At 42.5% G+C, this 224,724-nt stretch overlaps 3 protein-coding genes and 1 long non-coding RNA gene across 17 annotated transcripts; 3 read left to right on the forward strand and 1 right to left on the reverse strand.

Moving 5' to 3' along the window:
- The first annotated feature begins 55,122 nt into the window (after positions 1 to 55,122).
- On the forward strand, positions 55,123 to 86,550 carry LOC121290327. Its single transcript, XR_005945771.1, has 3 exons — positions 55,123 to 55,406; positions 73,346 to 73,384; positions 86,454 to 86,550. It is a non-coding gene; the product is annotated as an uncharacterized LOC121290327 (long non-coding RNA).
- Positions 86,551 to 94,110: 7,560 nt separating this feature from the next.
- On the forward strand, positions 94,111 to 128,861 carry ccdc80 (coiled-coil domain containing 80). Of its 2 annotated transcripts, XM_041210705.1 has the most exons (8): positions 94,111 to 96,641; positions 100,638 to 100,794; positions 102,514 to 102,647; positions 114,613 to 114,764; positions 118,605 to 118,708; positions 120,752 to 120,787; positions 123,380 to 123,460; positions 126,709 to 128,861. In XM_041210705.1, exons 1-8 carry the CDS (start codon positions 94,839 to 94,841, stop codon positions 127,023 to 127,025), a joined length of 2,784 nt encoding a protein of 927 aa, XP_041066639.1. In that variant the 5' UTR covers positions 94,111 to 94,838; the 3' UTR covers positions 127,026 to 128,861. The 2 variants fall into 2 exon arrangements, with proteins under 2 accessions (XP_041066639.1, XP_041066640.1); XM_041210706.1 differs by lacking the exon at positions 120,752 to 120,787 and having other exon boundaries at positions 94,113 to 96,641.
- A 192-nt stretch (positions 128,862 to 129,053) lies between these two features.
- On the reverse strand, positions 129,054 to 176,927 carry slc35a5 (solute carrier family 35 member A5). Of its 12 annotated transcripts, XR_005945779.1 has the most exons (12): positions 176,710 to 176,853; positions 171,279 to 171,395; positions 166,467 to 166,566; positions 165,909 to 166,055; positions 163,263 to 163,361; positions 159,823 to 159,956; positions 156,241 to 156,308; positions 151,335 to 152,115; positions 148,134 to 148,205; positions 147,254 to 147,302; positions 140,836 to 140,956; positions 129,054 to 129,753 (listed from the first exon to the last, which is right to left on the reverse strand). XR_005945779.1 is itself a non-coding variant. In XM_041210710.1 (10 exons), exons 4-9 carry the CDS (start codon positions 166,030 to 166,032, stop codon positions 148,137 to 148,139), a joined length of 1,275 nt encoding a protein of 424 aa, XP_041066644.1. In that variant the 5' UTR covers positions 166,033 to 166,055; positions 166,467 to 166,566; positions 171,279 to 171,395; positions 176,710 to 176,853; the 3' UTR covers positions 146,665 to 147,302; positions 148,134 to 148,136. The 12 variants fall into 12 exon arrangements, 9 of the variants coding, with proteins under 9 accessions (XP_041066644.1, XP_041066646.1, XP_041066643.1 ...); XR_005945780.1 differs by lacking the exon at positions 140,836 to 140,956; XR_005945778.1 differs by having other exon boundaries at positions 147,254 to 148,205.
- A 70-nt stretch (positions 176,928 to 176,997) lies between these two features.
- Positions 176,998 to 210,416, forward strand: atg3 (autophagy related 3). 2 transcript variants are annotated; one of them, XM_041210717.1, is made up of 11 exons: positions 176,999 to 177,201; positions 188,442 to 188,483; positions 191,721 to 191,770; positions 197,113 to 197,183; positions 197,469 to 197,576; positions 198,286 to 198,423; positions 200,975 to 201,012; positions 203,175 to 203,327; positions 203,562 to 203,689; positions 206,630 to 206,698; positions 209,950 to 210,416. In XM_041210717.1, exons 1-11 carry the CDS (start codon positions 177,103 to 177,105, stop codon positions 210,029 to 210,031), a joined length of 978 nt encoding a protein of 325 aa, XP_041066651.1. In that variant the 5' UTR covers positions 176,999 to 177,102; the 3' UTR covers positions 210,032 to 210,416. The 2 variants fall into 2 exon arrangements, with proteins under 2 accessions (XP_041066652.1, XP_041066651.1); XM_041210718.1 differs by lacking the exon at positions 203,175 to 203,327 and having other exon boundaries at positions 176,998 to 177,201.
- The last annotated feature ends 14,308 nt before the right edge of the window (positions 210,417 to 224,724 follow it).

Raw genomic sequence — 224,724 nt, forward strand, 5'->3', positions numbered from 1 at the left:
GCCATAGGCAGGGAGACATTCTTGGGATTTTATTGAAAATAGTGAACATTATGTACAAGTGATTAACACCCATGTCCAGGCTGTGCAACTAATTCTCCTTAACAGCCCTAACCCTGCCGCTATGTCCTGGTGCTCCACGGGCATCCAAAGCGGAGGTGGAGGCAGCCTGCTGACTGTTACACCCTGTCTGTGATGACTTTGGCAGGTGTTTTCTGGAGGGCCGAGACTTAGATACCCAGGACAGCTTTCGGGGTCCTGCTGTGTGGCGGTGGCACCCTCCCTAGCCCGTGGAGCTGAAGCTACTGAGGCCACAGGAAGAGAGGAGATGGATTGGCCCGGCATTCTCAGAGTCACCTGGATGAATGGGCCCAGAATGTTGATCCTCCTCCATATGGGTGCCTTGGGGCCCTGGCTGACTCCTTGAAGAGCAGGTGTAGCTGGAGTGAGGTTGAGCTGCCCAGCACCCCTCTTGCATACACACTGTTGAAGACCAACTATGGCATCAGTGATGGAGTTCAGCCCATGCAACAGTGCAGGAGTGGATTCCTGGACCAAGGTCTCCATGGCGGCCGCTATCCTACCAGTGTTGACCTCGGTGCATTGTAATATCGGTGCTATCACCTCAGCCTGAAGACGGATGGACTCCTCCAGCGTGTCTTGCAATCTGAGGCATACAGCAGACATCCCTTCCTGATGTTCCCGAGCTTGCCTTTGCAGCCCCAGCAACTGTGACATGACTGAGTCCAGAGGCTCAGCATCTGACTTGGGCTCAGCAGATTTCTGGCCACCAACAGTCCTCTGGGTGCCAGACACCTGGGAAGTCCCTGCTGCCACCTGCTGTGGATCAGACAGTGTGAAGTGCTCACCAGATGTGATCCCAAGGCTACTCTAAAACTAATTCCCAATGAGGTGGGAGGGTATGGGTGTGCGCTGTGACGGGACTTCAGGGAGGGTGCCTCCAGATTCCTCTTCAGAGGTTTCTTTGGGGCTTGATTGGAAGTCCTGGGTTATGGACTCTGTTGGCTGTTTCCCAGATGTGCCTGTGAAAGCAAGGAGAGATATTTAGTGCATGGCAGTGGCCTGTGAAAGAGGACACATCACCCACAGCATGGTTGCCTGATGGATGTTGCACTGTTGGATCCTCACTTAGTAGAGCAGCGCCAACCTCACCGTCAGCACAGGACCAATCCAGATCCTCACCAGCCAGCTGGATAGCTCTGTTTTCAAAGTCCGTGAGGACCTTGATTCTGCCACCAGTCTGCAACCTCACTCTCTTGTTGTGTGCCAGCTTGGATAGAGAGGGGGAGAGTGTATGTAGGACACCTGCAGGGCTAGATGATAAGTATGCCTGGACTGTGTGGGTGATGAGTGGTCCCATGGATGGGATGAGGACAATGATGGTTAGTGTGAAAGAGTGAATGGTGACGTCCCTTGAACTGGTGGTGAGTGAGGGCCTGTGGATGTGTGATGGGTTTGTGAGTGTGTGAGTTGGGAGTGATGAAAAGAGTGACTTACCCTGGCAGAATGGAAGAGATCATTCATTCTCTTGTGGCACTGGGTGGCTGTCCTCTTCTGAAGGGCGTTGGCACTGACCACCGCTGCACCACCTCCCAAGCTGGATTGGTCACATTGCTGTCCATCCTGCAGCCAGAGTGGGGGTACAAGACACCCCGGCGAACCTCCACTGCTTCCAAAAGCTGCTCAAGAGACCCATCATTAAAATTGCAGTCTTCTTCAGTTTCAGGGCCATGTTTTCCATGCAGCAGTGGTGAGCTGGAAGCACTGAGATGTGTATTTGCGGCTGAACTCTAAACATGACGCCCAGCGTGATGCTGCGGCGGGGCGATGATGGGCAGGTAAATGAGAGCCCGCCTGCCATGGAAGCTATATTTCCTGGGAATGCATAAATAATGTGGTGGGTTTGGGATGATACAGTGTGAAAATCCAACATCATGGCAGGCAGGTAATGCATCATTTTACCCACCTGCTACCGCACTTAGTGCCAATTTGGGAAAGTTCTGCCCGGTGAGATTGTGTGAGGAAGTGTGTGTGTGTGTGTGTGTGTGTGTGTGTGTGTGAGTGTGTGTGTGTGTGTGTGTGTGTGTGTATGTTAGTGAGAGTGTGTATGTGTGAGAGAGTGTGTGTGTGTAAATGAGAGCGTGTGTGTGTGTAAGTGAGAGGGTGAGTGTGTGGCTGCCTTACTCCTAGTCTCAGGTTTCTCATTCACTGTCACCACAACACCCTGAGTCTGGGAGTAAACCTGGCACCCACACCCTGACCCTCTCACACTCCAGTCACTTTTACTAATTACCCTTTTTTTAACTTAACAATTTCTTGCTTTGACATTGCTTTATTTTTGCTCAGCAAGTTGCTTATTTTCTTCATACCACAACTTCATTTGAAATTCAGTTTAATGTTGTGCCAAACCTTATCATTCTGAAATTTTCTCATTGGCCCCTTGAGTGAGAAAAAAATGGAAATGTGACCCCCCCCCAATCTGAAAGGGTTGGACGAACCTGCTTTAAAGCGTCTGGATGATTGACACTTCAATGGCTTCAATGACTTTTTTTTAACATAGTAGAAAGTTGTAAATGAATTACTTTTTTAAATATAAAAATATAATTATTTTTCTCAGTGCTGTTAGTTATCCAACTTTGAAAAAGCATGACCCAGTCAAAACATCAATGTTGAGTTAGTGAAAGGGACCTGCCGTATACAGCTCAGGAGATGATACATGCATCAGTATCACACACCATCAATTCAGTAATCAGCAACAAGCCGAGGGTAATAGCATAAGTGCAAGTTTTATCAATTTCAATCAATGTTGGGTTCAATTGTCTATGGAAAAGAATAAACAAATTGTATTACCTATCTAGTAACACTAAACCATGCAGAGATGCAGTTACTTCTACTTGCTACAGAGACATCTCTTTCAGTCCCCAGTAAATATTTTGCTCAAATGGATCCTGAATTTCTGCAGGAGGTTCCACTGCATTCCTATTGTACTTCCAGCAGGAGCCTGGCAGAACTGACTGGAAAACAACTCTGGGATTTCCTGTCAGCCATGTAAAATGTCAAATGTCTTCATGGGGGGGAGGGGGGGTGCGAGGTTGAAATTTCTCATAATCTTTGGCAGTTATGTCAGTATCACAGCATTATTGTGCTGAAAAGTATCCAAGAAAATATCACATTATACCACTTTTTACCCTCTTGCTGTGCTAAATGAAAATTTTCTCAATCTTTTTATAACAGTACAAATCTTATACCCATCAAAACTCAGCTGAATTGCATAGCCACACTGTTCAAATACACAGAAGTTTCCTGAATTTACATTGCTTCTGCAACCAATGTAAACTTACACCCAAAAAAGTAACCTCCCACAAATTCCTTTATTAATCAATGTGGCCCGGGCATGGAACAAGTATGTTGGCCTTGCAGAGAGCCAGCACGGATTCAATGAGCTGAATGGCCTCCTTCTGCGCTGTAACCATTCTATGATTCCATGATTCTGTGTAACTGAGGAACTAAAGAGCTGAAGAACTTATTGAACCTCTGAGGACTTTTTACCGCTTTCTTTCACTGTTAGCACATGGAAATAAAAACTGCAAAGTTTCTAATTTTGATAATAACTAGCCAAGTTCATAACAACAATTAGCACTACATAGCGCCTTTAGCATAGTGAAACAGCTCAACATCTCAAGGTATTTCACGGTAGCGCTATGAAACAAAACTTAACAATGAAACACATAAGGAGATATTACAGCAGATGACCAAAGACTTGGTAAAGAGGTAGGTTTTAAGGAGCGTATTAAAGGAAGACAGAGAGGTAGAGAGGAAGCAAAGTTCTGGGTAGGAATTCGAGATCCAAGGGCCCAGGTAGCTGAAAGCACGGCCAACAAAAATAATAGGGGATGAGTGAGAGGCTGTAATTCCAAGAAGGCTGAGATTCTGAAGAGTTGTGGGGTTAGAGGGGGTTACAGAGATAGCGAGGTACAGGGCCATGGATGGATATAAGAATAATTGAACATTAATATCGTTGTGTTACAGCTGGGAAAGATAAAGCTGTGACACTGCTAATTTTTTTGGAGAATGCTATATTGGCTGAAGTGAGATAAGTAAGTATCCGTATGAGACTGGCTGAGGAATTGTATGAGCACCTCAAGCTCCACATTTGGAACATGGGAACATCAAAGTTCAGTTCAGGTCAGGTTTAAGTGAATGCAGCCTTCCATTTAACCTGAACTAATAAAAATACTGTTCCTTCCTGCAATTCAATGGCAACGTGACAATTTGGGTTTCTACCAAATAATATTTCTTTCCATATTGTCGTTAAAATTAATCTCAGAATCCATTCTAAGACTTGAATGCTATCCATACTGCCTTCTCTATACCAAACTAATAGATATGTGTCTTGGGCTTCACCAATCCATGTCTGTAGGTCCTGGGACTCCTTGGTTTACATGACTGTCTCTTTTTGACAATGAATTGATCATGTACTCTTATATTATTCTTGACTCCTTAAGATACTTGGAGATTTCTGCAGCTGATCACCTTGGCGATAGTGGTTTTTTGGCATGTCTTAAGTAATTTTGGCTTTTGATAGTTTTTATAAACTGTGTCTGCTTAACTTTATAAATTGAATCTGGTTCACATTCAACCCCTTCCCTCCCTTCCCCAAATAGCCCTTTGGATGATCTAAGCAGCAGAACCAAAGCAGATTGCTATTTTTCTGGCAGTTACATCAGGCAACATCTAGGATTCATCAGAAAGGTCTGTTTAGAATATCAACCAGATCATTGGCCCTTATCATTAATAAAAAGTCACAGAAATTAATAAGATATGCAAACTGCTGCCAAAATATACCAGCTGCAGCCTTTACCCTGGAAAACACTTTAAAATCTTGGCTGTTGCGGTAATAAAACCATCATTAGATTTCTGCCAAAAAGGCTAAAATTGCCATAAATCTAGTTATTCTTTGGGATAAAAGCTGATGTAAATAATAGGGAAAAATAATAAAAATTAAGTATAAACTAAATAATTATATCTTCTTCTAGAGAAACGTTTCATATGCTACAAATTTGCCTCTTTTTTAAACATCACTGCGACTTGCACTAAATTTGAACACAACTGTGTTTAGCATATCAGTAACATTCATTGCAGCCTGGAATGCTGTTTTAGAAATCATGCAGAGAAATGTGTCTCTTTTTAAAGGTCAGAGTCTGAAATAAAGAGAAGAATGAATGAAGGTGATTAAACCCTGTTTCGTGTGGGATCGCAAACCTGGAAGCCGATGAGGAAGAAGCTTGCTGGGCTAGCCCAAAGTTGCCAATATAGATGTACTGACATTGGCATCCTTTGAAAAGATAGCCACATAATATATCTAAGCAGTGGTTCGCTCTAACTTATTTTTCTCTGAACTGCATGGACTTTATTCATAAAATGTGAAGTGATCCTGACAATTTACTATGTAAGCAGTGCAAACAGGAATGGAAACTAATACTTTCTGATGACCAGTTTATTCAAGATCAAAAGATAGTTTTATGCTGGTGAAAGAATGCCTGATGTGGTAGGTATCCAATAAAAATAACTTGACAAGAATTGTACTTGCATAAAACTCCTGTGTGCTATATGCAGCAAAAAAATAAGGGCACTTAAAAGAATTGTAAATGTGTTTATGATTTTTTGGAGCACAGAGAAAGTCTTTGTCCCTAATGATCATGGAGGAGATGTAAGGCGTAGGACAAATGGCTACAGCCACAAGCTCATAGACACTCCCTTTCATTTCATTTTTTTCCCAAACAGAGCAAACAGACTCAATGTCAATTAAATTCCAAAGGAAAGGGTTGTTCCCTCTATCAGGCCAAGTAACGATGGCTAAGATATGTGGATTAGCAACCCAAAATAAGAAAGAACAATTCGAATGCTTCAAATGCTGGTTCAGAAGTAACTTCGATCAGATCATTAATGAAAACGCTGGCAACAATCTCACGACAGCATCTGTGCTGCAGGCATCAATCATTGCTAGAAAAAGAATGAGGAATAAATTATTACTGTAAAATGCATTTCAGCATGTGATCATCAAGCTAGGACAACGTAAAGGGCAGTTCCTATAGTGGGTGCCTGAAGCACAATACCAGCTTTACTCTCCTGCAGTAAGCTAAAAATTAATCCCAGTGTCTTGTCATTTCTGTATTCTTTGCATTTTTTTTTGCATTTTTTGGCTCACTAGCATGTTCTTTCTGTTGTTGTATACATTTTGGTATACTGTTTTGCTTCGGGTAGCTGAGACTATCAGGCCAAGTTCCACGTGCTGGGTGGCGGGTAGGGGCCGTGGTGGCTAGGGGCTGGTATTGTTTCAGTCTCATGGAGTAACTATGGAAGCAGGCCAGTGGAATCACCTGAAATTAACAAAGGCCAGGTTGAGCTAAGCTAAGGGCAGAATCATCCCAGATTTGCATTAAGTGCAGTAGCGCACAGGAAAAAGAATGTTTTATCCGCCAGCCGCAAAGGCGGCTTTTCACACTGTATCGTCCCAATCCTGCCTCATTAATCATGCATTCCTGGGGAACATACCATTTTGATGGCGGGTGGGTTCTCATTTGCCCGCCATGCTGTCACCTTGCTGCTTCCTCACGCCAAGTGCCATTTTTAAGTGCAGACACGTGCACATCTCTCAGTGCTTCCAGCCCAGGGCCAGGACTGCTGCATGGAAGATATGGCCCCGAAAGGCAAGAAGACTACAGCCCCCCAAATTAAGTGACGAGTCCCTGGAACACCTTTTGGATGTTGTGGAGGCCTGTTGTGATGTCCTCTATCCCCGCTCTAGCAACAAGAGGTCCAGCAATCTCACCACTCTGGCTTGGTGGACGATGGCAGCGGTGATCAATACCAATGCTGCACAGAAGAAGTTGGTCATCTATTGCAGAAAGAGGATGAACGATCACATCCATGCCGCCAGGGTAAGGCAACCATCTCATCACTCTAAACTCACACACTCAAGCCCATCACACATTCACTGGCATCTCACTCACTGCCAGCTCAAGGGACAACACTACTCACTCTCACACACACCCTCACATGTCCAGCTGGCCTCATCTCCTCTGAAGACTGCCTCCTCAGCCCTCACCCTCTTGAGGCCATTTGCACATATGCACCCCCCAATACACACCCTGGACTACCCCCTTGCCCAGTACAGCCCTAGCCCTGCAGACATTGAAAAGCCGTCTCCACCTTAGGGCTGGTCTGGTAGGTAGAGACCTGAACGTGAGCCCCTGTAAAAGTGATGTGGTGCTGCCTGCAAAGTCTGGCGCTGATGATTAAAGTGCTGAGGGAAGTGCAGCTCACCAGGTGCACGTTACTTATGTACTGTTGTGAAACACGTTGGCATGCAATCACGCTGATGCGCTCGGGTGATCAGCGTGGGGGGACGATTCCAGCAAGCTGGGATTATAACGATATGCAAATGTACTACAATGAATTTCCCTGAGGTCTGACAGCAGGAAAGGTGGCCTGCTATTGACGGGCAGAGCAGATGATTGCAAACTGATTTCATGACATTATGAAACTAATTTTTGGCCTCCTCGCCATATTGTCCACTCATGCCATCACTCACGCCTGATGCCAATGGGCACAGAAAATTCCACCCTATGTTGTTTATAGTTAATTTCAATTTATCCTTGTAAAGGGCAGATCCTCTTTCTTGTCCTATCAAAGCAAAGGATGGCAGGGGGCTAGATTATGGGGCAGGGACATCTTACACTTGGAATATCCATTGTTTGATTTAGGACACACAGGAACAGAGAAACAGTAGCAGGTCACTTAACTCCTCAAGAGATTAGATCATGGCTGATCTGCAACCTAACTCGATATAACCACTTTTGTCCCATTTTCCTCAGCAGCTTTGGATAACAGGAAACTATCAATCTCAGTTTTAAATTTAACACCTGATATAACGTTAATTGCCATTTGCAGAAGAAAGTTCCAAAAGTGGAAGACGATAAGCTCAATGAGGTGAGGTGTACTGACCTCTTCATGGGATGAAGTGGGCTCAAACTGTGGCCAGGTAAATTACACCCCCCACCCCCTGCCACCTGCCGCCCCAAAAGAAAGCTCCCACAGAAGAACTCAGTTATTGTCAAGGAAAAGGCAGTCTAACACAGCCTGTAACACAGGGCTAAGAAGGAAATCAGTGTTACAGTGAGAGGACATGGTCCACCCCTCTTAATACGAGCACTGGACTTTCCATCGCCATTTGCTAGCAGGTGTCAGAGATACATCTGATGTGGTGTTTGCATGTTGATGAGGTCCTCTCCCATTGATCCTACAAACAAGCAGGATCCAGGCTTAACCACTTGAATCGTGCCCTGTGATATTTGGCCCTTGTCGGAAGTTAAAATAAGACTTTGGTGATCCTTGTAGAATTGTGCAAGCAGAAATGTTTGAAAACCATTGGTTTATCAGAACACCGTCACAGATAACTATTGCACGGCCATAAAAATTATACTATGGATAAACTGATTTGGTTTTAGCGTAAATGCTTTTTCATTTTTTGGGTCTTTATATGTCCTACATTGTTATTTTATAGTAAAAATTCAGGCTTTTAACTTTATTCCCTTCTTTAAGCAGTTCCCTTCTGAAAATGTAATTGTAATGGTGAGTTACAGGGGTTTCTAGTAAATGTTGGGCCTGGTCGTTAAAAAAAGCATTTCTCATAATTTTATGATCAATTGTCCACAAATATCATGTTTCAGGACTAAACTAATTATCAGCCATGATGCTGTGGTAGCCCTGGCATCTCTGAGTCAGACTATGTGTTCCAACCGAACTCCAAGGACTTGAGCATAATAATTTAGGCTGGCATTTTAGTGCAGTACTTCAGTGTTACACTGTCAGGGTGCTAAGCTCTCTTTCAGACAAAACATTTAGTCAAGGCCCTGTGTGTTCCCTCAGCTGGACATAAAAGGTGCATGGCCCTTTTAGGAAAGCAGTAGGAAAGTGTTGTACTGACTGAATTTATCCCTCCACCTGCAACACTAAAACACAGTGGGGAGGATTTTCCCCTTGTCGGGCAGGAACGGCAGATGGACCCTGGAACGGCCACAAGACCGACCGTGATTGGGCTCTGACCGTAATTTCATGTTGGCTGGCCAATTAATGGCCAGTCAGCGTGAAAGACGTGCTAAGACCCCCAGCGCTGCTGGATGGGGGCAGGAGGAGCACAAGTGCTGAAGTGTGTGCATGCACGGTAGAGCATGCACTGACAGCTCCCTGAAGGCACAGAGCTGCCTCAGGCAGCTGAAGGATTTTAAAATGAAAAATAAACTTTTTACATATGATATAAACATGTCCCCACATGTGACTCAGTCACATGGGCCAGAAGGTTCCTCCTGTCTGGGGGGAGTGGGGGTTGTGCAGGGGCAAGCGGGGATGGGCAGGTGCGCACGCGAACCCAATTGGTGCTCCCGATCGGGTCTGCGCTGCCATCTTATGCGGGCGGACCAATTAAGACCCACCCATCGTCACGCACACAGGAAGCGCACACTACCTGTGTGGGCTGGGGGGGGGAGGTTTCCCTGAGTGGTTTCCTGTGCTCTTTCGCACAAGTGCGTGAAAGAAATCAAAGATCTTGCCTCAGGGAGATTCGTTTCAGTGTTAAAACTTTTAAATAAAGGATTTTTAAACCTTTGAAACAAATCCCCTCATGTGACAGTGTCACATGAGCTGGGACATGTCAATGAAAATTTGGAAAAAAATTTTATTGAATTTTTAAACACTTCATGAAACCTGATCCCACCCCTGGATGAGGTTCCATGAAAAATGCAAAGGCCGCCTGGGCTCTTCACCTGCCCGCCAGCCTTAATGTTGGACGGGCAGTTCATTTAATTGTTTTAATTAGTTTTTAACAGACCTTTGACAGTTTGAACTGAAAACCTAAATGCCGCGTGGTGACATCAGGATGCCCTCCTGACATCACCGCATGTCATTTTACGTGTCGGCTAGCGGGCCCCAGCCCCTGCTCGCCGACGGGAAATTGCTGGCGATGAAGAAGGACGTGTAAAAATGGATGTTAAAATTTTTTTTTTAGTAACCGCTGGAAAACTCATCCCACCCATGGATGAGGTTTTGTTAAAAATGCAAAGGCTGCCTGGCCTACTCACTCGTCCGCCAACCGAACAGTTGAGCGGGCAGTGAAAAATGCAACTTAATTAATTACTTAAGGGTCTTAATAGGCCACTTAATTGTCAGCCGGCGCATTGCCACCTCTCGCACAAGCCTGCCGAGTGAAAGATCGCAATGACCTCAGGACACACTATTTCACTCCTATTGGGGTTGGGGTGTGCCCGCCTTTGGGATGAAAAGTTCTGCCCATTATCTGGTCATTTAACCCATCGTAGTTTGAGACCTCGGTTTGCACAATTGACTACAGTGTTTCTCTACATTACAACAGCAACTATTTGCTTCTAATACGAACATGAACATACAACTTAAGAGCAGGAGTAGGCCACTCGGCCCCTTGAGCCTGCTCCACCATTCAATACTATCTGGTTGTAACCTCCCACCTACCCCTGATAACCTTTCACTCCCTTGTTTATCAAGAATCTATTCATATCTGCCTTAAAAATATTCAAAGACTCTGCTTCCACTGCCTTTTGAGGAAGGGAGATCCAATGACTCACTACTCTCCGAGAGAAAAAAATTCTCCTCATCTCTGTCTTAAATGGGCGACCCCTTATTTTTAAACAGTGACCCCTGGTTCTAGATTCTCCCACAAGAGGAAACAAGCTCCCTGCATCCACCCTGTCAAGACCCCTCAGAACCTTAAAGGTTTCAATCAAATCTTACTCTTCTAAACTCCAGCAGATACAAGCCTAGACTGTTGAGCCTTTCCCCATAAGACAGCCCACCCATTCCTGATATTAGTCTAGTAAGCCTTCTCTGAACTACTTCTAATGCATTTACATCCTTCCTTGAATAAGGAGACCAGTACTGTACATAGTACTCCTGATGTGGTCTCACCAGTGTCCTGTACAACTGAAGAATAACCACCCTGCCTTTATATTCAATTGCCTTTGCAACAAATGATAACATTTTATTAACTTTCCTAATTACTTGCTGTACCTGCATACTAGCCTTCTGTGATTCATGCATTAGGACACCCGGGATCCTCTGCAATCTCTCACCATTTAGGTAATAAGCTTCTTAATTATTCTTCCTGCCAAAATGGGACAAGTTCACATTTTCCCACATTATACCCCATCTGCCAGATCTTTGCTCACTCACTTAACCTATGTTCCCTTGTAGCCTCCTTATGTCCTCTTCACAACTTACTTTCCTGCCTCTCTTTGTTTTGATCCAAATGGCCTTTTCTTGCACCTCAAATTTGTTATGTTATGAATTCTGGCGCTCATTAAAGCGAGAGTGTCAGTGTAGTGTGTTTTTCCACTTTTCATTTACAAATGTTAGTTAGGTTAAATGGTTAAAAACAGATGCTAACCAAGCCAGAACGGTAATGTGCTCAAAGCACTCAAATTTCAGAAGATAGCCACTTGGATAATTATTCTCAGATCCAGGTGGAGATTTCAATGGATGCATGGTGCATTATCATCATGGGAATAGAAAATTGTGTGTAACTGAATTTTACAGGAATAAGGCAATTAAAATATCATGACAGGGGACAGAAATTGTGAAAGTATTTAGAAAGGCTCAAAATGCAACTTAAACCATTTGCAGCCTTTGCCAAAGCCGAAGGATCAGGGTATCAAGAAGTGATAGATAATATGCAGGAAAGTTAAACCCTATTTACCAGGCATGAGGATGCAGGCAAGTCCTATTTGCTGCCTGCTAAAGCGAAGGTGATAGTGTATGAGGTGGATGAAAGTAACTCTGTGCCACTCCATGGCACCGTCTCAACAATTCTAAATTGTAACATACCTGGAAGGAGACCGAGTCAAAATAAGACCACAACTAACTAGTACTTTCACCAAAACAAAAACAAAAATACCTGGAAAAACTCAGCAGGTCTGACAACATCTGCGGAGAGGAACACGGTTAACATTTCAAGTCCATATGACTCTTCAACAGAACTAAGGAAAAATAGAAAAGAAGTGAAATATAAGCTGGTTTAAGGAGGGGGGTGGGGGGGGGGGGTGGTTGCGGACAGGTAGAGCTGGATAGAGGGCCAGTGATAGGTGGAGATAACCAAAAGATGTCATAGACAAAAGGACAAAGAGGTGTTGACGGTGGTGATATTATCTAAGGAATGTGCTAATAGGTGACATTAAGGGTAGAAAGCAGGACGAGCAAGGTACAGATACCCTTAGTGGGGGTGGGGTGGGGGCAAGGGATCAAAATAGGCTAAAAGGTAGAGATAAAACAATGGATGGAAATACATTTAAAAATAATGGAAATAGGTGGGAAAAGAAAAATCTATATAAATTATTGGAAAAAAGGGGGATCGGAAAGGGGGTGGGGATGGAGGAGAGAGTTCATAATTTAAAATTGTTGAACTCAATATTCAGTCCGGAAGGCTGTAAAGTGCCTAGTCGGATGATGAGGTGCTGTTCCTCCAGTTTGCGTTGAGCTTCACTGGAATATTGCAGCAGGCCAAGGACGGACATGTGGGCAAGAGATCAGGGTGGAGTGTTGAAATGGCAAGCGACAGGGAGGTCTGGGTCATGCTTGCGGACAGACTGAAGGTGTTCCGCAAAGCGGTCATCCAGTCTGCGTTTGGTCTCTCCAATGTAGAGGGAACCGCATCGGGAGCAGCGAATGCAGTAGACTAAATGAGGGAAGTGCAAGTGAAATGCTGCTTCACTTAAAAGAAGTGTTTGGGCCCTTGGACGGTGAGGAGAGGGTAAGTAAAGGGGCAGGTGTTGCACCTTCTGCGGTTGCATGGGAAGATACCTTGGGAGGGGGTTGAGGTGTAGGGGGGGATGGAGGAGTGGACCAGGGTGTCCCGGAGGGAATGATCCCTGTGGAATGCCGCCAGGGAGGGTGAAGGGAAGATGTGTTTGGTGGTGGCATCATGCTGAAGTTGGCGGAAATGGCGGAGGATGATCCTTTGAATGCGGAGGCTGGTGGGCTGATAAGTGAGGACAAGGGGGACTCTATCATGGTTCTTGGAGGGAGGAGAAGGTGTGAGGAAAGATGCGTGGGAGATGGGCGGGACACGGTTGAGGGCCCTGTCAACCACCGTGGGTGGAAAACCTTGGTTAAGGAAGAATGGTATGTTAAAAGCCATTTAAGGCCAATTATCAGGGGATTTTCCAACTGGCCTGTGAGGCCTCCCTCGCTTCCCCCCACCATGGCATGGGGAACAGGCCAGCTGCCTGGAGGCTGCCTGCAGCTGACAATTTGGGTGGGCCAGAGTTCCAGGCAGCCTTTGAGACTCTCACTGCCTACCTGTTTATAGCTACAGCTGCAAGCCACATTCATGGAGATGTTCCTCCTCCACAATGATGGCCCAACAGCTATAGGCATTTTTAAATTTCAAATTTGTTAAAGTTGCTGAAAAGGCGCTGTTGCATTTTATGCCCTGGTGATATGCAGAGATGCTACACCAGTTTATATATCCAAGGCATAAAATACAACAATCACCTCAGAATAGAGGCCCCTATGTTTCTTTTACCTAAAGTGGAAATCTGCAGTTTCTTTGGAGCCCTTCAGCTTCGAAAGCCCAGCCACCACCCTTAATCACCCTCTGGTCTCTTATTGGCAAATTCAGAGAAGATGATTGTGGGGTGAATGTTTCCCACACAGTGCAGGGTTGTGATCCCCAGTTGACCCTGACATTGGGGTCCTGACCCCAAAACCCAAAATCACCATATGCCCTAATAGTCATTTACCTAATAAATTGTCAATCAATTATTAGATTAACTAAATGTGAATGAGTCAAACAGTAGTAAAAAGCACCATTGAGAAACAAATACTCAACAAAAATCTGATCAAATTCCTCAAACGTTTTCAGATGTCATTTCCTAACAAGCAAGTATGTACCACAAAACAGGCCAATCAAATCATTCAAATAGCATTCACATTATTTTCAGATACCATTTCTTCCTTCACTCATGTGAGTGTATACAGTTACATTTATAACATAACAACTTTTTTAAATTGTTAAAAGTCACTACGGCAGTCCACAAAATAAGTCATTAAGAAAGCCTGGAGGAAATTTACCCTTCTTGGGCAGAATTTTCCACTCAGCACGGGGGTGCATGCCCTATCCAAGGGTAGGATGAAGTTTCAGTAATTAAATTTTTAAAAAATCTATGCACATAATTTTTTTAATGTCCACGTACAGGTGACTCATTCCGAAGTGTGGGCATTTTTTCTGGATTTTAAATTCATCAGCTCCCTGAGGCAGCTCACTGCCTTCAGGGAGCTTTCATTCCACATTCCCCTGCACCCACACTGACTTTAGCGCTCACCCTCCTCCCGCCGTCACCCCAGCAGTGCTGACCATTTCAGCGCACACTTCATGCTGGCTGGTCATTAATCGGCCAGCCAGCGTGACATCATGACATACCAGGCCGCTCCCGGACCCACCGATAGTAGCTGCCTGCCGACTTGAAAATTCTGCCCCTGGTGTCTGTAGCTTGGGACTTGGTATGAAAATTTCCCTTGGGGCTTGGGCACTGTTAAATTCCAGCTGCTGAGCTGGAATCCTGTGAGATAATGGAAGTTATAGCTTTCATAAATATGAGTTCACACTAAAATGAAGTAGACCGTAATTTTTGTAATTTTGCAAGTTCGTGGCAATAACTATAACAATTAAATAGCCAGTTAATTAAAGACATCTATTACTACCTTAACATTTCATCATTGTGGGAGCTGTTGCTTGTTTTTTATAACTTAGACAAGCTCTAGACAAAATTTAAAGGTAGACGGGTAACATTAAATAACATTGAACTGTGTTGCCTTTACATCAAGTCATTGATTTCAATGGTAGGCACTTGAGAAATAGAAATGTAGAATCAAATTAATCATGGGATAAATTATTTTCCATTAAAGGGGCATCAATGTCATGACAAAGAGTTTGGCTTGCTTCCCAGGTTGTGTTGATATCATGATTTATAACCGGATGGTAATAAGGGCTTCAGTGCCCCTGAGCCAGGGAGAGGAAACCGTAATTACAGTTCCAGTTCAAATTGCTATCCAATGACACCTGCAGAAAATGTATACATGTGCCCGGTTGAGGAAAGACTCGATGGAAGCTTAACAGTGATGGCCCACAATTGATTTGCCTTCTGGTAGTTGCATCCAACATGCAGGATGGCCAGTTGAATAAAATATTGCACTGAAATTTGGTCAGTACTTATGGAACTATACACTAACATGAGTGAGTGTCTTCAGGAGAGGATGCCAATGACAATAATCTGACTTCTCTTCCTTCCAAAGAAAATATCAACACTTTTCATGAGACAATACCCCTTTAAAACATATCACTTTATGAACTAATATTTTATTTAAAATAAGAGATGTAAGAGACTGGCATGGCAGACTGCCAAGGTTCAATGTGAGTAATTTGGTTATATTACATTCTTAGATTGCTATTCACATAATTGGAAAGAAATCCATGTGATAAATATGGATGTAAAATGATTTGGCTTGTTGGAACATTCCTGTGTCTGGTATGTGTTTAAGCGGAGACAACAAAATTGTGTTTTTTTCTCACCAATTAGTAGTAAATAGAAAATGTGTTTCCGCACACAGATTGCTCATTTTGCTCATTCTTTCTAAGTGTAAATGTGCAATGCAGCAGCTGTGTTCCATAGATCACAGGGAGTCACATCTAAGATGGATGGAATGCCAGATAGTGCTCGGGTTCTTTGAAGCTTAGTCTGATTGGGTGCAGTTTGTTCCGTATCTGTCTTGCTGTCATCTCTGTGACTCATATATTTCTTTCAACATGAAACTGGTAGAAGTTCCCTGCAGTGCCTGTTCTTATGTTCATGCAGAAGAACATCACAGTGGATAAGGAAGCTTATCAGAAATCAGCTAAAACGTTGGATCGCGCTGTGAATCAACAAGAACTTACATTTATATTGTGCCTTTAATTTAGTAAAGATTTCCCAAGGCATTATCAGACAAAATTTGCCACTGAGCAAGATGAAGAGAAATTAGCACAGACGATCAAAAGTTTGGTCAAAGACATCGATTTTAGGTAATGTTTTAAAGGACAGTAGAGAGGTGGAGAAGTTTAGGGGGGAGAATTCCAGAGTTTAGCAGCTAGGCAGCTGAAGGCATGTATGCTCATCATGATTGCTGATGAAGGTCAGAATTGGAGGAACCAGAGATCCCGGAGATTGTCAGTCTAATGGCAGTTACAGAAATAGGGAGGGACAAGGCCATGGGGGGATGTGAGCACAAGGAAAGTTATTCTAAAATCGAGACGTTGCCATACTGAACTAGGGTGCAATTTGTGTGCGATGCATGGTGCATTCACCAAAAAGGTAGAATCCCAGTAAATTTGTCCACTGGCCTCAATAGTCTAGTACCAGTGAGCTGTGGGTGCCAGTCACTGCCCAGAAACAGTTTGCCAGACCCTGTGGTGGTGGGAGGTGATATCAGCCAGCTAGGATGTCAATGTAAGGTATGTCTGGGTGAGGCGGAAATCAATGGTGGGAGGAGCAGCTATACAAGTTGTCAGTGCTTTTAATATGAAGCCAGGAGGAGTCCCTTTGAAGATCAGTGACTGGTCAACTACAGGGCACTGTAACAAAGCTATCATATGATACACATAAAGCATGAAATAGGCAAGTGCATGACATGTGCATTGGACACTTCAACAACTGTTTTCTGCCTGAAAAATGGGGACCTGTAATCCCATTTATCTCAGTGTTAGCTGAAGGTGGATGTTAAAGGATCAATTTTAAACCTTTCATACCCAATGGGAATGTTGCTGGGTAGGGTTTAAGTTGGCAGGGTGCTATGGTGTGTTCAGCATGGGTTCCAATCTCCCAGCATCTTAATGCACCTCAAAACAGTCACAGGAAAGCTTCCCACTCCAGCCAGGCAAAGTCCTGCTTTATATTGAAATGTCACAACCTGATGATATCCTGAGTGCCAGAATATTATTTTAACTAAACGTTTCTGGAAGCCTGCCTGCCAAGGTTAATAGAGTACATTCACACTTAACGTTTACTCACTTAATGTTGTTTTGCTTTAACATCATTAATAATGTAGTGGCAATATATCTGTGTAACCTAACAAAACAAAACTGTTTAACATAGCAAGATTCACTTTAATATAGTTCTGTTGAAGGGTCATTCGGACTCGAAACGTTAACTGTGTTCCTCTCCGCAGATGCTGCCAGACCTGCTGAGTTTTTCCAGGTATTTTTCTTTTTGTTTTCACTTTAACATAATTTGCCACAGGCTTTCTGTTCTGTGATCTGCATTCTCAAATATCCTTTTCCACAGCGCTTCCATTCCTGCCGTCAGTGCTGAAGGCCCTCCTCACTCTGACTCCTGGTCCCACTCCATTTTTAGGTCTAAAATTGCCGGTGTCTATTGCCATCATCCGAGACTGCTCCACTTCTCCTGATCCTGCACTTGCTCCCACCCCCCGCCTTCAGTTCCGCTCCCACTCATGCCTTCAGTGCTGAAGCCCTTTTTTCTCTCCCTCCTGACCTTGCTCCCAGGCTTGCTCCCATCCTTGCTCCTAGTGCTGAATTCCCTCTTCCCCCTTCTCCCGCATTTGCTCCAATGCCCCCTCACTCCCAACCTCTCTCCAAACTCCCAGCCTCAGTGCTGAAGCCCCTCTTCCCCTCACTCCAGACCTTACTCCTGGCCATGCTACCACCCTCTCCAGCCCCTCACCCTCAGTGCGGATGTCCCTTTTTTCCTGACTCCCATTCTTGCCCTCTGTTTTTACCTTTAAAGTCTCCAATGTCTATTGCCACCACCTGGACTGCTTCAGCTGCTCGTCTTCTCCTTGCTCCAGTTCTTGCTCTGAGCTCGCACTGAGGTCCTGAGACTTCAGCTGCTACCTGCACTGACCAACTTCTAGATGGAGCCTGGTCAATCCAAGGCAAGGTGAGTGTAGCATTTTTTTCACATTTATTCACATTTACAGTATAATGTATTTATTTTATAATTTTAACTTTATTCTATTCTAAATGTTATTTCATTCATGAATATAGGCATTTGGGAATGTACAGCATTTTAACTTATAATGTTTTAATGCTTTTTTCCGCTGTGAAAGGTCCTAAAGTGCCTAACTATAAAGTATTTCTTTTGTATTTAAATGGTTTATTTCATTTTGCTAATTATTTCAACTATGAATGCACAGTACTGCACATGTACGTTACAGCATTTCAACCTGTATCTTGTTTTTCCCAAGCAAGGAACGTCTGAAGGAAACTAACTGCAGTTGTAACATCGATTCCTTCGTGAATCTATGATTCACTTAAAGTTGTGATTTGCAGGAACACAACCGTAACTTTAAGTGAAGACTTAGGGCAGAATTTTACATTCGTCGTGAGGGCACGCGCCCGACAGGCCGGAATGTAAAATAATGTGCGATGATGTCAGGCATGCGTCCCAATGTCATCGCCAAGTCGCACGATATTTCGTTCAGCGGTGGGGGGTGGGGGGGGGGGGCGCGGAGTCGGCTGTGCACCTGTCTATTAAGGCCATTAACCAGGTAATTAACCTGAATTTTATGCTGCACGTCCAATCTTACAGTTGGCGTTAGGGATTGAAGGAGTGGGAATCAGGTGAGGGAGGGAGGGGAATGGGGGAGAGATGGAGGGGGAATAGAGGGGGAGGAAGGGAGGGGAATGGGGGAGAGGCAGGAGGAGGTTTCCTGAAGATATTACAAATTAAGTAAGAAGTTTTATTTGAACTTAAAAACATGCCCCATCTCATGTGACAAAGTCACATGATTCAGTGAATTTTTCTGCTCTTTATTAATATTTTCAAAAAGCGCTTCAATGTCCCTGAGGCAGCTCCGTGCCTCAGGGAGATTGAAGTGCTTTTTGGCACTCAAGCATGAACTACGTATTAGGCCTGGCTCTCCCTCCTCCTCCACCACCACCACCACCACCACCACCACGCACCCCCCACCCCACCCCACCCCACCACCACACACATAGCGCTCAAAGTGCTGCCGCTCGCAATGCATGCAGGGTAGGCCTTAATTTGCCCGCCCGCATGAGATTGCAGTGTGGAGCCGATCATGGGCAGCAGTCAGCTCCGCAACCACCCCGCCCACTCCTGCCGAGCCTGCCCGACCAGTGTAAAATCCAGGACTATTGCCTATAAATTTAGCTTTACCGAAAATCCCTTGAGGTCCTCTCCTAAAGTTTGCTCCTGCACTCAACCTTTGATGTCACTTTTGCCAGCTTGAGACACTGCAGCATTTAAATGAGGCCTTGGAGGTAAAATGAGATCTCAGCAGGAATTGCTTTGCTGTTCTTACATTACCCACCACCACCACCCCCCCACCCCCAAACAAAACTCCCCAAGTTATAAGCAACCTCTAAATTTTTGTTTACTCTAGGTACTCCTGTGTTACGTAGCATGGGGATGGAGAGAATACACAGCCTCAGCAGAATCATTTGTGGAGATCCTGGGAACTGGGTTCTGGTGGGATTAAAGTCTGCTAAACAATCTTCACGCCATAGATTAAGTCAATGATTAATACAGTGTGTGGTCATACAAAGTAAACAGGAATTTAACACTGAATCTCTGTCCCATAACAATTATGTCTGGTTAAAAAATACATCAGATTTGTACTGTCATTTAAATTTAGCTACATAATACTTTTTCTGAGTTGACTTTCATGTGTTTCTGAGCCTCAGGGTGATAAATAAAGTCTGCGACACTAAGATTTCATTGCAATGGTTTCCATTTTATATACTGTTCAATAAATCCTTTTTCCTGCTCTTTTGTTGATTGTGCCATCGTACAATAGAATCTGTGCACTTTCTTGACCCTTCCAGCTCTTTTCTTCCCTTTCCTTTACCCTTTCCCATTTGCGGCTAAGTAGCTAAATGGGAAACATCCAAGATTGGAAACCAGAATTAAAACCAGAAGCACTGCAAATGCACGACAGGTCAATCGGAACAAGAAAGGCAGGTCCTGGGTTTGCTTCACAATTTTATTCTTTCAGTTGTTGGCATACCTATTGTGAATATCCTGCATTTCCTGTTCTTTTAGCTATATATTTCAGCTGAGAGCTCCTTGTGCTCATGACAGAACAAGTTAGATCAAAAATCACATCTTTTCTGGAGTGAAGAGAGTTAAGAATAAGCAGAACATCCTATGTAGGAGGAAAATAATTTATCACCTGTTGTGCTATGCAGCAGTTGTTTGTCCTGTCAACAAAGTGCACAGCTATATTCCAGTCACAGTGCCTGAATTTCATTGCACTAAAATCACACGTAAAAACCCAGTACTGTTCTTTCCTGTTAATACTGCAGCAGGTCATGATCAGTGAATGTCAATGTGACATTTGAACACAGTGGAGCCGTACAGGCAGGTGTCTTTCTCTTGCATATTGTTTGAGTATTCTACAGTTTGACTATTGTAAGTCCAACTATAAATATATTTTTAGCATTGCAATTAGTATCTACAATCTCCCAAATAAAAATGAGAGATAGGGCTGGCAGGATTTTACGGTCCTGCCAAAGTGAAAGGACTTTTGAACGGCTCGTCGCATTTTATGGCCACAACCCCACTGAAACAGGGCCATAAAATTCTGCCCATAGAGTGGGGAGTTTGAATAAAGACCATCAACATCCTGTTTCAGATTAACTAAAACATGAGAATTTTATTTACAAAATCCTTTATTGCTTTTCTTAGATAGTATCACAGCACTTCACATACATTGACGTCAAAGTATAATCACTACTGTTATGTAGATGTGACATTTTTGGGTTTTTCTAAGTCCCTATTTTACATTATTTTGAAGCCAGTATTTTAGACTTATAGGTGAGTGTCTTTTCTCAATACATTAAACAGCATTTATACTTCCATTGAGATCTGGGTAAAATTTTGGTAACTAACTTGTGTAAATGTAACTTGAGCAAACCCTGTTTGATAATTATTTTTAAGTACTAGACTAGATAATGCCTCAATAAGATCTCTCATCAGCCTTTGAAAGCAAAGGATCTTCTCACCAGGACCTCATTTAATGTTTAAAATATGAAGCGAATTTATTACATAATGCTTTATTAGCATATATATTTAGAGTAGAGCATGTTTTATCTAAAGCCTCAAGCAGACAACATAATAAAAGATTGCAACTTAAAGAACAAAACCTAGCATTTATCGAAGATTTTTAAATACACACAGGGCAGGATTTTTCAGTCAGCGTGCAAGGGCAGGCCTGACATGCTGACGCGTAAAATGACGTGCAATGATATCAGGCAGGCGTCTTCGTGTAGTCCCGCTATATTTCATTCAGTGGGCACACGCTGGAGTCGGCTGCGCACCCACCAATATGTAAATGGCCTATTAAGGCCATTAAGAAAGTAATTCATGTAATTAGTAATGCTGCCTGTCCAACCTTACGGTTGGTGGGCAGGTGAAAAGGCCAAATGGCCTTTGCGTTTTTTAGGAAATCTCATCCATGAGCGGGATGAGGTTTCCTAAAGCTTTTATTAAATAAATAAAATTTTTTCCCAAAATATAAAAACACGTCTGATCTCATGTGACACAGTCACATGAGGGGACATGTTTAAATAACTTTTTAAATCCTTTATTTAATTATATTAATATCGATTCAATCTCCCTGAGGTAGCTCCGTGCTGCAGGGAAATTGAAGTGGTCTTTCACGTGAAAGAGCGCTGGCCCTGACTCTCTCTCCACCCCTCATCTGCATAGGTAGCGGTGAGAGCTACTGATCGTCTTACGCTGGCCGGGCTTTAATTGGCCCGCCCGCGTAAAATGGCGGGGCAGAGCCAATCACGAGCAGCAATCAGCTCCATGCCCACCCCCGCCGCCTCCCGCCCAGCCCACCCGCCATATGAAAAATTCTGCCCATAGACTTGATTTTCTGGAGCCCTGCCCCTGCCACTCACAGATCACCAGCCCTGTCTTCCTTCTACCAATTGCCTCATAGGATGAATGAAGACGCTTTTCCCACAAGTCCACCACAGGTGTCGAGGCTTAAGGTGAGGCCTAACTTAACTGGGTTGCAAATGAATCAGTGACCATTCAAGCAGACTCCTTCCAAACGTGCTGCAGGAGTACAGCATAATGGCTGAGGAATTTCAGTCCTCCGCCAACCTCCCAAATGTTGCTTATGAACCATAAAGACTGAAAACTCGACATTCCAAGAGATTGTAAAGGTTTTTTGGGATTTTATATGATCCCTTGTATTAACGCAACTCTTGGGTTTCTGAACATTTCTTTTAATGTATATGAAAGGATTTAGAACTTAACTTGGATTAGATCATTGCACAGAATCCTAAATATCACAACTTGTCCCTGGCATTTAGTGGTGCAGTGGGCCAGAACACTATCCTTTCAGCTTCAGGATCTGCGTCTGAATCCAAAAGAAATAAATAAATTCAACACTGTTCAGTAAACATTTGAAAGCAAGTCGACCATTAAGTCCATAACCCTACTTATATCTCATTTGTAGCAGCAAAGGGTAGCTAAAGTTTTCAAAAAAATAACTAGTTCAGCTTCTATGAGCCACTAAAAGTTTAACGCACTAAAATAAATTGAATGAAAAGGCATTCACCATTCTGTTGGATTTTGAAAAGTCAACAGGAGGATGTGTGGAGTTGACTTTGCTTTGTCCACCACTAAAAATTGTGTTGAGAATTAAGTTGTGACAACCAAAAACATAGTTCCCACCAGGCCTGCCTGCCTCAAGGCCCCTAACTGTGCCCCAATTTCAGCTGTAACAGTTCTTATGTAATCTATTTTATGGTGGGTTGCATAAAAACATTGATTGATTCACCTTGACAAACTGACTCCTTTAAATGCTTCTCCCTGCCACATATACCTGAATCTCAAAGCCCAAGTGCAAGAATTTTGCGATTTAAGGAGCAAAATTAAGACAATGGGGATGAAATAGGTCAATGCCAGCAGCATGAAACTGGCTTGTAGTGAACCAGCAGCTGATGTTTCACTATGCACGGTCTTCTTTCCACTGAAGTTCACAGAATGATAGTTTAAACTTTTTTTGGAGACTTTTTTTTCTAATCTCACTGTCACTTTTACTTAATTAAAAGCCTTGGAAACATTTTCCAAGTCAATGGGAAATAAAAACTAGTGCAGTGTATAACAGGCTACCCACTTGCCATTTTGCACTGCTGGCATAGACCAACTTTACCCCTTTCAATGCAACTACAACCGCCACATCTTCCCTTTCTTCTCATCTTCAGCACTTAACTCCCTCCTCCCAATCTTTACGCTCTGTAGTCCAGTACCCCACATTTGTGCAGTTTTTGCCCATCTTTGCCCTCATCCTATTCAGCTCATCCTGTCCATGAAACCCACATCTTGCTCTCTAGATCTGCTCCTCATCTGACTCCTGACTATTCAACTTCACTTCCTGCTCCTCTTACTGTCTGACATCATCAATTGTTCAAAAGCAAAATACCGTAGATGCTGGAAATCTGAAATAAAAACAGAAAGTGCTGGAAATACTCAGGTCTAGCAACATCGACGGAGAGAGATACAGATTTAATGATCTGTATTTTTGCCCCCATATAAGGTTAAATGCAGAGGAGGGCAGGAGTGAAAATTCATGTCATCAACTGACGTGCCATCCTGTTCCTGAGCCATTTTCCTGGAGGCAAAATCAGCAGCCAAAGCGTTACCCACCCACAAGTGACAGGTAGTCAATTAAAGTTATTTAAAGAAAGCCAATTATTAGAAACCTACCGTCCATTTAGAGGCCTAAGTCCATTTCATAATTTAAAAGTTTAAAAGGCTGGAGACAAAATGCCTCAGACAGAGGTGCCCTCTCTCTCCCTTACCTGAACTGCAAGCTGCTGTTCCTTCCATACTGAAGGGCCTCCTATTGGCTCTCCTTCTTCGAGAGCCTGCCTGCCATCTGTAATTAGCCAGCAAGCCTGCCTTCTGGAATCTAATTGGCCAATTTATGGAAAATTACTGCCAGGTAACTGTTTCCCACACAAGGGGGATTGTCACTCCCATTGAAGTCCAACATTGGGGTCCCGACCCAAAATCCTGCCCAACTTTACAGGGCGATGACCTTTCATCAGCACTCATCACCACTCCAAAATACTTCAACTTGTCATGTACCAATCCCTCCTGAAACTCCCTTTTTAAATTCTTCTGGCCTCCTAATGGTATAATCACCATTAGGAACAACATCCTCTGTGACTGTATTATACAATCCCTCCTCATATTCCTTGACCTTTCCACAGAAATTTAATGAAGTTTATCACAACATCCTCCTCCAGCATCTTTCATTTGTCATTCAGCTCAATGGGATTGTCCATCCATTACAATGAGTTTTCTTCCCTTCTCTGCACCATCAAATATAAACATATGTTGCCTGAGCTTCATGGGTCAAGTGACATGTGGCCTATGGGCCATAGTTTGGGCAGCCCGCTTTAACAGAAACTACATCCATAACTGTTAGTTCCGTAAAAAAAAACAAATTTATATTTACAATTTGCAACATTTATCATGAAATCAAATAGTAGGGTCCACTCTAGAGACTTCAACATACAAATCTAGGCTGACACTCCAGTGCAACACTGAGAAAATGCTGCACTGCTGAGGCAAGACATTAAACCGATGCCCCATCTGCTCTCACAGATGGATGTAAAAAGTCTCATGGTTCTATTTGAAGAAGAGCAAGGGAGTTATCCCTGATGTCCTGGCCAATATTTGTCCCTCAGTCAACATCACACAAAACATTATCACATTCCGTTTTGTGGGAGCTTGCTGTAGGCAAATTGGCTACTGTGTTTCCTACATTACAAAAGTGACTACACTTCAAAAGTAATTCATTGGCTGTAAAGCACTTTGGGGTGTCCTGAGGTTGTGAAAGCCACTATATAAATGTAAGTTTTTTTTTAATGAAGAAGGCAGAACAAAGTACTTAATTACAGAGACAGCAAAATTGTTTCATAATGAATTTCATACATTAAAATCCAGAATTATGTGATTTACATTTGCTAAAGTGATTGATGATGTGCATACAATTACATTACAAGCTGTCTATTGTGTAATGGCTCATTTCATTTAATGCCCTGGAGTCAACTTCTTTGTACTAAACAGGAGTACTGGGGAAAAAAAATCTGTATACTGACCTAACCTCGTGATATTTATGACCTGTCATTCTTTTTAATGAGCTGCAGAGTGAAGTCATTGCCTTGAATCGCTTCTGAAGTGAGTTATCTAATTGCATCAGCATGGGAGAGATTAGAAATGCTGTTGAGACATTAGCAATGCAAAAGTATGAAGATATCTAAAGCCTAACTGCAAATATTTCTTAATCTTGTGATGTATAACAACCACAATTTGCATTTATATGGTGCCTTTAGCATAATAAAAGATGCTTCACAGGTTCAATATAAAACAAAATATGACACCAAGCCACATAATGAGGGATATGGGGGGATGATCAAAATCTTGGTCAAATGGGTAGGTTTTAAGGAGAGTCTTAAAGGAAGAAAGCGAGGTAAAGTGTGGAGAGGTTTAGGGAGGAAATTCCAGAATTTAGGGCTGACAGTTCACTCTGACACATTATCAAGCATTGGCTACAAAATGTAATGTATTTCAATTGTGTATATTTTCTTGCCGTTAATCCCAGTTGATAAGAAAGGATATAGTCAGCTCCTTTCCAATGTGTCAATTGTATTAGAGTTAAGGATTGTGTAAAGTTAAAATAAACCACAAAAGAGCTACTGCACGGTATTTCTGTAATTTTTTTCCCCAAGCGTTTATTTTTCTTCTAATTTCTAACTGTGTGTGCTACTGCTGGAAGTTAATTGACAACAGTGTGGCCTGCAGGCAAAAAGCACCAAAGAAACCCCAATACAGCCAAAGTTAATCATCGCACATAGACATAAGCTTGGATTTTAACTCCATGTGGCAGTTGTATGCTTGGACCATAAGACAATAAGATGTAGGAGCAGAAGTAGGCCATTCAACCCATCAAGTCTGCTCCACCGTTCAATGAGATCACGGTTGATTTGATAATCCTCAACTCCATTTTCCTGACTTTTCTCCACGATTCCCTTACTGATTAAAAATCTGTCTATCTCAGCCTTGAATATACTTAATGACCCAGCATCTACAGCCCTCTGTGATAAAGAATTCCACATATTCACTACCCTCTGAGAGAAGAAATTCCTCCTCATATCTATTTTAAGTGGGCGCCCCCTTACTTTTAGATTATGCCTTTTGGTCTAAAGTCTCCCACAAGAGGAAACAACCTCTCAGCATCTGCACTGTGAAGACCCCTAAGAACCTTATATGTTTCAATAAGGGCACCTCTCATTCTCCTAAACTCCAATGAGTACAGGCCCAACCTACTCAATTTCTCCTCATAAGAAAATCCCTCCATCCCCAGGATCAACCTAGTGAACCTTCTCTGGACAGCCTCCAATGCCAGCATATCTTTCCTTAGATAAGGGGATCAAAACTGTACACAATATTCTAGGTGTGGTCTAACTAGTGCTTTGTATTGTTTTTAGCAAGACTTCCCTATTTTTATACTCCATTCCCTTTGAAATAAAGGCCAACATTCTATTTGCCTTCCCTATTACCTGCTGAACTTGTGCGTTAGCTTTTTCGGATTCATGCAAGAGGGCTCCAAAATCCCTCTGTGCTGCAGCTTTCTGCAGTCTTTCTCCATTTAACTGATATTCAGCTCCACTATTCTTCCTGCCAAAATGCATAACCTCACATTCTCCCACGTTATATTCCATCTGCCAAGCTTTTCGCCCACTCACTTAACCTGTCTATATAAATTCTTTGTGTCATCCTCACCATCTGCCTTCCCACCTATTTTTGTGTCATCCACAAATTTGGCGATAGTACATTCACTTCCCTCATCCAAGTCATTAATATATATTGTAAATAATTGTGGCCCCAGACCTGATTCCTGTGGCACTCCACTAGTTATAGGTTGCCATCCTGAAAATGCCGCCCTTATCCCAACTCTTTGTCTTCTATTAGTTAGCCAATCCTCTATCCATGCTAATATACTACCCCCAACCCCATGGGCTCTTATCTTATTAAGTAGCCTTATTTGTGACACCTTATTGAACACCTTTTGGAAATCCAAATATATTACATCTACTGGTTCCCCTTTATCTATCCTGCTTGTTACCTCCTCAAAGAATTCTAATTTTTCTTTTATTCATTCACGGGATGTGAATTTGTCAGTTAGTACACTGTCTGATTTGTCAGGCATGATTTCCCCTTCATGAAGGCATGCTGGCTCTGCTTGATTATATTATGTATTTTTAAAAGCTCTACTATTATATCCTTTATAATAGACTCTAACATTTTCCTAATGATAGATATTAAGTTAACTGGCCTATAGTTTTTTTTATCTCCCTCCCTTTTTGAAAAAGGGTGCTACTTTTGCCATTCTCCAATCCTTTAGAGCTTTTCCAGAATCTAAGGATTCTTGGAAGATTACTACAAGTGTATCCACTATCTCTGTAGCTGCTTCCTTTAATATCCTAGGATGCAACCCATCAGATCCAGGTGACTTATCAGCCTTTAGCCCCATTAGTCTCCCTAGTACTTTTTCTCTAGTGATAGTTATTGTATTTATTTCCTCCACCCTTTTGCCCCTTGATTATTGAGCATTTTTGGGATGCTTTTAGTATCTTCTACTGTGAAGGCTGATGCAAAGTATTTATTCAACTCCTCTGCCATTTTCTGCCTCCCCGTTATTATTTCCCCAGCTTCATTCTCTAAGGGGCCTCTGTTCACTTTGGTCTCTCTCTCTTCCTTTTTATATATTCAAAGAAGCTCTTACTGTCCATTTTTATATTACTTGCTAGTTTACCCTCAAAGTTTATTTTCTCCCTCTTTATTTTTTTTTGTCATCTTTTGTTGGTTTTTAAAACTTTCCCAATCCTCTGGCTTACCACTAATTTTTGCCACATTATATGGTTTTTCTTTTAGTTTGATACTATCCTTAACTTCCTTCGTTAACCATGGTTGGTTTACCCCCTTCCAAGAATCCTTCTACCTCACTGGGATATATCTTTGTTGTGAGTTATGAGCTATTCTCTTAAATGTCTGCCATTGTTCATCATCTTTCTGCTAAACTCCTTTCCCTGTCCACTCCAGCCAATTCTGCCCTCATTCCTTTGTAATTGCCCTTATTTAAGTTTAGCACAGTTGTTTCCCACCCAAGTTTCTCACTCTCAAACTGAATTCTACCATGTAATGGTCACTGTTTCCTAGGGGATCTTTTACTCTGAGATCATTTATTAAACCTGCCTCATCACACATTACCAGATCCAAAATAGCCTGATCCCTGGTTGGATACATAACATATTGTTGTAGGAAACTGTCCCAAATGCACTCTCTGGGCAGAATTTTTCCCTTGGCGGGCGGACACGGAGGGGGCGGGCAGGGGTGATCGGGAAGCTGACCACCATCTGCGATCTGCAGTGCACAAGATTTCACACTGGTGGGCCAACTAAGGCCAGTCCAGTGTGAGAGGTGGCTGGGGAATCTGAGAGAAGTGGCGAACATGGGCCATGATGTCCATCTGGTCCAATGGCGACCCGGTGGCCAATTCAAAAGCAGCCAAGGCAGCCCCTGGAAGACTGCCATGGAAGGACACTGAAGTCTCCATGGATCCCATTGTGGTTGGAAGTGGCAGGAGGGAGGGCAGGTCGGCAGGGCAGTCGGCCCTGCGTTTCTCGAATGAGCACCTTGAAGCACTCATGGAGGAGATGGCAGCCAGGAGAGAAACCCTTGTCCCCAGAGACAGGAGGAGAAGGCCCCCTCACTTCACCAAAAAGGCCTGAAAGGAGGTGGCACCCAGGGTCAGCAGCCATGACATCGTGGCGCACACATGGGTGCAGTGCCAGAAGTGCTTCAGTGATCTGCTGCGATCGGAAAGGGTGAGTACAGTGTTGGCATGGGTCAGAGTGTAGAACAGTTAAGAGTCGGCCTCAGGGTGTTAGACAGTGAGTGGCAAATGTCAATGAGGCAGGAAGTGGCCAAGAGGGTGAGCCCTGGCTGCTTGGACTGAGTGCCTTGCAGCTCCAGGGTCACAAGTTGGCTGGGCCCTGTAATGTGCTTCTCAGGTGGGGTTGGCCAGGCTGCATTGGCGCTGCAGGTAGAGAGTGGACTCATCAATGCTCCTCTGGTCTTTCAGGAGAAAACATCCTATAACAATGCTGAGAGGTTGCGGACTGGCGGTGAACCCCATACCTCCTCATCCTCACACAATATGAGCAGGAGGCCCTGGAGCTGCAGAAGCATCATGCACCTCGGTCAAGTGGCTGCGGTGAGGTTGGGGTGCCAAAGGAAGGTAGGAGTGCAGTGCACTGGGGTGAGAATTATTGCAACCATTCTAGTGTAGTCTCTATATTGATGTGAGCCTCGAACCTGGATTGATAATCATCAGATGAGGGCACCATGATGCATTTCTCTGTCTCATCACGGTGCCAGGCATGCACAGTGACAGTGTCATGACTTAAACTAATGACATGTCCTTCTTGTCCCTTTTAGACTCATCAACAGCCATTTGTTATGCAGAGCCTGAAGGCTCACCCCGACTCCTGAGGACCACCATGCTCACCACGCACCTGTGCCACACCCTCTCTGTCAAGCAGGCACCAGCAAAGATATCAGCACCTCAGTGGGCATAACATTACCATCTAGTCTATTGGTGTACATTGATGAGGGCACTTCATATTCGCTTGAGGTGCAAGTGGAGGCAGAGAGTGCCCAGGGTGCCGGCAGTCGGAGAGCTGCTGGGGACCAGAACGAGGCTCAGTGAATGGCTGATACAGGACCTCTGGAGTTGTCCATTAGCAGCAGATGTTGTAAGTCCATTGGGGTGTGTGGGAAGATCTGGCAGAGATACAGGAGGGTCCGCGGGATTGTGGAGGAGTCCTTGTAGAGCATGAGCACTGCGTTGACCCTCTTGGGCATGCGCAATGCCTCCTCCATGGAGAGAGTGGTGACTCTCATGGAGAGGCTGCTCCAGGGACTAAATCAAGGGTTCCTGAGGATGCGCTCGGACCTGCAAGCTCTTACACCAGCAATGTCCCCAGCTGGTCAGTGTCAGTGTGGAAGATGAATTGGGCACCCAGTGTCCCAGCTAGGTGCCGATCTATCAATGGTGAGCAGGGAGGTTCAAAGCGACCTCATGTTGGTGCACGAGCTGCCTGACATCTCTGGGGGCTCCTCTCAGGGCGCTCCAGATGACGACAGCAGCTTCTCCGCCCCTCTGCCAGTGACCATGGCATCTGATGAGGCTGTGGCGACTGGGGAGATGCCAACTGTGGCACTGTCTGTTCCCTCCCAGGTGGGGCCAGCACAGGCTCCATGGGCCAAAGGACACCCGCCAAGGTCATCAAGGCCAATAAGGCAGCAGAGTGAGCAGGCTGTCTCCAATGCCGGTACCAGCAAAACGGGAGCATCTAGATGGAGCACCTGCAAATGAAAACGTCAAGAACCTGAAGCACATCACGGCCTGATCACGGGTGATATTTGTTTCCCCCATTTTGCTCTAAATTTTTTAATGGTGTGATTAAAAGCACCGGTTAATGTTTATTTCAGCAATGTTTCACATTCACAATTAAGTGGGATGTTATTTTGTGCTATTGGCCTCTGGATGCTTCATTTGTTCTGTAGGTGCAGGGTAGACCATGATGTTATTTATGATGGATGTGTGTCTCCTGAAACTTTATTGCACTGACACATAGTGTATGTTGTTGGCCCAGTGGGGGGCCATTTCTTTTGTAATCCTCAATTTCTTCCTTCTGTTTTTCAAATCACTTAAACAACTCAGAAAATGAGTTTTCAACTGAGTTTAGCTCCTTTAAGGCTTGCATCTTTTCTTCTGTTACTTTCTCCAGCTCTGCCTTGGCCAATTCACTCTTCTTGCCAGATTCCTCCATCATTTGAAAGGTCACTTCAGAATATTCATTAACAATTTTTTTTCATTTCTGCACACCGTGCCAGGCTTTTCTCATACTTCTGTTTCCATTCCAAAGTTATGGCTTGTTCACATAGGGATCGAGTATGGAGCCCTGGCCTGTGGTGCTCGTTCTTATTTCGTAGGCTAGCTGAAGGAGCATTGGATCAAAGTGTCCTGGGTGTCCCTGCCTCCCTGGACGTTACCCAGGTCAGTGTCTATGCCCTCAGCGTTCTCCTCACTATGTGCTCATCCTCAGACTCACTACTGGAATCACCACCTGCTGCCTGTGGAGTGCATCGAGATCCTCTTTCCCACTGGGTCCCCCGTTGCCAGTGCCAGATTGTGCAGAGTGCAGCCACTTTGAGTGACACCCACTCTGGGGGGTACTGGAGTGCGCCCCCTGAATTATCCAGGCATCAGAAATGCATCTTGAGAAGACCAGTGGCTCTCTCCACCACAACCCTTGTGGAGGCGTGGAACCTATTGTACCACTGCTCAGCCTCTGTTCTTGGATGGCGGAGAGGTGTCATGAGCTACCTTTTGAGGGGATAGCCCTTGTCACCCAACAGCCATCCATCCAGCCGAGCTGGAGTACTGAAGAGCCCCGGCACCTGAGAGCCTCAGGACGTAAGCGTCATGGGAGTTGCCAGGGTACCTTGCACAGACTTGCAGAATCTGCATCCCATGGTCACACACCATCTGCATGTTCATGGACTGGAAGCTCTTCCTGTTGACAAAAGCACTCGGCTCACCCGCTGGTACTTGATGGCCACATGTGGCCTGACTGCACCCTGACTGGGGGAACCCAGCAATTGCTGCAAACCTTCTGGCTCGCTCAGCCTGGCTGGCCTCATCCATACGGAAATGAATGAAAGTCAATGTACGTCTGAACAGGGCTTCTGTCACCAGCTTGATGTAACTGCGGACAGCTGATTGGGAGACTCCACACAGATCCCCTACTGAGCTCTCGAAAAAGGCACTACCTTAATCATGAGCCAGAGGCATAGAAATTGAGGGCTGCCTTCAGCGCCACTGGCATGGGGTGTCCACTCACACACTTGGAGCTGATGTCAGGTCCGATCCTCCGACAGATGGAGGTCACTGACTCCCTTGAGAGATGGAGCTTCCTTCGGCATTGCACCTCAGACATGTTGAGGTAGCTGCTTCGCCGCCTGTAAACCCTGGCAGCAGGATAGTGGCGTCTTCTGTGGCCCCTTCTGCCTTGGACTCCCTGTTGGCCCTGCGCCCCTTATGCCCACCTCTCTCCTCCCATAGGTCATTCCCCTGGAGGCTGAATAGGGACTCCTGGCCTCCTTTCTCTTCTGCCCCTCTCTTCCTCCTCAGGGGAGGTGCCACCAGTGGAGAGTACAATCTCCATTACCAGAGTAATGGAAAGCTGTCTGATACTGGGAAGGGTCCACATGGCCTTAATCCTCCAGGGGCCTGGAAGACAACAATGAGTCCTGAAATGAAGCCTAGAACTACTCAGGATGCAGCTCTGAAGCGAGATGAAGCTGTCCAGTTCACAGAAGCAACCAGCAGCAAGTTATATCCAAAGCTCCTCACTACTCACATTGCAATGCCACTGATCCTTCTTACCCCACCCACGGGGGACCTTTTGCAAATTGTGGCCTCCCTGTTTTGCCCTTGCGATCGCCGAAAAATCGCACAGGCTACGTAAACTCAGAAACAATTTGTGTCAAGAGCCTTAACTGACCTCTTAATTAATGGCGGGTGGGCCTCCATCTCCATCGCGTGCCCACCATCGAAATATCGCAAGAGTACGCATTGACATCGATACGCTTGGCCTACGTCATCGCGTTTTATTTCATGCTCGAGCGGATGAGGTGCTCGCCTGCCCGCTGAGTGAAAAATTCTGCCCTATGAATTCCTACTCATGGCTACCTCTGCCAATTTGATTTTCCCAATCTACATGAAGATTAAAGTCACCCATGGTTAATGTACTGCCTTTTTTATATGCCCTTATTATCTCTGGATTTATTCTCTGCCTTAAAGTATAGCTACTGTTAGGGGGCTTATAGACTACTCCCACCAGTGTCTCCTACCCCTTGTTATTTCTTACCTCCACCCATATGGATTCTACATCATCCAATCCAAGATCATTACTTGCTATCGTACTTATTCCATTTTGTACTAGCAAAGCTACCCCACCACCCTTTCCATCCTGCATCTCCTTTCAAAAAGTCACATACCCCTGAATACATAGTTCCCAGCTTTGATCTCCTTGTAACCTTGTCTCGATAATAGCTATCAGATCATACCATTAACCACTATTTGTGCTGTTAATTCATTTATTTTGTTCCAAATACTACGTGCATTTAAGTAAAGAGCTATTAATTTTGCCTTTTTACCATTCTTTCCCCCTTTACCCTATTTGCTGCTTTTTTTATCTTTGTACACTCTGTCCGTTCCTGTCACATTCTGGGTATCATTACCTAAATGGCTGCCCTGCAAGGCTGCCATATCCTTTTGCTTTGTAAGCCTACATATCCCCTCTCCAGCACCTTCTCCCCCCACCCGTCTATTTAGTTGGAGCCTAAGATGGGTGGGGAACCGTGGGAAAGATTGGATAGGCTAGGGTTGTTTTCCTTAGAACAGAGGAGGCTTACAAGTGACCTAATTGAGGTCTACAAAATTATGAGGGGCCTGGATAGGGGAGACAGGAAAGACCTGTTTCCCATAGCTTAGGGGTCAGTTACCAGGGGGACATAGATTTAAGGTGATTGGTAGAAGGATTAGAGGGGACATGAGGAAAACCTTCTTCACCCAGAGGGTGGTGGGTGTCTGGAATTCACGGCCTAAATTGGTGGTTGAGGCTGAAATGCTCAATTCATTTAAAAGGCACCTGGATCTGCATCTGAAGTGCTGTAACCTGCAAGGCTACGGACCAGATGCTGGAAAGTGGGATTAAAATGAGCAGCTAGTTTCTTTTTAACTCCTTTTTTGGCTGGCGCAGGCATGATGGACTGAATGGCCTCTTTCTATGCTATAACTTTTGTATGGTTCTATGGATAGCCACTCAAATCTGGCTGGAATGGTTACCTGGTTGCAGGCAGGAAAGGGATTTTGGTTAGCAGGAATCACAGCCAAAGAGCTGAATGCATTGTCCTGGGTATAAGTTAAGTTGTGAGAGGGGATGCCCACAGTGAAGGGAAGGGCAGCAAAGTTCCAGGCTGGAGAGACCTAAAGTCTGAAGGAGCACTCCAGATCCATCAACCTACAAGAAAACCAAAACAAAGTAAATTTTACTAACTTTGTGAACTTCTTCCAGTCTAGCACCCACGTCTTACTGACGGGTCCAACACTCTGCACATCTGTCTGTCATGATTATCATTTAATATCATGTCAGAGTCGTAAATGTATCAAAGGACACTGACATATAAATATTAATAAAAACCTACGTGCCGAAAACCTGTCAGTTAAAATGGAGGCGGGTAAAGGCACACCAGGACCGAGAGGGAGCATTCAATCCCCATCATAGCCATGCATTTGGCCCCATAGAATTCCTGAAATTTCAACACAGTAAATGTGATTTTGGTTTGATATTGCAATCCACCTGGGAGCTACCTACTCTACTCCTATTCCCCCAAACTTTTCCCAGGCCTTTTAATATTTCTGTTTTACATTTTTTTTATTTACCTTGGATTATGCGTTCAATAGACACTTGACTTTCTCATTCTAACAGCGACTGAGTACAATTATTCCCATGAAGTACAATTATTTTCATAAGGGAAACAATCAGGATATGAATCAATCCCATTTTGTCTGGTTTTCATTTTTTTTTATCTGTTCAAGTGGAATGCGGATTTATAAAGAAGCTGCAAAATTCTTGGCCTAGAGTTTGTGTAGAAGTTTGGCACACTGTCCTGCTATCTCCTGTGAAATGAGTTTGGGCAGTTTCAATCCAGCTCTTTGACAGCACGGCCAATTTTCTATTGCCCTGTAAACAGGTGCAATGTAGTGGAAAAACGAATGCTTATCTTTTGCTCTAATTCTGCTTCTGAATAGCCCTGACCAGAACTTCCACTATCGCTTAATTTGCTCGAAGAAAATCTAGACCAAGCATGTTTAGCAGGAGCTGGACATGTGTGCAGTTAAAATAGTCTGTGAACACTTAACCTAACATTTGCACTCAATTGCCACTGGCTGTCATTTTTCACCACGTGTTTTTTTTAGGCAGCACGCAAACTGTGGTTCCATTATGCCATCAGGTTCCCAATGGCATTTGAGTGGGCATCTCTCACAGGTACCTGTTCATTAAAACCTGACAGGGAAGAAGAGATGGTCCTCTAAGTTAAGTCAAAAACTTCCTATAGCTGAGCCAGAAGGAGCAGATGTTGAGCATCCTTAACAGACCTAATATTAACACGTGTTTGTATGCAAACTTGCTTATCATTCTCCCAGCACCAAAATCTAGGTCATTAATGAGGATAGTACACAGCAAAGATCCTAACAGATTTCCACGACAATCACATTATATGGGGAAATACCCTTACGAGAGATGAAAATAATAAATGGCTTCATGGTTGGATTGATCTGCAAAGCAGGGAATTAAACTAAGAACAACATCTCCTTGTGAGACCTTCAAAATGTAGATTTATTTTTCAGCATTGCTTGTGAGGTCTACTGGGCAGATTCAGTGAGGCAGCCTATCCAAATGTGTGGGTACATTCAGAGATTTGAATACTCCAAAGGCACTGTTCTTTTATGGTGGATATTTTAGGTGGACAGGGTAAAATGGACAGGAGCCTTATTCCTGTGATGACACAATACTTCACTGGCATCAAAAAGTTCTAAAATAAAAGCAAAATACTGCAGATGCTGGAGATCGGAAATAAAACCAGAAATTGCTGGAAAAGCTCAGCAGGTCTGGCAGTGTTTGTGGAGAGACGTATCGAGTCCGTATGACTCTTCGGAAAAGTTCTTCTTGGCCTTCCTCCTCTTCCTCCAAGTGACCTATGTGCAAAGGAATTCTGAATGAAGCACATAGAGTGCTAAGAGGCAATGGGAACCAGAAATTGTGTGCAATTCCCCAACTCTCTTTTAGAAGTTCCTAAATGTTATGCAGCTCCATCATGGTGACAAACATTTTTAATTGTTGTCGATCACTATCCAAGTCAGTTCCTGTCTCTGAAAGTAACTCTGGATTTCAAAAGCAGACAGGAGAGTGAGAATGTCTAACTTGTACTAACGTCATTAGCACTTGATCTGCAACTAGACTGATGGAAGGAAATAGGCACAAAGGCCAGAATTGCAACGCCTACACATCTTAAATATTATTTAAGTCTCAGCACCAGTTTCAGGCACAGTCAATTTGTCCCTATGCAACCTGACTGGAAATACAGATCTACAGCAAACAGGATGGAGACCATGTGCAAGGAGTCTCTGTCACATCTCCTTCTAAAGGATAAAACAAATGGCCATTTGCCCCGCTTGATGTAATATTATTTGCCATCAGGAGCACTAATGTCATCTCAGCTTTGGTTGCAGCTCTCCCTTTAATATAAATACAGAGCAAGTCTCAGCATAGGCAAACAACCAAAGCTGTAATAATCAATGACAACATTTCCCTTTTCTTGGAAGAAAGGCTTTTGTGTTGTTACAGTGGAAAAATCTATGATTTAATTTTTTTCCACAGAAATTTGAGTTTGTGCCATGTACACTGAAACAGATTTCTGATCCAGGTTTATGGGCAAAATTTTTCACTAAGTGGGTGGGCACACGCCGCTCAAGCGTAAAATAGCACATGATGACACCGGGCGAGTGTCCTGAAGTCATCCCACGCTCGCACGATGTTTCGATTGGTGGGTGCATGTGGGTGCTGGGGCTGCACCTGCCATTAAGTAAGAGGCCAGTTAAGGCCATTAAAAAGTTAATTGATGCCGATTTTATGTTGCCAGTGCGATTCCACGCTCGTCGCACAGGCAAAACAGGCAGGTGGCCAGCCGACAATTTGCAAAGCTTCATCCAAGGGCAGGATAAAAAGGGTCAACAGCGTTGTCAGTGTGAGTCATGAGGAGTTTGGTAGATTGTATGCTGCTGGCTGCTTATTGGTACTTGACAGCTTCGTCTCTCTTTGGTGCTTCATTCTTAACATTTCCAGGCTTCATTTCAGTACTCATTGGTGTCTCCAAGGCCCCTGGAGGATTCAAACCATGTGGACCCTTCCAGGTATCAGACAGCCTTCTATTACCCTGGTAATGTGGATTGTGGCCTCCGCTGGTGGCACCTCCTTTGAGGAGGAAGAGAAAGGCAGGAGGGAGAGAAGGCCAGGTGTCCCAATGCAACTTGCAGGGGAGGGACCTGTGGGAGGAGAGGCGCAGGCACAAGGGGCGCAGGGCCAACAGGCAGTCCAAGGCGTTAGGGGCCACAGTAGATGCCACTATCCTGCTGCCAGGGTATAGAGTCAGCGATGCAGCTACCTCAACATGTCCTTAACTTACAAGGAACATTTGAGGACTCTGTATCTATACTCAATGGAGTTTAGAAGGGTGAGGGGGGATCTGATTGAAACTTATAGAATACTAAAAGGCCTGGATAGAGTGGACGTGGGGAAGATGTTTCCATTAGTAGGAGAGACCGGGATCCGAGGGCACAGCCTCAGAGTAAAGGGAAGACCTTTCAGAACAGAGATGAGGAGAAACTTCTTTAGCCATAGAGTGGTGAATCTATGGAATTCATTGCCACACAAGGCTGTGGAGGTCAGGTCATTGAATGTATTTAAGACCGAGATAGATAGGTTCTTGATTGGTAAGGGGATCAAAGGTTATGGGGAGAAGGCGGGAGAATGTGGTTGAGAAACTTATCAGCCATGATTGAATGGTGGAGCAGACTTGATGGGCCGAATGGCCTAATTTCTGCTCCTACGTCTTATGGTCTTATGGACGTGCAATGCCGAAGGAGACTCCACCTCTCAAGGGAGACAGTGACCTCCAGTTGTTATATGATTGGGCCTGAGATCGCCTCCAACTATGTGGGTGGACACCCCATGCCAGTGGCTCTGAAGGTCACAGTGGCCCTAAACCTCTATGCCTCCAGCTCTTTCCAGGGTTCAGTGGGGAACCTGTGTGGTCCCCAATCAGCTGTCCACAGTTGTGTCAAGCTGGTGACAGAAGCTCTAATCAGGTGGATATTGACTTTCATTCATTTCCGTACGGACGAGGCCAGCCAGGCAGAGTGAGCCAGAGGCTTTGCAGCGATTGCTGGGTACCTCCGCATCCAGGGTGCAATTGATTACACACATGTGGCCATCAAGGTGCCAGAGGATGAGCCCGGTGCCTTCGTCAACAGGAAGGGCTTCCACTCCATGAATGTGCAGATTGTGTGTGACCAGAGGATGCAGATTCTGCAAGTCTGTGCAAGGTACCCAGGCATCTCCCATGACACTTACATCCTGAGACATTCCCAGGTGCCGGGGCTCTTCAGTGCTCCAGCCCGACTGGATGGATAGCTGCTGGGTGACAAGGGCTATCCGTTGAAAAGGCAGCTTATGATTCCTCTCTGCCAGCCAAGAACAGATGAAGAGCAGGGATATAACAGGAGCCATGCCTCCACAAATGCAGTGATAGAGAGAACGATAGGCCTTCTGAAGATTTGTTTTTGATGCCTAGACCTTTCAGGGATGCAATACAATACCCCCCTAGAGCGGGTGTCACTGAAAACCATGGTTACATGCTGCGCTCTCCACAATCTGGCTCTGGCAAGCAGGGACCCACTGGAGGAAGAGGATCTTGAGGCAGCTGCACAGGCCACAGATGATAAATCCAATACTGGGTTCAAAGAAGAGCACGGCGAGGAGAACGCTGAGGGCATGAAGGCAGAGCTTGGTGGGTGTCCTGTGGTCCGTGGATCCTGTGCTGGCTCCACCTGGGAGGGAGCAGGCCAGTGCCACAGTTGGCATCTCCCCATTCACCTCAGCCTCATCAGATGCAACGGTCACTGGCTGAGAGGCAGAGGAGCTGCTGCCATCATCCAGAGCGCCCTGAGAGAGGAGCCCTCAGAGACAACAGGCAGCTGCTGTGCCCCAACGTGAGGTCACTCTGGACCTTCCTGCTTGCTAGTGATGGACAGGCACCTAGCTGGGATACTGGGTATCTCATCCATCTCTGACACTGACACTGACCACCTGTCAGTGCCTGTGTGTGAACTTGCAGGTCCGAGCGCAACCCCAGGAACCCCTGATTCTGTTCCTGAAGCTGCCTCTCCATCAGAGTCACCACTCTCTCAATGAAGGAGGCAGTGTGCTCGGCCACGAGGGTTGACGCAGTGCTGATTCTCCATACGGACTCCTCCACAATGGAGACCATGGCACGCATACCCTCATGGATCTCTGCCAGGTCCTCCCGCATGTCTCACTGGACCTCCAGCATCTGCCACCTAATGGATGACTCCAGAGCCTCATCATCATCCTTTGACTGAGCATCATCCTAGTCACCAGCAGTCCTCTGACTGCCAGTGCCCTCAAGCGAGTATGAAGCACTCTCATCGCTGTGCACAGACATTCTAGCCGCCAATCTAATGCCCATTTCTGTGCACTGCACCCTTACCTTCGTCTGACACCTCAACCTCTCCATGGCCGGTTGACCGAGGTGTATGCCGGCTCTCCATCTCCAGAGAATCCTGCTCATACCTCATGAGGATTACGAGGTTTTGGGGCCCTCCACTGGTCTGTGACCTTTTAATGTTGTTATGGGCCGTCTTCTCCTGAAAGGACAGAGGACCATGGATTCATCCACTCTCTACCTGCAGCACCATTGCAGCCTGGTCAACCCCTCCTGAGGAACACCTCACAGGGCATATCTGAGTCATGGCCCTCAAGCCGCAAGCCACTCAGTGCAAGCAGCCATGGCTCACCCTCTTGGCCAGCTCTGGTGTTATTGACAGTTGGCACATGGACTCTAATATCCCTGAGTTCCATGGGGTGGGGGAGACCAGCCCTTAACACTTCAACAAGTTGATCCATGCCAACACGGTACTCACCTTCCCTGAATGCAACAGTTCGTTAAACTTCTTGCAGTACTGGACCCAGCTGCGCCATACAAGACCATGCCTGCTGACCAGCAATGTGACCTCCTCCCAGGCTCTTTTTGTAAGGTGCAGTGGCCTCCTCCTTTCAGTACAACTGTCTTTCTCTGAATTCAGCCGGAATTGAACTGGCAAGAGAAAGGTGGGAAATGTTCTGTCAAGTCCTCATCTTGATTTTCATCTGGCAGCTACAAACCTTTGTCTACCAAGAAAAAAATTGAACAAAAATTGCGATCGAAGGAGGCAAAGTGCTTTCCAGGTGAACAGCAACATAACTTTTTCAGTGCAGCTAATTTTTTCTTTTTATTCAAACATGGGATGTGGGCTTCGCTGGCTAGGCCAGCATTTATTGCCTATCCCTAGTCGCCCTTGAGAAGGTGATGGTGAGCTGCCTTCTCGAACCACTGCAGTCCATGTGGTGTAGGTACATGCACGGTGCTGTTAGGAAGGGAGTTCTAGAATTTTGACCAAGCAACAATGAAGGGACGATGATGTATTTCCAAGTCAGGATGGTGAATGACTTGAAAGGGAACTTCCAGGTGGTGGTGTTCCCATCTATCTGCTGCCCTTGTCTTTCTAGGTGGTAGTGGTCGTGGGTTTGGAAGGTGCTGTCTAAGGTGGTTTGGTGAGTTCCTGCAGGGCATCTTATAGATGTTACACACTGCACCACTGTTCGCCGGTGGTGGAGGGAATGAATGTTTGTAGATGGGGTCAAGCTTCTTGGGTGCTGTTAGAGCTGTACTCATCCAGGCAAGTGGAGAGTGTTCCATTATACTCCTGACTTGTGCTTTGCAGACTTTGGACAGGTTTTGGGGAGGCAGGAGATGAGTTACTTGCCACAGGATTCATAGCCTCTGACCCGTTCTTGTAGCCTCAGTATTTATATGGCTAGTCTAGTTCAGTTTCTGATCAATGGTAAGCCCCACCCCAAGGATGTTGTTAGTGGGGCATTCAGTGATGGTAATGCCATTGAATGGCAAGGGGCGATGTTTGGATTCTCTCTTGTTGGAGATGATCATTGCCTGACACTTGTGCAGATTTTCTTCCCTAAAGGACCTTAGAGAACCAGATAGGTCTTTATGACAATCAACAATGGCTTCATGGTCATCATCAGACTTTTAATTCCAGATTTTTATTGAATTCACATTTCAAATTTCATGATGATTTGATGTATCCACAGCATTATCCTGAGTCTCTGGATAACTAGTCCAGTAACAATGCCATTATCAAGTTACTTGCCACTGGTCAGCCCAAGCCTGGGTGTTATCCAGGTCTTGCTGCATTTGAGCATGGACTGCTTCAGTATCTGAGGAGCCGTGAATGGTGCTGAACATTGTGCAATCACCAGCGAATATCCCCACTTCTGATTTTATGATGGAAGGGAGATCATTGATGAAGTAGCTGAAGATGGTTGGGCCAAGGACACTACCCTGAGGAACTCCTGCAATGATGCCGTGGAACTGAGATGATTGACCTCCAACAACCACAACCATCTTCCTTTCTGCTAGATACGAGTCTAACTAGCAAAGTGTTTTCCCCTCATTCCCATTGATCCCAGTTTTGCTGGGGCTCCTTAATGCCACACTCGGTCAAATGCTGTCTTGATGTCAAGGGCAGTCACTCTCAACTCACCTCATGAGTTCAGCTCTTTTGTCCATGTTTGAACCAAAGCTGAAATGAGGTCAGGAGCTGAGTGACACTTGGTGGAACCTAAACTGAGGGTCAGTGAGCAGGTTATTGCTAAACATGTGCCACTTGATAGCACTGTTGATGACATCTTCCATTATTTTATTGATGATCGAGAGTAGACCGATGGGGCAGTTGGATTTGTCCTGCTTTTTGTGTAAAGGATATACCTGGGCAATTTTCAACATTGCCAGGTAGGTGCCAGTATTCTAGTTGTACTGGAGCAACTTGGCTAGAGGCATGGCGTGTTGTGGAGCACAAGTCTTCAGTACTATTGCCAGAATATTATCAGGGCCCCTAGCCTTTATACTATCCAATGCCTTCAGCCGTTTCTTGATATCACGTGGAGTGAATTGATTTGGCTGAAGACTTGCATCTGTGATGCTGGGGACCACCAGCGGTGGCCGAGATGGATCATCCACTCAACACCTCTGGCTGAAGATTGTTGCAAATGCCTTGTCTTTTGCATTGACATGCTGGGCTCCCCCACCATTAAGGATGGGGATATTTGTGGACCTTCCTCCTCCAGTGAGTTGTTTAATCATCCACCACCTTTCACGACTGGATGTAGCAGGACTGAAGAGCTTAGATCTGATCTGTTGGTTGTGGGATCGCTTAGCTCTGCCTATCACTTGCTGCTTATGCTGTTTGACATGCAAGTAGTCCTTGCTTCACAAGGTTGACACCTCATTTTCAGGTATGTCTGGTGCTGCTCCTGGCATGCCCTCCTGTACTCTTCATTGAACCAGAGCTGGCTTGATGGTAATGGTAGAGTGGGGGATATGCCACGTCATGAAGTTACAGATTGTGGTTGAGTACAATTCTGCTGCTGCTGATGCCCCATATCACCTCATGATTGCCCAGTCTTGAGTTGCCAGATCTGTTTGAAATCTATCCCATTTAACGTGGTGGTAGTGCCACACAACACGGTGGAGGGTATCCTCAATGTGAAGGCAGGACTTCATCTCCACAAGAAGAAGGTCCACTTGCTGTGGACCTGGAGTCACATGTAGGCCAAACCAGGTAAGGGCGGCAGATTTTCTTCCCTAAAGGACCTTAGAGAACCACATAGGTCTTTATGACAATCAATAACGGCTTCGTGGTCATCATCAGACTTTTAATTCCAGATTTTTATTGAATTCACATTTCAAATTTCATGATGATTTGATGTATCCAGAGCATTATCCTGAGTCTCTGGATAACTAGTCCAGTAACAATGCCATTGCACCCCCACCTCCCCCTGTTAGAAGATTGTTAGAAGATTGAATGCTTTGTGACAAGCAGCATTTTTAAATTCATTCTCAGGATGTGGGCATCACTGGGAAGGCCAGCATTTATTGCCTAACCCTCATTGCCCTGAGAAGCTTGCAATGTCACTTCAGAGGTCAGTTCAGAGTCAGCCATGTTGGTGCAGGACCGGAATCAGGTGTAGGCCAGGTCAAGTATGGACTGCAGGTTTGCTTCTCTAATGGACTTTACTTAGGCAAGTATTAGAACATCACTTCAAATAGAGTTGAATAAGTATTTGAGAAGAAAGAATATAAAACCATATAAAATGGTGGGAAAATGGCATTAGAATAAATAGCTCCACCAAAAAAGCCAGCACAGCACAGCACAGACACGATGCACTGAAAGATTTCCTTCTGGGCTGCAATTGTTATGAATCTGTAAGTCTAGTCATTTATCATTTAATCAGTTAAAGCTGTGTGGGAACATACAAGGAAACAACTGCTTTGTAAAGCATATGATTTATTCTGTGATATACAAACATGACGTGGCATAAATCAGCTAAAAGAATAAATCTTAGCCAGCAACCATGACCTAAAATTGGAATAATGAGTGTTTACTCCAGTCAAGCCATCTCATGTTGTGTCAGATATTTGCATACATGCATTAGATAAACGGAGAAACACAGCTCTTATAGTTGGAGTAGAGGGAGCAGATGTGGCCTGTTTAATTAGGGGACCATGTGGGAAGACATTTTTTGCCTGCACACATTTGTTCTTCAATCTAACTGAATAAGCAGTATGCTTAAGGCTGTTAAAGACAGTAAGTTACATTTAAAAGAAAGTTATGTTTGGAGTATTTTCCTTTAAAATGCTTAGTCATAAAATGACAAAATTGTGAAATCAATCAAAATCAGAAACATTTTCAAGACCAATTTTCACTAAATACTTCAAGTGGTAAAGAGGTGGCTAAGATGGAGCCTTAAACTCAGTTTTGCCCATGTTTAACATAAGATGACACTGGTAAAGGAACTGAAGCCTGTGCTCTGAATTACTGCCTGGAGGCTCATTAATTGTCACTAGCATACGCTAAAGAGGTTGCATAACATTTTGGTTGCTATAGCACTTCAACTTGACGCCTTCACCTGACAGTGACCAGTTGTTTGAGAGTAAATATGGCATTGATGTGTATTTCAAGCATTACTTAAAGGATACTCACCATTTCTTTTGCTGCTGGTGCTGTGAAGAGGACATCTGAAACATGCTGGAAGAATTTCTGGGACACTGACTTCACAATCGCTTGAGCAACAGTTATTCTTTGAGAACATTTATTCACTGAAATCTTCTGAGGGTGTCACCTGAAAAGATTAAGTGCTGTGCCACTCCACCTTATAGCAGTCACCAGGAGAAAGGGAACGCTTGGTCATGGACAACTTGTTGGAGGTTGCACTTGGTCTGTATGTGCAATGGGAGGAGAACATCGAGGCCAAGCTGAGCAGTACCAGCTGCTGCAGTGGAGAGGGACAGGAAGCCGAGGTGATGTCCTTCCGCTCTACGGGTTCTGGACATTTGTCCTCCATCAGGACCTGTAGTGCCACACCTGAAAACCTGGCATCCTTTCCTATGTCCCTGAGTCAAACTGAAACCTGTGCACCAGCCATTGCACCTCACACCTTCAGAAGAAGAGGGTGTGAGGGGTTCACATATAGGGTGGAATTTAATGCCCTTCCCCATAGTGCGTTTGGTGGTGGGGGTGGCATTTAATGAGATGGGAGGGTGGTAGGTTGGGAATCCTGCCACTTCTGCCTCCACCATGATTAAATCTGTGGTGGTCGGCTCATGGATGGCCTTCCTGCCCTGCTGCCGCCAACTGGGGCCTCAATTAATGCTCATTTAAAGGTCTTGGCCCTTTTTTCATTGCTAGTATTCACCCAGTAGCAGGTGGGATCTAACTATGCAGGGAGCACAACCAGCTTGCAGGTGCCCAATGCCCAGTGTTGTGATATCATGTACATGTACATATAAGGGGGCGTATCTTAAACTGCTTTTTAAATACTACCACCTTGCCACAGGATGTGATATATTCATCCCATCACATTCTATTCAGGATACAGCAGAAGTGGTAGAGGTCAGACATACGCACATAGTTGCCTGGTTATCGTTGTATTTATATAGTCGCATCTTCAAATAAAGAACCCACATTAATGCTTCACCAATACTGGTCGTATGATTGGTAAGTTTATGTTGAGTTGAAGTACGTAATACCGGAGTGTGAGGGGGGAGGGGCCTCTTGTTCAAAGACACTCAGTTCCTGATCTAGGGACCCAACATCAGGAAGGGAGGGCCTGCTGAGAGACACCACCATGCCCTTTTTGCTGATCATCCTCCCCCTTCCCCCTCGACCCTCGCTTGCAACCCCCTCCTGCCATCACTCACCTGTGGACCCAACGCCAATACTAGGCCCTGGGTCATGGCATACCAGCAAGTCACCTCCTCCCTGATTGTCCTGTCATTCCATAGGGCTTCCAGTCTCTGATTGTCCAACAGCTCTTGGTGGGTGGGACTTCTGACCCCAGGGTCATTGATCCTGGGGAAGGCCCACCTCTGTCCACTTAAGTGCCTGAATGACACTCAATACACCAAGCCTTCCATGAAAGAGGTGACATGAGGCTATCACCAGTTCTCCAGCCAACAAGTGACACTCTGTTTGCCTACATTAAATATTGCCGCTCAGCCCAAGAAAATAGTCTCTGATTAGTACTTGACTGCTAAACCTGCAGGTTATTGCAGATACATACAAAACATGATAATCACCAATTAACTTGAAAATTGCATGCTAAATCCAAACATTGAAATAGGCATTTCTTGTTAGGACAGCATCCACTTAGTGACTATTTTCACCCTTTGGCCAAAATAACCCTTTCTCATCTCATGCAGAAATATTTTCTACCTCTAGGGTTTCCAAGTGCTTTGATAAAAGCATTTACGTTAAACTGTTTTGCCTCAAGTTCTTTATCAATTTAACCAAAGTATAATTTACAGTATATAGTCCATGGACTTATAAAGGCGTAAATTCCAAGAGAAAGAAAACTGTCTATTGCATTAATGTTTTCTTACTGTACTGTGATGCATCATAACTACGATAAAACACATTCTTTACTAATGTATCAGCTGTTAACATATTCAAGTCAGGAGGTCACTCAGTTTAAGCCCCACTTAAGCACAATATCTTGGCTGGCTCTGCATTGGCTCTGGTCAGACAACATTTAGAATATTGTGAGCAATTTTTGGCCACGTATCTCAGGAAGGATGTGCTGGCCCTGGAGAGGGTCTAGAGGAGGTTCATGACAATGATCCCAGGAATGAAAGGCTTAACATATGAGGAACATTTAAGGACTCTGGGTCTATACTCGATGGAGTTTAGAAGGATGAGGGGGGATCTGATTGAAGCTTACAGAATACTGAAAGGCCTGGATAGAGTGGACGTGGGGAAGATGTTTCAATTAGTAGGAGAGACTAGGACCCGAGGGCACAACCTCAGAGTAAAGGGAAGATCTTTTAGAACAGAGATGAGGAGAAACTTCTTTAGCCAGAGAGTGGTGAATCTATGGAATTCCTTGCCACAGAAGGCTGTGGAGGCCAGGTCATTGAGTGTATTTAAGACCAAGATAGATAGGTTCTTGATTGCTAAGGAGATCAAAGGTTATGCGGAGAAGGCAAGAGAATGGGGTTGAGAAACTTATCAGCCATGATTGAATGGCAGAGCAGACTCGATGGGCCGAATGGCCTAATTTCTGCTCCTATGTCTTATGGTCTTATGGATACTTCAGTGTACTAATGACAGAGTTGTCTGTAAGATCAAATTTTAAACTGAGTGTTAATTCGCTTGCTTATGTGGACAGATAAGCTCCCATGGCACTTTTCAATGAAGAGCAAGGAACTAATTTGGTTAATAATTGTCCCTCAAACCTGTAACAGTAAAACACATCTGGGTAGTAACTTTTCCTTGTTATGCCCATTTCCCAACTGTAAAACAGGGGGAAAACTGTACCAATGTTGCAGGAATATATCCCATACCCAAGAAGGGTTAAAAAATGATTGACCTCCAAATTGGCTCTGATTCTTTTTCACCTTTTGTGGCCTCTTAAACCAGGCACTTGATGCCTTGCATATGTTATTGAGGGGCCGAGAATCTACTTTAAGATCCCAGTGCCAAATTGAGTTGCTCTGAAGTGGAGAAGGGAGCAGGTCTGGTCCACTAAAGTTTTCCTGTGGAGGATGTGGCCTAGCAAGTGGCCAGCATGGAAAAGGTAAGTAAAAATGTCTTTGATAACCTGATATAGAGCCAGGCAGAGAAAGAGTGCTCCTTGTGGATCCACAGTATACCTGAGAGCCACTGTCAGCCAGCCAAGTGGCCAAACTTGATGAGAACCTGAAGGAGGGACTGGAACCAGCAACTCAGCCAAAAGTATTCAAATGAGGTCCGAGGCCCAACTTAGCCCGGGATTTTCCTTTCCTGTCATGGTGGGACCCGTTGCGGCCTCCAAAACATTAAAGTTCATTGACTTTGGCAGGACCGGATGATCCCGGCGACAGGCAGGGCCAGAAAATCCCATCCTTAGGGTGTGCCTTGTGCAGGTGACAGATAAATAATAAACAAATTCCTATTGTTCTAACAGAAAGGTACCTCATCAAGGGTTAGAATACCTCAATCATCATACTGGAATTATCAACAGCAGCTGATTGGAATAATTTGGTTTATATGCAAATGATGACACTGAGCTGTTTCATGAATCACTTCATGTACTTCAGTGTTTGCAATGGAAAATGAACAAGAAGAAGTTTCTACTTCTGTTCTGCATAAGAGGAATACAGACCTTTGGGTTTAAGTTCATCAATACGTGTATGAGTCCACAGTACCTGCAGCATTGTAACATAGGGCAGAGCTTTGAGTTCAGCGGGCGGGCGTGATCGGCAGGTCTGGGAGCGGCCAGGAAAGGTGCCACCTGCGATCAGCCTCCGACAGAGATTCCACCCTGGTGGGCCAATAAAGGCCCGCCCAGCATGAACAGCAGATCGCCAATGGTCAGGACGGGGGCGGGGGCGGGGGCGGGGGCGGGGGCAGCCCTTGGAAGGCTGTCAGCGACGAAGACATCTACGGTGTTGTCAACAGGAAATTATGGTTTCGAGTATGGCTGCAGACTCCAGGCAGGAGGGCAGATCAGGTGGGCACTCGACCCCCATTTTCTGATGAGTGCCTCGCAGTCCTCCTGCAGGAGGTGGCTGCCAGGAGGGACACCCTTTTCCCCAGGGATGAAAGGAGAAGCCACCACACCTTACAAAAAGAGCTTGGGGGGAGATGGCAGTGCTAGTCAGCCGCCATGATGTTGTGTGATGCACCTGAGTCCAGTGCCGCAGGAGGTTTAATGAACTGCTGCACTCAGGGAGGGTGAGTACCATGTTTGCATGAATCAGTGTGTTAAAGTGTTAAGGGCTGCCCCCCCCACTCCGCGCCCTGTGGAGCTCAGGGGTGTTAGAGTCTGTGTGCCAGCTTTCAATGACACCAGAACAAAAACAGAATTACCTGGAAAAACTCAGCAGGTCTGGCAGCATCGGCGGAGAAGAAAAGAGTTGACGTTTCGAGTCCTCATGACCCTTCGACAGAACTTGAGTTCGAGTCCAGGAAAGAGCTGAAATATAAGCTGGTTTAAGGTGTGTGTGTGGGGGGCGGAGAGATAGAGAGACAGAGAGGTGGAGGGGGTTGGTGTGGTTGTAGCGACAAACAAGCAGTGATAGAAGCAGACCTGCTGAGTTTTTCCAGGTAATTCTGTTTTTGTTTTGGATTTCCAGCATCCGCAGTTTTTTTGTTTTTATCTCAATGACACCAGAGCTGGCCATGGGAGAGAGCCATGACTTCTTGGGCTGAGTACCTAGCGGCTCGAGGGCCACGATTCAGATGTGCCCTGCAACGTGTTCCGCAGGTGAGGTTGACCAGGCTGTAATGGCGCTGCAGGTGGAGCGTGAAGTAATCCATGTTCCTCTGTCCTTTCAGGAGAAGACAGCCCTTCACAACATTGAAAGGTCGGTGGAGACCCCCAAAACCTCCTAAACGATTGAATCTGCTTCCAATACCCTTTCAGGCAGTGCATTCCGATCGTAACAACTCGCTGCATGGTTTTCTTTGGCATGTCAACTTCGGTTCTTTTGCCAATTACTTCAGATCTGTGCCCTGTGGTTACCTATGACTGGAAACAGTTTCTCCTTTTTTACTGTATCAAAACCCTTCATGATTTGAATGCAAACATACGAACATATGAATTAGGAGGAGGAGTAGGACACTCGGCCATTCGTTCCTGCTCTGCCAATCAATATGGTCATGGCTGATCTGGTTGTAACATCACCCCACATTCCTGCCTACCCATGATAACCTTTCACCCCTTGTTAATCAAACTCTATCTAGCTCTGCCTTAAAAATATTCAAAGACTCTGCTTCCAGATTCAATTGTTGCTTTCAAACAGGAAATGGTGGAAAACTTGTTAGGCTGAGGCAAAATAGCAGGGGAATGGGACTAATTTGATTTCTCTTTCAAAAGACCAACACTGTCAGAATGGGTCTAATGGCCTCCTTCTCTTCTGTATCATTCTATGATTTAATGAAAAGCAAATAAAGGAAGTTGAGGGAGAAATCAACCATGATCTAATTGAACAGCAGAACAGGCTAAAGGGGCTGAATGGCCTTCTCATGTTCCTATGTTCTTTATGCTTTCATCCAAAAAATACATCTGGGCCATATAAAGCCTTCTCAAGCATTATAGAAACATTAAAACCAAAGCATTAAAATATTGAAGTGGAACAACTGAAAACATTGAAAATCTAAATTGTTTCTTTCTTTAAGAAAGAGAGTTCAAAGACTCTCAACCCTCTGAGAGAGAAAAAATTCTCCTTATCTCTGTCTTAAATGAATGACCCCTTATTTTTAAACAGTGACCCCTAGTTCTAGATTCTCCCATAAGAGGAAACATCCTCTCCACATCCACCCTGTAAAGATCCCTCAGGATCTCAAAGGCTTCATTAAGTCGCCTCTTACTCTTCTAAATTCCAATGAATACAAGCCTAACCTGTCCAGCCTTTCCTAATAAGATAACCCACCCATTCCTGATATTAGACTAGTGAACTTTCTCTGAACTGATTCTAATGCACTTACATCTTTCATTAAATAAGAAGACCAGTACTGTACACAATATTCCAGATGTATTCCCACGAATGCCCTGTATAACTGAAGCATAACCTCCCAACTTTTCTAATCAATTCCCCTCACAATCAATGATAACATTGTATTAGCTTTCCTAATTACCTGCTGCACCTTCATACTAACCTTTTGCGATTCATTCTTTAGGACACCCAGACCCCTCTGAATCACAGAACTTTGCAATCTCTTACCATTTAGATAATAAGCTTCTATTTTATTCTTCCTGCCAAAATGAACAATTTCACATTTGCCCATATAATACTCTATTTTCCAGATCTTTGCCCACTCACTTAACCTATCTATGTCACTTTGTAGCCTCCTTATGTCCCCTTCACAATTTACTTTCCTACCTATCTTTGTGCCGTCAGCAATTTTAGCCACCTTTCCTTCGGTCCCTTCATCCAAGTCATTTATATAAATTCTAAAAAGTTGAGGCCCCAGCACTGATCCCTGTGGCACATCACTCATCACATCCTTCCAACCAGAGAAAGACTCATTTATGCCAACTGTCTGCTTCCGGTTAGCTAACCAATCTTCTATCCATGCCAATATGTTACTCCCTGCATCATGAGCTTCTATTTTCTGCAATAACCTTTGATGTGCACTTTATCAAATGCCTTCTGGAAATCTAAGTAAAGTACATCCACTGGTTCCCCTTTATCCACTTAACAAGTAAATAACTGTTTATTGAACAAACTGTCATTAACCAGTGGCAAAAGGAAGAGATATGAACTGCTAACTTCTAACACTATAACTTAAACTCTACCCCTTCTTAAATCCCTACACACACACACACACACACACACGACACACAAAACGTGGATTTTAAGGGTGGGATAAAACAGTTCAATAGCACCAATCCGGAGTACAGGATTCGATGGGCTGATTTTGATCGATGTCTTCCAAGTTCCTTTCACTTCTTGTTGATGACATGAGGTGGTCTTCCAGCACCTTCAGTATTTAGTTCACTGGTTGAGAGCCTGCTTTTCAGTGTCTCTAACAGTGGTTTTCCCCTTTTCCTTTTTACAGGGGTTTCCTCAGAGAGAGAGCATGTTATAGAGATATGAGAAAAAGAAACTTTAGATGTTTTCTCTTTGCAGGCCAGGAGCTTTCTGCTTCACTGCTACCACGCAAAAACCTGGTTACCTGGTCAGGAGCCAATTAAAATGCTGTTGTCAGGAAGCTCCCTTGGTCCAGGACTCCTTTCGGGCACCATCCTGTCTTTCATGGCATACTCTGTTCCAGGACTGCAACACTATATCTCTCATCCTGTCCCAGTAGACATGTCTTTCAAGCTACAGCCATTATAATTGTAATCCACAGTCCAACAGAAAATAAAAAGATATGTTCTTTACAACAGTCCAACAGGAATAAAAAGATATGTTCCTTACAGAGGCCAAATGGTTGAAACCCATCTCCCCCGCCAGGTCCTGTTTTCTCAACTCTCAAATGGCCAACATTCCAGGGAAGGACAAAGAAAATGTCTCAAAGACACTCTGAAGCTATCCTTGAAGGTGGCTGCATTCATATTAATGACAGTGGGAAGCTTGCTACCAAGTCAGAATGGAACAACTTGCCCACCAAACTGAATTCAGCTTTGAGTCACACCACCTTAATGATGAGGCAGAGCTGCAGCACTGAAGGAAAGAAAAGGAAGCAAATCCTGCACTCCGGATCCCACAACCTCATCCCATGTGCCCAAAGATATATGAGTTAAGGATCAGAGTGTTCAGCTACATGAAGAGCCAAGGCAGAAATTCGGGACCTTGAGTAGACATCAACTTGAATTGAGGGACAGTCAGTGATAATATGCCAAGTGGCATTGTGATTTCAAATGTTATCACCAGGTATCTGTGAGACCTCCATCTATCCATTGTCAATGGCCTGCAACCTGCCCCTCTGCTGATCTACAAAGCTTCCTCCACACTGGCAGTCAGGGTGACTATCAATGGACAAACCACCTTCATTGGCAGTCTTCCTCTGCCATTCTGCACTCTCTCTTCTGTTGCATTCTCCATGACAATGCCTCTACCAATTAGCACTCTCTTCTCATACAGTATAAATTTGTTGTTTTCCTTACATTGGTATTCTTGTGAATTGTCCTGATGAGTGCAAGACGAAAAGCTTCGACAAGAAAATCTCTTTTCTCAGCAATATTTTCTCTTCTCCTGAAGAAAGAGAATCATTAACAATATTGACTAACAGGGGGACCAGGAGTAGGATTTGCATGCTCAGCAGTTTTGTAGGAATAGGGAATAATAAAGAAATTGATAATGCAAAGAAGAAATATCAAATCAATTTGCTTTCAGATAATGAATAAAGAAGCAAAAAGCAGTGAATTACTGCTGAATTTTAGGTATCTTCAGTGATTATGTCATTAGATGATGTTAATGGTACATTTAGAATCTGTGCCTTACCTTTGGACTATTAATTGTTTGCACACTTATTTTATATGTTTCATCTTTGCAATGACATTTCTCATACATTTTTGGTATTTCCACTGTTTTAGAGTTAATTATTATTATAAAACTGAGTTATGTCTGATGGGAGTGATGGGAATTAAATAGTTTCCGAGTCATTTAAGTTCTGATTTTTCAGAATAATAAATCTTTGCAGCTACGTTTGCACTGGCTACTCAGAAAGTGGACTGTGCTGAATTTCTCAGTGGAGCCCCTAAGTTCCTCACATTGGCCAAAAATTATACTTCTTTTTCTCTCTCTTTTGGGAGATTGTGTGACTGGAATGGGATGGAGTTGGATGCCTTGATAATGCATGAAGGTTGCAACATGCCTGGATGGCACACGCTGGTGGACTGGTTGTTTCTTTTCCTATCTTCTTTGTCTGTATGTCTCTATATTTGCACAACGTCTGGAACTTTCTACCATATCCATAAAGCCAGAACTGGCAGGTGAAAGGTTAAACAAATGGCAGAGCAAAACCTTCCTAATTCTTTGCGTCAGTCCAGTACAGTCTGCTTCCCCTTGATGTGAACTAATTTGATGAAAGAACTTTTGTTAACAAGGTTGTTTTCGACTAAGGCAAGTTACTGTGGCCAGAAGCAACAAGCATCAAGGCCCAAATACACACACAAATTACAGATATTCACCTGTACTAAAAACAAACAACTAAAAATGCATCTTTTAATCCAGAGTCAATCTAAACAAGGAGGAAATTCATCTCCAGCCTCCCAGCTTCTTGCTATGAATGTTTGTGTTGCTGGTTTAAAATCCCAGATATGCTGAGCTAGCCTAAATGCAAATATTGATGCAACTTCATAGTAACTTGGAAGGGTTTCGGATTGCAGCAGCAGGGCTAGGGTAGGTCAGATATGGCTGCAGTGGAGGAGGAAGGTCAGAAAATGTGTAGGGGAAGAGAGAGGCCGTAATGGGCAGGAGGAGACCAGAAGAGGTTGGAGGAGCATTGCTGCTCCTCCCAACCTAGAAGTACTGCAACCTGAGGCTCTAAAGCCACATGCAGCTTATTAGGGACACATGGCAGCTCCTTGACAGATCAAACCCAATTTAATGATAACTAGATAACTTTTTTCATTTTCTCAAACTTTTGTTAACCTTGTACTTGTATCATTTAATTAACGACTTTTTTGTAAAAACCTTTAAAATCTGTTTCTGTCTTGTTTTTCATTATTCTTACCATTTAAGTAACGATGTTGAGGCTGTTCAGATATTGCATTCCTGACTAATGCTGAAAAAGACACATCTTATACAGCTGGCAGCTCCCACATCCCATTCATTTCCAGGTTTCCCGAGCCCTGGGAAACCCGCCCAGTAGCAGTGAATTTTATGTCAGGTTTCCAATTACAGCGTGGGAGCCCTATTTCAATATATGAGTGAAGTCTCCGATGTCACCAGAGCAGGGCACTTGAATGGCACAACATCCACTGCCATGATGGACACATATGCAGCAAGAGCCAAGTAAAGAAATTTCTCCAAAGCTCCATCTTCACTTTCTTGGTGGTGATTTTCAATTGATGATACTTTGTCACTGATCCTCCAACAAGAAGAAATAAGGGTAGACTTTAATTCAAGGTGCTGGGAAGGTGGAGTGATGGTATCCAACAGGACATAGTGATACAGACTGACATGTCTAAAGGGAATTGCAAACTGCAACCTGAAAACTGGCCTGAAAATCCCCTTTGACCCCCACAGTGCAACACTGAAAAAAAACTTGAAAAGAGTTGAAAAAACTTCCAGTGTAAGAATCTTTAAAAACCTTTCAACCTAACCTAACAACTCAACTCACATCTTATATTGACATTTTATGAATCTGCTATATATCCAATGTAAAGACATGAAAGTGCAGCAGGGGTGTGTTTTTTTAAACATCATCTGCCTGTTTTAGGTAAGATTTTGCATTGCTCACTTCGTTTGTCCACCAAAAAGGCAAGTTATGCGCAAAAGGGCGGAGACTTGGCGGGGTGGGCGTTGGGGGTATTTTAACATGGATTAGGTGCGGGTGGAGTAGTTAAATCAGGAAAAATTCCAAGTATTTTGGGAAGCGTGCTTCAACTTGCAACTTGGATTTTATGGAGGTGATACAAGCTTGCCAAATCAGTGGCTGCCAACCTCATTAAAATATTTAAATTTTTAAACCCCCTCCAATAAATAATGGGAGCGGGTGGGTTGAAGGCTGGTTGGGGTCATGGTTCAGATCTTTAAAATTTTAACATCTGACCTGGCCCTACCCCACCCATTTCTGGGTGTTAAAATTCAATCTATAATTCCCCCCAACTTCCCCTAAATCATTGCCTGCCCATTGGATGCTCCAAAGGGAGATTTTTTTTCCCCCTAGGTTCATTCGCTACTTGTAATCAAGTGTTCCAGGAGCATGTTGAATTGCAGGACAGATATAGTTAATGCTTCTTCCCTAGCCTATCTTTGCTTAATGCAGGTGTGTAAACACATAACATTGATGCGGCTTCCGCATAAGAAGCTGGGACATCCATTTTCAGGGCAGCTAGATCTTTGATTTTTTTTTACTTGTTCACATGCGGCGTAAAGCAACTTGAATTGAAACTGGAATTGAGAGACAATCCACATCAAAAAAAAAGGCACTTTTATCTGAAATCTGTTGAACAAAAGTTATTTGAGCTGCTGCATTTCAAAATTAAGAAGGTAAGTAGGACATAATTTAGTTTGATACTAAATTTAAAAGCACTGCATTTACAGTTCGTATGTGGAGTCATAAAAGAAAAAGCAGAAACAGATCAAAGACTGGCTGGCTCCCAGTAACTCCAAACAGATGTAAGTAAGTTAACATCCCACAGAGATTCTGTTCAAACATGTTATTTAAATCACAATCCACTAAAGCCGCATCTTTGCAGAGTGTGCACACACAAACTTTAAAATTAAGTGAACTGAAAGTCTGCTGTAGGTTGTCCTAATGTGAACTAGCCGGTACATGCTGTTTGATGGAGAGGAATGTATTGCCTGTGAAAAATGTCACAAGCAAATTTTCTTGCTTGAGGCAAAAGGAATTTAATTTAAAGGATTTTCTTTCCATCTTTCAATAATTATATAGAATTTAAACATTGATACAGGCCAACAGGTTGATTTGATGTGTCTTGTGTGTGGGTGAAGACAGCATTTTGTGTGTTAGTTTGCTTCTCATTTTCAACCAACATCACTGGCTAGAAGCAATGCAAAAAAGAGAACAAAATGTGTATGTTTCTACCTGTCAGTACACAGCCTCTCCGCCAGCGAGTCCTCAGCTGCGCCTCCTTGTGACAAGTCATGGATATTTGATGCTTCATGGCCCTCGGCTGAAGCTTCAGAGGAACTCGGAGGAGGTTTGGCCCCCAGACATGCCGTGGGCACGTGGGCACGTAATGGCACTCATGCACCATACTCCCAGCTATGGGCGAAGAGCTCCAATGTGTGTGGATACCCTGGGGTAGTTGAAGTTTAAAGGAGTAAACCCTGACAAAACGTCTGGACTGGAGCCCAAAGGTGCGCTGATATCTAAATATGGCATCTTTCCTGCAGCCAAGTTGGTGCCAAACATAGCGTTCTGCATTTCTTTGGACTCAACCAGGGAGGTCAAGAGGGTGACCCTGACATTTGGGCAGACTGGAGTCTCAATAAATTTTGTCCAGGCTTGTACCCTGGAGAGCACACTCCATTTTCACTGCAGAGTATCATTGCAACACGGTAGACAGCAGTTACGAGTGATAAGCCCAAATCTATGGGCATAGGGAACAGGTGCAAAGGACTATCTCCAACAGTGGGAAGAACCATCATGTCCCATTGGTCAGCCAACATCTTAAATTATGAGGAGATTGACACAGCTGTCAGCAGAATCCCTAAATCAGAATATCTTTACCCACTGGGGGATTTAATGGGTGCGGACCATGAGGCATGGCACTCCTACCTTGGGCATCATGGCCTGGGAAAGATGAATTAGAACAGACAGAGACTACTTAAGCTTTGCTGCCACCATGAGCTTTGTGTAACTAATGCTTTCTTTCAGAGCAGACCATGCCACAAGTTTTCCTGGAGACATCCAAGATCAGGACATTAGCACCAGCCGGATCTGATCATCACCAGATGTGACCCTCTGAATAGTATTCTCAACATATGCAGCTGCCACAGTGGTGACTGTAATACAGATCACTTCCTGGTGTGAACCTGGATTAGGATGCAACCCTCAAAGCTTTATCATTCAAAGCAGAAATGCCATCCCTGTATCAATGTCAGCCACACTGCCTGCCCAGGTAAAAAAACAACAGTTCTGCAATTCGATTAGACAGTGCTCTCCGGCATTCCCACACAGAGTGCAGGAGCAAAATGGATCATACTTTGAGACAATACAGCACTCTCAACATATGGAAAGCAAGAGCAGAAAAAATGCTGACTTGTTCAAGGCTAACATCACTGTGATGGAACCTATCATTAAAGACAAGCAGTTTAGTCTCATTAATTCCAGGAGACATCAGAGTGAGAAGATTCTGAAAGCACTAAGAGCTGCTCAAAGTAAAGTCCAACAGATTGGTATGTGGTGCACCAATGACTATTGGTTACAACTCTGCCAGAATATCCAAATGCCCTTCGACACAGAGAATGTCAGGGGCAAGTATAAAGGAATCAACAAGGTAACAGATCCATCAGCAAAGAAAATAGCTTCATAGAAAACAAAGGCAGGGGATGTCATCCCCGACTGCAATAAACAGTTAGAGAGATGGGTGGAACATTGTCTTGAATTGTATTTTAGGGAGAACACTGTTACTAAGGAAGCTCACGGTAGATCTGGATATTGACCCATGGTGGAGGTGCTTATCAAAGCTGTTGACTCGCTTGCCATGGGCAAAGCTCCAGGTGCTGGTGTCATATTTCCTGAACTCATCAAGCACAGGAAACCAATACTCCTGCAGCATCTGCACTTTGTTTTCTCTGATAGAGGGAGGGGCCAGTGCTACAGGATATGCATGATTGAAACATTGTGAAACCTGTACAAGAACAAGGGTGACCATAGCAATTGCAACAACCATCGAGATATCTTCCTGACAAGCATTGTGGGTAAAGTATTTGCCTGTGTCACTCTTGTCAGACTGCAGATCTTGGCTGAACACATCTACCCCAAATCCCAGTGTGGTTTCAAGACTGGAAGATCTACAATTGACATGATCTTCTTAATCCAGCAGCTACAAGGGAAAATGCCATGAACAAAGGAGACTACTAAGTATTATAAAACAAAAACAGAATTACCTGGAAAAACTCAGCAGGTCTGGCAGCATCGGCGGAGAAGAAAAGAGTTGACGTTTCGAGTCCTCATGACCCTTCAACAGAACTAGATGAATCCAAGGAGAGGGGTGAAATATAAGCTGGTTTAAGGTTGGTTGGGGGGGGGTGGGGATGGGGGGAGAGAAGTGGGGTGGGGGGGGTGGTGGTGTGGTTGTAGGGACAAGCAAGCAGTGATAGGAGCAGATAATCAAATGATGTCACAGACAAAAGAACAAAAGAACACAGAGGTGTTGAAGTTGGTGATATTATCTAAACAAATATGCTAATTAAGAATGGATGGTAGGGCACTCAAGGTATAGCTCTAGTGGGGGTGGGGGAGCATAAAAGATTTAAAAATAATGGAAATAGGTGGGAAAAGAAAAATCTATATAAATTATTGGAAAAAAACAAAAGGAAGGGGAAAGAAACAGAAAGGGGGTGGGGATGGAGGAGGGAGTTCAAGACCTAAAATTGTTGAATTCAATATTTAGTCCGGAAGGCTGTAAAGTGCCTAGTTGGAAGATGAGGTGCTGTTCCTCCAGTTTGCGTTGGGCTTCACTGGAACAATGCAGCAAGCCAAGGACAGACATGTGGGCAAGAGACCAGGGTGGAGTGTTAAAATGGCAAGCGACAGGGAGGTTTGGGTCATTCTTGCGGACAGACTGCAGGTGTTCTGCAAAGTGGTCGCCCAGTTTACGTTTGTTCTCTCCAATGTAGAGGAGACCGCATTGGGAGCAACGAATACAGTAGACTAAGTTGGGGGAAATGCAAGTGAAATGCTGCTTCACTTGAAAGGAGTGTTTGGGCCCTTGGACAGTGAGGAGAGAGGAAGTGAAGGGGCAGGTGTTTCATCTTTTGCGTGGGCATGGGGATGTGCCATAGGTGGGGGTTGAGGAGTAGGGGGTGATGGAGGAGTGGACCAGGGTGTCCCGGAGGAATGACCCCTACGGAATGCCGACGGGGGAGTGAAAGGTGTTTGGTGGTGGCATCATGCTGGAGTTGGCGGAAATGGCGGAGGATGATCCTTTGAATGTGGAGACTGGTGGGGTGATAAGTGAGGACAAGGGGGACCCTATCATGTTTCTGGGTGGGAGGAGAAGGCGTGAGGACGGATGCGTGGGAGATGGGCCGGACACGGTTGAAGGCCCTGTCAATGACCGTAGGTGGAAAACCTCGGTTAACGAAGAAGGAGGACATGTCAGAGGAACTGTTTTTGAAGGTAGCATCATCAGAACAGATGCGACGGAGGCGAAGGAACTGAGAGAATGGGATGGAGTCCTTACAGGAAGCGGGGTGTGAGGAGCTGTAGTCGAGGTAGCTGTGGGAGTCGGTAGGCTTGTAATGGATATTGGTGGACAGTCTATCATCAGAGATTGAGACAGAGAGGTCAAGGAAGAGAAGGGAAGTGTCAGAGATGCTACTCTCCTCCGTCTGGCTGAACTTGTTCTCACACTGAACAATTTCTCCTTCAACTCCTCTCACTTCCTCCAAATAAAAAGGTGTGGCTAAGGGTACCCGCATGGGCTCCAGCTATGCCTGTCTCTTTATGGGCTATGTGGAACATTCCTTATTCTAGTCCTACTCCGGCCCCCTCCACAACTCTTTCTCCGGTACGTCAATGATTACTTCGGTGCAGCTTTATGCTCTTGTCGGGACTTGGAAAAATTTATTAATTTGCTTCCAATCTCCACTTTTCCATCATTTTCACTTGGTCCATCTCTGACACTTCCCTTCCCTTCCTTGAACAGTTCTGAAGAAGAGTCATACAGACTCGAAACGTTAACTCTGTCTTTCTCGCCACAGATGCTGTCAGACCTGCAGAGTTTCTCCAGCAATTTTTGTTTCTGTTTCAGATTTTCAGCATCCATAGTATTGTGCTTTTACCTTCCATGTAACACTCCTTTATAGATGTTTAACTATAAAAATCCAGTAAAAGTACCCAAGGCAAACTGCTGTAGCTTTAATAAAGCATTACGACACAACTTCTTAAACTCTCTTCCACTCTACTGTAGAAATCCAAGACTTCAGAGCAAGACTGCTTTTTGCAGCCCAATACTTTTCTGACTTGACTGAACAGCTGATTCAAACTGTGTCTTCTTCCAGTCTAGAGCCGTTTCCAGAAGATCTTCCTCACACAGCCAACAGCCAACCCCAACAGCCAACCACTAAACTCTCCCCAGTAACTCTAAAATAGCTTTCTCCCCCTTTCATTTCTGGTTTCACTGTTCTTACATCCCTTTGAAACTCAAATCCTTCCAAATATAAAATCATCTATGTTTCTATTTTGTCTCTGCTTTCAGGTCAAAATAATGTAATATACCCTCTTCTATTTACCCACAGAATTCCTGTAAGATGCAAAAATATTTCTCTCATCACTTCTGAATTCCCTTTGACATTCAAACAAACTCAACTTATCTAAAAATGCAAATGTTACAGCCAACCTATTTACCTGGACATCAAACCCCCCATAATATCTCATTACAAATGCACAAACCTAAGACCTCTATCCCTTCATGTCTTAAACCTCCCAGACAACCTGTCTATAGTAACCTTTCCACAGCTTAAGCAAATCATTTACACACACACAGAGGCACACGGCCTTCTTCACAGGATAATACAATGGACTGTAACCTTCAGCTAGCGGCAGAAAGTGCTGATGTGCAGGAATTGGAAGAAATAAATATCTACTTACAGGATCCTGAAAATTATGTTGCCACTTCCATTCTCTGGAGCTGCTTGGGGCCTGCAGCAAAAGACAGGCCCCAGCGAAGTGTAGCTCCAGCATACTCAAGGAGGCCACAGCCATATTTTTTACAACGCTAGCTGCCATAAACTGGTAAGTTTAAAGAGCTGGGGAAACGGACAGGCCATGGGGGAAGTAAGTGTCTAAGGTAAGCAGTTAGGATTTGGTATGGGGGGGAGGGTTAGGTGTGTCCGGGGGAAGTCTGGGGGGTGAGGGGGATCAGAGGTCCAAGGGGGGTGTCTGGGGTTGCGGGGTGGGGGCTGTTGTGGGGGGCTGGTGGGGTGTGTCAGAGGTCAGATGTGTTGGGGGGTGTCGCAAGTCAGTGGGGGGGTAATGTCAGGTCAGATGGGTGGGAGTTGTCGGAGGTCACAGGGTGTTGGAAGTCAGGAGTGGGGCAGTGTTGGAGGTCAGGGTTGGGGAGTGTCAGGGATTGATGGGCGGGGGAGATCTGTGGTGTCTATCTGGGTTAGAAGAGGTTCTAATTCTTCTAACTTTTCTGGGTAACTATTGGTATTACCCCGGCAGAATCATCAGAAGTTTGTAATTTAAACTGCATTTTCAGATGGTTCCCAATTGTCCAGAGGAAGTGTGCACTTCTGGGTAAAAGCCATGCAAACCCTTACCTGGGAACTTCTGAGAGGGATTCCCCAGTGCATCTTTGGGGTGCCCCCCAGATCTGACACTGGGGAGCTCAGAGGTTACAGGCCAATATTCCCCAAAAATATTTTTAAAATAACATCCATTCTCACACCTCCCTCCTTGCAAAAAAAAAGAACCATCATAGTTTCAAAAAGCTGCTTTCATTTTCTCAACTCATTTCGTATTCCTTACTGCATTTATCTCTACAAAGATATGACGCTAAAGTGTACATGCACCAACCATGAAAATGCATACAAGTATATTGTAAAAATAGAATTCATTCCAGCCCATTCTCCATTTGCCAATATCCAAGTTCTTTTGGGTTTTAAACTCTTGACAATATACCTGCAATTACATTTTCTCATCCAGCCACATGTATAATTTGTAAATTGAGCGATTGCAACAATAAGCTCCATGGGCTGCATTGTTAAAAAGGAACTGAAAATTCCAATGGACAGAGGAGTGTCAGAATGCATTCAACAGTGTGAAAGCTGTACTAATTCCTGCGCCTATTTTATCAGCACCTGATTATACAAAGCAAGTTTAAGTTGTCTATTGATGCCAGTGATTTGAATGTTGGTGATATCTTGCCACAGGAAGATGAACTGGGAATTGAGAAGCCAGTAGGACATTTCTCACAGAAGTTGAACTTCCATCAGAAGAAATATTCAACTATAGAGAAAGAGACTTTAAGTTTGGTGTTAACTTTGCAGCATTTTGAAGTGTATGTTGCAAATAGTTCTTCAGAGACATTCATATATACTAACCAGAATCCTTTGAAGTTTCTGGAGGAGTTTCAAAGCAAGTACGCTTGTGAGATCCCACAGAGGTCACCTCTGGAGCCCTGAAAGGAGCCACTAGCGTAAAAATTGAGCTCCGCGGTCACTTTTGCAGCCACTGGCAGTGAATGCCCTCCATGACCACATGATGCCAAATCCTGCAGTAGCTGGCAGATGTGGCTGACCAGTTGCCTACACATGCACAGTCTTTAGCAACACTGGTTTTCAGTCATGAATGAATGGGGGCTCACTGTGGCTCTTAGGCGGCATGTGGACCCCTTTTTCCTGCAAGCGCTGCTCCTCCCTCTGTGCAGCCACACATCTCCATCGGTGGAGCAACTACACTGCTGAAAGTTGACATGAATTTCCAATAAAATTCGCTCGTGGCTAGAAGCCTCAAAGCCTCCCATTTTGTTCTAGGCACTGGAAATTCCACAATAGCTTCTACTTTTGCATCTTAAGGAGCCAATTGACCGTGTCCAATAGTGCTGTTTAGATATGTAACTTGAGCTTTTGCAAATTCACTTTTAGCCAAATTTACAACCAAATTGGATTCCTGCATAAAATATTTCCTTTAAATGTTATAAATGTTCCTCCCGTGTTTGTCTAAATACTATAAATTGTCATAAATATAAACAACACAATTGCTCAGGACCCTCAGTCACTTTTTTTGTTAGTCTCTGAAATGTTGCTGATGCATTTTTCATACCAAAGGGCAGTGCTTTGCATTGATATAGACCATCTGGCAGGACAAAAGCTGATATCTCTTTTGCTCTTCCCAATAAGGGCATTTGCCAATACCCTCGCAGCAAGTCAACTTTTGTGATAAACGTTGACTGTGTACTTTCTCGATACAATCCTTCAGTCATGGGATAGGATATGAATCTGCCTTTGTTACTGCGTTCACTTTTCAGTAATAAATATATAGGGCGGAATCTTCCACATCTGCTGGCATCAGGCATGCTTGGCAACATGAGTGGACAATATGGCGAGAAAGCCAAAAATCGATTTCACGTCATTGTGAAACCAGTTTCTGATCGTCTGCTCAACCCTTTAATGGTGGGCCGTGTTTCCCGCCATCTGATATTGGGAACCTCATTGTAATACATCTGCATATCATTATAAGGCCCGCCTGCTAGAATCATACTCCCCACACTGGATCATCATCCACGTCGGCATGATTGCATATCGGTGTGTTTCACAACAGCATATATAAGGCATGCACTTGGCGGGCTGCTCTTTGAAGGTAACTCAGTGGTGAGTACACAGTAACATTGTGCAGCGCTCATGAGGGCCACCTGTTGGTCTTCAAAGTTGAGGCGCGTTGGAGGCGTGGGGGCAAGAGATGCCCTGCAGTTAAGGTGATTTGGGTTGGAGGCAAGTGGTTGAAGGTAGTGCACAAGCATGTGCGGGGTTGGGGGAGGGAAGCAGCCATGCACTAGAGAAACCTTGTGTAAAGTGACAATTCCTCTGCAGCTGAGACAGTTGAGACGCAGCCACATTGACATGCAAGGAGTCTGGCCTCAAGCTTATCTACACTTGGGCAGGACAAACAATGCACGGGAATATACAATGAATGGTAGGACCCTGGGAAGTACCGAGGATCAGAGGGATCTTGGTGTGCATGTCCACCTGTCCCTTAAGGTACAGGACAGGTAGATAAGGTGGTTAAGAAGGCATATGGGATACTTGCCTTTATTAGCCAAGGCATAGAGTATAGGAGCAGGGAGGTTATGCTGGAACTGTATAAAACGCTGGTTAGGCCACAGCTAGAGTATTGTGTGCAGTTCTGGAATCCGCATTATAGGAAGGATGTGATTGCACTAGAGAGAGTGTAGAGGAGATTTACCAGGGTGTTGCCAGGGCTGGAGAGTTTTAGTTATGATGAGATTTTGGATAGACAGGGGCTATTTTCCCTGGAGCAGAGGAGATTGACCGGGGACATGACTGAAATTAAGAGGGACATAGATAGGGTGGACAGGAAGGAACTTTTCCCCTTGGTGGAGGGATCAATAGCCAGAGGGCATAGATTTAAGTTAAGGGGCAGGAGGTTTAGAGGGGAAGTGAGGAAGAATTTTTTTACCCAGAGGGTGATGGGAATCTGGAACTCACTGACTGAAAGGGTGGTAGAGGCAGAAACCCTCATAACCTTTAGGAAGTATTTGGATGTGCTTTGGGCCTAGTGCTGGAAAATGGGATTAGAATAGTTAGATGCTTGTTTGACCAGCGCAGACTTGATGGGCCGATGGGCCTTTCTCTGCGCTGTAGACATCTATGACTCTATGACTCTATGACCACTCAAGTAACACAGGCATGCAAGTGCCCCCAAGTGCCCCAGAGCTTTTCACCCCTTGGGAACAGACTGCAAACTAATGTGCATTTTAGTGGACCGCAGACAGCTGGATGACTGGGCATGTTGTACAATCTCCTTGCTAAAGCTGGCCATGGAGCAGTCACAAGTGGAGGCGCTCACAGCCCCTTGCGATGTCATCATCCTGGTTTGGACCAGTGTCCCCCATGGTTCAAGCTAACAGCACAGCCTTGCAGTATGGGTTAGGAGAATGCCTACACATGAGCTGAGAGCACAGCCTGCAGTTAAGTAGACAAAGCTGCCGCCAATCGGTCAGGTGGAGTGGGGCAGAGGTGGGTGGGGTTTCGGGCAGTCACGCAGCGCACTAAACTCTGGCCATCCAGGTGGTGGCCAGCACTCTCTGAGGTGCACTAAAGGGCCTCCAGGCTTAACCAAGAGAGGTTCTTAGCATACCCATGCTAACCCACGCATCTCTCTCTTTCATCCTGATAGAGGTGTAAATCAGGAGCCTAGTATGCCTCATGGAGTACAGAGAGCAGAGACGATGGAGAAGGGAGTGAGGAAGGTGCCTGGCTGCGCAGAGGGAGGAGCAGCATCCCCAGAAAGAAGGGGTGGTGGGGCCTCCCATGTCACCGAAGAGCCACAGCGAGCTGCCATTGGTCAGTGTCTAGCTAGACCCAGGGTCTATACACACTGCCTTTCATTCCTGTAGATGATCGAGAACCAGTGTCGCTGAAGATTTCGCATGTCTAGGATGTCTAGGGAGCTGGTCGGTCACATCTGCCACCTGCTTCAGGATTTGGTGCCTTGGGGACACGAAGGGTATCCACTGCCACTGGCTGTGAAAGTGACTATGGGGCTCAGTTTCTACACTACTGGCTCCTTTCAGGGCTCCACAGGTGACCCCTGTGGGATTTCACAATCCGCCACCCACAAATGCATCCATGAGGTCATGGATGCCATCTTTGCCAGGCACACAACTTGGTGCTTTTCGCCCAGGACCAGGAAAGCCAGGATGCAAGAGCGATTGGACTTGCCCAGATCTCGGGTTTTCCACAGGTGCCAGGTGCGATCGACTGCACTCACGTGGCGCTCAGATCTCCTTTGCAACAAGGAGTCAATTATGTCATCCGCCAGGGCTCCCATTTGCTGCATGTGCATTTGGTGAGTGACAACCACAAATGCATCCTGCAGGTCTGCGCACGGTTTCCAGGGAGTGTGCACGATGCCTACATTCTCAGTCGGTCACAGATCCCTGACATCTTCGAGGATCCACAGAGGCTGCAGGGATGGCTCCTCAGGGACAAGAGGCCGTGGCTGATGACACCTGTGTGGCGGCCTCAGACTGCATGAGGCTCATGCTGCAACTCGCACCTTGGTGAAGCAGACCATCGGGATGCTGAAAATGAGTTTCCAGTGCCTGGACCAGTCTGGTGGGGCCCTGCAATATAGTCCACAGAGGGTGTCATGCATCACCATCATCTGCTGCGCCCTTTACCACCTGGCGCTGCAATGGGGTTGAGGAGGATATGGAGGAGCTGGAAGTCTCCCTCAGTGAGGACGACGTTGACGGTGATGAGGGTGAGGAGGTCCTCAAAGGCGACGATGACAGCAATGAGGCCCTCACCCTGGTCAGATGAGGAAGGTGCACTTCAGAGACCCCCTTGGCTGCTAAATTTGTGGAGGATGATGATGACGTGCAGTAAAGACACACCATAGATCTTCACAGAGCCTCTGAGAATGTCTGACTCCTGTCTGGCTGAGGACAGCTGGTTTAGGCTCCGTGCTCAGGTTCATATCATAGAGACGCAGCCATGAAACTTTAAAAGCATCTGGTCCTTTGTCCGCTTTCATCACCAGCCCCCTTCAGGAGCAGAGTCATTGGTCACAGATGCTGAAGAGATGCTGCAACTCTGTGACGCCTGTCCATGACATTCTGGCAGCAATGACAAGAACCGTCAAGGTGCAGGCATCAGTAATGTGTCCACGGAGTGTGAGGCTGGACAATCACTTTGGTCTGAAGGCTGCACAAAGCACAGGGAAGAGGCCCTGGACTGTGACACCTGCCTTTATCTTGTGCAGAAAGGTTTCACATTTGAGTGACACAAACACTGTTCATCAGGATAAGGAGCCATAGGCAGGGGGACATTCTTGGGAGTTTATTTACAATAATGAACATTATGTACAAGTGATTAACACCCATGCCCATGCTGTGCAGCCTAAATAGCCAAGTGGTTATGGTACTGGGTTTGTAACCCCAAGATCAAGAGTTCAAATCTCACAATGGCAAATTATGAAACAATGTAATTTCATCTGAATAGGACAGATGGAAACGTGTTTGTACTCGAAAGAGTTACATCTTCCTAACCCTGCCGCTACATCTTGGTGCTCCCCAGACATCCACAGTGGAGGTGGAGGCAGTCTGCTGACTATGACGCCCTGTCTGTGATGACCTTGACAAGTGTCTTCTGAAGGCCCGAGACCTGGAGGGCCATGGCCTGCTTTCAGGGTTATGCTGTGTGGCAGTGATACCCTCCTCGACCTGTGGAGCTGGAGCTGCTGAGGTCACAGGAAAAGGGGATTCAGATGAGCCACGCACTCCCAGAGTCACCTCGGTGGATGGCCCTGGAGTGTGCACCTGCTGGCCCTCCTCCCTATGGGTGCCCAAGGGCCCCTGGCTGACTCCTTGAGGAGAAGGGGTAGCTGGAGTGAGATTGAGCTGCCCCACACCCCTCTCATGTAAACACTGTTGGAGGCCAACTATGGCATTGGTGATGGAGTTCGTGCAGGAGTGACATTCTGGACCAAGGTCTCCATGTGGCCGCCATCCCACCAGTGTTGACCTTGGTGCATTGCAAAGTTAGCGCTATCACCTCAGCTTGAAGACAGATGGACTCCTCCATCGTGCCTTGCAATCTGCGGAGTGCAGCAGACATCCCTTCCTGATGTTCCCAAGCTTGCCTTTGCAGCTCCAGCAACCGTGACATGGCCGAGTCCAGAGGCTCAGCATCTGACTTGGACTCAGCAAATTTCTGGCCTTCAGCAGTCCTCTGAGTGCCAGGGACCTGGGAAGTCCCTGCAGCCACCTGCTGTGGATCAGGAAGTGCCATGTGCTCACTAAATTGTGATCCTGAAGCTACTCTAAAGCTAGGTCCCACTGAGGTGTGTGTCTCTGCGCTGGTGGAGGGTGTGGGTGAGCACTGTGACGGAACTTCAGGGAGGGTTTCAGCAGATTCCTCTTCTGAACTTCCCTCAGGGCTTGAGTGGGAGCCCTGGGTTGTGGTCTATCTTGACAGTTTCCCAGATGTGAAAGCAAAGGGAGATAATTAGTGCATGGCAGTGGCCTGTGAATGAGGACACGTCACTCACAGCATGGTTGTCTGATGGATGTTGCACTGCTGGATCCTCACTTGGTAGAGCAGCACTGACGTCACCATCAGAACAGGAACGGTCCAGGTCCTCGCCGACCAGCTGGATGGCTCTGTTTTCAAAGTCTGTGAGGACCTTAATTTCAGGCATTCCTCCAACAGTCTGCAATTTCTCCATCTTGTTGTGTGCCAGGTTGTTCTGCATGAATAGAGGTGGAGAGAGTGCGAGCAGGATGCCTGCCAGGCCAGATGATAAACATAAAAGCAAACTACTGCGGATGCTGGAAATCTGAAACAAAAACAAAAATACCTGGAAAAACTCAGCAGGTCTGACAGCATCTGCGGAGAGGAGCACAGTTAACGTTTCGAGTCCATATGACTCTTCATCAGAAATAAGGAAATAGAGAAATGAGGTGAAATATAAGCTGGTAAGGGGGTGGGGTGGGATAGATAGAGCTGGATAGAGGGCCAGTGATAGGTGGAGGCAAAGGAGAGATTGTCAAAGATGTCATTTTCAAAAGGACAAAGGGGTGTTGATGGTACTGATATTATCTAAGGAATGTGTTAATGGGGACATTAAGGGTAGCAAGCAGGACAAGCTAGTAACAGATAGCCCTAATGGGGGTCGGGTGGGGGGTAAGGATCGAAATGGGCTAAAAGGCAGAGATAAAACAATAGATCAAAATAAATTTACAGCCTTCTGGACTGAATATTGAGTTCAACAATTTCAGATCATGAACTCTCCCCTCCATCCCCACCCCCTTTCCGATCCCCCTTTTTCCAATAATTTATAATTTTTAAAAGTATATATTTTTCTTTTCCAATCTATTTTTAAATTTATTTCAATCTATTGTTTTATTTCCACCTTTTAGCCCATTTCAATCCCTTCCCCCCACCCCACCCCCACTAGGGCCATCTGCCACTAGTTTGTCCTGCTTGCTACCCTTAATGTCCCCATTAGCACATTCCTTAGATAATATCACCACCGTCAACACCCCTTTTGTCCTTTTGTCTATGACAATCTTGTCTTGGCAATCTCTTCTTTGCCTCCATCCATCACTGGCCCTCTATCCAGCTCTACCTGTCCCACTCTCCCCCCCCTCCCCCCCCCCCCCCCCCCCCCCCCCCCAGCTTATATTTCACCTCATTTCTCTATTTCCTTAGTTCTGATGAAGACTTATTCGGACTCGATACGTCAACTGTGTTCCTCTCCACAGATGCTGTCAGACCTGCTGAGTTTTTCCAGGTATTTTTCTTTTTGTTTCAGATGATAAGTATGCCTGGCCTGTGCAGGTGGTGAGTGGTCCCATAGACGGGATGAGGACAATGACGGTGAGAGTGAGAGAGTGAATGGTGATGCCCATTGAACCAGCAGTGAGCGAGATCCCTGTGCATGTGTGATGGGTTTATGAGTATATGAGTTGAGAATGATGAGAAGAGTGACTTCTCCTGGCAGAACGAAGGAGACCATTCATCCTTCTGCGGCACTGGGTGCATGTCCTCTTTTCTAGGGCATTGGCGCTGACCCCCGCTGCCACCGCCTCCCAAGCCAGATTAGTGATGTTGCTGCACATCTTGTGGCCAGAGCAGGGTTAGAGGACATTACAGCAGGCCTCCGTTGCGTCCAAAAGACACTTGAGGGACGCGTCATTGAAGCTGGGGACCACAGTCTTCTTGCCTTTCAGGGCCATGTCTTCCATGCAGCAGTCGTGGGCTGGAAGCACTGAGAGGTGTGCATGTGGCTGCACTTTAAATATGGTGCCCGGCATGATGAAACGGCAAGGTGATGGCACGGTGGGCTAATGAGACCCCGCCCACCATGGAAATGGCGTTTTTCCTGGGAATGCATAATTAATGCAGCGGGTTTGGGTAATGTGGCTTGAGAAGCCACCATTGTGGCCGGCAGGTAAAACATTATATTACCTGCCAGCTGCCGCACATAGTAAAATCAGGGGTGATTCAGCCCATAGTCTTTGTGATCCTTCCAGTTTCATTACAATGGGTGAACTCCAATTACTGTGACTGGGCTCTGTGATGTCAATTTGAAGCATAAATTCAATTCCTTTCCGCAATTGAGCTAATTTTACTGGATGTAATCTATATGGGTGCTGCCTTGCTGAAACGGAATTCCCCACATCAACATCATGTTCAGCTAATGGTTTCCCTTAATTTATTTCCACAAATTGCTTTGTGTGACTACAATAGCTCTTTTAAATCACTCTGACACTTTTCTGGAAGGTAGCTTAATATCACATTTGGATTCTTAAGTACATCTCCATTGTCCAATTTAATCAGAAGAAGAACAATTTTACCCCCTTTTCCTTACTTACAACTATCAGTACCTCCTCCTGTTTAACCTCTCTGTCAAAGTATTTCTTCAGCATACTTACATTGTACACTTGCTGAACCTTTCTCCTATCTTGGGTATTCACCACATAGTTTACCTCACTCAGTCTCTTTTCAATCTGGTGAGGTCCACTCAACCTTGCCTTCAACGGTTGACCTGACAGTGGCAACAGTACTAACATTTTTTTCCCTATTCACAAAATTATGAGCCTTTGCCCTTTTTTCTGCCTTTGCTTTCATCACTTGTTGAGATATCTTTAAATGCTTCCTAGCTACCTCACATGCCTTACTTAATCTTTCTCTGAATTTCATCACATAATCCAGGAAAGTAGTTTCAGAACTTTGCCTCACTAATTTCTCCTGAATCAGTTTGAGTGGTCCCCTTACTTCAAGCAAACAGCAAGAATGGAATCCCTCAATCCAATCATATAGATAGTCTTGGCTACATGCACTAATCATAGTCTTTTTAAATTCTGATGCCACCTTTCTAAGGCACCTTATGATTCAGAGTGATAGACTGATGACCTAAATGGCTTTATTCCTGGGCTGTTTATTACTTTCTTGAACAGCTGTGGCATGAAATTTGAACCCCGATCTGACTGTATTTCTTTTGGTAACCGTTATCTTGTAAAGAATTTGGTTAACTCCTCTACAATCACCTTTACTATAATTTCCCTTAAGGGCATTGCTTCTGGAAATCTCATGGACACATCCATGATTGTTAGTAAGTACTGATTTCCACTTTTAGTCTTCGGGAGGGGTCCTGCACAATCAATCAGTACCCTGTTAAAAGGTTCCTCAAATGCTGGAATTGGAATTAAAGGTGCAGGTTTAATTTCTGCTTGAGGTTTTCCTTTCACCTGATATGTATTACATGTTTGACAGAATTTGACTACATCTTAGTCAAGGCCAATAGAAATGTTTTTGTATTTTAGCTTGTGTTTTCCTAATTCCTAAATGTCCAGCCATTGGGATTTCATGAGCCACTCTCAAAATTTCATTCCGGTACCCAGATGGTATCACTACTTGGTGCAATATCTCCTACTTTTCATCTGCTGGGACATGAAACGGTCTCCATTTCCTCATTAAAACATTGTTCTTAATGTAATAACACTCTGGAATGTATTCTGCTTCTGTTTCAGGATAAGCTGATTGGTATAAATGCTTTAAGTCTGGATCTTTCTGCTGTAACTCCACTAACTTCAATTAAATAAACAGCTCAGCCTCATCATTTTCAACCTTCTCCTCCTGGCTAATTTTTCCAAAAATAGATCCAGCCAACTGAATTTCAGCATCATCCTCCTGTCGTTTAGATTCTTCCTCTTCCTGTTTAAACTTGTGCGTTTGTGACCTTGTCACCACACAATCTGGAAATAATCCAGGATTCTCTTTCTGTAAAACCTCAGTTGGTTGTGTCTCAACAGGCTGCTCAACTAGAGTAGTCATAGTCAATATCTGTGATGCTGCTATATCATTCCCTATAATAAATCGAACCCCTGCAATGGGCAATTTCTCTACTACCCTAACAATCACCTCTCCTGTTTTCAAATCACTTTTTAAATTTACTTCATACAATGAAATAGGTTTGACTTCCCCATGAATGCCACTGATTAATACTCTATCCTGCAATAACAGTCCAGACAACAGATGCTACATCAATGACTGGCTAGCCGCTTCCCCCCCCACCCCCCCGTGTCCCTTAAAACTTTGACATCCTTTCCTCCTCTTCCCTTTAAACATAGATATACTTTCCCTTTGCATATAAAATCTCTAAACATCTCTGTAACCTGCCCTCCAGGATTCCCTTGGGTAGGTTGTGAGCACATTCCCACTTCTCTAGCTACTACTGATTCTTCTCTCTCCACCTATACAAAAGCTGCTAGTTTTTCTTGCCCCTGGATCTCAGAGCCCACAGTGCTTTACTTACGAGTTCTTATCACTGCAATCAATCTCCCATTTAACCCTTAACAGTTTGATCTCGTACGTCCAGCCTTATTACAATGGTAACATATCAGTTTCCTTCCTTCAACTCTACTTTCCATCTTTCCTGCTTGATCCTTATTACAAGCACTTTTACCATCACTAGATTTTCATTATCTCCAATTTCTTTGCTGATTTCCATATAAGCCTTTTCCTACACTCAACTGGTTGTGTGATATATCACACATATCGGCTAAAACAGCAAATTCCCTGATCTTTTTGCTTTGTCTTTCATCTAAATATGTCTTGATGTTTATTGGAATGCTACTTATAAGTTCCTCCATAATCATAACCTCTCTTACATTTTCAAAAGTCTCACCTAATTTTGATGCCCTGAACCATAGATCCTAGATAATTTCTTTCTCGCTTGCAAACCCTATAAAAGTCTGATTAGGTCTCTTGCTTATAATCCTAAACTTCAACTGATAAGCTTCAGGGACAAGCTCATGAGCATTTAATATTACCATCTTTACTAACTCGTAGTCTGAAGATTGTTCCTCTGATAAGCTTGCATATACATTCATTGCTGTACCTAAATAAACACTCTGTAACGTAATAGTTCAAGCATCTCTTGGCCAATTCACTTTCAAATGAGATAAATTATCTTTTAACTCCATCCTCTGTAAATGTAGGTACTAACTGTAGATTTTTAGTTAAACCAAATTCCTCAAAGGAATCAAAGCCACCATCTGAATCACTATCTCTCCATTCTTTCTTTATTTTGAGCTTCATTTTAGACAGTTTATACTGTCTGGCTTCTTTCCATGTAATACTCCCTTATAGAGGTTTAACTATAAAAATCCAGTAATATTACCCAAGGCAATCTGTTGTAGCTTTAATAAAGGCATATCACATGACCTCTTAAACTCTCTTCCGCTTTGCTGTAGAAATCCAAGACTTCAGAACAAGACTGTTTTTTGAAGCCCAAGGCTTTTCTAGCTTGACTGGATGGCTGATTCAAACTGTGTCTTCTCCCAGCCTAGAGCTGTTTCCAGGAGATCTTCCTCACAAAGCCAGCAGTCAACAGCCAACCATTAAGCTCTTCACAGTAACTCTAAAATACCTTTTTACCCCTTTCATCTCAGGTTCCATTGTTCTCACACCTCTTTGAAACTCAAATCCTTCCAGATATAAATTCTTTCATATTTCTATTTTGTTTCTGCTTTCAGGTCAATAAAATGTAATGGACCGTCTTCTGTTTACTCATGGTAAGATGCAAAAATGTTTCTCATCACCTCTGAGTTCCCTTTGATATTCAAATGAACTCTCAAGTTATCTAAAAATGCAAATGTTAGATCCAACCTATTTACTTGTACCACAAACACCTCATTATATCTCATTACAAATGCACAAACCTGACACTTCTCTCCTTTCATGTCTTAAACCTCCCAGACAAGCTGTCTCTAGTAACCTTTCCCCAGCTTAATCAAATCATTTACATACACACACACACTCAGCCTTCTTCAGAAAATAACACAATATTCCCCAAACATATTGAAAAACTTAATATCCAGTCTCACATTTCCATCAATATGCAGCTGACCTGTGATTATAATAGTGTATCATATAGGTAATGAGCACTTCCCAGGCAGCAACTCCGATGGTTTTACTTTGTGCCAATCATGGCAAACCTCTTTGAAGACAAAAGGAGACAGGGAATATAGCTCATAAGACATCTCCACCCTGTCTTATAGTAGAGCTCTGTCCAGATCTGCTGCAAGTTGCTTAACTCATAGGAATATAGGAGTAGGAGTAGGCCGTTCAGTCTCTTGAGCGAGCTCTGCCATTTAACTAGATCATGGATGATTTTCAATCTCAATGCCATCTTCTCACACTTTCCTTCTATCCCTTGATGTAATTGGTATCTAGAAATCTATTGACATCTGCTTTGAACAGTGACTGAACCTCCATGGCTCTTGAGGTACAGAATTCCAAAGATTCACCACCCTTTGACTTAGATTCACCACACTCTGCATTGATGGTCATCTTTCAAAATTCTATAGGCTCTGGAATGTTTCCTACAGATTGGAAGGTTGCAAATGTACCCCCACTATTTCAGAAAGAGGGAGAAAGAAAACGGGGAATTACAGACCTGTTAGCCTGACATCTGTAGTGGGGAAAAATTTAGAATCAATAATAAAGGATGTGATAACATGACATTTAGAAGATAATGGTAGGATTGGGCAGAGTCAACATGGAATTATGAAAAGGAAATCATGTTTAGCAAACCTATTGAAGTTTTTTAATGTGACTAGTAGAATAGACAAGGGTTAACTTGTTGATGTGGTACTTTTAGATTTTTAGAAAGTTTTTGATAAGATCCACACGAAAGGTTGGTAAACAAAATTAGAGCACATGGGATTGGGATAATATAGTGGCACAGATTGAGAATTGGTTAACAGACAGAGAATAGAAATAAATGGGTAATTTTCAGGTTGGCAGGCTGTGACTAGTGGAGTATCACAAAGATCAGTGCTTGGGCCCCAGCTATTCACAATCTATATCAATGATTTGGATGTGGGGATTAAATGTAATATTTCCATTTTTGCAAATGACACAAAACTAGGGTGGAAGTGTGAGTTGTGAGGAGGATGAGAAGACACTTCAAAGGGATTTGGAGACTCTAAGCAAAAGGTCAAAATTTTGGTAGATGGAATACAATGTGGAAAAATGTGAGGTTATCCACTTTGGTAGGAAGTACAAAAAGACAGAGTATTTCTTAAATGGTGAGAGGCTGGAAAGTGTTGAACTTCAAAGGGCATCCTTGTTCATGAATCAGTGAAAGCTAACATACCAGCACAGCAAGCAATTAAGAAGGCAAGTGGTATGTTGGCCTTTATTACAAAACGATTTGAGTATAGGAGTATAAAGCTGTCATACTGCAATTATATAAAGCCCTGGAGTATTGTGTGCAGTTTTGGTCTCCTTACCTAAGAAAAGGTATAATTGCCATTGAGGGAATGCAACATATAAACAAATGAACAAGGGGCAGGAGGAGGCCATTTGACCCCTCAAGCCTGCTCCGCTAGTCAACAAGACCATGGCTGATCTGATAGTAACCTCAAATCAGCATCCGGGCCTACCCACGATAATTTATCACCCTCTTGCTTACCAATAATCTATCCACATCTGCCTTAAAATATTCAAAGACTGCTTCAAGCACTTTTTCAGGAAGAGAATTCCACGGGCTAATGACCCTCTGAGAGAAAAAATTTCGCCTCATCTCCATCTTAAATGGGTGGCCCCTTATTTTTAAACAGTGACACTGAGTTCTAGATTCTCCCACAAGTGGAAACATCCTCTCCACATCCACCCTGTCAGGACCCCTCAGAATCTTATATATTTCAATCAACAATTCACCAAACTAATTCCTGCGATGAAGGGATTGCCCTGTGAGGAAAGGTTAAATAGGCTGGACCTTTTAGAAATTGAGAGGTGATCTCATTCAAAGATACAAAATTCTTACCGGGCTCAACAGGACAATATGTTGGATGGGTGGTTCTGGACCTCCCTGGCTGGAGGGTCCAGAACCAGGGGACACAGCCTTAGAATAAGGGAAGACATTTAGGACTGAGATGAGAAGAAATTTCTTCACTCAGAGGGTGGTGAGTCTTTGGAATTCTCTGTCCCAGAGGGTTGTGGAGGCCCAGTCATTGAGTATGTCCAAGACTGAGATAGATAGGTTTCTACATATTAAAAACATCAAGTGATATGGGGATAATGCAGGAAATGGTGTTAAAGTAGAAGATCAACCATGATCTCACTGAATGGCAGAGTGGGCACAAAGGCTGAATGGCCTTCTCCTGGTCCACATTCTTACGTTCTTATTAAACAAATTCCTTCTCATCTCAGTCCTAAATGGCCTACCCCTTATTATGAGATTGTGTCCCCTGGTACACGTCCGCCTAGCCAGGGGAAACATCCTCCTTACATCTACCCTGTCAGGTCTTGTAAGAATGTTCTACACTTCAATGAGATCACCTCTCCTTCTTCTAAGAGACTACAGGCCCAGTCCCCTCAATCTTTCCCCATAGGACAATCCTGCCATCCCTGGTGAACATTCGTTGGACTCCCTCTATGACTAGTAAATCCTTCTTTTGGTAAGGAGACCAAAACTGCACGTAATTCTCCAGACGTGGTCTCACTAAGGATCTATACAACCATAGCAAGGCTTCCTTACTCCTGTACTCAAATCCCCTTGCAATGAAGGTTAACATACTATTTAGCTTCCTAATTGCTTGTTGCACCTGCATGTTAGCTCACTCCCTCTGACCACTATTTCTCTCTCCCCGACCAGCATCTCCCTCTCCCAACCACCATATGCTCCCCTGACTATCATCTTGCTCCCCTTGTAATCTCTTCCCTCTCCTCCCGCACATGGCCCCACCATGCAATCATTCCCTGTTCTCCCCCTGCGTTCTGCTGCTGCAGGCTTCCCTGTGTACCAATTGGAGGCCCTGCACCAAGGTCTTCCCATCACCCTCACGTTTCCCCTCCTCTTCTGCACTGTCACCCTGGCCCCTGACCTCTCACACGCCACCCTCCCCACCACCCCCAACCCATTACCTTAAAGTTCAGGTTCCAGCGCAGCACACCTTCTTCATGTCTGACAGCAGTCCCAGTGGTGGCCACCACTCCCAGTGACGCTGATGGGACTAGAACGCTGCCAGCTATTTGATTGGCTAGCAGCTGTTGGAACTGGGACTTCCTCACCAGATGAGGGCAGAAAGCCTGACTCAAGCCAATTAACACCCCCTGCCTTGTAAAATCCAGCCCCGGGTGTGAGTGTTATAGGTTTTGTAGAGGCAACACAGCGAAATCTGACACTGTTCTCATTCAGCATCCTCTTACACACACACGCGCTCACTGACACACACAAACGCACACACACACACACACACACACACACACACACACACACACACTGACACACACACACTCTGGGTTGGATTTTCAGTTGCTGTTGGGGGGGTGAGCATGGGTGCACATTTGCATTGAAAAATGTAATTCCAGAGGGTGTCACTGGATCCCGTGCCTCCGGAACCCTGTGAGATTTTCAAAGGGCAGGAGATGGGGAGCTAGGAACCCACACACCATTAATTATTGACTGTTGGTGAGCTCATTAACAGGCCTCAGAAGAGTAGTCAGGAAATTTCAGCCTGTAGGCACAGGGAAAATACAGTGTCTGGGATAAGTCAGGGTACAGCTGGCATGAACACAGTAGGAGCCATGAGTGCTAATGGATACATTGGTCAGCATAGTTAAGAAATGGAGAATAATGCTCAGCTGCACAACCAGTGGCATAGAGCTGCCTTTGCTGGTGCTGTGAGGCTTGTATTTGTGAACATTGAGTGAATGGCAGGATTCCTGAGAGGGTCGTGAAGTTGCTGGGCAGCAGAGGTTCATAGTCCAAGTCCTGGTGAACAAACGAATGGAAGCTGAGGGAGTTGAAACGGAAGCAGACTACTCTGACGTTGGACAGAGTAGTGAGGAGGAACTTCAGCAGATGCAACCTCTTGGTCAGGAGGAGGTCAGAGGAGCACAGGGGAGGGGCTGCAAGGGGAAGAAAGTGCTACCCAAGACATTAGGTATACTGGCCAATATTCAGCTACCAGCAAATGGCAGTGCCCCAATGCCATAGGAGACTGCACCTACCCAGGCAATTGGTCTCTGACATTTGTGCTCTGGTCCACAATGACCTGAGGCCTCATGAATTGCATAGCAGTCACCTACCTGCAGTTACTAAGGTCACTGTAGCATTGAATCTTTATGCTTTCAGGTCATTCCAGGGATCAGCTACTGACATGGGTGGCATCTTGCAGTCAGCAGCTCATGTTGCTATCAGGCAGTCCTGATGCCCTATTCTGGAGAGCTGGGACCTACATTCATTTTGAATTGGGTGGGCATGATATATTGCTCACTCAGTGATTAAATGATTTAATCCCACCCAAAGTGAGGGATCTGTATTGGTTATTGGTGTGGGAGTATGATGTGATGCTGTGGGCACAATGGAGTCTCCCCCACTCCAACAAGGAGCCTGGCAACAACTGGACAGTGACACTCAGCTCCACCTCCACTGCAGGGCTGGTGGGAAACACAAGCGTGTAGTGATGTGTACTTGGGCAACTCAGCAAATGCCTTGGCACAACCAACCCAATAGAAGACAGCGATCAAACAGCCACAGCCACTTTGTACAGGCGTCTCCTCCATGCCCTTCACCTGAATACAGAGCAATCAAATGATCCTGCTCTTCATGGCCTCCCATCTTGGCACTGCCTGCTGCTTCTGCAATGGCACCCTCACAGTGTCCAGTGTCTCCTCCTCCATTGAGAATGATGTATGAGTAGTCTCACCTATTCCAAGAAGACATTGACCTGAGATATCACGCTCCTGAGTGATGTCCACTGTTCAATTATGACCCAGACGTGAGGTAGCTGGCTTTTCAGAGATGCAACTGGCCAACTTATATTGACAAATGCAAGGGTGAACTATTGCCACTCAGCCAGCTTAGCTTATATGCATGCTGCTGTATATAGAGTTAGAGGCCTGTCAACTGGATGTCACTCACACTCACTTTTAAAATCTTAGCAGATCTTTGAATCTTTTACAACACTGAAACCATAGCCTTCTGATGCTGGCCTCTGTAGCCACATCTACCCAGGCATTCTTGGTGTTGCTGGATGGATTTGGGAATGTGATGGCCTAGTGGTATTATCACTGGACTAGTAATTCAGAGACCCAGGGTAATGCTCCGATACGGCAGATGGTGGAATTTGAATTCAATAAGAATCTGGAATTAAAAGTCTAATGATGACCATGAAACCATTGTCGATTATTGTAAAAACCCATCTGGTTCACTAATGTCCTTTAAGATAGGAAATCCTTACCTGATCTGGCCTGCATGTGACTCCAGACCACAGCAATGTGGTTGACTCTGAAATGCCCTCTGAAATGGCCTACCAAGCCACTCAGTTGTAACAAACCGCTACAAAATCACAAAAATGGAATAAAACTGTACGGATTACTTGACATTGACCTAGGCACCAGAAACGACAACCGCAACTAACGACAACTAACATCAGAGGGCTTGTGCCAAAATTGGGAGAGCTGTTCCTCACAGGCTAGTCAAGCAACAGACTGACATAGTTATCCTCATGGAATCATATCTTACAATGTCCCACACCACCATTACCGTCCCTGGGTATATCCTGTCTCACCGGTAGGACAGGCCCAGCAGAGGTGGTGGCACAGTGGTGTACAGTCAGGAAGGAGTTGCCCTGGGAGTCCTCAACATCGACTCCAGACCCCATGAAGTCTCATGGCATCAGTTCAAACATGAGCAAGGAAACCTCCTGCTGATTACCACATACTGCCCTCCCTCAGCTGATGAATCAGCGCTCCTCCATGTTGAACAACACTTGGAGGAAGCACTGAGGGAGGCAAGGGCACAGAATGTACTCTGGGTGGGGGACTACAATGTCCATCACCAAGAGTGGTTCGTTAGCACCGCTACTGACCAAGCTGGTCGAGTCCTAAAGGACATAGCTGCTAGACTGGGTCTGCGACAGGTGGTGAGGGAACCAAAAAGAGGGTAAACCAGACTTGACCTCATCCTCACCAACCTGCCTGCCGCAGATGCATCTGTCCACAACAGTATCAGTAGGAGTGATCACCACACAGTTGTTGTGGAGACGAAGTCCTAGCTTCACATTGAGGGTACCCCCCACCGTGTTGTGTGGCACTAAAACCGTGCTAAATGGGATAGATTTTGAACAGATCTAGCAACTAAAGACTAGGCATCCATCAGGCACTGTGGGCCATCAGCAGCAGCAGAATTGTTCTCGAATACAATCTGTAACCACATGGCCTGGCACATCTCCCACTCTACCATTACCATCAAGCCAGGGGATCAACCCTGGTTCAATGAAGAGTGCAGGAGGCATTCCAGGAACAGCACCAGGCATACCTAAAAATGAGGTGTCAACCTGGTGAAGCTATAACACAGGACTACTTGCATGCCAAATAGCATAAGCAGCAAGTGATACACATGGCTATGTGACCCATAATCAATGGGTCAGATCTAAGTCCTCCAGTCCTGTCACATCCACATGTGAATTGTGGTGGACAATTAAACAACTCACTGGAGGAGGAGGGTCTACAAATATCCCCATCCTGAATGATGGGGGAACCCAGCGCATCAATGCAAAAGATAAGGCGGAAGCATTTGCTTCAATCTTCAGCCAGGAGAGCCGAGTGGTTGATCCATCTCGGCCTCCTCCTGAGGTCCCCAGCATCACAGGTGCCAGTCGTCAGCCACTTCAATTCACTCCAAGTGATATCAAGAAACAGCTGAAGGCACTGGGTACTGCAAAGGCTATGGGCCCTGACAATATTCCAGCAATAGTACTGAAGACTTGCTCTCCAGAAACTGCTGCGCCCCTAGCCAAGCTGTTCCAGCACAGCTACAACACTGGCATCTACACGGCTATGTGGGAAATTGCCCAGGTATGTCCTGTACACAAAAAGCAGGCCAAATTAAACCAGGCCAATTACTGTCCCATCAGTTGACTCTCGATTATCAGTAAAGTAATGGAAGGGGTCATCAGCAGTGCTATCAAGCGGCACTTGCTTAGCAGTAACCTGCTCACTGATCCAGTTTGGGTTCCGCCAGGGCCATTCAGCTCCTGGCCTCATTACAGCCTTGGTTCAAACGTGGACAAAAGAGCTGAACTCCAGAGGCGAGGTGAGAGTGACTGCCCTTGACATCAAGGCCACATTAGACTCAGTGTGGCATCAAGGAGCCCTAGCAAAACTGGAGTCAATGGGAATCAGGGGGAAAACTCTCTGCTGATTGGAGTCATACCTAGCACAAGGGAAGATGGTTGTGGTTATTGGAGATCAGTAGGCTCAGATCGAGGATATCACTGCAGGCATTCCTTAGGGTAGTGTCCTCAGCCCAACCATCTTCAGCTGCTTCATAAATGACCTTCCTTCCATCATAAGGTCAGAAGTGGGGATGTTCACTGATGATTGCACAATGTTCAGCATCATTTGTGACTCATCAGATACTGAAGCAGTCCATGTCCAAATGCAGCAAGACCAGTACAATATCCAGGCATGGGCTGACAAGTGGCAAGTAACATTCACACCAAACAAGTGTCAGGCAATGACCATCTCCAACAAGAGAGAATCCAACCATTGCACTTTGATGTTCAATGGTATTACCATCAGTGAATCCCCAACTATCAACATCCTGTGGGTTACCATTGACCAGAAACTGAACGGGAATAGCCATATAAATACTGTGGTTACAAGAGCAGGTCAGAGGCTAGGAATAGTGCAACGATTAACAGACCTCTTGACTCCACAAAGCCTGTCCACCATGTGCAAGGCACAAGTCAGGAGCGTGATAGAATATTTCCGACTTGCCTGGATGAGTGCAACTATCACAGCACTCAAAAAGCTTGACACCATCCAGGACAAAGCAGCCTGCTTGATTGGCACCACATCCACAAACATTTACTCCCTCCACCACCTACGCACAGTAGCAGCAGAGTGTACCGTCTACAAGATGCATTGCAGGAATTCACCAAGGCTCCTTAAACAACACCTTCCAAGCCCATGACTCCTACCATCTAGAAGGACAAGGGCAACAGATACATGGGAACACCACCACCTAGAAATTCCCCTCCAAGTCACTCACCATCCTGACTTGGAAATATATTGCCATTCCTTCACTTTCGCTGGGTCAAAATCCTGGAGCTCCCTCCCTAACAGCACTCTGGGTGTATCTACACCACATGGACTGCAGCATTTCAAGGAGGAAGCTCACCACCACCTTCTGAAGAGCAACTAGGGATGGGCAATAAATGCTGGCCCAGCCAGCAAAGCCCACATCACATGAATGAATAATTTTTAAAAAAATTTCTTCTGCCAGATGCCAGGAACAATATCTCTCGCATCTCAGCAACTGCCTCAGAGAGGTGTCAAAGAACCTTGGGATCACTCATGGATGCTGTGGATGCCCTCCTTTGCCATCTCCTCAGCGAACAACAAGCCCAGTCATGGCTACTGCTGGTCTTTTCCAAGGGCTTTCCATTTCCAGGTCCCACTCCCAGGCCACTTCCAGTGCTGCTAATTGAGCATCAAACAGGCCCCTGGACCAAATAGACCCTTTGCATTTCAAAATCGTGCTGTTCACTGCTCTTGACACATAAATCTACCAAGCATCGGGCACCTAATCCTAGATTGAAAAACCAGCTGTCTCACACTCAGTCATGCACACACTCACTCATTCATACTGACTTGTTCATTCACATGCACTCACTCACTCACTGACACTCACACAAGCGTAGTCACTTATTCACGTGCTTTCAAAGAGATATAAAAGGGGTCTTTCCCTTACCTTACCTAATGGTGAGAAAGCTCTTCTGTGGAGCAAGTTTAATTCAGTGCAGTACAGTACTACACAGCGTTTTGCTTTAAAACAATATAACTGTGCACAGATTTTTTTTATTCATTCATGTGATGTGAGCGTTGCTGGCTAGGCCAGCATTTGTTGTCCATCCCTAATTGCCCTTCAGAAGGTGGTGTTGAGCTGCCTTCTTGAACCGCTGCAGTCCATGTGATGTAGATACACCCACATTGCTGTTAGGGAGAGAATTCCAAGATTTTGACCCAGCATAAGCAAAAGAATGGCGATATATTTCCAAGCCAGGAGGGAGAGTGACTTGGAGGGGAACTTCCAGGTGGTGATGTTCCCATGTATCTGCTGCCCTTGTCCTTCTAGATAGTAGGAGTCATGGGTTTGGAAGGTGCTGTTTAAGGAGGCTCGCTGAGTTCCTGCAGTGCATCTTGTAGATGGTACACACTGCTGCTACTGTGCGTTGGTGGTGGAGAGAGTGAATGTTTGTGGATGAGGTGCCAATAAAGCTGGCTGCTTTGTCCTGGATGGTGTCAAGCTTCTTGAGAGATTTTGGAGCTGCACTCATCCAGGCCATTGGAGAGTATTCCATCACACTCCTGACTTGTGCCTTGTAGATGGTGGACAGGCTTTGGGGAGTCAGAAGATGGGTCACTCACCACAGGATTCTTAGCCTCTGATCTGCTCTTGTAGCCACAGTTTTTACGTGGCTACTCCAGTTCAGTTTCCGGTCAAAGGTAACGCCCAGTTAGGGGATTCAGTGATAGTAATGCCATTACATGTCAAGGGACGATGGTTAGATTCTCTCTTGTTGGAGATGGTCATTGCCTGGCACTTGTGTGGCAGAAAGGTAACTTCCCACTTGTCAGCCCAAGCCTGGATATCATCCAGGTCTTGCTGCATTTGGACACGGACTGCTTCAGTATCTGAGGAGTCGTGAATGGTACTGAACATTGTGCAATCATCAGCAAACATGCCCACTTCTGACCTTATGAGAGAAGGAAGGTCGTTGACGAAGCAGCTGAAGATGGTTGGGCCAAGGACACCACCCTGAGGAACTCCTGCAGTGATGTCCTGGAACTGAGATTAGTGACCTCAAACAACCATGAATATCTTCCTTTGTGCTAGGCATGACTCCAACCTGTGGAGATTTTTCCCCTGATTCCCATTGACTCCAATTTTGTTCGGGCTCCTTGATGGCACACTCAGTTAAATGCTGCCTTGATGTCAGGGGCAGTCACTCTCACCTTACCCCTGGAGTTCAGCTCTTTTGTTCAGGTTTTAACCAAAGCTGCAATCAGGTCAGGAGCTGAGCGACCCTGGAAGAACGCAAACTGAGTGTCAGTGAGCAGGTTATTGCTAAGCAAGTGCTGCTTGATAGCACTATTGCTGACCCCTTCCATTACTTTACTGATGATCGAGAGTCGACTAATGGGGCAGTAATTGGCCAGGTTGGATTTGTCCTGCTTTTTGTGAGCAGGACATACCTGGACAATTTTCCATATTCCCAGGTAGATGCCAGTGTTGTAGCTGTACTGGAACAGCTTGGCTAGGGGCGCGGCAGGTTCTGGAGCACAAGTCTTCAGTACTATTGTCAGGGTCCATAGCCTTTGCAGTGTTCAGTGCCTTCAGCCGTTTCTTGATATCACGTGAAGTGAATCAAATTGGCTGAAAACTGGCATCTATGGTGCTGGAGGCCTCCAGAGAAGGCTGAAATGGATCATCTACTCAGCACTTCTGGCTAAAGATTGTAGCAAATACTTCAGCCTTATCTTTTGCACTGATGTGCTGGACTCTCCCATCATTGAGGATGGGGATATTTGTGGAGCCTCCTCCTCCAGAGACTTGCTTAATTGTCCACAACAATTCACAACTGGATGTGGCAGGGCTGCATTTGGTTGTGGAATAGCTTAGCTCTGTCTATCACTTGCTGCTGTTGCTATTTGGCACACAAGTAGTCCTGTATTGTAGCTTCACCAGGTTGACACTTCATTTTTAGGTATTCCTGGTGCTGCTCCTGACATGCCCTCCTGCACTCTTCATTGAACCAGGGTTGATCCCCTGGCTTGATGCTAATGGTGAAGTAGGGGATTGTGGCTGACTAAAATTCTGCCACTGCTGTTGATCCACAATGCATCATGGTTACCCAGTCTTGGGTTGCTACGTCTGTTCGAAATCTATCCCATTTAGCACGGTGATAGTGCCAGACAACATGATGGAGGATATCCTCAATGTGAAGACAGGACTTCGTCTCCATAAGGACTGTGCGGTGGTCACTCATACCAATATTGTCATGGACAGATGCATTTGCGGCAGGCAAGTTGGTGAGGATGAGGTCAAGCATGTTTATCCCTCTTGTTGGTTCCCTCACCACCTGCCGCAGACCCAGTCTGGCAACTATGTCCTTTAGGACTCGGCCAGCTCGGTCTGTAGTAGTGCTACTGAGCCACTCTTGGTGATGGCCATTGTAGTCCCCCACCTAGAGGACATTCTGTGCCCTTGCCACCCTCAACGCTTCCTCCAAGTGGTGTTTAACATGGAGGAGTACTGATTTATCAGCTGAGGGACAGGAGGGGGTGGTACATGGTAATCAGCAGGGGGTTTCCTTGCCCATGTTTGACCTGATGCCATGAGACTTTATGGGTCCGGAGTCGATGTTGAGGACTCCCAAAGCAACTCCGTCCCGACTGTGTATCACTGTGCCGCCACCTCTGCTGGGTCTGTTCTGCCAGTGGAACAGGACATACCCAGGGATAGTGATGGTAGCGTAATGAAAACAGAAAATTCTGGAAAAACACAGCAGGGCTGGCAGCATCTGTGGAGACAGAGACAGAGTTAATGTTTTGAGTCTGTATGAACCAAAACATTTTCTATTTTTATTTCAAATTTCCAGCATCCGCAGTATTTTGCTTTTATAATGGTGATGGTGGTGTCTGGGACGCTGTGTGTAAGGTATGATTCCGTAAGGGTGACTATGTCAGGCTGGTGCTTGACTAGTCTGTGAAACAGCTCTCCCAATTTTGGCACTAGCCCCCAAATGTTAGTAAGGAGGACTTTGGAGGGTGGACAGGGCTGAGATTACTGTTGTCGTTTCTGTTGCCTAGGTCGACGCTGGGTGGTCCGTCCAATTTCATTCCTTATCCAATTTTCTGTCCTGGTTTGATACAATTGAGTGGCTTGCTAGGCCACTTCAGAGGGCACTTAAGAGTCAACCACATTGCTGTGGGTCTGGAGTCACATGTAGGCCGGACCAGGTAAGGACAGCAGATTTCCTTCCCTAAAGAACTTCAGATCAAAAGATTATGACTATTAGTATATTTTTAAAAAGCCAAGTCCTGTATATCTTATACCTGTTCAACCTCTGCTATTTTTAAAAATCATTTTTGGAAAAAAAGTGAATGCTAATGACACCACTGATCACACTATCATAGAGCTTAGAGTTACTAAGTCATCCTTTGAAGTGAGGGGTACAAAGTTTCATTTCTTCCTGCGATATTCAGAACTAAACTGTAGACAGATGAATAAAACAGAGTACCATTTTGCTAGTAGAGGTTGAAGTGCTCTGAGGCCACTCACACTATATGATTAGTTGTTAACCATAATAATCCACCAGTTTTCCAGCAAACATAATTACTAGCACAACAGTAAATCACTCAGTCAGAGACACTTCTTCAGTTCACATAAACTCTGTTTTGATTGTGATCATTCTTGATGCCAAAAATATGAACAAAATACACATTTATTTCTGATTTCAGTATCAAAACACATATGCTTGGACTGGTTGGCTACTGCTAAGAATGTTAGTCAACTTTAAAGTATTAATTTTTAACATTGTCGATTGTGTATTTTAACAGTTCAGGAAGAGGATGCCAATTGTCAGGTTCTGCCAACTCCTAATTGAACAGCTCTTCTGTAAACAAGTCTAAATGAATAAAGGAGAAACAATCAAACCTAAAGGTTGTTCCTTGTGAAACATTTGTGTTATTTGTCTATATATATAAGAAAATTAAATCCTTCAAATTGAGTCCTCGTTTCCAACTCCCCGTGCCTGGTGAAAACCAGGCGGAAGCTGTTAAAGTGGAGTGGTGGCTTACCCACCCTCTTCTGGTGTGATCTAGCCAACTACATTCTAGTTATAAATGGTAAAATTATAATTAAGTTTGAAATTTATATTCTTTATCTACTTACATTTCAATTAAAATCTTCTACTCCTCCCTACCAGCCCCCGCCCCACCCCCCGTCCCTAATTCCTACTCTAGCTAAAATTCCATTTTGAAGGACTTGCTTTTACTCTGGTCCTCCCTAATTGTGTTACCAGCTCACACTGTGGTTTGCTATCTGCTCAAGCTATGGCAACAATTCAAAATATTCTGCATGAAGAATGTGTCAGTTCATGATAATGAGACGTAAAATACTAATGGCTCTCCTGTGACAACACTGATGCTGAATTGAAGTATACACTGGCCAGAGTTTTTCCCTTGTCAGACGGACTCAGCGGGAGTGAGCGGAGGTGGTCAGGAAGCCTACCTGCGATCGGCTCAGCACTGCAATTTCATGTTGGCGGGCCAATTAAGGCCCGCCCTGCGTGGATCACGAGCAGCAGCACTGAGTGTTACCTGTGTGGGCAGGGGGAGATGGGAGAGCTGGGCGTCACGTACAGTTCATGCATGCACATGAAACAGCGCTTCAGTCTCCCTGAGGCACAGAGCTGCTTCAGGGAGATTGAAACACTTTATAAAAAAATTAATAAAGGCAATTAAAATTTAACGAAACACGTCCCTCATGTGACACTGTCACATGAAGTGGGACATGTTTTTAGTTTCAAAATAAAGGTTTTATTTAATTTGTAATAGCTTTAGGAAACCTCATCCCGCTTGTGGATGAGGTTTACTAAAAAATGTATGGGCCACTTGGCCTTTTCACCCGCCCGCCAACCATTCAGTTGGATGGGCAGCGTAAATTTCAAGTTAATGAGCTCATTAATGACCTTAATAGGCCTTTCAATTATCGGCGGGCACGCAGCCGACTCCGGCACACACCCGCCGAATGAAATATTGCTTGAGTGCGCGATGACATCAGGATGCTTGCCCGACATCGTTGTACGTCTTATTATGTTCATGCATGTTGGGCACATGCCCACAAGCCGAACATAAAATTCTGGCTACTGTTTTGTACTGAAATGTCATTATATGATGAAACACATAACATTTGGCCCTAATGTCCAAAAAAGCCCTCCTAAATCTAACTTTTTTTTTCTGGGCTTGCAGGCTGTTTTTGCTGGAGTTTACTACCAGCTGGTATGACTCCTTACCCTGCTACAATCATAACACTGAAACTGGTACTGGATGACTAATGAGAGTTGCATCTATTTTCCCAAGCAATGTCCTTTACAGATTATGCTATTCTAAAATAATATCAAAATTTCTTCAATCAACCTAGATGAGATACCATGAGGAAGCTGGGTCACTGCAGAGCAAAAAAAGGAGTGAGGCAGAGAACAGGAAACTACAAGCCAGTTAACCTGATATCAGTCATTGGGAGAATGCTAGAGTTTATTATTAAGGAAATGTTAACAAGGTACCTGGAAAATCATAACATGATTAGGCAGAGTCAACATGGTTTTATAAAAGAGAAATTGTGTTTGACAAATTTATTAGAGGTTTTAGGGGCGTAGCTGGTATTTAAAGGGAAACCAGTAGATATAGTAGGTTTCCAAAAGGCATGCGACAAGGTACTACAAAAACTACATAAAAGGTTATTAAACAAGATAAGTGTTCATGTAGGGGGTAATAAATTAGCATGGATGGAGGAATGGTTAACAGGCAGAAAACAGAGAGATAAATGGGATATTTTCAATTTATCAGGCTGTGACTCATGGTGCGCCACAAGGATCTGTGCTACGGCCTCAGCTATTTACAATCGATATTAATGAGATAGCTCAAGGTACCAAGAGTAATGACATCCAATTTTGTTGATGATACAAAGCTAGGTGGCCAAGTAAGATGTGAGGAGAACACAAGGAGGCTGTGATAAAATATAGACAGGTCAATGAATGGGCAATAACATGGAAGACTGAGTGTAATGTGGGGGAATATGGGGTTATTCACTTTGGTAGGAAGAGTAGAAAGCAAAATATTTTTTAAATGGTGAGAAACTTCTAAATATTAATGTTCAGGCAGATTTAGGTGTCCTAAGAAACATAGGAAGTTAACATGCAGGAACAGCAAGCAATTAAGTATATTGCAAGGAGATTGGAGTAAAGGAGCAAGGAAGTATTGCCACAATTGTACAGGGCTTTGGTGAGACCATGGTCAGAATTTCCAAATCCCCTGTTGGTGGGTCTCCCCGCCACGGCAGGGCTGGCAAGCCATTGAAATCTCTGTTCAGATCGGTGGTACCAGAAGATCCTGCTGGCTTGAGGGGCTGTGAAAATTCCAGCCCATACTTGAGTACTGCGCACAGGTTTGACCACCTTACCTAAGCAAGGATATGTCTTGGAGACAGTGAAGGGGCACTAGATTGAGTCCCGGAATGAGAAGGTTGTCCTGTGATGAGGGGTTGAGTAGAAAGGGCCTCTGCTTTCTGGAGTTTAGAAGAATGGGGGAGAGATGATCTCATTGAAATTCATTAGATACTGAGGGGGGCTTGACAGATTCTGATAGGTTGTTTTCCCAGGCTGGAGGGTCTAGAGCTAGGGGACGTAGACTCAGGATCAGGGAATGATCATTTAGGACTGAGAAAAGGGGGAATTTCTTCACTCAGAGGGTTGTGAATCTTTAGAATTCTCTATCCCAGAGGGCTCTGGATGCTCAGTCATTGAGTATACTCAAGGCTGAGACTAATAGCTTTTGGACTCTAAGGGAACCAAGGGATATGAGGATCTGGCCGGAAAGTGGAGCTGAGGTCAAAGATCAACCATAATTTTATTGAATGGCAGAGCAGGCTGGAGGGGCTGCAGGCTCAGTTCTGCTTCTATTTCTTATGTTCTTATATTCTTAAAATATTTATATTTAGGCAGCACTACTAGTGATATAGGACTAGCACTAGATATTAGTTCATTTTTTGATACCGTAAAATTACTAATCTACATATGTCACCCTGCCAAATACTGCTTGTCTGGATCAAGTGGGGTCCTCTTTAAATATGCAGATCTATTTCTGAATGACGTAAGCAGGGATCAATCTATCATTTTAACTCAAGGTTTGAGTGCGGAACAGTGGTGGCTTCCCTGCCAGGACAAACCTAATGGGAATAGCACCAATGGCCGGAAGTGGCCAAGCAAGTTAAGATTTAAACTAGCTTTTTAGTTTCTTTTCATCCCTGATCTGTCACTGAATTTTGTGCACAGTGCAAAATTTTGATTTGAATATAAGGCTAGAAAGAGTGATGCTCAAGATTGCATATAATACTGAATTAGGTCCTGAATGTTAATCCTAAGAACCAAAGGAAGCTACAAGGAGCTATTGACGCAATGCTGGAAGGGGCAACGAATGGCAGATAGTGATCAACATCAGTAAACATGAGGCAGTACAGTTTAGTTAAAAAAACAAATATGTTGAATGGAAGAAGGCTGTTTGATGTGGAAGAGAAGAAGAAATGAGGATTCCAATTCATATAACATTAAAAGCAAACACCTCAAGTAGATAAAACTTAGAACACTTTCGGCATCTAGAGATGCATGAGGCAGATAGAGCACATGCTTGCATCATTTTTCATGGCTTGTTTTTCCTGGAACAGGTCAATAGCTGGAAACCAGAGACTACAGCTTGAGGGGCACCACTCCACATCGAGTATGGCTGACCAGGAGTTTCTCCTGCTCTTACTGCTTGCTATGGATATGTTGAAAGGATTTGCAGGTTGATAATCAACCTGTGTTGTCTTGTGAACACACCTTCATTGGCCACCAAGCCCTTGAGTGGAACTTAAACACAGAGCTTCTGGCTTAAAGGCAGGGGACACTATCCATTGCATCACAAAACCTCCCCAAGTAGATAATGTACATTTGGGAAAAAAAATGATGATGGCAAGAGACATTGAACATTAAAGTTGAGATGTATTGGCGAGTCTATATAAAACAACAATATGGCCATAGATAGAAAGATTTGTAATTTGGGCTCCCCACTTTAAGAAAGATTTGAGGCAATGGAAAGGGTACAATACAGGTTCAGTAGAGTGCCACATGCTATAAATAAATACAAATATGAAGAATGATCAGTGGTGTTAGCATTAGAATAGAGGATGTTAAGGGGTAATTTGATAAAGGTATTTAAAATTATGTTGAGATAGGATAGAGTGGATGAAAACAGGCTGTTACCAGTGATTGTGGGATTGTTGGATTGAGAACAAAGGGACATAGTTATAAGATGAAATGTATGAGGATAATGACAGAAAGCAGAAGAAAGGCTGTGCAATGAAACTACTGAGGTTAGTGATTGAAGACCCCGGTGTCAACACTAAGGAATATGTTAAGTTGGTGATGGAAAGAAGGGGCATGAAGGGGCATGGGAATAGGTGGGCATATATGATTAGGACCCCTGCTTGTGTAAAATATAAACATCAATATGAATTTATCAATGGCCTATTTCCATGTTGTAGTTACTTTATACTGTAATTGCTGAACTTTATCCCTTGTTCTGTTGTATTGACCAATGGTGTGGTCGGCACTCTCAGCTGCCATTTTTTAAAAAGCGACAAGCTAAGTCAAAACATAATTTTCCATTGATATTCTAAAGTCAGTCACCAAAAGTAACAAACATTGACTGAGAATGTTTAGCACACGATGGGACATGAATTGACCAGTACAGAATGCAATGTTAAATGAGATGGAAACATGCAGTCAGAGGGAGATTGAAGGGATGCAGAGAACACTCTGCTATCTGGTTTAACTAGAAACATGTATTCCCTTCTGGTTTAAATAGTCAATAAGGGCAACAGCCTACAGTTATATAGTTCCCTTAATGTAATACCCTAAGGCACTTCACAGAGGCTGCAGATATAATTCGAGGTGGAAAAGAGACTGAGCAGGAAAAGAAGAATTTGTTGGGGTGACAGATATTGGGGGTGTGCCTTTCCAGGAAATAGGCACTGATCAGAGGTTTGATGAAGAAAGAAATTTAAAGACACGTTAGGCAGCTGTTCAGGCGAGGGCTTCCAAAGCAATAAGAATTTAATGATAAAATAGAAGAAGAGGCAGGCAGACAGTAAACTAGCATGGAATTTGATGGAACTAAAAATTTTCACAATCTGAGAGGAACTTTCACCCTTATCCATGTGACTGTTAAGAGGTGTTTTCATTTTAATATGTATCAATGAGTCAGATTTTGCTGAAAATATCTCATCTGAAGAATTCACACCATTATTAATGAGCAAGTTGGCCAGGAACTTGTAGTGAGGACTAGATAGTCATGAATTAAGAATCACACCCACCTAACTTCTCACCTGAATGACCTGTCTCTGATTTTAAGGTTATGCCCTACAGTCCTAGACTCGCCCCATGAGCAAATAAGTTTCTATGTACCCAATCAATTCCTTTCAAAATTCTAAAAATGTCAATCAAGTCACCTTTAACCTTCCTTACTCCAGGAAAAACAAGTCTAGTTGATGTAATCTCTCCTCATAAACTAAACCTTGAAGCTTTGGTAACATTTTGATGAAGCTGCACTGCTCTCTGCCCAAGGCCAATATATCCTATCTAAGGTGCAATGCCCAAGACTGTACACAAAGTGTCTGATGCATCCTAGCTAAGACTTTATCTATACTCTAGCCCTCTAGTTATAATGATAACATTCCAATAGTCTTTTTGATTACTGTTTGTATGTGACTCCTACATTTAAGTGATCTATTTACGCGGGCCCCTAAATTTCTTTGGACCTCCACTGTTGGCTAGCTTTTTACCATCTAAGTAATACTCAGATCTATCCTTTCTTTTGATCCAAAATGGATGACCACACATTTGTCTGTGTTGAAATCATCTGTTAGTTTTGCCCACTCACTTAACCTAGCAATGCCTCTTTGTAATTTAATGCTTCCAGCTACAATACTTACTGTGCCACCAATATTTGAGTCATTGGCAAACTTGGATATACAGCTTTCTATTGTTCTAAGTCATTAATAAATATAGTGAACAACAGAGGCCCCAGCACAGATTATTGTGGGTTACGCTATCCACTTAAATCCAATTTAAATGTATGTAGATTATTTTTATTATTGTCTACTGCCTAACCAACCTTCTAACCAGGTCAATTATTTGCTATCAATTTAATTATCTTTAATTTAAGCTAACTGAATCTTATGTCGAACCTTTTCAAATTTTTCTGAAAGTCCATATAAACTACATCCGTAGACATTTCCCTGTCTACTTCTTTAGTTACTTCCTCACCTTAAGTAATGGAGTTACATTACTACTATGAGCCCAGGGGGAAATATCAGGTCCTGGGAATTTGTCAGCCTTTAGTGTCATTATTTTTTTCTGATACTGCTTTCTTGCTTATGTTAACTTTGCTGCGCTCCAATTCTTCATTCATTATTAAGGAAACACTAAACTAAGCAAGGGTGCATTTTTCCAGCTTTTATTTAAAACCTAAATATGCCTGAATAAATCTAACAGGGTGCCCATCTCGAGTATCCCTCTATATATAGATATTAATGATGATTGGTCCATTCTCCACAGAAGTATTTTTATCTCTGAAATTATTTTGTGGTCATTACCAACATAAAACTGTTGGTGAGTCTACAAGTGAATGATATAGTTGAACAGGTGATCATCCTGTTGTCAGGGGCAATACTGTGAAGATTTGCCTTTTCAGGAGGAAAGAGAACATATTTCTGTGCAAGTGATGTCAAAAAAGTTACCTAGAAAATATCAGCAGGAAGATTAATAGATATGTAAAGGGGGCTGTTGGAGACATGAAATGAAAACTTAATGGCATATTATAGCCGATTGAAGCTGGATCCTTTTCAGCCATATACAGAACAGTCTGAGGCTTGGTCACAGAGACTGAAGAAGGGACAAGTTGGACAATGAATGCAAAATGAAATGTGCTCAGGAAGGAATTTTTCTTCTTTCACAGGATCTGGTTGGGCCAGCATTTACTGCCCATCCCTAATTACCCTTGAGAAGGTGGTGGTGAACTGCCTTCTTGAACCGCTGCAGTCCCTGTGTTGTAGGTATACACACACACTGAGCATATCACATCAACATCAATTTAAGATTAAAGGAGCTCATAACAAAGATAGACAGGAATAAAAATGACAAATATTTCAAGTGCTGACGAATTCGTTATACTTCAATCCTCAGATTACATGAATGTAATCTGATGCACGTGTCACAGTTTGGGCTGGTGTGTCAGGTGCTGCCCGGTCGGTTGGATGGATAATCCGAGTTAATAGTTCATTTTGGTCCGTGTGGCTAGAGTTTACAGGCTGGAAGCTGCAGCCTTCTATGTGAAAGGGGAGGGAGGCGGTATTGAGCCGAGACTGCTAATTCAGTGAAGCCTGTAGTTTGAGTGGGTGATCTTGTACATTGTGAGTGGCGGCTGTCCTCAGCCGAGTCCCCCCACCCCCCTCTGATCAAGCTCAGATCCAAAGAAAGGGAGGAATTTCATTTTGGTTCCCTCCCTGGGATCCTCCTATCCCTCCCCATTCCACAGTTTCAAGCTCTCCTGAGAATCGCTAAACAAGACGGGAGGGGTTTTTTTTGTTGAAATCGTTTTCTTTGAAACTCTCACCCTCCGGAAAGGCCGGACAGAAATTAACACAAGTTGATCATGGCGATCTGGAACTGAACGGGGCTGAGGAGAGAAATGTACAGAACTGTCCGAAATCTGACTGTCAGACTCAACCAGACTGAGGGCGATTTTCACACCGCGACCAACTGCACAGAGCTGGCAATAAACCCCCGGGGCTGCTTTCTGCTGAGTTCTGGTGAAATGTTTAACCCACAACATTCCTCGAACTTGTATTTTGTCTGAAAGAACTGGAGCAATCCTTGGAAGGGTATGTGCAGCTCTGTCCCGGAGTAACAGCGAGAGACCGGCGTTTGGAGAAGGGTCCAGCCAGACAGTGGGTCACAACAGTTAAGTGGGACCTCTAACGCAATGAAAGCTGATCAGATGTCCCATTGCAGAGGCTTGGTCATCTCACACTAACGTTTGGAGAAGACTCCATCTCCACACTCAATATTGGTTTTGTACCAAAGAGGCAAAAACCAAAGTGTAAAAAGGAAAAAAAAGGGTTTGAATATGAAGGGGATTGGGTTGTCCCTTGCCTCGCTGGTGCTGTTTTGCCTGCTGTGTGACTACAGGGCGCCCGCGGAAATGCTGGGACTTGGGGGAAGAAGGCAGCTGAATGGGTCAGTAAGTGAAGCCCAGGCGCCTGTGAGAGTGTCCCGGCCCCTGTCTCCCATCAGAGGCAGGACTGCAGCGCAGCGGGACGAGAGCGGGACGCCGCGAATGCGAGAGAGAGGGGGGAGCTCCTTCCGGAGGTCTCGCTTGGGGATGGTCAGAGACACCGCAAGAAGCCGAAAGATTCGTGTCCCCGCTTCTGGCACCCCCAGCCTGCTGGCCGGAATGGCCGGCAAGCAGAGACTCTGGGTCATCTCCGCCCCTCACGCCTCGGATGGCTATTACCGGCTGATGCTCAGCCTCCTGAAAGACGATGTGTACTGCGAGTTGGCCGAGAGGCACATCTATCAGGTCGTCCTGTTCCACCAGGAGGGAGAGCTGGGCGGCAAAGTCAGGAAGATAACCAACGAGGGGAAAATCTTGGAGGAACCTCTGGATGCAAAGACCGTCCTCAAGCTGTTGGACTTTCTAAAACTGGAGAAAGGTAAATTCAGCATGGTCCTGCTGAGGAAAAATCTCCAGCTGGAGGAGACCTACCCTTATCCGGTTAGGCTGGAGGCAATGTACGAAGTGATTGACCAGGCCCCAATTAGGAAAATTGAGAGGCTGAGGCAGAAAGGGTTTGTGCAGAAATGTAAGCAGGCTGGTGTAGAAGGGCAGGTGGTTGGAGCCAATGTGGGAGAGAAGAAGAAAGAGGAACAGCCCAGGCCTACCCCAAAGAATGAGAATATTGAGGTGCCAAAGGAGACTAGAGAAGAAAAAGTGGTCGAGGAAAAGAAAAAGGTCATCATTAGGAAGCCTATTAGGATATCCCTGAACACACACGGAGGCTCGAGAATAGTTAGGGCAACTGTGGTGCCAACTACAACAACTGCCAGCACCACAAAACCAACTGTCACATTCCCCACCACAACTACTATCACACCTATCGCCACAACAGTATTGTCTTCAGCTGCTACTGAGAGCCAAGCTGGAACCTCACTCGTTACAAGATCGCGTGTAATATGGTCACCGTCTTCACCAAAATTTCACAAACCTGCAGTTGCTGTTGAAACTCCATCAAGACCAACTACCAAGATTGACACCTCAGTAGCACGGGGTGGCACATATAGAGATAGACATCGGGCAGTGAGCAAAACTGATGGCAGCAAATCTCATACAAGTAAATCCTCAAAAACTCTCCATTACTATCCTCCGGTGCCGACTCCTCAGTCCACGACAGCCAGTCCAGATTACACAAAAGAACAGACAACGCGGCACAAATACAACCATACAGACAAAAAAGAGGGGAACTATCGCCAGAAAGGTCCATTGGTGACACCAACCCATCGCAAACCTACCAAAGTCAAACCCAAAACTACAAATAATAAAATCCTGACAAATGAATACGAGGATAAATTTGACCCTGAGAAAACCTCACCGACAAACACTGGGCAAGAGGTTGAAGTGCCTCGTGTTCCTCAGAAAAAAAGGAAAGAACAGAAAAAGTCTGGCAAATCAGTCAAGAATGAAAAGAAGAAGAAGCCCATGAAGAAAGACAAAACACGGAAGAAAGTCAAATCTGTGCCGAAAATTAAACCTCACAAGAAATCCAAGAAGACAACCAAGAAAGGGATCTTCAAGCAGCCTAAGAAGATATCAGGGATGCCAAAGACATTGGCATCTATTCTCAGCTACTTTGAAAATAGACGACGTCTAGTAGTAAGTGCTCCAAAATATTAGACACTATCTTTGTTGCTGGCAAGGAAAAGTAGCTACATTTTGTTTTTATCACAATGACATTACATGCAATTGACACTGGCATTTGTTTAGAGTTATAACACATATCTGCATATACTGTCAGTGTTGGCAGGCTTAGAACCAAAGCTGGTCACTAAAATATGATGTTTATTGTAAGGCTGCACACACTTATAGAGTGCTCATATGAACATAGAATATTTAAGTAATAAAAACCTGTAAATTTTGGGCGGGATTTTACGGCCCTGTCACGGCATTGACTTCGGCAGCATCGGAAAATCCCGCTGGTGGGAGGGGCCGTAAAATTCCGCCCATTAACCTGAAAGAAATCCCATCAGTGCCTCTGTCCATATCATTGGTTTCTCATAGTTTAACATTCCAAAAATTCAATTAAATGGGTAAAAGCTAGTTAATGGAATGCTTTTCATTCAAAATACTTTGCTATAGATTTACAGATAAATAATAACTCACCAAAATTGATTTGAATTTTTTTTCTGTTACTGGGTGCCATATGGAGTGGGGCCTCCCCTCCCTGCTAGACCATTCCATGATGTCACAAATAGGACATGTCCACCCAACCTCCCAACAGCTCAGAAAATGTATAAGATAAACAACATTTTGGAATGCATTATTTTTCTTGCATTTAGAAAATGTACCCCTTTAGATCTGTTAACATTTGACAGTTCAATAAATAGTAAAATCTGGGGTTAACAACTTGGGGTTGACATAGCTACAGGTCATTATCACCAGTACACTTTTTGTTGCTTGGTAATTTGGTAATTCACTTCAAGAATATCAACAATTATAATTGGCTGTTGTCAGTTGATGGTCTGTGCTTCAGAATGCAAATTAAATTTACCAAGAGATAATAATAGAATAAAAAGGGAAGGCATGTTACAATTGTTCTCCCACTGAAAAGAAAGACTTTATATTGGAACTTAATTTGTGCCTGCTGTATTCATAAAGTCTTTCATAGTCTAAAAGATCAATGCAGATGCACCAGCACACTAATATTTGAAAAGTTACACTTTGGAACACATTCCTTGCATTGTTTGTTTATGTTACATCACATGCTGTACAGCTGCTAACAGTTATAGGACTGAATCAAATGTTGTTCCAACTGGTTAACCTTTGAACCACTAATGGTAGACAGATTTTTATTTATATTTCAGCAGTAGTGCTTTTTAATTTTATAATTCTCAGGACAATACCTTAGAAATGTTCAAACAAAGCTCATAGTTTATGAGTAAGATATCTGTTCCATCAAATGAGCTCATTTTTATGTTGTAGATTGGGCAGCTCAGCCCAGTAAGATTTAAACCTGCAATGCCCTCAAAGCGATACAATTTTAATTTTAATTATGTTAGTATAACTAAATAACTTACCTAAAATTCCACTTCTTACAGTGTCTGTTGCTGAGGTAAACATGCAGATTGGGTGATTGACAGGATCTGAGGGGAGAATTGCAGAGATTGGTTTTTAAAAATTCTTTCATGGGATGTGAGTGTCATTGGTAAGGCCAGTATTTATTACCCAGTCCCTAATTGTCCTCGAAAAGGTGGTCATGAGCTGCCTTCTTGAACCACTGCAGTTCATCTGATGCAGGTACACCCACAGTGTGATTGGACCCAGTAACAGTGAATTAACAGTGATATAGTTCCAAGTTAGTTTGGTGTGTGGCTTGGAGGAGGTCTTGCAGGTGGTCATGTTCCCATGTATCTGCTGCCCTTGTCTCCTTGGTTGTAGAGGTCGTGGGTTTGGAAGGCGTTGTAGAACAAGGCTTGGTGAGTTGCTCTAGTGCTTCTTGTAGATGGTACACACTGCTATCACTGTGCATCAGTGATGGAGGGAGTGAATGTTTAAGGTGGTGAATGGGGCACCAATCAAGTGGACAGCCTTGTCTTGTTTGGTGTTGAGATTCTTGAATGATATTGGAGCTGCACTTGTGCAAGCAAGTGGAGAGTATTCTATCACACTCCTGACTTATGCCTTGTAGATTGTGGACAGGTTTTGAGGATTCAGGAGGTGAGTTACTCACCACAGAATTTCCAGCTTCTGGCCTGCTTTGTAACCACAGTATTTATATAGCTAGTCCAGTTCAGTTTCTGGTCAATGGTAACCCCCAGGATGTTGATGATATCTGGTGCAGAAAATGAAATATCTCTGAATGGATACAGTTACAGTGACACTAACAGCTCCCCTGACAGTTTAATATGTAAAGGTGAGGCACATTTTGGTACTGAGTCATACAGATCAAAAGATCACTGATTTACCCTCAGGTTTTCATGTGTTAACCTTAGCCAGGATGATCATAGGCATGTTACAACTGACTTTGGCACTCCAGGCCAAGGTGGAGGAAAAATCAAGCCAACTAGCTTCTCTTGATTGCTATAAAAAACCTCTCCTGAAAAGCTCAAGTGTTGGGCCATCAGATGAATGCAAAATTGGCTCAGTCATGATGCTTCCCTTTGGTCTGCAAACACTTGCTGTCTAGGTTCATAAAGAATGGGCAGCTGGGAGAGGTACATGAGATGCTTGTAGACCCGTGCCATGAATCTACATCTTTAAGAGTGGAGGGGTGAGAGGGAAGAGAAATTCATTTCCCTGTGCATAATTTAATTCTCCTCCCTAACCTTACAGTAATTAGTATAGGAAGGACATCTTTCCAGGCCTCAGCCAGTGGCAACAGCATCTGTGACGTGCTCAAGAGTGGCATGGTTAGGCAATGGTTCTGGGATTAATGGGATTAAAGTCTACACTTTCTTGACTGTAAGAGCCCTTCATGAAATGAGTTTTGATGGTCTCAATGCAGCTCCTAATAATTATTGGCCTATATCATAAAACAACCCCTAACTCGGTTTTAACTTGACATTAACCTCAGAATCTTGTTCAGAAGGACCACAGAATGGATAGTGTAGAAAATGGGAAACTGTCATATTGGTGCTGTTCTGAAGGTGGGTATGAGGGTTAATGCTGTGATGGAGTAGAGAAAGCTATTCTCTGCATTTAACTGTCCTGTAGCTGACCAAGGGTACTATTTGGTGGCACTGGGTGGCGGCAGCCTTCTGTCTCATAAGATGTGCTTCAGTGGTCAACTCTGTGTTAAGCATTGACTGGCGTGGTTCAGGGAACCCCCACCCAGCAGTCCCTGCTGCATTTGCTGCAGAGAAAAACAGTGGGCCGGTTGGTGTGCCTGCTGCGATGGGTTCCGTCGGCTGACCAAAGACATTAAGTTCCAAGTACCCGTTGAATCAAATGGACCATACAGCTCAGCACCTTACTAATCTTGGGCTGCACAACTAAGGTGGGCAGTGGCTGACCAGTGGGACAGGATGGTCCCTCCCACTGTTAGAGACAACCCATACAATCCGTTCTTTATGCCACTTGATTTGGGCTTATCACTCATAACTGCTGGCTTCATAGTTTTGTTAATGCTCTGCAGCAAATTCAGGTGTGTTGCCTTAAATGATACGTGTTACCAATTTGGCAGACGTTCATTTTTGTTCTTCCTTCAAAGCAGCTTTTCCTTGTAGTTGTAGACTTCAACTATACTGCACTCACTGTGAAATAAAAGTGGACTTTTCTCGTGCTTCAGGGCTTCAGTACACTTAGCAGTCTGCTGAATTATAGTTCTCCTTTTTCCGCTGAGTATCCAAAACCACATTGCACTGATGCAAAAGTGATAGAATATCTATCTGCAGACTTAGAAATTGTCACCGATGGTAGTAAGAGTTTGATACAGGAAACTGATATTGTGATGTTGGAACACAAGCTAGTCTGTTAAATTATCACCATTTATATGATTTGAGAATTTTTTACAGCTAGGAAGCAATGTGATTTGGCATTTTCAGAGGCGTTATGCATATGAGGATATTATTTGACTTCAAAAGACTGTTCCTTAAGATTGAAACATTAGATGATTTTACTTTTCCAATGTGAATTTTTCCTTCTTATTCAAAGCTTATCACCTCTCCCAATGATAAAAACAACATGTACGAACAACAACGAGACGAGTATTTAGAACACGTCTGTGAAATGGCATTAAGAAAAATCTCGATTATCACCATTTTTGGGCCTTTAAATAACAGCACGATTAAAATTGATCATTACCAGCTGGGTAAGTATTTCATTCTTTCTCTTCCATTTCTTTGTGAAGTTATGTTTGTTGTTTTCTTCCATACCTTTGATTCACAGCTGAGATTTTTAGTGTGTTGCTCAATATTTTACCAGTGCCACTTATGGCATTGCTGTGAGTGGTGTCCAGTGCTCCCCGGTATAATGCTTGCCGCAGGTTTCTCCAAAGGCTAGGGCAACACTTCATATTTGGATCCACATAGACACTTTGTTACACCTTCTGCAAACCTACCCAGATGTATTGAAGCTCCAAATTATGACAGAAACAAGAGAGGCAGTGGAACGTATCTTGTTTCACACGGCTACATGCATGCAAGATATTTACTGAGGGAGCGAGTGCGGGCCATATTCAAGTTGGTAAAAGGTTGCAGTGTGTGTCAAGTTATTGGTTTCTGGAGCCCTATGTTGGCTCCAGTTGACAGCTGACACTTGCTAGCCCTACTTGGATGGGCCTCAGCGAAGGCTGAGCAAATGAATTGAAGGCTAGAGACGAGTAGGAAAAAACACTGGAAATTTATTTTTGAAAAAGATCAAGACTAGGCTGACTTTGGATATACTGAGTCATTGTCTGAACTGAAAATGAAAGGCAAGCAAGTAAATCAAATAGAGGGCAGGCAAGAACAGGGGGGGGAAAAAATCACTTGTAAAACATTCCGAGCACTGCTCCAAAATTAACCAAGTGCTATTGAACTCACTTAACGTTTTTTTGAGTTAGATAGCAAATTTGAGTCTTAAATTTTTGGGTGCAAATTGGAGATGAAAATTCTGTTAATTACAGGTATAAAGTTGCAGGTACATGCCAAATTTGATGGAAATGTGATGGGTGTTTCAGTTTACGTGCTTCCGCAAATGCAAAACTACTTTTTTTAACATTGTTGTAAAGTCCAGGTAGCCTCATCTCCTGCTGCTAATTTTCTACAGATTGTGGAAAAGCTGAGTGCCCCATCAATTCTTGCTGGTAGAAACTAGAAGTAAAAAAGATTCTGTGTATTTGAATTTGCACCAGCAAAGCCCTGCTTCTCGCCAAAGTGATGTGAGAAATCAGTGTAACTGCTGCACACAAAACTTCACAAATACAGTTGGTACTAAATTCAGATGCACAATGCAACATCAGAATTATATCTTGATGTTGCATGGAGATCCAGTGGGACTGGGTGCTGCAGTGGGGGCCACTGCTCTGGAAATTGATGTTGGATTAGTGCAAATTGATAGGATGAAGACCTTGTCTGTATGGCTTTGCAGGGCATTGGGCACTCTTAGCACAGGTCTAAATAGGCTTGAGTGCACAATGCAAACTAACATAGGTTTCAAGATGGCTAGTGTGCAGATCTGCTAGACGCAGTGCTTGTTAAAGTGGCCTCTGGCTACATTTTATTATTTAATTTAATGCAACAGAAACAAAAAACAAAAAGGCCTGAATTATCAGTATCCCTGATATGATAGTAGCCACAATTTTCTGCGTTTTACTTAATCAGACTGTCAACAGAGTATAAGTGGTGTGCTTCCAATACATGTGCGATCTTGTGAAAAAGAATATTGCTGAAATGTTGGAGTATTCTTGTCAGCCACATTTGCCTGGTGGGTAGTTTGTTCATGCCAGGTTTTTTTAAATGTAAATTATCTCTTTTTATGTAGGAACATAAGTTTGGTGATTTGCTTATTTGAGAAGATATTAACTGGTAATATGTTTTATTATCTTAAGACAATGAGAAACCAGTCAAGGATATAAGACCCAGTGACCTGGATCAGGACCTTATTACTGAACTTCGCAAGGAGTATGGGATAACTGAAAATGAGTTCTTCATGGTGCTAACTGATTTAGATATGAAAGTCAAGGTACGAGAAAAATATTTTTTATGTACAACACTTAATATACATCAATCAATATGGGGGCACCAGTGCAGTTAAAGTTCAATTTGCACACATTAACAACCTAAGAAATTTGATAAAATAAATTCAGGCTGTCCAATTTTACTTTTTCCAATGCTCTCCCCTTTTCTTTGAGGTGTTGACTTTTGTTGGTACCACAGGCAGTCTTTACAACCTTGTCCATTTTGTATTGTTTATGCGTGAGCCTAAATAGTGGGCTGTTCTAGTGTAGTCATCAGCCACACACCTAACCCTGTTCTCACACAATAACCACACATGTACACTTAACAGTATTGTATAATCATGGTCAAGACCTGAAACTCCTTTTCTAAAACCATAAGGGAAAATATCTGTCTCTTACCTTAACTGGTGGTCCTTTAATAATATCTCAGGAACATGTAACTTTCAATTCTGTCAATTACTTGTTAATAATGGGGGAAAAAAAGCCTTCTTCTGTTTTTCTTAGAAGTGGAATTTCATTCCCAAGGCTAGCTTTTCCCCTCAGAGGTCCACTGATTCTCAGGCCAGTTATAAGATGTTTGTTCCTGTCCTAAATCAGATCAACTCATTTGGCACAGACTAGGAATCAGGGTCAAAATCTTCCTTGTAAGTACAAAGATGCGCTTCCGCTAGCTAGATCACATAAAGCATAGCATTGACATCCGGATGCAGTGCTTCAGATGTCTTGGCAGATCAAGGAGCATCTCCAGTGCAGCCCATCCAGTCTGTAAGATCATTACAATCTGTGCATACTCCACAACTCTCCAAAAGGTAACTGTTGGGAGGGTGTTGGTTACCGATCGGTATGTCTTAACTAAGTCTCCGTAGTCTTCAACAGGTTAACTGTAAGTCTTTGTTAACTGGTGGAACTATTTACATATGTACAATAATGGATACACGTCTCTACTCAACATCACACTGACCCTGGGCCTGGGTCATGTGCCTTCTTACATTACTGTGTGGGCAGTACTGTACTCAGTTCCACATTAACCCTACATGTACCAAACCCTTATACCACAATAACCGTGGGAAAGACCAGCTCATATGGAAGGCCAGAGCAGGACACAGACACTGACTAAAAGGATATTGTGTAGAAATGCCAGTACAGCCAGGAAGATTGCTGAACTGGACATTCGCCCAAGAGACTTCCAGCTAAGTTCTGAATAAAATCCTTTAAGGTGCTATGCTATACAGAGAAAAGTCATTGTAGGCATCGTTATATTTTTAGGCGTTGTTGTATTTTAGGCTCTCCTGCAGATGTCTGTCTTCTAGTCAGGACTGAAGCCCACTCCTGTAAAATCTCTATGAACTGAAATGTGACCTTATATACACAATATCTAGCAATACAGCATTGCCCTCTGCTTGAAGAGACAACCTGGTTACAGTAATTTTATCATTTTATTTATGATATAGAGTTGATCTTCAGATAACTATTCTTAGTGGAAACATTTAACTTTATTTACAAGACAGCAGCAACAACTACACGTGTGCATCAAACTCCATAACTAAAGAAGAACTGTCTCCTAGAGGTTCCCTACATTGCTAACACATTGGTTTACACAGATCATGTGACCTAACAACACAGGATTATATTTAAACCTACAGTCCTACATTTCCCAAAACCATAATTACTACATTCCTCCCCCTTTAACATTTCTGTACATTTTGTATTTACAAGGATATTTATCTCATGACATTACAACATTTACACAGGTTATGAAATTACAAGTTCCATCTCTCAGGTGGGTTCCTGATCCATGTGGAATGTTGCAGCTCCGCAACTTCATATTCTTTTGTAGGAAACATGTTCTCTGAAACTGCATTAACATCAGGTACTCATTAGGCACTTACAGTTCAGTGTCTTCCACTTCAACAAAGAGATCGGGCATGTCTATCCTTGGTTGAACAACTTCATCAGGAACCACTGGTTACAGGTGGAACATTATTTTGCTGTGGTATCTAGCTTTTTTTTAAATGATCCACATGCTTATGGGTGATGCAGCCCTCCACTTCCACGTGGAATAATGGTCCAGTCACAGAACTCACTTTACCAGGTAACCATTTCGGTCCTCCACCAAAATTCTTTACATATACTTCTCCAACAGTAAATTGTCACTCACGACTATGCAAATCATGAGTCACTTTTTGGTTCCCTTGACTTTTCTCCAGCTTCCGCTCCAAATTGGGAAGTTTCAGGCTTAGTCTTGTCAGAAGACAGTGCCTCATCAGTAATTCTGCAGGTGTTACTCCTGTCATAGGGCAGGATTTTCTGCATCCGCCCACCACCGTGATCTTCTGGTCCTGCCACAAATCAATGGACTTTTGGCTGGGGCGCCTCCTCACCCGCAACGGGTCCCGCCCGCGACGGGGTTGGAAAATTCTGGCCGTAGTGTGGGGGGTCTTTTCTGCAATGAAATAGAAAATGAGCAAGTTTGGTTTCCAATGAATCACCTGTTAACTTTTTCATTCCCACCTTAAAAGTTTGTACTGCCCTTTCCACCAGTCTGTTTGATGACAGATGGTATGGTGCAGTCCTCACGTGGTTGATACTGATCAGCTAAGGCTGATAAATCATTGGAACTCAGTGATCGTAAATGCAGTGCTATTATCTGAGACAATCACCTCGGGCAATCCGTGGATGGTGAAGCTCTGGTGTAGTTTTTCTATAGTAGCACCCAACATTGGCGACTTTACCTCATAAACATCTAACCACTTGGAATGAGCATCTAAAATCAGTAGAAACATGATTCCAAGGAAAGGACCTACATAATCAATGTGTAATTGCACCCAGGGTCTACCAGGCCACTCCCATGGGTGTAATAGGGCTGCCACAGGCAACTTTTGTAACTGTTGACATTGCACACAGTGTTTTACCACATTTTCAATATCACCATCCATCCCTGGCTACCAAAGATATCATCTTTATTCGGGAGAACCCTGGATGGGCACTGTATAGCTCTACCAAAAGTGGTTCCTTTCCTTGTGCAGGAATTACTACCCATGCACCCCACAATAGAATATCATATTGACTGCTCATCTCATGTCTTTGGTTGAGAAGTGGCTTCAATTCATTAGAGACTGGTTCCTGGGACCAACCATGCAATGTTTGGTCTCTCACTCGAGACAGGACTGGATTATGATTCGTACAGTTTCTTATCTGCCTGGCACAGGCTTGTGAGGAATCTAGAAAATTTATCACTAATACGAGCTCCTGTGGGATTGGGACATGTTCATCATTCTCTTGTAAAGGGAGGTGACTTAGGGCATCGGCATTTGCTATATAAATCCCTGGTCTATGTACAGAGGTATATTCATATGCTGCCAAAATTAGGGCCCATCTTTGTATTCTTGCAGAGGCTATGGGAGGTATAGCCTTCACCTGGCTAAACAGACCCAAAAGTGGTTTGTGATCTGATACTATCGTGAAATGTCGCCCAGGCACATATTGGTGGAATTTTTTTACCCCAAAAATAATTGACAGACCTTTTTCAATCTGAGAATATCCTTTTTCATCTGTGGTAAGTGTGCTGGGTACATAGCCTATTGGCCTGTCTGTGCTGTTATCCATTTTGTGAGATAGTACAGCTCCCACTTCATAGGGGGTCACATCGCAGGTTAGCACCAATTCCTTTGTCTGGTCATAATGCACTAACAAATTTGAAGAGTGTAAGAGCTGTTCTACTTTCATGAAGGCTTCTCTTTGGGATGTTTTCCAAAATCAATGTGTGCTTTTTCTTAGCAGTGAATGTAGAGGGGCTAGAACTGTGGATAAATTTGGTAGAAATCGCCCATAATAATTTATCATCCCTAAAAATGATTTTAGTGCAGAAGTGTTCTTGGGTGTAGGTGCCTCTCTTGTTGCTTTAACATTCTCTTCAACAGGATATTACTCATGGGCATCTACCCAGTGGCCCAAATAAATTACTTCATTTGCTTGAAAAGTGCATTTTTCCTTCTTCAGGTGCACTCCTGCATCTAAAAATCGTTTCAGGACTCCCTCTAGGTTAGCCAAGTGTTCCATTTCTGTGAATCCAGTTATCAGTACATCGTCCAGGTAGACCACAACCAGTAAGCTCTCCATGGTGCTCTGAAAAATGGCACAGGCTGAGGAAACACCGAAGGGGAGGCATGTATATTGGTATAACCTTTGTGAGTATTTATGGTTACGAATTCCCAGGAAGCGTGATCCAGCTTCAGTTGCTGTTATATATGATTCATGTCAAGTTTTGTATACGTTGTCCCTCCTGGTTGTTTGGCATATAGGTCTTCAATCTTGGGAATAGGGTACCTGTCCAGTTTGGCTGTTCTGTTGACCGTTAGTTTCTAGTACCCACAGATCAGGATGGTCTGGTCTGGTTTAAGAATGGGACTATGCCCACTCTGAGTACTGAACCACTTTTATGACACCCAGCCTCTCTAGCCAGTTCAACTCCATGTCAGCCTTTTCTCTCAGGGTGTATGATGCCATTCTTGCTTTCAAGAAGTGAGGAGTTGCTTCTGGGTCCACGTAAATCTTGGCCTGTAGGCCCTGGATTTTCCCCTGTTCATCCTGGAAGAAGGTGTAATTTTTTTTAACAGCTCTTGAAGTCCACCTGCTTGGAACTGGAAGATTTCGGACCAGTTTAATTTAATCTCCTTCAACCAATCATGCCCTAGAAGGTTTGGCCCTTCACCTTCTACCACCATCACTGGTAGCTGTGCCGATTGGTGTCTATAATGAAATTGCTCTGGTGATACCTTTTACTTGGATTTCTTCACCTGTGTACATTTTCAACTTGGCAGATGTTTGTTCCAAATTTAACTGTTGATCACCTTTATTTAAATATCTGAAAGTGTGTTCTCCTATTATAGTGATAGAAACACCCTTGTCTACTTCCATTTTTAATGGTTTACCATTCATTTGCACTGTAACAAATGCTGGCTCTGTCTTCCCAAATTTCATATTGAATAATGAATAAATGTCAGAATTTCAGGCTTTTCTACACTATAGACTTCTTTGGACTTCGTTCATTGTTTGGAGGCCTGTTTAAATCTTGCTTTGCACTGTCTTATTATGTGTCCTCTTCTGTGACAAAAATAACATTTTCCTTTTTTAAATTGCCATTTGCTAGAAGACTGATTGTTTTCATGTTAATGAAAGTTATTTTTCAAATTAGTTGTTAAGTTGTTTCCTTTCATTTTTTGTTTAGCAGGGGCTGTTCCCGCTTCGTGGCAGAGTCCCAGATTTTCATGCCACTTTCGGCTGACTGTTCCCACCCAACTAGGAGAACAGCACTATTTTGTGCCCCTTGAATTGCTTGTGAATCCCTTACAGCGCTTTCCATCGCCAGCATTATTTCTAACATTTTCTTAAAATCAAGATTCACTTCAGCCAGCTATCTTCACTGAATAGTGTCTTCCTACATGCCACATACTAAACGATCACTGAGCATGTCATTCAGGGTTTCACTGAAATCACAATATTCCATTAGCTGTTTTAATTTTGCCACATATGTGCAATCGTCTCCCCCAAGGTTCTATTCCATGAATTGAACCTGAATCTCTGCATTGTGACTGGGGGCTCAGGTTGAAAATGTCCCTTAACAAGGTCTACTAACTCAAACTACTAAACTGGTCCTGCTCCCACAATTATTCAGGAGAATCGCTCTCTTTTCCTCCCCCATGATTTTGTTTGCTTGAAAAATGAATGCAAGACGTTCTATGTATTAAGACCAATCGACTGTGGCTGGCTCAAAAGGATCGATTCTGCCAAACTGTAACATCTTGGATGAGTATATCTTTTATTTTTAATGAACTTAGATACTCACAATCGCTGGACAAGGTACAACACTGAATCTGATTTATCCTCATCGCCAGTTTGTTATAGAGTTGATCTTCAGACAACTTTTCTTAGTGGAAACATTTAACTTTATTTACAAGACAGCATCAGCAACTACACGCGTGCATCAAACTTCATAACGAAAGCAAAACTCTTTTCTAGAGATTCCCTCGCTGCTAACACATTGGTTTACAAAGATCATGTGATCTTCCAACACAGAATTATTTTTAAAGCTACAGTCCTACATTTCCCAAAACTATAATTACTACAATTTAGCTTTTGGGTAACATGATAATAATCATTCTGTTTGGCCATATGGCTTAGGCATATCTGTGAAGCAGGAAGCAAGAAATTAAATGCAGCAAAAGATTAACATATTAGATTCCACTTGATTCCAGAATGTTTAATTAACATCTCCAAGGATACAAAAATAATAAAGGAATCAACACTCCCAAACCAACCAATAGCTTCTTGTTCCATGAAACATACAAATGAGGTATAATCCACTCCTACAGAGCCTTCATATGCTTAGTTCTACACGGGTTATAATACAGTAGATAGGAAAAGTTGAGAAAGTGCTACAGGCTTGAGTGAAAGCTCTCCCATCTCTTTTGAAATTCAAACTGGGACAAAGGAAAGCCCAAATATTTTCTTGTAATTAAATAAAGCTGTTGATTGGCTGCAGTTTTAAACATAGATATTTCCCAGTGCCATGAACTTGTATTTTCTGATGTGTCAGTGGACTTCAATTATTAAGTCTGTCATCTTTCCATGATCAGATTTGATGGTTTATAACATATAGATGGACTGTGAGTCTTTTCCTTATCTGCTTCCCTTCTATATGCCTGTCCCACAGATTGCACATGCTTATGAATGCAATTAGAAAATCACTGGAGCTAAATAGTTCATTATTACTCTATTCACATACCTATGGGCAATACAAATGGTGGTTTGGTTTCAGAGGTTTTGTATATTCCAATTAGCGATGGTCTAATCAGTCAGACAGTGAGCAAAAAAAGTTATTTACCAAAATTTCACACATAGACGTACAGGGTGGGGTTTGGCGGTGGTTCTTGGGCAAGGAAGGATGGGTTTGGTTGAATATGGGGAGTTAAATCCAAAAATATGACATCTAGTATGGATCCCAACATCATCCCACCCTTTTCCAGTTTTCACCAAGCAGGGCTCAAAGGCAAGTGGGGAACCTCTGTTCAACTATCAGATCAGGTATTTCAATTTGATTAAAGGTGATTAACTATTGTTTTAACCCTCAATTTTGGCTTTATCAGCAGGTCACCTGTTTTCTGACCTGTCACCAAAGCGATTGCGCAGCAGTGAAACTGATAGGTGGAAGGCTTTGATCAGTGAAACTGAAGAGCTCGGGCAATAGCAGATGAGAGGTTGCTGTTAGTAGCACTTTTTTTCTCAGAGAGTGCTTTAACTGTTTGTCGGGTGGTTACCAACTTCTTGGAAGTCACTTCACTTGTCTTGCATTGCACTCACCTTCGGCTGCATTTCCCTGCTGCCAGCCTTCACCACAACATGGGAGCAGCTTCTGCAGCTCAGCCTTGGACCTCTGATGAAGAACAAGTAGAGCAACAACAGCAGCTACCTTCTCCTCAGCCACATACGGCTCCATGGGGCAGAGGAAATGGACACAGATATCAAGCTGGAAGGAGGCTAGTGCGCAGTACAGGCAAAGGGTCAGCTGTCTTGACACGTGTGAGAACCAGTGCCTCAGGAGGCTCAAACTTTCACAGCAGTTTGTTCCTGACATCTGCAGCCTCCCGGAACAAGTCCACTTGCCCAGTGGACTAGGTGGGCATATAATGCCAATGGCCGTCACGATGCCTCTCAAAGGAGAACCACCCCTGGGTCTCTTCCACTCCCCAAGTTCATGTTCTCTCTTCTGCAAATAAAAAAAGCTGAGAGTTCTGAGTGTTCGGGAATGGCTTATGTGAGAAGCAGGGAAGGATAACATTTGTGAAGGGTGACTATGCGACATAGGCAGTAGGCAGAAGGTGAGTGTGGATGTTGGCTGTTTAGCTGGAGATTTGATATTCCTGGAGAGAAAGGAATGAGTGGAGCTGCAAGGTGTGTTGATCTGAGGCATGTTGTGTAGAAGATTACTGGCTAAGTTGGAGAGTGGGCTTGGCACTTGAAAGTACTACCCTCTTGAATTCCTGGATCCTCTTGGAGCACCTATCTCCATGTTGGAGGGTGCACACTCCTGCTGCTTACTTCTTTGGTCGCTTCCATCTACACCTACTTAGTTCAAGAAGCTGGCTTCTTTCTCCATTCCTTGGGAGAGATCAACTCACTGCAGTCCCTCAGGTCCCACAGCATGACCTCCAGGTAAGAGTGCGAGACCTGAGGATCAACCTTCCAGGTCTCCTCTCCATTTCTGTGGTTGTTGCAGCCTGAAGCTGCTGAGCCATTGTAAATCATGTCAGGGTCCCTTTAATTAAAAATCCTTCCTTTGACAGATTCAGAGCATCATCCCACTTGCCTTCCCTGACTGGTTGGGAAACTTGGAGATGGGATGCTAATACCATAGTTCTGGGAAAGAACATCGGCAAAACCCGTTAAAGCTGTCTATGGATTTCTTGCACTAGTGGTCCCACTGTCTCAGCAGGAACTAACTTCAGAAAATTCTACCCTTAATCTTTCTTTTGTTTTCGATATACCTCCCTATGCAGCACAAGCAACTTCTGTAACACTGCCCTCTGCACATTCTCAACTAAAATTAGTGCACCTTTTTGACTATACTGCTTCCTAATTCTCCAAAATCAGAAACAAATTCTCTGGTAAGAGTTTAACCACATCAGTTTAACTTGTGTAATTATCAATGACGTTGATCTCTTTTACCAAAATGCTTTTCCTTAACGCTGGTGTATCGCGTGGAGTTTCTAACTCCTAACTGGTGACTTCTAAGTAATTAGCCAGTCAAAGGATTGGTGTGCTGGGTGGCTACAGGGTTTCAGTGGAAATCACTAGAGATTCAGGAGATACCATACCTCAACATGCTGGTTTCTGAGATGGACGGGCAACTGCTTCTGCTACCTCCATGGCTGGTTAGTCCAATCCGCTTTCTGACTCATTGAAAATCACTTGAGCATTTGGGGCTGTATGGGTGGGACACAGTGCCACCTTGAGTGAGAACAGCCTCATCACTGCCTTCCAGCCATGTACAAGTTGCAGAGAACTTCCTCAGCATCGCCTCCAATCAACAGCAGACCAGAAAGATGCAATGAAACCTGTGAAGCCTTGCCTGAGGCTCTGTCCTCCTGATTACTCCAGCACATAAGCCAGACAAAAGTGCTACTTAAATATTAAGGTCAAAGTCTCTTTTTGAACTCTGAAAAGCCACAAAGATATCCCCACTGAACTTTGTACCTGTGCTACTGAGGACTCCACTCCAAATGCCTCTGAAGTTGCCACACAATCCATGCGGTGCAGAAAGGCCTTCCTAAATATTTGTATAGATGCAGCTGGTGGACCTCTCTACAGCATATTTTAGATAAACTCAAGAGATTCCTGTTCACAATTCCACTCAGTTTCCTTCCACACAGGTCCAATGAGATCGAAGTCCCTAAGCACTACAGCTGAAGTAAAAACTGAGCTGGTCCTCTGGTCAGCAGGTTGCTGTTTTTCTCATTTTCGCCGCCACTTGCTGCTCTTCAAAAGTGCGTTACAACTCACTTGGTGCAACCTCCTTAAACATGTTATCCAAATCCTTTGACATGTGTGTAGCTGTGCTGTAAGTGAAAATGAAGCAGTGTGATGTGAGGAGTTGACTTGCTCAGTCCACTTGCTGTGCTGGCAGACTTAGAAAAGCGGATGAACATATATGTTTTAATGTGACATCTTCAAGCAGAGGTATTGCAATGATTTTCTGGATGAATGTATCCCTTCAAGTAATAGGAGAAGAAGGTATAATGAAAGCCAGCAAGCATTAGCTCTGTACTTAGGACGGCTTCTGGCTTCATCTATCCCCTTCTCCAAATTTCTCAATACTCTCACATTCAATCAAGTCCAGTGTGGTCTCGTCAAAAGTTGCCATGGATTGAAATTTCTGAACCTTTCTCCAGTTTGGATTCATTTCCTTTTGCTGTGTGCCAATCTTTCCAAAAATGTGGTCTTGAAGTGTTGGGAAGTTTAAGAAGCACATGCAGTGATAAATGTGACAATGATTGAACGGCCATTAGGCAGCTTGGTTGTGTCAGAAAGATTTCCAATGTGAAATTTTGTTAAACAGGGCTATTCAAAAAGAAGTCAGAGATACAAACTGTGGCACAGGCCTGATGGTTGGAGATGGTCATTTTGACCTGTGTAGTCCTGAGGAAATTAAGAAATAGGAGGGGAAGAGATATGAATTACTTGAAGTGTTTCTAGTGATGTGTCTTGGGTGAGTACAGACCCTTGGGGTTTGCTTTATTGTCTAGTTTTTCCTATTATTCTTTTTTTTGCTTCTCCCAAGAGTTACTTCTATTAATAGTGGGAAATGCATGAGGCTACATCATGTAATGAACATGGCGAACATTTAAGGGCCTAATGGTCTTTTCTAATCTTTTCTTTTGATATGTTCATACAATTTGAGATGTAAGTTCCAGCTTGTATTTGTATCCTGTAGTGTAGCAATTTATGGAGGCATTCAATGGAGTTTACGGTTGTATGACTATTTTAAGACTTTGAAGGAGAGCAGTAAATATCTAACAGGTTATGAGGAAATACTTTAAGGCACACACACTTGGCGAAACTACTTGTAATAAGATGTTTTTGATTAGCCTTGCTATGGAAGTTTTTCTTAGGTATGGCAACTTCTTATAAATTTGCAGCCACGTCTCTGGGTCTTCTTGATGAGCTATGTGTTATTGTATTTGTTGGACCATTCTTTCTGGGGAGTTTAACCTTCAGTGTGAAATATGGTAGCAATATTTTGCCTTACTCCGTCCATTCCAAGTTCAAGCTTAGCTCCTGTGAGTCTGGGCACGCATGAGCAAGAATTTTCCATTTCACAGGCTTTTGGCAGCTGTAATTCCTTTTCCTTGTCTTGTGCCTGAGAACACAGTATCTTTAAAGGACTCCAGAAGCTTTTTAGTTCTCTTATTGTGTTCACGTGCGCGTGATCTCCTAGGCAGCCTGCTGTGCAGATGGGAGCTTGTTTAGATTACATAATTGATGTAACTGCCAAATGTTGCAGGGATTATACCATGTCACTTCACTCAGTGATAGCACACATACTCTGCTGGTGCTATCTGGTTTGCATACTGTCGGTGATTTCTACCCTTGTAGTAACTTTGCTGGGTACTTCTGCCTTAAACAGTGAGGTCATTCTCCTGCATTATGGCATGGGCTCAGCAACTGGCCCTACGAGCTTCATAATGTCGCTGATACTTGTTTATACAAAACTTTCCTGAAAATATATATAATAAAATGAGAAAAAGAAATATTAAGATTCATAATGCTTTGCAACTGTCTGATTTTTAAGAAGGGTACACTTTAAAAGCTTCCACTTAAAATTTACAGTTAACAATGCTATGCTGGCAGATCAACTTGCAGTTTTATAGATCTGAGTAGTGCTTCATTAATGCAATTATCCCAATGGTAGAGGCAAGGCAGAGATCAAATCCCTCCATAGTCTCACCTCTCACTATCACTGTTGCCTCTTCCAACACTACATCCTTCTGCATTCTTTCAGTTCTGATCTCTCCCACTTGCTACACTATTGGTGGCTATGCCTTCAGCTATCTAAGACCCTAAGTTCTGGAATTCCCTCACTTTCTCTCCTCCACTTCACCTCTCTCTCCTCCTTTCAGATGCTCCTTAAAGCCTACCTCTTTTACCAACCTTTGGTCACATTTCCTAATATCTTCCTGTTGTCTGATTATGCTCCTGTGAAGATCCTTGAGGGATTTTACTGTGTTAAAGGTGCTATATAAATACAAGATGATATTGTAGAGAAGGTGGAATGGGGTCTTCACTGAATGCAACATTAACATGGAAAAATATAGCTCTGGATGTTGTGTTGCTACCATTTTTCATTTTCATATATAATCGAATTCTGCAAACAGAAAGGACAGAAAAGATAACCATGGATATCTGTATTGACAGCAACACTATGAAGTACCAATCGCTATGCAAGCTGTGTTCAATTTCATTGATGCCTTCACAACAAGAATCAAAGAGATGGAAAAACAGAAGAGAGATGGTACACCATGCAAGAAAGAAGACAAACCAAGATCATTGGAAAATTTCTTGTCCAGGCATGTACAGTTTTAAAACTAAAGAGCATTATAATTGAAACAGATTTATTTATATTCATATTTTAGGGTGCTTTTATATTTGCCAATTATTTTGAAATTTCACAACCAAGGCGGGTAGCTTGAGTCAGGAATTTCCCAGTTCACTGCACCTGCCTTACTAAAAAGTCTTTGAATGCCATGATCTTTGCCTGGGGGGGGGGGGCGCGCGGTGGGCAGGGGGATGGATTTGAGCCGCCACCCCTGGAAGCAGATTGAAGGTAGTCACAGGCCGGGTGCAGAGGTGGGCTGGTTGAAAGGGCCACTTTGGTTCTCTGGGACTTTGCCCCAGTTGTTTGGTTAAGTTTTAGGCCCTCTAGCCCTCACCCCTCACAACTCATCACCCCTCACCCACTTCACATGCTACTTTCATGCCCCTTTGAGTCTGGGTTCTGAGAGAACTGGGAATGCAGCCAGGAATCCCAGAAATGGGTACGTCATTTTTAAATGGCCCCAGAGTCCTTCCGACTGCGCAAAAATCCAGGCCTAACAGTCTGTCTGCCATCATGACAACTGCCCAGGTCATTGTCTGCAGTTGTGAATATCCTGCACCTTTTCCCCTGGAAGATAACTTCTAACGACCACATCACTCAGGTTTGTTGTCAGCAGAATTCAGAACAGGTCACATGACCTCTTCATTCTTCCTCATTTCTAGGTACAGTCCCAAAACATACAATCTTATAAAACTTGTCATCTGTAACAACAGAAAGACACATAAAGAATGTTGACTAAACTCAAACACGTATCCAACTGGAACCTGACATCAATGATGTCATTATATTCCTCTGTTGCCGACAATATGATTTATTTTTGCTGGTCTGTCATTTCAACCACTTTCTCGTTGCTTGCCCTCTCAGACTGGAGTCACATATCTATACCTGACCGACTCACTGGATCTGAAATGATGCCATTCCAACTCACAGAGTTAAGGATATTGACATATAGCTGAGCCATATGACAATCTTTAGAGTTTCTCATAGGTTTAGTAAATTAAGTTCATAGGCACCACAGAATCACAACACAGCAGGGAGCTGTTCAGCCTATCCTGTCCATGTCAGCTGTCTGTAAGAGCCATTCAGCTAGTCCCACTTTCCTTTCATTTCCCCAGAGCCCTGCAAATTTTTCCTTTGCAGATACTTATCCAATTCTCTTTTAAAGTTACAATTGAACCTGTCTCCACCAGGTTTTCAGGTAGTGCATTCCAGATTGTAACCAGGTTTTTCCTCATGCCCCTGTGGTTCTTTTGTATTAAATTGGTGCCCTGTGGTTCTTGACCTTACCACCATTGGAAACAGTTTCTATCTATTCTGTCCTGCCCCCTCAAGATTTTGAACACCTCTATCAAATTTCCCCTCAGCCTTCTATACTCTGAGGAGTACAATGCCAGCTTCTGGTGTAGCTGAAGTCCTTCAACCCTGGAACCATTCTAATGAATTTTTTCTGCACCCTCTCTAAAGCCTTCACATCCTACCAGAAATATGATGGCCAAATTTGAACTCCAGTGGAGGCTGAATCAGTGATTTTGAAATGTTCATCATAGCTTCCTTGCTTTTGTACTCTGTGCTGTACTTTCTTTATTACTGTAAGTCCCATGTGGTTTTTTAATCACTTTCTCAATCAGCCCTGCCACCTTCAATAACTTGTGCACAAAAAACCCCAAGGTCTCTCTGTTCCTGCACCCCCTTAGAATTGTACCCCTTATTTTATATTGCCCTTCCTTGTTCTGGCAAGCCTATTATGCAGCAGCATGGCACCCTGTGATTTATTTTTTTCCTTCATTCTTCCATGGGATATGGGCATCACTGGCATGACTGGCAATTATCGCTCATCCCTAATTTCCCGTGAAGAGGTGGTTTGCTAGGCCATTTCAGAAGGCAGTTAAGAGTCTGGAGTTACGTGTAGGCCACACTGGGTAAGGTTGGCAAACTTCCTTCTCTAAAGGACATTAGTGAACCAGGTGGGTTTTTACAACAATCTATTGATAGCTGTCATAGTCACCATTACTGAGACTAGCTTTATCTTCCAGATTTATTAATTGAATTCGAATTTCATGCCAGCTGCCATGGCTGGTTTTGAACCTATGTCCCCAGAACATTAGCCTTACAAGTCCAGTAAAATTACCAATATGCCACCATCGCCCATGAAAATTCCCTGCAAATTTGCTCCTTGATGTCTTTCCCACAATTTGGTGTCCTATAGAATACACCCAATAGATCGATGGTACCTCAAATGTTTCTTAACTCTAACCAAATAGATTCTGTTCTTGACCCCTCCAGGACACCCCCTCTCTCTAGCACTGTAATATCCTACCTAATCAATATTGCCTCCCCTCCTCCTAGTAGTTTATTAGTAGCATTCAGAAAGAAATAAAGGGAAGTCTTCTATCCCAACAACATACCTTATCCTCTAAGGTACCAATGTAATACTTTCCATTTTCCACACCAGCCATCTTATTGTCTGTGAATGAAATTGTTATTTTTTATTGGAGGTTTGTACATTGGGTTCTTAACTACTAATAGTTAGGTTAAGATTGTCCAAAATCTCTTTCACCCAGCAGCCTGAATGAAATATCATCACTCCAGTCTGGGTTCAATTCAAACCTAGAGCCAGGATTTTCCATTCATCAGGCAGGCTTGGTGGGAGCGGGTGGGAGCGGTTGCGGAGCTGACCGCCTCCTGCAATTGGCTTCGCACCGCGATTTCACGCAGGTGGGCCAATTGAGGCCCGCCCTGTATGGATTGCGAGCGGCAGTGCTGAGCGCTGCCTGTGCGGGCGGGGGTAGGAGGGAGAGCCGGGCCCAGTGCACAGTTTGCGTATGCGGGCAAAAGAGTGCTTCAGAGATTGAAGCGCTTTATGAAAAGATTAATAAAGAGCAGAAAAATTCAATGAAACATGTCCCCTCGTGTGACTGTGTCGCTTGAGATGGGACATGTTTTTAAATTCAAATGAAACTTTTTATTTTATTTGTATTAGCTTCAGGAAACCTCATTCCGCTCGTGAATGAGGTTTCCTAAAAAATATAAAGGCTGCTTGGGTTTGGATGTAAGGTTGGATGGACATTGTAAAGTTCAGGTTAATTAACTGGTTAATGGCCTTAACAGGCTTTCAATTATCGGCGGGCACGCAGCTGACTCCGCACGCACCCGCTGAACGAAATATCATGCGGCTTCGCAATGATGTCGGGACACACGGCCAACATCATCGCGTGTCATTTAACCTTCCGGTGTGTCGGGCGCACGCCTGTGCACCAAATGTAAAGTTTTGCTCTAGGTTGCAGATTAGAAAGCCAGTGTTCAACCCAATGAACTATCCAGTTCACTTTTTCATTACGAATAATCAAAGACTCAGTTAAAATACAAATTTCTGCACCAAATATTGATAGGTTCAAAAAATGCACAAGTGGTTAGATCATGAGTTAAAGTAAAGCTCTATTTGATGGAAATCTTTCATCAGAAAATCCCTCCACAGCTCAGTCAAGCAAATAAGAATTAGGTTAACTTAGATCTCACTCCAGGATTTTCCCTTATTTGAATAGCTGGCACAAATTCCATTCATATAAGAGCTTATTTTCCTTTCCACTGTTCTCCAAGTTACTTTCTTAAAATGTCATGATTCCAGGAAAGTGAAGTGTAGGGTGGTATTTTTTAAGCAATGGCTAATCTATTTTAAGTCAAGAGACACTGGTGTAGCAAACAAAGCATTTCTGCCTCTCCCTGTTGATGGCAGGAGAGGCTGAGCAAGACTGGGGCCTCTGTGCACCATCTGGCTGGAATTGTTTTCATTTGTTTTGTTCCTTTTCCTCAGATTCCGTTGGAGGAGACGTTTATTTATTATTTCTACCCCCACTGATGAAGAATGGGCCTATCAACATCAGCTTTATGCCTTAAACTCACAAGCTTGCAACCTAGGTGAGAGTGACCATCTTTACTGACCAAGCTAAGTAATCTTGCTTCTCAATGAGGAGACACTGTCAATTTTCTGAGAATTCTGTTGCTTGACCATGATTTATTTTATTCAGAATGGGAGAAAGCATACACAATCAACCCTATTGCAACTAACTGGGATCAACTTAAAATTAACTGTAAAAGAGCAATCTAAATGGATGCTTAATTCCCATACCAGTCCCCAGTAGGACACAGTTTGTAAGGTACCGTGCAGTTTACCTACAAAAGCTTCTGCTTAATTAGAGTGACATGCAGAGTGTAAGTTTACAAACCAGTTTCATTAGCAGTGTCTTACTTTCAGGGCACATCTTAAGGGTTTCAGTGTTCCCAGTGAGAATGACAAATACAGGCCCCTTTGGACTGTTTGCATGATTGCAAAATGTTATAGAATAAATATAAGAAACCATGAACCCCACCCAATCTTTTTCATAGAAATAAATAGAATGTGCAGCACAGAAACTAGTCATTTAGCTCCACACAAGACTATTCCCTCTATTTTTCATCTAATCCTATTAGAACAATTCTTTATTCCTATCTCCCTCATGGCAAGAATTTTCCCATTGGCGAGCGGGGGCGGGAGCGGGGCCCACTCGCCAACACGTAAAATGACACGGAATGACGTCAGGCGGGACTCCCGATGTCATCCTGTGTCATTTGCATTTTCAGGTCGGCGGGGGTGTAGCTGAGTCAGCTGTGCGCCCGCCGACCTGCCAACAGCGTATTGAGGCCATTCAAAAAGCAATTAAACTAATTAGTGGAAAACCTTAAGGTTGGCAGGCATGTCGTGAGCGCTGGCGGCCACCGGAAAAAGCATCAAACCTCATCCACAGGCGGGATGAGATTTCATGATTGAATTAAAAAATTAAGATTAACTTTTACTTTAAGTTATGTCCATGTCCCAACTCATATGACATTGTCACATGAGGGAACATGGATGGTTAGTGAAATTTTCGAAAGAATAACATTTTCCCTTTGGAAACCCATCTCCCTGAGGCAGCACTTAGTCTCAGGGCGATCGGAGCACGCGCAAATGAGCGCACTTCTGTATTTGCCATCCCCCCCCCCCGCCTGCACAGGGAGTGCACAGCGCTTCCGTGCAGACATCACGCTGGGCGGACCTTAATTGGCCCGCCCACGAAAAATTGCGGCACGCCCCCATTCGGGGGGCTGATCTGAGGGCCTTCTGCCCACGTCTGCACAACCTTCCCCCAGCAGGGGAAAAATCTTGCCCCATATGTTTATCTGGCTTTCTCTTATATGCACCAATGCTAGTCCCCTCAACCAGTCTTTGTAGTAGTGAGTTCCACATTTAAACTACACTTTGGTAAAGAACTGCTAAATTCCCTATTAGATTTGTTAGTAATGGTCTTATACTTATGGTCCTTGGCCTGATCTCCCCCTCAAGTGAAAACATTTCCTCTACATCGATTCATCAATTCCCTTCAGAAACTTAAAACCCTCTATTAGGTCTGTTAGAAACAAGCCCCAGCCTGTTCAATCTTTCCTGATATGTATAACCCCTCAATGTACCATACTAGTATATCATTTTTGAACTTTCTTCAATGTTTCTATATCTATTTTATAGTATGGAGTCCAGGTCTACAGAGAGTATTCCAAGTGTGCTATTATTGAAATTCTGTACAAATTCAACATAACTTCTTCATTTTTCAATTCAATTCCTTTAGCAATGGACCCTAGTGCCTGATTAGGTTTTTTACTGCCTTATTAATCTGCATTGTTACTTTTAGAGAATTGTGCATCTGAATCCTCAAGTAGCTTTGCTCTTGTACCATTTCTTCACACGTAATTGCCAAGGAATATCCCATCTCCTTATTCTTCCTACTAAAATGCACTACCTCGTATTTATTTATATTGAATTTCATCTGCCAATTACACATCCATTCTGCTTGATTTAATAATGTTGTCATGTGTTTTGCATCTAAAAATACTAACTCACAGGATAGTTTTCTAATGGTCTGGACTATTTCTTTTGATCTTGTCTACTAGTGACTCTCCCTATGCTTGAGCATGAAGTCAGCCAAGGTAGGAGTGAAGCAAAATATAGAGTGTGTAGAAAATTCATTTCTCAATGTGGACAATATAAATCAGACAATTGAGAAATGGTGCGCCACTGAAATAATTGTTAATAATGAGTGAACATGTTTACCTAAAAACAGAAAATGCTTGAAACACTCAGTAGGTGGAGAAAGGAAGAAGTTCCTATTTCATGGATAACCCTACGTCAGAACTTCAAGATATTAGAAGAACAACTTTTATGAAGGAGCAGAGCAGAGGAGAGGGCAAGATGGGAGGCTCATGTATACAAAAAAAAGGAAACAGAAGGCCAGACTTTCTCTACCAAGGTTGGGCAATTTCCTGACCTCGATCCAAAGGCCCCCAAATGTCACAATCTTTGCTCTGGGCGGTGAGTGGGAGTCCACTGATTCTGGAAGCAGAGTATAGGTAGCCAGTGAGGTGGCTGAGTGCTGAGGTAGGCTGGTTAGAAGGCCTGTCTCGCTTCTTGTGGACTTTGTGTCCTTCGTATTAAAGGCTGCTAGGTCCTCTAGCCCTCCCCCCTCACCTCCCCACCCATTTCCCATGCCACCTCATTCCCCCTATCTAACCCCATGGCCCCTTATTGCCCCATGCCAACTTATATCCTCCACCCAACCCCATGACCCCTCATGCTCTCCATGTCAACTCAATGCCCTTCCATGCCCATTCATCCAGTAGACATTATGTACAGAACCAATGAAGCATATAGTAACAGTAACATGTATGGAATTGCTCAGAAAAAACACTCTTAAATCTTCTTTTGAAAAATAAGCTGCTGTTCCTATAACCCTATAGAAATGTCAATTGGGTGACCATAAAAGTATCATTGGCAGAGGCTTCAAACACGTCACATCCCTTAATCTTGTGCAAATAAACATTGAGACATTGACAAAAGAGATCACTGAAAGGACAATTTATTATAACCACTTAAATAAACAATCAAGCAAAGGCAACAGTTCTGCCCAACTGTCAAAACAGAAGCCTCTGCTGAAAATTTTCTTGTAAGCCTAGACTCTCAGCCAAGTACAAATAATGAGGACAGGTGTAAAAACTCTTTCAGTAGAACTGGGTGGACTCATTATGCATGGTTGGCCGAGGGTGGGGTGGGGGTGGGGGGGTGGGGGAGGGTGGTGGTAAATCTGGAATTAAGAGTGTGATGATGAAACCATTGCTGATTGACATAAAAACCCAACTAGCTCACTAATGGCCTTTAGGGAAGGAAATCTGCCATCCTTACCTGCTCTGGCCTACATGTGACTCCAGACCCACAGCAATGTGGTTGACTCTTAAAATGTCCTCTGAACAAGGGCAATTAGGATTGGGCAATAAATGGTGGCCTAGCCATCCCATCCCATGAATGAATAAAAAAAGCTTGCATTGAGCTTCATTGGAACGGTGTAGAAGGTCAAGGACAGAAATGTTAGAGTAAAGGTAGGGTGGAGAATTAAAGTGACAAGTGACAGGGAGCTTAAGGTCAGACTTGCAGTCAGAAATTCATTTCCTGCTGTTATTGATTGATCCCTTGTTGTGATATGTGGGGACAATTGTTCTTAAATTGTACACTTTCAAAATCATGACCACAAGCTATAATAGAGCACAGTGACTTTCAACCTGCAGGAAACTGTCCTGTCCTGGAAGCCTCTCATTTAGAAATTCAGTGCTGTGGTTGTATAATGGGCACCCACATGCTCAATAAGGTGGGTGGAGTGCACATACATTCTGAGCTGGATGTGTGCCATCCACCATGTTGATACAGACATCAAAAGTGGCACCCAGGGCCCACCCCTGAAACAGGCATTAATCTTTTTGCATATATAATTAATGCAGCTTTACACCGCTTTACTGAACCCTTTAGCAAATTGCTGTGTGCCGAATGCAGATCTACATGCAGCCTAGCCAACAGTCCTTAATGGGACTACAAACCAGCTCAAAAGTAAGTTTGTAATAATTATATATCTGAATGTGGAGCTGTGAGGTGCAGGAGCGCTCACCCCAGCTCCATTTGGAAAACACTGGATGCTGTCAGCCATCGATTGCCCTGCTGCCTCTAGTCCCTCACAGTCACCGCACCCTCCCATCCCTGCACTCCTAATTGTCCTTGTCTTTAGCAAGACCTACCTCAGGTTTTCCTGCAGTGACGCAACAATTAGAAATTCATATGCTCTTTGCTGGTGTGTTTCTTGGAGAAGTCGAGCAATTGTCTGCAGCTCACTGTTCTGTTGTAAAGAAGGCCTCAGGTCCATTATCAGATCAATACTAGTGCTCAGTTCTCATTGGGAAATATGTGGTGTAATGTCCCAATTCCTGGCCATTTACAGGCTTATATTTACAACTGCATTATTACTGCATCTATTTCATTTGTTTCTCTTACTTCGTTAGTGACTTATTTTCTAGTACTTCTACTTCCAAACTGACCTGAGTGTACAGAGCTAATTGGTTTATCTGGAACTCGTGAACCCAAAATGGAAAGAGAAACATCGTAGAAACATAATACCATAGCTTCAACTTTATTTTGTAGTGTTATTTGTGGTCTACACATTATTCCATAAGATTAACTTGAGAATAAATCTCTCTTTTAAGGTTTACGTCATTTGGCTGTTCTGAAGTTGATGGGCGTGGGTATTGATGTTGGAGGAGTTTTGGAACTCTATCCAATTAACGGTAAGAGTGCTTTCATTAAGATTAGATATATTTAAAAATACTTATGCTGCTGTGAGAGCTGAAACTATATCTGGCGATGACAGCCAACATGTTCCAATATAAATATGGCACTATTTTATAAGTAAATAATGCTTATGCCCAGAGGAGCAGCTTAGAAGTGAGAGGTTTTGCAATATTACATGATCTCTTTTATTCTCATAGTTTTTAATAAATGTTATAACAGCGACTTCCAATCTTCCTTTAGCAAAAGTCTACTTGAAAGATGATACTGTAGAAGTTCCTTTTTTAAAAATAGCTATAAATCCAATTGAATCATAACCAATTTTAAATTATTAACTACAATACAGGTAACAGCTTTCATTTTGTTTTCATCTCATAAATTACACGAAAGTGTTTCAGTAGTTGGTTCCTCCACATTCTGCTGGGAATGTGATGTGGCGGTGGGGGCGGGGAGGGGAGGGGGTTGAGGAATTGTTTTATGGTGTTGTCCATCAGACACAGGGTTCCCTTTGACAGCGGAGAGATCATTCTTGTCATCAGCATTGCTACAAAATTATTTTTCTGTGTCTTTGATGAGTGACTCCTCTTTTTCACAGATTTCCTTTAGAAAACCTACTAGAAACAATCATTTTTCCAGACAATGTTTTTACTTAAACATTAACTGGTTACCTGTATAACTTGCAGAACTTTTCTGAATTCTGACCAAGCTTTGTAAAAGCTTTTCTCTCTTCAGCTCCTTGGTACCTTTCAACACTCAGTAAAATGAAAGCTATAATAGGTTCTTGGATAAATAAGTGTGCAATCATAACCTTAATACAATGAATTCACTAAGTTTACATCTATCTTCTGCAGTGAAATATGGGATTATCATAATTTTTATTGGAATTAATTTTTGCATTTTGATTACCAACATAAACTTAAGACCATGCTAAATATAAGATCACATTTCAAAATACATATACAAGCCAAAACCACATAAAAACACAATAGAAGGCCAAGAGGTGTATAATCACTATTTTCTCTTTGCAAGATTTGGCTTTTTGTGAATAGGATACACTTGGATAATGTCTACATATGTATAAATGCCAATGTAATACCTGCACTAGAATAGCTTGGTGGCATAGAGGTGGGGGGTGCAGTTAGGGGAATGGGGTGAGGGGTTGGGGGCAGGCAGCTAATTCTGATGTACGGGCTTCCAACTCTAGGGTTGGGAGATAGACCATTCAGAATCAGAAAGCTAATCATGTGAAAGTTAAATGAGTTAAATCAGTCTTGAGCCTGAATCTATGCCTGAATCAAGGTGAGAATTGATTACTGTTGTCATTCAGCACATCCATTTTCCTTATGTAAAATTAAGTATCAGATATGCTCTCTGAAACTGTTTCAGTTCAGCTTCAAAAAGCAAACATGTATAAAAGATAATACCCAGTTTCGATCACAAGGATATGTTCCTGAGTTAGATTGCTTCATATTTAGATATTGGGCAGCGTGACATACCCCTGAACACAAGAAAAAATCGTTTATATAAGTGGCCAGGATCGCTGTGCCCAAGAGAATATTCAAGGCAGAACTGAAACTTGTAACAATTGTGTACATAACAGCCATTGTGGGTTAGTTTTCCTAATAACAAGCTGTACCAATGGAATGGTAGGACATGGATTCGTGACCATAAATTCGTGGCCATGTGGTAATTTCCCAGTCTTTGCCAAGCTACCTGGGGGGCATGGCATCAGCTATGCTCCACAGGTAGGTTATTTAACCATAAGGTTGTGTCAACGCTCACTGTTTTCACCCTTCCCCTAGCAGGTGTCGGGTGTGTAATATTGAGTGATATCCAGAAATAGATCACTCTTCCTATCCACCTGTAAGAAATGGTGCACAACACAGAAAATCCAAGAGAAAAATTGCAAAATCGACTAAAATTTAAACAGATTCATGTAAAAAATATGAAACTTTACATATAAAGAAATTAAATGAACAATGGTGATCTGGAAATGTCATCTCTATATTGAAAAAGTATTGAATATTGGTTTCCCTGTTCCATAAATATTATTGCTTTATTTTATTTATCCAACCCCATCAATTTTTGATGGGGTTGCAGTAGGTTTTAAATGTTTCTATATCAAAAATGTTTGGTGGAACAGGGATTTGCCCAAAAGTATTTAATACTGTTGTGAAAGCATTATTCCACTGTTCCATGTTTTGTCAGTTATAACATGTCCAGTCTCTATGGAGATATACATTTCACATAAATGCATCTATTGTCTCCACAATATGACATTGGAGTTTTTTTTAAAAAAAAGAAACTTGATGAAACTCCATGAGGATTTTTTTTTTCTCGGATGTGGCAATTTTCAAAGTTTGCTTTTTGAAGCGGAACTGTTTTAGTACTTCTAGTACTGTCAACTTTTGCTGCATAAGACAAAATTCAAGAATGTAGCAAAGTTTAACTTAAAAGTCCAATGACAGATGTGGTTTCCTCTGTTTCCCATGTAATGATACTGGATGGAGGAAATTGTTCATAATCCTGTACAATATTGCAACGCCTGGCTCAGCTAATAAGTTCTAACTTGGAGAGTATGCATTACCAGGTAAGATTAGAGGGGTTTTTTTAGGAAAGGATACAGGGCTTCTTATTCTCAACATCCAGAATGCTGTATTGCCAGAATGACTAAAATAGTAGCAGAGGTGACATAGATTTATCTTAATAAAAGAGAAAAAGGTACAAGATCTAAAGCAGGCTTCTCAATCGTTGCCCCAATCATGGTGAAACTGACAGAGCAAATTCGGACATCTGTATATAATTTATTTTACGACATTTCGGACAGAGGGAATAAAACAGTAAATAGTTTTACACTTTGACTATATTAATATATTTTGGCTGCACAAATTGAATCTTTGAACTTTTGAATCTTTTTATATAGTATTCCTATTGCTACACAAAATAAATTATATATGATTTAAACTCTGAAGATGTCTATTCCTAGTGCATTATAAATAACCATTTTTTAATTTATATAGGTACTTAAATAAGGTAGTAAATTTGTCTTGTAGTCAAATAATCTTTGGACTTGCCAAAGAGAACTTAATCTTCAGTAAAATATGGTATTTTAATAATTAATTTGGTATTCTTAGGAAGGATATATTTATAAATAGCAGTTTCACTGAGATGTGTTCAAAATGAAGAAACCTTTTAAAACTTCTGTTTGGTAAAACAAGTTTGTTGGCTTTGGTTGCTACATTGACAGGAAGCGCAACTGTTGATCGTGAAGAGCTCTCCCAGTCCTTGGTAGAAGATATACGGAATTATTTCCAAGTGAGCCCAGAGTATTTCTCAATGTTACTGGTTGGGAAGGATGGAAACGTCAAGTCATGGTATCCAACACCAATGTGGAATATGGCTATCGTTTATGACCTTGTTGACTCCATGCAACTTCGACGACAGGAAATGGCCATTCAACAATCCTTGGGTATGCGTTGCCCAGAGGATGAATATGGATATGGTTACCATGGTTACCAAGATGGATATCATCAACAGGGTCACTACGGTGGATACCATTATTAAAAGTAATAAATTATGCCCTTTTGGTTTAAATGCTGCAAACTCCAAAGACAAAATTTTAAAAGCAATCTAAAAATCACATTGGATACTAATTTGAGTAATTTTTTTTCATAATTACTGAAAAAAGCTTTCAGAAAACACTCTACTGCAGCTATTGGGAAAATATCAATTTTCAGTTATATTTTGGAACTGTTTAAAGACTAATCACTGAATGTTCTGCTGGTTTAAAGAACAAACTAGTTTTGGGAGCTATACTATAGTCAGCATTTTTAAAAAGAAAGTTGTGTAGCTGACACTTATCATGGAAAGTGTGCATATTCATAATTAGAGGTGCTTGTTTGATTTAGCATATTTATTGTGTATCAAAGGGAGAAAGACTTGCATCAACTGTAAGGAGCCAAATAGAATAGTCTCATCATGTATACATCAGACTCCAACCAGAGATATTAAGAGAAAATGTTCTTCCTAATCTACAGTATGCAAAGATGTGTCCACGCTGAAATCTAAAAGCCAAAGGAGTTTAACAAAACTGAATCTAGAGTTAGTACCACCCACTTAACATGATGTTGTGAAGTGCTGCAACAGAACATGTTTGAACGGTTACAAAGCAAAAGATGCAAGGCATTTCAAAAGTACATTTGAAATTAACTTCACACTAGTTGCAGAGATCACTCGTGGTAAATATTACTTGTTTTTATCTGACCAAGAGGAAACAAACAAGCACTGTGTACTTGAAGATAACTATGCTGTTAATTTGTAGAGTGATGGTGAGCAAAATTTGAAGAGCTGTAGTAGTGCTGCGCCTCTGACCTTGCATTACATCCAACACATATTTTGTTTTGGATTTCCAGCATCCGCAGTTTTTTATTTTTATACATATTTACAAAGAACAGTCTTAACAAAACATGGGTAGATCAGTATTTTGGCCACAGCCACCTCTTCTACAGATGAAAACGGCACTTAATCTGGCATACGAGGAGGCCACGTGGAGGGAATTCATTCACCATTTTTCAATTTATGGGGGTGGGCTTGAACAAAAATGTTAAATATTATTTTTAAAAATATAGGTATGTTGCAATTAGTTGTTTAGTCCTGGCTAATATTGATCCCTCAATCAACATCATTAAATTGATTATTTGGTCATTATCATTTTGTTGTTTGTGGGACCTTGCTGTGCACAAATATTTTGCTACGTTTCCTACATTACAAGAGTGTTTACACTTCAAAAGTACTTCATTGGTTGTAAAGTGCTTTGCCAAGTTCTGAGGTCATGAAACATGCTATATTAATGCAAGTCATTATGTGTGTACTACTGCCAAGTTGTGGAGATGAAAAGTGTTGAACTAACATTTCTAACGGTCAGAAAGGTATGGCTAAGGGTGCATGGAGGGAGATATATGTTTGTAAAGCTCAATGACATTGTTACACAATATATTATGGTACATAATTTCTAGTCATGGAGTGTTAGCTTTTAGAACAGAAATAATTCAAAAATTTATTTGGCATTGAATAAAATGTGTACTGTAGTTTACTTCATTTTTGGAAATGTGCTGGCAAATTCCACGAAGAATATTTAGTAAGCCAGGGTGTGTACTGTATTTCACAACCGGTGACTATAGAGTTACATAGAATTTAAATGTGTATTAAGTTGTAGAAAATAAGCACTGCTTTCGGTTTTATTTGTTACAGCAGCCCACTAATTGAAAATCTGGTCAACTGGGACAGCGGCTTTTGTCAGAATTTATGTTTTCCTTTCACTTGGTATCAGCGTAGTATTCTGAAATGTAAAAAATTCTGATCGTTTTTATTTGGGGAAACAATAATAACACCAGCAATGTTCTGACTGAATAGTGCAATTATTTCATTGGAGTGGTACAGCGACACTGTTGTGAAAGAAAATTCCTAACATTTAAATAAAGACTTTTCTTCACCAAAAAATAGAAAATGCTAGAGTTACACCATAGATCCATTAGTACCTGAGCAGGGAAAAGAGATGTTCACGTTTTGGGTAAGAGACCATTCATCTGAAGATTTCTGGTGAAAGTCTTTATTCAAAAGGTTGACCTATCTTTTTTCCTTATAAGTGCTTTACATTTCTAGTGTTTATAATTTGTCTTTGCACTTTTCATCTTTGCTTTACTTCACATTTGCTGATGACTCAACCTACCAGAAAATAAATATTGCCCTCTCACCTTTATCATCAGGGCACACTGCTGTTTTAAGCATTACATTAGTTTAACTACATAAATCTTTAATCTACTTCGCACCTTACAACCATCTATAAAATAAAAACAATTGCAACGCACAAGGTAGAAGACATCAATCTGAGAATAAACGCACAAAATTGTTTTTGGTCTGGAGGTTGAATTGCTCCTTCCTTATCCAAAGGACATGGACGTCCATAGTCCCCATATCTTGCGGCACAGAAATGCTCCCCTACTGTTTCATCAGGTTGAATAAGGCAAAGCAAGTCCTCAATTTGATAGCTGGTCTGGCTTAGCTGTTCTCGACCAGGGCAGCAGATGGAGCTCAGCTGTGTGTGACCCAGGAATATCAAATGTTTCCTGATTTCTATTCACCAGTCGCTGGCTTTATGTTTAAACGTCTGTCCTCAAGCTGAGGGCTGGATTGAGCTCAGCTTTGACACCTTCTACAATCAGATGATTTCTACGGCTCACTGTGAAGGGGCATATGCGGATAAAAGGCACTTGGGCAACTGGCACCTGTGGAACTACACAGCAACAGGTCAAAGCTTGCAAGAAGATGGAAGTGGTGAAAAAGGATGCAAAAAAAGGGCCAAAGACAACAAACACCAATGTTGACTAATTAAAGGTAAGATTTTCTGTTAATCATTGTTGCACTGACAATCATCAATCTTCCCATTTCCTCACCCCACAGAAACAATATATTAGCACCCATCTTAAACCACAATTTTCTTGGAGTTTCTCCAGATTGACCATGTAACTTTGATTGAAGATCTGCTGTGTATATCTGGGATTTCATCAATCCTACCTGAAGTTATAGCCACCTCCTTATTTTTGTCTGTCTCATAAAACCCTGTCACTTCTACCTTGATATTAATGGATTGAAGCACCCTTTAAAATCTTTCAGAAATTTGTCCCCAGTATGACACTCTCTGATTGTTTCCTTCACATAAAATGTGAAACAAAGGGCAGAGTTTTCTGGGTGGCGGAGCAAGAGCGGGTGGGTGTGGACCTGATCACTGCTCGTGATCGGGTCCGTGCCGTCATTTTACGCGGGCAGGCCAATTAAGGCCCGCCCAGCATGCTTCACGACTTCCATGCATAGCGGTCCAATGACGACCTGGCAGCCTGTATAAAGGAAGGCCTGGCTGCCTTGGAAAAGCTGCTCGCAATGGCTGGGCGAAGGGCTCTGCAGAGGAGCAATGGAGGTTATTCAAGTCTGGAGGCTAAGCCATCAGGGCAGGCCAGGCCGGAGGGTAGGCCAGTGTGCCCCTCGTTTTTCCGTTGACTGCCTTACTGCCCTCCTCGAGGAGGTGGCAGCACGGCAGGAAGTGCTGGTTCCCCATGATGAAACACACCTGGGAAGAGGTAGCGCAAGTGTAGAGCTCCCTTGACGTGGTGCGGTGCACCTGGATCCAGTGTCGCAAGTGCTTCCAAAGACTTGTTGCGTTCTGGAATGGTGAGGACAATGTTGGCATTGCTCACTTAACCCAGCAGGTCGGCTTTCCCCCACTGCTGCCCACCCTCCGCCATGTCTGAGTGTAGTGACCGCATTGAATCATTGACGGCATGTGTCCTTTGCTGGATGAGCCAGCAGATATTGCCCATGATGAGGTCACCCTGAGAGGGTGGTGAAGAAATGGGTTCTGCACCCGCAGCATGTGGTACACTTGAGACCTGCATTATTGTTTTGAGGGCAACCTGGAGGAGCTGCACCTAGGCGCTATGCTTGAATTGCAGGACATGTCCAAGTCAGGGTGATGACATACTGGGAGGGGAGCTTCAAGGTGGTGTGGCAATGAACCACCTGCTGCCCTCTGCACTCCACGTGCTTGCACTTCTTGCTATGGAAGGATATACTGTGTGGTGCCTAATGTGATGTAGGCAGCATGTGTCCAAGGAAGGGGTGGGGGGGGGGGGGAATGTGGGGGAAACAGGCCTATAAACTTTGTGTGAGCATTCGGCAGCAGCAGAGTGAGGAGGCACTGGAGCCCTGATATGTCCCACTCTGGTTGGGGTGGGCCGTGCGTGAAGAGAGTCCATGGGCAATTTTCACTAATCAATGATCTTCTCTCATTTTCAGGAGAAGAATGCTCATAACGCGGCACAGCATGCGAGGACTGGCGGGGGCCAGACGCAGTTAGCCATTCTCAACCAGTTTGAGCAGAAGGCCCTGGATTTGGAGAGGTGCCATGTACCCAGGTCCACTGGTGTCGATGAGGCTGGGGTGCCACGGGCAGGTATGTGTGCCCTGCAGGGAGATCAGCATTGTTCTCCCAACAGCCAAGGCAGTGCTGAATGTTCAGTGATTTAATTTTGCAACGTGACTTGACCATTGCCTATGGAAGGATGAACGCATAATGATCTGGGGGACAGGGAAGCACTTTGTCATTGGATCATTTTACGTGGAGACAATGTCCCTGTTCTTCCTTTCAGCATCAGCAAAGCAGGGCCGGCAGGAGCAGCAGCAGATGCCCCCTCTCACACCTGAGGGCCCTGAAGTCTCACCAGCATCACACCATCTCTGCCAGGCAGGCATCAATGCAGATACTAGCACCTTGGTGGGAGTTAGAACATCGGCTGTGTCCTGGGGCACAGCGGTGAGGGCACTTCAAGCCGCTGGAGGAGCTGGCAGAGACAGGGAGTGCCCATGGTGCCAGCAGTCGGAGGACAGCAGGGGACCAGGCACATGCTCAGTCGGTGCCTGATGATGTGCCTCTGGCGTCATCCACAATGCAGCGGCTGGGTGTGCAGGAGCACCTGGGGGAGATACGAGGCTATGCTTGGTTTGGTCTCTGTGGTGGAGGAGTCTACGTGGAGAATCGCTGAAGCAATGAGTCACATGTCTGAGTGCCTTGCTTCTCATATGAAGAGAATGGCGACTCTCTTGGAAAGCCTACTCCAGGAGACCCATCAGGGCTTCCTGGGGATGCGTTCTGACCAGCAAGCCCTGACATCGGTATTGTCCTCAGCTGGTCAGTGCCAGTGTGGGAGATGGTGTGGGCATCAAGCTTCCCAACTCAGTGCCCGTCCATCCACAGTGAGCAGGGAGGTCCTTAGCGACATCACGTCAGCACAGCAGCTGCCTGTCATCTCTGCGGGCTCCTCTCAGGGCGCTCCAGATGAGGGCGGCAGCTCCTCTGCCCCTCTCCCAGTGACTGTAGCATCCGGTAAGGCTGTGACGACTGGGGGGATGCCAGCTGTGGAACTGGCAGCTCTCCCAGGCAGGGCTCGCACAGGCTCCATGGGCCAGAGGTTGCCCGCCAAGGTCACCGAGGCTAACAGGACAACAGAGTGAGCAGGTTGTCTCAGATGCCACTCCCAGTGATGGGGCAGAACCAAGACATAGCACCCGGAAACGTAAACATAAGGTACTTTAGGCACACAACGGGTTTATCACTGGTACTTTTGTGTTGGCCCGAGATGAGGTCTTTATGAGTTACTTTGAATTGGAACGCCATTGTCATTTTATTTCATTAAGTTTCTTTGCCTGTGATATTAAATTCCGTCATATGACCATGGCTGAGGGTGCCTCTTTTCTTCTGTATGTGTATGGTTTCCAATAATGTTAAGAGTGCTTTGTGGGACATTCAACTTTATTAACCAAAGCCCTTAGTTACTGTTCCTAACCTGCAAAATATGGCACTTAGGTATCGAGGATGGAGCCTACAGCCCAAGCTTGTCCTGGGGGTCCATCTGTGGTGGGTTAGCAGAAGGTTTGGATTAGAGCCTCCCGGGTGGCCCTGCCTCCCTGGAGTATGCCCGGGTCAGCATCTACCCCCTCAGCATTTCCCTGTGCATGTTCATCCTCAGACTCATTGCTGGACTCATTGTGTGCAGCAGCAGCCACTGCGTCGACATCTTCATCGTCCACTGCATCCCCCACTTTCCAGCGCAAGATTGTGGAGAGTGCAGCATGCAATCACTATCACCGACACACGGTCTGGGGGGTATTGGAGTGCACCCCCTGTGTGGTCCAGGCATCAGAAGCGCATCTTGAGAAGACCAATGATTCTCTCCACAACCCTTGTCGAGGCGTGGCACCTATTGTGCTGCTCAACTTCTGGTCTTGGATGGCAGAGAGGCGTCATGAGCCACCTTCTGAGGGGATAGCCCTTGTCACCCAGCAACCATCCATCAAGCTAGGCTGGAGCACAGAAGAGCCCCAGCACCTGGGAGTGTGAGGATGTAGGCATGGTGGGAACTGCCTGGGTACCTTGCGCAGACTTGTAGAATCAGCATCCTGTGGTCACACACTATCTGCACATTCATGGAGTGGAAGCCCTTCCTGTTGACGATGGCACTGGGCTCACCCGCTGGCGCCTTGATGGCCAACATGTGTGCAGTCTATTGCACCCTGGACGTGGGGGAAGCCAGCAATCGCCGTGAAGCCTCTGGCTCGCTCTGTCTGGCTTGCCTGGTCCCAATGGAAGTGGCTGAAGGTCAATGCATGCCTAAACAGAGCGCCTGTAACCTGCTTGACACAAGTGTGGACAGCTGATTGGGAGACACTGCAAAGATCACCCACCGACCCCTGGAAGATGCCAGAGGCATAGAAGTGGAGGGCAGCTGTGACCTTTAGAGCCACTGGCATGGAGTGTCCACCCACACAGTTAACAGAGGTCTCAGACCCAATCATCTGACAGATATAGTTGACTGTCTCCCTTGAGAGATGGAGCCTTCTTCAGCACTGCACCTCAGACATACTGAGGTAGCTGCTTCGCCACCTGTATACCCTAGCAGCAGGATAACGGCGTCTTCTGTGGCCCCTTCCGCCTTGGTCTACCTATTGGCACTGCGCACCTTGTGCTTGCGCCTGTCCTCCCAAAGGTGGCTCTCCTGGAGGCTGAATGTGCATTCCTGGCCTCCTCCCTCTTCTAGCCCTCCCTTCCTCCGCAGAGGAGGTGCTTCCAGTGGAAGGCTCAGCTCCCATTCCCAGGCTACGGGAAGGCTTCCAGAAACCTGCAGGCCCAAAAAAGATTCCTCACTGGAGAGTGCTGACCTGAGGGTTAAGAGTCCAGACAAAGCAGCTGGTATGCATTTTGAAATATTGCAGATTACACAGGCAAGTTTCAAAAATTTTGAAAAATCAATATTTGACAGAGCACCCTCATGACCTCAGTGAGCCCTCTTATCCCGCCCGTGGATGAGGTTTATACAAATGCGTCCTACCCGCCTGACCGTTGCGCCGAAAAACTAGCGTCGATTGGTGAGTCAAGGGCCTTAAGTGGCCCTTTAATTAATGCCGGGCGAGCAGCAGATATCATCGTGCACCTGCCCAACAAAATATCGCAATGGCGAGCGGTGACGTCGGGATGCTTGCCCGCGTCACTGCGTGTCATTTTACCCGTGGACGTGCGGGGCCTGCCCCTGCACGCCAACGGGAGAATTCTGCCCACACAATTTTCAGCTGTCTGCTCTCTGGATATGGCTGAGTTTCCATGTGAATTTGTGCTAATGAGCTGACATGAGAAAATTGGAAATAAAATAGACTATTTGGATCTTTCTCAAACCTGTCAAATATTGCTAATGTCAAAATACTGTTGTTATCCTTACTGATGAAACCCTGGGATTACATGATGCCCTATCTTTTAAGCAATGTGGTAGATTTTCACTTTCCTGCTAGAAGTCAAAATGTGTCAGCTGCCTGCTATAGAAATCTCCCTACTCCAATGTTATTGATATCCATGGATGAAAATCAGGAGGCTCCTATGATGGGTGGCCATTCCACAATAGCAGTTTTACACCAGGGTAGCATGTTGATAATCTATCTCATTGTATATCCATTGAACAATATCTGCATTGCAATATTCATAATGAAACATGTAGGATCAACTGACCAAGAGGCTCTACACCAATCTTTTCCATCATATCTTCTGCACATTGAAGGCTAGGTCTGTTCATCTTACTTAAGATACATATTTTCTATCAATTCAATCCTATAAAAACTCCACTGGAACAAGGAATATCAATAGCACATTTTAGAGCTAGTCTTGAATGTGTACAACAGAAATTCTCATGTACTGCACTGACAACAGATGACTAATCAAAAAATAGGACCATTGGGTTGAGTCCTTCTTTCAAGCTGTCCTATTCCAGGTCCTCTGCTGCAAACCAAGTATGTTTTCCTTTTTAATCACATTTTTCTGTAGTTTGTAAAGAAATCAATAAATAGGTGAGAGCAAGAAGAAACCCATGCTGGAATCAATTCAACCATAGCTCACCATTAGATCATGAGAAGGTATCTGGAATCATGATGCAGCACAGCACCCAGCCAGTTGGAATACTCTGTCAAGTGTTATGACTGATGCAGTTGGTAAAGCTGAGTTATTTAAAAATCCCAGAGGGAAACTTTAAACAACTCTCATAATCTATAATTTTAAGTATTATGTTTGAGATGCGACTCTAAATTCAGGAATCAAACCACCAGTTCTCGAGGCTTTACATTAAACTAAATAAAACATGTTATTAATGTACACAGGTTAAAATATATACACACATGGTTACAAATTACTACTATCATAACTTTTAACAAATTCCCAAACTAACCTCCATTAAGGCAACAGCAACCCATAGACTTAACCAAACACCAGGCAAAGCATTTTCACCTTACGGATTCAACATGAGGTTCTTTTCATTTTGGTTCTTGTGGAGACAATGGTAGGCTCACAGCTGCTTTACATTGCCTCTGCCCTACACACACCACACTGCTGAAGTTACACCTAGCAAAACCCATTGAATGTAAATTCTCATTGTATCACCAACCTCTGAACTAAACCTCTCTAACAATAAAACCCCTTTCATAGTACCAATTTTATTAAGTAGTATAAACATATTGCTTGGTAGCTGCTAGATAGGTGTCAGTTTTCACCCCACTTCTTGAATGCTCTATTCAAAAAATGCAAATGCACACTATCTTTCTTGCATGTTAAAACTAGTTCACATTAAAGCACCCAGACTAGCTGGCTTTAATCCAATTAACACCCACAGACTAAACCTCTATTTTAAAAGATAAATATTTTCCGATAATATATACATTAATAGCTTCATGACACAAGCATAATTATATTACTCAGTATATAATTACTGTACCCTCACATCATATTCAGTCTAGTCTAAGTACAGTTAAGGTTTCTTTTAAAGTTAGTACAATTCTTCAACTCACCCAGGAATCAATTTAGGCACTGAAAGAGTTCGAGTTTAGCTAATACACTATGGGCAGAATTTTATGTCCTGCGGACGGGCATGTGCCCAACCCGAATGGACATGAAATAGTGCGAGATGATGTCAGGCGAGCATCCTGATGTCATTGCGCACTCACATGATATTGCGCTCGGCAGGCGGGTGCAGAAGTCGGAAGCATGCCTACCAATAATTAAGCGGGCAATTAAGCCTATTAACAATGCAACTAACAGTGATTTTACATGGCCCATCCACACAGACCATTCTCCTAAGCAGCATTCATATTTTTGCTCAAACCTCGTTCCAGGGTGGGATGAAATTTCCATGGGAAATAAAATAAAATGAAATATCTGGGGACTTTTGTTTTTAATATGAGATATGCCTTCAGGTGCTTGACTGTGCTGCATGGACATATTTTGCAGCATTTTTGTCATGTCCTTTAGTCTGTGGAAGTCCGCAGCTCCCTGGGGCAGCTATCTGCATTCAGGGAGCTCACTAGAAGCACTCACCCGCACCCTCAGTCAAGTCAGCACCCGCCCTCTTCCCGCCACAACCCCAGCAGCGCTGAGCATTTCTCAGTGCACGTTTCACACTGGATGGCCGTTAATTGGCAGCCAGCATGAAATCGCGGTTGGGGGCTGAGCACAGCCGGAGGCCCATTTCCCGGCCGCTTCCGGGCCTGCCTGATGAACGAAAAATTCAGGCCTATGTAATCACACATGAAAGAATAAGAGTCACGCATAAAATCTTCTGTGATTTAAATCAGATTCTTACAGTATACTTAAGAAATTTAAGACAAATTATCCATCTCAGTTGAATCTAGGTTATTTCCTTGGGGGGATAGCCATGGGATGTTGTCTTAAGTGTGCTATGATCATAAAGTACTCTGAAAGAATTTGATTTTTATACACATATACACACAAAAATTCATCTAGTGAACTGCCTGTGCATGTCGCCCTGTTCTAGAGTTATATTGCAAATTCCAAAGGGTGTGAGATTATATACCGGAGGTGGTCTTATATCTCTCCCTTTAATGTGCTTGTCAATCATTCTGCGGATTCTATTTTTGAGTTATACAGGCTCTTTCAAATCGATGCTTAATTGAAACTTTTTCACATTAATGCACAAGTTACAAATCTATAAGTCACTTGCAGTAGTTGCTATACTTTACAGTGTAGCTCTATGCAAACAATGTTTTTTATATTTATAGGTATACAAATTCACAGGCAATTGTCCTTTTCAGAGCTAAAATTGTGGCCATTGTTCAGTGACAGTGTTTCATTTCAGCAGTCTGCTGCACTTTGTACTGCTGTCCATCATGGAGCAATTCATGCAGGCAAAACTCTCGGATTCCAAACTTTGTCTCCAATCAGGAAGTGCAATCTGACCATATGCTGCCTAATGGGAATTCTAATACCAAACCATAATCCAATTCCAAATTGATGACAGATGTCAGGTTCTGGTGCCCACTTAGAAGTCAAACATTGAATCAACTCTGACAAGTGAAACTTTGCCTTGAAATTGTACACTGCTTCTTTAATTTGCAATAAATTCTGAGTGGTTGGGCAGTTGAATCTATTTTACTTATGAATATCATAGGAGAACATTAAGGAAGTTCTAACTTTTAAGGAGGGAAAAACCTAGAAAATCTGTAACATTACTGGAAGGAGGGGGGAAGATCTGGCTATAAAAAATGACATGGTACATAAGCAGCGGCAAAATGTGCAAATTTGATTGAAGGAGGAGTTTTTTTTATTCTTTCATGGGATGTGGGCGTCACTGGCAAGGCCAAAATTTGTTGCCCATCCCTAAATGCCCTTGAACTGCATTGCTTGCTAGGCCATTTCAAAGGGCAGTTAAGAGCCAACAGCATTGCCGTGGATCTGGAGTCATATGTAGGCCAGACCAGGTAAGAAAGGCAGATTTCCTTCCTTAAAGGGCATTAGTGAACCAGATGGGTTTTTGAAACAATTGATGATTGTTTCATGGTCACCATTACTGAGACTAGCTTTATATTCCAGATTTTATAAATTGAATTTATTGAATTAATTTATTTGAGCTCTTGCCGGCCTGGGCATTAGTACGGGCCTCTGGATTACTAGTCCAGTGACATTACCATTACTCTACCATTTCTCCTAAGATTAGTTTAATATTTTCTTAACTTCTGGGTTTTTAGTTCTTACCATAAAAATGCGTTGTTCTGCTGGCAAGAATCTGCTTATTCGATAATGGTAACATGGTTGGCAGAGAATACAAGAGAATAACCGCACCTTTACTGATTCCAGGGTTAGAGAGAGCATAAGAGGTGGTCAATGCAGGAGTACAATGCAGAATACCCATTGGAAGCAGTCAGAGAATAGTAGAAAATCAAAGGACAGAATTCTTAACTGCAAAGGAGAGGCGGGTTTGGGTGCATGTGGAGTATTAAATCTCCTCAAAGTGGTCAGGTGGGAATCTTGACATCATCCCACCCTTTCCGTGTTTCACCCAGGTGAATTTGAAGGTGAGTGGGGAACTTGCAGCTGTCAGGAAGGTAATTAGATTATGCAAACAGGAAATTAAATGTCTCACAGAGATAAAAACAAAAAAACTGCGGATGCTGGAAATCCAAAACAAAAACAGAATTACCTGGAAAAACTCAGCAGGTCTGGCAGCATCGGCGGAGAAGAAAAGAGTTGACGTTTCGAGTCCTCATGACCCTTCGACAGAACTTGACAGAAGTTCTGTCGAAGGGTCATGAGGACTCGAAACGTCAACTCTTTTCTTCTCCGCCGATGCTGCCAGACCTGCTGAGTTTTTCCAGGTAATTCTGTTTTTGTTTTGTATTAAATGTCTCGTCAACTCTGTTTGCTGGCTTTAACAGTCACCCAACCTACTCCCCAAGCTGTCAGCAACTTGCCAAGGTCAACCAGGCGAATGCACAGAGTGCTTCATCATTGAAACTAACAGGCGGAAGGCTTTGATTAGCCAAACTGAAAGGCCAGAATTTTACCTTCCGCCTGCGGGCATACACCTGTCACACCCAAACGGAACATGACGTGCGATGACATCGGGCGTGCGTCCCAACGTCATTGCACACTCGCACCATGTTTTATTTGGCAGATGTGCGCCAGAGTCAGCTGCATGCCCACTGATAATTGAAAGGCCTATTAAGGCCATTAAAAAAGTAATTAGCTGGAAATTTACACTGCCCGTCCAATCTTACGGTTGGCAGGCAGGTGAAAAGGCCAAGCGGCCTTTACATTTTTTAGGAAACCTCATCCACGAGCAGGATGAGGTTTCCTAAAGCTAATACAAATTAAATAAAAACTCCCTTTTGACATTAAAAACATGCCCCATCTCATGTGACACAGTCACATGAGGGGACATGTTTCATTAAATTTTAATTGCTTTTATTAATTTTTTTATAAAGCGCTTCAATCTCCCTGAGGCAGCTCTGTGCCTCATGAAGATTGAAGCGCTCTTTCACGCACGTGCATGAACTGCACGTGAAGCATGGCTCTCCCTCCTCCCCCTGCCCACACAGGTAGCGCTCAACCTGTCCTCGGGAAAGGTCACCTCACTGCAGTCCCTCAAATCCCGCAACAGGACCTACAGTGACATATCTGGGAAGCAGCCTTCCCAAGACTTCTCTCCATTCCTGTGGTTGCTACAGCTTCAAAAATCCATATTCTAACCCAAGTTGTGGTCCTTTTAACTGAAAATCCTTCCTTTGACAAACCTGGTCCAACTGCAAGGGCTGATTACAGATCCGTTTGTTTCAGCAGGGCATTTGAAAATTCAGTGCAGAGTCCTTCTCTGCCCCTGAGGTAGCTTGTATTTATACAGCATCTTTAAAATGTCCCGAGTTGTCTCACAGGAATATTAAACCAGGTCATCTGGTCTCCAGATAATCGGAAACTGGACATACCCCCTTTGTTACAGAAGTTCCAATACAATGATTCCATTGGAATTGCCCAGGAAGTCTGAACCCTTCAAAAAATCTCCCATTCTGAGTTAGAGTCAGAGACTTCAGATAGTTCCAACTGACTTACCTGAATAGTTATCCAGGAAATGTTAGACAGATTAAAACCTGGTTAACACGTGGGTAACTATTCAACTGACTCCCCCAAACACTCACACTGACCTCCTCAACTCCCTACTCGAACCTCCGACACCCAACCCGCTTCAACCTGACTTAACTGGCCCCAACCACGTGATTACCAGCCCGGCCTCCCGACTCCCCCTCTGACTTCCAGTCTCCCCCTCCAACTAACCTCCACCACCTGACTCCTCCTAACCTGACCACACCGCCCTGGCCCCCCACCCACTCTACCCACTTACCTTACCTACCCTACCTCCTCAGCCATCCCATTCCCTTACCTTACTCACTTATCTTCTCTTTGTAGCTTTTCAAAGAAGCTTTGGGATATGTAAACTCTACTTACCAGAATACGGCAGCTAATGCCATAAAAAGGGGCCACTGTTTCTGCAACGATTCTCTCTGCTGCTCCCTCCAAGGTTTCCTGCACCAAGCCAGTTGGAAGGCTCCTCCATCGAATAAATGCTCTGAAACATCAGAGGAAGGTAATCATGTATTTTCTGGTCTGTTCAGGGTCAGAAATGGGGTTCCAACCCTGAACAAAAGATTCAGGCCATTATCAAACAAGATTTGCATCGAACCACATAAGATGATGTTAGGTCAGATAACCAAAAGCTTGGCCAAAGAGGCAGACTTTAAGGAGTATCTTAAAGGAAGAAAGAGAGGTAAAGAGGCAGAAAAGTTTAGGGCCCCTACAGTTCAAATTGCAACCTCCAACAATGGAGTGATTAAAAGTGGGGCTGGGCAAGAGGCCAGAATTGGAGGAGTGCAGATATCTTAGAGGGTTGTAGAGCTGGGGTTAGCTACAGAGATGGGAAGTGATGATGTCATTGAGGGATTTGAAACCAAGAATGAGAACTTTAAAATTGAGGCTTTGCTTAAACAGGAGCCGGTGTAAGTCAGGGTGATAGATGAACAGTACTTGGTGCAAGTTAGGAAATGAGCAGCAGCGTTTTGGATGAGTTTAAATTTGTGGATGTTGGAAGATAGGCCAGCCAGGAGTGTATTGGAATAGTCAAGTCTGGAGGTGACAAATGCATGGATAAGGGTTTCAGCAGCAGATGTTCTAAGACAAGGATGGAGTTGGGCCATATTATGGAAAGTAGGTGGTCTTAGTGATGGTGGCTTTGTAATCTGAAACTCCTCTAGGGGTCAAATATGACATCAAGGTTGCGAATGGTCTGGCTGAGCCTCAGGCAGTTGCCAGGGAGAGGAATGAAGTTGGTGACTAGGGGAGTTTGTGGAGGGGACTGAAGACAATGACTTTGGTCTTCCCAATATTTAGTTATTTCTGCTGACCCAGTACAAGGATGTCAGACAGCCTAACAATCGAGAGAAAGAGTGGTCAAGGTGGTGTTAAAATAAGAGTTTTGTGCTATCATATGGAATCTGATGTGTTTTGCATGATGTCACCAAGGAAGAGCATCTAGGAGATAGGAAGTGGCCAAGGATAGATCTTCAGGGGCCACTAGAATCAATAGTGCAAGAATGGGAAAAGACACCATAGCAGGTGATTCTCTGGCCTCGACTGAATAGAAAAGGATAGAACCAGTTGAGTTCAGTTCCACTAAGGGAAGATGTTGGAGAAAGATGGCATGGTTAAGCAGGCTGCAGCCAAGTCAAGGAGATATAGCTCATCATAGTCACAGACAAATAGAATATAATTTGTGGCTTTGATAAGAACCATTTCAGATCTGTGGCAGAAACAAAAACATGATTGGTGGGATTCAGACAAAGTTCTGGGAAAGATGGGAATGGATTCAAGCAGTGCCTTTCTGACTGCTGGCTATATCTAATGCAAAGACTAGTGGCTAGACTTTTCAGTGCCTGAATAGAAACAGCATAAAGAGGTATGTTGAAAATAACAGGAAGAGCTGCACTAATACTGAATTTCTCTGAAGCAATGAATGTAGCCATTCTACACAAAGAAAGATCCCCAATAAAGGAACGCTCAGTTAATCTGTTATGATGGAGTTCACCAAAGGAGGAATGTATCCTTGGACACCAAATGAACTCCTCATTCTTTGAATTATGCCACAGAATCTTTAGCATTAGTCTGAACCGCTCAACTATAACAGTTTAACATGTCATCTGAAAGACCAACAGTGTAATAAACTTCCTATAATACACTGAAATACAAAAATAGATGATAGGCCTAGGGAAAGGTATTTGAACCTTTACATTCTGACTCAATGTCTAACTTCCAACGGAGTGATTTAAAGGCAGGAAATATGGTATTCAGAAAATGTCATGTTAATGTTTTGCTTTATGGAAAATCTAAGGTGTGGTTGATGGAAAATGTCCACTGGTTTGACAGATCAGTGAAGCAAAGATGGTTTTGGTTACTTCCTCTCCCACCAGGCTTTACTGCTTATTTCTCATAACTGGTTCAGTGTTTTCAGGCTTTACCTGGTTTACAATTTTATTGCCTTATTTAATTTTATGCTAGGTATTTTGTTTTGAATACCTATAGCTGAACTTCAAAAGGTTACCAAAATTTGCATTTCATAGAAGGTGCTTACAGCATGGAATTCTCTGCCACTAACCATTGTCGAAATAGGTTTCGTCATTCTGTTTTTAAAGGTAATGTGTTTTGTGACAAAGGAGGGAAAAAAAAAGAGCATGGAGACTGAGCAGGCCATTGGGATTAGGCATATGGCTCACAGGCACAGAACGATGAGACTAATAACCATTTCTGTGCTTTAACATTCTTTGGCCTCAATCTGGGGTTGGGGTGTAGAACGCAGGACTGCTGAGCGCAGACCAATAGCAGCCTATAGTGCTGTCATGGAGAAAGAAGCATTCTGCCATAATACAAATATCTTTCCTGCTATTATTCCAGTGGCATCCATCAGTCCCTTTAAAGACCACTGGTTGGGCTGCTGTAGAGCAGGCATGCTGTATCCTCTGACTAGTTTTTCTAAGTGTTTTACAGAAGGGTTTTGAAACCAGCACAGAACAGATCTCCGCATCTTTAAATTGATCCTGTGCATTTTTCAGGCAGTTGCCAGGGATGGCTAAAAGCATTGAGGGCCAGCATAGCAGCAGCAACACAATTGGCACAGGTAAGGCCCAGGATCTTCTGCACAGGAATTGGTTTTATGTCCAAACCAAGGATAAAGTGCATTCCAATGTCTATCCTGATGAATGCAATATAGAAAAGTTTGGATTGGTTTTCTAGAGAGTAAATTAAGCCATTTTAGAAATAACATTTAGTGCCACCTACTGGATTTTAGGTAGTATAACGATTCACAACCAACAAATCTTCTGTTGAACTGAATATTATTGTTACTGTCACTTGAAGCTCATAGGTTTCCAAGAACTCAGGGTGATGACTATGAATCTAATCAAAACTCAAATTCTATCCTTTTATTCCATGTCAACCCCACACCTGTTCCCTGTGAAGGCCAGCAAAACATGAACTCCTTAAGTACAGGAGCCTGATAGACTTATGTCCCATTTTACCAATGGCTCAACAGCCCCAACCGTCAACATGGCAATCCTAGAAACTATGTCATAAGGCTGGGGTCTGGTGTTTCTGGGTCTTGCCTTAATTTGCTGTCAATGAAGTTCATCCAATCAGCATTTCTGGCTGAAGATGGTTGCAATGTCAGCCTCATATTTTGCATTCGTGCTGGATCATTCATCAAGTCCTAGTTGAGGATGACAATGCTCAAGGAGTCTCCAGCTCCCATTAGTTTCCGAAATGTTCACCACCTTTCACTAGCGTGTGGCATGACGACAAAGCTTTCACAATCCAAAAGCAAAACACTAAATCTGAAATAAAACAGAAAATGCTGGAAATACTCAGCATGTCAGGCAACAGCTGTGGAGAAAAAAAGTTAATGTTTCAGGTCGATGACCTTTCTTTGTCCCACCAGAAGCTGCCAGACCTGCTCAGTATTTCCAGCATTTTCTGTTATTACATCACATGATTTGTTGGTTGTGGGATTACTTATTTTTGTCTGTGGCAATGCTATTTCCAATGTTTAGCATCTCATTTTCAGGAGTGCCCAGTTCTGCTCTTACGCTCCTTATTGACCAACAATTGGTCATCTGGCTTGATAGGGAAGAAGTTAAGGTTATGCCAGATTGTGCTGGTATGTAATTCTGCTGCTGATGGCCCACAGCACAAAAGGGCTGCTAGATCTTTTCTTAATCTATCCCACATAGTACAGCAGTTGTGACACATGGCTCAGAGTGATGTTGCAGTGTGGATGGGAGAAATGTCAATGCCAACACCAGGCTTTTGGAAGAGACAAAGAATTCCAAATAAAAAATATTGAACATCGCAGTTGAAGGCAGAAGGTAAACTATGTAACTCAAATCATATCATTGCGAAATAAGTTATTTAAGAAATATTTTTGTTTGATAACTTATTTTGATTCCTGCCTACTTAAATTTTTGGGAAAGGTAAAATGACTGCTCGAAGGATTTGAGAAATAAAATGCAGAGTAATTTGTTTGTATGCATTTCATTTTCTTTTACTTTTTAACTTCTTGCTCTCCAGACTATTTTCTGTTGATTTGTTTCCATTTAAAATGCTTAAGTTCCTATTGTGCCATTTCATTCTACAAGTGCAAACAGAAAAACTGAAGTAACAAACACAAGAATTCGGAGGAGTAGGCCATTTGGTCCCTCGAGCCTGCTCCACCATTCTATAAGATCACGGCTGCTCTGATTATGGCCTTAACTACATTTTCCTGTCTGCCCCCTATAACCCTCGACTCCCCTGTCAATCAAAAATCTAATTCAGCCTTGAATATATGACTCAGTCTCCACTGCTCTCTGCAGAAGCAAATTCCATAGACTAATGACCCTCAGAGAAAAAAAATTCTCCTCTCAGTCTTAAAAGGAAGACCCTTAATTTTTAAACTGTGTCCCCTAGTTCTAGACTCCCCAGCAAAGGGAAACATCCTCTCAGTATCCACCCTGTCAAGTCCCCTCAGGATCTTGTAAGTTGCAATAAGATCACCCCTTATTATTCTAAACTCCGATGAGTACAGGCCCAAAATATTCAACCTTTCCTCATAAGATAACCCTTTCATCCTAGGAATCAGTCACATGAACCTTCTCTGAACTGCTTCCAATGCAATTAAATCCTTTCTTAAGTAAGGAGACCAAAACAGTGCTCCAAGTGCAGTCTAATGCCCTGTACTGCTACAGCTACACTTCCCTATTTTTATACTCTATTCCTTTCACAATACCAACATTCCATTGGCCTTCCTAATCACTTACTGAACCTGCTAACTAACCTTTTGTGATTCAAACAGCAAGTCCATACCCAAGGTAGCATCATGTGTATTTTGCACAGGTGTTACTGCTAGGAAAGTCCAGGATGAGTGCTCTCTCCAAAACGTGTTAATTACACATCTGTGCAATGTGAGGTGCTCATTGTACAGCAGTTTTAGTGTCTTTTCCAGTATAAAAGTTACCCAATTATGAACTATTCATTGTAGATAATTCACCAGAGGTAAGATTCCAAACTCTTGGCCTGTTGCTATACACTAACCCTGTCACACATGTACTTTGGAGAGAGAAAGAGTAACATTTAGGTCTCTCTCCACAGATGCTGCGACCTGCTGAATATTTCCAGCATTATTATTATTTCAGATTTTTCAGTCCAAGTCTATTCAGAAACTGTCGGGCCTGTGTAGCGTCAGCATTGTTGTTTTTACATTGTGATATGCATTTGTTGGATTCACATGATAGTAGCAGATCCATCTATTCCACCTCCTTCAGGTACCAATGCCCTAAGAGGGCGTAGGCAACCATGGACTTCCACTAGATTGGTCCATGATAAAACTTGGCAAAACACTGCAGTGGTTTGCCATTGCCTTCTGCAGTATGGCTGACCAGGAAACTCTCCTGCTCTTTACTGCCTGCCACCGTGCATATTGGAAGAATTTAGTCTGATAATCAATCTGTTTGGCCACGTGATGCACACACCTTCCACGGCCATCAAGTCATGAAGTTGGGTAGGGACACTACCACTGCACCACAAGAAGTCCCTCTGCGTCTTTTAAGTCAGCAATAAGAACTGTTCACACAAGTCTTTGAATTAACAGTTCCTTGTAAATATAAGCATTACAAATATAAACTCACATAGTATTCACTAATAATTACCAAGTACATTAACCAAAACCATTCATAACAACATACTCCAAGAACTTTCTTCATGAACTTCATTTAATTTTAAATTAAAATCCATTTAAGCTTTGAATTAAGTTTGTATGTACTTATTAAATGCATGTACTTTTAGTTTTACTTTTCATCTTCAAGTTAATCTAGAGTTAATATTTCATATAAAACATTCCATAATTACTCAATACATTCCATTAACAAATAAACAAACACTGCATTCTTCTAATAAATTCAAGGATTATATCTCCTGATTTATTATTCCACAAAGAATTGATAGTATTTGAGCTGACCTCGATTAAAAAGACAGGAAAGACCAAGATGTGGAATATGGAATGGGCATTAAACTACTCTACAATATTTTGGAAAAGTATATTTGCAAAATCCAGTACATTTTTTTCAATGTTATTTCAAAGAGCCAGATAAAATTCTTGCTCTCCAGGTGTAGTTCAATTATTCCTTCAGGATTTGTTTAAGCCTTAGGTATCGTTCAAATGATTGCTACAATGAAATAACAGGAAATGCTATTACTTTTACATGGCAGAAGAACTATGGTATAAAAGGATGATATATAATGGCCGAGATTTTGTATCAAGAATAACAGAGAGACTATGACCACTCACTGTTATTATGGAATAAATCTTGCAGTATCTTCTAGTGTCAGTACATGAGCTGTAAAACACAGAATTCAGGAAGCTGTCAGAGATGCCTGCTCCTCCTTAAGCTTCATCAAACAGCATCTTGCCAAGAGACAAGTATACAGAGGGTATGAAGTTATAGTACTTGCCACTAGTTACCAACTAAACACACCAGAAAAAGCAATTTTTTAATAGTGTGGTAAATTTTAATTAATGCCTAACAATCTCTAATTTTAACCATTGATGATTTTTAAATATTAAGTTTTTTTCCTTTATTTTATATTTCTATATCTTATCTCGCTCTCTCTTAACCCTATATTTCTTCCCTCATTTTATTTTGCTTTCTATACATAATCTTACATTGATTATATTTGTGTGAAAATACTTCCTGGTTTAAGCTCTACATGTCTCATTAAGGATTCTTCAACCCGATTGGTTAAAGAGGCACAGTGTTGTTTACCCTGCTCCTTCCTGAAGGCTGACACGCTATAGAGTTTCTAGTAACATTAAGTTGCCACTCAAAAGTCCATAAAAGGACTGAGGCAGTTGTAAGCTTAATGAAAGGCGAGCATCGTTCCTTCGGCTCTGGCTGCAAAATCTGAGTCAATGTAATTCCATCATATGGTTTTCACAAGTTAGTCAAACCTACAGCCAAATGAGAGATTCCAGGCTGGGATTGCACAATGTTAATAATGGCTGTCTATCTCTTTTTTTTTGAGACTTGGAAGTTCCTAGAAAGGTTTAACAATGTGGACATGGAGGAATGTCTTACTTACATTTCCTAAACAATGCATCAATGAAATTAAGTACTAATTCACATTCTATGAAAAGGATTCATTTGTGAAGTTAAACCTTAAAACAAAACCTTCTAGAAGGAATCTTCTTCCGTTTCAGAATCTGTGTTTGGTTTGGTCAATCTCTCCAACTCCTCACCATCCTAATAGTCAAACAAGGAAAAGGAGGAGGAAAAAACTCTTTTGTAAATTAAATAAAATCAAAAATTTTTGTACTTAATTTACCAGAGACACACATATACATATATATATATATATATATATATATATAAACTGGAAACATTCAGTCCTGGCAACATATGTAGAGAGAGAAAGAGAGTTAATGTTTCAATTTCAACAAAAGGTCATCGACCTGAAATGTTAACACTGTTCCTCTCTCCAGAGATGCTGCCAGACTTGCTGAGTATTTCCAACATTTTCCGTTTAGTTCAGACCTTCATCTGCAGAATTTTATTTTTCAACTTTAAAAGTATCACACTTAGTTCAAGTAACATTTTCCCCATATTACTGATTACACCCTATCCTTATTAAACCTGCAACCCACCACAAGTAATGTCCCCCAAAAAAATTAGAACACTTATCCATCCATACAGACAAAATCAATTGTCTCCAGTTACTTCAGTTAGCATATCAAGTTTTGTTTTCACATGCTGAGTCAGCAAAATGTGAACTGCCAGTCAAAGTAGTAAATCCGGGATAGATCAGGAATTGTGTCAGAACTAATGGGATGCAGTGGTAGGGCGGGGGAATTTGGCGTTATTTTGTTTAGATGAGCCAAGATGGTCAGATGGTTTTCCTCATTAGTGTAGGGCGGGGGAACTTGGCATTATTTTGTTTAGATGGCCAAACAGTTTTCCTCATTAGTAATCTTGTGTAGCATCACACACTGCATTGGAACAAGACTGTGGGATGGGAGGAGGTATATGCAGCCGCACTTAAAAAAAAATCATTCCAACGAATAAAATGGTGAACTCCTTCTTTGCCTTTGTAAATTATTTCTAAATTTCAAAGCTTCCTTTTTAAACTTGAGCAAATTAACAGAGTGCTATTTTTCAAAGATAAGTAATTACTTAATGTTGTTTAGGTATCATGCACAGTGAATGTGATTTTCTTAAGTTGATTTTGAAACTGAATCATAACCTTCCGTATTTACAGTTGGAGATTTTCAATGAGAAGTTAAAACTAAGATGCACATTCACATACGATGGTCTTGTGGTTGCCATGTGGACTTATTTATGTAATTGATGCTTATCAAATTCGTAAAGTAATAACATTTGTTTATAGTAAATAATTTTTGCATTCATAGCTGAAGCTTCATCACCTGTACAGAAAGCATGGTAAAAATGAGTCACATACAAAGCACAGGACAAATCTATGGCATTGTCAGAGAGGTGGTAAAATAAGATCTGGTGACTTATTTCGGTCTCAAGCACCTGATGCATACTTTGGCAGTCAACTGTCAGAAGCCCATAAACAGGATTTCTGCCTGCTTAATCAAAGAACTATATGACATGCCGGAGCAAATGATAAATAATATTAAGCATCCTCACTGTTATTGCACCATTATCCATGGGAACCAGTTTCATCTGGAAGCCCCATTAAATGATTTTTTTTGCATTGCACATATTTGAGAGTGACACAAAGCTGGTCATTGTTGATGAATGAAGCATCTGTCATTCTATAATTAGCTGGCAGAAGTCATTCAGGACACTAGTGAAAATTGGACATACTTTCATTCTGTACTGACATCTAATGCTATTCTTTGATCATGGAGGTAGACAGTTGCTGCCATGAAACACAAATGAAAACAGAAAATCCTAGAGATAGAAAACAGCTTAGTCAGATCTATTTTTATAAAAAAAAGCCAGGTTAATTATTCTAGTATAACCCTTCATTAGAACTGATAACTGAAAGATAAGCAACTACAGCTAAAAAAGGAATGAGGCAAAAAGAAATAACAGATACTCCAATCAGAGGAAATTAAACAGTTTAATGAGCTGCAGCACTTGAAAAAAAACTGTCAGATGAGATAAAATATTTCAGTGATGTATTAGAAACACGTTTAAAGATAAAAATGTGAAAACTGATACTCATGCAAGGAAAAGGGGGAGATATCAGAGGGAAAAAAGTTTCAAAGAGAATGTGTCGAGAACAAATAGTAGGTTCTCTAAACAAATTGACTGACTTGGGCCAAGATTTTTCCTATGGAGGGCTGGGCAGGAACGGGTGCGGAGCCGATTGCCGCCCGCGATTGGCTCCATGCCGCCATTTTATACGGGCGAGCCAATCAAGACCCGTCCAGTGTAATATGCGACCGGTAGCACTCAGCGCTACCTGTGCGGGCGGTGGGAGGAGGGAGAGTCAGGTCCAGCGCTCTTTCGCACATACCTGCGAAAGAGCGCAGCAATCTCCCTGAGGCACAGAGCTGCCTCAGGGAGATTGAATGGATATCAAGATAATGAAAGAAATGATTTAGAAATTTATTTAAACATGTCCACTCATGTGACTGTGACCTTAAGGTTGGACGGGCAGCATCCACAAGTGGCTCAAATGATTTCTTAATGGCCTTAACAGGCTGTTTACATTTCGACGGGTGCGCAGCTGACGCGTGTCCGCTGAATGAAATACCGCGATGGCACACGATGACGTTGGGACGCACGCCCAACGTCATCGTGCATCATTTTACGTGTCGGGCCTGCCCCCAAATGCTGACCAGAAGATTCTGCCCTTGGAGTGTATTTCTAGCATTTTCTGTTCAGACTGATAACATTTTTATTTGTGATATGTAACCATCCATGAGGAAGTGCTCAACACGGATCGGCATTTGATTTGCTTTGATTTTACACTCTTTTGTGGCAGTGTCATATGTTGGCCCTTTGCTTTTTATGTGACTCAATTTACCAAGTTTCTGCTCATATATTAAATATTGCTGAAATTCAGCAGTGATTATGGAAAAGATTTATTAAAATAGAGTCCTAACCAAATATAAAAATCATTCCAAGTTCAAAAATTAATAACCATGGATCGCCAGTTACTGCACAAAATACAAAGACATTCATTTTCTGCCCATTTTATAGTATTTATCTTTTTTTAAAGCTTCACATTGTAAATCAACTATAGCATGAAAGTGCTTTGAGTGAGTGTTGCTGGAAGCTTGGTTAGCACATATCAATACCTGAGAAAATATAAACAATGCGTCTCTGAACAATGGTTTTGTTTCTTTTGTGATTATTTTGAGCAATAGATACTTCTTGAACACACTGACTACTTACCCCACTGGAACGTTCCAAAAGTTCACCATTTATAACTTTGAGTCTCTCTCGCTGCAGCACATACGCAGGGTCAGTTATCCTGCTGGCATTGTAAATAAATATTGCCAGGAATACCACAGGGACTTCTAATAAGAAGCTCAACGTAGGTTTAAAATCAAATATAAAGACAGATACTGCAGTAATGATAACGGTTATTATTTGGGCAGTGAGGACATGAAACATGTTGTCTCTGAATTTCAGAATAAAAGCCACGGACAGTCCAAAGGCGGCAGTAATAAAAATTAAAGCCACGGAAAATATATTGTGTCCATAGAAAAACCCACAGTTTTGGATGTGGGTGCGGGATTCAGATCGAAGTAGTAATATCAGACCATTGAATATAACTCCAAAAAAGTACAGCTTACTATTTTGAATAAAAATACTTTCAGTCAGCTGATCTCCTTCTTTCAGCATTTTTTCATTATAAATGTTAGCCATGGAAGCAATAAAACACTGTATAATTATAAAGAGATGGCCAAAACCAATGTTAAGGCTTTTAAAAGAACTTATGTCCCATTTCCAAGCTGGTAATGAAATCATTGTGGAATTGATCTTCATCTGGTGTGAATTTTTATCCTGAGACGTTATGAATGGAGTGCAGCTTTTGGAAGCATTGGAGAGTATGCTGCGATTAAACGTGTGCCTTGTCACATTTTGGGTTACTCCAGTCCCAGCTACGAAAGCTACAATGGAAAGGAATAAAATCACGAGTGATGCCCACTGCACTGAGGACAGGCGCCGCCTATTGGAAAATAGAAAAACAACATTATTGCATGCTTACAGTTTGCATGATGTGGGTGAAAAAACATAAGAAAAGTCAGGGATGAGAAGAGCTATTCTGTTTTCCATCGCTATCGGTATCTTCAAAAACAAAATATCTTTATCACTAAGAAATATCAGAATTTTCTAATAACTTAAAAGCTGTTTTTAATATAGCCAAGCTATTGATTGAATTAAAGCAGCTTGGCAGAACACTTTGTAAAACTGCCACTGGCGAAGCACAGGCATTTTCAAAAGACTCCAGAATGATTTCACAGAGCTGCAAGTCAGAAGGAAAGAAGTTTCAAAGAGAATATGCTGGAAACAAACAATAGGTTTGCTCTACCTCACCACCTCTCTCCTGACTCGCCCACTGCTGCTAAATTATCAGACTGCTTATCATACATCCAGTATGGAATGAACAGAAATTTCCTCCAATTAAATATTGGGAAGACTGAAGTAATTATTTTTGGCATCCGCTCCAAACTCTGTCTCCTAGCTACTGACTCCACCCTTTGGCCTTGGCAACTGTTTGAGAATGAAACAGTCTGTTCACAACCTTGGTGTCACATTTGGCCCCATGATGAGCTCCCAACCACTTCTGTGTGTCATTACTAAGACCTTCCTTCTATTTCCAACTGTGTAACATCACTTGACTTCGTCCTGTCTCAGCTATTGCTGCCAAAAACTCTTATCCATGCTTTTTCTACCTCTAGAGTTGACTATTCCAATGCACTCCTGCTGGTCTCCCATATTCTATCCTCTGTAAACGCGAGGTTATCCAAACTCTATTGTCCATGTCTCATCTCTTGTCAAGTCCCATTCATCTACACTTTTGTGCTTGCTGACCTACATTGGCTCCTGATGAAAATGAAAATTTTCTCCTTGTTTTCAAATTTCTTTGGCCTGGCCCTTCCCTATTTTTGTAATCTCCTCAACCCCACAACCCTTCATGATATCTGTGCTCATCTCTGGCCTCGTGAACATCCTCAATCTTAATTGCTCCACCACTGATGACCGTGCCTTCAGTTGCCCAGGCCCCAAGCTCTGAAATTCCCTCCTCATACCTCTCTGCCTCACGACCTCACTTTCCCTCCTTTAAGACACTCCACAAAACCTACCTCTTTGACCAAGTTTTTGAAGTGGCTGAGTGTCATATTTTGTTTTAAAATGCTCCTGAGAAGCACCTTAGAATGTTTTTATTACGTTAAGGGCACTATACAAACATAGGTCGTGGATGTTGTTCAATGGTAGACTGGAGTGCAACCTCAATGGAGTGAGATTTTGGTGAGCTGAGGGAATCTTAATATTAGATTTTTAGAAATAGATTTATTTGTATTCAACATTTAACTGTAAGTGCTATTCTAAGTCTCATCCAGGGGCCTAAGAGGAGAGATAGAAGCTAGCCACTGGGCAGGGGCTGAAATAGTTAATTAAGAAACAAGCTAGGACCTGTTTATTTCTGTACCTGGGCTCTGTGCCTTTGTTTCAGAATATATAAATCCAGATATTCTCAGTGTGACCAGCACTGGAGCATGATCTCAACAGAGTGATAGTTTGGTGAGGCAAGGGAGTTCAGTGAGGTGTGGAAAGAGGTACTCCTTTGCTTTTTCTAACTTTCTAGTCCTGTAGGAATTGGTTCCTGCTCTACTACAGGGAAGAGCTAGCTGTTTGGCAAGTATACAATAACTGGTTAAGGTCTACTCTATTCCTAAGGTTCAAATAGTACAGGAATTTGTGGTAAATTAATAGATACATAAAAGAAAATAAATAATTGAATAAAATAATTTAAAAATAAGAGTGATTAAAGCACATAAGGGTGGCAGGACAGGTATGTGTTATGGTTGCAACATGTTGGAGCTCCTGGATGCCAGTGTGATCCAGGACAAACATGTCTGCAGTAAGTGCCTGTGACTTGACGAGCTTTGGCTCAGAGTCAGTGGGCTGGAGGCTGAGTTGCGGACAATATGAGACATCAGGGAGGGGGAAAGTTACCTGGACACTTTGTACCAGGAGACAGTCACACCCCTTAGGATAGGGTCTTCTGATATGGAAGGTATTCAGGGACAGGAGGATCTGGCTGCAAATGAGGCAGGTAAGGGGACCCATAGTGCAGGAGTGTCAGCCTCTGCAATTGTCCAACAGGTTTGAGGTCCTTTCACCTTCTTTGGTGGGGTGGGGAGTGTAGGTTGGATGAGATGACTGACCATGGCACTATCGTACAGGAAGCCTTTCAAGTTGGGGGGAGTAAAAAGGGATGTAGTGGTGGTAGAGGACAGTATAATGGCGGAGATTGACACCTTTCTCAGTAGCAAAGAGCAAGAGTCCAGAAAGCCACATTGCCTGCCTAGCGCCAGTGTTCGGGACATTTGATCAGGGCTGGAGAGGAACTTACTGTGGGAGAGGAAGGATTCAGTTGTTGTGGTCCACGTTGGCACCAACAACTTAGGCAGGACAAAGGAGTTGGTTCTGTATAGACAGAATGAGGGGTTAGGCACAAAATTAAGAAGGGGACCTCAAGGGTAATAATCTCTGGTTTATTACCTGAGCCACGTGCAAATTGGCATGGGACAAATAAGATTACAGAAATGAATGTGTGGCTCAAAGACTGGTGTGAAAGAAACAGATTCCAGTTCATGGAGCACTGGCACCAGTACTGGGGAAAGTGGGGGCTGCACCATTGAGACAGTCTACACCTGAACTGTGCTGGGATTAGCATTCCAGCGAGCCGCATAATAGGGAAGTACTACAGGCTTTAAACTAAATAATGGGAGCAAGGGATCAAATTTGGGAAGATGTGGTAAATCAGAGAGTAGAGACAAGGCAAGAGAAAAAGCTACTAATATAGGAAATAATAAACAGAATGTGACAGGAAGGGACAGAGAGTATAATCTAGGAGTAAATCAGCAGATAAGGCTACACTCTACAAAAATAATAGGAGGACAAAACTAAAGGCGCTGTACCTAAAGGCACGTAGCATTCGAAACAAAACAGATGAACTGATAGAACAAATAGAAATAATTAAATACGATCCAATAGCCATTACAGAGACATGGATACAGGATGACATAGATTGAGACCTGAATGTTGAAGGGTACATGACATTTGGGAAGGACAGAAAGTTAGGAAAAGGTGGAGGGGTGACTCTGTTAATTAATGATGGTATTAACACATTAGAGAGGGGTGACCCAAGTTCAGAAAACCAAGACACAGAAGCAGTTTGGCTAGAAATGAGAAATTATAAAGGCAGGAAATCATTTGTGGGGGTGGTGTACAGGCTTCCTAGCTGTAACTACACAGTAGGACAGAGTGTAAAGGAAGAGATAATGGGAGCTTGTCAGAAAGGTACAGCGATAATCATGGGGGATTTTCATCTACGTATAGACTGGAAAAATTAGATGGGCAAAGACAGCCTAGATGAGGAGTTCATAGAATGTTTTCAGGATAGTTTCTTAGAACAGCACATTTTGGAGCTAACCAGAGTGCAGGCTGCACTAGATCTGGTATTATGCAACGAGATAGTATTAATTAATAACCTCAGTGAAGGCACCCCTAGGTGGCAGCAATCAAAATATGATTGAATTTTACATTCAGTTTGAGGAAGAGAAAAATGGGTTCGAGGCTAGCATTTTAAACAAGGATTTTGGTTATTGGGGTTAGGCAGGAATGTGGGGTTGAGGTTACATTCAGATCAGCCATGATCTTATTGAATGGTGGAACAGGCTCAAGGGGCCAAGTGGCCTACGCCTGCTCCTAATTCATATGTTCACATGTATGGTAGATTTCATGTTAGGTCCATTTGAAAAGTACTGCAACACCAAGTGGTCATACCTGTTCCATTCTACCTCTTGTAACCATCAATACAAGTTAATGCGAAATTAGCAATTGTGTTTTGAACAAAAGAGTAATCATGGTTTTAGAGTCGCTCTAGTGAAAGCCTACAGCAGCTGTACTGAAGTCTTATCACATAGTCTTGTGCACTGAGCCCAGATTGGGACAGCTTCTTTGAATACAAAGTGGAAATTAAATCTCTGTGCTATTTCAAAGAAATGTGTTAGACCATCCCTCGAAGTAACAAGTTGCTACAGGAATTATTCAATCAACTTACTTTAAAACAATCCTGAACAGAAGAGCTGTAGTGACAATAACGAAATTTGACAACAAGACCACCATTGCCTAGACGAGACCAACCAGAAAAAAGACTAGTTAGCTATAAAAATGCAAGCCATCATCTCACAATGCTAATCCAAATTACAATATTTTAATATGAACTATAATTGCTTAACAAGCATTTCATAAGTATAGCATTTGAGAACCATGTTTACAGTGTATAAAATATAGAATTTCAAGAATAGTTAAAAATATCACTAGTCCAAAAAGTACTGGGTGATATAAAATTACAACTGTACATTAATTTTATTCAGTAATTATATTTACCACACAAATATTTCATGGTTACATAGGAGTAATTGCATCATAGCAATGATTAAATAGGAAAATATATCCTGATTTTTCTGAATAATAAACTAGGAAATCAGTACTCAGGTAATATGAGGCTGAAGAATGTTAAATCCTCCTCTGTGTTGCTGTACTTTCCATTTTTGAGGGATCAAAATAATTTTTCTTTGAGGGTTCTTTTGAAATGTTTTTGAGGGCTACTTCTTGATTTTTGAGGGCTACTCTTTGGTTTTCAGGGGCTCCTTTTTCAGTCACTAGCTTCTTTATTGGGTGATGCAGTCACGTGTGTTGACATATGGGGTATTTGGATTCGCAAAGAAGCAGAATTAAAAGAATTCATCAATATGAAGGAAAGCATTAATTTCCTAGACACCCCAGTCTTTAAATTGGCACAACAGGTATAGGTTAGTGACAAAAGATCGTCTTACTGGATAGGTCGGACAGGCTATGCTTGTTTCCACTGGAGCATAGAAGAGTAGGGATGACTTGATTGAAGTATATAAGATCCTGAAGGGTCTTGACAAGGTGGGCGTGGAAAGGATGTTTCCTCTTGTGGGTGAGTCCAGAACTAGGGGGCACGGTTTTAAAATTAGGGATCGCCCTTGTAGGGCAGAGATGAGAAGAAATGTTTTCTCTCAGAGGGTTGAAAGACTTTGGAACTCTCCGCCTCAGAAGACGGTGGAGGCAGGGTCATTGAATATTTTTAAGGCAGAGGTAGATAGATTCTTGTTAGGCAAGGGAATCAAAGGTTGTCGGGGGGTAGATGGGAAATGTAGAACTCAAGACACAAACAGATCAGCCACGATCTTACAGAATGGTAGAGCAGGCTTGAGGGGCCAAATGGCCTACTTCTGCTCCCATTTCGTATGTTCAGAACTGACATGCACTTCTGCACATAAAAATCATCACCATCCTAAACACATGTTCTGCAGACTGGTGAGGTCACAATTAATGAGTTCCCACTGTATATGCACAATTACTACCCTTTTTACTGCATCTCAGGTCTCAATCTCAGATTTGGATTTAATAATTGATCTAGCAATGATATTGATCTAGCATCAATTGTTGTTTACGGAAGAGTGTTCCAAACTTCTACCACCCTTTTTGTGGAGAACTGTTTCCTAACTTCTCTCTTGAAAGATCCAGTTCTAATTTTTAGATTATGCTCCCTAGTCCTAGATTCCCCTAAATTAATTGATCATTTACCTCATTAGATTTCCTTTATTACAACAATGACAACATTTTCAAAGTATTTCACTGACTGTAAAGCACTTTGGGATGGCCTACGGTCATAAAAGGCACTATAAAAATGAAAGTCATTTATTACTCTTTGGATCTTAGTACATGCAAAATTGTTACATGTTTGTCTCTAACAGTCACTGCATCTCAAGTAATTCACAATGGGTAATATGCTTTGAGATATAACACAAATGCAAATCTTTCTTATGAAATAAAACTGTTCAGTAGTAAATTATCCAATGAACATTGTGCATTGCATCCACAACATTCTTTTCTCATTGTAGCTCCTGAACTTAAGCAGCCTTCAACTAAACACTGCACATTCATTACCTCAGTGACTTCAAGCATTACTGGCTCCCAGGTTATTCCTTTGTTGTCAAAACTGTTTTCTCTCTCTGCCCCCACTGGCCTTGATGGCCTCGCTCCCCTAACCCCTGGCTTAGAGCACAAGTCTTCAGTACTATTGCCGGAATATTGTCAGGGCCCATAGTATTTAGTGCCTTCAGCCGTTTCTTGATATCACATGGGGTGAATCAAATTGGCTGAAGACTGGCATCCGTGATGCTGGGACCTCCAGAGGAGGCCAAGGTGAGTCATCCACTCGGCACTTCTGGCTGAAGATTGTTGCAAATGCTTCAGCCTTATCTTTTGCACTGATGTGCTGGGCTCCCCCATCATTGAGGATGGGGATATTTGTGGAACTTCCTCCTCCAGTGAGTTGTTTAATTATCCATCATCATTCACAGCTGGATGTAGCAGGACAATAGAGCTTAGATCCGATCTGTTGGTTGTAGAAGCACTTAGCTCTGTCTATCACTGGCTGCTTATGCTGCTTGGTAAGCAAGTAGTCCTGTGCTGTACCTTCACCAGGTTGACACCTTTTTAGGTATACCTGGTGCTGCTTCTGCACTCTTCATTGAAGTAGTGTTGATTACCCTGGTCTGGTGGTAATGGTAGAGTGGGGGTGTGCCAGGCCATGAGGTTACAGGTTGTGCTCGAGTATAATTCTGCTGCTGGTGGCTCACGGCACCTCATGGTTGCCCAGTCTCGAGTTGTTAGATTTGTTTGAAATCTATTCCATTTAGCACGGTGGTAGTGCCACAACACGATGGAGGGTATCCTCAACATAAAGGTCTTTGCGACGGTCACTCCTACCAATGCTGTCATTGGCAGATGCAATTGCAGCGGGCAGGTTGGTGAGGATGAGGTCAAGTATGTTTTTCCCTCTTGTTGGTTTCTTCACCCTTTAGGACTCAGCCAGCTCAGTCAACAGTTGCACTACCGAACCCACTCTAGGTAATGGACATTGAAGTACCCTACCCAGAGTACATTCTGCACCCTTGCTACCCTCATTGCTTCTTCCAGGTGATGTTTAACATTAAATAATACTGATTCATCAGCAGGGGGTGGGACGCTGGCAGTATGTGGTAAGCAGCAGGTTTCCTTGCCCATGTTTGACCTGATGCCATGAAAACCTCACGGGGTCCGGAGTCGATGTAGAGGACTCCCAGGACTACTCTGTCCCAAATGTATACCACTGTGCTGCCACCTCTGCTGGGTCTGTCCTGCATTTTGCACCCAGGAGACAGAGGTTTTCATCCAGGGAAGATTTTAAACTTGGATCTAAGATGTCAACATCAAATACCTAACTAAAGATACAATGTGCATTTATATAGCACCTTCTACATAGTAAAAGGGGACACTTCACTGAAGAGTTCACAAAATTTGACACCATGCACCTATGACATACAGTCACTGTTGTAATGTAGGCAAAGTAAGTAGGAATTTTCACATAGCAAGGTCTTACTAAACAGCAATGTGATAATTAACCGCACAATCTGTTGTAGTGATGTTGGTTGAGGTATAAATGTAGGCCAGACACTGGGTGGAGAACTCTTCTGCATCGTTCTGGACTGCATAACTTACTTGCTTTTCAGTAATAATGCAAGAGGTTGAATCTCTGTGAAGAAAGCTTTTTAAAAAAAAAACTTACTGGTTGGAGGTAGACGAGCACATAGAAGGCAATTAAATTATCCACAAAATAGAGAAATGCTGGAACAGACCATCTCATAAATCGAAAAAAGCTCCACCAGGAAGAATATTCCAAATCCCTGCATGTCTGTCCCTCTGAGGAGAAAGGACGTATCAGTGTTTTTTTCACAAATTATATAAGAATAATCACTTATAGCCACACCTGAAGATTTAAGATCTAATGTATTCATGGAGTTGCAGAATTACACTAAAGATGCACCTGTTTGTCACCTGGAGAGTTTGTATGCATCTGAGATCACTGGGGTAACAAAGTGCTTCCCCAGAGGAAGGGAATATGAAAATTAAAGTGAAATGCTAGTCACCTTAACTCAAGTCTCAAACCTTCAATGGACCAGTTAAAAATCAGCACTGGTGGAAAACTGAGACACAGTCTTCAAGCAGTCCTTTCCATGAAGGAAGGTATATATCTTGAAGAAATTGAGAGAGCTAATACTGCAATGCAAAGAACAGGACAGGATGTTGCTAATTTAAATTTTCCTAAAAACCAAAACCTTTTTACAATGGCCCAATAATGCAGAACATTTACAGTGCACAATGTCACCTGAGGCAAATTTGGTTGGCGTGAAAGGGAAAATAAAAAAAGTCAACCGTGTTTATAGACTTCCTACTAACAATTTTACCATGCAAAATTGTTTCTGAAATATGAGGGGTTACAATTTTACAGCTGCTATTTTTCAAAATGTTCATTGTTCGGGAATAAGGGGTAATATTTTCTCCAGAAAATCCTTTATCCTTAACAATTAATATTTAATTGCTAAACAGTGCTTTAGCTTCTTTGTGAAATAATGTTATACAACAGGACCAAATTCTTTTATGGTCACGGTTCCACTTTTACACTCATGCTATAAAATAAATCAACAACAGTAATTCATTTAAATTGAGGGAGATACACAAGAATTAAAAAGTATATGTGCTGAGGAAAGACTTGCACAATATGATCCTTAACATCCATTATATTCAAACATGAAATAAACTTAGCGGATTGAAAAAGTTTTAGATCATTTTGTTTGGTCTTTGAAACAATATTATCAGTCTGAATAAACGTTAAAGCTTGCTGCAGCAGATGCTGGAAGGTGGGATTAGAATGAGCGGCTAGTTTTTTATTTTTCAGCCGGCACAGACATGATGGGCTGAATAGCCTCTTTCTGTGCTGTAACCTTTTGATGGTTCGAAGGTAAAATGGAGTAATGGGGGATATGACATTCTACGGGATCTGCCCAGAGGAAAACCCATGTGATTTCAGGCTGAGTCTGCCAACAGACAAGTCCATGAAACCTGGTTGCCATAGCGACAGGGCCAAGGTCAAGATCTATTGAAAGTAGAATGCAAGCTTTACCACTTGGAAACAAAGGAAGAAGCAGCTGGCCTGGCTGTGTGCAGACACAGACTCTCGGAGGCAATCAAACCAAAAGATTTGGGGAAGGTTACCCGTAACAGATGCTGCTATGCCAGGCAGAAGAAAAGGACTGATTTTGAGTTAACTACCAAGCGGAGGGCTAGTGACGATGGAACCCATATTTGAGGAAACAAGGATTGCAAAGACTTAAAAGACTACAATATCAGAGGGTACCTTGCAATGAGAAGTCCATTTGATTGTGCTCAGAGGTTTGAGTGAAAGGGACTTTGTTTTAAAGGACAATGGAAGATTCATCCTGGTGAACTAGGGAGAATAGATTCTGTTAAAGCCAGGAGGAACTTTGGACTTAGACTATATTGCTGCAGAGAGTGCAGTGTAATATATAAATGTGGCATGGGGTTTTCAGTTGTGTTAAGTTACTAGGGAATACCTTTTCTGTAGTTTAGTGTCTTAGTTGCCTACAAAGTCATGTTTAGTCCATGCTGACTTTAGTGTGCTTGCTACAATAAAAGCCTTAAAACATGAAATCTTGTGTGCTCTCTGGTGCAGGTCATATCTCTCTTTAAAAGTTATCTGTCTCGATAGGGATCGTAAAATAGAAATCAATTAGCCGTATCAGTTTTTGGGTGCAAAAATGTCCATTTTGGTCGAATTCAAGGTGATATTATATTACAGGTAGAAATGGCTCTAAAATCTGCAAATTTGATCATCTTCATATTCATTTTTCTAGCCAAATTTTAAAACTATTTGTCAAAATGCAAACTTCTGCAGGCTATCAGAAGTGAGATTCTAATCTTCAGCACAAATGAAATAATCACATAGGACTTTGTGCCAGGTTGGAGTAAACAGCAACAATTGCAACAGGAAAACACTTTTAATGGATTTTTGTATATGCTTACCCTGACCCATAGCTGTTTTCAAATCTTACAAAAGCTACTTATCAAGTGAACTTTTTTTCAACAAAATAACTCCCATTTTAACCACAAGAGCAGATTCATACAAGAAAATAATAACATGGAGCGAAGAAATTTGTAACTACTGACCAATGGTCTGATTGAAGTGGTCAGTAAAACTGTAGAGGAAGCCCAGGGGAACAATTGTTGATAAGAAAATATTATTGGAACAGGACAAGTTTTACTGGTGTTTGGACTTTCCAAAGATAGAAAGTAACTTGCAGCAGTCAAATGTAACTTCTAGCTGAGGAATAATGCAATGGGTGTTACATGATTCTGCTTTCTTTTTACATGCTTATTATATTTGATGTACCTATATAGGTCAAAATATACAATGCTCAGTTTCACAAATATATGGCATTAGTTTAACTGTTAGGTCTAAAATGCCTTGAATTATACTACTTATGTAGTTTGAAGTAATCAGAATATGCAAATGGCTTGCACTTTGTCACAAGCTACCTACTTTTTTTTCTATCAATTGATCATGATGAAGCTTCTTCACTGGAAATTAAATTGAAGTCCAAGTTGAGTTCCATTTCTGAATTCTTGATTTATCAATGCTCTCAAATTATCAGAATTTCCTTTAACCAACCTTGCTTGCATGTCTTCCAGGCAGTCCAGGTAAAGACTGTCCTGGAACTGCATCAGCTCTGGACGAAGGACAGAAAGATGAACTAACTCAAAGTGTTTCATTTTAATATAAGGATGGGATTGAATATTTTAAGATAATCTGGATGAGTAATACAGTGAAAACCTCCATTCTTGGACTGTACAGAGCTTTGTTTACAAGCATAAATTAAATTGTTACAAACACCCAGTGAATCTTCTCTAGTAGGTTTTATATTGGAACGTCAGACCTTAAGATGATGAAAATATAATGTCCAAAGGCCTTCTCTTTCAGCAGAAAGCAAGCCAAATCATTATCATGAACATGAAAATGGAGTCTACTTAATACATATTGGGACACTGAAAAATATTAATTAAATCTTTGATGCTCACCAAATGCTATATATAACCAGTTTGAAAATGACACAGAAATCCTACAATAAAAGATTAATATTTTAAACTCACCTTGGATCAGAACCCTTATTGCTAGAATACCACAAAACACTAGTTTTACAGTCTCTGCACATACATTCACTGTGGCTGGTAGATAGTTATATTTATTCTCTGTGAAGTAAAAAAATAGCTTTTAGTTAGTTATCACTGTATAAGAAAACATGGATTAAACTACGAGAATTTAACAAGAAACTGTTCTGTTCAACAGAAGACCCTTAAGCTCTCAAAACAATACACTACAGCCATTAAAGTTAAACAGCTAGGGCAGGTACTTCATGTTTCCATGGTAATTTCAAACTCAGAACTATGGATCTGGCTAGTCTCTGCTGAAATGTTCCTCTTTACAGTCAGGGTTTCATTTTAAGCCAGTATCAGCATGGACACATTGGGAAATCACTACTGTGTTCATTAAGCTATACCATGTTTCAGAGTTTTTTTTTGTTGTAAAAGTGTGCAAATGTCTAGCTCTATTTGCATTCCTGTTTTCACCATGCAATGCACCATCTGCTAAATTGGGCATGCCACAGACTTCCAGGTCTCTGCAAATATTGCTTCAAGCCACCATTAACAACTAACTTTAGCCACCAAAATGGGTGCATTGAGTCGTGCGGAAAGTTAAAAGGTGGTCAGTCATTAAAAGTGTTTAAAGAGGCTGCGTGCCTTAATTTTAACAAGATTTCTATTTGTAACTAATATTGGCCAGGCTTCCTTGGCCTCAGAACCTAGCAGCTACAAGGAAGAAAAAAGGACTGGACCATAAGTTAAGTGCCTTTACAGTACTGCTTATGGGCCAAAAGGGACAGAAGCATTTCCTTTAGGACCAACAAGCTACCTTGTACATACACTCAATGATTTGTTCAACCTCTCAGCCCCATGATCTCTGACACTCCAATCCTTCCCCCACCCACTCATCACCAGCTCCCAAATAATCTCATTCCCTGCAACTATGGTCCACCCTGCTGCAACCACAATTTTGCTCCCAACTATGTCGTACCTTCCCACAATCGCCATCTCACCGCCCCACTCCAACTATGTTCTACCCACCCATCACCAACATCTCATGGCCTCCTACCCCAACTATGGTAGTTGGGTAGAGGAGAGAGCAAGAGGAGGACTCTGGGACAAGCTGTCAGCAGCACCTAGAGGAGAGAGCGAGAGGACGACTCTGGGACAGGCAGTCAGCAGCACCTAGAGGAGTCAGGAATTGAAAAGGAGCGCGAGGAGAGTCAGGAGTTGAAAAGAAGCTGGGAGAGCAGGGGTGACTGAGGGAGTTTGGTGAGGAGGGAACAAGGTAATCCTTTGAATACTGTGAGTATGGCTGGGTAAGCATTTACTACTTTTATTGCTTATAGTTTTTAAGGTCTTATTTTGTGGTTCATCGCTTGTAGGGGCTATATTCTGTAATAACGAGGAGCAAGGAAGAAGGACCAGAGAGTAATTGATATTAAGTATCTTCCAAAAGGTTTAATTTAATTTAATTTAAAGGGGTAAGTCATGGCAGGGGAGCTCAAAGCCGTGGCGTGCTCCTCCTGCTCTCTGTGGGAAGCCGGGCACATTTTTAGTGCACGGGTCAGCATATGCGTAAGAAGTGTCTCCAGCTGCAGCTCCTGGAAGCCAGGGTTTTGGAGCTGGAGCGGCAGCTGGGGACACTGTGGAGCATCCGCAAGGTGAAGAGTATCATGGATAGCACATATAGAGAGGTGGTCATACCGCAGGCTAGGAGTCCACAGGCAGGAATGGAATGGGTGACCACCAGGCAAAGCAAGAGGACTAGGCAGGCAGTGCAGGAATCTCCTGTGGCTATTCCCTGCAAAACAGATATACCGCTTTGGATACTGTTGGGGGGAATGGCCTCTCAGGAGAAGGCAGCAACAGCCAAATTCGTTGCACCGCGGTTGGCTCTGCTGCACAGGGGAGGAGTAAAAAGTGTGGGAATGCAATAGTTATAGGGGATTCAATATAAGGGGAATAGATAGGCGTTCCTGTGGCCACAAATGAGACTCCAGGATGGTATGTTGCCTCCCTGGTGCTAGGGTCAAGGATGTCTCAGAGCAGCTAGAGGACATTCTGAAGGGGGAAGGTGAACAAGTGGTACAAACGACATAGGTAAAAAAGGGGATGAGGTCCTAAAAGCAGAATATAGGGAGTTAGGAAGTAAGTTGAAAAGTAGGACCTCAAAGGTAGTGATCTCAGGATTACTATCAGTGCCACGTGCCTGTCAGAGTAGAAATAGCAGGATATATCAGATGAATACATGGCTGAAGAGATGGTGTGAAGGGGAGAGTTTCAGATTCCTGGGGCCTTGGGACTGGTTCTGGGGGAGGCGGGGTCAGTACAAACTGGACGGGTTACACCTGGGCAGGACGAGGACTGATGTCCTAGGGGGAAGATTTGCTAGAGTAGTTGGGGAGGGTTTAACCTAAAATGGCAGGGAGATGGAAACCTATGCAAAGAGTCAGAGGAAGGGGAATCAAAGACAAGAACAAGGGACAGAAAGCAGAATAAGAAAAGTGATAGTCAGAGAAAATATTAGGGCTCATGACATTCAAATGAGCATGCTGTTATAAGGCTACAAATAAAACTCCCAAGGTTAAATTTCAGAATACCCTTTTTTGGTGATTAAGTGTTTAGCAAAGTAAACAGAACAATCACTGACACCTTCATTAGCAGAAAACTTCATTAGAAGAATCCGACTGCAGCCAAGTACGATGAACAGTGCACCCAACACCAGTGTATACACCAATGAACGGGAACAAAAGGAAGCACAGGATTTGGATACCATTTCCAACTCCAGTAGTTGAGTAACTGATAACAACAAAATACAAAAGGAACAGATATTTAGAATCCAGGCTATTTAAAGTAGTTGCCAAAAATGGTCCAATGAAAAATACAGTTGTACAATTTCAACCTTATTCAAGCAAGTTTTGAAATGTCATATAACATTTAGTTAGTTGTTCAATACACAGTGAGCTTTATTCTGTGAGTTACTGAACTACATAAACAAAAGAAGGTCCCATCTTCATTTCCCAGCCTATATTGAGCAAACACAAGTCAGTCAGGGTGAACGCAGGGATAGTACTTTTTTTTTGTCCTGGCTCACGCAGAAGTAGGGGAATTTAAAGAAAATTTCATAGCTCCTGACCGTGCCTCCTAAGCCCTAGTGATTCATGCAGGAAGCACTTATGTCGATGCCATTCAAAGAAAGATTGAGATCACCTGTAATGTCTCCTGGAATGCTTGACAGGCACTGTCAAGAATCTTATGTAACTGCGTAATTAGCACCTATGGAATCATATTTCGAACAACATTGTGAAGTCTGCAGAAGGAAAGGTGACAAAAAAAATCAGTCAATATATTTTAATTATTTTATATTAATTTGAATCTTACAAGAAGCAATTGGAATTTGGTTAACTTTCTAACACAAAGTTAATGTCCACAAGTTAACACTGAAATCCTTCACCCTGGAAATCTATCAATTGTGCCAAACTCTCCCCTCAAAGTTTTAAAACCCCTATGCTCAAACGCCTAGATTATATTCCCAGTACTCTCAGACCCCAGAATCATCCCCAATGCTCTCAAAGTACAGCTAAGTCCTCAAACCCCATTATCATTTTGTCAGACTCTACCCCAATGCTGATAAGTCAGTAGCTGGTAATACTAGTTGGCAATTACTTCACACATAATCTATGATCTTATTAAACTTCTGACTTACAGTGTTAAATGAAATAAGATAGTAACCAGAAAAAAAATGAGGCCACAACATTAAAGGACACTACATCCATTTAATTAGGATTCAAAAAGTTCTTGCATTTAAAAACATTCTTGAGGGTGGAAAGGCATCAAGTAGGAAAGAGAGAGACCAATAAAGGTTCTGTCCATGAAAGCCAGAATGTCTTAGGGACCATCAGTTAGGAATCTCATTAATTGTTAAACAAACTCCAGGAGCAAGTGGCTCTTTGAAATTCTCCATCTTCAATATTGGTAGAGCCTAGCACGTGAACACAAAAGACAAAGCTGCAGCATATGCAGTCATCTTCAGCTAAAGGTGCCCAGTGAATGATCCATCTCAGCCTCTTCCTGAGGTCCCTAACATTACGTATTCCAGTCCTCAACCAATCTGATTCACTCCACCTGCTATCAAGAAATGACTGAGTGCACTGGAGACAGAAAAGATTATGAGCCCTAACAACATACAAGTTGTTATGCTTCAGAATTGTCCTCCAGCACTAGCTGCATCTCTATCCAAGCTGTTCCATTACAATACTGGCATCTGCCCAAAGCAGAACATTTTGAACCTTTGTCCACAAAACACTGGGCAAATCCAATCTGATCAATAACCCACCTCATAAGCCTACTCTCAATCATCAGCAAAGTAATAGAAGGTATAATCGACAGTGCCACAAAGTACTTAGTCAGCAATAAAATACTCCCCGATGCTCAGTTTGGGTTTCGCTTGCACCATTCGAATCCAGACTTCATTTACAGCCTTACAAACATATGAATTAGGAGCAGGAGTAGGCCACTCAGCTCTTCAAACCTGCGCTGCCATTCAATAAGATCATGGCTGATCTGATAGTAACCTCAACTCCACATTCCCCCCTTCACCCCCTTGCTTATCAAGAATTTATCTACTTTTGTCTTAAAAATCTTCAAACACTCTGCTTCCACCGCCTTTTGAGGAAGAGAGTTCCAAAAGCTCATGACCCTCAGAAAAAATTTCCCCTCATCTGTTCTAAAAGGGAAACCCCTTATTTTTAAACATTGGCCCTGGAACTAGGTTCTCCCACAAGAGGAAATATAATCCCCACATCAACCCTGTCAAGATCCCTCAGGTTATATATTTCAATCAAGTCACCTCTTTCCCTTCTAAACTCCAGCGGATACAAGCCTAGCCTGTCCAACATTTCCTCATAATACAATCTGCCCAATCCAGCGATTAGTTTAGGAAACCTTCTCTGAATCACTATTGACCTATCGCTTAACCTAATTTTCCAGTTCATTTTAGCTAGCTCTGCTTTCATGCCCTCACAATTGCCCTTATTTAAGTTTAAAATACTCATCTTGAACCAACTCTGCTCTCCCTCAATCTGGATGTAAAATTCAAATATATTATGCTCGTTGACACCTTGGGGTGCCTTCACTATGAGGTCATTAATTAATCCTATCTCATTGCACAATATCAGGACTAGTATAGCCTGCTCTCTGGTTAGTACCAGAACATGCTGTTCTAAAAAGCTATCCCGAAAACAGTCTATGAATTTCTCATCCAGTCTACCTTTGCCCATTTGATTTTTCCAGCCTATATGCAGATTAAAATACCCCATGATTATCACCGTAGATTTCTGACAAGCTCCCATTATTTCTTTCGTTATATCCCATCCTACCATATGGTTACTGTTAGGAGGCCTGTACACCATTCCTACAAATGACTTCTTGCTTTATCATTTCTCATTTCTACCCAAACCGCTTCTACAGCCTGGTTTCCTGGATTAGGTCATCTCTCACTATTGTGCTAATACCATCATTATTTAACAGAGCCACCCCTCCACTTTTTCCTAGCTTCCTGTCCTTCCTAAATGTCACTTACTCTTCTATATTCAGGTCCCAATCTATGTCAGCCTAGATCCAAACATGGACAAAAGGGTTGAATTTCAGAGGTGGGGTAAGAGTGACTGCCCTTCACCAGGTACGACATCAAGGAGTCTTTGTGAAATTGAAGCCAATGGGAATCAGAGGAAAAACTTTCCACTGGCTGGAATCATACCTAGGACAAAAGAAAGATGGGATGGAATTTTTCCCACGCCAGGCAGACTCGACAGGAGTGGGCGGGGGCGGTCACAGAGCCAATCGCTGCCCGCGATCGGCTCCGCAACACCATTTTACGCAGGCAAGCCAATAAAGGCCCACCCAGTGTCATATGCGAGCAGTAGCACTGAGTGCTACCTGTGCTGGCAGGGGGAGGAGGGAGAGTCAGATCCAGCGCTCTTTCACACATACACACAAAAGCGCTTCAATCTCACTAAGGTACAGAGCTGCCTCAGGGAGATTAAAGTGCTTTTGAAAAAAAAAATGAATGTACTAAAAACTTAATGAAACATGTCCCCTCATGTGACTATGAGATGAGACATGTTTTTATTTTTCAGAAAAACTTTTTATTTAATTCACAAGTGCTTTAGGAAACCTCATTCCGCTCGTGGATGAGGTTTCCTAAAAAACTTAAAGGCCGCTCGGCCTTTTCGCCTGCCGGCCAACCGTAAGATTGGATGGACAGTGTAAACTTGAAATTAATTACTTCGTTAATGGCCTTAATAGGCCTATCAATTATCTGCAGGCGCGCAGCCAACACCAGCACACACCCGCCGAACGAAACATCGCGGGACAGCGTGATGACATCGGGATGCACGCCCAACGTCATCACGCGTCATTTTACACACCGGCATGTTGGGCCCGCCCCCACACACCAACTAAAATCCTGGTCATGGCTGCCGCTGTTGGCAGCCAATCATCTTAGCCCCAGACATTGCTGCAGGGGTTCCTCAGGGCAGAGTTCGAGCTCCAACCATCTTCAGCAGCTTCATCAATTATCTTCCCTCCATCATAAGATGGAGATGTTCGCTGATGATTTCACAGCTTTTAGCTCCATTAGCAACTCCTCAAATACTGAAGCAGTCAATGTGCTCATGCACTCAAGACCTAGACAATATTCACACAAAGGCTGCGCAATGACCATTTCCAACAAAAGGAGGTATAATCACCACCTACACACTCCCAACATTCAATAGCATTACCATTATAATTTCCCCCACCAACATCCCGGAGGTCACCACTCCAGAAACATAACTGGACCAGCCAGATAAATACTGTAAATACAACAGCAGGTCAGAGGCTGGGTATTTTACAGTGAGTGACTTGCCTCCTGATTCCACAAAGCTAATCTTCCATCTATAAGGCACAAGTCAGGAAGTGATGGAATACTCTCAACTAGCCTGGATGAGTGCAACTCTAGGGGCTCAACACGATCAAGGACAAAGCAGCAAGCTTGAGTGATACCCCATCCACCAGCTTAAATATTCCCTCCCTCCACCACCAGCGCACTGTATATATACGTTGTACTGCTGCAACTCGCTAAGTCCTCTCCTACAAGTCTTCCCAAACATGCAACGTTTGCCACCTACGAGGGCAAGGGAAGCAGGTACATAGGAACAGCACTACCTCCAAGTTCCCTGCCAAACCGCACAATCCTAATTTTGAAATATATCACTGTTTTTTCATCGTTGTTAGGTCAAAGTCCTGGAACACTACCTAACAGCAATGTAGGAATACCTACACCATACGGACTACAATGGTTCAAGAAGGTGGCTCTTACCGCCTTGTCAAGAGCAATTAGGGAAGAACAGTAAATGTTGGCCTTGCCAGCAATGACCAAGTCTGGTAAATTAGTATAAGATCATTAGTGTTACCTAATCAAGCTGGTGCAAAATAAAATTCTTGAAAATTGTGATCTGCATCAATACTCTCAGTAGCATGCTTCATTAAGACAATTCTGGGGCTACTGGTTTATTTTACATTTTAAGAAATTATCACATCTTCCATAAGAATGATGTTAAGTTGGCTGATGTGCTGTTTATCAGGAGAGAAGTGTCACATACCATGTGATGTTTTATTCTGCTGGCATAATGAAGTTTCGTTTCCTTAAGGCCATAAAGTCTATTTTTTAAAAACTTAGAAGTTTGTTTGAACTGGGAACTTGTAAGTTGGAATATCCTTGTCAATTTCAAGCACCAGCAGAGAAACACAAGAAGCTGACATGGCCTTCAGCAAAAGCACGAAGCAGGCAATCCTGAATCTGCAGACCATTTTACATCATGCCCATTTTTTTCTCCATTAAAGTCACAGTTGTGTACATTGTAGCTTAATTTATTTCTGTCAAAAATATTTAGAATATTTGTCAGATTAACTTGGTATTTTTGCAGGCAAATTAAACCTAACAAAATTAACAAAATATTTACATATTCATGCAGCACTTACTGTACAAATTGATGGTGCTTTGAGAAAACTTAATGGGTGTCTGGTGGTTGGCACACCTTAGTCATGGTAGATTTCACCACTTTGTCTTAATTCTCTTGCACAGAAGACTAAAGTTACCTATGTAATGGAATAAAAAGTCATATGTTGTACAGGCAAATAACAAGAATTCATGATTCATGAAAATCAAGGTTTTATTAAACTGTATGAAATTTTGCACACAAGGCTTCCTGCTTCTAGGGAGTCAAGGATTATGGGGGGCTGACAGGAACGAGGAATTAAGGCCACAATCAGATCATGATCCTACTGAATGGCTGAGAAGGCTTGAGAAGCCAAATGGCTCATTCCTGCTCCTATTTCTAATGCTCTTACAATCTTAAACAAAATTTAGAATATCTTTAGAAGAACCTAAAAATCATTAGTAAAATTTGCCAATTATTTATGAAATGGTTTTTTGTTCTATTTTAAATCATTGAAATATTGCATCTATCTTCTGTAATTGACATGCAATCTTCAACTTGTACAGCTTGTGGGCTGCTTTCCCAGCTGCCAGCAGCTCGTCAGTTAGGCAGGCTATGGAAACATACCAAAAACATTTAAAAGACGTCTTGCAGTTAATTTCTGCAGGACCTACCTTTCCACTCCAGAAATCCTCCCTCCCCTGCTCCTTCACAGCTCCAAGTTAACATCAGGTTCTCGATCTCCAAAAGTAAAATTATACCTATTTGCAGTTGAATGTCCTTCAGTTGAAATACTGCAAAACTATTCATTTATCAACAGATGCTTTCCCATATTAAATCTCCTTGAAGAAATGGATAGAGGTCACTGATAGTTCTACTACCAGTGTGCATATTCTAACACTACAAATTTTCATCTATTGGCTTCAAAAATTCATTCATGCAGATCACTAAATTAAAATTACATTCAATGCCAGGATCAGAATTTGGTGTGGGCAATTTTTGATGCTCATTAAAGAGGCCACACAGCATTTTTGTGGCTAGCACTTGTACTCACATGCTCTCCCAACAGGGACAAGCCGAGAGTAATTACAACATTGATGTAGGTTTCAAGCACTATTTAAAAGGGTGCCCAATTTTTCATGTTCACTTCCTGCTGGATCTGTGAAGAGGCTCTCTGAAACACACAGGAGACTTTCTGGGATACTTTGTCAAGACATCAACACTTAAGCCACATTTATTCCAGAAATTCTGAGGACTTCATCTCATAAAAACAAGTGCTATGCTACTCCATCTTATCAGAGTCACCCAGCGAGTGCTTGGTCATGGGCATCTTGACAGAGGTCCTCCTTGGTTCAAACAAAAAAATGCGGAAAGAACATATGGTCAGGCAAAGCAGCACCAGCTGCCATAGGAGAGAGAAACATGAGGTCAAGATAGCCTCCTTCACCCCTGTGGGTACAAAACATCCCATCTCCTCTGGACCAATTCCACCAGCATCATGTACGGGAACCTGCTCAACATTTCATTTGATTCCCTAACCATCCAGAAAGGTGCCCCTGTGTGCCAGCCAGAGCACGCCACACCTTCAATGGAATTGCATAAAAGGAGCCCACACGTACACTGCTCCACAAAAATTGTGCTCAATCAGCACCTGAATGCTAACCCTGCCGGTTTCTGGTTTAGCACCTGCAAGAGAGTTCAAATTATGGCAATTAGAACCAAATTGTGTGCTACATCCAGCCTTTCAAACTGGAGGGTCTTATTATCACTGCACCCATTTAGTGGCTGTTTTCACCCTATGGTCAAAATAACCTTCAATGTCTCTAAATAATACAGCAAAACTGTAGAGCAAATTAAAAAGAAAATAATTAACAAAGTGAGATTCATTATTTATTATACCTTTTACACAAGGAAAATTAGTACTGGGAAATAGTAAACTTTCACATTTCAGGCATTCAGTAACCTAGCCAATTATATAGCAAAGTCCCTTCTATCAAGTCCCAATAACATGGGAGTTCAGGTAGGAGTAGAATAAGTAGTTATGTCCCTCAAATTTTTTCATTCTTGGTTATTTCCATTGCTCCCCAGTTCTAAATTCCAGAGCTGCTTAATGTGTACTCCATCTCTTTAAGCACAGCATGTCTGTACACATCAAGATGTACTGCAGCTTAAGTCTCAGAAGAGTACCAGAAGGGAAATAAGGGCCAGCATTAGGATCAGGCCACTGCACGGGACCCTGAAAGGATCTGATCAGCGGGAGCACTGAGTATATGCCACAGAATGGGTCTCACCACCCCACAATTCTTCGCCCCTACTAATGGACTCACCTGCAACTAACAGCTGCCTTAAATTCATCCATAAAATGTAAATATAATGCTCTGCAAGTAGAACATGCAGCTCACATCCTGGCTCTGTGCTGCAGTCATGCAGGGGCTGACTTATCATTGCACTGCTCCACCATGCTTTACTTCATCACTCAGTCATAATTTAAAATTACAAGTGAAGAATAAGATTAATTTTCTGCAAGTATGAGGAGAGTTAGTTAGGATTAAGCTTCTGAGGAATTATTCTCTCCTTCCATCATTCTCATCCAGATGGGCAGCACTCAGGCCCTATTAATTTAAGAACTCTCTAAAACTGAAAGGTTAAAATACAGAGGCTAGTTAGTGCTCAACTTTGCAGCTAACCTAACAAACACTGGAATTTATACAGTGGATCAGTCAGTATTTGAAGAGAACTCTTCTTAGGTGCTGCTTTGCATTTAATACCAGATTAAGTAGATAATATTTAATACCATTGTCTATAAATTATGGGGGCCGCAAACAAAAGCTTTTCGAGTGGACCTCTGCAAGGCAAACACTGACTATGACTGGGACATTCTGATTTCCCACACTAACCATCCGACAGTGTGAGATTACCAATTATATTAATCTGTCCAAACAGGAAACAAATTTTGCTGTGTGTATATTGGTAACTGGATTGATAATGCCAAAACATAGTTCACATTGGATTCTTACAACCAGCAAATAAAAAACAAATTCCATTCTCAGGCAGATTGCAACACAAGTTGCAGATATGAGAGGGTCGCATGTTATCCCACTCTGCCATACAGGTACCTCAATCTTTCCTTTCAATTTGACAGATAATCCCTCTATTTTTGTCCACAGGTGACAGATCAACCGCAGCCCTGATTTCAACAATGTCAAAGGCTAGAATGCTTAGTACCAAACAAATGATGACTTTCCCTCCTTTCCCATGGGGAGGACTTTACCTCTGCTAAGCACTTTCCACTGTTGTGATCACTGAGGAGAATTCTATTTCCTTACACTGAGAATATATTTACATTGTACACATATGTCAAAGCATCTCAACACACTTCATGCAATGATTTTGTTTGTTATTTAGGCAAACACATGTAACACTCAGACAGCTGAGATAAATGACTAGTGTTTAATGCAGCTGTTGAGAAAGATATGCTGGGCATTATTTGTGTACTTTAAAACAAATATCATGGAAAATTTTAGTATCACATTTCAGTATCACAGCCTAGATGCCTATGTATGTCAGAATCATCTGAATATATCAATGGGCTGGTCAGGTGGGCAGAAATTGGCAAATGGAATTCAATCCAGAGAGTGTGAGGTAATGCATTTGGGGCGGGCATACAAGGAAAGGGAATAATAGTGAATGGTAGGATTTTGAAAAGGTATGGAGGAACAGAGGGACCTCGGTCCGCAAATCCCTGAAGGTAGCCAGACAGGTAGAAAAGGTGGTTAGGACATATGAAAAACTTTCCTTTATGAACCAAGGCATAGAATGTAGACACAGGGAGCCAATGCCTGCTAATGCAGGCAGCTCCAGTCAGTCTGCAGCTAGAGTACAGTTCTGGTCACTGCATTACAGGAAGGATGTGATCATGCTAACGTGGGTCTAGAAGAGATTTACGAGAATGTTGCCAGAAATGGAGAATATTTAGGTAGGAGGAAAGATTTGATAGGCTGGGTTTGTTTTCTTTGGAATACAGAAAGCTAACAGGAGATTTAATTGCAATGTATAAAATTGAGGAGCCTATTGTGGACAGGCAAGACGCACTTCCATTTGCAGAGGTCAAGAACCAGGACGCTCACATTTAAAGTAAATCATGGAAATATTACAGAGCGTCACATATTCATATCATTATTAAGATTGCCTATTTCCAATTCCGTAATATCACCCAACTTTGCCTGTCTCAGCTCATCTATGGTTGAGACCCTCATTCATGCCTTTGTTACCTCTAGACTCGACCATTCCAACACACTTGTAGCTGGTCTTTCATATTCTATCCTTGATTGCTAAGGCTGTCTATTTCCACCTCCACAACACCAACACCTGGTTCCCCCCCCACCTCAGCTCACCTGCTATCAAAACCCTCATTTGTACCATCATAACTTCTAGACTTGACTATTCCAGCACTTCTGGCTGGTCTCCCACATTCTCCCTTCCATAAACTTGAGGTCATCCAAAACTCTGCTGCCCGTATTTTATCTGACATCAAGTTCCATTCGCCTATCACCCTACACTCCCTCCTGACCAAGGAATGGGTTGATTTTAAAATTCATACCCTTGTTTTCAAATCCTCCCATGGTCTTGCCCCTGCCTCTCTAATCTTTTTCAGCCCCACAATGCTGAGATACCTGCATTCATCTGGCCTCTTTAGCATCCCTGATTTTAATCGCTTTACCTTTGTTGGCCATGTCTTCAACTGTCTAGGCGCTAAGCTCTGGAATTCCCTCCTTACAATTCTTCCCCCTTTAAGACACTCCTTAAAACTCATCTCTCTGACCCGGCTTTTGGTGATCTGACCCAATATCTCCTTATGTGGCTCAGTTTCATATTTTGTGTTATAACGCTCCTGTGAAACACCTTAGAATGTTTTATCTTGTTAAAGGCAGTATATAAACATATGTTGCTTTTGTTGAGTTGAGGGGGAATTTTTGTACCAGAGAGGGTGGGAATCGGGAACTTATAAAGAGGCAGAAACCCTAATCGCATTTAAAAGGTAGATAGTGGAATATACATACACAAGAGATGCCGTAACGCTCATGATTACGGTCCAAGAGCTGTAAAGCGGTATTAGGTGGGATAACTCTTTTGCGGCCAGCACAGACACAATGGGCCAAATGGCCTCCATCTCCATTATTCCATGTTTCACAGGCTATTACATCACAGGCTAATCTATTTCTTTATCTCGAGTTGATCAGTGGCACAGTATCAAAGTTCAGGTGCACACAGAAAACCTGGAACGACGATACTGGCACATCTGACCAACAGGTGGGTTCTCCCTAGCGGAGAACCATCGTCATTCTGCCCCCATCCATCTATCTATCTCGCCCGCCTCCCATTCCTTTACGACGGATGGATGAACGCGGGGAGTGTTTGCCGCTTCCCTCTACTGAACTCAGACGATGTGACGAAACAAACGTCCCTGCACCGACCTGTACACAATCACTGTACGGCTAACGATCACATCAGATCAACTTTTCGGCACCAGTGCGCAGTTCACCTGAATGTTTCCAGAACCGATGGCCAGGCCCGCCATTGCCTGACAACCGGGAGAAAGGAAAACCTCCAAGAATAACAGGCTGCTCACCGTCGGCTGAGAGAGACATACATGCGCACGCGCCGCCTATCCTCCATGACCGCAGCACGCACTGAGCTTCCGGCAGACGTCGCTCGTGTCACGTGCACGCGCGGCGGCCTGTGACGGTGGGGGCGGGGGGGTGAAGGGTGCGCATGCGCGAGTGCTGTTGCGGAACTTGTTGAGGAGCGAACAGGGCAGAGGGAGAGCTCCCGGCTGTAGAGCCACTGACGGCCAGTGACTGCCCCGCATGCTCAAGGTGGAGCAGGCTGTCGACATGCAGAACGTCATTAACACTGTCAAAGGGACTGCGCTCGGAGTGGCAGAGTTTCTGACACCGGTACTTAAGGTGAGTGCTGTTTGTCCAGGCCTGTATTTACCAAAACGCGAATGATAACGTTGACCCTCCGAGCCAGCATTGAGGAGTGAGGGTTCAGGCACTGAGTGGCTGGCCAACCGAGCAGCCAGAGCTATAACTCAACCAAATGACTGGCCAGGTCCTGACTTTCGAAGTCAAGGTCTGACTGGCCAGATGCTCACAGAATGACAGGAGCTGTTCGACCATTGTATTACTCACTGAACAGGTTATGTCGAGACTCCTCTCATCTTAGTAACTGTGATTGTCCGGTCATGAACTGTTCAAGAATCCATTGCCTCACTGATTTTTGGTCAATGTCGCTGTTTGTGCTTCCTTTCTAACCCAATTAACAAGTTTTTAACTTTATACAGCTTTAAAATTAAAAGCACTGCATAAACAAGACAAAGACTGATTGTTGTGCCCAGGTTAGACATTTTGAGAGCGAAATTTGTTTAGGGATTAGTTCAAGGTAAAATTGTACTTTTTATAATCCTGGATTGAAATGGGAATCTCGGTGCATAGAACCCATGCTGCATTGGAGAGGTTCTGAGTAGCACAGGATTTGAGCTGTAATTTGCAGACCCAGTTAGGTATTTATTTTCAATTTCACTTTCTATTATAATAACAATAATAAAAGTTTACTGTTGATTTGTTTTTACTTGTGGGCTTCCCTAGCAAAACTGGAGTCAATGGGAATCGGGGGAGGGGGAGAAACTCTCGCTGATTGAAGTCATACCTAGCACAAATGAAGATGATTGTGGTTGTTGGAGCTCCATCTCAGTTCCAGGACATCACTGCAGGAGTTTTTTTCTCAGAATAGTGTCCTAGGCCCAACCGTCATCAGCAACTTCATCAATGACCTTCCTTCCATCATAAAGTCAGAAGTGTTTGCTGGTGATTGCACAATGTTCAACACTGTTAACGACTCCTCAAATACTGAAGCAGTCCATGTCCAAATGCAGCAAAACCTAGACGATATCCAGGCTTGGACTGACAAGTGACAAGTAATGCTTGTGCCACACAAGTATCAGGCAATGACCATCTCCAACAAGAGAGCATCTAACCATTGCCCCCTGACATTCAATGGCATTATCATCACTGAATCCTCCACTATCAGCATCCTGGAGGATTACTGTTGATCAGAAAATGAACTGGACTGGCCATATGAATACTGTGGCTACAAGAGCAGGTCAAAGGCTAGGAGTTCTGTGGTAAGTACCTCCCCTACTGACTCCGCAAAGGCACAAGTCAGAGTGTGATGGAGTACCCTCCAATTGCCTGAATGAGTGCAGCTCCAACAACACTCGAGAAGCTTGACACCATCCAGAACAAAACAGCCTGCTTGACTGGCACTTCTGCCACATATATTTGTTCCCTCCACCACCGACGAACGCTAGCAACAGTGTGTACCATCTACAACATGTACTGCAGAAACTCACCAAGGCTCCTTAGGCAGCACCTTCGAAACCCATGACCCGTACCATCTAAATAGACAAGGGCAGCAGACACGTGGGAACACCACCTGGAAGTTTTCCTCCAAGCCACTTACTATCCTAACTTGGAAATATGTTGCCGTTCCTTCATTGTGACTAGGTCAAAATCCTGGAACTGTGGGAGTACCTGCACCACATGAACTGCAGTGGTTCAAGAGCAATTATGAGAAGGTAAAGGTGATAATCAAAAGCAAGATTTAAGAAGTAGGTTTTCAATGAGGCTTCAGAAGGGAGGGGTGGGGTGGGTGGAAGGGAAAGGGGAGAAGAGGAAGGAATGCATCAGGCAGAGGAGTTTGGGAGGAAAGTTTCAAACAGAAGGACCATTCTACTTGATAACATTCTCATTGGGAGGGAGGAAGGATGCTCAATTTAAGGTATGGGCAAATTCAGCAAAATATGAGAAACTCCAGAAAGACCTTGACTAGAGCAGATATGTGGAAAAAAACAATGACTTTAGTTATGAAATACATTCTAGAGAAAAAGAAGGGATGACAGAAATATACTGTAATTGGTAAAGTTGTCAGTGGAGTGGAGGAACAGAAAGATGTAGAAGTTGTGTTAAACATATTTTCAAAGTTAAGAATGTAGGTGAAAAATGCCATAAAATGTCAGATAGACATTGTATTCAGTGGCATTTAATATAAAAGGCATAATTTGGGTACCTGGTTTAAAGAGAGGCTTATTGCCATGGGAAAGATGTAACAAGTTCATTAGGGTGATACCAAGGGTGAGAAGATTAACTAAGTAGGGCCTTCCTTGCTGGAGCCTGCCCCAGGGCCTACCTTGCCTTGTTTCATTTCTCTCCACTATCCAAAGCATCCTAAACCACCTCAGTCTCAGCTTTTGAGGAGAAACAAGCTAGGACTGTACTCATTAGAATAGGAAAGGTAAAAAGGGAGTTTAATATTGTTCAAAATTATGAAATGGTTGACAATATAAAAAGCAAAAGATAAATTATGCTAATAGGCAAATAGATTAAAAAGACAGCATAGACATGGGATCAATACTTGAAGGAAAAAGGCAGAAGTTAGAAGAATTTTGTTGATGTGAAAGATTTTAGAAAAGGGAATACATTACTGCAAGTGACTATTGAAGCCCAAGTAATCATATTTTTAATTTAAATTAGTTTAAAAACCAAAAGCTATTAAAGGATATGAGTAAAATTATATTAGCTCAAAACCTGAGCTGGATAGTCATGATGTGTTCATTAGCCTTAATCCATGCTGAATAATGTTTAATTTTAATGTTTGTGTGAGTCACTGAATAGAAACTTACAATAATATCTAAAACTATTTTCTTCTTACAGAAAAGATAAAACATTTAATTTAAAGCAAATGTTTTGCAACGTATATAAGAACAAAGGAAGTGTTTTTAGTGTTTTACTTTAGATATTTGTATCTGCCTTTTGTCTCTTTGGTGTGCCTCACTGTCTGCAAACTGAAACATGCTTTTAATCTTTCTAATATCTACACTCACTTCCAGGGAACCCAGGAACTCGATAGAATCTTTGCCATCAGTGGCAGCACTTGCCCAAACCTACTGCAATCCTGGTGACAAGAATATCTGGTTCCTTGAAGGCGATTTCCCTCCCAGCATGGGTTGTAGTGAGGCCCAGCAATGCAGGCTAGTTCAGGAAAAAAAGGCAGGCAGCTGTGGGCATGGCCTACAGCCACTGCACCACAAAAACTGGGGGGATAAAAAGGCTGCTACAGTAAAAGTGTTGGAAATGCAGTGGTGTTAGAAAATAGCATTTAAAGTAGACATTTTTACAAAATTAAAAATTAAGCATTTTTATGAAGTATATTGATTTTGATCTGATAAATCATTTTAAAAAGTGATATTTAAGTCTGATAAATCATACTAAAAAGTCAAATTTTACCATAAATCCATTTTAACTTTTAATATCGTACGGGCCTCCTCATTAAGCATTTCAAATTGAGAGAATGCTCCTTACAACAGAAAATATAGTTGTAAAATTTAGAAGCGAAATTAATTCACAAATAGTGGGCAATTAACCCAAATTTTTGCTGGTTCTTTAGTGGTGCTTCAAGTGGTGAATCACTGGGGGTAGCATTGGTTGGCCCCCCACAACTTTCAGATTAGTCTTTCAAATTAGTGCATTGTGTGCACACTGGAAGTTGCAGGGCCTCTCCAACCATCCAATAACGTCAAACATGTTTTCATTACTTGACTTCAAAGTTCAGCCCCATAGAACTGAACCTGCCACAAAACTCATGATTTAACCTTAAGTTCACCTTTCATTGAGCCTTCCTGACCTGTCATTGTCTCTCTGATTTCAGACATAATACATACAAAATAAGAACAGAAGTAGGCCATTTGGCCCTTCGAGCCTGTCCCACCATTCAATAAGATCATGGCTGATTTGTCTGTGTTTTGAATTCTGCATTCCCATCTACTCCCATAACTTTAGATCCTTGTTAGGCAAGGGAATAAATCTACCTCTGCCTTAAAAATATTCAATGACCCAGCTTCCACCGCCTTCTGAGGCAGAGTTCCAAAGTCGCACGACCCTCTCACCTCTGTCCTAAAAGGGCAACCCCTCATTTTAAAACCATGCCCCTAGTTCTGGACTCACCCACAAGAGGAAACATCCTTTCTGCGTCCATGTTGTCAAGACCGTTCATGATCTTATATACTTAAATAAAGTTACCCCTCACTCTTCTAAACTCCAGTGGAAATGAGCACAGTCTTTCCCTTTCCTCAAGACAAGCCGCTCATTCCAGGTACCAATCTAGTAAACCTCTTCTGAACTGCCTCCAATTCATTTACATCCTTCTCTAAATAAGAATATTTGAGATGTGGGCTCACCAATGACCTGTATAACTGAAGCATAACTTCCTTACTTTTAGTTGTTTTCTAGTACAGAACTTGAGTTTTACTGAAAAAAGAGACATGTCAAAGCTTTTTGTCTTGCACTCGTCAGGACACTTCGCAAGAATGCCAATGTAAGGGGAAAACAATAATTTATACATTATGTGAAGACAGTGCTGATTCTGTGGCAAGTGGACTTTGCTCGGTAGAGGTGTTGCCATGGAGAATGGACCAGTGATGATGACTGACAGTTAACTACCAAGTATTTTTTGAAATTTAAGAAGGTTTACTAGATTGACACCTGGAATGAGCAGGTTGTCTTACGAGAAAAGGTTGGACAGACTGGGCTTGTTTCCACTGGAGTTTAGAAGAATGCAGGGGGTGGGGGTTGACTCAATTTATGTATATACGATGCTGAAGAATGCGTCAGTGAATGGCTGTCACTTAATTTATTTAGCTGAAACAGGTGCAATGTGTGTATATGTTCTTTTTGTCTGCAAAGAACAGGGCCCTGTGTATTAGTATGTGTAACTTCAAGAATGCGCAAATGGGCCACACTGTGAGCCTGACTGACCATCTTATATTGGTTAACAGCATAATTCTTAGCACACAGGATTATTTAGCAAATGTTGTCCAGTCACGGAATCACATCTAATGTTGGACACTGTGTTTTGAGCTTTGCAAGCATGGGCTTGTTGGGTACAGTCTGTACCTTGCCCATTGTGAACAGCGGCTGGGACATGTGCCAGCCTTTGAGGCATCACACTGGCACTGAAATTCATATACAACATTACTCATTTGTGTGATAGGCAGAATGTATTTTTGGCTTGACGCCAACATCCTGCTAGTGGTGAATACTACTCGTGTTGCTATTGCATAGTGGCAGCGTGAAGCATCTGGCTTCACCTGTTGTTCAAGTTTTTGAGATACCTTGCCCTTCCGGGGTAACTTGAGGTAGACTGGGCCTAAGGCCATCTCTTTTGACCCTGAAAAATGCCCCCCAGTGCCAAGTACAGTGCGTTTACAGGCTCCTCTTAATCCACAGCACATGTTACTTCTTCAAAGAACTCCAATAAATTGGTTAAACATGATTTCCCTTTCACAAAACCATGCTGACGCTGCCCAATTACCTTGAGTTTTTCTAAGTTCTCAGCCATAACCTCCTTAATGATCGATTCTAACACCTTCCTCATGACGGGCCTCAAACTAACTGGCTTATCATTTCCTGTTTTCTGCCTCCCTCCTTGAATAGAGGGGTTTATATTTGCTACTTCCCAATCTGATAGAGCCTTTCCAGAATCTAGCTCATTTTGGAACACATCTGCTACCTCATTAACCACCTCTTTTAAGACCCTACGATGAAATCCATCAGGAACTGGAGACTTTCAGCCCACAGCTCCATCAGTTTGCTCAGTACCGCTTCCCTAGTGATTGTAATTTCACCAAGTTCCCCTCTCCCTTCCACCACCTGATTTACAGCTATTCCAGTAATGTTTTTTGTATCCTCATTAGAGAAGACAAGCAAGATATTTGTTCACTTCCTCCGCCATTTCCTCATTATCTACTATTAGCAGACAGATGAGAACGGAAGAAGTTGAAAAATACTTTAAAAGAAATTGATCGGTACAATGCAAGTATAAGTATATAAGTCTTAGCCTTCCTTTTGGTGGTAAAAGCCTAGATTGACTGAAATGTACCACCTCAAATTTTAGCTTGGAGAAGGACTGGCTAGTTTCAGCTATGGTGGACTTTCACTTTGCCTTTTTCCTAATGGCATATTATGGTTCCCTTTTATTCTGCATATCATCCTTTTCGAGGTCTTACCTTTGCACTTTACACTTTTGTGAAGTGGTTTTGTTTTGTATGGAGCTACAACTACTGCATCAATCCAGAATTAGGATCCAAACTGGCACTGGAACAATTCAAAGTGATACTGCGTGGAGGAGAGAGCCTTGTCCATTTTACTTCCAAACTATTTTGTGTTATAACACCCAATTTATATACCAGGTTTGCCTTGAACAAACACCCATGCCCTTACCAACTTCCAGAAAATGACCTTTTACTATCATCTCCCAAGTTTCTTCCAAAAAAAATTCTCATTCCACCCACAAGTTTGAAACATCATTCATATCTATTGCCAGCTATTTGTAACTGTGAACCTGAGTTTTCTGTAGTATTTTCAATTTATGCCTAAGCACTTCCTGCATGTGATTAAGAACTATTTAAGATTGCATGCTTCACAATGTTTAGCTCATGTGGAATTTGGCATTAACCTGAGGGAATGCAGTAAGAGCTTCCCGACTGAGTGATGGTAGCCTTTTCCTGCCCAAATTCCAAATGCCCATTCGAATTGTTCAGCTAACAGTCCAAACGGGCTTTCAAAGCTGTCTGTCATCCTCTTAAAAATTTGGAATAAGTTTAGGTTTAATAGTTATGTTGTGCTGATACTGATTTTCCGCCTCCTCATGCTCACACTAAGCTTCTCTATTTCCTGGCTTGTATACATTACTCCTTTTCGATCTTGTTTTAGTAATTCTGAGAAGATTTACATTGGCTGTTCCCTATGTCAGGCTAGCAAATTGTACTGTACCTCCTCATCTTTCTATGCTCTTGCAGTCTATTTACTAATAACTATCAGTGATTTATTTTCACCAGCTTGTTTGGTTTGTGACTGATATTCATCACACCTCTCCCACCAATTCTTATGGTTAGGTCACTTTTAATTTATAATTCCAGTTTTGATTTTCTTTAATTTTGCACTTCTAGTTTGTGCTCACAGCAAAACAGCAGCTTACATAAACAGACTTGAGTTGCCAGACTTTCTCCCTTATGTTTGTCAGGAGCAAGGAATACATGACATGATACAGCTGCCCTGTAATTCTAGCGGATCACCCCGGAGGCCAATTCTAATGTCCACCACATTCTCTTGTCTAATCTGGAAACTGATGTGTCAGACTTTCAGGTCATTATTTTCATGCTACAATTAAGAGTCTGACATATATACAGTGCATTGCATAGAAACAGAAAGTTAGATAATGGAACAGCACAATAATTAAATATAAATCATTTCAAAATGAGGAAACAGATCGTCACAAAGCCTTGCATTTTTCCATGGTATTTGGCGAGGTATCTTGATCAAATTTGTGGGACATAGATTGTTTTACCCATTTTATGTGGTTTAGGCAATGCAAGAATTGAAAACTGAAATGAATCACAAATTATATTTGATGTAAACTGTCTTTGTTGTCAGAGTGCCTATTGATATCTGACTGTTGAAACCACACCTTGTCCAATGGATAATAATGATCTCAGAAAAACGGGTCCTGATGGTTCACCCTTTTATCTGTTGTTAGGAAATCCATTGATCTGAGTCCCTTTGTATCCATTTGGAAAGAGACAGTCCAATGCTATTACAGTAGTTCTTGCCTAGTAACAAGGGTGGGGCCCGCTGTGAGTGTGTTGTTAGGTTCCCCACATCAGTTCAAGGGCCAGTAAAGAGCAGTTCAAGAGTCAATCAGTTTAAGTCAGCCAGTTGGTCAGGCACAGGTGAAAAAGGTGGCTAGCTGCCTACAGCTGAAGTGCTGTTAGCTCTGAGGAGCTGGGGACGAAGTGAAGCCATTTGGTAGCTCTGTGTAGTCGGGGCTCAGAAGAAGCCCATCGAGAGCTGAGAAGGTAGCAGAAGGTTGGTGGCTCTGTGTTTCTGAGGGGGCTAGGGCTCAGGGAAGCCCACGAGTAGTATTTGCTCAGTGCAACTAAGGGGACTGGAGCTCAGAGAAACCCTGGAGCAGTTTTCTACTCAGAGTAGCTAAAGAGCTGGAATTGTGCCAGTGATTAGATTCTGGAGTGAAAACTAGAAATCGCTAAAATGGGAGACAGAGTTTTAAAGAGTGAACTCTTTTTCAATCAGTTTGAGGTAATGGAGAGAATTCCAAGACAGGATCTTCAAAGGCGAAGATTGGAAACCCTTGTCAGAAAGACACAGTTTCAGTGAGATTGGTTGACTAACGTCTCAGTGGGTCCTTTTGAGATTGAAAACTCTGTCTTGGTTGCAACTGTCATTTAACCTGTAATGTGGTGTGTCCAACCACAGTTTGCCTGTTAATTCATATGCACCTCATGTTAATTCTGAATGTTAGAGTATAAGGTGTGTATACATCATGTATGTGTATATATATATGTTCAAATCCGGTGGAATCTTGTGGCTTTATTCCAAAAGCAGGTGTCTTTAATTTTAACCATTAACTATTTTAAGCAAAACATTACTGGTCCCTAACTGGACCTCCCCACACGTCCCGGGGTCTGGCCAAGGATTGTAACGTTAATTGGGGATCTCATCCAGGACTGTAGCACTGCACAAATGTTCAGACTTTTAAAATTTGCAAGCAGTTTAAATCATATCTTTGAAGGATGAACAAGAACTGGTGTTTGAATATCAATTAACCCCTGTCCCTCAAAGGATGAACAAATTGTTTCTCCTTGGCTGCTTTACATATAAACGACTTGATCTGTGGTATTTATTTTTGAATTTGGTAGGAAAGATGGTTTCCACTTTATTTGTAAATTTATATGTAAAATTAAACACATTTTGCATTTGATATAAGATGAAAAGTTTGCTTTTGTCACATGATTCTCTGCTAAAAGATTTTTTTTATATTGATGATGTGTATGTAATGAGCATATATGCACAACTTAAAGTTAGTTTTGCCATCTAGCATACAAGGAAATAACAGCAATTTGAGAAGACAGCACAAGCAGGGTTTTGGGTTGCAAGTCTGACTAGCTTGGGTTTGTACTCTGGAGAAACCATGAGACTCTCAATTACTTATTTGTAATCGGAGGATTTGTGCTGTTAATTGCAGTTTTTGTAGATTGCATTTTAGGATTAATCCTTTTTAGTCAGTATAACTGGGTATATCACTAGATAATTACTATTCTCTCAACAGGCTTTTGTGTTTTTTTTTTCAGGAAAGCTATGTAGCATTAACAAAGTTTGTTGAAAACAAGGCAATAAATTGGTGGAACTCTAGGCCACAGTGGCCTTGTTGAATTCTTTTACTAGTGAATCCTTCTTCTTTCATCAGCTATGGTATCCGGATTACCTTTGACTGTAGTGACTGCTTCAGACCTCAAGTCTTTGAAATGAAACCAACTTTGTGGGACTGAGAAGATCAATAAGTTACCTTCACAATTCTCTCACAATTTGTACTTTCACAATTCTGGTATGCAATAATGTGACAAAGAAGATCAAAATTTAAATTCATTTAAACAAACAAGGAAAATCTTTATTTAATCCTTTAGCATCCTCATAGTAACAGGAAACAGCAAAAAGATATTTTTCAGTGGCATGTTTACAAAAACTGCATTGTAACACACTGTTATGTAACATTCATCACTTGATGCCCTCTAGTGACCTTAGAAGCATACAGATGATCACATCTTCTTCAAGCTCTCTATGCCAAGGGAATGCCCTTTGGAATTCATCTTTCCTTCTTATAATCTTATGTTAAATAAACATCTGAAAAAGGACACAATGGGATGCTCCAGTGATGGAGGCATCAAGTATTTATCTATTTTGTGATCATTATTTGAAATCATTGTGCATCACCTTAGAAAAGCTGAGATAAAAAAAGCTGTTTGAAAAGATAAGCATCACCATCTCCAAATTCGAACGTCAGTTTGTACATGTAACAGTCATCACAGAAACTTCTGTGATGTTCAGGACTCCATGCAAAAAATATGAAATGAACTAAACTTTAATCGTATCCCATTGTAATCAACTGGAGGGAAATACTATCAAAAGGATGACCAGTCACTTTACTTCAAAAGGGAAATAAACAGGAACAGTTAGGAATTCACTTTCACTTGCAGCCAATCTTGATAACAAACTAGGACACCAGCCTCAACGACTGCTACCATGGTTTTGCGAGCCTTGTATCTTGCCATTCCTTTGTGACAACTCGATAAATTTTCTCAGGGTTATTGGCTACGCTTTGATCACATTCTTTTCCTTTCAGAATGTTTGTTTCAACTGCCTTCTAATGAATTATCTTAATTGCATTGAAGTTCATTTTTAAATGTTACATACTGGGTCCATCTTTGATGAAAACTAGAGTGTAATTGAATCATCACACAAAATATTGCTTTGATGTGTACAATGTTATCTCAGAATATATATATGATAGACATAACTATCAAATGGTAAAACAATTCTATTGTCCTTTACTCCAACATTCATACCAGGTCAATTTTAAACTTAACACTAAAATGTCTCCAGTATTGAAAAATACTGATATTAGCATGTCCTTTTGCTCACAATAGCTAAATTTCCACATAGTGTCAGAAAAGGCTGTTGCTTATATGAATTGGAAAAGGGAAACTTTGTGGATGGAATGGAGTTTGATACAAGTGCAAACTTAATCTGGATCCAGAGCTACTTTACCTTATTTTTTGGTACGATATTACAGTAACTTCACCAGTACATGTTTGGTTATTGTATTGGCCTAACCACAAAGTCACTCATTTTTCCCCCTCAGATGTTTTACGTTATGGAAAATGTCTGTGGTTTATTGTTCATTAAGGTAATGCACAGAGAATAAATTGGTTGGAATGCAATTTAATGTATTGAAATGCCATGTAGCGTTTTAGCATCTAGACTTTTAAGACCACTTGCTGCAAGTTGATTTTTAGCTTGTCCTTGCTGTATAACTAGCAGTTAAATATTAATATGGTTTGTTTCTTCAGTTCTTTAGACCTTGGGTATAATTTAAGTCACCCTGCTGCCCAATAAATTGAACCAATGAAACTTAACCATGTTAGTATGGTGCTATTTGAGGAACAGCTTGATTAATGCACAAGGACTATTTTTCTCCATTATTAATGCATATTTTCTTCCATTTTTCAATGCAGGAGTCAAAGTTTAAAGAGACTGGAGTAATTACCCCAGAGGAGGTGAGTGTGAGGAGTTTAAGTAAGTTGTTCAAATGCTCAAGGAGGAAGTAGTTTGCACATTTGATTCAAGTAGATTTTCTTATCTATAATAGCAACACCAATCCTCAGTAGAGAACAAACTGATTCTTGGGTGTCTCTGATTTAAGCAGAAACTCATCAAAACCTTACTCTGCTCAAAATTCTATGCTGTGATATTAGATAGTATAGCAAGTTTGTTGCCAGGAAGTGGCATCAGAAAGACGGGTCCTTTCTCAACTGTGCCTAAAGTTAACTCCAAATCTAAGCCATTTTGCACAATAGTTGATAAAATCTTGGATTTTAAAAAAAGGCTATTTTGGTATAGGTGTGATTGTGTAAATACATCTGGAAAGTTGTTGTGATGAACTATAAAAATCCATTAGAAAAGCGAATGGTGCTAGAGGACTGGAGGATAGTTAAAGTTATTCCTAGACTTAAAATGGGAGATAGAAAAATCCAGGGAACTATAGACCAGTTCTCTTAATGCTGGTGGTAGGAATTTTTACTCAAAAGATGTAATAGAAAAATATATAAAACTAGAACTTCTGGTCTCAGGGAGTTGTACCCTGAGGGACTGCTGGGGGACCCAGCAGAGGTCCCCATGGAAGGACTGCATGGGAAAAGCCCAGGAAATTTAAAATTCCGATCAGCCAATTACCCTGCACCTGGAACCCTATGATACTCCGATTTAAATTGGAGACTTCAGATGGTTCAGACTCTCAGAATAGTTATCGAGGAAAAGGATTAAAACTTCTTCTAACTCCTGGGTAACTATGGTACTGACCCGCCCAAGCACCAACCCCCACAAGCATGAGGGAGCACTGGCCATCACTCTCCTCTGAGAGTTGCTCAGCTTCGGCAGCTGAATGGTTTGGGTTGAGGGCTATTCAGGGGATGGGTGGCAGCATCAGACTTTTTGTAGGTCATATGGCTGTGATGGTAGCTTCATGCATGAATCCAGGGCAGAGTCTACCCCACCCCCTAGCTGCTCCCACAGGCTTGCCAGCACCACCCTCACTGCCATGTTGTTGTCAGCACACATACGCCACCCCACCAGCCAACCAACGCGCCCCCCCCCCCCCCAACCAATCCTATCTCATCAGCAACCTCCCAATGACGAAGTGTCCCATATTTTTCTTGCCCAGAGTTGGTCATTCTGACTAGGGGCCATAACTATAAGATAGTCACTAGTAAATCCAATAGGGAACCCAAGAGGAAGTTCTTTACCCAAAAGTGATAAAAATGAGGAACTCGCCCCACAAGGAATAGTTGATCTGAATAGCAAGATGCATTTAAAGGCAAGTAGAAAGATACTGATTGGGTTAGATGAAGAATGATGTGTGGAGGTTTGTCTTCAGTATAAACACCTCATAGGTCATTTGGGCTGAATGGCTTGTTTCCGTACCTTAGACTCAATGCATCATTTGTAAATTGATGCAGAATATTGTCCTGTGTAGCTTCTGACAGGATACTCATGTAATGACATGACAAAGTATGGGGATTATTCCTTTTTGACTGGAAATCTATATGTTTATTTTTTAAATGTTGTTAGTAAAATACTTTTATGCTGAAGCTTGCTTTGGTTAAACTCAGTCTTTCTTTGACAGTCAGATAAAGTAATAGATTAGTAAATTTCCCTTTTATTGTTACAAATCTCAATACATTCAGGAAATGAACACAGTAAGTTAGTAAAAACAAAAAAACTGCGGATGCTGGAAATCCAAAACAAAAACAGAATTACCTGGATAAACTCAGCAGGTCTGGCAGCTTCGGCGGAGAAGAAAAGAGTTGATGTTTCGAGTCCTCATGACCCTTCGACAGAACTTGAGTGCGAGTCCAAGAAAGAGTTGAAATATAAGCTGGTTTAAGGTGTGTGTGTGTGGGGCGGGGTGTGGGGGGGGTGGAGAGAGAGAAGTGGAGGGGGTTGGTGTGGTTGTAGGGACAAACAAGCAGTGATAGAAGCAGATCATCAAAAAATGTCACCAACAATAGAACAAAAGAACACATAGGTGTTAAAGTTGGTGATATTATCTAAACGAATGTGCTAATTAAGAATGGATGGTAGGGCACTCAAGGTATAGCTCTAGTGGGGGTGGGGAGAGCATAAAAGATTTTAAAATATTTAAAAATAATGGAAATAGGTGGGAAAAGAAAAATCTATATAATTTATTGGAAAAAAACAAAAGGAAGGGGGAAACAGAAAGGGGGTGGGGATGAGGGAGGGAGCTCAGGACCTAAAGTTGTTGAATTCAAGCCTTCCGGACTGAATATTGAATTCAACAACTTTAGGTCTTGAGCTCTCACCCCCATCCCCACCCCCTTTCTGTTTCCCCCTTCCTTTTTTTTTCCAATAAATTATATAGATTTTTCTTTTCCCACCTATTTCCATTATTTTTAAATACTTTAAAATCTTTTATGCTCTCCCCACCCCCACTAGAGCTACCTTGAGTGCCCTACCATCCATTCTTAATTAGCACATTCGTTTAGATAATATCACCAACTTTAACACCTGTGTGTTCTTTTGTTCTATTGTTGGTGACATCTTTTGATGATCTGCTTCTATCACTGCTTGTTTGTCCCTACAACCACACCAACCCCCTCCACTTCTCTCTCTCCGCCGCCCACACACACACACACCTTAAACCAGCTTATATTTCAACTCTTTCTTGGACTCGAACTCAAGTTCTGTCGAAGGGTCATGAGGACTCGAAACATCAAATCTTTTCTTCTCCGCCGATGCTGCCAGACCTGCTGAGTTTTTCCAGGTAATTCTGTTTTTGTTTTACAGTAAGTTAGTAGCCTTTCTTGGTTGTTAGAGCTACATGAAAAAAAAACTCATTTTCTAATGCAGTAAACTGATTAGAACACCTTGGGTATTTACGTTGAACCTTGAATGTTTTGTGAAATAATTAATGCTTTTTATCCATTGAATATTTATTCCTGACTCATTCTAATAGGCTTATTTACCTTGTTCTCAATTTAGAATATGTTTGCAATAGCTTTCCTATATATTATGCTAATTCGAATCTCTCTCTAACCAGTAGTGAGTGTTTTAAACAATTTTAAATGACTATTTTCAATTGGACATGTTGCTCCTTACTTACTCTCACAACTGCTTAAAGTATTGAAAAATAGAGGCAGTCTCAGAACACAACCAAACAGAACATGAGAATTCCAGTTAAATATACTTTTTCATAAAAATGCATTTTATTTTTGCAGTTTGTGGTAGCTGGCGATCACCTGGTCCATCACTGTCCCACATGGCAATGGTAAGGGTATAATGGATTGTGAAAAGTTAGATTAATAATTGAAAACAAATTTAGATCTAGTATAAATTAAATGTGTTTAGGCTTAAGCATTTTTACATAGTATATACTATCCACAGAAATAGACTGTCCGACCCAGCAGGCCTATGCAAGTGTTAGTGCTCCACACAAGCCTCCTCCCACCCTTCCTCTAACCCCATAAACATATTCCATTCTCTCTTGTGCTTATTTGATTTTCCCTTAAATGCACCTAGTCGCCTCAGCTGTTCCTTGGAATAGGGTGTTCCACGTTCTAACTACTCTTGGGTAAAGATGTTTCTCCTGAATTCCCTACTGGATTTATTAGTGATTGTGTTATATCTATGGCCCCTAGTCCTGGTCTCCCCTGCAATTGGAAACATCCTCCCTACAGCAAACCCTTTCATAATCTTTAAGACATTTGTCAGTTCTCAGCCTCCTTTTCTAGAGGAAAGAGTTCAGCCTGTTTAAAATTTCCCTGCCTAACTTCTCAGTTCTGGCGTTGTTCTAGTGTATCTTCCTTGCATGAGTCTCATATCTCGACTTTTTTTTTATAATATGGAGTACTCAAAAGTATGGTCTAACTAAGGTTCTCTACAAGTTTAACATAGTTTTGTGTTTTTTACATATAGCTTTATTAACTTACTTCATTATTTGTAATGACTGTGCAGCTGTAGGCCCACGTGTCTCTGTTTCTCTCTCTCTCATTTAGGCACTTATATTACCAACGGGTATGTGATCTCCTTAGTATGCTATGGTGCACCACCTCACACTTGTCTACATTTGAAATTCATATGCCAATTAAATTCCAATTCTGCAAGTTTATTGACCTTCCTGTATTTTGATGAGTCTTCCTCTGTATTAACTAGAATCCCCAATTTGGTAAAACAAAAATAAAAATACTTGGAAAAACTCAGCAGGTCTGGCAGCATCTGCGGAGAGAAACACAGTTAACATTTGGAGTCCGTATGACTCTTCAGAATTAAGTAAAAATAGAAAAGAGGTGAAATATAAGCTGGTTGGGGGGGCGGGGGGTGGGTGGTGGTAGCGGGTGGGATAGGTGGAGCTGGATAGAGGGCCAGTGATAGGTGGAGATAGACAAAAGGACAAAGAAGTGTTGAAAGTGGTGATATTATCTAAGGAATGTGCTAATTAAGGGTAGAAAGCAGGACAAGCAAGGTGCAGATAGCCCTAGTGGGGGTGAAGGGAAGGGATCGAAATAGACTAAAAGGTAGAGATAAAAAAAATAGATGGAAATACATTTAAAAATAATGGAAATAGGTGGGAAAAGAATAATCTATATAAATTATTGGGGAAAAAAGGGGGATCGGAAAGGGGGTGGGGATGGAGGAGAGAGTTCATGATCTGAAATTGTTGAACTCAATATTCAGTCCAGAAGGCTGTAAAGTGCCTAGTCGGAAGATGAGGTGCTGTTCCTCCAGTTTGCGTTGAGCTTCACTGGAGCAATGCAGCAGGCCAAGGATGGACATGTGGGCATGAGAGCAGGGTGGAGTGTTGAAATGGCAAGCGCCAGGGAGGTCTGGGTCATGCTTGCGGACAGACCGAAGGTGTTCTGCAAAGCGGTCACCCAGTCTGCGTTTGGTCTCTCCAATGTAGAGGAAACCACATTGGGAGCAACGAATGCAGTAGACTAAATTGAGGGAAGTGCAAGTGAAATGCTGCTTCACTTGGAAGGAGTGTTTGGGCCCTTGGACGGTGAGGAGAGGGGGAAGTAAAGGGGCAGGTGTTGCACCTTCTGCAGTTGCATGGGAAGGTGCCATGGGAGGGGGTTGAGGTGTAGGGGTGATGGAGGAGTGGACCAGGGAGTCCTGGAGGGAACGATCCCTGCGGAATGCCGCCGGGGGGGTGAAGGGAAGATGTGTTTGGTGGTGGCATCATGCTGGAGTTGGTGGAAATGGCGGAGGATGATCCTTTGAAAGCGGAGGCTGGTGGGGTGATAAGTGAGGACAAGGGGGACCCTATCATGGTTCTGGGAGGAAGAGGAAGGTGTGAGGGCAGATGTGTGGGAGATGGGCCGGACACGGTTGAGGCCCCTGTCAACCACTGTGGGTGGAAAACCTCGGCTAAGGAAGAAGGAAGACGTTAGAGGAACTGTTTTGGAAAGTGGCATCATCAGAACAGATGCGACGGAGGTGAAGGAACTGAGAGAATGGGATGGAGTCCTTACAGGAAGCGAGGTGTGAGGAGCTGTAGTTGAGGTAGCTGTGGGAGTCGGTGGGCTTGTAATGAATATTGGTGGACAGTCTATCACCAGAAATTGAGACTGAGAGGTCAAGGAAGGGAAATGTCGGAGATGGACCATGTGAAAATGATGGAGGGGTGGAAATTGGAAGCAAAATTAATAAATTTTTCCAGGTCCAGACGAGAGCATGAAGCAGCACTGAAGCAATCATCAATGTACCAAAGAAAGAGTTGTGGGAGGGGACTAGAGTCGGACTGGAACAAGGAATGTTCCACATACCCCATAAAGAGAGAGGCATAACTGGGGCCCATGCAGGTACCCATAGCCGCACCTTTTATTTGGAGGAAGTGAGAGGAATTTAAGGAGAAGTTGTTCAGCGTGAGAACAAGTTCAGCCAGACGGAGGAGAGTAGTGGTGGATATGGATTGTTCGGGCCTCTGAATATATTTCCATCCATTGTTTTATCTCTAACTTTTAGCCTCTTTCAATCCCTTCCCTTCACCCCACCCCACCCCGACTAGGGCTATCTGTACCTTGTTAGTCCTGCTTTCTACCCTTAATGTCATCATTGGCACATCCTTTAGCTAATATCACCACCGTCAACACCTCTTTGTCCTTTTGTCTATGACATCTTATGGCTATCTCCACCTATCACTGGCCCTCTATCCAGCTCCACCTGTCCCACCCACTGCACCCCCCCCCCCCCCCCCAAACCACCTTAAACCAGCTTATATTTCACCTCTTTTCTATCTTTGCCTAGTTCTGTTGAAGAGTCATACGGACTCGAAACGTTAACTGTGTTCCTCTCCGCAGATGCTGCCAGACCTTCTGAGTTTTTCCAGGTATTTTTATTTTTGTTTTGGGTTTCCAGCATCCTCAGTTTTTTGCTTTTACCCCAATTTGGTGTTGTCTTCAGATTTTGAAATTGTACTTCCAATTCTTGAACCCACATCATTTCTGTAAATGCTAAGCAAAATGGTCCTAGCATGGATCCTTGTCAAACATGCCTTCCACCTTTTGCCAGTCTAAATAACCATCTTTAACCCCTACTCTCTGTTTTGTGTTTTGTAGCAGCTAACCAGCCACTCTGTTAATTGTTCCCTGAATCCATATACTCTGACCTTCGTCATAAATCTTCTATGCGGCATCTTATTGAAGGCCTTTTGAAAATCCAAATATATACGTCCTTGCTTATTATCCTTATCTAATCTTCTTGTTACTTCTTTAAAGCATTCAATAAAGTTGGTCAAGCATCACCTTCCATTTTGGAATCCACGCTATTCTTTTTAATTATATTTTCAGTTTCTAGATGTTTTTCTACTACATCTCTAAAGATGCCATTATCTTTCCTACCACTGACTAAGCTAATTAGCCTATTGTTCCCCAGACTTGTTCTATTTCCCTTTTGAAATATTCACAATAGCTGTCCACCAATCCTCAGGCACTATTCCCTTTTTAATGAAGGTGTGTGCATGTACACACATGCTAGCACCTCTGCTATCCCTTTCCTCACTTGTTTTTCACATTGATGGATGCAATCCCTTTGGACTAGAGCTTTTATCCTCTTGTAATTTGATTAGTTTATGAATTATCTTTGCCACAACATCCCTCTCCACCCCTCCTCAAACATCCAACTTTTTATTTTAAATGCCTATCTTTTTTAATTTCTCCTAATATCAAATATCCCAAGTTAGTCTCCCTGGTAAATAGCGAGACAAAATACTTATTTAATAATGCTACCACTTTGCTATGATTACCTGTGAGTTTATCGTGTGTATCCCTTACCAGTTCTACCCTGTCCTGGTTCATTTTTTGCTGTTTGTGATTGTAGAATACTGCTTTTATATTCCTTGCTAATTTTTATTTTGCAGTTTTTCTTTGCCTTTCAGTTGTTTCTTTGATTTCTTTCCTAACCTTTCTGTTTTCTCTTTTGTTTGCCTCTCATTTGTTGGCTGTATACAATCGACATTAACAACTTAGATGAAGGGACCAAGTTGGCATGTATCCAAGCTTGCTGCTGGTACAAATCTAGGTGCAACAGTAAGCTGTGAGGAAACGGTAGATTCTGCAAAGCGGTATAGCAGGTTGAGTGAGCGGGACCTCTTTCCCCTTTTCTTCCCTATTTCATTGGTCCCCCTCCCTTTCCACTTGCTTTGAAATGTCCTTTACCTTAATTTTTCCAGCAGATAGCCTTCCTGAACTCTTGGCTGCTGTCATATACTGTAAAGGACACTGTGTATTTCCTAATGATTGAATATTCTTTAACTACATTCTGTTCTTTTTTCCCCATTTGGACTGCTTCCAACTACATAATTCCACGGTTAGCATTCTGGCTGTCCATCCAACAGCCTGCATGCTTCTTCTCACAGCTAGCAAATATATCGTACCTGTTGGACAGGACCAATGTCTGCAGGATTTCCTTATCTATCTTAGCTTCCCTTGCTCTACTATGTAACAATCCCTTTCCTGCACCTGGGCTTTCTTTGAGGTGTGGCTGCACACTAGTGAAAACTATCCAAAAATTCCTCTGCCTCCCTATTTGTCAAAATGTCTCCAACTCCCACAGCAGGCCAATAATTCTGAGGTGTTGTTTAGGTGCAATTGCTATACTCTAAGGGTTGCTTAAATCTTTGGGTCAAAAATCCATTGATCCAATATCTTATCTTTAAGTTAGACCAACTGGAGTCCCTTGTGACCCTGCCAGAATATTTAGGGAGGGGAGATTCCCTGATTTAAAAACGCCTGGTGAGTGCATCTAGGGAGTTGGATGAAACGGCAATGACTTGTCACTCGAGTTATAATGATAAGCCCAGATCTAATTTTGAATTTTATTTTAGTGACTTCATGAGGGAGATAATCAGCAATCAGTCACCGGCCGCACTCAAGTAATTTGGGGGCCAGACCAAGACCCAAACATGTTTCTCTGGGCCTCGTTTCTGCCGACCAGAAGTCCATTTTTGTTTGCAGTAGAGCAAGAAAATGTAGTTAGAATTTTGATTTTAAAATAATGAAACCCTAAGACAGTGCTCATGCAAACTGGCATTTCAACTAACAAATATAAGGTGATAAAGATAATTCATTTATAATGAAGTGATTGTAATCTATATGCTACTGTTTGCTTCAGGGGTACAGGGGAGGATGCCAAAGTCAAACCATACTTACCCAAGGAAAAGCAGTTTCTGGTGACTAGAAATGGTACGAGCTTGTTCATACTGAATCAATTAATTGTACTTTTTGAGGTAGTCATAAAACATTATTATGACCTGGTGTCTCCTTGCTATTTAAAATAATGTTAAGTGTCAGGTTGTTTCACCTGTTCACTTGTTCACTAATCAGAAATTCTTACCACTTTAATATTGTTAAATGGCCTACTTATTTAATGAACATGGTGATATTTTTGTTTAGTTTTGAGAAGTAGAGGAAACTAATAGCGATTCTTTTACTGTTTCACCAAGAGTGTTTTTCCCCCTCCCCATATAGTTCCTTGCTATAAGCGCTGCAAACAAATGGAGTATTCTGATGAATTTGAAGCAGTCATTGAAGAGGATGATGGTGATGGGGGATGGGTGGATACTTATCACAATTCAGGTATCATGATAAATCAAGAAGAGATGGTTTATATATTGAAAATGTTAATCGTCTAATCTTAAAACTGTCAAGAATCTTTGTGCCTCTAATTTGATAAACAGTTTTGAACTAAAGACAAGAGCCAACCAAAGTAAAATCTAGCCTTTTCTTGGTATTTGTGCTGGCGGTGTTAATTTATAAGGTAATAAGAATTGTGAAAAATGTTACTTGGTTTTGCAGAAAATGAGCTATAAAATAAAAAAGTTTGGTAAGCTGCAGCTTTTTGAGGAATTACTCTATAGTCACTTTTTTCCTGCACTTAAACTATGAACTGATCATTTGCCTTAGAATATAAAGATATCTCTGCCTTTAATTTGCTCAAAAGTCTGGGTTTCCTTTACTGATAATGCTTGCAGTACTGCAGTTATGTACCAGGATTTCAATTGATTGGTGCTTTTAAAATAAACAGAGAAAGAATAAAATGATTGAGTAAGGATAATTAGAAGATATAACTGAAAGAAACAGATGGCATCACAACCTCATTTCTGAAGCTCAGATGCGATAATTATAATCCCTTTCGGCTGTCCGTTTTTCTTAATGTATAAGTATATCGTAACGTGCAGTTATCTGTTGAATGTTTTAAGAATTTTTTTCTTTTGCTCATGTGAATTGCAAACTTTGCCTGACAAGCACCATCTGTTTTTTTACTGCATTTTCCTCTCATTGGCAGGTGTTGCTGGATTGACAGAATCTGTTACAGAGATTACTTTAGAAAGCAAAGACAACTCAAAGTGTATAGGCAGCACCACTGCATGTATGGATGATAATGAGGAAGATGATGATGAAGGAGAAGCAGCTGATATGGAAGGTGACAGCACAGCTACACTCTTAATAGCAGTCTGTTTGAATGCTCGTTTCTTTCTGGGTTCCCTGACCCTTGTTGATTCCTTTAGTGTCAATCTCTGACTTAAATATGTTCATCTACCGAGCATCCATGGCTCACTGGGTAGAGTTCCAAAGATTCACAACCCTTTAAATGAAGAAATTTCACAATTTCAGTCCTCATTCTGAGTCTGTGACCCTGTGTTCTAGACTCACCACCTAGGAAACTCGCTGCCACAGGTAGTGGTTGAAATATATATAGTGTAGACACATTTAAGGGGAAACTAGACAAGCACATGAGAGACAAGGGAATAAAGGGTTACGTTGATAGATTTAGATGAGAAAAGATGGGAGGAGGCTTGAATGGAGCTTAAACATCAGCATGTACTTGTTGTGCTGAATGGCCTGTTTCTGTGCCATATATCTGATGTAGTCCTATGTAACATCTACCCTATCAAACCCTTTTAAGATATGTATATGTTTCACTGAGAACACCTCTCATTCTTCTTGATTCTAGGAATTATAGGCCTAGTTTACTCAATCCCTCCTCATAGAACAATCCCCTCATCCCAGGAACCAGCCCAGTGAACCTTTTATTGGTCATCCTCTAAAGCAAGTATATCATTCCTTAGGTAAGGAGACCAGGCCAAATTGTATACAGTGCTCCAGGTGTGGTCTGACCAATACAATTGAAGTAGAACTTATTTACTCATTGCTATTATACTCTAATCCCTTTGTAGTGAAGTCTAACATACCATTTGCTTTCCTAATTTCTTAACAGAAGTCTTTAAAATTGTGAATGGGTTGGACAGGTTCGATGCGGAGAAAATGTTTCCACTTATGGGAAAGTCTAAAATTGAGCCGTGATTAGAAGATAGTTATTAATCAACCCGATAGGGAAATGAGGGGAAATTTATTCAGTAGTTAAATTGTGTAACTTGCTGCCACGATGAGGCAAATAGCTTTGGTGCTTGCAAAAGGAAACTAGACAAATACACGAGAGAAAAAGGGAATTGACATATATGCTGAAAGGCTGAGATGAAGTAACTGGAATGAGAGGAGACTCCCATAAAAAGCGGTGCAAACTAGTTGCATCGAATGGCCTGTTTCCATGCTGTATATTTTATGCAATCCTACGTAATTATGGCTGATCCTTATCTTAAGTCCGTTAACCTGCTTTGGCTTCATATCTTTTTATACCCACGTCTCTCAAAAACCTAAAGATTTCCAGATCTAAAATAATTAATTGAGGTAGCATTTGCTTTTTGTGGTCGAGTGTTCCACACTTCTACCACCCTTAGTGTGACAAAGTGTTTTCTATCTGCTTTCCTGTTTCTGACTTTAAGATTATGGCTCTTTGCCCTCAACTCCCCCACCAGCAGAAAATGCTTCCCCCTATTTAAAGTATAAATTGCTTTCAAAATCCTAAAAATCTCAATCAAATCAGCCCTTATTCTTCTACATTCCAGGGATTACAAACTTAGTTTATGGAACCTCGCTTCCTAATCTAACCCTTAGTGCCCTGCTAACTTTCTGCTTCCAAGGCCTATACATACTTTATAAGGTGGGGTGCCCAGAACTGTACATAGTACTTCAGACGTGGTCTAACTTTGTACAACCATAGTAAAACTTCCTCCCCTTCATATTCTACAGCTATAAAGTCTGACATTCCGTTAGCCTTTCTGATTTATTTCTTGTACCTACTACATTTTAGTGATCTTTCTACATCTCTTTGGACCTCTAGTGTTGCTAGTTTTTCAATTAATTATTTTAACAATGTTCAGACCACTTTTGGTCCAAGTGGATAAACTCACACTTATCTGCGTTGGAATCCATCAGCACACTTTTGCCCACACACTTAATCTATCAATCTCTCTGTAATTTCCTGCTCCCATCTAACAGATAACAGCTATTGGTGGACATGTGCTGACATTCTGCTGGCTACAGCCATTACAAATGGCATGTCAAGCAAGAATAACATTTCAATAGGTTTTGATTTTCTCTCTCTTGCTCTCCTCCTTTAAGATACCGCTTAAATTGGCCAAGCTTTTGGTTACCTGACCTAATGTATCCTTTTTTGGCTTGGTATGATTACACTCCTGGGATGCCTTGGGACATCTTGCAATGTTAACAGTGCTATATAACTGCAAGTTGTTGGTTTCTCAGTGAGAATGGTGAGTTGATGCAAACAAAAAAGACAATGGAATGATCTCAATGGTATCCACAATGAGCCGATTTTATTATGTACTATTGCCATTATCAGTGTTTCGAAGCGGTAGTACTCAGTCTGACAACTTACCTTTGAACAGCTGCATTCTTTTTGTGGACCTTATTTTGCTATTTTAGTTTTGGCTACCTGATGGCTGAATTGTGTTCAGAGTTGTAGCAGGTAGGTGAAGTTAAAGGAAAGCATCCTATTCAGTGCTACACATGTACAGATAATAATCTGGTGATCTGTTAATATGATTATATTGTTAAACCGATATATAATTTGTGTTCTTGTTCCAACATCTTGGTAAATGTTTCCATTTTTGCAGCCTATGAAGAGAGTGGCTTGTTAGAAGATGCAGATGATGTAAGTTACAAATTGCTACAATATGAGAGAAAAAAATATGCATGCTTTAACTGTCCTCATCACCTTGCTCAAGTATTGTGTAATAAACTCAGCTTATTGTCTTGAGAACACACTAGTCAAAGTGCACTGAGTGACACAATCTGTTCTGGCACAGGAGAAATATTAGGCCAATTCACTGGGAAGTTTCTCTGACCCCCGAAGGCAAGAGACTACAGTGATTAAAATCACCAGTCCCAGTTTGCCCACCTACATACTATAACTCGATGTCTTCAACTGATGGGAGCTTATCCAACTCCATTTGAAACTGTTCTGCAAATCACATTCACAACACTGACAACCTATTCCAGAGAATGACAACTCTACAAAAAAAAGTCATATGGACAAATGCAGCTTAATTAAGGAAAGCCAGCATAGATTTCTTAAGGGAGAATCATATTTAACTAACTTGCTGGTGTTTTTTTGAAGAGGTAAGAGAAAGGGTTAATGAGAGCAATGCTGTTGATGTGGCGTACATGGACTTCCAAAAAGGCATTTGATACCGTGGCGTACAACAGGCTTGTGAGCAAAGTTATAGCTCATGGGATAAAAGGGACAGTAGCAACATGAATACGAAATTGGCTGAGTGACTGGAAACTGAGAGTAGATGTTAATGGATGTTTTCCAGGCTAGAGGAACGTTTGTAGTGGAGTTCCCCAGCAGTCAATGTTGGGACCCTTGCTTTTCCTGATAAATATTAATGACCTTGGTGTACAGGACACAATTTCAAAATTGCAGATGACATGGAACTTGGAGGCATTGTAAACTGAGTATAGTGTAGATCTTCAAAGGGACATAGACAAGTAGGTGGAATGGGTGGACAAGTGGCGGATGAAATTCAGTGCGGAGAAATGTGAGGTGATTCATTTTGGTAGGAAGAACATGGAGCGACAATGTAAAATAAAGGGTACATCTCTAAAGGGGGCGCAAAAGCAGAGGGACTTGGATGTATACGTGCATAAGTCATCGAAGGTAGCAGGACAGGTTGAGAGAGTGGTTGATAAAATATACAGTGTCCTAGGCTTTATTAATAGGGGCATAGATTATAAGAGCAAGGAGGTTATGTTGAACTTGTATAAGACACTGGTTCAGCCTCAGCTGGAGTATTTCATCTCATTCTGGGCGTCACACTTCAGGAAGGATGTGAAGGCATTGGAGAGAGAGAGAGAAGGATTCACGAGAATGGTTCCAGGGTGAGGAACTTCAGTTATGAAGATAGACTGGAGAAGCTGGGGCTGTTTGAGAAGAAAAGGCTGAGAGATCTGATAGAGATATTCAAAATCATGAGGGGTCTGAGCAGAGTAGATAGGGAGGAACTCTTTCCACTTGTGAAAGGATCACGAATGAGAGGCCACAGATTTAAAGTAATTGGTAAAAGAAGTAAAAGTGACATGAGAGAACTTTTTATGCTGCGAGTGATTATGGTGTAAAATGCGCTGTCTGAGAGTGTGAGGCATTCAAAAGGGAATTAGACTGTTATTTGAAAAAGAACAATATGCAGGGTTACGGGCAGAAGGAAAGAGAATGGCACTAGGTGATTCACTCAGAGAGCTGGTATGCACACAATGTGCTGAATGGCCTCCTTTTGCGCTGTAACAATCTGTGATTCTGAATATTTCTATCCCTATATGTGCATATTTAAGTGGCATGTATCAGAGGCCTTAAAAGACTGTATAGTTTAACCATTATCCTTGCAAATAATTCCTTTAAGATTCACTTAAGCGAGCTTCCGACAGGAAGACAGGAAGTCGCCCACACTTCGTAAGTTAACCTGAACCCACAAATAAACAAGCTGGATCAGGTTACTAACAGCTGCTAATAAGCATCTAACACTTGAACAGAACCTGACCTCTGATATGTATGATTCCGAGGCAGTACCTTCTAGTATTCAGCTATTTTTCCTCCTATTAAAAGAAAGCCAGAGAACAGATTGTCCTAGCTTATTCCTAGGAGTAGAGGATTGCTTTCTCTTCTAGGGACTGACACATGGCTGTAAAGGTTAGGATAATATAATTCAAATGGAGAGAAAAAGGAAGATTTTATTTAAATGCTACCATAAAAGTGATACCGTTTGGATTTGAGTAGAGGCTATACCTGGCATTTTTTTACATTATGTATTGTACTAGGCAACTCTGGATACCAGTAAGATAGAAGCAAACAAGCCCAAAGCAGATGCTGCTGGAGAAGATGGGATTCTTCAGACTAGAACCTATGATCTATACATTACTTATGACAAGTATTATCAGACACCAAGACTTTGGTTGTTTGGTTACGATGAGGTAAATAACTAGTTCTTTTTAAAGCATTGTTACTTAAGCACAGCATTTCACAAATTTGTCTATGGGTTTTATCTCCTTGAGCATTATTTTGTAAAGGGTATGACTCAAGTGTGGAATATACCAAATTTTATTCTTTTAACGTAGTGCAAATTTTCTATGTTTGCAGATTAATATAAAACTATATGAAACCTTTGATATGGTAATTCTTTTATCCTGATGTCTTCCTCTTTTCAGCAACGACACCCACTGACTGTTGAAGAGATGTATGAAGACATTAGCCAGGACCATGTCAAGAAAACAGTGACAATTGAAAATCACCCTCACTTGCCTCCACCTTCAATGTGTTCTGTCCATCCATGCAGGTATTGTTTTTAATTTGCAATAGTCTAAAAATTATTTTGGGAATTAAAGATTTCTAAATGTTTGTTCAAATGAAACAGCACAATGCTCACTGGTAGCTTTTAAAACATCTGGTCTTCAATAATATCTTTAACCTAAGTTATTAAAATAAATATTTCAATTAAATTAACTATTGTCAAAAAATATTGGCATGGAAGGTGATTTCTAAATTTCTGCATGTAGTTATGGAAATTCAAATATTAATTTATCAAGCATCTAATATGCAATTGATAGGTAAATACTTGGCTGTCCTAAAAATGAAACAAGGATTAAGGTGAGGCTGTATTTTCTGTTATTCATATTTCTCAACATCTTTTGATGAATTCAATGCCAAATAATGTTAGCTATTAACGTAGCCAGTTCTACGATAAAATATCTCAGTGGAGTGGCTTACATCCATGGATTTTCTTGACTACACATCATTTGCACTTTGAGGCTCAGGTGCATTCAGTTGTCGCTCTGTTGACTATAAATCTATATGAAGGGCGCACTGCTGTTCCAATTGAGATGGAGATTTACTCTTCTGCCACTCATTTCATAGGGATCCTTGGTTACGTGACTCAGTTCGTCTGAGAGTTTTCAAGTGAAGCTGTCATGCTGAATTATTAGGAAAAAGGGAAACCAGGAAGAAACTGTATCCTTCTAGGTTCCCTATCACAGTACTTCAGTGACTAAGATTTTTCAGGTTTGAGGCTTGATATCAACATATAGTAGGATAGTTTGATAAAGCATATCAATTCAAATAGATAATTTATTTGGATGAAAGCATTCTTTTCCAAGTACTTGTGATTTGAAGACCACTGTTTCAAGACTATACCAAATCAGAGGGTAGATTATAATGGGCTAAAAAAAGCTCAAGAAAATGAATGCTATTTGTATAGTAACTTCTTAGAAGCTATTTTTTTGTTTATAACCTAACAGTTCTCATTCATTTATGCAATCTCCCAAAAAACCATAGCTATCATCAATTTAGAGGCATTTTGGCAAAACTAATGCACATACACCACAAATACTATAATATCTAAGGAGTTTGTCCCAAAATATTGAATAAGTATATAACTTAATATGTTTTTATTCTGAACTAGGCTAGTCCAAATACAAATTTTTGTGTTTTAAGATTATGCCATCTCCAACCTATAGGCAGTGCAGTGTCATTTATTTTTCTCACTGATATTCTATTTCATCTGATCTGCTGTTGATTGCACAACACTCTAGTTGTTCATTTTGTGCAGATTACAACTAGTTCCTTATCTTTGGTTCATAAATGTACGACTGGAAGTAGTTGTCAATAAATAGCAGTGCACTTTGTATGAAATAATTGATAACTGGCACATCATTTGACATGTGACCAACGATTATGGATTGCTTTTATTTCTGTCCTCTGTTCTGTCTTTTACATTTAATCTTTTATCTATGGCCTCCCAGCCTAGATGCTTCAACAGTCTGTTTATATCTGTGCAGTCCATCCTTTAATAATTTTAAACATTTTAAACAGCCCATTATCTGCTTTCTAATAATTAAGACCACATTGTACAAGGCTATCTGTCTTATTTGGATTTTCTCATACCAGAAAATATCCTGGTGGTTCTGCGCTAGAAACCCTGGTACCTCATCATACTTGTTATTTTATAGAGCCCTATACTGCACACGTTGAGGCCTAATTAGTGTGATGTTTGACAATGACACTCATAAATCATTCTTCACTTACAGGCAGGATCTGTGCTTTGTCATCTTGTCATAGCAGAAAATGTTGTTTAAAAGTATTATATTATTGGGAAAGATAGCACATTTTCATTTCCTCTTTCACCAATTCTGGGTACTGTGCAGCAACAAATGGCCAAAACTGGGAAGTGTTCTTTCCTGACACTTCATTCACATTGAGCACTCTCGGGGCAGTCCCATTTCTGGTTTCCCACGTAGACAACAAGATGTTGAGCAAATGTTTAAAATGGATCACAAACTCAATTATGCTTATCTGTTTACATTTTCAAAATAAATACTACCAACTTTCTGAGAATGAGCAAGGGTCCTTTATTTCATGCACATAACTGTCATTGTGTTTGCATCCAGAAACTCACTCAGTTGTGGAAACATGCCTGAAACTCCATTGCTCAGTCTAGTTTTCCAAATCTGTTTTCTTCCTAAAAGTTGCAATCTTGTCACTTGCTTGAATATGATGAGTGTAAGTGAGGAGGCACTCATGGGAGCAACAGGCAGTCACTGCAATAATGCTTCATTCCACAACCTTGCCAACGTTCCGCTAATTACTGCACTTGTTTCACAGACCCTAGTATGAGAACCATTGTTGTAGACTCCCCAGCCAGGGGGGAGCATTAGCTGTTTACCACTTGGCTTTAATCTTTTATCTTGTGATAAACCTAGACTTCCATCAAGTCCTTATTAACCTGAGATGCTACCTTTTAAAACCCTGTGAACCTGTACCCTAAATGTCTCTTCTCTTCCACAGCACTGAGCCTACATCCACTGAGTATAATTACTGATTTTTTTTTAAAATCAGAATGGATCATCTCTCAATTATTTGTAATGAATTCCATATTTTAGCTCATTCCCCACCTTATCAATATCTCTTTTGCAGCTTCCAAGGAATTCAAAGGAATTTTCAATTTAGGTATTGTCCGCAAATTTTGACAGCCCTCTAGGTTTATATCCAAATCATTAATGTACATATAAATCCAAATCATTATTATGCACGTGAACTGAAGTGCGCTCCTTCTTGTCCAATTTCTGTTAATGCTTCCAAGTCTAGATTTTTACTGTTTAAGTGACAATGCAATAATTTAACCTAATCATTCCTGAGACATCACTTGTATTTGGTCTCTCCTGTCAGTGCTCTTTGTATTTGTAAATATTAGTTTAAAAGTATCTAACTTCTTGTGTTACAGACACGCAGAGGTAATGAAAAAAATCATTGAAACAGTTGCAGAAGGTGGAGGTGAACTCGGTGTACATATGTATCCTTGGAGGTTAACAAACAACCAAAATGTTAATGGAAGCTTAGATTTTCATATTTTCTTTTAGTAACAAATTGCATTTATCCAGTGCCTTTAACACAATGTCTAACCATTGCTTTTCTCACCAGTATCAACTTCTCCATCCACTATTGCCAGAAGGTCTATAAAGCAGCTGATTTCAGCCTTGCTGATGTTGTCTCCTAATCTACTGTGGCTCACATTAATGTTTCAATGTATCCGTAGAAGAGGTGGCCAAAGGGATTATGGAGTAATTTTAGCCAGTCAGAAATCAGCTGAAACACAATGAATACATAGAGCTTGTTCCTACAGGAGCAGTTTGTCTGATTTATTTATAATTTGCTGAGGGGAATTAACCTCAGCAGAGAGTATAATGGTCTAGTTTCTAAACTCCCTTTGCTGGCATCCTGTTCCACTATGAAGGCAGGGTCATTGAATATTTTTAAGGCTGAGTTAGATAGATTCTTAATTAACAAGGGAGTCAAAAGTTATAGGGTTAGACAAGAAAGTAGAGTTGCAGCCACAATCAGATCAGCCATAATCTTATCAAATGTTGGAGTAGGCTCAAGGGGCTGAATAGTCTACTTCTGCTCTTAATCCGTTTGTACAAAGTTAACAGCAGTCTCATAAATCATACAACTGATCACTTGACCCATGGTCGAATACATAATCTGGATGCCAAGAGCCCCCACAATCTGGAGTTGACCTCTATGCTCTGTGCCTGTGTTTGAAACTCACAGCCAGGTTGCGCAGTGCACTTAGACATCAGTGTGGTATAGCTATCTGTAATCTTTGCTAGGCTGAATACCAAGGTCTTTACCTCCATCCTCTGCAGCAGGAATAGAGTGTGTGAAAGCCCTCCAGGGATATGCTTTCTGGATTGTATTATTGACTTGCTCTTGCTCCTGCCTGCTTCTCTTCTGTGAAATTTCTACACCTTGTCTTTTAGACTATGCAGGTGCCAATTCCTGGGCTGGTCTTTGCTTGTGTAAGGTTGAGTTATGCTATATCTTTTGGAAGGATACGGTCCTTTTCCACCAGTCAGACATGCTCTGAATTTTCAGGATTTGAGAGAGTCAAGAGTTAGCAGCTGGTGGCAAGGTTAAGCAGAGATAGAGGAGTGACTGCTGAAAGCAGTTTTTTTTTAAATTGTGCATTGTGTGTGAGAGTGTGACTTGAATGAAGGGCAAAGACAGTGAGATGGCTAAAAACCCTGTGGAATTTCGCCAGAAGCCATGCTTTTGAAGCTTGTTTCTCCACCTCCACCTTCCCACCCTACAAATCTTAAATGTCCATGATAGCCTCATGCAGAGAAGGCAGGATGTATGTCTCCTGGCTTCCCCTTGTTACTTTGTGTCAGCTTTTCCTACAAGAAATAAGTTCTTAGATTTAGACTGGCCAGATGTTTTGAGGATGTACATGTCAGGGTAAAATAGTGTTGCTAACATGTCAAAAGTGGTAAGGTGTGAGGAGGTGAGAGAATTAATAGTGAGAATAGTGGGTGCAGAAAGCTCCAGTATTTTCAGAAAGAAAAAGACACTGATGAACCTGTTCTTCCAACTGATGAAACCACCATATCATGATGAACGATATCAGTCCATACTGTGTTTAACATGACTTTGGCTATGTACTCTCAACTTTATTTCCTCATAACACCACTCATGTGGAACTCCTTGTACCTGCTATTTTCTAGTAAAGGCTCAAATATGTGTTTGTCAGTTATCTAATGACCAGCCTATAAATATACTGCTTGAGAGCTGGGAACTGAGAGGTGAGCAGTGTCCATTTGGGTTCAAGATGGGACAACTGTCTATGGAAGTTCAAAACTATAATGACCATCTTTGGCCAACTCTGTAATCCATTATCAGAATCGGGTAAGTCTGTATTACCCCGGGGTACTGGTGATAGTTGATCAGCCAGCCTGATCTAGAGCTGGACTTTTTCCCCACTTAGCTTGAGATAGCCTGCTGCAAGCAAGTGCTCCATAGGTAAGGTGGTCTTTGCTGGACATGCAAGAGGAAGCATAGCAGTGTTCCATACTATTGAGCTATATTATTTTAGATTAACCTCCAGCAGTGCATTCATACAGTTGGGTTTCCTAAAACCTTGGATCTGCCAACCTGTGCCTAAGCTCTCTGGACTTGTGCGACTGGGATGTGCCAGTATAGGGTGAAAATGTACCACCTGTAGGGCAAGAAGAAATTCTGCATGTGTAAATATCTCAGTAGCTTGACTTAAAGACATTTTAAAAACATAGCTATGAGATTCATCCTTGTTAGATACCCAGTTAACTAAAAGTGTCATCTATGTGAGTATTGCCATAATGGCTACAGCTCTTTTACATGTGCTAGCCTGTGTTTGACAGCCTTTTTATACAGAAAGAAAAACCATACATGGCAGATAAATCTTTTGTAAATAGCTCACTTACATTTAGTATATTTTGATTAAATTGACTTCATTTTGAAGTTAATAGAATCAAAAATTGAAAGCTGAACTATATATAATCATATTACACTTTTTCAGTTTGATACCTCTGGGAAGGCAATAAGACCATGAAGAAATCTTTCCTGTAAAACAAGAGTTTCAGGTTAGCCCCAATTCAGATTTGCCATGTCTGATTAAATACTTTGCCTGGTCAAGCTTTGTGCCTTGGAAATCAAGAATCATGCATAAAGAGACTGAGAAATGTAGCTAATGGTTTAAAAACTAGGAAAAGAAAGGAACATAAAGGTGAATGCAAACTAGTATGCAATGACATCGAGTTTGCCATTGAGCTTCACAATCCTCTGTACCCAACTGTGATGCCATTGGTGTGATGCGCTCTGCGAAGTGTCTTCTCCTTGGTTGCATTTCAATATTTTATGATTTAAATCTGACAAAAGAAAGATGGGGTAGTCACCAAGTATGTGTATCAGAATCTTTCCTTTATTACATTTGGGCTTATGTAGCAATAGGCGGTCCCCTTTCAATCTGATTTTTATACTATTTCTTTCTTCAGTTCACTCTACCCTTAGGACTGTATGATAGTTTGAAGCACCCACAATAAGAACACAATAATAGTGTGTTTCTCAATATTAACCTCTTCAGTCATTAAGGATTTCCAGAAGCCACCCTCAGGGCACAGGAGAATTCAGGTTTTTAATGGTTAAGTATTAATTTGTACCTTAAAAAAAGTAGTGCAATATTAATTACACTGACTTTTAGTGATGTTTCCTTAACCTATTGGTTTTCAGGTACCTTCTTATTTTTTTGAAATTTGTTCAAGCAGTCATTCCAACAATTGAATATGATTACACAAGACACTTTACCATGTAACTTCAAAGTTTACACAATCAGAATATTCTCAGAATATGTTCTGAGTTGATAATGTGCTGCTGCCTTTCAATTGTAGCTACTAATTCACTCAACATAATTCTGACCATTGCTTGTTCAGTTTCAGTTCCTTTTTACAGAAGTTCTGTAATGACATTGGCAAGAGCTTGTCTGTTTATACAAATGAAGAAGCTGAATTCAATTACAAAACTTTTTTTTCCATGAAATCCTCATTTTGTGCTCCCCTGTTCTACTTTTGAGTAAACAACTGAAACAAATACAAACTCTCTAATTCATGTTTCATTGCATTTTGAAAGTAAGATATATTGACTTCTATTAAACCCAATTTATATTTGCAGTATACAAATAAATGAAAAAGACTGACAAAGGTTTTCTTAAAACATTCTGTTTTTATTGCAAATGGGATTGTCACACATGTCAAATCTTGTGCATGTTTAGGTAAGAGACATCTTCAACATTTACCTGGAAAATAGTGAACATAATTAGCGTTACACAAGCAAGAAGGCGAACTAAATTCAGAGCTAGGTGCTGAGGAGGGTAGTAATTCTATTCCTCTGCCACTATGAAACATAAAAAATAGGAGCATGAGTAGGTCATTCAGCCCTTTGAGTCTGCTCCACCATTCAGTATGATCATGGCTGATCCTCTATCTCAATGCCATACTCCTGCTTCCTCCCCATATCCATTGATGCCTTTAGAGTCTAGAAATCCATCTATTTCCTTCTTAAATATATTCAGTGACATGGCCTCCAGCCTTCTGTGGCAAAGGATACCACAGGTTCACCAGCCTTGGTGTGAAGAAGTTTCTCCTAATCTCAGCCCTAAATGAGCTACCCTGTATCCTGAGACTGTAACCCCTTGTTCTAGACCCCACAGCCAGAGGAACCATCATCCCTGTGCCCAGTCTGTCCAGCTGTGACAGAATTGTATACATTTCAATGAGATCCCCTCTCATTCTTCTGGACTCCAGTGAATACAAGCCTAGTCGACCCAATCTTTCCTCGTACAACAATCCTGCCATCCCAGGAATCAGTCTGGTGAACCTTCGCTGCACTCTTTCTATGGCAAGTATATCTTTTCTTGGGTAGAGTCCAAAACTGCACACACCACTCCAGGTGTAGTTTCACCAAGGCCCTGTACAACTGCAGTAAGACATTCTTGCTCCTGTGCTCAAGTCCTCTTGCAATGAAGGCCAACGTACTATTTACCTTTTTAACTGCTTGCTGTATCTGCATGTTTGCTTTCAGTGATTGGTGTATAAGGACACCCAGGTCCCTTTTGTACATCAACGTTTACCAATTTATCACCATTTAAATAATCCTACTGAAGTGGATAACTTCACACTTATCCACTTTTTACTGCATCTGCCATGCATTTGCCTACTCACTCAACTTGTCTAAATTATCTTGAAGCCTCTTATAACCTCCTCACCACTCACATTCCCACCAAGTTTCATGTCGTCAGCAAACTTGGTAATATTACATTTGGTCCCCTCATCCAAATCATTAATATATATTGTGAATAGCTGAGGCCCAGGCACTGATCCCTGTGGTACTCTCCTGTCACTCTGAAAAAGACCCATTTATTCCTACTGGCTTTTTCCTGTCTGTTAACCAATTCTGAATCCATGCCAACATACTACCCCCCAATCCCATCTGCTTTAATTTTGCACACTAACCTCTTATGTGGGACTTTATCAAAAGCTTTTTGAAAATCCAAATACATCGCATTCACTGGTTCTTCCTTATCTATTCTGCTTGTTACATCATCAAAAAAACTCCAGTAGGTTTGTCAAACATGATTTCTCTTTCATAAATCCATATTGACTTTGTCTAATCCCATTGATATTTTCTAAGTGTCCTGTTATCACATCCTTTATAATAGACTCTAGCATTTTCCATGCTACTGCTGTTAGGCTAACCACTTTAATTTGCTGTTTTCTCCCACCCTCCTTTTTAAAATAGTGGGGTTACATTTGCCATCCTCCAATCTGCTGGGACTTTTCCTGAATCTACAGAATTTTGAAAGCTAACAACCAACACATCCACTATTTCTGTGGCCGCCTTCTTTAGTAACCTGGGATGTAGATTATCAGACCCTGGGGATTTATTGGCTTTCAGTCCCATTAACTTCCCTAGCATTTTTTTTTAGTAATCCTAATTTCCTTCGGTTCCTCCTTCTCCCCCCTTGGTTCCCTAGCATTTCTGGGAAGTTATTTGTGTCTTCCTCTGTGAAGACAGAACTAAAGTAGTTGTTTAATTGCTCTGCTATTTCCTTGTTCTCTATTATAGATTCTCCCATTTCTGTAAGGGACCTACATTTGTCTTTACTAATCTTTTTATTTTTACATATTTATAGAATATTTTAGTCTGCTTTTGTTTCTTGCAAGTTTACTCTCATACTGTCTTTTTCCCCTCTTTGCCAATCTCTTGGTCCTCCTTTGCCGAATTTTAAACTGTTCCCAATCCTCAGGCTTGCTACTTTTTCTAGCAACTTTAAATGACTCCTCTTTGGATCTAATACTATCCTTAATTTCTTTTGTTAACCATGGTTGGGCCACTTATTCTGTTGTGTTTTTGCACAAGGGATGTATAACTGTTGCAATGCATACATTAGTTCCTTAAATATTAGCCATTGTCTATCCACTGTCGTGCCTTTCAATGAAGTTCCCCAGTCTATCTTAGCCAACTCATGCCTCAAACTTTCATATGGTTTCAAATCGGACTACTTCACTTTCCATCCTAATGAAGCATTCTATCATGTTATGGTCTCTCTTCCCTAAAGTAACTCGCACACCAAGATCATTAATTAATCTCTCCTGCACAATACCAAATTTAGGATAGTCTGTTCCCTAGTTCATTCCTCAACCTACTGGTCTAAAAAAAACCATCTCATACACGCTCCTGGAATTCATCCACCACAGTATTATTGCTAATTTGATTTGCCCAGTCTATATGTAATTAAAGTTACCCATGATTATTGTAGCACCTTTTGTTACATGCATCTCTAATTTCCTGTTTAATGCCACTCCCTACCTTACCACTACTGTTTGGAGGCCTACAGACAACTCCCACTAATGTTTTCCAGCTCTTGTTGCTTCTTAGCTCCACCCAGACTGGTTCTACATCTAGATTTTCTAAGTCAACATCCTCTCACTATTGCACTGATTTTATCCTTAACTAACAATGCCACCCCACCTCCTTTTCCTTTTTTTCTGTCCTTCTTAAATATCGAGTACCCTAGGATATTCAATTCACAGCCTTGGTCACCCTACAGCCATGTGCATAATCGCAATCATATCTGCATTCAGATACAGTGCCTTTAGAATTGTCTTTTTAATCTTTTTACACATCTACTTTGTACTATGGCCTTGTTTACTGCTAGCCCTTGTTTCCTCTGCCTTCCACTTTTGCTTTCTACATTTTTTGTCTTCCATTCCTATCATTGTTTCCCTCTCTTGTGTCTCCCCACTCAGGTTCCCATCCCCTGCCATTCTAGTTTGAGCCCTCTCCTGCAGTACTGACGAATACCCGTGCGAGGATATTGTTCCCGGTCCTGCTAGGGTGCAACCCGTCCGGCTTGTACAGGTCCTATCTTCTCCAGAATCTGTCCCAATGTCTCAGGAATCTAAATCCCGGCCTCATAAATCATCTCTCCAGCCACGCATTCATCTGGTCTGTTCTCCTATTCCTGATCTCGCTAGCACATGGCACTGTGGGTAATCCTGGGATTACTACCTTTGAGTTCCTGCTTTTTAATTTATTTCCTAGCTCCCTATATTTTGCTTTCTGCTTTTTACCTATGTCATTGGTACCAATATGGACCACGACCTCTGGCTGTTCACCTTCCCCCTTCAAAATGTCCTGCAGCCACTCAGTGACATCGCTGACCCTGGCACCAGGGAGGCAACATACCATCCTGGTGTTATGTCCCCTTATGATAGAATCCACTATCACTATTGCTCTCCCACTCTTTTTTTTCTCCTCCACCACCCCGACCCCCAGTACAGCTCAACCACTCATGCCACGGACTTGGCTCTTGCTGCATTCCCCTGAGAAATCATCTCCACGTAGCAGTATCCAAAACAGAAAATCTGTTAGAAAGAGAAATGAGCCCAGGGAACTCCTGCACTACCTGCCTAGTGTTTTTACTCCAACTGGCGGTCACCCATTCCTTTTCTGCCTGAGCACTTTACCTGCAGTGCGACCCCTCACTGTACACGCTATCCACAAAGATCTCATCCTTGTGGATGCTCCACAGTAACTCCGAAACGTGGACTTTGAGTAGCTGCAACTGGAGACACTTCCTGCACATGAGGTCCCCCTAGACAGGAGGCGTCCCTGACTTCCCACATTACACAGGGGCAGCATTCCACTTGGCCGAGCTGCCTGCCGTGACTTGACCCTTAAATTACTCCCTTTACTTCCTCTAGAGAATATTAAGGACAGAAGAAATACTACCCAGGTCCTACTTACCAAAGCTGCCACTCTTCTTTCTGAGGAAATGTAAAAAATGAAAGGATCACCTTCCCTCTTCACTGAACTCCCAATCTCACCAAACTCCAATTTAAGCACTCTAATGCAGCCAAAAGCAGCACTGTCGATGGCCTGCTTATATTTCTCTGAATCTAGCTTCTGAAAATCTGTTTAAGCCCGTTATCTAATTAACTAGTTGCAACTGCAAGCAAAGCCGGTGTAACCCCTGTTTTAAAACTGGACTAAAACACACTTTCTCCCGAACCAAAGGGCAACTTTTAATTACTAAAGAAAGACTAGACTTTACATAGAAATTAACCCATAAAAGTCCCCCTTTCACCAAACTCCAACTTAAGCACTCTAATGTAGCCCAAAGCAGCACTCCTGTTTTAGAATTAAATTGCTCCATTGATTGTGAATATGCCATAATGCTTAACAACATTGCAGCAGCAATACATTAATGCTTGGTATATTTTTTTAATGCACCATATTGTGGACTGTCTGAGATGGATTGAAAAATTGTAAATTAAATGCAAGACCAAAGAACTCTGCAACTTTCTTTAATTTTTACTGCCTTTAAAATGTAGCACTGTTGAGTATCTTCTGCAATTCTGAACTATATAATTTCACAATGTTCTTACTCAAGAACATCCTGCCATTGCATGAACCATTTTCTTTCTTTCCATGACGTTTATTTCGACTTTCATCTAACAACTATAACTTGCATTTATACAGCACTTTTAATGTACCATTTGTGACTCCTCAGATACTAAAGCAGTCCATGTCCAAATGCAGTAAGATCTAGACAATATCCAGGCTTGGGCTGACAAGTGGCAAGTAACATTCGTGCCACACAAGTGCCATCTCCAGCAAGAGAGAATCTAATCATCTCTGGCACTCTGGCATTACCATCGCTGAATCCCCCCCATCAACATCTTGGGAATTACCATTGATCAGAAGCTGAATTAGACTAGCCATATAAATACTGGGGCTACAAGAGTAGGTCAGAAGCTCACAATCCTGCGGCAAGTAACTCACCTCCTGACTCCCCAAAGCCTGTCCAGCATCTACAAGTCACAAGTCGGGAGTGTGATGGAGTACTCTCCATTTGCCCAGATGAGTGCAACTCCAACAACACTCAAGATGTTTGACACCAGCGGCCTGCTTGATTGGCACCACTAACACAAACATTCACTCCATCCACCATGACACACATTAGCAGCAGTGTGTACCATCTGAAGGAACTTACCAAGGCTCCTTAGGCAGGACCTTCCAAACACACAACCACTACCATCTAGAAGGACAAGGGCAGCAGTTAGATGGGAACACCGCCACCTGGAAGTTCCCTTCCAGACCACTCCCCATCACCATCCAGACTTGGAAATATATCACTTCATTCACTGTCGCTAGCTCAAAATCCTAGAACTCCCTCCCTAACAGCAATTTGGGTGTACGTACACCGCATGGACTGCAGCGGTTGAAGAAGACAGCTCACCACCACCTTCTCGAGAGAAATTCGGGATGGGCAATAAATGCTGGCCTAGCCAGTGACGCCCACATCCCATAAATGAATTTTTAAAATAGTAAAACATCCCAAGGTGCTTCACAGAAGCAATATCAAACAAAATTTGACACCGAGCCACAGAAATATTAGGACAAGTGGAGACAGTGCAACGTCCAACAATTCATTGCTCAGCAGGATATAATCTTCATAAATTTCAATTTATTGTTTTTGGTAAACTTGTATGTTTATGAAGGTAAGCATAAAAGATTTTTGTTTTCCAGTGTCAGTATCAATTGTTTCCTGACCAACCCAAATGCAGATTAAAATTTTATTTGCTGCCTTAAAAATGTATTTAGTATTAATTTCTAGAAGATATTCCCGCTGCACCGATGTGATGTTTTCATTTCGTACACCAAGTGTTCTATGGCCCTTCTGCCTGAGATTTCCAATTTGGTGCCAACCTGTGCCAAAACCCTCCATTGTGAAATAAAACACATTAATAAATTTCCAACTAGATGCTCAAAACCTACAACAACATGATTGGTAAATAGTCGTTTGGTATGACAGAGCTTGAGTATTGCTGAAAAAAGAGATGTGTCTAAGCTGTTTGTTGGTATTCTTGCAAAGCGTCCTGATGAATGCAAGACAAAAAGCTTAGACATGTCTCTTTTTTCAACAACATGATTGGTATTGAATTATATATTAATAAAATGGATTGCAATAATACAAAGAATTAAATCATAAAAAAATGTGATCAGAAGTGAATGTTGGGAAGAAAAGAAACAGTAAGAAGAGCAGTGAAATAATAACTTAGCCATTTCAATTTTGGTTAAATGTTAATGCAAGTATTGCATATGAATGATTGAAGAATTGAAAACTTGCATCTTTGTGTAATTTCTTTCCGATCTCCCGTCATACCCTTTCCAAGCTTATATTTTCTATGAAGCCCACCTCCTGCTCCGTTGACTGTATTCACACTAAACAGCTGACCAGCCAACTTCCCCTTCCAGCCCACATGTTAGCTAATGTGGTTAACAGTCCTCTCTCCTCGGATACTTTACCCCCTCCCCTTCAAATTTACCCTCATCACCCCTCTCAAAAGAACAACCCTCAGACCTCTCTGCCACTGCAAACAAACTGTCCCATTTCGAACCTCTCTTTCCTCACCAAAGCCCTTGAACATACTGTCACCTCCTAAATCTTTGTCCGTTTTTCCCAGGCCTCCAGGTTTGAATGCCTCCAATCAAGTTTTTGTCACGGTCAGAGTAATGAAACGGCTCTTATCAAAGTCATAAATGACATCCTGTGTGGCCATGGTAAACTCTTCCTTCTTGATCTGTCTGTAGCAGTTGACCACACTAATCTGCAACCCCTCCTCCATCGTCCAACAGGGTGCAACTGCTCTTGCTTTGGCCCATTCTTATCTATTGAGTCCTAACCAAACTTCTCCGCTCCTACACTATTTGGCGTCCCCCCCAAGGATCTGTCATTGGCCCTCTCCTATTTTTCATTTATGTGTTGCTCTCAGCAATAACATCTGAAAACATAGCATCAGTATCCTGTGCACTGACAACACCCAGCCCTACGTCACCACCACCTCTCTCGACTTGTCCATTGTCTGTAAATTATCAGACTACTTGTTTGACATCCAGCACGGAATAAGCAGAAACTTTTCCAGCTAAATATTGGGAAGCTCAAAGTCATTGTTTTGATTGCTGCAGGAAATGCCATCCCCTAGCCAACAAGTCTATTCCCATCTCTATCCCTAGTTGAACCAGATTGTTCACAACCTTGATGGTGTACTTGATCCCAAAGTGATCAACCAAATATCCATACCACACTAGGACACTATTTCCACCTCCATAATATTGGTCAACTTCACCCTGCCTTAATTCATCTGCTGCTGAAAGACTCATCTAGGCATTTGTTACTTCTACATCAGACCACTTCACTGCAATCCTGGCCTATTTTCCACCCTCCATAAACTTAGCTCATCTAAAATTCTGTTGCCCATTCCCTAAACACTGCCAAGACCTGTTCATCCATTTCCCCCGGCTCACTAACCTACGTAGCTCTAGGATAAACAATTTCTTGATTTTAAAGTTCTCATTCTTGTTTTCAGGCCCTCCCATGCTTTGCCCTATCTCTAACCTCCTCCAGCCCTAAAACCCTCTGAAATACCTGTACTCCTCCAATTCTTGCCTCTTGTTCATCCCAGATTTGAGTTGCTGCACCTCTGGTGATTATGCCTAAGCTCTAGAATTCCCTCCCTAAACCTCCCCACCTCTTTACCTCTCATTCCTCTTCTAAGATGCTACTTAAAACTGACCTCTTCTGCCCTAATACCTAATATATTTGTTCATAGAATATGTCGTCTTTGGCAAAGCCAGCATTTATTGTCCATTCCTAATTGCTTTTTAAAAGATGGTGGCAAACTGCCACCTTGAACCACTAAGTTGGAACATTGGAGCAGGAGTAGTCCATTTGGCTTGTCGAGCCTGCTCCACCATCCAATCAGATCATGGGTGATCATCCATCTCAATGTACTTTTCTGCATAATCCCCATATTCCTTGCTGTTATTAATATCCAGAAATCTATCAATTTCTGTCTTGAACATGTTCAATGATTGAGCTCCACAGCCCTCTGAGATAGAGAATCCCAAAGGTTCACCATCCTCTGAGTGAAGAATTTCTGCATCTCTGTCTTAATTGGCCTGTCCCTTATTCTGAGCCTGGTTCTAGACTCACCAGCCAGGGTGAACATCCTATCTATATCTAGCATGTCACGTCCTGTAAGAATTTTGTAAGCTTTAATGAGATCACCTCGCATTCTTCAAAATTCTAGAGACATGGACCCAATTTCTTCAATCTCTCCTCTTAAGACAATGCTGCCATCCCAGGGATTAGTCTGGTGAACCTCTATCGCACTCCTTCTATGACAAGTATATCCTTCCTTAGATAAGGAGACCAAAACTGTACACAATACTCCAGACGCAGTCTCACCAAGGCATTATACAATTGAAGCCCCAAGGTATCTTTACTCCCGTACTCAAATCCCCTTGTGATGAAGGCCAACATGCCATTTGCCTTTCTAACTGCTTGCTGTACCTGCATGCTAGCTTTTAGTGACTCATGAACAAGGACACTTGGGTCCCTTTGGATATCGGCACTCCCCAACTGCTTATCTTTTAAGAAATAACATAGCTTTTCTTTGCTTTCTGCCAAAGTGGATAACTTCACACTTATTCACATTACATTCCATCTGCCATGTTCTTGCCCGTTTCCTTAGCCCGTCCAAATCCTCTTGAAGCCTCCTTGTGTCTCCTACAATTTACATTCCCAACTAGTTTTGTGTCATCAGCAAATTTGCAAATATTACAATTGGTCCCTATATCCAAACCATTTATATCAATATCCGGGGGGGTTACCATTGACCAGAAACTGAACTGGACTAGCCATATAAATACTGTGGCTACAAGTGCAGGTTAGAAGCTAAGAATCCTGCAGTGAGTAACTCACCTTCTAACTCCCAAAGCCTGCCCACCATCTACAAAGCACAAGTCAAGAGTGTGATGGAATACTCTCCATTTGCCTGAATGAGTGCAGTTCCAACAACACTCAAGAAGCTCAACACCATCCAGGACAAAGCAGCCCGCTTGATTGGCACCCCTTCCACAAACATTCCATAAACATCCACAGGTTGGTAGTGGATCCCAAGAAAAGGAATTTGTGGAATGTCTATGAGATGGCTTTTTGGAGCAGCTTGTGGTGGAGCCCACTAGGGAACAGGCAATTCTAGATTTAGTTGATGTGTAATGAGGCAGATTTGATAAGGGAGCTTAAGGTGAAGGAACCCTTAGGAGGAAGTGACCATAATATGATAGAATTTACCCTGCAATTTGAGAGGAAAAAGCTGTAATCAGATGTAACGGTATTACAGTTGAATAAAGGCAACTACAGAGGCATGAGGGAGAATTGACTGGGAGATAAGCCTAGCAGGAAAGACAGTGGAACAGCAATGGCAGGAGTTTCTGGGAGTAATTTGGGAGACACAGCAAAAATTCATCCCTAGGAAGAAGAAGCATACTAAAGGGAGGACGAGGCAACCATGGCTGACAAGGGAAGTCAGGGACAGCATAAAAGCTAAAGAAAAAGCATACAATGTGGCGAAGAGCAGTGGGAAACCAGGGGACTGGGAAGCCTACAAAGACCAACAGAGGATAACTAAAAAAGAAATGAGGGAGAAGATTAAATATGAGGGTAAACAAGCCAGTAATATAAAAGAAGATTGCAAGAGTTTTTTTAGATATGTAAAGGGTAAGAGAGGCAAAAGTGGACAGTGGGCCACTGGAAAATGATGCTGGAGAAGTAGTAGTGGGGAACAAAGAAATGGCAGAGGAACTGAATAGGTATTTTGCGTCAGTCTTCATGGTGGAAGACACGAGTGACATCCCCAAAGTTCAAGAGAGTTGGGGGGCAGAGATGAGTATGGTGGCCATTACCAAGGAGAAGGTGCTAGGAAAACTGAAAGGTCTGAAGGTGGATAAATCACCTGGACCAGATGGATTACATCCCAGAGTTCTGAAAGAGATAGCTGAAGAGATAGTGGAGGCGTTAGTGGCGATCTTTCAGGAATCACTGGAGTCAGGGAGGGGCCCAGAGGACTGGAAAATCACCAATGTAACCCCCATGTTTAAGAAGGGAGTGAGGCAAAAGACGGGAAATTACAGGCCGATTAGCCTAACCTCGGTCATTGGTAAGATTTTAGAGTCCATTATTAAGGATGAGATTTCAGAATACTTGGAAGTGCATGGTAAAATCGGACAAAGTCAGCATGGCTTCATCAAGGGGAGGTCATGCCTGACAAATCTGTTAGAATTCTTTGAGGAGGTAACGAGTAGGTTAGATGAAGGAGACCCAATTGAAGTTATCTATTTGGACTTCCAGAAGGCTTTTGACAAGGTGCTGCACAGGAGGCTGCTCAGTAAGATAAGGTGTTAGAGGCAAGGTACTAGCATAGTTAGAAGATTGGCTGTCTGGCAGGAGGCAGAGAGTGGGGATAAGGGGGTCCTTCTCAGGATGGCGGCTGGTGACTAGTGGAGTTCCACAGGGGTCAGTGTTGGGACCACAACTTTTCACTTTATACATTAATGATCTAGATGAAGGAACTGAGGGCATCCTGGCTAAGTTTGCAGATGATGCAAAGATAGGTGGAGGGACAGGTAGTCTTGAGGAGGCAGGGAGGCTGCAGAAGGATTTGAACAGGTTAGGAGAATGGGCAAAGAAGTGGCAGATGGAATACAACATGGGGAAGTGTGAGGTCATGCACTTTGGTAGGAAGAATAGAGGCATAGACTATTTTCTAAATGGGGAGAGAATTCAGAAATCTGGAGTGCAAAGGGACTTGGGAGTCCTAGTCCAGGATTCTCTTAAGATTAACTTGCAGGTTGAGTCGGTAGTTAGGAAGGCAAATGCAATGTTGGCATTTACTTTGAGAGAACTAGAATATAAAAGCAGGGATGTGCTGCTGAGGCTTTATAAGGCTCTGGTCAGACTACATTTAGAATATTGTGAGCAATTTTGGGCCCCGTATCTCAGGATGGATGTGCAGGCCCTGGAGAGGGTCCAGAGAAGGTTCACGAGAATGATCCCAGGAATGAAAGGCTTAACATATGAGAAACATTTGAGGACTCTGGGTCTATACTCGATGGAATTTAGAAGGATGAAGGGGGATCTGATTGAAACTTACAGAATAATGAAAGGCCTGAATAGAGTGGATGTGGGGAAGATGTTTCCATTAGTAGGAGAGACTAGGACCCAGGGGAAAAAGCCTCAGAGTAAAGGGAAGACCTTTTAGAACAGAGGTGAGGAGAAACTTCTTTAGCCAGAGAGTGGTGAATCTATGGAATTCATTGCCAGAGAAGGCTGTGGAGGCCAGGTTATTGAGTGTATTTAAAACCAAGATAGATAGGTTTTTGATTGGTAAGGCGATCAAACGTTACGGGGAGAAGGTGGAAGAATGGGGTTGAGAAACTTATCAGCCATGATTGAATGGTGCAGCAGACTCGATGAGTTGAATGGTCTAATTTCTGCTCCTATGTCTTATGGTCTTATTCACTCCCTCCACCATTGATGCACAGTGGCAGCAGCAGCATGTAGCATCTACAAGATGGGTGAGGAACCTACGGCCCATGGGCCCGATCTGGGCCGTTGCTCAATTTCATCCAGACCGCAGCAAGATTTCTAAAATTATAAACCTGTGACAGTAGCACCCTGAAATAGCATTTATCATCATCATTAGCCTTTTTCGATTCCTTCACCTCACCCCACCCCCACTAGGACTATCTGTACCTTGTTCGTCCTGCTTTCTGCCCTTAATTAGCACATTCCTTTAGATAATATCACCACCTTCAACACCTCTTTGTCCTTTTGTCTGTGACATCTTTTGGTTATCTCCACCTATCACTGGCCCTCTATCCAGCTCTTCTTCTCCCACCCCCCCCCCCTTAAACCAGCTTATATTTCACCCCTTTTCTATTTTTCCTTAGTTCTGTTGAAGAGTCATGCGAACTCGAAATGTTAACTGTGCTCCTCTCCACAGCTGCTGCCAGACCTGCTGAGTTTTTCCAGGTGTTTTTGTTTTATGACTTCTTCCCCTTTGTTTTTGAGTCTCTTTGATATAGAGCTAGCTTATTTTAGCCTTTTTGATAGCTATTTGTACCTATCCATTAGCTTTCATGACTTATATATGAACAATCAAATTTCTTTGTCCCTTGAAAGTTTCTAGTTTCTTATGATTTGGAAAATACTGAGTTATTTTTCTTAGCTCCAAACTGAATGAGTTTGCATTCTCCCATATTGAATTCTAATTGTCTGTTTTGCCTACTTGCTTAAATCTGCCTAGCTCCCTTTTTAACATCCTGCTTCTGTCAGGAATACTTACTGTACCTTACTGTCATCTACAAATGTTGACATGCAACCCTATTCCTTCATCCAAATCACTGATAAACACAAGGAAAAGCTGAGCTCTCAATACAGGGAACATCACTTATCACTTTCTATCTTCTACCTCCCCACCTATTTACAACACATATCATAAAGTTGCTTTCAATTCATTCATTTTTTCTAATCCCCTTGTGCAGAATTTTATCAAGTGCTTTCTCGAAGCCCATATAGATAACCTCTATAGAGATTTCCTAATTTCCTTTTCCTAATTTTATCAGCTCAAATTTGTCCAAGTGCTCAGATACCCTGTCCCTAATGAAATATCCTAGTAACTTCTCCACAACTGATGTTCGTTCCAGTTCCTCTCTTCCACACTTGTTAAATAATGGAGAGACATTAGCAATTCTCCACTCCAACATCACAGTTACCAAATCAAGAGAGCTCTGGAAGATTATTACCACTGCATCTGCAATTTCCTCCCCTTTAAATACCCTGAGATGGAAATAACCAGGTCTTGGAGATTTACCTATCTTAAGTCTCATTATTTTCTCCATTACCATTATTTGCTTATATTAAAAACAATAGGTTAATCTTCTTGATTTATTTTTAGTTTGTCTTGTATTGCTGGTATTGTATGCTTTTCCTTCACCATGAAGGCATACAAAATAGTTATTTAACAAACCTGCCACTTCTTTCTTGTCAATTACCATATCATCTGCTAACTAGCTAGAATTAATTATTCACCCCACACTGACTTCTCTGTCCTCTGACTCTGAAGCTCAACATAATCTTGAGGGACAGCAACTTATCTTTTGATTAGACATTTTACAGCCTTCTGGAGTCCACATTACATTTAACAATTTAGTGTCATAACCTCTGCCCTCTTTTTTTTCAAATGCAGCAGCTGTCGGCGATGATTCTGCTTTTCCCATTTACACTTTAGATCCATCTTTTCTTTCCTTAACATCTCCAATACAAAAGCAAAATACTGTGGATGCTAGAAATTTGAAATAAAAACCCTGGTCCACTCCTCAATCACCCCCAACACATTCTCCCCTTCCCACAGCACCTTCCCATGCAAGTGGAGGTGGTGTAATACCTGCCCTTTTATCTGTTCAGTCCTCACTATCCCTAAAACATTCCTTCCAGGTGAAGCAGTGAACTATGCGCACTTCTTTCAATCTAATGCACTGTATTTGCTGCTCAAAATGTGGTTTCCTATATACTGGGGAGATCAAATGCAGATTGGGTGACTGCAGAACACCTACATTCAGTCTACTAACCTGATCCCAAGCTTCTGGTCACTTATTTAATTGTCTGCCTTGCTCCCACGTTGACCTTTCTGTCTTCAGTCTCCTGCAGTGTTCCAGTGAAGGTCAATGCAAGCTCAAGGAACAGCACCTCATCTTCTGATTAAGCACTTTTCAGCCTTCTGCACTCAACATTGAGTTCAACAATTTCAGACAGTAGCCTTTGCACCCATGTTGTTTCCTATTTCTATGCTGGTTTTGGTTATATTCTCCCGTTTATCACTTTTTTAGCTTTTGGATGGCAGTTGTTCATCATTCTGCCATTTGCACCTTCTCTAGACATATATTTTGTTTCTTTACCTGTTGCACTACCACTCCATTTGGCCTTTCACCACTAATTCTTTTGCCATTTAACTTATTCTACCTTCTACCCTATCACAGACATTCCCTTTTGCTCTTTTTCTCACCCTCCTCCCTTTCATTTGCTTAAAACCTATTACA

Source organism: Carcharodon carcharias, chromosome 18 (genome assembly GCF_017639515.1).
Source record: "Carcharodon carcharias isolate sCarCar2 chromosome 18, sCarCar2.pri, whole genome shotgun sequence".
Classification (NCBI taxonomy): domain Eukaryota; kingdom Metazoa; phylum Chordata; class Chondrichthyes; order Lamniformes; family Lamnidae; genus Carcharodon; species Carcharodon carcharias.

What these genes read in the sequence shown, in the direction of transcription:
- ccdc80 (XM_041210705.1), top strand. Translation starts at nt 94,839, where the DNA reads ATGAAGGGGATTGGGTTGTCCCTTGCCTCGCTGGTGCTGTTTTGCCTG. An exon ending in AAAATAGACGACGTCTAGTA is followed by an intron (nt 96,642 to 100,637) that starts GTAAGTGCTCCA and finishes TCTTATTCAAAG; the next exon opens with CTTATCACCTCTCCCAATGA. An exon ending in TGAGCATGAAGTCAGCCAAG is followed by an intron (nt 120,788 to 123,379) that starts GTAGGAGTGAAG and finishes CTCTCTTTTAAG; the next exon opens with GTTTACGTCATTTGGCTGTT.
- slc35a5 (XM_041210709.1), bottom strand. Translation starts at nt 166,032, where the DNA reads ATGGTATCCAAATCCTGTGCTTCCTTTTGTTCCCGTTCATTGGTGTAT. An exon ending in AATAAGGGTTCTGATCCAAG is followed by an intron (nt 159,957 to 163,262) that starts GTGAGTTTAAAA and finishes CTTTCTCCTCAG; the next exon opens with AGGGACAGACATGCAGGGAT. An exon ending in TGCTCGTCTACCTCCAACCA is followed by an intron (nt 156,309 to 159,822) that starts GTAAGTTTTTTT and finishes GGTCTCGTCTAG; the next exon opens with GCAATGGTGGTCTTGTTGTC.
- atg3 (XM_041210717.1), top strand. Translation starts at nt 177,103, where the DNA reads ATGCTCAAGGTGGAGCAGGCTGTCGACATGCAGAACGTCATTAACACT. An exon ending in CACTGTCCCACATGGCAATG is followed by an intron (nt 191,771 to 197,112) that starts GTAAGGGTATAA and finishes TGTTTGCTTCAG; the next exon opens with GGGTACAGGGGAGGATGCCA. An exon ending in TGTTCTGTCCATCCATGCAG is followed by an intron (nt 203,690 to 206,629) that starts GTATTGTTTTTA and finishes CTTGTGTTACAG; the next exon opens with ACACGCAGAGGTAATGAAAA.